This window comes from Ischnura elegans, chromosome 4 (genome assembly GCF_921293095.1).
Source record: "Ischnura elegans chromosome 4, ioIscEleg1.1, whole genome shotgun sequence".
Taxonomy (NCBI): Eukaryota; Metazoa; Arthropoda; class Insecta; order Odonata; family Coenagrionidae; genus Ischnura; species Ischnura elegans.
The window spans coordinates 44,004,726-44,275,468 of record NC_060249.1 but is presented as its reverse complement, the minus strand read 5'-3'; the positions used below and the strand labels follow the sequence as shown (position 1 = coordinate 44,275,468).

The 270,743-nt window shown below is 37.7% G+C and overlaps 6 protein-coding genes across 7 annotated transcripts; 4 read left to right on the top strand and 2 right to left on the bottom strand.

Moving 5' to 3' along the window:
- The first annotated feature begins 39,830 nt into the window (after window positions 1-39,830).
- Window positions 39,831-84,525, top strand: LOC124157384 (tubulin beta chain-like). Its single transcript, XM_046532059.1, has 9 exons — window positions 39,831-40,103; window positions 73,905-74,013; window positions 74,493-74,618; window positions 76,888-77,117; window positions 77,721-77,888; window positions 78,397-78,582; window positions 79,612-79,751; window positions 82,841-83,102; window positions 84,043-84,525. The coding sequence occupies exons 1-9, from the start codon at window positions 40,047-40,049 to the stop codon at window positions 84,115-84,117; spliced, it is 1,353 nt and encodes a 450-aa protein (XP_046388015.1). The 5' UTR covers window positions 39,831-40,046; the 3' UTR covers window positions 84,118-84,525.
- Window positions 84,526-87,738: 3,213 nt separating this feature from the next.
- Window positions 87,739-124,038, top strand: LOC124157383 (chitinase-3-like protein 1). The gene is made up of 8 exons (XM_046532058.1): window positions 87,739-88,071; window positions 88,217-88,386; window positions 93,405-93,706; window positions 100,853-100,977; window positions 101,211-101,438; window positions 104,482-104,697; window positions 108,658-108,865; window positions 121,170-124,038. Exons 1-8 carry the CDS (start codon window positions 88,013-88,015, stop codon window positions 121,419-121,421), a joined length of 1,560 nt encoding a protein of 519 aa, XP_046388014.1. The 5' UTR covers window positions 87,739-88,012; the 3' UTR covers window positions 121,422-124,038.
- A 7,586-nt stretch (window positions 124,039-131,624) lies between these two features.
- Window positions 131,625-143,570, bottom strand: LOC124157380 (ubiquitin carboxyl-terminal hydrolase MINDY-3 homolog). The gene is made up of 10 exons (XM_046532054.1): window positions 143,320-143,570; window positions 143,016-143,149; window positions 142,556-142,869; window positions 142,170-142,284; window positions 141,097-141,250; window positions 139,954-140,091; window positions 138,046-138,205; window positions 135,430-135,589; window positions 134,831-135,055; window positions 131,625-133,537 (listed from the first exon to the last, which is right to left on the bottom strand). The coding sequence occupies exons 1-9, from the start codon at window positions 143,423-143,425 to the stop codon at window positions 134,909-134,911; spliced, it is 1,428 nt and encodes a 475-aa protein (XP_046388010.1). The 5' UTR covers window positions 143,426-143,570; the 3' UTR covers window positions 131,625-133,537; window positions 134,831-134,908.
- A 54-nt stretch (window positions 143,571-143,624) lies between these two features.
- LOC124157382 (snRNA-activating protein complex subunit 1-like) lies at window positions 143,625-160,442 on the top strand. The gene is made up of 9 exons (XM_046532057.1): window positions 143,625-143,657; window positions 143,756-143,925; window positions 144,008-144,154; window positions 146,627-146,780; window positions 149,088-149,292; window positions 153,066-153,176; window positions 154,240-154,420; window positions 158,316-158,486; window positions 159,714-160,442. The coding sequence occupies exons 2-8, from the start codon at window positions 143,783-143,785 to the stop codon at window positions 158,425-158,427; spliced, it is 1,053 nt and encodes a 350-aa protein (XP_046388013.1). The 5' UTR covers window positions 143,625-143,657; window positions 143,756-143,782; the 3' UTR covers window positions 158,428-158,486; window positions 159,714-160,442.
- LOC124157381 lies at window positions 160,250-165,901 on the bottom strand. Of its 2 annotated transcripts, none has more exons than XM_046532056.1 (6): window positions 165,713-165,901; window positions 165,415-165,609; window positions 163,082-163,267; window positions 162,663-162,787; window positions 161,547-161,834; window positions 160,250-160,746 (listed from the first exon to the last, which is right to left on the bottom strand). In XM_046532056.1, the coding sequence occupies exons 1-6, from the start codon at window positions 165,836-165,838 to the stop codon at window positions 160,521-160,523; spliced, it is 1,146 nt and encodes a 381-aa protein (XP_046388012.1). In that variant the 5' UTR covers window positions 165,839-165,901; the 3' UTR covers window positions 160,250-160,520. The 2 variants fall into 2 exon arrangements, with proteins under 2 accessions (XP_046388012.1, XP_046388011.1); XM_046532055.1 differs by having other exon boundaries at window positions 163,082-163,270; window positions 165,713-165,900.
- Window positions 165,902-166,264: 363 nt separating this feature from the next.
- Window positions 166,265-205,647, top strand: LOC124157379 (pre-mRNA-processing factor 40 homolog B). Its single transcript, XM_046532052.1, has 17 exons — window positions 166,265-166,433; window positions 166,765-167,008; window positions 171,972-172,074; window positions 172,915-173,056; window positions 175,236-175,390; window positions 175,600-175,847; window positions 176,152-176,279; window positions 176,505-176,765; window positions 178,383-178,614; window positions 179,941-180,074; window positions 181,099-181,213; window positions 181,323-181,435; window positions 181,520-181,627; window positions 184,401-184,595; window positions 186,750-186,851; window positions 189,567-189,818; window positions 204,839-205,647. The coding sequence occupies exons 2-17, from the start codon at window positions 166,789-166,791 to the stop codon at window positions 205,139-205,141; spliced, it is 2,811 nt and encodes a 936-aa protein (XP_046388008.1). The 5' UTR covers window positions 166,265-166,433; window positions 166,765-166,788; the 3' UTR covers window positions 205,142-205,647.
- The last annotated feature ends 65,096 nt before the right edge of the window (window positions 205,648-270,743 follow it).

The following is a 270,743-nucleotide window of genomic DNA, read 5'->3' as shown; positions in this document are numbered from 1 at the left end:
CTGCTGCAGATAGAACACTTACCTTCTGATCAGACGTTCTAGGATTCAATGCTAGGTGAAGTCTTCGGACTCTTTAAAACTAAGTTGAACTAATAAATCTTTGAAGAGCGAGATGGCCCAGTCATAGGTAGTAACGGTATTAGCCGTGGGAGAAGTTTCGAGTGTTATGCTGGAGGAGAGGGGAGGAATCTCGCCGGGATTAAGGGACTATGGACTACCCCAGAGAAACTGGGGGGAGTCCCCATTTGTTTAAATTTTCCTCAGATAACTGCATTTTTTGTTTTCTTTCTTTTGTTTATTGAATGGACAGGTTTACTATTTTTTCGGACTAATTACCATTTAAGTTGGGGAGGGTAGGCTCCTTCAACCCCCGCCAAAACTCCGCTCATGGTAGTTGTCCACCGACCTTGAATATTTTTAATATAATACCTGGAGCTCAGAGCTGATTGAGTTCTTTTCTGTCAATTTTTTCAGAAAATTTAGGTTGAAGAAATTAGTCAGTTTATTCGATTTGAGGATCTACGGGGTGGAATGTTTGCTCCTCTTTAGGTTTTTACTCGCGTAGTTTTGTCGGTTTTTCTCATTTTTGTTCTCCCTGATGATTATACGGATAACTGTCAGTTTGTGCCTCGGGATTATTCATTCCTAGCAAGTGAAATAAAATCAGTGGGTTAGTCCTCATAGCCGGATCTTCCTATTTTTCTAGAATTCAAATTTTAACTTTGATCTCACCCATTCAAATTATAAACAACAATAGTTAACGCGATGGACATTTCCAATGTAATTCGGTTCAGCTGATGACTCGTCGATTTTCCAAGATGAGAAATATGAGTTGACAAGAAACACAACTGAAGACCCGTTGCCGATGCGAAGACCATAATAAAAATAAGGAAAATTAGCGGAGTATTATATCTATGTCACGATGAGTTAGCAAGTTTGGCCTTGATCATTTTTCTAGGGAAATCATTTGAAATACCGATTAAAAAGATAACGAAAATCATAAAATTTCACAGTCACAAATGCTTTTTAACACACAGAAATTCTCAAAAGCAATATTTGATCTCGTCCATTTCAGAGGAGATCTTTCACCTGTGATGAAGGGCGTCTTTTCTATGAGTCACCACGTAATGCTGCCTCGTCTTACTAACCGAATATTCTAACGTTGCTGATCAGTTGCTAAAAAATTCGGGCGGGTATCTACGTAGTCGGGAGTCTCAAGTGCTTCAAAGTAGAGATGGGTCGAATAGCAGATTTCTCGAATTCGAATATCGAATTCGAATATTAAATCATTGCTCGAATATTCGAATACCTCGAATTTCGAATACCTCGAATACTAAATGATGAATGCTGGAATGTTTGACTCGGTTGCCTATGCAGCAGGCAACACAAGATTTTGGGGAGTAATTTTGATTTCCTTTAAATGATTCGAACAGGAATTTAGCTGATTAATGAATATTTTAATTTTATGGAAACAATTGGGCATATCATTAATTCAACTAACATCGCTTTACCCCCACTTCTGCTGCCAAGTGCTAGCTGACAATCTGAGGCATTTTGCAAAATACAAGCTCTATTCCACCGGATTTTCTTCAATTATTTTCAGTCCATCTTTGGGAGTTCTCACGAGATAAGAAGATGAATTGTAATTGCTTTCAGGGAGAAACAAAATATTCTGAGAAAATATCCCTTTGTCTGGGACTGTAACAATAAAGATTTATAGCACCACTCATTAATTGTAACTTGATATATGCTTTCGGAAAAAAATACCGCATCAACTTCCGAGAAGCTCTGCTGCTCATATCGAGTTTCGCCAGAATGCTAAGTCTCCCTCGTATTTTGACATTTATTTCTTTGCGTAAAATGCTTAAGGGGGTTGACCGCGATTTGAAATTACGTTTTTAACGGTTTTTATAACGCAAGGAGCCACCGCTTGTGTCGCCTCTGTCGAAAGTGGAAGGGGGTTTTGGAGCCGGAGGGGAAGGATGAATTTGGAGGATGGGAGCAGTGAGAAGGCCCTCCCGCCACGAGAAAAAAATATGAGGTAACATGAGAGCAATAGGATTAGATTTCTTTTGGAGCATCAAATTTCCTCCCACCACTCCCCAGTAGAAGACATTCAGTGACTGCTCGCTTCGATGTCCCCCCTTATCAAAAGTCAGGCTGCTAATATGAGTCACCTAGTGGGCATTAGGGCGATAAACAATAACTTCACCGTTTTTATGTTTTATAAACATAAAAACGGTGAATGCTGAACGATAAGCGAATTTGTTCAATTTGCCGCCACCCAAGTTGGCAAATTGAACAAATAACGAACTGCAAAAAGCGTCATTAAATCTAATGTTTTATTCTTGAGAAGAAGAGGATAATGTTAAAAAATATGGCTAATAATACAGTGTTCAGTGACTTAACATTACTAATCATGAACATAGATTACTGATGGCAACTAAATAATCAAAATTTAATGGACTAAAATTATGGATCGCGTGACAATCCCATGTTCGGCACCTTTAGTAAGCACTAGAAAGTTGTTGAAGCAGATACGATGAAGACAGGGTAGTTTAGGTAGACAATTCCACGGGAACTTCTAGCTTTTTTAAAACGTGTGTCATACCCTCAGTTCCACTTTGACTGTGGTGAAGGAAAGTTAAGTTCTCTTGAGTGCGCAGAATTTGCGAAAGTGATTTGAATTTGTTTGTGGAGCGTAGAAATTTCAAACTTCCACTTGCCTGTAAGTACGTTTTTGAATAATCCCCGAACATCTTTTTCAAAATAGTTATTTTAATTTATATTACTAATTGTAGCTGAAAGTTTTCTAAGCATTCCTTTCCTAGCTAAAATAAAGTAAAGTTTAAATTATCAAATGCCAGTTTTTAAATTCCAATCGATACGACATATCCAATATGCATTCAGAAAATCGTATGTGGCAGTGCAGTGTACACAAACCAACAAATATTTATCGATATCAGGTGAACGATATATTACATCTCCTAGGCTATTCATACCCGACGCTATTGCTCCGCAGATTTAGAACCCCATGATTTAGCTGTCCGTCAGTGTGTTGCAAACTAAAAACTATCGTTTTTCTTAATTTCGTAATGATTATACATCCCTGTAGGATAATAAATTATATGGGTTCTTAGATTAAGAAAAAATTAGGAAAATAAGGTAAGCAATATAAGCATTACTTTTCCGTTGATCATTGTCAGGAATAAACAGAACTTGATCGTGTGAATTCCAGAGTTGAAATCATTAAGGCCATCCACCTGGCTTTCGATATAGGTAATGTCTTTCTGATTTTGTAACTTCTTTTACCTCTTTTTTTTCACCTAAAGCGGATGGGATGGCTAAATCGTGTCGACGTCGGCAGTGGATTTTTACGGATAGTGTCATCTAAAATTGTAGAGCCTATATGTGAGAAGTGCCTCCGATACAATTTAAATTCTTTATCAAAGGTTTAGAGATAAATGTAATTAACCAAAATAAAGTGGAACCTCCAGTCGTTACCTGTAGCGCCGTTAATCAAACCAAGAGGTACAAGGGAACTCATGACTAGAAATTTATCTTAAGCATCCACTTGTTGCCACATTTGCTTATATTGAGAGTGGCCCGAACTTCCATCAAAACCGTACTTAGAGATTAATGTGTAGTTCACCACACATTTAAATTCTTGAGAGGTGGAAGTGGTGGCTAGGCAGGCTATTGTTCCCGATTTGGTGTGGTTCAGTGGTGCTTGAAGGTTTACTTCGCACATGGTCTCAGTTATTTTAATTCCTGCGTTATAAGCTGCCTTTTTTTGCTATCGCTATTCTATCATAGCTGGGATACAATTCGTGTCCATTGCTCAGAGCTGTCCTACGAAAAGACCGATATTGACTCTTGGTCAAATCAGAGGCAATCATCAATGACAGTGCCTCTTCCACTGTCATCTCAGGGTGGACCTTTTCACTCGTCCTCCACTTTGAAAGAACTCTCTTAGCCCGAGTAGGGGTCGTAGTTGTTATTTCTGCAATTAGGTGAGCGACTGCAGTGCCTCCCCTCTCTCTCAAACTCACAGATGCCGCGAGAGCAAGCTGAGCAGTAGTAGCAGTATTTTTTAAAGTTTGAATTTTCTTCTGCGTGATCTATCACATGAGGTGCGACATTTTTTGGCCGCCCGGGAATGCCTGGCAAATATAATATGAATTTTGTAACATGAAGCCACAGGGGGAATTTTATTTAATCAATCAATTTGAGAGGAATAGATTTTTACGAAAATACAATGCTCAACCGGCTGTTGTTGAAGTATCGGGAAAGTGATGCATAACAAATTCTGGAAATGTTATAGATTCAGCGAGCCAACTTTTGTATAAAAACAAAAATCGTTCATTATTTCGAGAACTCTCTGCCCATTTCTTAAGGTATGGCCATAGGATACGTTTTGTCAGGAAGTCATTGAGAAATTTCAGAGCATGAGGGTCTTGTCTTAAATTCAGCCTCCGCGATAAATAATGGAGCAAATATTTTTACCGAGTGAATGATTTTTTTTAACAATTCCGATATTATTCTATAGATATCAAGTCGTGTAATAATGTGAGGTGGCATTTTCTATTGAGTGGCGGATGGAGCCTATGTAAAATTTAGAAATAATAAATTTGTCGAACCTATGGTTATCCAATGTCCTAAGGAGTACACGGGGAAGAACGTATGGTAAACGTGTAAATATATGGTAATCTGTAAGTCAAAACAGAACTGAGGGTATGATGAAAATTTTTAAAAAGCTAGAAGTTCCCGTGGAAATACCTCCATTAAGACGGCCAAAGGCTCCGCGCCGCGGTGTCATAAAACGACCGTTTTCGAAGTAGAATCCTGAGGGTCAGGGATCGGTGAGTGAAGAAGGTATAAGGGTCTCAGCTAGTATCTTTGTGGTAGGTCTTTTTGTATGAGTCCCAGGAAAACAACTCACTTTGTCGAGGTTTGAACTCTTTTAATAGAAGTATGGTCTTTGATCGTATCCAAAGAAAACGAAATGAACTTCGATGAAATGTGCAATTACATCGTATGAAAAACCTCCACTGTCTTCACCATAGACCATTTGAGAATCGGTGTCTAAAAGCAAAACATAAAAACGGTGAATGCTGAGCGATAAAACCCATACAGCTTCAATAACCTTACCGCGTCGCGGCTAATCCAACTCCCGACGCGCGGAGGCGAACCCTGCCGCGCGATCGAAAAATCAATGTGATTTCCGGCGACGCAAACTTATTTCAAAGAAAACTGCATGAAGACCTCAAGAAATCTTTAAAAAATGCTCTCATATAAGTTACTCCACGCGACCTTGCCGAAAACCTATTTGAAACTCTACCTAAATGTAAAACTTCGTCGAAAAACAGTATCCGCCATTTTGTTACTGCACGGTAAGAATTTATGGACTGTATTCTTTAAGATTACGGAAAAATAAAGAAAAACACCATGCCAACAGATTATGTGGTTTTTTATTCGGCAAGAATCCACCCTTAACTTCACCATCCACTTACTTTGGAAGATTTTCAGTGAAAATTGAGGACGGGCGTTTTTATGGAAATTTGCTTACGTTTGAGCCTCTGTATCTCAGAAACGGGTAGAATCAATGTCAAATGAAGTACATATCAATAAATTTCAATCATTTTTGAGTATACCTGCGAAGTTTCAAGTTTATAACTCAAAAAAAGCCATTTTGTAATTTTGTCCGGCTTTTTCCGATTTCCGCCCACTGTGGGAGGGCGTGAAATACGTTTTTATTGTTCTCGTAACTCGATATTTTTATCGAAGCAGGGGTCTTCGTAATGCGATCCCTGCGCGAGCTGGGACCTTTTGTTTGATTTCGGAGAAGAGGAAAGCGTCAGAGTGGGTGAGGCGAGTGCTGAATGGAGGGGGATAGCGGATCGTGGGAAATGCCCTAAGGTTGCTATCCCACGGCACTGAGGTTCTCCTAGTGGGGGGAATCGGGGATTTTCGGATTTTTTCACCCGACCATTTTCGGTTCCCCTCGTCGAACTCTTTTCACCGCTAAAATCCACGAATTTGATGTAATTCGTCAACTTGCGTAAAACGGCGCTGCGAGCACTAAATGACTACAGTTCTCTACATTTTTCCGAGTTAACTACCAACGACGTGCGTGCGACAGTGTATGACGCGAAATTCAAAGTATTCGAGGTATTCGAGGCGGTACTTTTCGCATAACTATTCGAAACCTCGAATATCGAATACTTTCTAATATTCGAGGTATTCGAGTATTCGCGGATACTATTCGCACATCTCTACTTCAAAGTATGGAACCAAATCAGATTTACTCTTTATCCCATTCAAAGAGTAAAAACAAGGAGGTAACATTTGACGGCGTACGCGACGGGGGTGGTTCGCTGCCTACCCTTGGTAAAATCTGAATCACACGATCATTTTTTCCGTCCCTAAGAATTATAGCTCCAGCGATAATTTTTCAGGGACCAAACGCGTGATCACTTGACTTATCATTTTCTGAATCACACGGTCATTCCCACTATCCTTTTTTCCATCGCTTATTCCGTCGCATTACGTATTAACAATTGCCATTTAAATAAAAGCTAAACGTGACGTTACAATTTCTGTCAGCGGTCGTGCGCTTTGATTGGCTGAAGGACGGTAGCAGCGATGGGGTCAGCGGCGGAAAAAGGTACGCGCTAATGTGATAATAGAAGGGATGGGATTCCATCCCTGGAGCAATCACGGAAAATGATCCCGTGAAAGGGTCATTTTTTCCGCCGTCATTGGAGCGAGCGCTGGAGCTGTCCTTCGGAAGGGATGGAAAAGTGAACGTGTGATTTCCTCTTTCAATCCTATCCAATGTGTCCAATCCTGTTTCCTTCCCTTGCAAACAGAATATGGAGCAAAATATTTCTTCGTATATTTGAAATAATGATGATATTTTTTATTTTCAAATTGGTAGGTGAGCCATGAAGATTTTTTCGGAAAACCGTTTGTTTCCGAACCTATTGTGTGTTCGTCGTCAAGGCCGTAGTGATCCAGGGGTACTAGAGGTCCAGACCAGTGGCGCAGCGAGGGGGGTAGGCTCCTTATAGTCCGGACCCCCCCGAAATATTTGAACAAAATTACTTTGCTTCATAAAAGAAAACAAAGTATTGAAATATCATGATTAAAAGATTCCTTTGTAAAATGTAGTTTTTTCGATTACGAAAGGTGTTGAAATTAGTTTAAAACCCTCTAAATAGTACCCTGTTTTTTTTTAATTTCCACCCTTGGTTTTAGACCCCCACCCCCCAAGCAAAATTCTAGGCTACGCCAATGGTCCAGACCTCCCCTTAGTGCTTCGAAGAAGGTCGTGAGCATCCCCTCTCCCATTGTATCCTCAACGTACTACCCCCTTCTCTTGTGAACCTCCCCCAAAATATTTTTCTGGCCTCGGAATTGTCTGTCGCAGATTACACGCTGTGGTCAGTGTCGATGATTGATTGTATATATCCCGTTGTTGTGATTACTGATTTATAGGATGTTTGAATTGATTGCATCGAAAATGGCGTGTTTAGGTCGTCCATACATAAAAGAGGAAAGTATAAGGCTACGAGCAATATTTTTAACGACAGTGAAAAATTGAAGGAAAGGGAATTCATTCCAAAGAGGCAAAATACAGAGTTTTTAAGAATACAGCTCCTTTATGTCGTTTTTAAATCAAAACTTAAAGTTCAATCTGGAATATTTTCAATCCATACTGATTAGTTGGTGGCTTCTAGTGGCTTTGGATCATTTCGCTGTTTTTTTTGTTAAAGGAATGGGATTAACTTGACATTTCATGTCAGCGTAAGGATTTTCAATATCCCATTTAACTTTCCTTAAGGGTGTTCTATCCTAATTCAAAAATCCAAATTCAACCGTCGCCGGATTTTAGTTGCGAAGTCGGCCGCAACGGCCAGTGGAATGGGAAACCTCCTTGGGCGGAGGGGAGCACCTAGTCGCTGACCGAAGGAAAAAAAAAGGAAAAGACGAGGGGTCGAGCTTCGCTCCGACCGAAAAAAACACCCGACGCTGTATCAAATTTCACTGCGGAGGTGCGATATTGAGAGTGGTCGGGATTCGGAGGTTGATTTTTGCTCTCTGGTGGCATTAGTCCCATCTCAGCCACTCGGTTGACGTTTCTTGAAAGAATCCAAATACGCTCGCTCTCGACGAGGCTGGTAAGTACGGCCGGCTTCTATGAAGAAAGGCGATTACTTGCATTGTTCTCTCCTTATTCGACTCCCCCTCGAACGGGAGAGCTGGTCAACGTTCTCATCTCAAAATTGTTAAGTGTTCTTCAAAGCATAGTAAAAGTCAATTACGCAAACCGAAATGCGCGTACTTCGTGAAACTTTTTTTTAACGTACTACTTTACATTTGTACGTTATTCCTCAGTATGAATGAAATAGTAATCACCCACGTACAGTTGAAAACGTGTATTCAATACAGTTACTTTCCGAAACATGTTTACTCAGTAATCATAGCGCTACAGGGAGAACACTAATGAGAAATATGACAAATAATGAATGAACGAAAATTGATTTTCAATCATCTTTAATATTTATTGATTTATATGGTAAGAACATCATAAATTGCATATTGCATTAGACATCACATACAGCTTTAATAAAGCCAATAACCCTGAATATATCGCATCGGGTAATATTGACTTTTTCTTGGATGTTTTTTTAACAAAATGATGCCGTTCGAACTAGAGTTTTTCTGGTCTCTAATTTCTTGTAATTCTGACTGAAGTAACGTTTAATATTCAAAGTGTTCCCTAGTTTTGCCGCAACCGACGTTTTGACCCGATGCGACCGAAAGTGCTTCAATTTATTCTCGCTACCGATCCATCGTGGAGGCGATTAAAATTCATTCGCTCGAATTTGGCTTGATGAAATCGCCGATGACTCATCTTCCTGGAATACACCCATGTGCAAAGTGTGTATAATGAATCATCAGCATTTCGCCTCTTTTTGCGCAGAATTATTAGATATAATTGTGAAAATCACAAATCTCTACTTTAATTCTGTTTCTGGAAATTATGCAAGAGATCGTGATACAAGCAGTTCAGTGAAGATGAATAACTGGCTCTTATTAGTCTCCTTTTTCTCTCAGGTGCGTATAAAATTTCCCATGTTGATATTAGGGAGATTTGGAGCAAAGAAGTCTATCAAATTTTTTCCCGTACACTGAACTATCGGATATTTTTCTACGGTGCATTAGTTTTTATGACCTCAGCACTAGACTAGAAAGTAAGAAAAGTGACTAGTAAGCTGCAGTTACTGAGTTCATTAATAAAATATCCAACAAATTTGAATTTGCAAATACACCATCAGAGTGCATCACGATCCTTGAGCAACTTATACCATTTCGAGGCCGATGTCCTTGAACGCATTATCTATCAAAAAGCCAAAGAAATATGTGATTGAAGTCATTGCTGTGGTGGATGCTGGGAAATTTTACCTAAAAATTGAAATTTATATGGGCAGGTAGCCAGATGCCCTTTCAAAGAATCCAATTCACCTCATGAAATTGTCAAACGCTTAGCAGAGCACATTAACTGCAGAGGAAGAAATATTACCAGTGACAGTTGGTGTACCAGCATGCCTTTAACAGTAGAACTTTATCAAAAAAAGATTGAATATGGTAAGGACGATGAGTAAGAACAAAGCAGACGTTCCTCCTGAATCTCCCCCAAGAAAAAATAGAACCTTACATCATAGGCGAGGGGCAGGGGGGGGGGGCAATTGCACCCCCTCCAGAAGCAAAAATCGCAGAAGTCCTTAAGCAAAATCGGTACTGAATTGAATCGAAAGTATTCAACAAATTTCCTTTAAACCCACGAAAAATGATATGCATTAGTAGGTATAAGATATGTACTTAACTAAAATAAAAATATTTTTTCTATGAAATGATATCAGAAACTAATAATGCGCTGTTATAATTTTCTTAAAATATTTTTTTCATTCACCTTTTCCATGCTAAAATGTCACAACTTGGCTTGCGCCCCCTTCTAGACTATGGCTTGCCCCCCCTAGTTATGACCCTGGGTATGCCCTTGTCTTACATCCTTCCCTTTTTGCTTTACTCCCGACATTTCCGCGTTGTAATACCTACGTTTCAATAAAATCCATGTAGTATTTATTTCTGCCATTATCCATGACGCAAGTATTACTGCCTCAAGTGGTAACAAAATGCTTCCTGGCTTTATATCATTCTACAATACTATCAAGGGGGTGTGGATTCAAATGATCAGCTTTGCTTAAATTATCGCTGGACGGCATGAAAATCGGCCCTGATACCATTCCTGCTATTTCGTTTTTAAAATGACCTCCTAAATCCGAATATTAACTCTGTTTTTCTCCATCACCCACCATTTTCGGAAGAGCCTCCAATTTTTACCACTTTTCGGTCATTTGGAGAAATTAAAAGGATTATTTTAGCATTTAAATTTTTTCTAGGGGTTTTGAGGGGTGCAAAATTCTGAAAAAATAATATTAATGGTAAAGATGTAGATTTGAGGGGAATTAGTCTCCGTCAATTGTGTAAAAACGCATTGAAAATGACAAATTTTGCCATTTTTTCGCAAATTTTCACGTATTTAAAAATATTTCCAGCTTCTATTTCACATCATCCTCCCCGAAAGATAATAATACAAAGCAGCAAGAAACAGCAGTATTAATAAAAATAGTTTGCTGTTTAGCATAGCAGCAATAATTAAAATATGTAGCAATAGCTCGGAAGATTCACTTTACTACTCTGGCCCTCGCAGTGCCTCTCCCGCTCAGGCTTGGACGGCAATTTTCTTGATTTCGCAGCTAAAAAAAGAAAAGTAATACTTTCTAGTTCCACGAAGAATGTAAAACTGAGATTTTATAATTTCATTGGATTAAAAAAGTATTCTTTCTCCTTAATCATGGAATTCCGCAAAGTATCAGCCTCTAAAATCAATTATGTGTATTGAAGTTGTCATCATCTTCCCTCGGTATACCTCTAGCGATCGCAGAGTCAACTCTTTCGGTGTTCTGGACAAGGATCCTTTTTTTTCCAAGTAATTTAAATAGTGCAAAACAGTAAAAAATGTTTTACTCCGGCTTTTTCCAGGTGAATGTCAGTATGTGGGCTTGAGTTGTGAATATTACCGTGATTTAATATGTAATTAAATTACACGTGTGTAAAATCATCGTCATCGCTTCTGCTATGTTTGCGGTGAATTGACTAAAACATCGCAACAATAATCTCTATCTTTAATTCTTTAAACTGCTTATAAACTTTTCTCTGGCTGCCAAATTGGCGGTCAGGGCTAGGATTAAGCTCCAAGTGTTTGCTGCACCACTTGTTACAGTAATTTGACCAAATACTTGGAGAAACTAATGTAACATATGGTACGAAGTTGCGCCTATATGGATGCCAATCTCTTACAAAAGGGCATAAAAATCTTTTCCAGTAGGACAAGAGCGCCAACACTGAAATTAATGTCTACGTAAGATGAAGGGTTGGTTTTTTTACTGTAATTAAATGCATTGTTGATAGAAATTATGATGCCATGTGGCCCAGAAAAATGGAGACTGTTTATGGATTCGTCAAAGACAAGCTTTGAAGTGGTCCTGTTGGCCAATGGGAATGAGTTACCTTCTATCCTATCTGCATACTCTGCTGATATGAAGGAGACGTACCGATATATCAGTTGAATCCTTGAGAATACTAATTATCGTGATTATAATTGGTAAGTTTGCGCTAATCTGAAAGTTGTCGCTCTACTCACGGGACTGCAATCAGGCTTCACGAAATACTGCTGCTCCCTTGAATACAACAGCCGCGCCCGAGAAAACATTACATCTTACGGAAATGGCCTCTGCGAGAAAGCTTCACTCATGGTTATGAAAATGTCGCCCATGTTTCCCTGGTTCCGACAGAAAATATTCACTTGCCACCATTGCACATCAAACTAGGACAGATGAAATACTTTGTGAAAGCAATCGACAAGACAGGAGTTGAATTTCAATTTTTAACTAAAATTCCTTGTCTTAGTGAGGCTAAAACCAAGGAAGAAATTCTTTTAGGTTTTTAGAAGACTTATTTTAATTCCCACTTTCTTAGCACTCCTTCATTACTTACTCATTAGATCAATTTTATCTTCATCATTCTTCGGTGGCACCACATATCGAATGCTTCCAATCATTGACTTCTCTGCTGCTATCAACGTCCAAGCCTCACTTCCCTAGAGAATCACACTCCATATGTAGCGTATGATGAATTGCTTCCTTACTTCTATGCTTGTATTCTCATATGTGAGAAGATTCATCTTTTTGTAGTAAGCCCTCTTCGCCAGCGCTATTCTACTGACTATTTCTATCTTGCTTCGTCCATCGTTGGTAATTCGACTTCCCAGGTAAGAAAATCTCTTCTAGCTTTTGATTTCTTACCTTAATGTTTGTCCTAGCCTCCTCTCTTTTACTACATACTAATATCTTAGTCTTCCTTTTGTTGATTTTCAACTGATATCTGGCCATTTTCCTTTCTATATTTGTCAAAGTCTTCTTAAAATTCTTCTCTGTCTCGGCTATGATTGCTATGTCGTCAGCGAATCATAGAATACTATTTTTCTCACTCAATATTGACACCCAAACCCTTCTCCTTCCAATCACCTAAAATTATAAGGTTTTCTTCACGTCTTACCTGTTTGATTACTGCGGTGATATCTTCATAGACGCCCTAAACTTCTTCATCCTAGTAGTCCGTCGTAGGTATGTTAACATGTACCACTACGGTATCTACCGGCTTAGTCTCTAGCTTTACCATAATTATCCTTTTATTTTTGGCAGAACCTTTTTCCCTGAATTTCTATCGTATGCTCCTTATCTTTTACATAATTAACGGAAGGAGGAATATTTCTCGCAATTTTTCAAAGTAAATTAGTAAAGCCATTAGAAATAATTTATCCCCTACGAAATTAAAGCGGGCCAAATATTGGCAAAGTCGAATCCATTAGTTCGGAATCAGACATAACTTAGTCCCAAGAAGATACATTGAGTGAATAACACGCCATTTGTACGTTGAAGATGTTGTTATATCATTGAAATCTAGGTCACAATAACTTTTCTTATAATCGTGGAAAATTGGTAGTGTTTGTTTCAATATGGAAAAATTCCGCTCCATAACGTTTGAATCTTCGGATTTTATTTGTAAGTTGAATTAAGTATATGTTTTTATGTAGAGCGTTTGAAAATCATTAATCATTCTACCAAATAAAGTTGTTAAGCATGGAACGGCAACTAAATATTATCTATCGTACAGTGGTTACAGTTATTTGTGAAAGAGGATACTCCTGCGTCACATGCAAAAGGTTTTGTGCTCTCATTCATACAAAGTACTGCGTCGAAAAAGCAACTTTGTACGCAGTCACGCGCACGAGTGCATAGTTAAATAAGTATGATAATCGACATGAAAAAATCATTTGACTAACCTGGGATTCGAACCCGGATATCCCCGATGGCCGGTCAAATATGCTACCAATTATACCTCGAAGCAACCCTTTTCCTTGAATATGAAATTCTCCTTTAACTTGTGTCTAAGATTCGCCTAGAAAAAAATTACTTGGTAATGTAGCTGACCGGAAATCGGGAGGATCTGGGTTTGAATCGCGGCTAAGCGAAATGTTTATTTCGTGACAAATAACAGTCTTGGTATATATGTATTCTCATTCATGTTAAATAATAGTGGAGTATAAGAACTAAAATTCCCTTCGGAATTAATAAAATGGGAAACATATCAAGTAGAATACCTAACTTCAATGCAGGGTTCCATCCCGGAAGGGTCATACAGTGTACTGAGGGGTAGAGAAAAATTGATCGGGTAATGCTCCTGAGAAATTTTAGTTTCTTCGCAAAGACTACAACCGCGCTGCGGTGATGTTAGTATCATTCTAAACTGAAGAATTTTTAATGAAATTACATTTATTTGTCATAAATTTCTAGACGCATTATTATGCCGAAGAATTTCAACAGTTAAATATAATGAGTCTACCTGATCCTGTGCACTAGTATTTTATATGAAGTCTCGCATATTTATATCGCAATGTGGTAGTTTACTCTGACACGAAATCGTAATTTTAGTTAATAATTCGGTCGATGGATGGGCAAAAAAAACTAACTACCTCGTTCAGTCATTCTCACAAAAATTAGAATTGAAAAATCGCGGAAGTTGCCGCCCACTTCCGAGAAATGTTGCATTCATCATCAGAGTTTCGGTTCATTACGACCTGTAGTGAGAACCATTCATTGAGAGAATCAATCGCTCAGAAGAGTGTAAGCAGCACGTGAAACAGGTTGTTGGTGAGAGATATACCGCGAAGTTAGTTTGCATAACTTCACTCGAGCGAAATAAATACCCCACATTCAAGTTTTATCCGTGTGTATTGTTTGTTTTCTCGTCATTCCTGCTACACAAGTAAAATTCTTGCCTTATACTTGTAAAACTGGTTCGCAGGCAGGATCTCGTGTATCTATTTTTTGCATACAACAAGCATATTTACGTAAATAGGAGATAGTTAACGATTAAATTCGGTTATCTTGACGTCATCGCTGTATCACATCGACCAAACATCAAACCCTGCTTAGTGATACGGTGGTTCAAGTTCAAATTCTTTCTTTTGGGTGACTCACGTAATAATTAATAATAGTAATTTTTATGATAAGAATATTTTTATAAGAAAATAACTTTTCGAAGTTTTCCCCCTCGGTTGCAAGTTATCGAGAAACATATATGTCGGAAATGCAAGACAAATAAACCAGCGTGATACTTTTCATATCGTGTTTTGATGACATAACGGTTACTTTTGAAAATATTTCGACACGAAATGAAGATATACACGTTATATTACCTACTTGGTGAAATATTTATTCTTGATTATCGTCTGCGAGAACTTAAAAGGCAATGGTGTAACCTAGAATCTAATTGATAATGTGCAGTATATTCTCTATATTCATCTTATTTTCAATGCTTGGTTACAAAAAATTAATATATTATAGTCATAGCCAATACATTATCGAGAGGTACTTACTTAAAAGCAGTTTCTCCTTCTGCAGTGTAAATAACATCTATTGTTGCAGGTTTGTAATGACTAAAATGGTTAAAATAATTTGATAGTCTATTTATTAGCTGCATCACGTTATTAGAGATTTTACGTGGATGAAAATACGTGTCTAAAGATATAAAAACTATTATTAATGAAGCACACTTCAAAAGGATTTATATAATCACCATTATTCCTAGTACTTCTTTTCCACCTTCCCACATAAGATATGCTTCCTCTTTGATTTCCTTTCACTTTCCATGCATAAGAACAGAAAACTTGAAAACTCGCGCTAGCCCCGTTTCAAACATGCCGCTCGCAACACAAGAACACAGGGCTTCGGATAATAACGAAAAGAAAACTGTTGGCCTGCTGGGTCAGACGGGCTTCTTAGGTCGAGGAAAGCATAGAGGAAAAAAAAACAGATGCAGGGGACCCAAGAGACGATGGAGGGGAGGTAGTGAGAGAGACTGCTGTGGGGTGAGAAGCTCTTTCACCGAGAGTGGGGGGTCATACAGCAGCGCCATGGAAGAAAAGATCGTAGGCGCTTGACGTTGAGAAAACACGCTCGGGAAATTGGGCTATAGTGTGGTTATTACAAAGATCACATTGATGAAACGTATCTTATTTCCAAGAAGAAGGAAGAATGTTCTCATTTCCCAAAAAAAAAATTCAAATCGCGCTTTCTACGTGGTAGAATTACATCGAGAAAACAGGCGTTTTATTGTGTTTTTCAGCGCCAATAACTAATTAACAAATGCATTTCAAATATTTTTTTTTCGCTTGCCGAGAACAATAATCTTAGCTTAAACCATATCCTAAACAAGTTCTCTCCAGAGTGCATAATAAGCGAGCAAATGGCGAGCAACCTGAAGTCTGCATAGCCGTTTTTCGCGGAGGTATAGAACACCCTTAAGGCCGCTATACACGGTGAATGATCATACAAATCAGGGCCGGCCTTAGGGCGGGGTGACCGCCCCGGGCCCCGCGTTCGTGAAAAAAAATTAAAATATACGATAGTTTTGAAAACGCAATTTCAACTATTACTGTATTGTTAAGTCCGTGCTAAACAAAAAATAATATTATGAAAAAGGAATCATAATGCAGTAATTTTTATTGTGCAATTGCGTTTGTCAGTACAGTACCGTGTCGTGTGAGTGATAACAACGAGTGAGAGAACTTGACATGAGTGAGAGCGGGCGCTTTTGAATTTTATGAATAAATATAATTATAAATTTTATTTGTATTATACTATTTTGAACTCAACTGCGTGATGGTAGCATAACGGCGTAATTACGAAGTCTGAATTTGGGAGGGGAACACATACTTAGCCAGAGAGTGGTAGGGATTCAAAATGCTCGAGTTTGTAGATGGGGTATAGAGTTTAATATTTTAAGTGAAGGGCCTCGCACTGAAGGTTCGCCCCTAGCCCCGCACCTGCTAGGGCCGGCCCTGATACGAATGATCATACTGAATGAATCATTCGCCGTGTTTAACGGAAAAATTCGCGAATGAACCGTCATGCGCATGATCATTCAGTGAAAATTAGAATATGTTCTATTTTGCTCGCATGATCCCGTGAATGATCACGTGATGATTCGGCATGATCATTCACCGTGTATAGCGGCCTATACTTGTATCTCTAATGTTGGATCATGTCACGGCTCGACGATGGTGAGCATCCTGCGACATAATCAAAATAGATCTCCAGCGGCTATTACACCCCTGTCAACGAACGATTTGAAAAAAATTTTTCCCTGCAAGGCAGAAGTCTCAGTCCCTCCAGACCCGAATGAGACATAAGATTAATATCTCGGGTCCAAGAATAAAAAACCTAATACTTCACCCGCTTGTGAATGTCAGTCAATTCTATTGCCCCTCCCACATTCCCGTAAGTTATCTGCCTTCTGATATTGAAGTACTAATATTTTATTTCTAATTTTACCAGACATAGTAGATTAAATACGAAAGCAGAATTGGAAGTCACGGAAAAGTATAAATCCTGTTTTTTTTTGTTTAAGATAAATAATTTGTGTAAGATAAAGATCGCTGGCATAAATTTTTCACCATTGTTCCCATTCGAAAAGGAATAAAAAAGGTCAGTAGCGTATATTTTTTTATCAAATCTGAATTAAAATTTCGGATACAGAATTGTAACCCTATGTATTGTTCTTCATTTTTGGCCTTACTTTTAGGGCAGAAGAATAAAATCCATGTGACGCGCGCATTGCTTGAATCCACTTTACTGCGTTTTTATTGTTATATACTCTGCCGCCTTTGAATGACTGATCACAGTCATAAGCAGTGGCGCGGCGAGGGGTGGTTTGAGGGATAAACCCCTCCCCCCTCAGAGCTCAGAGAAATTTTTAAATTTAATCCATTTTGCATTATTTGATTAATATTTCTTATAGAATAGTGTAAATATTAATAAAATATCCCTGAGAAAGTTATCTTAAAAAGTTTCTGTGGGAGTGCCCACGCACCTTCCGGTTACCCTTAAGGGTATTCCGTATCCTCCAGTATAATAAATTTGAAAAAATAGCATATAACCAATAAATTATTAATGAATTAAAACTTATGAAAAAATGCTATTATCAGGGAATGAGCTCTTTCTCATTTGTTATTGGTTTGAAATTAGTTACACATCTTTATGTGAATTCCGGAATGGTTTGATTTTTCAGCAATGCATTGCATTACAACCAACATGACTTAAACAAGGAATCATTCTTATTCGTATTTCATGCAATATATCAGGAATTTGTTCAAAAAGTAAAACATGGTCATTGTTTGTGAAGATTTTATATTTTTATGCGTAATAAAAACCGTTTACTTGCTATACGCTTAAAAATAGGTATAAATCGCCAACAATCCCACATCCGAGGAGAATATCGGCTCATCATTAAACCGCTAGCTATATTCATATTCATCGGAACAAATGACTTCCATGTATTTTTAATGACTGGAATTCATTAATATACACATTATTGAGACATTGTGAACCGTCCCTAACCATTTCTCTGACTCACATTTTCGGGAAACGCATTGTCAGTAAATTATGCATCATTTTCTTGCGAAGGATCTTGAAGATTTTATTGTAAATCTTTCTGAATGAACTATAGTACTTCCCACGCAAAGTTTCAGTTTAAATAAGACTTCAAAATCGGAGAATGAGTGTAGTACGCTAAGGATTACCATCGGCTTGTTGGAATACCTTTAGGAAGAGTCAGTAATTGCCAGTGATTAAAAGTCAGTTATTTTGCCCTTGAACACCCAAAGATTAATCTTCAAATAATGTAAAAACAGTATTTGTCACCTGATTGGCCTCTTTTAAATCACTTACGTGTAATTTTTGTACCGAAAAGTAGTATTCGATTCTCTTTCTCAAAAAATTCTAGTTCCAAATTTTCAGGTAATAAAATATTGTGAAATATGGTGTGTTGAGTAAATAACGAGTAGGATTTCTCTTGGAGCGGTAAATACCGATGTTTCGACGGCAAACATATCCGTAAATTCAGGATATTTCTGCTCACAAGAAATTTTTAGATAAATAAAGGTAAAAATTATCATACTTCTAAAAATACCTATTTTTATGTAAAATTTGAGTGTAGTCTGAAGGATGGTCATAAGAGAATCGGCGTATAGTCTGAAGGTAACATTCTCGGGGTTCCCACCGGGTGTGATTTTGGATAACTGGTCCCAAGGCTTCGAAGTCTTCAGGGGTGGAATTAAACTTTCGGCCTTCGAAACGTTGAGAACAGTTACCTAAAAGCACACCCGGTGGGAAATCCGAGAATTATTCCTTCGTCTTTTTTTTATCTTCACCACCGACTATCTGCCTGAGATTCTCTTTACAGAATATTCTGTCAGAGCTCTAGCTTATCGATCGATGTTTCTGATGTACTACATACGTACGATATACAATAGGGCGACTTTATGCCTGTGTCTCCTCACACTCCCGTTCGAGATAACACAAATACGCAACAGAGGATGAGGGAGGCGTGTCTTGGGAGTCAGATGTGCAGGGAATGAAGATATACTAAGAAGACGCTATTCAAGGGTTGTCGCCTAGGGACATCAGCGAGAAACGAATTCCCATGTCACCCTCCCTGTCTTCCTTTAACATCCCCGCTATGTCCTCCTAACCCTCCTAACGTTCTCAAGCCAAGAAAAGCGCAGAGATCGTGACTCACTCGTTTTAGCTTCCAGCTGCTCCCAAATGCAAAGACTGTCGTTGACATCGACGGCAGTCAATCTTCGATTTTTTTAAATAGAAAATTTTTCCCTGCGTCAGAGTGAGACTGTAGGATCATTTCGGATGTGGTTTTCAATGTCTTTATGCATGCCTGCCCACATTTATACTTTTTACTGGTCCTCATAAATTATCGCTTACATATCAACGAAATTTCACGACCTTTGCCTTTGGAAAATTATAAATCAATTCCTCTTTTTTCACTTCTCATTGCGCTGGATTTTATTCCAGTTTTTTTTTAATTCCATCCAATTGATAATGTTATGCGCAGTTCATTTCACTTAATGAAAATTTCCTTCGTCAGATCCAGTTTACGTGGTAAGCAAAGGACCCTGCCGCGTACGGCGCCAAGCAAAAGCGGACCCTAAGGGCCCTAAAAATATCACATTCAATATATAAGAGCTAAAACCTTATAAGTTCATGCTGATATATAAGTCTCGACCCTTATTCCGAAAGTATTTGTATTTATTTTAAAACTATACAGAGAGAATCCCTACTACCTCTCAGGTTATTTTTGAGGGAGGGAGGTGGAATGTTGTTCGCTTACATTAGAAAAATGTCTAGCACCGACCCTGTGTCCCAGGGGCGGATCCAGGATTTCTTTGTGGGAGGGGCACAAGCAAGGCCGTAACCAGGATTTTGTTCAGGGGGGGGGGGGGGCACAAGGATACCTTGTTATACAAAACGAACGAAATTAAAATGGGACCGTAATAAAAATCTATCATATTTTTAAGGGTCTGGGGGGCGGGGGGGCACGTGCCCCCGTGCCCCCCCCCCCTGGATCCGCCTATGCTGTGTCCCGTCTGATTTAATGTGGAATGAACCATTGAGAGTGTGCACTTCTGGCAGTTGAACAGGCGCGGGAAAAATTATAGACCTTTGCATTTTATTCATAAAAGCAGTCTCAAATCATTATTATAAGAATTGCTGCTGTAGCTAGGCCTCTCTCTTCTTTGCACGAGAAGGCAAGGACAGTGTGCAGGGAATATTGAGGACTTCCAAAACGTTGGTTTTAATGACCGCTCTCTCTCTCTAGTTGGCGAGGTTTGACACGCGGTTTTTCCGCAGGAAGCGTCGAACTTCCAAAATTTAATCATCTGTGTACACTAATGAGTCGGAAAGGGTCACCTTGAACTATCTGCAGAGGAGGAGATCCGGAAAATAAATACAAACTTGATAAATGTTTGCATTAGATAAGTGAGAACGTCCTGAAGAAAGATATTATCTCCCTCTAAAATTCTTATTATTACTTGCAGGAGCGAGTAAAAATCGTCGAAAATAAGGTGTGTCTGATTGAGACCATCTCCGTGAAACTACCAAAGCGTGTCGGTTGCTGGTGCGTAAACTTCAAGGGGAACTTTAGTGTTAATACTCACGAGTACGTTCCGAACCAGTGATGGATTCATCAACCATGGTCAGACCTCATGATCCACCAGGCAGCCAACATGAACTCTTGTCATGGGCATTTCACACGCAGCGTGGAGGCAAAATCGTATTCGATCAATGAATCTCCGGATGGAGACTATCTTTCGACAAACTATGCCGCAATTTAAGGATATAGCTCCGCGACTGCGCGATCCAAGACATGGTGTAAAATTTGACTTCAACAACAGCATTCGTATGCTCAATACGCAGTCCTGTGATGAGTCTAAGTTTAACGTTTACCATGATTGTAAACATACAACGAAAATTTTTAACTGTATTTTTTTGTAAAAACGACGCATGTTTTTATCCTATCGCGAATCCTGTTTTTTCGCAAAATCGAAATTTTTGCAAATTACACCATGAAAACCTTTCTAAAAATCCTCACTTTTAAATAGAATTTCCAAAAAATATAGCACATAAAGCCTACTTTTTTGAGATAGTCAGGCGATGTGGTATAATTGGAAGGTTATTCTTAGAAATTTTCGGCAAGCTTGGGAGGCTTGGTTGCTTAGTGGGTAGAGCGAATGGCTGTTGATCGAAGGGTCGTGGGCGAAGCCTTTGATCACCCGGAAAGAAAAGGAAACTCGAAATGCGAGGTGACCCAGGGAGAGTAATTGGCCCCCCTATCCTTAATGTACGATGTTCACGCTCCTATAGCTTAGTCTGGGATGACCTCTACCCTCAACTATCCACCCAAACTGCGGCTTGAATCCCTGAGTGAGAGAGCGAACTAATCGTTCCTCTGACCGACCTCATGAAGCAGTATAATGATTGCAGTACCGATGATAAAGATAGGGTTGAGTCCTGCCGAATTTCAAACCGAATTTCCTTCCCTTTCCAGATACCCTCAACCTTCCTCAGTCTATTCTTCGTCCACCATTGAGAGCCGAGGACTACTCTCGTGGTTTTCGAATATCTAATCCAATCTTTCTCCCCTATGCATCATGACTGAAAAAAATCATTCCTTTTGCTTCTTCAAACTGTGTTATCTGTCTTATCGTCCAGGGTGAAGGCATTTACTAACGCATTTCTTTCAGACACTTAGTAAACAATTTACACTGCCTAATCATGTCCTTTTCAATGAGTATTTCATATTGTCTTCACCTTCTTCTAATCATAGTTTAATATTTAGAATTGTATTGTTTTTAATTAAGCAAAAGTGAATATAAATTCTAAAAAAATATATAAGTTAATAAAAATTAGCAGTAGCGAGATATAATGCAATGTAAAACTAAAAAAAGAAGCAAAAAAACTAAATCCAACCGCATTTGTTAAGAAAATATTAAAATTGGAACAAAAATTTCAAAAATGTAATTTCGATGCATTCATCATTGAATCGTCGTTTTGCTTGTAATTTTTGCAAAATGTCTTATTTTTTTAAGTTTCTTATTTCACACAAACACCACACTGCACTGTCAACGATACACAAGCGCCATTTTTTCATATGCTTATTTAAATTGACCGGTTGGGGTGAGTTTTGACTCGCCGGTACAGCCAATGCTTCGCGACTACGGTGCGGCCTCAGTGTGAAATTCTAATACGACGGAACGTGGACGGAACTCTTTAGATTCTTCTATTGTTTTTTTTTTATTTAGAAATAAATGGCAACAACAGTATCGAGCTAGCCTTTTTTCATGTTTCTATGGACTCGAATGCTTTTTTGGGCGGCAACCGATGACAGAGGTCGTAAACGCCATGTGCCGTACGTGGAACAGTAATGACGTAATGATAAGATAAGAAATACAAGGGGTGAGGTACTCAAAGCTAGAACTAATCTAATCACTCTCGAATCCATAAAGAGTGTCCGTGCAACATGTCGCACCACAGTCTCGAAAACTGTGTAGTTGATATAATAGAGGGCTCTAATGAAAGTGTAAAATACTTGGCGAGGTTGAAGGATCTAAGGTTTTCCCGGCGAATAGACTGGAGGAAGAGTTTTCGGGTTTCCAGCCGGGTCCAAGGGTTTTTCTGCACCGACGTTTCGAAGGCTAAGTCTGCCATCGTCATTCACCCTGAAGACGATGGCAGACTTAGGGCCGTATTTTAAGACGTTCCTAGAGGAACGACTCTTCCTGTATGACGCGTTACTAGGGGGAAGTCAACCTCTAAGCGTTTTTGAAACGTACCTCTTCGTTTGTAGGACCAACTCTATCTACAAGCATACCGATTGTCTCCCAATTATTTTGAGCATGGCTCAGACCATGCTACTAAATTGTAGGAACGGTTCCAAGGCCTAATATGGCGGAATGCGTTGATCACCTCCGGATTTTAGCATTTTTTTATAGACACATGTCGCAATATGCGATCAAAATGTAGTTAAAATGTCACTTCTTTAACCTGACGATGTTTATTTATTTCATCATATATGCCTGTTATAAGGAAACGTATAAAAAGAACGAAAAAATGAAGTCCGTAATAACAATGAAGTAAACAACCATTGCAACAACATGGTCGCAGAATTTGCAAGGTACGTGATGGAAGAGCCGTATATTTATGTTGGAAGAATGCACCTAAGGGATAGGCAGAATCCCATTGAGTATTATTCAGAAGCGGAATTCCTCCTGAGGTATCGCTTCTCTAAGAGAACTGTCTCAGACGTTCTATTACCTTATGTGAGGAGTGAGCGTTTAAGCAGCCGTGGTTTGCCGATTCCGGATATTTTGAAGCTGCTAATTGCCTTGAGGTTTTACGAAACGTTGGTGCAGAAAAACCCTTGGACCCGGCTGGAAACCCGAGAAATCTTCCTCCACTTGGCGAGGTTGATCGAGCTTTTAACAGAAATTTTATTTGTTGACGTCGATGCTGTAGACATTGCCTGACAGTTTTTAGGCGATGATGTTATGGCACTGATCTACGCAGCCGTAGATTTTTAAAGATTTATATCGTTTAAAGATCCTGCTAAGTTGGTATCAGTTACAAAAAATGCAAATTGCACGTAATTTGATGGGACCGTAATCACTCGGAAGGGTGAAAATATGATGATTCCACATATATAGTAGTCAAGAGGGAGGGGAAGTTAGGGGAATGGTAGACAGCGTTTCCCCTAACTTCCCCTCCTCCCTCTTGACTACTATATATGTGGAAACATTTCTATCAAAAGTGCCTGATTGTGATACTATGTATTCGAAATTGGTCGCAGTGAACAGATCGTCTTCTCTTCTATTAAAATTGTGGAACCTGCCATTGTCTTTCCTTTTTTGATTCATCGTAAAATACGATTTAGGTGTTGTAACGACGGAAAGCAAAACATTGACAGGCTTGCAATGTTTAAGGAAAATACCAGAAAAATCTTCGGATAAGCACCTGATGAATGCAAAATAGGTAAAATTACATGATGAAAGGAGGTTGAAACAAATTTGGAATGAGTGTGCTTGTAAAAGAAGAGACTACTGTACGCTTAAAAAAAAAAAAGAAAAAGTGATGCTCGAATCATGCAACACGTACAGCAAATATAGGAAGGGCGGAAAAAGTACATATCTATAATAGAAGCGGACGAAGAGGAGGAACTCTGAGAAGATGTAGAGATGATACCATGGGATATTTTAGAAGGAAACATCTGTTTGAAGAGGGAAAAACTCGTATTGGATTTAAGCGACACTGAGGGGAATGGTATGGTTTTTTTTCATCTATTTATGTTTAGCTTATAAGATTTCCAAAAATTATTTTCTCACTTCGTAAAATTAGTTGTCCGTTTCGCCAAAAACTAAATAGACGTGAAACGAGTTTTTCTTTCTAGTTTTTGGCTACGCTTGCGTGTGGTTCACGAGGGAGGATGCGATCGACAGATTTATCCTTGGTCCCGAAAAGGAGAAACGCAAGGAAGTTGGAGAAAACGAAAGCTCGTTCAGGATAGTCCTTGGTGCGGTTACCTCTCGCGTGCCTTCTTCGTGTGCCTGAAGTGGATAGCCATCGCGAGAGTACCAGACGATCAACTCTTAAGCCAGACGCTTCGGTTCACTCACCTCTATTCGCGGTGGTCAGCGGTATATCCTTCGCGGAAAGATTGCGACGAGGAGCGTAGTTATGCAATCCCCCGACCCTCCTTATGTCACGCCAAGGCTACACCGGTGAAGAATATTTCGATCCGGCCGAGTGCCTTACGGGACTTCTTTTTTTTTCTTCTTCTTCTTCCTCGAAACGCCAACTAGACCGCTTGAGCATATACGCAAACATTCGCAGCGTTAGTCGCTCGAAGATTTGTCCTCGAATATATTTTTTTCCTATGGCGATGGGGAATTTTTCTCGTGCAGAGATTGAAGTCACCAATTGCTCAATCGAAGACTCAGGAATGTGCACCTCGAGTACCTGCTGTTCTATCATGGGGAGGAATCACCGATCTTTACCGATCGGGTTTCATCTTTTTTCCTTACGTATTTGCTGTGTAAAACGTACACCACCATCCCTTGCTAACATTTACTTAGGAATGTCAAATATAAAAATTTTACTTGGGAGAAAATAATGAGGTATAATTTTCATATCTAAGATAAAGGAAAATTTGAAAAGGTTTACATACACTGATATTTTCAAGTGAACAGCGCACGTTTCATTAAGTAATACGTCGCGAAAAAAGACCGCTTGAGCTGGAGTAATGCGTACTGTTGAGGATAGAATGAGTCACTCGAGTGTACTTTGAAAGTACGAGCACATCAGTTATATGACGGGAAGAAAGGCTAAAGAACTGAGGCAAACAAATCGCCAGATTTTAGACTGTTGAGATATCGTCAAATAACGTTGTTTTAGAATTTTTATCTCTACGTGGAAGGATTAAATATTTCCTTTCGATTTGATTCCAATCACTGTAATTCGGTGGCGTACCTAAGAATATGCTTTGGGGGGATGAAGGGGCCTGGGGTGGGGACCCCCTCCCCAGTCAACGTGGATTCCGGGGAAATTTTTCAAAAATGGAGTGGAAATACATTTTACGTCATTTTGGCTCTTAAAATTTAACTTTAAGCAGATGAGTCAAAACTAGACACTAGTTTTAAACATTTTTTTTATTTCTTTGAGTCTTTAGGGTGGTATCTATCCCCTCATCCCCCCATAGTCACGCCACTGCTGCAATTAGTCCTTCGCTCCTCCGAAAAACTCTTTCTACTTATAATTTTCTCGAATGTAAAAAGAGGATACTAAAATGGTGCGACTGGGAATTTCATCTTACTTGGACATTAATAAAAGTAATATTTTTCCCTGAAAAATAAATACTTTCCGCCATAAAAGATCACTTTCCTTACGACATTTTGTGCCTCTCAACATTTGAAAAATGCGGAACAAATGGTTTCCTCCTGAACTGCAACCTGACTAAAAGACGACTTTATTTATTTTTATTCGGTCTTTCCTAATTTTCATCTCTCGCCATCCTTTTATTCACATATAGGAAACTCATTGCATCAAACGAGTGACAAGTGTAGTCGGCATTCACCAATTCCAACGGATAAATGATACGAGGAAAATTTACTCCCGGAAATGGTGTGTTGTTCCATTTTTATTTCCCGGTATGACCACTTCAGTCTGATTTCCGAGAAAAGTTTGTTGGTGAGCGTGCTTTGCATGATTTTTTTCCTCAAGGTGTGACTTCATCTGGAAGAAAGTGAAACAAGACGTAGTATGAAATGGTCAGGTAGATTTTTTTTCGTTTTCGTCCTCGTAAAGGAATTTGCTCGGAATGAAACTATTCTGTTTCGCTCTCGGAGATGCAGTTTTATGAAAACTCTTTTGTTCAACGTAATACGTATTGGCATTGATAGTCATTCAAGAAAGCTTTGCGAAATATTCTTAAGTAGTTTCTTCATAGATTGAATATTATTTGACATCTTAGATAGTACAACAGAGTGAAATAGTTTCCCTTAGCATTCTGATGCTCACGAACCGTTCCTTCTACTTTGTTATCGGAGAAACCTCGATGATTGTTGTATTAGCGAAATAGGAAATTAATTTTGGCGATCCATCAATCGCTCATGAAAATTGATCAATTTGCAAATATAATGCATATCTCTATTTCAGTCCAATCACAGTGACGAAGTTAGGGTAATACTGACTCCATATTTTTATTATCATCATCGTTATTATTATTATTATTGAGCGATTCCAATTTCAATATACACCTAGTCTATCTTTGTGGCACAAACGCCTACCCACAACGTTTCATTATTAATTTCAGGAACCAAGTACGGTGATTTTCACGGAAATATGTTTGGGGCATTTTTTGTTTAGTTGGGCGCAAAAGCGTGGATTCGGTTGTCAATTTTAATGTTGTCATATTCCCGTAAAAGGTGTGAATTAGATCCCAGCATCCAAATAGGTAAACGAAGCGCCACTTACAGCTAATGTGTTACGACGTGGGCGATTGTGATGGAAAATGGACATCCTGCATGAAAGAGCCAATGCTGAGATGATTCACGCATCTCCTCGAGATGGCAATCGCCGGCACTCCGATGACTAAGGCGGGGCTTGTTATTGTCTTGTGGAGGGAGCAATCGTGTAATTCGATCATCCTCTGCTAAGAAGTTGATGTTGGATGCGTCATTTAAGAATTTACACTTTCTGAGAGTTTGGCTGTTATATAACACATATATGCAGTGCAGTAGTTTGGCCGGTACGGCGTACCCCCTAAAATCCTAACTCGTTATAAGCGTACCGGTTAAAATACTTTCGCGGCCGGATGTATAAAGGCCGTTTTACACGGTACACGGAATCGCGCAGTCTGACGTACGTGTGGAGGCGCAATCCAAATTGCGTCGTGTAAAGCGGTGAATTGCTAGAACACATGCGAGAATGCGTGGATGCGAGACGGCAAAATAGCCCCTGTTCTAATTTCGTTCATGCATTCGCGCAATTCCACGCCATTTTAGAAATTAATGCAGCTCTAACCTGCGCAATTCCGTGTACCGTGTAAAACAGCCTTAATACATGTTCAGCTGTTGGGATTTTGGATGAGTGCCGCCTACATATTTTTTCCAACTACAGCACTGACCTTATGTCAAATCTAACTTCGTATCAAAAGTGATTTTAAAAAACGGGTCATTATTTCGAGTTTATATAGGTGTATTTCTCGGTAGGGAAAAATTAGACCATGTGTTATGTTTAAATATTTACGAGCCATTAAAATTCACAATAGATCTATGATGCACTTTCCTGCATAATAATTTAAAGTTTAAGCAGTTGAAAGTCTAATGAAAACTATTCCTATTAATCAAAAAAGGAGTCTAAATAATGCGTGACGACCAGAGGGCTGGGGAAGACGTTAATATTATTAACATTGTTAAAGTTCAAGAGATCAACAAGAAATTCCTTCAGAGGATTATCAACGAAAAGAGATCCACAAATGCTTCAATGTTTTTTGCTCGCTTATTCAAATGGTAGTTGGGATGTCCTTGCAGTTCCCAATGACGCATTGCTAGAAATATTTTTACAAAACCCCAGCATCGGCGTCTTATAATATGCCGAATGTCTATTGCATTTAAAGCTAATCAATGTGTTGCTGTGAAGAGCCCAATCACTCGGGATGAATGTTATCTCTGCGTCACTTTACTATAAAAACTGTTTCTCTCTGGTATTGATGATCGATTTACGTCGACGGATATTGCCTGCCTTGCCAACGACTTCGATTACAAGGAAAATTGGATGCAGCTCTAACAATAAATTAACTAACGATAAGTTATTCTGTGGACTCTATTAGTAGGTATGGCCCTCAGCATTTTTTTTGCCGGGCGTACTGATTTATAAATTCCATGGTTGTCTTTTTTATTAGATATCTTTGAAGTGTATCTTCATGCACAAACGTTGAGGATGGCCGCGTGATTATCGATACTATCTTCCTCTTCTATGAAACGGTTTATGCATCGCGAAGAATGATGGATGTAAAGCAAGCGTAGCGTGATTGTGATGATGAGTGCCGATCAAATATTCAAATGAAGAGAATTTCTTACCCAACCTTCCATTGCGCTTCATTCACCATGACGTAAGATGATCTAAGTCGAATAAACATTTTTTTAAATGTAGCTCTCCCTAGAATTTCTAAGTCTTTATCATACTCGACGTTTAGTACATAGAGCCATAGAGCAGGCACCTTTATGCCTAGCATGATAAATTTGCAATGAGGTGTACAGACCAGTCAATCCCGTCACTTGGGTCTGAAAACTTGTCATCTAATAATCATTACTCGCATTTAGATAGCCTAGATACGTTAGTATTCGTTCAGTTGCTACGAAAATTAATTAAATGGTCCACATTTTAGAACGGACAATCACAGGTCCGTGATTCGGTCCTTGTGAAATGGTAGTTTTTTCTCATAATTCAAGTTTACTTGATGCCGATGATGTTTATCATTTGTTTTTTTTTGCTTACTATTTAATGGTTATGTGTCAAATGTAGCTTTGAATCGGGAAATCCTATCGCGACCTACTGGGTCGCTGCAGGAATCGAAAAGACGTCATTTGGACAAAAGGGGTATACCAAAACATCGTGTGTGCAAAAAAAAAGATTCCATGCATTAAATGCCTAGTTATGGATGAATTTCAAAAATAAAATGTGAATTTATTCGATAAGGTGGAAGACGTGACGCCTTCGAAATATGGTGCTGGCGGTGGGTGCTGAAAATAAAATAGACGAGGGTGGGAGAGAAACGTATAGGAGTACCGGAGAATATAAGGAGAGAGGGAACTGTGGAGCACCTGACGCCAGAACCTCGTGAATAGGTCGTAGCATAAGGCACTATAGTTATGTTAGGAATATAATTGAGAAATTAATTGACTGGAAAAGGTACCCGAGTATGACCAAAAGATAAGTAATTTTGACAGCTAAAGGACGCTAGGGAGGAGAACAGGACAAATGAATGAACTAGCCAGGGAAAGGAAGAAATGGAGGTCTGTAGTATCTACGTATATGCTATAAAACCCAATTCCGACCACTGACAACTCATACATATATTTGGGGTGAGCGAGATGAGATATGGCAAAAATTCATGGAATCGACCCCCTCTGAAATCTTCTAAAACCCAAGGAAAAATTGTCGAAACGCCAAATTTTTTTATATGTACAGTGTTGCCAATTGCATCTAGACCTCTATTTTTTCGGGGTATTTGAGGGTAAAAAACGATTTTTTAAGTATGACATTTTTCGAATCTAGATCACATGATACATCGAGAAACCAATTTTCAGACCGATCGGAACACTTATTTTTGGAAAAATCGGGCAATTTCACTATTTCGTTCATTACTATATCTGGTATCTAAACAACGGATATATATATATGGTATCTAAACAACGGATACCATGTTTCGTCTTCGGGTTCATCAGCAAGTTTAAGAATTGGAACCAGAAAAGGCCGCAGGCCTGACGATAATAAGAAATGTATTGAAAACGATTGCGTTAATAAAATTACTTTATTTCGGAAAATTGCGAGTAAGTTTTCGTGTAGAAACCCATATAATCCTTGAACATTTCACGATCGCGTACATATCCCTCGGATACGATTCGGAATCATTATTGACGGACAAAGCCGAGAAGAATTAGTGCGACCTGTATTCCCTTGTTATCTTCACATTCGTCCACCGCAGTATTGAATCTTGAATATGGCGTGCTAAATGTTCAGAATCTTTTGACGCCTCACTGTCAACCCGAGGTACCGCTTTGGCTCTTGGGAACAAAATGAATTCATTCTTCGAGCGTAATGGATGGAGAAAGGAATTACTGGTAGGATGAAGAAATGGTGGGAGTGATTCATTCCATTGGGATTGAAAAATAAAAATGGCACCATTAGCAACGGTTCCCATTTACACCCGAAGAGTATTTTGGACGCATCAAAGCTATGACATCATGATCAACCATGAGGGGCCTTCGACACGCCTAATGGATTAGAATTGCCGTCTTCAAAAGGCGGTTTTGTATACTCTCATATGAGGGGAAAGTCGACGTTAAAGTCGACTTTTGTTCCCGCCTTATGCTTCTGTTTATACGTCTGAAACGTAGAAGTAGTGACAAAGCTCATTTTGTTAATAATTTGACCCAGAGCATGCGATAAAGACGAATTTTCCTTTGTATTTTCTAAATAATTCGATCTTTAGTGCCTGATTGATATAACCATGTGCATGTTATTCTAGACAATATTGATGAGGCAGTAAATTCTTCTCGGGATTTCATCCGGGCAATCTACTTTCTCTCCATCGCTGCCTTATCACCATTTACCACCATTATATCGATAAGGGTTCGGGTTGGTGTGGTGGCTAGTGTGTTGCTGGTGGGTGGCTAGTGCCTCCCACCAAGGGGGGCAGGGTTCAATTCCCGGCGTTGGAGACTGCCCGAACCCTGATTGGCTGCCTTGTGGGGGGAACTTCAAGTACACGGGAAGGACTGCCGGGGAGTATGTAGTGCTCAACACGCTAGAGAAACGCTTGGAGGGCGTGGATTGAGGTTACTTTAGGTGGTTCAAATTAGGACGCAATTAACTTGTTCTATACCTGCTCTAAGGATTGATTTAAATAAAAAAATTATTCCCTTCGACAAGGGTATTTCACGCTCATCCCTAGAATTTCGTCTCACGTTTACGGAGAGTTCAGAAGTCATGAGAACTGGCTTCAGAGAATTCTCTCCATTCTCACGGCGATTTTCCCTCTAGCGCGTTTCACGTCGCATGCCGGCTTGAAATTAGGAGGAAGTCGAAAATGCGAAAGGCCCGACGTGGTCGGTCGGTCATTAAAATGCTCTCTCGGCTGTCGTTGAGCTTGGCGTGATTGATCAATTTGCCCCGATGTTTGTCGGCTCGCCAAGGACCCGATGTCCACAAATGGAAACTCATCAGAAAATTATTAAAAAAAAAAAATAATTTCAGACCCTCTAAGGACGAAGTTTCTCTGACTGAAAGTACTTCCAAGCTCGCTTTCCGGAAATTAGTCAAGCCACCTCGAGGGTGCATTGGTGATTTGGTGGTAATCGCCCGAGAGCAGTTATCTAACGATTTTAAGGTAAAACTTATATTTCATGAGTAATATTCTCAGCAAATTGTTAACGAAAGTTGTTAAATGTAATCGTGAAAGGCAAAAAGCTTAAGTAATATTCGGTGAAAAGTACGCTTGCCACCAGTGGCGTAACTAGGAACATGTTTTGGGGGGGGGATGGAATGGCCTGGGATGGGGAGCCCCCCCACCCAAGCAACGGGGGTCCGGGAAAAAAAAATGACATGCCTGGAAATACAATTTACATAATTGTTGCATTAAAATTTAACTTTAAACAGATGCAATTATTATACGTCAAAACTAGAGAATAGTTATAAATATTTTTTTATTTCTATGAGGCTTTGGGGGGGGGGATCTATCTCCTCATCCCCCCCCATAGTTACGCCACTGCTTGCCACTGTCTACAGAGATTTCGGCACAAGAATCGCTCTTATCAGCAAAGTCGAACTTTTTATGTCGTTAGGACGTAAATAGATGTGTCATAATGTGGTTTTTCGCAGATTTTCAAAATGGCGAGCACAATTCTGTGTCATGGCAACAGGCTTAAATCTCTGCTAAGACTCATCTTTTCTGTTCAACGTACCACAAATCAAATTTTATAATGATCGGTAATATTGTTGCTTTCTAACATTGAAGTCTTTATTTTGATTTTTGTGGTCCGTAAGCAGAGGTATTATTGTTGACATGTTGACAGAAATCATTCCAATGGCGGTTAGTAGCGATTCAACGTGTTAGATGAAAATGAAGGACAATTATTGTAACTACTCCATTTGCTGCATTACTATTTCGTATTTCGTTTCTCACTTAATATGACGCACTATGTTGGGAATCGCTAAAAATTCCCGGCTCTGCAACGAAAATCATCGGCTTCGAAGTAAATCCGTGGGGCGATGAGGTCTACTTTTCTTTGTGTGCAGGGTTCGACGCCGAAGTTTAGTCCGATCCCTAAGCGTTTAAACAGGGGGCGTGCCATTAAACGAGAAGAAATCGCTGTGGCAAGTCTGTCGAGAGGATGCTCAGCGTCAAAAGCTCGACGAAAGCAAGTGGACCGAAAAGAATAAACTAGGACGATCGCTCGAGAAAACGAGCAAAAGTGTAAACAGGTTCTCTTCGGCTTCGATATGCGTTTTGTGCGACGGGATTCGTGGAATTTTTTTCTCTGGTCTACGAGCGGGAAACGTCGATGTTCTTCGCACGCACCGTTGACCAAAAATAAAATCGCGCGTGAAGCATTCGATTGGGCATCCTAAGTGGCATTTGGGAAATGAGAAGAGATGTGTGGTATGGAGGAACGAGGTACCGCACGCGTAGATTCCTTTAGGCTGCCTGAGGGAATGTTCGTGTCTGTCTGGGGGCCCGCGCCCTTACCGAGAGGTTCACCGGGATATATGTTTGGGTCTCTGGCTCTTGTTAGTGGCTACAGAAGCAATGAATAATTTAGGTATTTACTCATCTATAATACCTGAAATTTAATGTCTGAATTACTTTTGAAATCTGCGTTTGCCGGTACACCCTTTCTTTAAAACAACTACTTGCGTGATAATGCCTATATAGTTATCAAATCAACATTTTAAATATAATAGCATGTACTTTTGTGCCATACTGCCTATCATAGGCGGATTTAGGAGTGGGGTGGAGGGCACGTGGGGCACGTACCTCCCCCCCAGCCGCTTAAGAAATAGACAAGATTTTTAATACAGTCCTGTTACCATTACTGTCGTTTTGTGTTGTGTTCCGGAGTAAGGAGATTAAAAATATATTTCGTATGTTGTTCTTAATCCCAAATACTTATGAGAGGACCGTTTGCCTGTCAGGCCCATGCGCCTAGAAAAAATCCTGGATCCGCCCTTGCTGCTTGTTGCACATTGTCAGTATATATCTCTTGGTACTCCAAATGTTTCGTGAATTTTTTGTGAGGAGTGAATTTTTTTAGAGATTTAATGCATTTATAAAGATTTATTGACACAATTAACAAGACATCGTTAGAATAATGGCACAAAATTAGTCTCAATTGGATGGTATTCTTATGTATGCTACGAAATGAATGCTTCTATTGGGTTGACAGTGACCACAACGAAAATGTTGTAAAATTCATGGCATGTATCTTATGAAAAGATAATTTTCTGAAAGAAAAGCAGAAGCTGGTCTGAAGACCATAAATCATAGACTCCCGGGTTCAATACGCGATAATTCAGTAGGCCCTGCCACTGCGTATGCGTTAATTTAATTCACGTAGTCCGGAGTGAGCTCTATTTTCACCTATCAATCAACATTTGTGTTGAAATGCTGATTGCGTCGCTTAGTGAGTAGGTACCCAAAATAACTCGTGAGCATTTTCTTTCGGCGTCTTGGTAAAATTTTCAATCGACTTTTTGTTTTAAAAGACGATAATCGAGTCTTCATTACAAAGAGTCATCCATTGATCCAGTTTGAATGATATAATTTCTGGAAAATACATTTTCGGTTTGTTTCGACTGGAATACATCGAACGAAAATAGACGCAGATCATGTAGTAGGGGTTCGTAGGGACGGTCATCTAGGCTATCTCCCCTTTCCTTTCCAAAAAGACAATGCCGGATGTGTACCCACTGGGCAAGGCAGTCGTATCTGTCTGCGACTAATCTGTCGCGCGTGTTTACAGCGGCTGTTGTAATTTTTCGGGTGCACCCTGCGTACTGATTCGGTATGTTGCTCGACTTAATTGTGCATTAAGGGAGTAATAATACAGAAATTATGGAGTTAGTTAATTTCGTGATCGTTTCCGCTCACTCTTTTAGAAGAAATCTTTCCTCTTTCATAAAAGGTAGGTGTGTATGAGAAAAGTGACCACAGCAACGGTCGCGAAACGTCGGGAATTGCACCAAATTAGTAAGCGGGGTGCACATGAAAAACATTAACTACAGCTACTGGTAGTTACTTACTTCTTTATTGCTTTTTTATAAGTTTATTTTCAGCAAAAAATATCATTTGCATCCAAATTCAAAATTTCCTTAGATTTATCTAATCTTGGATTGATCTTGGCCCTCCCTCCTTCCCAACATATAACCCACTTAAAAATTCTCCTAAGAAAACCGATCATCGCCTGTGAATTTGTTCATGTCTATCATCTACTAGCAAGTTCCTCTGACGCTGATTAAGCGGGTGTTCCCTCATCAGGCTGTCAGAGTACCTATGCCACCTCCACGCCCGTCCTTTCCGTACGACTCGCTGACACCTTGCTGCTGAGGGGATGCGGTGCATTCCGAAGTGCAGGCACGTAGCCAGGGGGAGGCTTAGGGAACTTCAGTCCCCTCCCTCGAATTTTTCCCTTGAGGCGACTACACGCTATGCATATGCAGAGGAGTCCACTAACCCAGGGGCGTCTATCCTCATTCTCAAGCATTCCATTTTTCGCTATAGTTATATTTCATAATATCTGCCAAATAGGGGGCGTCCATGAATTACGTGAGGTGATTTTGGCGATTTTGTACCCCCCCCCCCAAATTCCCTCTTAGTGAGATATCGTGAGATTTGGCTCGACCCCCTCCCTCTTATCTCACGCGATATGTTCAAAATGCGTATTTTCAATGTGTATACGTTAATACATGTTTCATTGCGTTGGATTTATAAAAAAAAAACAATTTGTTTAGTTATTTTTATCCAAGATTAGTTAAGACTAGCATTTAAAATTACTAAGACTGTAGTCTGGAATAACATTTTACACTGTTTCTTGCGGAAAAAAATTCGGTGATACTTGCCAGGACCCTCCTCCATACGAGATTGGGTGAGAATCGGCTTGACCCCCTCTGCCCCCTAAACGCCTCACGTAATTAATGGGTGCCCCCTTACCAACGATAGATTTTACTTTCAGCATTATGCAAACGAAGTATAAAGCCGATTTAATGAATCATACGGTATTTTCAAGAACGCAACCGGCAAACGACCCAAGCTCCCCGCCGTAGAAAATTTGTGACTACGTGCATTCCGAAGTGGGGTGCCAACTTAAGTCGACGTGTCACCGTTCCTTCACGTGGAAACATAGTCGATCCAATATCGGAGAGAGCATCGTGATAATTTCTTGCCGTTAGTGATTATCGCATATAGTAATCATCGGGACCTTTATCTCTCTTACACCAATCAGTTTTACGTTGTATTCTGATCCCTCATCCCATTTGATGTGAAGCTTGAAAGTGAAATTTATCGGCTTGCCACCTTATCGCCACTTTATTGAAGAGGTATGTCGATAAGCAATTGCATACGTGGCCATCTATTACCTGTATACACTTTGTTACTATTGTATTTTATGGATCTCTTATTGTAAGGAATAGAGTTTTCTGGGAACTATGACTAGCCTCCTGGATATTTGTTAAAAAATACATTTTCAATGCGATGGTGGTTGGCGTAACATGGTGAAACTCCTTCATGATGCACAAAGGTTAAGAAAAGACTTCGCTGTTTCACAAAATAAAATATATTTGCGACCGGTTTCGATACAGGTCGCAAATATATTTTATTTTGTGAAACAGCGAAGTCTTTTCTTAACCTTTGTGCATCAAATACATTTTCAGCGGAAAACTAAATCAAGAGGTTCCAGCAAAAAATTAAGTGACGCAAGTCTAACATAATAATTTATACGGATGATAAAGGCCCAGATATTTACACATTACCTCCTCAATGGGTCCTACAAAAATTACCTTTTCAACAGAAAACTAAATCAAGAGGTAAAAAATGAAGTGACACAAGTCTAGATGTTCTCCGTGGCTTTATTCTGATTGCTTTATCTGTGGAGCAATATTTATAGCCTGGAGCTTAAATGTTGGGTTGAGTCTGTTTCTTGCTAATTTCAGGAAATATTGATGAAAGATAAAATTTTAATCCTTTATCATTCCTTGAATTGTAATCCATTTTTCCATATGGAAATCGTCAGCAAGTTTTATGCGATTAATCATCGGGTAAAAAGTTTAACTCGTAACTTCGAAATATGAATGAGAAAATGAATTTTTGGCGTAAGTATTGTCTTTTATACGATTATACGAAGTAATTGCAAAAGTTCGCGCTCACTCGATGAGTTTTTGATGCCATCAGGGGGAGACTAGGGGTGTTGACGTTAGTACGTATGGTGATTATATGTATATAGTAGCAGTAAGAAATGTTGAGCCAACTTTCTATCACTCCTTTTCGTAAAGGCGGTAGGAACTTCGTCTTTCGCCGCCAATCACAATGCGTGAGAATAAGGGCATTTTCACTATGAACTCACCACCAAAATTTTTTATTCAAGAAATTGTGAGAATAATGGGTCGTTGTGAAGATAATTGTTAGTCATCCAGCTTCATTAAGGGATGAACGATGCGGCCGAGGGCAAGAGGTTGGACTGGTCTTGATGTTCACTTGGTAAGTGGTTACCCCTCGGAATCTTCGCTTCTCAAGGGAGGTACTCCCAACTCCCACGTAGACCCCTATGGCACACTTTTCCATGTAGAACCTCCCGGGCGCGACCCTGGAACCACCCGAGGGGAAAAAAATTGCCGTCACGCATTTTTCCAGTTTTTGCTTAAGTCTGAATCACGCGATCACTTTTCCATCCCTTTCGAGGGATATTTCTGCTATAGCTTCAATGATGACCGAAAAATGACCGTTGCACGCGATCATTTTCTGCGATGGCACGAGGAATGTAAATCACATCCCTTTTTCCATCACTTAGAACGTCCCTTTTTCCGTCGCTGGCACCGTCCTTTAGCCAATCATAACGCACGGCCGCTAATAGCAATTGTAATGCTAGACTTGGCTTTTAATTGAATGATAAATGTTAATACGCAAAGTGACGGAATAAGCGATGGAAAAACGGATGGTGGTAAATGACGGATCGATCGATCACTCTTTTGGTCCCTGAAAACTTATCGCTGGAGCTATCATTCTTAGGGGCGGAAAAATTGATCGCGTGATTCAGGCTTTACCAAGGGTAAGCAGCGAACCACCCCCGTCACCTACGCCGTCAAATATTACCTTTTTCCATTGTTTTTACTATTTGAATGGGACAAACATTAAATCTGATTTGAAGCACTTGAGACTTCAGACTACTCTTAAGGCCGTTTTACACGGGGCACGGAATCTGGGCAGGTTAGAGCTGCATTAATTTATAAAGTGGCGCGGAATTGCGCGAATGCATGAACGAAATTAGAACAGGGGCTATTTTGACGTCTCGCATCCACGCATTCTCGCATGTGTTCCAGCAGTTCACCGCTTTACACGACGCAATTTTGATTGCGCCTTCGCGCGTACGTCAGATTGCGCAATTCCGTGTACCGTTTAAAACGGCCTTTATACACCCCTGAATTCTTAAATTCACGAGCGGCAACTGATTGTGAGGCCAAGGGCAACGTTAAGATGAAGCACCATTACGTGACAACTCATAGATAAGACGCCCTCATTGCAGGTGGAAAACCTCCTTCGAAATGGACGAATCAGATATTACTTTTGAGAATTTACCAATGCGAAAAAGCATTTCTGGCTACGAAATTCCTTGATTTTCGTTGTTTTATAATTTGTCGTTTTTTTCCAAATCAATTTCCAATGAAAAAATATCACGACGGAACTTGAAAATTCACCGTGGCAATAGATATATACTACTCCGCGAATTTGGCTCATTATTATTATGGTCGTCACATCGACAACGAGAAGTCAAAGGTCTTCGGTTGTGTTTCTTGTCCACTCATATTACCTCTCTTGGAAGTCGACTAGTCATCAGCTGCACCGAACTACATTGGAAATGCCCATCGCGTTAACTATTATCAGTTGCTTATAATTTGAATGGGTGAGATAAAATATTTCATTAGGGGTTCATTTGTTGAGGTGTTACTCGAGTTTTCAGTTGGAGGAGTACGTGGAATACAGTATATCCCAAGAATTTCATGGGGGGTTCACCCTGTAGACCCACTCATAAATACCACTTCGATATTTCAGTAACTACCGCCTACACTCTAGTTTAAAACGGCAGTTAATTAATTTTCTTTCCTGATTATTGATGCAAGTATACGATGTGCGTACGCTGAGCGCGTTATGCTATGCTTATGATATCTGCCACAATTTGTTGTAGCAAACTTTTCAAGCATTGCTGATGAAAATGATGCATCTATTTCAACATAATGCAGGTTGGCTACTGTGCTGGAACATTTGGATACTCAGCCAATTCCACTGCGCCTTCACAGGCCCATGAGGGCCCCTTCCGAAATCAATGTGACACCCCTAACACCAGTCCTGTTTCACCCTAGATCAACGGCGGATCTAGCATTTTTTCTGAGGGGGGCACAAAGATCTGACAGGCAAATGATCGTGTTGAGCCCCCGCAATAAAACACAAAACGAACGTAATGATAACCGTATTAAAAATCTTGTCTATTTTTGAGTATCTGGGGGGGGGGGGCACGTGCCCCCCCCCAAATCCGCCTACAAATAGGTACTGTATTTACCAATACTTTCGTGGGAGGTTCGACCCTCTAGACCCGCCTATAATTACCTGTAGTCTTGAAGGGTAAGTAATTTAGTGTTTGACGTCAATATCTCAGTAACTACCGACCAGATTAGAAATTAAAACCGCAGTAGAATACTTTTCCTTTCTGTCAATTGATGCAAACATAGGATGCGTCTTCGCTGGCACAAGAGGGTCCTCCTTATACCAGTGACACCATCTACACCAGTCCTGTCTCCCCGGAGATTACACCCCAAGTAAAAAAACCACTATTTTGTCGGACCATGCCGCGATGCCGCTTCGCGCAGTTGACTATTTATTCTCTTCCTCATAGTTCCCCTCTTCCCCCCCCCTCAAATCACGCCCTACTTGTTCCCATCCCCTCCTCGTTACCCTCTTCCACCTTTATCACCCTCTTTTTAACCACTTTCCCTTCTTCCCCACTCCCGTCCTGTCCACTCCATGAACCCCCTTTCCCCAAACGGTCTTGCCCTCCCTTCCCTTTGGCTTCTGATTCTCCACGGTCACAGACAGATAAGGGGGAAAGAGAAAGAGGAGAAGGAGAGTTTTCGTCTACTCTTCCTTCTCCATTCTTTTTTTACACACCCTCCTTCCCTCTCTCCTCACCTCCCTCCCCTTTCCGCACCGCGAGAACCAACGTCGTAGCTGGCAGCAAAGCAGACAGACTCGCACCGCCGCCGAAGTGTTTCTTCTCCGTCGGCCAGTGACTATAGGCTCTTCCCCTCCGTTCCTCGGTTCTCCCTGCGTCATCTCCCGCAAGGATAACGTCCATTGCTAGTTCATCTGGGAGCGGGAAAGCTTTGGAACAACGTGCTCTCATAGGAAAGTCCGAATTTTTTGTCAACGGTGTGTGCCACGAGAGTGATACCTAAACCAAGATGAGGGAAATACTTCACGTGCAAGTTGGGCAGTGCGGAAACCAAATTGGTTCAAAGGTAAGGGAGAGAAATTTATTTTAGCGGTATTTTTGTCTCGTTTGTCCTGCGTCGCGGCAGTACGGGAAACGCCGGTCGCTCGATGTGGGAATCTTTTTTTAATCTCGTGGTGCGGTCCCGTTTTTTGGTGACGGGAAGCGGTAAATTTTGGCGCCAGAGGTGTCTTTTGGCATTTGAGTGCCAGTGTTTTTTTATTTGGCTTTTTGCTAATCAATCGAATACTTTGGGTTCAGGTGAGGGGTGGAGAAGACTACCCCGTTCGCATTCTGGTAGTGGTTAAAAAGATTTTGCGATCCCTTCGTGGAATATTCGAAGGTTAACTTAATGTTTTAACCCAGTTTTCTCGTGGTGCAGTAGTTTTCTTCCCCCTCAAAGTGATTGAATGAATGGTTAATGATCTCTCGGAAAGGTTCTTCGAGATTGAAGGACCTGTAAAAACCCGTAGCATATGCTTACCGATTTTGAGTTGAATACTACAAAATTTAAGCCGTGCTTCGCGTTTTATTATTTTCGGAATGCACTCGCTCAAGACTGTCCACGGTATTGAAATAAAAGACCGTTGTGACTCAACTAATGCGACGTTTCGGATCAGCTTAACCCTTTGACCTTCATCGTAGAGATGTTTTTTGGCGCCAGAAAATTTACTCCAAGGGGTTCGGACAAGTTTTGTCATGCCCACCCTGGTTGAGTCAGAGCCGCTGGTGGTCTACGGTAAAAAAGGGGTTTGGGGGGGGGGGGGGGGGGGGGTAGAGGCACTACGCTGCTACTCCTACGGTTTCAATCTCGGTGCTCATTGTCTAAATAATGGACTTTTTTTCGATGTCATTGGATCTGTATTATTAATAGTGCATTTCTTCAATTCCTTGCTAAAATATACGTATGGGTGATTGCCGTCGATGGGCGGATTTTTGAGGGGGGGGGGGGAAGGGAGAGTCCTCCCCGCAACTTAAACGGTGATTTGTCAATGTAAAGAACGAAATCTGTATATTCTAGTAACAATGAAAACAAATGGTTCAAATAAATTTTAGTCTTGGATAGCACTTAAAATGTTGTTTTCAGGGGCTAATTTAAACAAAATTTTCTGGGGAGGGCCCCGCGGATCTCCCTGTGTCACTGAGGGTTATTCAGGTTCGAGAAATCATAAGTACCGTCAAAACTTTCCATTAATACAGAGCATAAACTCGTGCAAGTTAATGTATCGTGTAAGTAGGCCTTCACGGAGGGCGGTTTGGGTAACCGTTTTCGCCCTGTGTGTCTCCATGGGAGTTCTTAGGCAGTCTTAAGAGATGATTTACTTCCCCTTCTTATCAGAAGGACGCCATGGCGAAAATGGAAAAAAACGAAGCCCGTTCAAAGCTATCCTGCCCCTCCGGTTAAATGATTTACCTATAGCAACTTTGATTCATTATTTTATGTTAAATTGTATTCGCTGTAATGGAATGTAATGGAATTGTATTCGATGTAGGAGCTGAGGTGGGAGTCATTCACGTTTACCCGTGCATTGAATGATAAAATTTATTTTTAATGTTTTGGAAAGTGCGCTGGAAGGGAACCGACCATTTCCCCACTTCATGTTAATTTTTTTTCTTAGCATGTTTTGGATTCCTCTGTGCTCCCACTCCTCCGTGGCGGAACAAGCGGGTCGAGTTTCATGTCAGGTGCAGAACCCCAGAGAGCCTGGCTGAAACGGATATTGAACGTGTTCCTCAGGGTCATTCCTCGTGCTGGGCAGCTGTTGATTTCCCCCAAAATTTTATGTATGCATAAATGCCTGCCTTTCGTGTGCTAGGGGAAAACTTTTTCGCGCCTCTCGCTAAAACCGCGCAAACTTCGCGGATGACGAGAATCCCGGCATGGGTTATGTCGAGCGGTGGGGGGTGCTGTTTCCTCGTTCGGCTTTGGCAACCGTTGTTTTTCCTTTTGATTTTCCACGCGATTCAACACTACTTCTATGTCTCGCTGCCGAACTTATTTAGTAGATTCCGCTCCCAATAAGTATCCAAAGTGGCTACTAATTTTTTATGTACCACAGTGTATGGACGTAGCCAGGACGATATGTTTAAGGGGGGAAGCCCTCCTCTGGGGAACATGTGACCATGTTTATACATGGAAATTACATTTTATGCTATTTCGGCGCTTAAACTTCCTAGTATTGGTGGCGTATATAAAATTTGTTTTATAGGTTAATATTTTTCTGCTAAAATTAACTGGTTTGGGGAGGGGGACGCGCCACCTCCTGGCTACGCCACTCCCTCCTTGTATCCGTTTGTGGTGATTATGGGAGACCTCAGAGGAAGGAATTGATGCACAATAGCCTTTGTAAGTGATTACTCGGGCAGTTGTCCGCTCCCCTCGAGTATGTCGAAATCAAGATGACGTCCTCTTGGCAGTGGCTGTAAGTTTCGTTGGGTGGGTTCCACTTCCCATTCATAATTTCGGTTGCACAATTCGGTAGTAGGATAGTAATCAGAGAGATTGGATTATGAATGTGACAGTCGGCGTCTCATTTTTGTTTAAAAAATGGCAGCATGTAATTTCTCGGTGGCGGCGGGGTAAAGTCCTCGCCTGCCAAACCGTAGGTCGCGGGTTCGAATCCCGCCTGGGTAGGTGATCCCTCTCCAGGGCATGGATGTTTGTGTTGTACTCTGTTAATATCCCTCGTTGTAAAAGGCCGTTATGTGCTGTTTACGGGGGTTGTGATAAATAAATAAATAAATAAATAAAGTGACTTCTTCCTTACTAATACAATAAGACTCAACGTACTGTTCGTTATCGACAAGCGACAGTCGGATATCGAAAGATTAATTTTACGTTGCTCTCCATTCAAATCTCCTAAAAGCTAGCTTTTTTATGCCACTCAATAGCCGTCGTAAGTTTTCATGGAACGTACTGTACGTCAAGTGGACTGTCATTTGGGGTGTCGTGTTAGCCTTTTGGTAAGACATGACTTTTGACGCAAGTCCCGGGATCGATAGGTGAAGTCTTGCAAGAGTGGATTTCACATGCATGTGGGTTAGTTTGGGAGCTTTACCCTTACATATCCTAAAAAGGCTGGGGACTGAAACTCTAAAAGAAAGGCTTCATTTAGAGGTTTGGTTAATAACTTAATTTTCGGCGACAAGTTTTACATTACTTCTTGCTGAAATGCTTGTTTTTTTAAAATTTAATTTCTTTTCAGTTCCTTAACGTGCTCGTAATTCCAGTTTGCGTTACTTAATACATTGAATTAGACTCTGCATTGTTTGAAGGCATTTATTCGCTTAAATAAATGGTTTGAAATCGAGTTGAAATTTTTCTTATTCCAAAGTCCACTACATGTGTAACGTCTTGTTTTGGCCCCGCCCAAATGCATTCGACCGATTCGCTCCAATGTAAGGCATGCATAGCGTACACCTACCGCACGATCATATCTACCGTGCTAGCGCATGCCATATTGCATTATGCTTTTGTTGTCTTATCTCTTTTATGCCGGCTTGTCTGCGAGGGTGAGTGGTTCGCGGAAAGCGTTTGAATGGCGGCCATGTAGTGAATTCATCGGGGCCAATCCAATAAATATCCTCCAGGCTTCCCTCCCCTCTTCAATCCGACGAGGAGTAAATATCGATATACTCAGTCTTTATCATTTCCGCCACCGCCCGTGGCGCGCGACTTCGCAATTTTCAAGTTGGCCGACTCTACCGCCCCCCTTGTCTGCTCCAATAAGGTGCTGACATGGATTTTCGCGGCAGGTACGGTGTTCTCAGATTGCCAGCTGTCACAGAAGACTCTCAAGTGTCCGAAATTCCTGGGGATTCTGACGCTTATCCTTATTTTTAGTGGTAAATAAGGCATCTCGTGCGAAAGTGTTACAAAAGATTGAAAAAAAAGTGTATGGGAGTTCAATCAAACTTTTTTTTCAATGCTACGCCTTATAAGGACACCCTGCGCGAAACGTATGAGGTTGACACTTCTTTATCAAGACACCATTGTGGTGGATACGCGCTCGTCCTTTTTTAGCTACACTAACGTCGTGTTCAGTGCCGGATCCAGGATAGGGACAAGGGGCGGCTAGGTGATAGTCTTTGGGGGTAATCTCCCAGTAGTAGGGGGGGTCTGAACAGAATTACCATTTTATTGGAGTTATAGTCAGGGGCGGAATTATAGGGAATAATAATCCTTATTTAAGTCAAGCGCTACCTGCTAGCAGGGTACTCAGCTACCTGCTAGCAGCCTGCGTCGTATCAGCGCTCAAGCCCCAAGGTCACCTCAACACGCAGACAGCTTGAATCAGAAATACGTCACACGGACTTTTCCCGTCATTCCTACTTAGCCGTCGCGTTTTCGCGCGCTTGAAATTTTTCACTTTTCGTTTAATCGCGAAAAATAGATATTGTCATTCGAAAATCTAAGAGCATGAAATACGTACTCCAGGAGTAATCATCTTTCGATTTAGGCATTAAAAAATAATAGGAAACCACCCTATTATTGTAGAAAATATTCTCTTTATTTTGAAATTTATTAATATTTAATTAAATGATTGAGGCTCCGTAATACACAAAATTAAACTAATGTAATGATAACCGTATTAAAAATCTTGTCTGTTTTTTAAGCGTCTGGGGGATTACATGCCCCCCTACGGTTATAGCCCCTCTCTGGATCCGCCCCTGGTCGTGTTTGGTGGCTATGGAGCGCATTCCATTACAAATCTGCGGCTTTTAGATATTAAAAACCTATCATCTTGTCGTACAGTCTGAAGGTGTATTACTTAAATTAATACCATATGAGGAACGCCGTTTAACCATAGGGGCAATAAATCCAAATATATCGTTGTATTCTCGCGGTTTTCCATTTCTATTATTCAGTTTTCAAACTTTCCTTGTAATTAGTTAATAAATATCTCTTTAATTTCTAGGCTACAATTTTCTAAAATGTATCTTATTTTTATTTATATGTATAATGAAACATAAACGACGATCTGATGACCTCTTTAAGTAATACATTCCGTTTTCTTGGTGCTTTTATCGAGGCTCCATCCGTGACGTTGGTGCCTACGCTGGGCCGTAGTTCGACTCTCGTTCTGGTGGAAAATTTTCTTCTGGAAATTAATGTGAATTTTATTGAGATTTGTCACTGAAGTTCGCTCCGCCAGTTCATTTCGTCGCCACAAACCCTGAGTGACGAGACAACGAACCCTCTGATAACATGCGAATCCAGAATGGCGTTAATTGAATATTCGTCTTGGATGAGAGTTCGATGAACCCCCATTCAAATGCTTCGGCAAACTCCCCGTGGTAAGCCTACGAATACCATAGTAGCGGGACATCTGATTGTGAAAATTGGATTTCCGCTCAGTGTGTGCAGGGAACTCGGACAGTGGGCGGGGTCTGGTGGAAGACTATTCATAGGATATCCGCGGAGCCGGATTCTCCGAAACTATTTTCACGCTATATATTTTTCACTACATCCGGACAGGTGCATAGGTGGGGTAAGCGGACTCGCGTGCCTGCGTTAGAATTCTATTTAATCCATTCTCTTAACTCGTTGATTTCATGTTGTATTGTATCATCCTCGCCATTTGACAATGCAAACAGAGTAAAATATTTCCTTTATTAATTGGGAGGATCTTTATAATCTCTCCCCCTAGTTATTTTACAGGTAAGTAGTATCTGTAATGATTTCCTAATGAAGGCGAAGTATAACGTGCACCTTAATGTGAATTTTCCTCTTCGTGTTGAATGTATCGCTCTCAACTTCATTCGAGTGCAAGGAATAATTCAGTTTTCGTTATTCTCCTGGTGTACTAAAAATCTCACTGCCATAATTGATGGCATCATGAGTTCGAGCAGAACTCTCTTGCTGTATGTAGCTTTGCTCTTTCGCTTAATTAATTTTGGTGTTCTTAGTTGGTTCCAAGGATCTTAATTGATGGAAATAAACTTTTCATTCGAAAGTTTGGTTCCCTCGTAAGAAGCTACCATTGGGGGTCGATAAACTTAATCACGTGTTAAGATCCGAAATAGTTGATTTTAGTAATTTTTTAATTTATGCAGTATGGACAGATTTTTTAAATTTTGGTATTAATTAATTTCTACTTAATTTTTAGACAATTTCTATTCTAAAATGTTTTTCCTCGTCTGTCAAAAATAACTATTATTCCTCTTAAGTGGCATTTCGTGATTAACCTTAGGTGATGCCTACGTAATTTTTCTTTGTAAGTAGTTGCCATCTGACACAATCGTCTTGATCGATAATAATACCTGTAAACTGATTGGGCATATAGAGCGTTTCTTGATTGAAGCTTTCGCGGCTCATGATGATTAAAAATATTTTTAATCATATGGAGCGTGCTTTCTGAACTGTCGATATTTGTGTTGGCTCAGAAAATCTCCCGCATTTATGAATGCAGTTTTAGTCGGAACATATCCTCGTGTTTACTCAATCTTTCGAAGAATGGGTGTGATCGTATGAGTTAGTGCTAGCTGTCGTTAATTTTTTTTCTTTCGCGGTTAGTAGCTTTTATAGCTTTGCGACCATCAAAATTAGATGAGCGTGTCGACCTGTCGAATTTTTTCGTGAAGTCGAAATAAGAGAAATAATTGATCGAACCATTATATATGTTGGTCCTGTTTTCCCGATGGAATTTTGCAGATTATTGATGGCTGTGGAGAACGAGGAATGGATTTACTAAAGCGTATCGACATTGATTCCCCAATTTTAAAAGTACCAATAACGTCAAGGTGAAGAAACAGCCTCATCGATGTGGACCCACCTCTCCAGAATAAATTATGGCGGAGGTGATTTCCTCAACTTTGGTGGCCAATTTACATTCTTGGTTTTGAAGGCGCGTTGATTTCTGCATTCATGTTGTCCGCAAATTCAATATAGCTTGCGGGTTTAATGGCAACAATTTAACTGTTCTAATTCATGCTGTATAAAAAAGTACCTGAGAATAACTTAAATATTATGCATATCTTATTGCAGTGTAAATTAAAATTCCAATTTTTTGAGGCAGGAGACGTGTAAGTTATTCTGCGGTTTGGTAATGACAGTGAAGCTAAATATTGCTACATCGCTTTAGTATTTACTTGTTGAAATTTCATACTTAAAGTCTACATAAATGAATGCGACTGTCACTTTCACTGCAACTGTTTTATTTTTTAACTTATAGGATTATATTACCATGTCATAAGTTTGATCACTTTTTAAGTGTATCAATATATGCATCAAGACTAATCGTGGGCCTCAATTGCAATTTTTGAAAAATGGTTAAAATATTAATGCAATATGTTGTTTGCTATTATTGACAGGAAGGTACTGGCGAAATATAATCCTTGCTATTGCTTTTTTTCGCGTCCGTATAGAGTGAATATCCTTGTTGCATGCTGCATGTCGGTGATTTTTCACCCCCTGCCAAACACCCTAGAGGTGGCTCGCAGGGTATTCTGTAGATGTATACGTCACACCCTGAAATCTCTTTATATCATGAATGCGTTAAATGGAAATGTTTTTCGTTGAATGAAAAGAACGCTGCCGAGAACTTGACGAAAGTCGGAGACAGGATTTCATCGAAGTGGTTCGCGTTTCCCCCTCACCCCCCTTGGTGGGCTTGCTACCGGAAAATTTCATTGGTATTTTGACGGCTGTTTGTCCATTATTCTTAGAATTCTTAAATCTGATAGCGAAGCGCGACGCGGAGGCAACCAATTATTTCGATGGTGTATTATTCTTCAAGAAGTGATATTCCCATGATTGCGTTGGTGAGTTGCTCAAGTCAACTGTGTAAAATTACTGCATTGAAGATTATTATTTTTCGCTCATGTTTTCATATCCAATTTTACAACATTTACATCGTGACTCGAACGGATAATGGGTGCTATAGGAAGGTATTTTTTATTCCTCTATGTAATTGTCTTGGAAATATTGGATAGATTTATTTAATACTATGGTTTTTTATGGACGATGTTCTCTTAATAGCTATCTTGTATTGAAGCTAAATTATGGTTTCATTTAAACATTGAGACCAGTTTAGTTTTATGGAATGCCAAGTCATAGGAAATAGAAGCGTAATTGAAAGTAGCATAAGCGATAATATTTCATCCCCATATTTTGGTTTAGTCTAGCATAAACGATAATATTTCATCCCCATATTTTGGTTTAGTCAGTGGGGGGTAATTAGTGATTCCAGTTCGGCTGACCCCGAACCGACTTCAATTACGATGCATAATTGTCACCGGCAATTATTCTCTGGCCGGTTTATTCGTTGGAAACATACCCATTGGTTTATTACCTGCTACGCAAGCTCTCTATTTGAGATAATAGTGATGATACACCAGGGGCTGTAGTTTTATTATATATTTTCCTCTTGCAAACTTTTAATGGACTCAAATCAAACTTGGCAAATTAGAAAGTTACCTCCTTGTGCTGACTAGATGCACCTATGAGGGAAAATATGAAGAAAGTAGTTCATTATTTCACAGGGCGGAGGTTCAGAGGTTTTGAAGTTATGAATTCATCCTGTAGTATTTTCACTTCGCACCTCCTTTCGGTCTCAAAATAAGACTCATTAGTCTTCATTATTCCATTCAATGTCATCTTCTGTTGATTAGCGGGCGAATAAGACAAATGGACTGTTGTTTTGAATTAGATTTCACTGCAGCCGTTGTAAAATGTTTGTGGTTGATTGGCCGCCAACGTGCATACTTTTAGTGATGTTACATTTCCGGTTAATCTTTGTCGAAAAGTGATGTAAGGTATATCAGGTAGAAATCTGTGATATTCATGATATGATAAAGTTCAGTTCATAAGTCAAGTACGGCCTCGTATTCGTGACGAGTCGACTATCAAGACCCTCACCCCTCCTCCAAAATGCCATTACGCATTGATAACGACGTATGCGGGGAGAGAATACTTGAGATATTTTTGATGTGGTTGAAATGTTTGTCTTTTCCTCGTTTGATCTCTGGTCATTGAGCCTTTTTTATGTGCCAAGTTCCCAAGTATTGTTTTGTTGCTCACTAGATCTTTATTTTAAGGTTTAAAGTACTTTTCCTCGGTGGAATTTGTATTTGTATCCCCTATTAGGTATGAAGGATTTCTTTGTTACCCATCTCGACGAATAGATCCGATATTTCCTCCTGTGTCATAAGCGGGAATCATACTCGTGTCATTTCTATCCTAACGCAATCGTTGAGTATTTAAGTCACTACATTTGGTGTTACCAACTTATATTGATCTATGACGCATCCAGTCGACTGGTCAGATGTCGGTTATTGGACCAATTGAATCCAACCAAGACCTTGATAACTGAAGCCTAGACAAAGAAATTTCGGTTAATTTAGTTGTATGGAATGTCATGACGTGGAATTTAAGTGAATCGTGAACCATCCTTTTTGATTTCTTATGCCGCCCAACGGCACATCTGCTTACAATGGGACTGAATGAAACCTTTCTCATGTTTATGTTTTTAGGGAGAAAATGCTATTTCTAATTTAATTCTTAATTTTGAGTTTGACAGAAATTGCTTTTTATTTCAGCCTATGTTTTATATCGTGATTTTTTGTTATAAAATTTTGTATATATATAAAATGTTTGTTGTTGCCTGTCTCTCGAAAAAAAATATTTTAGGCATTAATTTTCTCAGCACATAATCCGTGCGTAGCTATTCTTTATGCGCACAATCGCCTAATGCGGTTTTCTATTCGCGAAGAATGTTAAGTCCCGCGAGTAAATTTTATTCATTCGAATAACTTCTTGACGTTTCCCCTACGGTTTTTGACGATGGTTTTAAAATTTCAATGCCTTCCCTCGGGTAGTGTGTTTGTGAGATTATCTACGTTCATAAAGCCCGTTATATGGGCCAACCGTTTTCAGCTGGCTCGGGGCTTTTGTACGTAGCTTGTGCGGTTCCAACTTCCCCTCTCATTTCTTCAATCAGGTTGGTGGCGACTTTCGCACGCAGCTGCCCCTCTGTTCCCATGGACGATAATGCCGTCGAAGAGAAGTAGAAAGTGGTATCCCGATGGTGTGGCATTCAAGTAGTGATTGAGTATTAAATTACTGCGTTGAAGATTCTTTTTCGCCCATGTCTTCATATCTATAATTACAAAATTTACATCGTGCATTAAACGGATAATGGGAGCCGATGGAAGGTAGTTTCAAATTACACTAATGGGAAATATTGGATGCATTTGTTTATTATTGTGATTGTTTACTGGGCGATGTTCTTTTAACGGATATCTTGTATTGAACCTATCGTGTACCAACAAGTTGTATCTAACTAAGTGTAGACTCGCTAGCCATGTGCATTTATTTCAATGTATCTTGTCCTGTGTTTCCATTATTCGTGTATTTCACATTTTTTAAACCATTTTAGTAGCACTTCCTAGCCTTCCCACTTTCATTGTTTCCACTCAGTGCTTTTATAGTTTTTTTCGCGGCTAACGAATTTCATGTAATGATTTTCCACTAATTAAACTCTTCAACATCTCGTTCAAAGATGGGTTCCCTGTTATATTCAACCAGCCTCACGCGGTTTCCTACCAGTTTAAGTCCCCAACAGTCTTTTACTTATTCTAAGAGTGTGGCGCAAAACATTCACTCGACTTTTTTATAGTCTTCCCAACCCCTTGACCAATCATGAAAGATCGTCGGGCGTAACTTCTTAAACCAAAAACAGCACTGCGTAAAAGGAAATACGGGTATGACAATGATGCTATCTAATGCGAGTTCCGGCGAAAGCCGAGGCAGGCATTCATTGGGTTGCATCACCCCCGACTCGAGCTCTTCTGGCGTGGCGAAGGAAATCCTTGGGCAGTGTATCTCGGTGGATGATATTTCGGTGACCCGAATCTCTTGCCGCCGGTTTGGGGGTTGCTGTGCACTTCGGAGGGACTGGACTCGTTTCGTGGCGGCGATGCTCGGTGCGGGAGTTGAAATCGAGGCGACCTTGAGGGGGGTGTTTAGGGGGGGCCATTCACCGCTCGGATTGTTCTCCAATCTACAACTCGTGAAGCGGGTAGCCTTGAGCGTAATCCTGGGGCTGTGGGAGCGAAGCCAAGTCCGTGAAGTGATATGATAGTGTCTCGAGGTACTACTCCTCCGCAGCATTGAAGCAAACACATTTTCATTACCGCATTCTGGTAGATCCGGGCTGCCTCGGAATTTCACAGCCCAGAATTCTTATCGTTAGCACCTTCCGCTTCAATTTGTCTGAATAACGTGCTCCCATCCTTTATTTATATTTTCTGTGCATCCTTTTGAATGGAATGGTAGGTAATAAAATGATATTTTGTAGTTCATAATCAACGTAGAGCAGTGACATAAAACTGCGATTATAATTTCTTATTGTTCGCGAACGAATCCTCTTCCCATTAGAACATCGAGAACACAGCTATCGCTACTCATTTAAAATCATTTCAGTCTTTCCAGAGCATCACATTTCATGACATGAGTTCTTTATGTGCAACATTATGGATGTTTTAGAATTGTTAAGCTTTCGAAATATTTATATCGTTCTCCTGAATAGTGCCATCATTATGAAAATGTGTTGACGAGCTACAATCGTAATTGCGCGATTTGGAATCGAAAGTTCATGACGAGCTAGACTAGTCATTTCAGCGTAAGAAGTTAAGGCCTGTTCATGCGTGAACGCGTGAATGCATGCCAAAATGCACCGTGTAACCATCTAACTTATGCGAATGGGTGAACAGAAAGCAGGACATATTCTAATTTGATTCATGCATTTGTACATGTTCCCTTCCGGTCCATCACAATCGTTCATGCAGTCGGAAATTAACTCGTACGTATTAATTCATCGTATAAACAGGTATTTAGGCTGGACTTCAGTTCCGTTAATAGAGAAATACGGTTGCAAAATGCATTAAACCTTAGTGTAAATACATTTTAAAGCGCTCAAGGCGAGTACCATATGAAGAGGACAGCATTGATTCCCCAACTTGCGTATTATTGTGGAAAATGGAAATAGTTAGCAAATGAAATACTTAAAAAGCTATTTTATTAACATTATCATTCTTCTTGAGCATTTATATAATAGAAAAATTTCCGGTCAAAGTAGCATGAAAACAAACTTGATTGTCGTCTTAGTATATCAGACCCATCGTTCCAAGTTGCATTTTGCTTCTATTAATCACGTTCCCATGAGTAGTAGCCGAAAATCGCTCTTCTGGTAGTTTTCTGATGCAGTGGCGTAGCCAGGAATTTCGTTCGGGGGGGGGGGGGGGTCCAAAACTAGGGGGGAGAGTTTTTGAAAACAGGGTACTAAGTAGAGGGTTTTAATTTTCACACTATTCATAATCGCAGAAACTTCATTTGTTCAGAAATATTTGGTAAATTCATGATTTTTCAATATTTTGTTTTCCTTTATGTAGGAAAATAATTTTGTTTTTTTATAGTCCGGGGGGGGGGGGGGGGTCGGGACCCCCCTGGCTACGCCACTGTTCTGAGGTTTTCTGACCCTTTTTAGTAAGGCCTCGAAAATGCCGGGACCCAAAAGTTATCGTTTTGACGTTAAGCCCTTAAAATATCAATGAAGAGGCCATTCGAAAAGCCTAGGTATATTGACCCGAAAAAATTCGCATATGGTAGATATTCTCGACCATTAATGCACAAGTTTTGTGCTTAAAAATTTTGTCGTGCCCTGCGGCCATATTGAGTGATATACCCTATAGTACCTATTTCAAATTAATTTTCTTCTTCATAATTAAATGGTAATTTAATTCGTAGTTTTGTTTCTTTATTGCAAGAGAATAGATCATATCTGTCGATCCTATTTCTTTGAGGTGGTATATAATTTTCATCTTTCGGATTCGAGAGCTTGTGTAACGAATATTTTGAAATCAACACGTTATCGGATCGATTTCCATTATTCGTCTATAAAAGATGTAAGGTAATAAATAAAGTGGAGTAAATAGGTCATTAATTTTGAGAAAACGAAAAAATGACTCGCCGTTTCCCGTCCTGGATTATTTTTTTCTGGCTTGTCGAATTTTTAATCGTCTCTTGAGGTTTTTGAGAACTTAACGTATTATCCACCGCCCAATGATGAAACTTATAATTAAATTGTTCATATGATTATTGACCTATATTATTTATCATTGGCATTTCTTAGGGTAACATTTAAAATATTTTGTTGCTATTGTGTATTTTTTCGCGTGAAGCAGCTACACCAGTCCACATTAAGATAATTCTACATCTTGTAAGTTTGCAATAAAACCTGAATTTGTGAATATAATATTTTTTCAATAATAATGTTTTCATAAATGAGTGGAGTTAATTTTTGTAATAAATGAAGTCTTATTCAAGGCGAAAAAAAACTCCTGAGGAGCTTATGGGAAATAAGATAAGAAGGGTACACGGTATGATTTGTGTTCTTGTGATTGACGTTGATAATTGATACGTCGCATTCTTCGTCAGGTTAAACTTTCGTCACGCCTTCATACCAATTAATTACCCCAACGCGTGTACAGTCGACCTGAGAACCAGCTCCGTCTCTTTAGTTGCGAGAGCGGTCATTAGAACGAACCCGTCTGCCGACGTACGCGTAAGAACATACTTAGCTTACTCAACTAAGCCAGGGGAGACTTCGATGTAAGAGCCTTTAAAAGAGGATAATGGATGCCGAAGTAAGTTTCCTGACGTATACCTAAATTTGCAAGCTGGAAGTCGTCCTCACATGAGGACAATCGGCTCATAACGTGGTTATAAATGTATATATCTCGTTTTTTGCCTGTTTAAGGCCAACCTTCCAATTGCTTCGGGGTAGGTTCTCGGGTGAGGTCTGTAATATCGCTCAGTCTTACGCTAATATTGCTAGTCTTCCCATCTAACCGACATTTTACATTTTCAAAATCTAACCAGTTTGAATTACTAGTGGTGCATACATATTTATCGGCACATACAAAGTTTTAAGCAGGCGATAATCATCGCATTCCACAGTTATCACTACTGTTCCCAAGGTTGAACTGTGATTGACTTTTGAATCAATTTAGGGGAAGAAATGCCGTCAGAGTAAGTCTAACGTTGGACTCCTTAGGTGTCGCTCGGCTCAGTCTTGAATCGGGAAGCGAGTAATGTCCTTGTGGTCTAAATATAGTTAAGAACTCTTTGAAGTTCCGCAACTTGGCATTATTTCTAGGATGCTGAACTAACTTTGTCTGTCTTCGGTTAGGCTGGGAAAAAAACGAAAAATCGATCATTAAAACTGATAGAGAGGAAGATTCGAGAGATATCTTAACCTTATTGGTGGAGATGAATGTTGCAGGTGATCGCTTTGTTATATGACTGACAGATTCCATTGCGCGTCATTAGTTTGCTTTTTTAACTTTTTCCTATTGTTTTACGACACCTACCATCTAGAACCGTGAACCTCAGCGTGATTGCCACGAGGTAAAAGGAATCTGTATAGCGTAGTGTGGTCTGCGCAGTGGCCCGGAAAGCCTACGTTGAATTCCAGTTATTTTTTCATTACAATTAATATTTATTTCACCGTCGTTCACGCGGCAGGGCTGAAAATTACCACTTTTACGATTGCATAACACGGCCCTTTCTTGGTTCGTAGGTCTATATAATTCCATATCTTAATATTCTCTCGACCATTGCAAAATAAATCATTAATTTTATGCTAATAGATACAATATCTCTTAGGTTAAATATTTGATAAGCTAAAATTTGTAAATGTGTGATTATCACTCACTTGTGGCTTAGTCTGAGGGTGAACGATACACACCTATCTTAAGCAACCTTCAGATTGAAAAACTGAGTAATGCATCATAAGGCAAAAATCCGAAGATAGGTTTGACGCAGCCCCCCATTCTGCTCTCCTATCTAGTAGCATTTTCATAGTGACGCATTTTTCCTCTTTTATATCCTTTATTACATGTCCTATGTAATTCCTTCGCGGCCATTCCTTCCCCTTCTTTCCTTCCACCTGTCTTTTAACGATTGTTTTCAGCTGGCCATAATGCCTCATGGCGTGGCCAACTCATTTGCCCCTCCTTTCCTTTAGGCTTTTTGAAGACTTCTCTTTTCGCATACATTTTCATTTTCAAATTTTTATATTCGAGCCATTCTAGGTGATGCCTTACTTAAAACTGTGTAATGCCCAATCAATAGTAATTTTATCTCGTGGGAAAAATCGACCCAAACTTAAAAATATGCGAGGAACATAATTTGAAGATATTAATTTCGGTTTTAATGGTGCTCTATGGCATGATTTATGATAGGTGCGGGGATATCAGAATTTAAAATTTCATGGTTTACATGAGCTACTTCCGGGCAGAAAGGAATGACTTGTGGAACAGTTACGACGAACGGAGCGAGGCCCGTTCAATACGCTTCGTGATTTCAGACTTTATAACAGTGGCTAAATTAATTTTTATTCGATCATCAGTCCATCGGCCTGACTAGATACCCACTAATCTGAAGCTCCTGAAGTGTTAGTTCATCTCCACTACAAGTAAAACATTGCTGCAAATGCTCGGCGTTGCAGAAGATTGTTGCTTTTTAAATGTGGGAATGCCGTTAGTTACCTCATCTACTAATAAGGTTCTGATGATATAACATGTACCAAACTAAAATAATGTGCTCAAAATTGAGAAATTGTGATGATATTAATGCAATCGGGGTAAATCCATAGCTAAAACTTAGTATTTGGCTTTTCTTAAAGCAGATTAGGTATTTACATGAAAAGGTATTTTGTAATATGGAACAGTTTAAGTTAGAGTGGTATTTTTATTTTTTACTTTAAGATTCAAAGCAATATCGCCGGGAAGCACCGAATGAAGTTACTATTTTTCGTAGCGTATAGGATTTAAGTTATTTTCTGTTGGATGCTTCAAGCCATGTAACTTACTGCTATGGTGACATCCTATTATGTTAAGAACGTTTTCGTGAGTGAGATTAAAGTCAAGAAGAAAAGGTCTGTTGTAATCATAGTTATCGAACTAAAAGAATTCTACCAATTGATGATAGATGAATAAAATTTTAAGTGTTTTCATTAAACATAATGTAGTCCGCTTGGTGATAAGAGGTGAAAACCTTGAACGTTGTTATCGGAGTCAGTTAAGCATGTGGTTACGTTATTTTATTTTATTCTGTCATCTGCCGTTTCCACCCAGCTGTTTCACATGAAATTTTCATTTGCGGGGATGGATGGCTGTCGAATTAAATCATGACTGTTGCCGCATTAATTCACGAACATAGTTGTGAATAATATCCTTGTGGGGGGTCCTATGAAGTCGATCGCTCTGTCCTGAATGACATCGATCATATTTTGCCGACCTATTGGATAACGTGACGCAACTGGTTTCCTGTGACTTGGCGAATGCTACTTTCTTCGATCGTCGATCATTTATAAATTGTGCTCGATTTTTATAAACCTATCTAAGGTACAATTTATCATCCCGTGAAACCTGAGTTGTCGTAAAAGATTGTCAGTGGTGTAACTTCAGCTGGCTGCTCGACAGGGCATGGCTCACTTTGAGATGGTAGAAGTACTCGTTTGAGGTAATAGGGAAGTGCACTAATTTTTTTTTATTGCTGAATTTGAAAGTTTAGCCTAAAAAAGAAACATTAGTATAGTCACTTTTATTTTCTGCATCTGGGGTATGCACTTTAAAACGTTTTGAAAGTCGGAAAATTTCATGTTGCGCTGAAACACTGTGCCTCCATCTTGATTGAGATGTGACGTCACAAGGCAGTAGTCACCAGTGGAGTATCGCTGAATTCCGTCGCCTTCTTCAGCGCGGCGAGAGTTTCCGGGAATCGGTGGAGTTTGCTTCCTAAAAATGTCGTCTTGTACCGAAAACATGAATTCAAAATAGAATTATAAATGACTTTTTGTTCCAAATTTCATCTCGACGTCGAAACAAAAGCCTGGAGAAGATATTCATTTCCGTGCCTTAAGCACAAGCTATACGGAATAAATGGTTCAAGGCTGCTCCTGACTTTTACCTATCGATGATATTCTGTTTTGAAGATCATTTGAAGGTATTGTAAGATCAAATTGATATTTATATTATAATAATTTACTTAATGGGTACCTCAGTCACATCAGAAAGTGTGTTGAGTCAAAATATAGCATCTTCCGCGTAGACCTACGTAATTTATAAACTGAAAGTAGTTTGGTTAAAGAATTATGGCGCGACTGTTTTTTTACACGACCGGGAAAAATGCGTACTTTGCCCATGATATGTGCATATATGATAACAAACGATTTTCGTTAAAGTTAATTTTTATTTGTTGAAATTAGTACATTTATAGGTGATACAGATATAAAAGTACACGGCAGGTCGCGCGGCGCGGCGTAATTTGTACTCCACTGGTGACGGGTTCATCTTGCTGATCCAAAAAATTAGCTACAATACCTCGAACTTTGAAAACTCGCAATATAGGCAGTCAAAGTACATTGTAAGAATACACGAGACCATTATAGCCCAGAATGTACGTACAATGTCGAAATCCTTGGTTTTCAAAGATTGACGTATTTTATACGCCAGCGCGCCCGGTCCAGGGTTATCAACTTTTATTTCATCCTATTTGTTAGTTGAAATTATATTTCAGAATGGTTCTTTTAGCACTGCTACTGAGGTAAACTGGTAGGTACTGAGTACAAGGTACTGAGGTATGTACTGAGTAAGTAAACTCCCTTTGGAGTATGTATGATCTTAGATTTTCCCGGCGTATCAGTTGCAGAAAGGTTTCTCGGGTTTTCCACCGGTTGATGTCGTCCATGTCTCCCGACGTTTCGATCTGCGACTTGCTGATCATCCTCAGGGGATCTTCCGAATGCCGTTCTTCAAAAATTTTCAGTGTATATATACTGAAAATTTTTGAAGAACGGCATTCGGAAGATCCCCTGAGGATGATCAGCAAGTCGCAGATCGAAACGTCGGGAGACATGGACGACATCAACCGGTGGAAAACCCGAGAAACCTTCCCTTTGGAGTAATGTGAATTACAAGTGTTCGAGATGTATGGCATTTTATATTCGCTTTGTGTTCTTATTAATTATGCCTGTACGCATATTGTTGCTTGCCGCGAGCCTTTAATGGTATGTGCTCTTGCAAGAGTGGTTTTCATTTTTAATGTGGAAGTTGGTCAGTATAAGCAAAGAAAAAATTAACATTTTTGCGCACACCAACCCTTGTAGTCATCGTATCTCTGCGTTTGTAAAGACACTGCTAAAATACCTAAACGCCATAATGATGATTAAAAAATTGTCTCATGTCAATGATTGCTGCAATTATAATTAATGAAAAACTTGATGCCGTATGATCACAATGAAGACAACAAAAAATAAAGCCATGACGTAGTCTTGAACCACGGTCCTTCGAGTTAGATCTTTACTTTTAATCGTGCACGCTACCACTACCCCAACCGACCCATTAGGATAGTGTGGATATTTTGAATTTATATATATATAACTTGTAAAAAGTAACGCATGAAAATTAATTAATTACAGCCTAACTAACGCCCTTATTGAAAAAGATGCAGCAAGGTACGCGGTCTCCCCTTGTTAGCCTTAACGTCTCGCATTTCTATGGAGCGTTGAACCTGTCCTCCTTATTCAAAAATTCAGTAACCATAAATACATCAAAGTTTGGTATACCAATTATAAATCGTTGGAATTTTCCTTCTCCCAACCAAGATTATCTTTTCTTGAACCCATCCTGGACAGCGAACCATTGCAACAACCAGCCAGCTCGGAAATAAGGCTAACATCCCATGATTCTAGTTGCGAAGGGCGAACGTTCCGGCCGGCGTGAATACATACGCAACGAATAAGTCTTGCAGCAAACGTCTGAAATAGGTTTATTAGTTTGACTCCGTTCTTACAAAAAACGTTTTGGCATGATAAACGGCATTGTGTCAAAATATACCCAGCGAAAAATAAATGCCATCATGCATTTATATAAGATTCAATGTGCTATTCGTACTACTCTTTCCAAACTTGAAGTTGACACGTAAATGAATATTAATATATTACGCAATGATGAAGTCGTTTACTCAAAAGAGAAGCAGCCACATATATATTCTGAAGATATTTTATGACAGCTAAAAACGGATGCCCTCAAATTCTGTAATTTTTCTATGCAATAATAGTGGTAGAACTAAACGGTGTAGAAGCTGCCTTCTGCTACTGCCTTGTGACGTCACGGCCAATATTCAACATGGACACCCGTTTTCGCGGCCTTTGAATTTTTCCATATTTCAGACGGTCATCTCGAATAAAGTATTCACTATTAGGATTTAAACTGTGGTTTTACGACATTATGTTATTCTGAACTCCAATTTAAAGAATGTGTTTGGTGCATTTGAAACACTAGTGCACTTCCCTATTCCTACTGATTCGCGCAACTTATCAATATGATCGATTCGTTGAAATCCCCACGTTTGTAGGCTACACGTGTATACTGAATAAATTGATTTACTTGCAGTGTCTCCACTCAACCCGCGGAATAATGCAACGTAAGAACGTAAACAAAGTAGCGCTTTATGCGACGCAACTTTTGTTTGGAGAGTTAGAAACCTTATTAAAAGAGAAAGAGTAGTTAATGTAGTTTTCGATTTAAATGCATAACCATCACAAGTCAACAATCCTGAGATTAGTTTGACGCAGCTCTCCATTCCACTCGCCTATCCGCTACCCTTTTCATATCGACGTATTTCTTTTATTTCAATGATTATACGCTAAATGCATTAACCGGCGAATTCTTCATCCCGCGTTGCGTTCGATATTTTACATGAATTTTTGTGAAACAGAGGGATCCATGGATCAATTTTGGAGAGGAACATGGGGAGCGTAGGCCAGGCGCAATGAATATTACTGATTCACTAATTATTACTATTAGTAAATGCTGAATGTCTGACCAGATTCTTGTTCCTCCGAGGAAATATTTTGTATTTTTTATATGTATTTGATACTAGTTTCCCAGTTTAGGGTCTCTGTGGTTGAATTCTGCGAGTCACGATCAGATTTCGCAAGGTTTCCTATTGTTAAACTTTTTTCCTAAACAAAAATAAATCTTTCTCCTAATGTGGGGACGTTTCCCCAACCCTCCGCAACCGTCTTCCCGTCGAATTTACCCAAAACATATCATGTGAAGGCAAAAATACTGTATAGTTACCTAGTTTATAGGCCTGGTTACACGATACATTAACACGTACGGGTTAATGTCTAAATGTATGAACGCGTGAATGGACACGAAAATGTACCGTGTAACCAGCCAACTTGTGCGAGTGCATGAACGGAAAATAGAACATGTTCTAATTTGGTTCATGCATTCGTACATGTTCCGTTCCGGTCCACCAAAATCATTCTCGCAAACGTACATTAACTTGTACGTGTTAATGTACCGTGTATCCAGGCCTTATGATACTGATGGAAAAGCGTAATTAGGGTTCACTTTGACTTTTCTCACATGCATGTTCTATTATTTAATACTGAGTATAGTTATGATCCCCATGTTGGAACTTTTCAAGATTCTGCGATTTTTTTCTGTACATAGTTACACGTTTGAGATTGCTTTTCATACCACGACTTTTCGGCTTTTGAATATTTGTTCAGCGTTATTATCGATATTTTTGGTTATTACCTTTAATTAGTATTTAAAAGTCCATCGAGTCTATTTTTTTTAGTATTAAAGTCGCCATCGTATGTGCGATACTCTGTTAGGCCTGAAAAATTCGGGCGGGAGTCAATTGGTGCCGGCTCACCCTGGAAGAGCCGATAATGGTTAATCCTAAAGTTAAATACGACCGCAGTGTAGTGCTGATATCTTCTCTTTTTCTCCATGGGATCGGTTAAATACCGATAAGATAGCCATGTGTGCTCAAGTATTAATGGGACTGATTAAAGCCGGAGGAACTCGGGCTAGCCTCGTGAATGGGAGTGGTGATAATTATCCTTATCCCGAAAGCGCCCTGGTAGCCCAGAATAAGGCTTATTCGTAGTTATCAATCTTTTTTGTTGGAATCGAATTAGTCTTCTCCTCGACTGTTTCTACTTTGGATTCTGATGAAAAGTCTGCTACTTTGCCCATGGATTGTAATGAGAGCTCAGGATTTCATTTGTTTATGAAAACGTACCTATACTTAAACCAGGGTTCCCACTCGACCATGAAAACCTTAAAACCGTGAATAAGCCGTGAATTTCGTCATGTAATCTTAAAAAAATCTCTTAAACTTGATTTTAGAACTGCGATTGAAAGAGCAAAAGAAGAATAGATGCGTCGATCATTATTTCAAGGTTAGTCATTGGCAGACACTGTCCACGCATTTATCTCCACACGTGTATTCGAAGTGCAAATATTGGTCCGTGTGTCATGACGTTAACACAGACCTTAATCCTGTGATTGGAAGACCCGTAGCTAAAGTGTTCATTAATCCTGGCGAAAAATTGACTTCCCTGCCACCCTCCATTTCCCACTCACAACCTTTAGCCGGCTCTAAATTTTGGCAAATATTGGCGACGTCATAAGAGCACTTTCATTGCTGCGTTTACATTCCCGGCGGTTATCGCGTTTGCTAAATTTTTAGTTAGGTTAAAAGTGCGGCCGGTTATTGTTACGTGATCAACATATCTTCCTAAAATGGCTCATCAAAAGACCGTGAATTTTATAATTTAGTTAGCGTGGGAACCCTGTTAAACGGAGTCAAAGGATCAGAAATGTTGAAGATGCACAAAGGTTAAGAAAAAGACTTAGCTGTTTCACAAAATAAAATATATTTGCGACCGGTTTCGATCTGGCCAGATGATGATACGCTGTATCGAAACCGGTCGCAAATATATTTTATTTTGTGAAACAGCGAAGTCTTTTTCTTAACCTTTGTGCATCATGAAGGAGTTTCACCATGTTACGCCAACCACCATGGCATTTATCAGAAATGTTGAAGCCTCAGGTCTGTGACATACTTTTAAAATCCTGAATGAGTAATTTGTGCCAATTGAATCTCCGTTTGTTAAAAGTTGAGTGAGATTTACTCGATGCCCTTTAGAAAAGTTTTGGGCACTTTAACTTTTGGGCACCGAAGGGTATAGGATGGGGAAAAGTTAATAATGAAGTGGAATAATGTACCAGAATTCGTCTTTAAAAAGATAAAAAACACGTAGTATGATTTCGAGTGAGAGGAAAGGCCTAGTACGTCGTCACTTACTACTTTCCTCAATATTTATTTGACTAACTGGCAATAAGCTGTAAGAACATTCGCTGTAAGGAATCATTCTCAGTTTTTCTATACTGAGTCGGTCGAATCATTCTTGGAGTACCAAACGGCAACGGAGTACCGAAGGGCATTGTTTCAGGCAATTTTACCCAACATAATTCGTAAATGATAGTCGGATACACTTAATTGGTGAGGAAACGGAACTGTTTTGTATTTGGGCCACAGAAATTGCTCGTGGGCATGGATTTGGACATCAATAGTCCGCGTAGTGGCTAAAGTGTAGCTTAGACCTCGTGAGATGATTTTAATACTTGGTGATTGTGATAATTTTTTTGCGAATGGAGATCATTAAAAGAGTGAAATGAATGTTGTCGTGAAGAAAGAATTGATCCTGAAGTGAGGATATCTGAACTAAAAAAATGTTCATCGAAATATATGCCTGCCTTAGTAGCACCCTATATAGTCAGCACTAAATATATATCGAGTATACTTGAGTCTAGTGCTAGTCTGAAAACTAAGCTTATCATTTGTTTACAGTATCTATGACTGCGTTCTTAGGGAGATTTGAGATTGGCCTGGCATACCGGCCCTTAATCATTAGAGCGGGAAAACGAATTCTTGTGCCTATTCGTTCGGTAATATACCTCATGTTTTATCGTTTCTGTCGGATCTGTTGATGTAGTGCGGTTAATTTTTTTAAGCGCGGGTAATGGGCTCGGTCTTCTGTCTCTCCCACCCGTTATTGGTGTGAAAGCTGTCATACGTGCTGTGCTCGCCATTATAATTTTTTTGACAAAGTATGCCGCTTAATTTCGTATTTTATTCGGCTTGCAATCTTTCTGCTACAGTGGTGGACATAATATAACTCGGGTGAATGCTCGGGTGTATCGGTGGACCCCCGATGGAAATTGAAGAGAGCCCATAAGGAGTCGTAATCGATTGCAATCACTTCAACTTTAGCACAAATGAATGCTATTGTTTGTTTCGAATCGGCTTAGTACTTAGCGGGGAGGGAATGCTGAAAACAGTGTCAGAAGGTAGAAGGATGGGTAAACGAAGGAGAGGAGCGAAGAGAATAGGATTTTTCAGATAAAATGAAAGGAAGTAGGCCTTATTGTGAATTCATGAGGGAAGTACGTGAACCTTCGTGTTTTTTTCTTATATTCATAGAAAAATTTGTACTAAGTGGTGATTTCACTAACAACGGCGGACGACCTTTATTGAGCTCTGTCGTCGTACTGGCTGAAGGTATTGTAGCGTGCGCCGAATTTTTTACGCGTCCACTTCCTCTTTTAACCAAAAAAATGCCGTGTGCGTGATGCGTCTTCTGTTAGAGCAGGTTTTCCCAACCGCAACCTATCCGAACCCCCTTATCCCTCCACCAGCTGCAACGAAAACCGCAGAGGCATTACAAACGGTCGCAAAACCGCAACAAAAAAGAAACAGTTTGTCGCACCGGTTTAGCTCTCAGAACAGTCCGTAAATTTTAAAAATATGTTTGGACTTGTATGTTGTTGACGAAAATCGGCTTTAGTGCATAATATTTTCCTAAGACTGTTTTGACACATTTCCTTTCGTATTTACCCGAAGAAAAGATGTTCTTGCTACGGTTTTCTGCATGGCATATTCATATTTTCCATTGTTTTAGTTCTTCAAATTTCCCGAAAGTTATCACTCAAGTTTTTGTTTTTATATTTTTATGCTGTGATAGTTTTTTCACTCCTTGCGAATGACGAAATGGGGACTCGGCTGCAAATGACCTTGTTCACGAACCAGGCCAGGATGATCTTATCAAATGCCAACCGGTGAAAATAAATTTTTTCGAAAAATTAATTTTGCAAATGATTTGGGAATTACTGTTGGAAACTTAAATTTGACAATTTTGAATCATTTGTGTAACTGGGTAGCTACGTCTGTTGTGTTTGGGAGCCCTCGGCTGGGGATCATGACGGGGCCCTTCTCACTAGGGGATTTTGGTGTACTCCCCCCGAAAATTTTAGGAACGTGCATGCCTGGAAATGGATTTTGACGCTATTCTGGCTCTTAAAAACTATATCATGATTAATAAAAAATAGCAATTCCGTAAGAAAAAAGTGTGAAAAGTAAGGATTTAACAGCTTATTAAATGTAATAATATATCATGGTTCTTTCATCTATTTAGTGTATTTGTTCCTTGAAACTGCCCTGAAATCTAACAAGAACTCTAAAATAACCTTTTCTAATAACCCTTTCAAAATAGTATCACGTTATCTCTATTCTTCTGGCTGCTTTTGTAATTAATTTTTTTAAATAATACTTTTACCCTGAGCATTTTGTAAGTAAAGAAAGTGACGAAAAGGCGTAATTTTATAATAGCAAAAAAATTTGGTTCTTATAATCTGAGTTCTATATTACACCTTTAATGTATGCTTCACGAGCGTTGTGGTGGCCCCCTCAGCTCTGGGCCCTCGGCGATCGCCAACCAGCCGACCTGGTCAGACAATTGAAATTTTCTGCAAATATTATGGCGGTGTATTAAGAGCCACAAATCTTTCATTTCAAAATTATTTACATACGCATCGACCCCTAGCAGTTACCAGAAAAATCGGAGACGGGGTATTACAAGAAGCAGTGGCGTAGCCAGGAATTTCGTTCGGGGGGGCGTCCAAAACTGGGGGAGAAAATTTTTGAAAAACAGCGTACTAAGTAATGGGTTTTAAACTTATTTTAACACTTTTCATAATCGAATTAATTTTATTTGTGTAAGAAATATTTTGTAAATTCATGATTTTTCAATATTTTGTTCTTATATGAAGAAAAATAATTTTGTTTTTATATTTCGGGGGGGGGGGGGGGGTCCGGACCTCCCCCTTGCTACGCCACTGACAAGAAGAGGTATAATTCAGAAGTTAACGATCCCTGCAAAATGCAGCCAGGATCAAGCGGTATGATTTCAAATTCGTACTGGTTTCGATGCAAATATCAACCATTTAAGAGTACTTCATTTCTAAATTCATCTTGAAATTGTGTTAACATAGAACGTACTAAAAATGTGGAAAATATAACTCGCAAGAATTCTATCATACGAATACTATCCAAAATGATTGTAGAAAACTTCACAAATATCATGTAAAAATATAAGATCATCTTCTCATGAGTTTTAAATAGCAGTAAATTCACTTTTCCTTTTCTGGCCATCGCGGTAATTCATTTTTCTAAATATTAAGACGGTAGTTACGTCAATTCGTGCCTGTTCATAATTGTATCAACAGTGACCATTGAATTATCACCGTTATTAATTTTTGATTGCATTTTATCTCATGTCATTGGAATTACCTTAAAAATATGGTATCCTGAACGGAGTGGTAATTACATCGATCAATGGGTTGCTGACATGTTCAAGTAGAAAGGACAAAACCAATTCGATGTATCTATATATATAAGATGTATAAATGTAAGGTTCGCTAAGAACACGAAAGTCACCACCAAGTAAGTGAATCAGAGCTTAAAATAAATATTGACAGTCGATTTGCGAGAACCTCGTCCAGAAACTCGAGCAATACGCACTTGAAATTCTTAAACCTGGTTTCAGTTATAGAATGTTTTTTTTACTTAAACCCGAATAAGTTTCGCTTCAAGGTACTCTACATGAGTGCAACTGTGTTTGGTGAGGTGTGGTGGAACAGCATGCTGAACAAAATGAAAAACTTATTTTACTGTCCACTGGTTTATTAATAATAACAACGCGTTTCGACGCTTAGCGTCATCATCAAATAGAAATATATAGCGCTTGACATTTTTTTATTGGCTGATGACGACGCCAAGCGTCGAAAAGAGTTATAATTATTAATGAACCAGTGGGCAGTACAATAAGTTTTTCATTTTATTACTCTATTTGAGTCTAGGTTATATTTTCTCCGTTCACAACTGTAGTAATTAATTTATTCTAATGAAATATCTTACCCGAGAGGCTAATGCAGACTAATCCGACATCATAGCAAACTAGGAGCATTGAGGGAACCATATTCCACGATGAAAGACGTGGAAAGGGTGGCCCAGTTTCGTGAGCAAGGGGTGAACGGAAAACCTTTACGAGAAAGCTTTTTTCACCCCTCCTTTGGAGAAGTCCTACTTTTTTCCTTCCCCTTATGCACCTCATTATGAGATTTTGTCTCCCGTCGCCGCGGCCCGAATATGGGGAGAGATTTTCTCTTCGGAAATCTGGTCGTAAAAAAATCTCAAGCAAACCATTTGGCTGGGATCACTCCGAGAAACTTGCTCGCCATCCATTTTTTTCGTCCACCTCCACCGGCAAAATAATAAATTTTCTTTGTCAGTATGCTAAAATTCGTGGATGGCAAAAGGACGACTCAATTCATAAAGAGATTTTCTTAGATGCATCAACACGAATTAGGTTGCGAGCTGCTAGAGACTCGGAGGCTTCGCGCTGGGGTTAGATTGCTTGAGCAATTGAAAATATCTTTAAGAGCGACCTAGAGAACATCATACTAGAAGTAGAAATCAACCAAGAAATCCTACTAGAACTCCACTACATTTCCAGGTCTACCAGGAACGATAAATTATTAAAATAAAATTTAAGAAATAAATTAAAACATTTTGCCGAACGGATAGATAGGGAAATTAGTTTTCCCCCGCACGATAAGACTTAAATAAATGCTACTCGTAATTTCCTTTGATCATTTCCTTTTTGCGTGTAACGGCTGGTGTCAAAACACTTTCCGTCACACGCATATTGAGGCGGCTAGCGGGGTAGTATGTAAATGTAGAAAACTTGCATCAACGTTTAAGATTTTAGGCTAAACTTTGTGGAACCACGACGAAAGGAAACGATATTCACTTTGTATTTATGATCCACACTGAAAATGTATCATTCATTAGAGAATTATTAGGCTAAACTCTCAATTTTATTTTTTGCGAGATTCATTCTTCCCCTGCCTGCTTACGGCTTTCTTCAGATACCTAAATATGAAGAAAGAAATGAATTTCGTGATTAATTTCCTCCTTTTGCGTTTTCGTTTTGAGTTTGAATTTTGAAAGGCATGCCATGAATTGTTAAGTAATAATTGTTAATAATTAACTTGAATGTAATTTCTGTCTATTCGCTCGTGATGTGAGAGAAAAGTAATTAAATTAATCAGGATTAGTTAAATATTTTTATTTTGCCTCTTACTTCAAAATAATATTAGTTAAAGCCAATTGCTATTTCACTGTTTGTTCTAAGTCCACGTGTAGATTATTATTGCTTTATTTAGTTAGTCATTATTGCAAATCGAATGTTTCTGGTCATGAGCAAGTGCTCTTGCTAAGCTCGGAGTGATATTGCCAAAGTAAAAAATATTTGCATTTGGAACCTTTTAGCTCAATGTTCATTACATTTTTTCATACTTTCAATTTTAAAATATCCCATTTTCGTTTAATGAAGTCGAAGTTAGCAGGTCATTCTAATTTCCATAATATTATTTATGTTCAATTTTCGTATTAGCTAATATTATTTTGAAGTATATTTTAGCAATCCTCAATGCCCATGGGGAAGAGGTCTTGACGGAGAATAGGGGGTCGTCGACATGTAGGGGAAACTAGCATATCGTAGTTTTCTGTTGGAGGGGTTAAAAAATAAATCAATTTGATTTTAAAAAATGCAGAAAAAAAGACGAAGAGCAGTTTAAGTTACAAATGGTAGCCTTGAGGAAGATGCATATAAAAGTTTGATGTGGGGTGAATCGCATGTTTCTTACAGGCTTACGCGAAAGGTTCTAGGTCTGGTCCAGGAAGGGGGATGTAGGCACCACTGTAATAAGACCTTCCGTGGATTAATTGGGAAACTTAATCGCGATTTTATATTGTGAGGAAGAGCTTTTCAACCTAATCCTGACCTGCCATAAGTTAGGCAATTTCGTTTCCTAGTATTCGGGGTCTTGGCTCAAAATATCGTTCGTCGGTGGTTCCCAAGAGAGAGCAGACTTAAAAGCTCCTAGTCTGCATAAGAGTTCGTGTTGACAGAGTGTTTAATAAGTCCGACGAGCGTCATTGAGTTTTTTTTTACGAATTATTTTCTCTGTTCTACGGAGATATTTTATGAACCTCGTAGAACAATTTACGAATGGAGGCTTTAAACTGCAACCGCATATGAAGTAACGTAATTCTTTTGTTCAGGAAATAGTATTTTACTCGTGTCGGTGGAATAAATTATATCATGAACTAATTTTTTTTAAGGAAATGTCGTTGGAAGCAAATGGGTAGTTTCCTTCATCAAAGAAAACGAAATGCATTGATTGCGACTCGTTACCCACCATTAGTGTATTGATAATATACAAATTATTTTGTTTTAGAAATCCCAGTTTAGACGAATGGCAATGGTCAATTTTAACCGCAGTTGAAAAAGGCCAGATTGGCGCCCATGCGATGCCACTCCACGTGACGTCAAAGGGACCTAGATTCTATACGAGTAGATAGGAGTTTTACATCGTCTGAGATTACCAATGCGTGCATGAGGCACAGAGCTCAGGGAAACATGTCTTAATAATCACCTATTAAAACTGCCTATGGTCGGAAAGTTTCCTTCGTTTGATAAGGTATTAATAATCCTTATATAAGCCAAGCGCTACCTGCTAGCAACCTGCATCCCAGCGGCGCACATATTCTCGCCCCAAGGTCAACTCACAGGACGGCAGCGGGAACCAGCATTACGTCACATGGACTTTTCCCAGCATTCATACTTAGCCGTCGCGTTTTCGCGCTCTTGAAAATTTTCACTTTTAATTTAATCGCAAAAAATAGATAACGTCATTTTAAAATCTAAAAGCGTGAAATGCGTGCTCTAGGAGTAATAATCTTTCGATTTAGGCAATTAAAAATAATAGGAAACCACCCTATTCTTTGCGTTACTATAATTAATCGTTCGATTTTGGTTTAGAATTGATTCAAAGAGTTGAAAAAACTTCATCTTAATTCAGCGATTTGTCTTCGAATCACTCTTGTAGCATGGTAGATATTAATTGGATGAGTTATGTCGCATAAGTGCGGATTAGTTATTTTTAGATAACACTGGTGAATAATAATTTTACAAATAATCCTGCTTTTATTATTGGTAGTGTATGGATTGTTTCCTCAGATTTTCTCTTTTTCCATTTCAGTTTTTAAATTGTACCTCATGTAAGCCATGAAACACGTAAGATAAATTTGTTTTATCACACACACATCTACACAATGTGCTCAAATGCATGAAATGGATTTGCTTTCACACAATAAATGGTTGTATTCGCTTTCTTTATCTCGCTCAAAAATGTCTGTATTCCGGATTGTGTGGTTCCAATTCCCGAAGGCCCTATGGCCATGATTGTAGTCGGCAGTGATTCGTCCAACGGTGCGTCGCGGCGGTTCATTACGAATAGCGTTTTCTCTCACGGTGTGCCTCGAATTCAACGGAGCGTGGAGAGGGGCCTGTGATGCATAAAATAATAATTTACCAGTGGTGCCAACCGTAGAAAACTAACTGCCATTCTCATAAACTTCCGACCAAACGTGACCGAGAGTTCTGAATTGTCTGAATGGACAGTTCCTCAAAGTTAAGGTCATATTTTGGGTTTTCCGCGAAGATATCGTGCTTATTGTGAGAGCTGGGTTCATCTAGTATAATCGAGTTTCTCGTGTCTTAATTTGTTGCATCAAGATGGAAAAAAATTACAGATATCTGAATGGTATGTACAATAGGCGCTAAAAATGTAATTGTATTTGATAAACAGTTCGAGGATGTATATTTACAAGAAAATTGCCCTGAGTTAAGTATTTTTTTGTGGGTAAAGTCGGCCCAATTTCATACTCCATTTCTGTTGACTAATGTGGACTTCAGCGTGTTAAATTATGTTCCTAACTTAAGCACCTCATAACTCGCCCGTATTTATTATTGTAGTGTCTTACGTTCAACAGGTTGAAGTTTGGTGAGCACCCCAGTGTAACAGAATTGACTTGGGAAACCCTCTTCCAAAGAGAGTTGCCTGCCTCGACGGCCCGTTCATGGAAATGTTTTTGCGGAATTTTTAGACCTTTGACGTTTTTCCCAATATACTCTCCGGACTGGGAAAATGAGAATAATCCTTCCGATTTTGGTAAATAACGTTATAGCTGAAATCAACCCCATTTCCCAGGACGGCTAGGGAATTAATAATTTTATGTATTGTGAACGTCTTGAGATATTTACGCTGTAAATATACCATCGTTCCAGAGTTCGTTATTGTAATTTTCTATCATCGAATAAGACTGCGATTCGAGAGAAACCCCAAGTTACGGAAGCGTAAAATACGCGACTCGCATTTTTTCACGCGTATCCGAATACAGGCAAATTTTAGGGGTTATTGCGGCATAGTGCATTGGTATTCATGAACTTCCGAGAGATGTAAAACTCTTCCATTTCTTAAAATGTTGTCGGAGGGAAGGAGGAGGTTCTTCCATGCATTTGTCGCGTTCTTAGGTGGCCTAGGGTGAACTGTCTGTAAACCGTTCGGGTAGGTGCTCCTGTGCGACGGTAGTGTCCCCATTCTATCTTACACTTCGAATAGTCAGGAATACGAGCTTCCCTCGTTCCTACTTGAAACATCGCCAGCTCAAATCTTGGCTGCCGGAGGGTGGCAAGTCTGCCTCATGCGTGTTGCATCGGAGTGAAGAGTCGATGGCCGAGGTTGTTTTTTACTCCACCGCCGCGGAGAAGTTAGACAATGGCGTCGCTTAGCGCCGGAATTTCATTCATTCGGAAACTTCCGTTGTAGGATAATCTATTCTTTTGTGATAGCTATTGTCGTTTGACCGAGTAAGGATTCTCATTCACATCCTTTACAATAGTGATAAGTTTTTTTTCATTTAATCCGCGTGTTCGACAGTGGCGGATACAGAAAAAACCCAAGGAGTGAGGAGGGGGGTGCAAAAGATAACTTCAGCTACCTTTACTTTTATCGTGATTAAAAAAAAATTAACTCTCATGCATATCTTAAGCAAGATATATTTAAACTGATAATACACGTACATAAGAAAATGCAATCTTATAATATAAAAAAGTTACAACTGTGGTTCTGCAGTGTTCAGCAATGCGAGTGGCTCCACAAGAGGGGGCAGCACACGCCCCCGTATGCATCCACCACTGGCGTTCGAGGAGGTACAAGAGCTTGGCCACTTTAAATGTTAAGCAAAGCCTGAGGCCGTGTAGATCGCCAAGCTAAAGGGGGCGCCTAAGTGCTCAGTCCAATATGTATATATGTAGTTGGTTTTTTAAGCTCTAAAAATGTCGCATTCAAAATATAAGAGCAAGCACATTGTAAGTTCACCATAATATTTAAGTCTCAACCCTTATTCCTCAAGTGTTTGTATTTATTTCAAAATGTATCCACCATCCCTCTAGATTTCAGCTTATTTACAAGGGAGGGGGGCAGTGTTGTTCGCTTACACAAGAAAAATCTCTATAACCGGCCCTGTGTAATAGTTATTAAATCTCCCTTACACAGTTCTTGGAGGACATCTATGGTTGGTCAATTATTGTATTTTGGGATAAGGAAACCGCATCATTAATTTTTGCAGCCTCTCTAAAGGTATTTAAATAAATACCAGTTTGCATTGAAAGTCCATGTTTGCAGTAACTTACTTTTCTATTTTCCCTGGAATGCAAGGGCAGGGGGGGAGAGGGGAATATTATGTATGAGGGTGCCCACCTCTTTTTAAAACTTTCGGTGCTGAAAACCTGGATAATGAGTGCTGGATTTCCAGCATTCTCTTTCATCATCACATTCTTTAGCATTCAGGGAAACATTGAGATGTTCTTTTGCGAGGTTTCAGATGTCTAGCTGTAAAATTTGTGGTTGAATTTCATAGTTTTTTTTTTATACATTTGGTTAATAGAAATAATGAAAGTGGCTCAGAAACCATTGATTGTCTTAAAACATGTAGTTACCCCTTTTTATAATCATTTATAATTCATTGAAACAATACTCTTTCTTTTGGGAATCAAAAAATCTGGCATCAGTAGGTTCCTGACTTCTAATCCCACTGTTGGTGAGATTTGGTGTTTTGATCCACACACCCCTATTACCCTCACCATTATGTTATGTTTGAATGGCCATGGATTATATTCTGGGGAATCAAAAAGGAGTAATACTGTAGAATTTGAAATGATCCTAAAGTGTGCGCTATCCATACTTAACCACAGGCATGGTACATCAGGACACATAAATGGTAGGGTGGTCAGATACTTCCCCTTGGACACCTCATACTTAGCTGATTTCTCTTTGGGGGTGTCCAGTACTTCATCTGGGATTTGGGCATCCGAGCCCTCCGGACCTCCCCCCTTGCTCCTCCACTGTTCCAAGTGAGCCAAGTGCTCTACCTACTTGGGTACCACACCCCCCCTGACTTGTTAGAATAAGGGTTTACTTTTAAAAAAATCTTTGCAGGATGAGTTCAATCCCAGGTCTGTGAGGATAGGTCTGAGAGGCAAAATCCCGTTAAAAAAATTTGAGGCAGTGATTTTTTTGGTGTGGTCATTTTGGTAAGGTTTCATTGTGGAGGTTTAGTATCACATGGGGTTCCATATCAGATGATTCAGGGCCGGCCTTAGGGTGGGGCGACCTATATGTTTATTGGGGCCCCGTGTTCGTGAAAAAAAAATTAAAATACATATACGATAGTTTTGAAAACGCAATTTCAACTATTACTGTATTGTTAAGTCTGTGCTAGACAAAAATTAATATTATGAAAAAGGAATAATAATGTAGTAATTTTTATTGTGCAATGTTTTTATGTGAATGACGGCGTAATTACGAAGTCTGAATTTGGGAGGGGAACACATACTTAGCCAGAGAGTGGTAGGGATTCAAAATGCTCGAGTTTGTAGATGGAGTATAGAGTTTAATATTTTAAGTGAAGGGCCCCGCACTGAAGGTTCGCCCCTAGCCCCGCACCTGCTAGGGCCGGCCCTGAGATGATTCATTTAGGGTTGGTTGTTTTGGAGTCTGAAATCTACCCCTAATTTTGGTAATAAAGGAAATTTGAAACCTGTACTTGCCATAAGTGGTAGTCGTCCATCAAAACTTTAGCCACTAGCGATATCTTACATTCACTATGATGCACTCGTCTGTGTGCTTCAGATATGTTACCTGTGGCAGGTGGCTTAGCCTAACATTCATCTAGGTCATGCCTTTGTCATTATTTAGTCTTAGAATTTTTATGATTTCTCAGTTATGTTGTTATTATGATTGAGTATTGTTATTATTCAGGTAAGATTTATTTTACATAAGCATTATTCACTACCTACTTTCTCTCAAGTTCTTCAATTCTAAAGGAAATTACAAATAATGTTTGTTCTCAATATGTGCTTATATTATTAAATAAAGGATTTATTGGCCTGAAAATTGTCAGTCTTCTTTCCATTTGGTCTTGGTATAGGTTTTAGTAATTCCTATTAATGTAATTAATACAATGTGTTGTGGGCATAATCATGAATTTTGGATCATATATGTAACCATTTTTAAACAAAAATCAATGAGGAAGAACCACTGTCATGCAAAATGGTAGTTGTTGAATCTTAATTATAAGTTGGACAAGAGAAATGCCAATTTTTGAGTTATATTTTTCATATTCCATCTTTGCTTTCATTCACAGTTCTGGGAGATAATATCAGATGAACACGGCATTGATCCCTGTGGCCAATACCATGGAGAAAATGATTTGCAGTTGGAAAGGATAGATGTATACTACAATGAAGCACAAGGTGAGGAACTCCTTTGTTATGTTATATAATATTTTGGTTGATTACAGTTCCCTTGCATAGATACTGGCTCACGACTGTTTGCTTTCATTCCTATTTTAACATTCCTTTTGTCAATGAGGTTCATTCCAATTTGATATTGAAATTCCAAGTGCATTTCTGGAGAATGAATACTAAAGATAGGGTTTCAATAACAAAAAATTGTCCCATGTCCATTCATTTGTGATTAAAATATAACCATGAAAATAGCTGCCTTTTCATATTTGTGATGTTGTTTGATCCCCTTATAGTCTTTTCATTTGCTAGAGAGGGCGGAAGAATTCTGCACTGGGTTGTCAAAAACTAGAAAATTAATTTTTCACTCTTTCTCTTTTGCTAATGTTATAACCTTTTCGAAAATGGCCCTGAAAAAAAAGGCCTTTTATTTGGTTTATAATTGACGATTTTGGTAATTAACTTGAATACTTTGTTTCCATATTTAGGTGGCAAATATGTTCCACGAGCAGTATTAGTAGACTTGGAGCCAGGCACAATGGATGCTGTCAGATCTGGACCATATGGACAGTTATTCCGTCCTGATAACTATGTTTTTGGTCAAAGTGGTGCAGGTAAAGTATATTATTCTTTACCTTTTTACTTCACCATGTAGCATGAAAATCGTAGTTCTTATTATCTAAGTGAGATTGTTGTCAAATGAATTCAAGCAATTATGAATCATTTTTTTGTTGCTTTTAACGTAAATATTTTTCATAATTTTATCTTCCATTGGCTTTTGCGTTTAACCCTGCTAGCACAGATTGATCTTTTATCGATTAATTGATGGCAAAATCATGTCATTCATGAACTAAATATTGATGTGTTTCCGACAAGTTGACATCAAGGTTTGTATAGGTGAGGGTAAAACTCACTACAGACTAAGCCAGAGGCATGTGAATATGAATCACACATTCAGGGCAGGGGATCTCTTCCATTCCCTGGGCCACCTCACAATTAGAGTATTCTTTTTGAGGTATCTGAAGGCTTCACCTGAGATTTGAACGTGGGACTCTTGGGTTAGCAGTCAAGTTCTTTACTCACTGGGCTACCAACCTGTAACACCTAATTTTGAGTGGTTTGTTTTGGTTGTTGGTGTGACGAAATAAAAGCAATAATAAGCAGCAGAGGTGGAGTGAGGTAATTGTTGGGATTGTTGACGGCGCGCGAGAGGAGATGAGAGGAGGACTCGGATTGTGATAGTTATGGCGGACGGGTGTTCCCTCGCTCCCGAGTATGTATTATTTAAAGTGAAATAAAATGTTTGAAAGTAACGTGAAAACGAAGTGAAATTTATTGAAACGTTACAAACCTAACCCACCATAAAAATATTGCTCTGTTATTGCTGCTATATATTTAGGTCAATACCCAGCTAGCACAGATTTTGCCTTATCTCTATATACAAGGATATTATTCATATATGCCGTGACAAAACCTATCTGGATGCAGGGATAAAATATGAAGAATCCACACCGTATTTGGGGATAAATCGGAGATGAATGTCCGCTTAGCTGGAGATACACCTATCCTTACGCCGTAATTGCCGGTTGGTGGCGGCCGTTTCGCGTACAATTGCTGCGCCACCACACGAGATTCATGAGAATTTCGTGAAAAAAATGTAAATACATAAATTGGCTTTCGATGAGGAAAGATTCAATGCGTTATATTTCATCATCGCATTTTATTATATTGCAGTATCCCATATAGCATCAAATATGCCAGAGACATCTGACGAGGCTTATATGACCACTCGGAGAGGTCTCTATGCATATAAGATCATGTCTCATGAGATGCCTCTGAGATATTTGAAGCTTTATGGGATACTGCAATATAATAACATAAATGATGAAATATAATGCAGTGAATCTCCCACCATCGAAAGTAAACACTGCATTAGTCTTCATAATAAGGTTTTTTACACTATGTTACACATTCACACAAGTTTAGGTACATACCAAAAAATCCGATAGAAGAAGGTCGAAAATAAAAAAAATTGCTCTAAAAACGATATATTTAATGAATAATTCATCTTCAAATGATATATATTGCAACAGAACACGAAGCAATCTTCATACCTTCATCGGTAAACCACAAATCTTACTGTTGAAATCCATTCTAATCTTATCACATTATAGCAGAGACTGGTGAAGTACCTTGTGCATGGTTTTTAAAAGCACAAATTCGTAATCCATTACCGTTAGGTACCATAGAAATTGACATTTGCAATCACTAATACCTCTCATTCGTTAACAATCACTGCATTGTCTATGATTCCTTCGTTAACATCCATGACAATCCGGATTGTTTTGCTTTATTCGCCAAAAATCTTAATACACCTGTGCGTACCAGCGTAGCCACATCGAACCTAGGGACACATGAACGATGCTTAGGTCGGATTATCACTTAAACTATTACCACGTAGACGTATTGTTTTTACTCACAAACACCACTATACACAACAACAAATGTAAAAACGTAGCCACTAATGGCGTTAACGGTAATGGAGGACGTCAGCACCACTATGCGGCCAATTTAGGCAATATGGTACTTTGACAACCCCTCCCCAAATGCTTGAAATCGCAGGAAAAAAGAGATAATAAACGTGGAAGATAAGCTTATCCCCACAATATCTGATTTCTCCAAGGATAAGTTCAAATCTGTGCTAGTTAGGCATTGTGACAGTTTATTACACTGTAGTGTGTACTATTTCAAATAAAAACCATTAAATAAATTAAATTTGTGTAATGAAAGAAATGAGTCCATTGCAGAATCTTACTGGTTGCATAGTTGATAATAAAAAATTTAAATTTTGTACTAATTGGAAAAAATTATTTTTTCTCTCAGGAAACAACTGGGCCAAAGGCCACTACACTGAAGGAGCAGAACTTGTCGACAGTGTGTTGGAAGTTGTGAGGAAAGAGGCTGAAGCATGTGGTTGCTTACAAGGTTTTCAACTTACTCACTCCCTTGGAGGTGGGACAGGATCAGGAATGGGCACATTATTAATATCCAAAATAAGAGAGGAATATCCAGACCGAATAATGAACACATTTTCGGTGGTTCCATCCCCTAAGGTATATTCCATGCCTCTAAGTCTAATTTAGGATTATAATTTTTTAGAGATTGGTGAGGCACCAATAATTAGTGAGAATTGTTCAAGTATGTGATTAACTCACAGCAGCTTCAGCATGTTCATCAGATCAATTCATATGATTGAGCCTACAATTGTGATAATGTAATCACAATAGGTACAGGAAATATAATGCTCATAGACATTTAATGGCATAATTAACGTCATAAACCTGTATTTATAGTCTTATGGAATCACCAGTCAAATTGGTGACCCCAGTGACTTATGAGTGGAGTATTTTTTAATTGCTCCATGGAGAAATTCCTCTTAATATGGAGGTAGGAATTGCTTGGCATCACTACATCCATATTTTATCCTACTCCTGTGAGTCTTGATGCCTCTCACTATATGCTTTACATACTGTACTAGTGTTTTATTTTTTGTGTAGAAAACTAAAAAAACTTTGTTATGAATAATGGTGACGTCATTTACTTTAAAATGACTAAATGCATAAACTTTTAAGTTCCAATGCATGTTTAAGTTTTTACTTGTTTTGTTTACAATTTATCATTGCTCTAATTTTTAATATTATCGCATTTCATTGCAGGTGTCTGACACTGTCGTAGAGCCTTACAATGCCACCCTCTCTGTACACCAGCTAGTGGAAAATACAGATGAAACTTTCTGCATTGACAATGAGGCTTTGTACGAGATTTGCTTTAGGACATTAAGGCTAACGTCTCCATCTTATGGTGACCTTAATCACTTAGTTTCAGTGAGTAATTTTAAGTATTTTTATCTCTAATAATAGTTGTTCCATTTCTATAATTATTTGAAACATGACCATGGGAATACTTAGTCCTGCAGTGATTATGGTTAGAATAACCTTGATCACAAGCCTGCAAGTGAGTTCAAGTTTGGGAGGACGGGCCTAATGAGGGTTCTGTTTCCATGAGCTTCAAGCTCTGTTTGAATATTTCGCTCTCTGTCATAATTATTATGTCATAAACATGGAGATTACCAAGTCTGTCCCATTTCATTCATATGGATAATGTGTCTTTACGACCAGTGCAGACTAATCAGCACACAAAGTCTACTTACGTACCAATAAAAATTCTAGAAAAATTTGTTTTAAACCTTCTGTATTGGTGTATATCAATGGATTCTTTTTTTGTGTGCATACTATTTACATGTTATGGAGTCATTCATTCAGTTAAGCCATGGTCAAATTTTTTAGCTTCTTTTTTTCAAATAGTTATGTGCTTTTTTATTTCATTATTTAGATCACAATGTCTGGAGTCACAACTTGTTTAAGATTTCCTGGTCAATTAAATGCTGATTTAAGGAAGCTAGCAGTTAACATGGTGCCATTCCCCCGTCTTCATTTCTTTATGCCTGGTTTTGCACCTTTAACAGCCAGAGGTAGCCAGCAGTACAGAGCCCTCACAGTTCCTGAGTTAACACAGCAAGTAAGTTATGTTATAAAAAATTGGGTGAGAAGTTTATTCATTTTGAAACATGATTACAGCTAACAAATGAAAGTATACTTAAAATTGCTGACCTATGAGGGAGTACTTATTGATGAAGTAATTTTAATTGACAAGCATGTTAGAGAATCCATTTGAAGATAAGGTTAGTAAATTCTCGTTGATTTCCTTGCTATTTGTTGGGCTGGAAAGACCTATTGCATGATGAATAAGGAATTGGATAATGCCTTCTTTTTTGACCATTTTGAATATATATTTAAAACCCCTCTTGCTGTGAGACTTGATCAATTTTAATGACTTAAAAATTTTTATGCCAGTTTTAAATATTTGGTATTTTGACTGGACTTAAGTACGGACGTAAGGACTTTGACTGAGGCCATGAATATATTGTCTATAGCATAGCATTCCCTTGGCTTTCGTGATTATTTGTGAAGTATCTATGGATTTTTCCATTGATGACTGTGTATAGATTCCATATAATTTTACATTTCTATTGTAACACTGATCAATTAGACTTCAATGTGCCCTGGAGCTTTATGGACAAGTAAAGAAAGGCTTGTGATAGTGTGATATTTTTTTAAAATCTAGTGGTGGAAAATGTGTTGTGGGTACCATTAGAGGCTTCTCATTTCTTCATACTTCGTGCATTAATTAATGGCCCAATGCTCTTGTGAATTAGGGAAAATTTGTACCCGTTGCTGTTTGATTTTATTCTCTGATATTTAGCATCCTAAACAGTCAGTGGTATTGGTAGAGGATTCTAAATTGTGTGTGCAAGGCCTAGCTCTCTACCAATTTGCGAGGAGAGTTTGTTCATTCTGCAGCAATGCAACCCACATATCACATCCATTCTCCTAACACCTTTAGCGTGGAAGTCCTAGAACATATCATATCATATCATAGAAGAAGAACATATCCTTTAAATTTCTAAGTCTAATCATTTTTCATGTGTTCGGTTCATCATTAGTTATTAAAATGAGAAATTTAAAACTTCTAAAATACTTGTTTCAGATGTTTGATTCCAAGAATATGATGGCAGCATGTGATCCAAGGCATGGACGTTACCTGACCTGTGCAGCCATATTCCGTGGTATCATGTCAATGAAGGAAGTTGACCAGCAGATGCTGAATGTTCAAAACAAAAGTTCAAGGTTAGTTATCATGCATGCTCAATAATACCAGTCAATTATGTGAAAATTGTGGTTTGTCCCATGTGGTGACTACACCGGATACATCTGCTGAGAAGATTACACGTATCTATCCTCTATCGTTTCATTTTTTGATATTGTTACATTTCATGTCTTCTCCCAAAAAAGCAAATAAATGAATTGAACTTAATCCATTATGCAAGTGAATTTTATGGGTGACTAAATGAAATGCTTTGTTTTTTGATGAGTGGGAATTGACTGCAAATAGCAGTAGAGGCAACCCACATACCTACCTAGAATCCTCTATTTTGCAAATTTCTGCCTGCATACCTGCCTGCCTCTGTTGGGGTAGTTCGTGCTGCTGTGAGACAAAATGTAATTGTGGAAAGTTATTTATGTATATTATGCACCCTAGGTGCCAGTCTATGGATGTACCGTATAAGCGTGTGCAAGAGGCGCACCCCTATTTTGAGTGTCGAAGCTATAAAGAAAAAACATTTTGCGGCATTTTTTTATCCTATCGTGCGGTGTTGCAGACGTTTGCCTGACATTCCGACGTGACGGCGCGATGCTCACTAGAAAAGCAAACAGGAGCATTTTAAAAATACGTCACTAAGGTAGAAACTCCCCTGCCTGCCGCTTGTTTTTGACCCAGGGTTTCAGATGACTCACTCAGGCTGAAAACCAAGGCCACTCAGTTCCCCTTGGACTTGCAACCAGGGGTGGGGGGAAGATAAGAAGTTTGTGTAAGAGGCGCACCCCCATTTCTGGTTGCAATTTCTGAGAAAAAAAAGTGCGCCTCTTACACGCGCTTATACGGTAAAATAGAAAATTGGTATGACTTCTTTCCCCTTGTGGCAATTGCCCACAATACATTTGCTTAGGAGGCCGCTAGCCCTAGGGCACCTCTCCTTTGACACTCCCTTTTTTGATACAGTAGCATATCATAATCTCTGTAACCAAATCATTTCAAAGAAACACCTCTGTAATTCTAGCCCAAAAGCTGAACAATTCTCAATAAATCAGATGGATTTTGGGGACAAAAGTCTTCGGAGACCAAACCGTAACACCTCAAACAATTTTGGTAAAAAAAAACTTATTTTAAACTTCAGGACTCTGCAAACAAAATTTATAGTATGTTTATTGAAATTTATGGTTCCTTGATGCATACCAATAGACAATGAGTAACAGTGTAGGCAAACTTGGATACCACCCAAGCACTGTCTTGGTTTCCCCCAAAGCAAATTTCTGGCTAAGTTTTTGGCAACCACCATGCATCCACTTCACTTATGGATCCAATGACTGAGCAGGACAAATTAGAAATGAAAGGAAATTAAAATTCTAAGTCATTTAATTGACATGTCATCGAACTGAGTGATTATAAAATACGGATGTTCCCACTCAACCATGAAAACCTTAAAACCGTGAATAAGCCGTGAATTTCGTACACCGTGAAAAAACCTGTAAATAGCCGTGAATTTCACCATGAAACCTTAAAAATATTTCAATCTTGGTAATAATACTACAATTGACTGATCAAATTCGATATGTTAATCATGTTTCAAGGTCAGGCACGCGCAGACTGTCTACGCATTTATCTACACACGAATGTCCGAAGTGTAGTAATTGGTCCGTACTCTATGATGATACATTGGCTGATTTTTTTCCATTTGAATGGCGGAAGTCTGAAATTGAAACGCTTAGACAAAATAAGTGATAGCTTGGGATGGACTTGCATTCGAAAAAAGATGAATGAAATAACTTGCATTTCTAATAGACCCAGAATAAACCATTTATGGAAACCATCTGATTTGTAACTCGAAGTTCGGTTCCCACACAAATTGAGGGCACATGCCATATGCTTCGAAATATGAGGTTGCCATTGGAATTTTACTTAAGGAAACATTTCTACGGCAAATAGGCTTTCAATTTATGGCAATAGCTCTCAATAGACTGACCTCACCTGGTTTGAGTTTGTTAATGATAAAGTGAAAGTGAAAATAACGTGTTTAAGCAGGTATTTATTTTGCCTTTATATATTTCAAACCAAGTGCATTATAATTATATGAAAATGATTTTTTGATTTATTAAATTCTATAAACAATTTTAATAAAATATTTTCCTTGATCTCAGAAAGATTGGGTAAGGGAAATTTGGTTACTGTCCGGTAATAACGTGCGCAAAAACAATCACTCGGCGAGGAATTAAAAAAAGGACTTCTGGTATCCAGACGGAAGAAGGTTCTAAGGGCATTCGCATATTAAAGGAGCCCATGGTATTTAGCGTCCGGGCAAGAGCGCGGTTGGGTTGGTCCTTAAGTCAGCCCTGAATTTTGCAAACGATAGGTGACGTCATAACAGATATCACTTGTCATTGCTGCATTTACATTCACGGCGTCTGTCGCATACGTTAATTTTTAGTTAATATACGGCCGGTGATTGTCTTATTGTTGGCCTATGAAGGGACCGTGAATTTGACGACATTGAGACCGTGAAAACCTGAAAAAAACAGTGAATTTCATTATTTAGGTAGAGTGGGAGCCCTGAAATAATTCCAATAAAAAAATTACCGGGTGAAGTGGGTCATTATTTGTTAAACCTGGGGGAGTGATATATTGATAATCCATTGGCCTGTCAATCAAATGACAGATAATCTAGGCTCTATGCTTGTACGTTAAAGTATTTATTGTGGATTATGAATTATTTATTGTACAAAAAATACAGCAAAAAGCCTATTCAACTGGGGAAATTGAATCAGTCAAACTAATTTACTTGCTATGGAAGTTGCTCTCTCAAAAATCCTTCTTCCTGGTGTTTGACGTGGCAAAGAATAAAAGTAAAACCTCACTTCTTTTGGTGCATTGTGGTGTTAAATTTAATGTGTAAACTTGAGAAAAGAGTTGACTCTAAACTCATTAGAACTAAGTTGTTTCGAAGTTTTAGTTTTACTCAAAACTCATCTAAATTATTGATGTTGATTTCATGATTTTATTGTATTGATATTGATGTTCATAATTGTTTTTTATCTGCAAATTTGTTCACATTGTAAAATGATTAGAAAAAAAATTTAAAATCTACCTCTCTTTATTACAGCTATTTTGTGGAATGGATTCCTAATAATGTGAAGGTAGCAGTCTGTGACATTCCTCCCAGAGGTCTTAAAATGTCTGCTACCTTTATTGGTAACACTACTGCAATCCAAGAAATCTTCAAGCGAATATCTGAGCAGTTCACTGCCATGTTCCGACGTAAGGCTTTCCTTCATTGGTACACAGGAGAAGGAATGGATGAGATGGAGTTCACTGAAGCGGAATCAAATATGAATGACCTTGTCTCAGAATACCAGCAGTATCAGGTAAGAAATTGCTAATGAATTCCAGGGCATGAAAAAACATGGACGTACATATTCCACAAAGTAGAGCACTTTTTGTGTGGGCTGTGACATAATGAAAATTACATGGCTGTTTGTTCAGGATGCATTCACACAGGTTGTAAAATATGCCAACAATTTCGCTAGCTGTCCTGCTGGCATCCTCAGGCAAGCGGATCCCTTAACTTATTCACAGGATCATTTCGAGAACTTATTCCTTTAACTACATAACTCCTATCTAAGTTTTGGTCCTAGCACTAGTGAAAAGAATTGTATCCAAGTGTGATGCATATAATGTTGCATTTTTGGGTATCCTAATTGCTCCCTTCCATGTAAATCGTGAAACTTTGTAATAAGCTTTGCCCTGTAGACATTTTGTAGAACCATTAAACACATGGTGAACTATTGAAGGTCCCTGGAAGTATGAGATAGCTATAGATAGGGTTGAAGGGGAAAAATTAAGGTGAGTTTGTCTTTTTTGACTTGCTTAGGGATGAAAGGGTTGAGTGAAGACTAGTAAGAAAACTGAAATTATTTGGTTTATATTCATCCCCATGTCGATCACTTCATCCTTCAATATGACTGCTACAGCTATTTGAAATAATTTGCCTTCATTCCAGAGTATCTCCGATTCAAAGTGTATATTCTGTTTCCATGTAGCACATCTATAAAATCTAGTTCAAGGAAGTTATTCTAATAAGGGAATGGTAAAGAAATTGACATATGTTGTTAGCCTGCTAATGTAGTATGTTCATTAAGGGCTGGTGGCATCGGGTCATTCTACAATAAGATAGTTTCAAGGCTTTGTTACACTGATCTGAAGTAAACTTAGGAGGGCATAAATGTATGTTGCCACTATCCTTTCAATGTAATCCTTTGACTAAAAGAGTATCAAACTAAATCACTGCAATTCTTAATGTTAAAGGAGGCAACTGCAGACGAGGAAGTTGAATTTGAAGAGGAGTACGCAGAGGAGGAGAGGCAAGAGATAGTAGAATGAAGAAGTAACTGGAAGTTCATCCCATGACGTCTGCTTGTCATCAAATACGTAATAGTGATCATTTTTGTGAAATATATTTTTATACTGAAATTTTCAAGTATTACGTGAAATTAAATGGGGAGGAGCTTTGGAACACCATTGACAGAAGCACTAGCTTCAGCATTACTTTTCTTCACTTTGTTCATCACATTTCTTATTGACTTGAAAATGCATTGTTTCATACTGTACTTATTCCAGTTTTGAAATTTTTCTTCTCTTCAGTTGCAATTGAAGGGAAATTGTATTATATATATGCAGTGCTCTTTCCTGCCACTTAAGTGGTTCATCTTCTTCGTGACTTAAAGAAAGTCAAACTGTACTTTTTAGTTTTACAAAAATATTTTTAATTAAAAGTTGTCTCAAAAAATACCTAATTTGTCATTGTCTATTATTTTTATTGTAGACCCTTCTTGCAACATAGTTAACTCCATAAAAACTATTTGGAGGTTTGCATTAATGAACTTATGTTTCTATGAAGAAGCATCATGTTTTTTTTAAATTTTCTTAAGATAATAAGCTTTTTTCCTAGATGTTCAATTTTATGATATTGATTTTTTTTAAATTACAAATATATAATATTTAAAGATTTGTGGATGAGATTGATGATCAAATACATAATGCTCAAGTTAATTTCATGAAATGCTTGCCAATGCATGACAGGAATTAAGTGTGAATCGGCATTTTTTCCAAATGGATTTTAATGGGCAAAAAATGGTTTTATTTAAATTTGTACCACTGCTAAGTTCTGTCAACTTTGACAGGAGGTATTTATGTACATATACATCCTTGAAAATATTCCACTGGCTGAGCATTAGTCCAAACCCCAATGGGTGCTTTCCGTTCATGCGACTCACGCGTCGACTTGTGTCGGCTCGCGGCATTTGTTTATAACTCTCCTATTCCTGTGCGTTACCGTTTGTTGACTTGTGTCACAACAGTCGGCGACACACACCGAATGGAACACGAAAACCGTGACGCAAGTCGACTTGTGTCGACGTGTGTCAATGAATGGAAAGCACCCAATGAAGATGAGTGTACTCCTCAGACAAAGGGCAAAGCAAGCAGGATATGGGTACCTTTCATTCCATGGCTAGATAAATGTAATGGCATTAGGGGGATCATTATTATCTATGGTGCCATGCTGGTATGCAATACCTGGCATCTCAGGTCTGATACATGAGGAATAGTGGCTTTCAGATGCTTATCAGTTGGTTCTAAACATTTTTAAGCTGGTGAAATAAAAACTTTCTTTGGAGAGTCCCCCTCTCGATAACAATCTGAAATACTTTATAAGAAATTATGGGGGAGGGGATGTAGCAGCTACTCCCATAATCCACCACTATTTCATTTAACCATTTTTGCCACTTTATTCAACCTCTTAGCGGACTGTCCTCTTCCTCAAACTGGACAAAAAACATAGGTTCATGGATGTGCCTGAATGAGACTAGACATGGGCATGGAGGAAGAAGACTGATAGCAATCCAAGAGTAGGTAACTATACAAAGGTTCACACTTGCCAGCATAAAGTAAATATACTTTTTTCTGTGTCAATGAAGGAATAATCAGTTCAAGTACCAAGGGCAGATTCATCCAAGGCCGATTCCTATCATTTGGGTCTTCTTTCCTTCAATCATTCTCATACTGCTTGGCACTTAAAATTCCTCCATCCCTGACCCAGAATCAAAAGGACCTGCGTGTATACTCAAAATAAATCCTACGCCTGCCATTCACCCACTAATTAATGCTGACCTTGGCGGCAAATAGGTAATGTCCTCGCTTCAGATGACAGGTTGCAGGTTTTAATCCTCCCTGGGTGAGATTACATCACCCAGAGATACAACTATTTGTCACACTTGCTATGTTTAAAGGCCGTTTTACACGGGACACGAAATTGCGCAGGTTAGAGCTGCATTAATTTCTAAAATGGCGAGGAAATGCGGGAATGCATGAACGAAATTAGAACGGGCTATTTTGCCATCTCCACGTCCCCGCGTGTGTTCCAGCAATTCACCACTTTACACGACACAATTCTGCGCCTTCGAACACACGTCAGATTGTGCAAGTACGTGAAAAGTACAAGAAAATACTGTGAAGTTGTCCAAAACCAGGTGGGGAAATTTTTGAAAAACAGGATACTAAGTAATGGGTTTTCAACTAATTCAAACACTTTTCATAATCGAAAAAACATCAATAGTTCAAAGAAATATTTTTTAATTCATTATTTTTCAATATTTTGTTTTCTTTTATGAAGGAAAATGATTGTTTTTATATTTCGGGGGGCGGAGGATCCGAACCCCCCAGTACCCCACCCCTGGCTAAGCCACTGAATATGTATATTATTGCTTTCCTTAAGGGAACTTTAAAGATTAGTTGTGTAGCCCGTCTATCTTTGCTTTCAAAGACTGCTTACGTTCTTGTACAGAACTCAATACTCTTTAGCAGGTGAAAGTAGCTGAGGAGACACTTTCAGGACATGTTTTCCTCAGTTATAAATGCTAAGTCCCAAGGAAGGGTAGACGAAGGATTTTTCTATCCTTCCCTTACTCTTAATAGTGGGTAGAGGAAGGGTACACGGATGGTAAGGGAAGGAGTTCCAAGGAAGGGTAGACGAAGGATTTTTCTATCCTTCCCTTACTCTTAATGGTGGCTAGAGGAAGGGTACATGAATGGTAAGGGAAGGAGTTCCAAGGAAGGGTAGACGAAGGATTTTTCTATCCTTCCCTTACCCTTAATGGTGGGTAGAGGAAGGGTACACGGATGGTAAGGGAAGGAGTTCCTAGGAAGGGTTGACGAAGGATTTTTCTATCCTTCCCTTACCCTTAATGGTGGGTAGGGCGTGGGTTGTGCAAGGGTAACCCACCATGAAGGCTACTACCCTTCCTTTACCCACCATGGTGGAGTTTATTTTTATCAGGGGCTGTAAGGCGATTAATTGGGAGTCAATCTTGTATATGAGTTGAATTCCTCACCCAGCACACATTGCATTCTACTTCTACATTTTATCCCTGATATAAAATTCATGTATGAATAAGGCGGTGTGGTGCAACTGCGACACTCCCCATTATTTTGCCTTTTACCCCCCAAACGAGTAACGTACGTAGTCTTTGCCTTTCTGACCATGGCCCAAACGTCCTGCTCAGTGTTTCTCTTCAGTTAGCATATTAGCGTCATGTATTGGTGCACAGGGCTAAATACCACAATTACGCATTGTGGTAATACCCAGTACTCTTGGTCACGGACTACACGTTGTGTAAGCTTACATAATCGCGCTTTCTTTCGTACCTGTAATTATGATTTCTCCTAGTTATTCAGCCAACCGAACTATCCTTTTTAACCATGTGGTTGATCTAGTTATTGCAAGGAGAAACTTCACTTTCAACGTCTTCTGTAAGTATTTCTTATTTCCATAGAGTTAATATTATATTTGCTTATCTACACCTTCACCCCTTCACACTTCACCTCTTGATTTCTTGCGCGATTGCGCATAACGTGCGTCACGTCTTTGTTCTAGTCGCGAGGCCAACATCGTGGATTATCACAAATATTTGAATGCGAAAGGGGTTTTTCTTCCAGCATAAGTCCTTCAAGCATGAAATAACTTTTTTAAATTTTAAATGCGGATTTTTTTAGTTCTTAGACACCAGCAATTTTTATATAACTGCTGCAAAGGTATGAGGTAATAATTCGGTAGTTTGGCTCACCTTGAAGGGTACGAACGGTTCAAACTGCGCACAATCCTCTGTGTTCCAATGATTAAAACATGAAAAAAGAGACGAGACTATAGGTATTGAGCAGATTGATACTGCAGAATACACGGCTTCATGAGGTTAAAGTGGATGTTAAAGACTAGGATATAATGACAGGTATACGACCATTGCCTCAAGCGAAGTATCAACTGTTGTTGGAAAGTCAGAAGTGAGTTAGACGAAAAATCATTATAGTTCTTAACTTTTGTTTGATACAAAAATCATCGGGTATCGAAGACAAATGATTTTAATAGTATACTGTGTGCTGTTGAGGACAAGGTTATGTAATCAATGTAACAACGGTTTTCTTGCAGATCTAATTTGCACATAAAGATCGTGGTGGTGACTGCAGTCTTGATATCAGCTGTTATAGGAGTGGCTGTATTAGGCTATTATTTATACAAGGATGAATATTACCAGGTATTAGATCCTTCGGCTATTCCTAACTTTGAAGATTATGACAACATACCTGAAAACCTCACAGGTAAGAAACCTGACAACGAAACCTTGCAGGTGATCGGGAGGTAAGGGTTTTGTGGTGGAAATTAGGCTCTGCGTTTCATGATTCTATTTTTTGAAAGAGAGGCAACCTCTGCACCATTTTCATGCGACATCTGTTCACAATATTTTTAAAATAACACGACTGAGTGGGCGGACTGCCATGGCTAATTTTTGGTGTGTCTTCTGTTATTTATTCATATCGGGCAGAATTTCGGCGTCGAATCAAATATTTATCATTAGCTTTGATTAGCAGTGTAAGTCATATTTGTGAGTACTACTATATATATTGCAGTCATGTCATTTTTATCAATTTTAGGTCCTACAGATAATAGGAATACTGTCAGGGAATGTATAGCATTTCATGACCAGATATTTGGCTTTAACATGGCCAAATTTAACTTTATCACCGAGTATCAGTGTTAAATATTCCTTAAAATTTATTCATGGAAAAGGGTTAGAGATAGTTGTTGTTACTATTATTAATTATTGCCATGAAAAAATTTACTTATATTTGAGTTAACCGAGGACCTTTGGCTTGGATATGCGAAGCAATGAGGGTAGTGTTGTGGACTGCCCTTTGACCTAAGAATCGTAGGATATATGGTTATATTCCTGCCCCCAATTAATACTTAGTGTTTCCAACTTGAATTTCATTGCCTTCGATTTGGCAGATTTTAAATATTTGCAGGTGTATTATTTCAGTACTTAAATGGCCAGAAGTATTGTATCTGAGTTGCATAGCTCTTGTGATATTTAGTTGACAACCTTGGATCACTAAGTAGTCAGTGATTAGGAGTCTGGCAAGTACCATGTAAGGAGGAGACGGGTCCTTATTCCATGATACAACCTTCAAGATCATTACAGTTCATATCTTTAGAATATCAGAGAATAGTTGAGTTAATGATTGATAGGTAGAAATGTAGGTCATGAGTGTAGAAATAGGTCAGAAATGTAGGTGGAAGCATTTGGAAAGTTAATTCCTTTGGTATCGATATACATTTAAGTGTTTCTCATCTGGAGGTGCAGTCCCAGAATGGAAAAAAATTCACTACCTTCATACGTAGAAAGGCATAAAGGTGTACTTCAAAAAGCATGCCTCTGATGAAGTGACTACTCTGTTCCCTCTTCATCTTCCATGCATTCCTCTAGGGTAATAAACGATCCTTCTCAGGATAATGAGTGGCTGAGGATGCACCAGCTTCGAGCAAGACGGCTAAATGATATGATGCGGTATCATCCTTTCGTGTTTAACCCTCCATCGGGCACAGCTCGCTTGAGAGGCCAGCAAAACACTTTTTTGAATGTCACTCCTACCCCTGCCATCTTAGCGGGGCGCCCATAACGATAGTTTCCTCAATCTTGGCGACGGTCAGCACGCCTCAGTTCAGTCGGTCATCAACCTTCACCCGGCTGGCCCAGACCCCTCCTGGCTCGAGAGGCCAAGTGCGCCCGATTGGGTCATAATTTCGAATGTGAGTTTTTCAAAGATAATTTTATTGAAATCATTCAGTTTACTAAGAATAAGTCTTCTTTGTTATAGAAATATGCATTGCCTTAATATACAAGTACTTTTCCGGTCCTGGCCTCTCAGGCCAACTGTGTCCGGTTATGTTATGTTAATAAGTAATTTCCTCTTTCCTGACTTTGATTCCAGATTTGCTGTTGATATGGATAAGGTATTGTTCGATCTCTCCAACCCGAATGATATTTCAGAAATAAGACGCATCCTTCTTTATGATGATGCTAACGAAGATCCGGCTTTGGTTGAGGATTTGGGCGAAGAAAATGATCTTGATTCCCAGGACGAGGTAGAGCAACATGATTATGACTCGGCAAGTGAACAGGAAGAAGGAACAAATGAGGATGAAGAAGAGGAAGAGGACATTCGTACAGGTTATTTTATTGGAAGAGATAAACAGACAAAGTGGACCAGGAAGCCATCTCCGGCTGCTGCTCGTCGGATACAGCATCACAACATTATTACGCCCCTTCCAGGCGTAAGAGGAGAAGCTAAAAATGCAAAAACCATATTGCTATGTTGGGAATGTTTATTTAATACAGAAATGTTGGAATTGATAGTCGAAAACACTAATAAGTACATAGACTCAGTGGAAGCCAAATTTGCCAGAGAAAGGGATGCAAAAGGAACAGACGTCATTGAAATCAAGGCATTCATTGGTTTGCTGTACCTGGCTGGCACTTACAGAGGTAATCGGCAGAGTCTGGAGGAGCTGTGGGGAACAGAAGGAGATGGGGTTGAAAAATTTGGACTGGTAATGAGCATAAAATGGTTCAAGTTCCTCATACGCAGTATCGGTTTTGACGATCGGACGAGCCGAGGACAACGGAAAGTACATGATCGACTTTGCCCAATCCGTGAGTTGTTTGATCGTTTTGTTCATAACTGGAGGTGTGCATTCAGACAATATATACTCTCAAAGCCCTCCAAGTATGATATTTAGTTATTTGCCCTTGTGGATGCTAAAATGATATACACATATAATATTGAAATTTACGCAGGAATGCAGCCAGAAGGGCCATTTTCGGTCTGCAAAAAGCCAAGTGAGGTAGTGAAAGGACTTGCTGAGCCTCTTTTTGAGACAGGGCGTAACATAACCGCTGATAATTGGTTTACGGACATAGATCTTATTAATGATTTGAAGAAAAAGAAATTGTCATACATTGTGACAATTAGGAAAAATAAAAGACAGTTATCAGCCAGTTTCATCAATACCAGAGGAAGGGCTCAGTACAGCAGTTTGTTTGGATTTAACAATAACATCACTTTGGTTTCATATGTACCAAAAAGAGGAAAAAACGTGATTCTCGTGTCTTCACTCTGTGAAACTGATGCCATTGATGAAACTACTGGAGAGCTGCAGAAGCCAGAAGTAATTACCTTTTATAATATGAGTAAAGGTGGAGTTGACACTGCTGATCAAATGTGCTCTACATTCAGTGTGAGCCAAAACATAAGATGCTGGCCAATGGCCATTTTTTTGCCTGTTTCAACATTGCCGGAATAAAGTCCCAAGTAATTTCTATTGCAAATGTCCTTGGAACCACTAAAAAGAAGAATCTTTCTAAAAAAATTTGTCTCATCAACTTGTTATTGGACAACTAGCCAGGCGAAGTCTGAATACAAGTGGGAGGCTGACTCAGCTACAGGGCCGCTTGAAAAGGTTTTTACCCCCAAGTGAACATGAATAGTCTCCTTCCCCACCTGCCAAAAGACACAAGTGTGGGACGTGCATGGCTGAAACAGGATTTAGGAGAATGACAAATTACGAATGTCAACATTGTCATGAGCCAATATGTCTAAGCCACATAAAACTGCTTTGTCATACCTGTTATTCAGTTGCTTTTTGAAAGACTGAGTGCCAGACTGCAACCATGACTACAGTGTAAAGCTTCCACATCCAGATAAGCTGTATGTTACTTTGTTTCAAGTTTTTTCACTTCTTTTATACTTCGTTTGTTCAATTTTCATTTTTCTATTTCAAGTTGTGTCAAATAAGCGATTTTGGATTTTTCAGTTTAACGCGTTGCGTACCGGGGTTGATTCTGGGTGGAGGTGTTCAGATTGGAAATATGTGCCTATTAGGGCGTAATGCCTTTGGTTTAAACATGGTTAAAAAGCAAATGTTTAGAATATAACTTTACCCAATCAAACGTTATGCTGCATCAATTCATTATGAATAACGAACAACAACTGAAAACGTCCTAATGAATATGTATTGTAGGCTTTAAAATTGTTTAGGTTGACGCGCCTAAATGACGAGAATCTTCGTCATTCGTCTGGAACGTTCGGGAAAAAAATGAGAATTCTCGCCATCCGTACGCAACGTGTTAACCTTCATTTTAGTAATTAAACTCGTTCTTTTTTTGTAACCCCCATATGTATCTGCCCCTGAATTCTTGCATCCTCAATCATGAAAACGTCCTCTGTCTCTTCTATCCATACTTTCCTTCTCCTCAGCTCATTAAGTTCTATGGTGTTCTCTGCAATTGCTGTATAAGGCATAAGAGGAACTACATTATTCAAAACATTGTGGTCAGCCATCTTAAAATGAGTGAATCATATGCCCCCTTTAACCTCTCCGCTATTAAATTCATTGTGAATGTTTAAATTTTTTTGCCAGAATGGAGGTGTTTAGCAACTTTCATTTTTCACTTTGTTGAAGTACAAGAATTTTGCATTGCAAATTTGTAAGTCTAGGATATTTAAGAAAGAATTCTCAGCTTTTATATCTTGTTAATTGGCATTTTTGCTAATGTTTACAGTCATTTTTCATGTTTTATTAATATCCAATTTGGAGATGGAGAGCACTTTTACGTCTATCACATACATTTGCTCTTATGAAATGGTGGTTGTGGTTTTTAGTCGTTTCATTTATTTTGAATGGATATTGCACATTTCAAATTTTAATCAGCACCAATCTCCAGCACTTTCGAAGCTACTCCATGATTTACAAAACCCACCTTTATGATGTAACCAAATTTTTACAAACACCCAACCCAAACAACCTCCAACCCATCTCAGCCACCAGGGCCACATCGAAAGCGAAGTTAAGTTGGATAGTGTTTCCATTGTATAGGTTCACACCAGAAGTTAAGTTAGTGAAACTAACATGCTATGTAACAAGATAGTGTTAAGTTTACATTTTTATCAGGTATGAAGAAATTCTGCTTTTAATGCTGATAAGTTCATTTATATTTGGCTGAATGCACTCTGTGGTCAGGACTTGGAAGTTACGGACTGGTTGTTTCTTTTATGAAATGTCTTGCGTTTCTTTAAATGAAATGTCTTGCGTTACATCTAACACCTCTATACTAAGATTTTTTTTGTTAGCCATATAATTTTATGATATTTGTTGAGTTTTTTTAATTTTTTTAAAATGGATTGATGTTTGGAATGGATTGTAGTGATAGCTTAATATTTAATGCCAACAAATGCATTATTTGATTTGCTGGGATAATGAATTTTAATAAACTTTTCAGGAGTATCACATGCAACTCGGCACAGAGCCCTGGCATATGCATTTTCAATCTGGGAGGAAAGCACAGGGTCTGGACTCCTGGTTCCTGATCAAATAGTGGACTGGGCAGAAGTTCAGCCAGCTGTTGTCGTAAAAGATGAGTTGAAACTGGTTTGCTATTACACGGTTCCTAGGAAAACTGATGGAACTCGAGATGGCCTGCAGCCGGAAGACATAGATCCCTTCGTATGCACTCATGTGATTGTTGCATTTGCTCGGATTATCAACGGCAATTTGTCACCTCAAGTTGCGTCTGACACTGATGTAAGTAAATAAAACTACTTCTATGCTCTATTTCCTCTGGTCGTGCCTATATTATGCCTGCCTGCCTGTATTATGCCTCATGCAATGCTTGTATTATGTTAACCCTTTCGCTACTAATGCCGGAAATACATGGCAGTACGTTTCTTGACCAGGGAGATGAATGCCAGAAATATATATCAGAGATTTTCTTACATAATAATAATAATATATGTATTTATTTCACGGGCTCATGCCCTTTTACAAATTACAATAGAAATAAATGAATTGCACAATTATCAGTATAGAAAAAATATACATACAATAAAATTAACATACAAGGAATATTAGACATACCTATAAAGAAATTTGATAGAAATATTAATCATTATTTGTGACAGTGATGGAAAAAATGAATGAGAGTAAAACTAGATAAATACATTTTAAAATTTAAAAAAATAGTTAAAAGTGGACCAACAATAAATTACACCCATGCCTCGTATGGCGCAAGGGATGCGTTCCTTGGGGTCTTTGCGCTATACGAATTTGCATTATACGAGAGCATTTTAACATTGGGAGGATAGGGATGCGTTCCTGGTAGCATAGGTGTTGGGTATCTAATTTCCTCTAAACCATATATATTCCCATAAATAGCCTTAGAATACCTTATTTTTATAAATTTGATAGTTTAAAATATCTTTAAAGATAGTAGGCACGCATTCAAAGACTTTTATTCACGTTAAAAAAAATTTGTACGTGCTTTTGAAATTCCCTCCTGTCGTGCGGGTGGGATAGCATCTGCTATATCAGGGGTTCGTAATGCATTGCCGGCAGTTGACGATTTTTCAAACCAGTCTAAAAACAACTATTGTGTCACCCAGGCCCTTTTGTCGCTCATCCAAATAACAGGCTAGTGCTAATTTGAATACCATTTCATTTCTCGCGAAGTTTGTGAATGATAAATCATAACTGGCTTCAATTTGAAGGCCCCCGAGGTATTAGCAGCTACGTGAAACAGTCTTTAAATGGCTTGAAACCTGACCCAGGTTTTCCTTCCCTGAAAATGAATGAACGAGATTGCATTCTTTTCCAAAACAATATCGTCTCGTTAACGCTATAAACTAGTTGAGGGGGAAAGGAGCCACTTTCAATCACAGCTTGGAGTTCATCAGAAAATGTTGCGGTTGTTGCGCTATCAACACTTGCAGATTCACTTGATATCGCCGCACTGAAAATACGTGCTTGCCGTTTAAAATTCTGGAACCAACCGGAGCTTTCACTAAATGTCTCGGAGCGATTACCACCCTCGTCTTTTTGTACAGACTCACTTTGAACTTTCCTTATGTGTTGACCGCTTGGTTGAAGTTGGTGCGGCTGAGGTAACTGATGTTTCAACTTCGTCTTTATTCAGAATAAGGCATCGTGAGTTTAAACTTCTGTGCAATATCGCTTTGACGCTCTCCATTTTCAAAGCAATTGACCTCTTTCAATTTCTCTTCTTGGTTTATGGTTTTTCTTGATAACTTCTTTATTTTTCTACCTGCATTCCTATTTTTTGCCATTTTCTCTTGGTTTTTACTCTGTATGGCTCTATCAAAATCACCTTCTACTGCTGCACTGTTCCTGAGACGCAGAGGGCCTACGACTGCTGTGAGGGAATGAAGCCATTGTGTTTGAGACTCTATAGCGGACCTTTTTATGTGTTGATGCTATTCATACGCAACTCGGCCACCGCTCCATTTCTCCCCCGTGAATACCGATGACCTTGAAGGCTTTAGCACTGACCCTGTACCTGGAAGTCAATCGCCCGATAACCTATGACGGCAAAAATTACATCTCAAATTGTATTGCTTAAAAAACTCATTTCCACTAGCTCCATGCTTAATTAACCCCTCAAGCGCGGCAGGCATTTAATTAAATCCCATCTCAGCGGCCGGATGAGATTTAAAAATCTTCGCCTTTTTGGTATACTATCATTCAATAATTTATATCTTTCAGAATATACAATCAGTATCGTTGAAAATTTTTGTAAACTTGCGTATTATAATGCGCTACTATATAATAATTTTTCGAGCGATTGGAAAAAATATTTGTTGTTTTATGTATCTCTTTTTATGAACTAATGAATAAATTTTCAATTTTGAAAGATTTTTATTTGGTTTCGAATAAGCTACAAGATCTCTAACATTCCATGCATTTAAAAAATACAATTACATGATGTAATTTAGTTATTTGGGGTTGAAAATTTCATAACAGATTGGATACTTTTGACATGCTAATGTTTCAAACGTCAATATCCAAATATTCAAATGATTTACCTTAGCAAATCTGCTCTGACATGATTTGAAGCAATCCAAACATTATCCCACTGCACATTTTTCACAACAGTACACGCAAACTCTTCATTTCCCATGTTACGCACAAACTGCACACCTCCTTTGAGACTTTGATTTCTTCCCAGCTGCAGGAATTGTCTTTAGGAAATCAATTTTTGTGAGTCTTGGTACTAAATTGTGTAATGAGTGACGGCCAAGTCCAAACAGTTCGTATGACGTTGGATATTTCAAAAATATTATCTCGCCCAATGGCACGCGAAATGATAAGTCAAATTTTTATACGTGTTTTTCCTGTGAACAACATATGAATTTAGGACTGCCTCATTCAATAGTCTCCTAAATAACTTCATACATCACTTGTAATGGCGTTTTCTTTCCATTACGTACAAATGCAATAACAGGTCCTTGAAATTCACCCCACCAATGATTTTACTATAGCCTAACACACAAACAGACTTCCGAGTCTCTTTTTTGCCTTTCAATACTATTCCCATTTCGTAGGATCCCCAATTACACTGCCTGAACGAACACCACACAGCATGAATGACTCTGGTGGACTGGGTGGACTGAAGCTCGTGGTTTAGAAGCTCCCTCAAGAGACGAGAAAATATCTCGAAGGGGCCCTGGTATACGCTGACTGTTTAGATGGAATCTTATCTTCATTGATTACTGTCCAGGAAAAAAAAAATAAATAAATGCAGAGCGAAGCACATGGCCCCTTTGCTTAGGACGCTTAGGACTAACGAGGCGGACCAAACACACTTGGGGCTCGAGGTGAGGACAAACAAGGAGAAGACGGAGAGATGGCATTGAGCTTAGAAGATACCGTATCTCAAGCTAAAGTAGCTGACCCTTCTAGATGTCTCTCAAGCAGAATAGGCGGAAGTTTTCATGATGGAACAGCTGAAAGAAGGCGATGAGTTTTTGGACCGAAGTCGTCAAGGCGCTGGTTTAAAATGGAATTTTATCGAAGCATTTTTAAAAAATCTTGAAGGCATAAAACCGCTATGAATATTTTATTGGAAAGGAAAAACATTTCTTCAAAAGATAGAGTAATTAGTTTTAATTTAACATATACCGTATATCTCCGAATATAGTCCCCCCTTTTTTCCAAAAATGGCCACGGAAAAGTAAGGGGGGGGGACTATAATCGAGTGTAATCCAGTTTAGCATACTAAAGGTGACCATAAAGTAATAAATAACGGCATAATGGCTAATGTTCTCGTAGTCTTTCTATTTGAGTATATTTATGAGGATTATAATCGGAGATATTAGTAAATACTGCCACGTTTTAACGGAAATTAAGACAATTTTTACCACAAATGTTGTACAGATACGATTATTCCGATTCAAATAGCATATCGAATATGCGTTTTCACGGAATCCATCGGGTAGCCTCTAATTTTTCTTGGAAAAGTATTGTTAGAATAATTCAATCGACACTGATCACTTAATGACGCAAAACAGTAAATAATTAAAATGAAAACTAAACACACACTATCATTACATTAATCGAACACTAGAATTGAATCAATAGTACATGCACCCGTCGCTCATTTAATAACTACACGATTTAAATAATTGCGAAAAATAAACAGATAAAGTGAACCTTTCGTGACGATTTAGCATTTCATTGCGTCCGTAGCTACTATACGTCCATGTGCCCGTGCGGTTCGTGTTTACAACCACTGCCTTTACCGCCTTCGCAGGACAAGAATGCGCAATAGGTGATGCATTTGTTTCTGAAAAGGCGCAATAATCGACGACTTTAAACCAGAAGCGCCGGCATTACTGCATTTGATCGAAATACAGCGACTCAGCATCGAAAGTGTAATCAATTTATTGAGGAATATCTTCAATTCGTCAGGGTAAATAGGATCGATAAATTACGTCGCATAACGTTTCGCAATTATTTCCGCGATATTTTCTTTATTAAAAATAATTTTACGTTCAACAGTGAGGTGATAGATCAAGTAGAAAGATGAGGATCAATCCTGCCGCAGATTAGAGGCCTTCAAAGACGGAGTTTCGATGCCAATTTAAAAATAGCCGTTGCAGAATACGCCGTAAATCATAGTATTTACAGCGCTTGCAAAGCGCTAATACATCGCGGAAGTCATTTCGGGGGTCTCGATGCGGCAGATTCAAAGAATTAGAGGAAAATATCGTCGAATTTGTGCGCAAATGCAGAGCAGAAGCTCTTTGTGTAACCTATGCAATGATTCGCGACGAGGCATTGAAAATTGATATAATTTTTTTTCAGTTTTAAAGTTTGTTGGAAAAAGTTTATTTCTTAATTTTATTACTTTGATATTTGTAAGTCCTGTAGTTTAATTGTTTTGCTTAGCAGGCATTTGATAGCAATATTTTTATAATATTTATAATTTATTTAACACAATTTTATTTAGATTTCCTAAATTCTTCAGGTCACTTGGATTTGTGATGACTTGATGGGTGTGTTACACTGGATCTAAGGAAGTTTCAGGGCCAAATGCAATACTGTTTATGGGCTTTAAGTTAAAGCTTATATATTGACATTGTCTGTAGTCATTTGGAAATCAAAAATATTAATAATTTGTGAAGGTTTAAAAAATACAATAGCCTTGGATACTTAAAAAAATTTCTCATTTCTTCATTACATCTGGTTAAGGAACTATAAATTACTGATACATGCAATGGATCACAACATGTTTTAGGTATAGTTATTTTGTTGTGATGGAAAATATGTGAACAGATTTGTTCTTAATCTTCACAGAAAATAATAGTTTTTATCGAATCTAGAATCTTAACTTGCTAACCACAGAAAAATTGCCTTCCTTTACATTTTAAAATTTTTCCCAAAACTGAGGTCTCAAAATTGGGGGGGGGGACTATATTCGGGGGGGGACTATATTCGGAGATATACGGTAATATCTGGCGGAGAAAAAATATTATAAACAGTAGGTCAGGCAGCGTACTGGGTACGCATGATGGCGGCATGCGAAATTTAAAGGGCGCGTACTGGGTACGCATGACGGCGTTGAGGGGTTAATGTTCTAAATTAACTATTGTCATTCTGGTAAGGAGATGAGATAAATTACTTCAGTAGGCCGGCTTTCTGGATCCAATGACGAGTAATACTTTTGGCCATTGCACAGCAATGGATTTCGATTAATATATAAAAAAAAAGGAGATTTGAGGCAAGCAATACAATTAATATGTGTAAAATGGTAGCAATTTTGTGTGTACTTAGCGCAAGTTCACATTTTATCATGAGAGCGTTTAAGTTTTTTTGATTAGGCTACACTGCGTTGCGATGTTTCCCCGAGGAACGAATATGCACTGCATCGAAATTGCGCTGTACGAGGCATGGGTGTATAGGTAATATATATTAAAATTTGTACTAAAGAACAAAATAGACCATAATGAAAGATGATTTGCAATTTGCCACAAAAACAGACTAGTTAAGTAGGCAATAACAAACGGGTCTGTAAGGAATTTTTAAATGAAAATTTTGATCGATGAAAAATATCAACATCAGAGCATATATTATTAAAATCTCTAACTATCTAACTATAAGTGAACAAATGCCTTATATATCTGGCACTATACTCTCCCCCTTCAATGGCAGTCGCAGCAATGCAGTCTTAGTTTTTGGACTCAACGCAGCGTGGATATCTCAAAATCCTGGCATAGGTACCCAGACCCCTCGTCTTATATTACTCCTCTTTGCGATAAGGGACTACGGTCATTCGATTGTATATTCAGGCATTTTGCAAACTAAGTATTTTTTCCTCTCTCAAAAAAATATAAACTAGGAATTGAATTATTCGTCTTTTGAGCTGCATTTAGAATTTTTAAATAAAATTCTAACATAAATATTAAGTGACATATCAATTTCATATAAACATCAGCATTAAACAATCATAAACATCATGCATTAAATCCGTTAATATTGATGATAGAGCTTCGTTTAAAATTTGACAATGCACAGAAAAATACAAGGAATTCAATTCAAAGTCTGCAATTTAAGAGCAAGCGACAATAATCTATACAAACAGATCATTAGTTGACCGCAAACCAATGCTACTGGTAGGGGTTTAACCCTTTAGCTGGCGGAGTGCATGATTTTAGCTACCAGCCTGTACGGGAGAGAACCAAGAAATATTTTTCCCTCTAGCCTGGCCGAGTGTCTCGTAATGAGTTAACCCTTATAAGTAGTGGCAACCCTTTATTTCTTTCATACCAATGGATGTGCCTACATTTAGACACTTTTCATAGGCATATTAACAGTGTGGAGCAGAAGAAAACAATACAAAATGAGCAGTACGATAGGAAATGCCGGGAGGCACCTCCTGTCGTGAGGGATTGCCTGGGAGAGTAAAATGCATTAGTGATCCCTCCAGTGAGGGAAAGTACACTTGGGCTCTCCCCAGGTAGCAATAAAAATTTTGGGATATTACCGTAGGTAATAGAGCAATGGTCAAACATTTAAAAACATTCTTCCTGCAGTCAGCATACAAAACATTAAAAACGTTCCCGTAGTCTCAGGGTTAAACTCGGAAAGGAGGGAGCCCAACTATCCTCAGAGTCAGATTGAGGCACATCATTTCCCTGACGTGTCGTATTATAGCAAGAGCTTTTCGATCCTGCTGTTTAATTACATGAATGACCTAAGTTAAGTTTATGTAATTTTTATATCCACCCTAAATTAACATATCAGCTTTAACAATTATTTCTGCCATCGAAATGTTTAAAACTAATTTCTATATGTCTCAATCATTTCTTTTACTTCTTCAATATATGTACTGCTAAGTATTTCTTTTTTTAAATTTACTATTGGCCATTCTTCTAGATATATACCAGGGTTGTGACCTTGAAGAAGAAGAATCCAGTTCTCAAGGTGATGTTGAGTGTTGGTGGATATGGTAATGCCGATGGATTTCCATATGTTGTCTCATCAGCGGAAAGACGGAAAAGGTTTTAGTAGTTTTTCATTATGATTTTATTTATTTTTATCTAGTATGATATGTGGCATGATTAGATCAAATAATTAATATTAGTTATGTAAGACATTGCAATATTTCCACTGAATTATTTTTCACATGAATTGTTTTGTTGCTACAACAACATATTCAAGTGCATTATAGTGCACTTAGACGATAAATTTTCTTTACTCTTAACAACTGAACCAATAATTTTTGCTTTCTCAGATTTGTGGATCAAGCAGTCAATGTGCTGCAAGAGTTTTCTTTTGATGGTTTGGATCTTGATTGGGAATTTCCTGGTTTTGGTGGTAAAACGGAAGAGAGAAGTAATTTCACATTGCTCTTGAAACATCTACATCCAGTTTTGCAATCACGCAAGATGCAATTAAGTGTTGCTGTTGGAGCTCCCAGAACAATCATTGACTCTGCATATGAAGTCAGGGAAATGGCTAAGTGAGTTTATTATTACATTAGCTTTGATATGTGTAGAATTTGCTTTGGGGCATGTATATGTGAAGGATAAGTTTTTTGGTTTGTGCTGGGTGGGAAATGGCATCTATGTGCCTGGTATTTGAAACTGAGATTTGATGCAGCACTCTCTTAGTGTAAAATCCCTAATTTTGGCTAGTTACATAGATTAGTGTTTGAAAAATTTTCTGAATCACATTTTTTCCTTCCACCATGGATGTATAGTGCAGTAAAACTTCTATATAATGACTTCGACTGGACTGGGAAAATGACGACTTCATTATAATGGGGCTCGGTGTACAGTGGTACTTTGTGGGCTGCCTTGCCTTGAGAAATGAGTTCACATAGATTGACGACACTAGCCAGAGTTCAACTTGCTTCATTGGACTCTTATTGGGAGGCTTTTTAAAGGGAGGAGAAATTCTGACCATGTTGACTAATAAAAGCATGCGCACAACATATAAAATTCCTAGCATCACCTACAGTCACTCACTGATGAAAACAAATTCTAGACTACTTCCAGAAGAATTGGAGGCTTAAAATGTTTTACGGAGGTGAGGGATGCAAGTGATGTGGAGGGAAATTCTAAAATCCCTGGCTTTGTGCACCTTACCCCCCAAAAAAAATTCAAAATGGCATGAATTCTGGTGTTTCTGTGCACAGCTGTGGTCGACGGCCTCTGACACTTAGAATACTCAGGAGATTTTAACCTTTGTTAATTATTTGGATAGATGGAGGATTATTTCTTTGATACGTGTGTTTTGTATACCCATTGATTCCTGGTATCTGGAGAAATGAGTCTTGAAACCTGAATTTCAACAGACAACTCGATATCCTAGGGTTTATGCTACCCGGGTGACAACATTATGGCAAATTTTTGCCTGCACCTCGATTATGTAAATGTGACAGCGACGACGGCGATAGATGACCATCACCTTCTCCTACCACGTTCCGCTCTATCATGCAATTATGTAAGCCACCGTCATCGCGCGTATCATACAGGTACGAGCGCGCGAGGTTGGTATCATTGAAAAATCTGAAGAGCCAATGAAATCCTTTGACACATCTCTGTCCGAGAATGCGTCGTCTGCGGAGTCTTTGAAATAACAATAACAAACAACGAAAACATAAAATGGAGGCAGTTCAAGGCTAAGTACTTCGCTTCGCCAATAGGTAATATTATGATAATGTATTCGTATTATGGTAAAGTTATGGGGAAAGTGTAGTATTACTTTTCGATGTGTGATAACGTACATATTATATTATGCTAATGCTCGCCGGGAGATGTTGCAGTCATTATATTTGTTATATCTTAGAGAATGGTCGAAAAGTCGTGACCTTGGATTGAAACTGATTAATGTTGAAATGACAATGGAAGTGATATCGCGCTAGCGATTTGAATTTAAGTAGTTAATAGTTGATTTATGATGATTAAAATATCGAAAAGGAGTTTAACCATGGTCTTCCATGGTTTAACGATGTTGATATATTGGAGAATGTACTTGGCAAATGTTGATAATTAAACTTTGATAAAAAGTAATTGACGTTTAAATCATGGATGTACTTCAATTAGCAGTACTTTCCAATTTGCTGTGTGAAAATAAAGCTGCTCAATCGAATTCACCACCATGTGCATATAACAATTGAACATTGCGGACCACTAATAATGTCAAGAGAGCACTCTAGTAGAAATAATTAAGAACTTTATTGATTTTTAATCGGTTATAGGGCATTTTTAAATTAAATAAACAATAGTTTTTTGCTAATATATGCATTTAGTGCTCGTTTTTATGCCAGCATGTGCTTGTAACCATCGGTTTCGAACGTGATAGGCCGATGACGCGCGCAGCGTGATAAAGAGTGCGATCACGGTTTCATAATCGCTCCTATCACCTTCCGTCGTGGGAATCGCGTTGCCCCTGGCAACGACATCGCTCTCACCCTTCTCACACTTACTTAATCAGGGTGCTGGTCTTCCAAATACGTCATAGTTAAGGAATCCCACTGAAATATACCCTACCGGATGTGCTTCTGGTATAATTAACAAATACCAGGAATTTCCCCTCCTTCCTCTCGAAAATATTCTAAATATGTACATGCATTTCATTAGTTCTCTGCATACCTCTGGTCAACATCTTCTAATATTGAAAGTACACGTGCAATTAGGCATTGAGCATTCCTTTACATGAGGGTATCTTATGGCAACCATCTCTTTTTTTACTGACCATCAGATGTGTGGAAACAAGACTATCAGTCAGAAGAAAGAGAAAATACTGGGATAATGTGGAATTTTTAAGTGAAATTGCATTTTATCATGTGGTGGAATTTTTCAAAGTGAAAAATTTTGCTTTTCATTTTCCTACTTGGAGCCCACATTTGGAGTTGGTTATAGAGAGGTTTAATGGTTATTGAGGTTTGTTCTGAGAGGTTTTTCTTCATGGGAAGAGCCTGGGACCTGAACCATGGCTTCATTATTGGGAGGTTGTTTTAAAATTTTCCATATGGTAGTTCAATATTCGGAGGTAGTACAGGCATCCCCCGAGTTACGTATGTCTCGACTTACGTAAATCCGTATTTACGTGAGCGATAACCGTATTTCAAATGATTACGTTAATTTTCGAATGCGAGCGCGAAGAAGTAGATATTCGCTCGTACAACCTATGGTAGAAAAAATATCGAATAGTTATAGTTTTTTACTTGCTAAAAATAACAAAGTGACCCATTTTTGTCATTCCTCGAAGGAAATTTCATTAATTTCTGTAGAAAAATCGCTTATAAATTCCAAGTCAGCAATCAACGTGAAAATTTGCAGTTCTAGCAATGGATGTGGTGGCGTATGTGGTTGCGCTCATTCCTGTACGATACAACTTGTTATACAGCAATCTCTGAAGCGCCAACGCAAAGGTTCGACTTACGTAAATTTCGACTTACGCATAGTCTGCCGGAACGCATCTCTTACGTAACTCGGGGGATGCCTGTACTGTATTGAATTCCTTGTATGTTTATTGTTCATACTTTCTTTTTTCAGGGTGGTGGATTTCGTGAGTGTGATGACTTATGACTTTCGTTTTTATGTGTGGTACCTTCCAATGACTGGATCCAATGCACCCCTCTTCCGTCGTTCAGAGGAAGAAGGCATATTCTCTACTCTTAATACTAACTGGTCAATTGCATATTGGCGCCACCTTGGAATGCCAGCATCTAAAATTGTTGTTGGTATACCAACTTATGGGCATTCATTTACGTAAGTTTTGTGTGAATTTTTATATTTCATGCTGTCTTGCAGTTTTCACTGCTGTGATTCATTTTTATCCTAGTTCATGATTTAACAACATTTTTAATATTAGTATTCAGACTAAATGGGTTGGGCTTGGAATTTGAATATTCATCAGCTTCATAATGGACAAGATTGAATTGAATATTTTCCCAGCTTGACTCCAAAAAGTTAATTTGCCAAATATTTAGTCTGACGGTCTGTGTTCTTTTTATCAGGTGATTTTTTAAAGAACTTTTCTTGACAAAAGTTATTTGAACTAATTTGGAACTAGATTTGAACTGTTAAATATAATTTTGCTTGAGCAATGACCAGGGTTGATTGATTTAAATCACTTGATTTTTATTTTAAAAAATCAGGTGATTTTAATCATAATGTGATCTATAGGTTTGATTTTTAAAGAGTCAAGAAAAGGAAGCTGTAAGTGTATAATTTTGATTTTTATTTCTTAATTAATACAATGAATCGACAGTTATCAGCACAATGGTGGCTCTTAAATAGAAATGATACTGTAGGAATGCATGTAACATGAAAATTAAAAAAAATGGCTTTGGTTATAATACTAGTGTATCCGTTGAAAAAAAATTATTTTCTGATTTAACTTCTAAGCGTAGGCACCATACAAAGTTGCAATTACAGAATTTTTCTTAACTTCATATGCTTTAGAACCGCATAATATTGCACATTTGATACTTCCAATGGCAATTTTATATTATGCTGGCGTAATTTTTAATTTGATACCATTGGCATTTCCATAGTTCTCTCCCCTGATTAACTAAATGTTGTATTAAGTTTAGAGTATATCATGCCTCTTATTGTTTCTGCAAACGATCATTCTCCAATATGCTGCCCTAATAGTTAGTTTTGCTAATAACTGAATTTTTGATGAATGGAGAATCATAAAAATCTCATTTAAATCAATAAAATCCGATTTAAATCAATAAAATCCGATTTAAATAAAAAAAATCAACAAAAATGATTTTTTTTTTAAATCATGATTTTTTTCAACCCTGGCAATGACAGCATCTATTAATACAGTGCTGATTGTTTGTCTTCTCCCCATCCAGCCTACCCTATTATTATATCCATTCTCCCCCTTTTGTTTGTGCAATGAAACATGATTAACACAATGGCAGCTGCTGGTGGATTAATTCCTTGCTGGTTTTTTGGCTCACTTCCCGTGCATTTTTAACCTTTTCATGGTCTCATGGCATTTTGCAAGGATTAATGAATTTAGGAATCGTTAGGACCCTACTTTTGCCATCCTAAATTTTTGTGGCTCTCCAATATCTATGAGTCCTTATGTAAAATTTCTGGTTGGATAGGTGATCAAGAGATTGACAGTGTCAATGCTCTGGTGACAAGTTATCAGATTATGTTTTTATCGTATAGTTCTAGTGAAATTTCTTATGGTTTCCAGTAGAGATGTGCGAATAGTATCCGCGAATACTCAAATACCTCGAATACTAGAAAGTATTCGATATTCAAGGACTCGAATAATTATGCTAAAGGTACCGTCTTGAATACTTCGAATAATTTGAATTTCGCGTCGTACACTGTCGCACGCACGTCGTTGGTAGTTGACTCGGAAAAATGTAGAGAACTGTAGTCGTTTAGTGCACGCAGCGCCATTTTAGGCAAGTTGACGAATTACTTCAATTAGACTGGACTTCACTGGATTAGAGCGGTGAAAAGAGTTCGACGTGGGGAGCCGAAAATGATCGGGTGAAAAAATCTGACAATCCCGTTTCCACCCACCAGGAGAACCTCAGTGCCGTGGGATAGTAACTACGAAGCACAATTCCCAAAATCCGCTACCCCCTCCATCCATCAGCCCTCGGCCCCTCCTCCGACGCTTTCCTCCTCTCCGAAATCAAACAAAAGGCCCCAGCTTGCGCAGGGTTCGTATTATGAAGACCATAAATCAAAAGCTTCAAAAGAAAATTTTATGTTACAGGAGAATAATAGAATCATGTTTCACCCTTCCTTCTTTCTCCCCCACTGACCTTTTTCTGCCTACCTGCTTCGAAGTTCCCCATTTCTGGAGGTCAACTGATGCATGAGTCATCTATTAGCTCAAAAGGTGTCTAACAATGACTTTTCTCAATTGATATTACACCTTTCTTGGATTGAAATATTAGTTATGTGCGCGTAATTTCAAAAAGAATAAGACCAAACACGACGTATTTCTGACTTTATTTAAGCATTTTACGCAAGGAAATAATTGTCAAAATATGACGGAGACAAACTGGCTGGAACAATTCTGGTAAAACTCAATATCCTTGCAACGGAGCTTCTCGCAAGTTGATGTGGTATTTTTTTCGAAAACATATATCAAGTTACAATTTATGAGTTATGCTATAAATTTCTATTGTCACAGTCACAGAGGAAGGAATTTTTCTCAAGATATTTGGTTTCTCCCTGCTAGTAATTCGAATTCATCTGCTTATCTCGTGAGAACTTCCAAAGATGGACTGAAAATAATTGAAGAAAATCCGATGGAGAAGCGCTTGTATTTTGAAAAACGCCTCGGATTGTCCGCTAGCACATGACAGTAGGAGTGAGGGTAAAGTGGGCTACCTGTTGAAAATAAGAAGTTGGATGAAGCCAAGTATCAGATCGGCGTGCCGCTGAAATGGCGTTTGGTAGATAAGAATGTATACATCAGACAGAAATCAATCGTAGTATGTAGTGTAAAAGCCGAGATGGCATGCAATCATTTTTTCGCGAGGTGGTGTGTCCCCTTAGGATATTTGAAAGAGATGTTATTTGAATCAACTATAAGCCCAAGTTGTTTCCATAAATTTAAAATATTGCATTAATCAGCTAAGTTCCTGTTTGAATCCTTTAAAGGAAATCTCAATTACTCGCCAAAATCCTGGGTTTCCTGCTGCATAGGCAACCTAGTCAAACATTCCCGTATTCATCGTTTTTTTTCATCCCCCCTGAAAAACGATAGATCACGATAGGTTCCACTGTATACCTTTTTACGTATTTATACATTCATCAAGGGAAATAGAAAAAAAACGTACGTTTAATATGCTTTGCGCAATTCTAGTATTCGAGGTTTTCGAAATTCGAGGTATTCGAATATTCGAGCAATGATTTAATATTCGAGTTTGAGAAATCTGCTATTCGACCCATCTATAGTTTCCAGATTATGTTTTTATTTATGGTATCTTTTCACTCTAGCCACTGAATCATTTATACTAATTGCCAGTGAATACTAACCTAGTTGAGATTTTTCCAGCATTTTGCTAGCATTTATTTTCCATGAAATTTTAGTGTTTAAGCAATGGAAATTTTATTTACATGGAAATTAGAAATCGAAGAGGGTGAACTAAAATAAGAGGAACTTGGGTTTATAAAGGATGTTTTTTATTTATTGTTATCATGATTCAAATGAGACTTGTAAGTTGTTCTCTCTCTGGTTTTAATTGACTTCCACTAAAATTCACGAAGAATGTGCCATAAAAACATTGTCGTAACTGACCATGTTTAACCCACTGAAGGTGAACAAAAGTATGTTGAATGACAACATACTGCAGCAATTGGCCAGCTGTTGGACTTGAAATTGCATAGGAGGTTCCGGAACTAGGTAAAATCCTGGAAGTAGGTCTTGAGAACATTGTTGAGTTGGAGTTGATGTTGGTGTAGAACTGGATATTTCTCATGGCGAGCTATATTTAGCATAAGGGACCAAAAGGTGAAGGGATAAGTAAGAAAAAGTTACTGTCCTATGTTTTAATTTTTGTTTCACTGACCATAAAAGTAACAAGTGCCCATCCCTTAGGAGATTGTGATGAATCACTACTTTCTGGTTCTAATTTTAGACTTTCATCCATACATGTTTTGTATTGTGCTATGACACAAAATTTGCCTTTCATTTTAACAATTATGATAATAGTGAGCTATTTCTGTTCATTATAGACTTCGCAACTTGTACAACAATGGACTTGGAGCTCCTGCTGTTGGTGAAGGTCTGATAGGAGCTGAGGGATTTGTGACTTTTCCTGAAGTGTGTGCTTTCCTAGGAAATGGTGCAACCAGGGTCTTCGATGAGGAAAGCCAGGTGCCGTATGCTTATCTTGGAGACCAGTGGATTTCTTATGATGACCGACAGAGTGTTAGGAGAAAGGTGAGGAGTGAATGGATGGTGACTAATCTGCCGAACTATAAGTTACCTGTCATTGGTATCTATTAGTGATGGGTCGATTCGATTCCTTGATTCTATGCCAAGAATCAGAATCAAAAATGAGCATTTACCAAGGTGAAAAAAAAATTCCAGTAGTACTTCAAACTAGGGATGAGTCGATTCCACTTTTTTTCGATTCCGATTCCAATTCCGATTCCTTCAAATCGATTCCCGATTCTCGATTCCGATTCCATCGATTCTTGTTCCTTCTAACAGGTGGGATTTTGATTTACCTGTAGCATTGCTGTCATTAAAATTTAAGAATTGAATATAATAAAATAGCGAGGAATGGACGGATCCAGGATTTTTGGAGCCTGATTTTACGAATCGGATATTTTCGATTCCAAATGCATTTTCAAATTCCTGCCATTAAACAAAGTCATTATTCAAGTTTATTCTGGGTACATACAATTAATGGAATGCTTTTTAGATTTTCATACACATTTTAATATTTTTATAAATTAAAAATCTTTTTTATAGGCTTTCAAGCTGTTTTTTTAAAACATCTTTACATGCTCAGGACCTAAACTGTTATGCTTGGGTTTAGAAATGAAAATAGGAAAAATCTTAGGATGAACCACTGACCAGTGGCATAGCAAGAGGACCCCCCAAAATATAAAAACACAATTACTTTCCTTCATTAAAGGAAACAAAATATTTAAAAATCATGAATTTACAAAAAATGAAAAATGAAGTTTATTCTATTATGAAGGGTGTTAAAATTAGTTTGAAACCCTCTTCTTTGTACCCTGTTGTTTAAAAACTTTCCCCCCTTGTTTTTGGACCACCCCTTAACAAAATTCCTGGCAGCAATCGACTGAATTCAAATTTTCCTCACGCACGTTTCCCCCTAATTTTATTTTCTCATTGCATACTGACTTGTGTTTTAGCCGAAAATGCTTCAGTATGGTGAGGTGGATTTAGCACATCCTCGCGATAATTTATGCCACAGTGCACACACACGGCATTCATTGGTTCTCCTTATCTCAATGGAAATGTTTATACACAATGAAAGACATTTTTATCGGTGTGTCATTAAATTAAATTGCAACTGCGCAATCAGCAACACAATTAACAGTATTTAAAACGGCATTAACGTCATGTGCGATGAGGTGCTCAACCGCTCAGCATGAGGAAGGGGTGGGCAGCAGAAGCGCGTAAAGGAGAGGTGGAGAGGAAGGAGCAGTGGCGTAGCCAGGAATTTCGTTCGGGAGGGGGGGGGGGGGGGGCAAAAACAGGGGGGAATATTATAGAAAAAAACCGGGCACTAAAAAATAGGTTTTAAAGTAATTTTAAAACTTTTTATAATCGAAAAAAACTTATTTTGTTAAAGAAAAATTTTGCAAATTCCTGATTTTTCAACATTTTGCTTTCTTTTGTGAAGGACAATAATTGTGTTTTTATATTTCGGGGAGGGGGGGGTCCGGACCCTCCCCCTGGATACGCCACTGGGAAGGAGCGCGTAAAGGAGAGGTGGAGATGAATGAGTGCGCTCCCTCCGTATTTCAAACAACGAGGCTACAAATGAGGGAGTCAAGGACGAACAAGTCAGATCTTGCTTCAGTGACGTCGTTGCCTTCAAAGCGAAGTCGGGCGCGATATGTGATGCATGTTGTTGGCGTTTCCAATCCATCTCTAATTGTTTGAGGGGTTAATGCTGCGCTTGTTTCTTTGAAAATTGTGCTGTTTGGACAATTTTGCATATCAGTAAAGTCTAATTGTAGAATTGGAGATAGAAAACTGAGTGGCAATCAATTAGAGCTGAAAAATAAACTGTAATATTGTCAGGAATGCGTCTCGTTTGGTCTAATTCCTTTTTAAATCTCGTGCATTTCATTTAATTGTCGAAGCTATCGAGATATCTTCGGGCCCAGAAATTCTCTCCCCTAGCATTTGTCGTCTAGAAACGGAGAACTGAAGCAGGTAGGCCAATAAAGGTCAGTTGGTGAGACGAGGTAGAGATTAAACACGCTTCAGTTGTTTTCTTGTGATTTGATATTTTCCTTAGAAGACAATGATTTATGGTCCGTGTGATTTCGGAAACGAAAAAAAAAAACAAAAGAGGTACGAGCTAATGGACGGCCTAGGGTGGTTTTCTGAAATCTGTGACGTAGTTACTTTTGACGTGATTATTATCCTACGACGCTGAGATTCCCCCGATGATTGTTCAATCTCTTGGGAAGAGTCACACTATGTGCCAGTCATATTTTGCCTTTTTTATTTTCTGTCTGAAAATCCTGGCCACGGCTGAAATTCTACTCGTAACCTCTGCGAGAGCTTTCAAACAAAACGGTTCATGAGTAGGACAAGAATCGCATGCGACGACGCATTCGAAGAGAGAATCGGAACTCTTTACACCCTGATGGGGCGTTGCATTCACTGAAGCTATTATTTAAAATTTCGGATCCAGATCCGATGTCTTCCGCGACTTTGGATCCGATGTATCCGATGAAGGGCAATATCCGCGGATATTTGGATCCGAGGTATCCGATCCGACCATCCCTAAAAATAACAATAGCCGCGGTGGCTACATTCTCATTTGGCCGCGGTGGCTAAGCAATAATGTAGCGTTCATTGCGTCCATACATAATAGAGCAGCCTGGCCGGTGCGCGGTGGCGGCCGAACGCAACCTGTCGAGTTCGCCCGGAGGCCGCGGCAGCTTATGCCAAGCACGTATCAACTTTCTCAAGGGTTGCATTGATAAAACTGGGCTATACAGTCGCGAATGTGTCTAATTTTTTTATTATTGACGCAGACGCCTGTTAGTCTAAAAAAAGTTACTTATATAAAGAAAACAGCTCTCAGCGCGTATTTATAAGAAACTTTTTTTCACAGGAAAACTCACTCTCTGCACGTTTTTATTTTCACCAGACTTCAAATAACATTCGAAAATAAAAACATATCTATCGATATATTATACTTTAAAATTGGTGGTCCAGATGAATTCTCCGAATGTGATTCATAATCGCAATAATTTGATTTGCCATGACCAGCGGTTAATAAAAGAACGAAAAACGCATGCAATGCTTCCCGATCCCGTGGTTTCCAATTTTTTTTCTCTGAGTGTTGCTCATAAACACGAGGAATTTCAGGGTTCGTCGGTTTGTCGCTCTTGCCGACATTTTCATGTTTCTGAGGCCTCTTAGGCATGTTTGTCGCAGCACCCGCGTGCCAGGCGTATTCTCCGCGCGGGCAAGGCTACACCGCGGCCGCTTAGGTGTGTGGCAGCCTTTATGCCCCAAACTTATAGTCTATGCTCATAACATATACCTTCCTGGAATCGATGGAATCGGAATCGACTTTAGGCGATCGATTCTCGATTCCGATTCCGTGCCCGAGAATCGGTGGAATCGAGAATCGACATTTGGAATCGACTCATCCCTACTTCAAACCACTAATTTATGTAAGACCGTGCTTCTAACAGTCATTTGAATTTTCATGCTATGTGATCATGAAAACAAAATACATTCAAATCTGCATAGTGACCCTCCATGCTGTAGTAGCATAGTTTCCTCCATGCTGTAATCCTGTAGTGACATTAAAGATATGTAAGTATTTTAGGTGAACAGCTTTCTCGTCGACTTCTAGTGAGCGTTGAAAGGTCGATAGTATGGAATCATTTTCATATTGATCCTATAAATGATCAAATTGCCATGCGTATCCACTGCCACACAAGAATTTCCTGTGGTGGAACTTCAAAATCTACCTCAAATTTATTAAAACATTTTGATTAGCAATATAGATCGGTAGATATTTTTCTTGGAGCCTATGGCATCGATAGAATTGATATTGGAAGAATCGGAATGGAAATGTCAGAACTGGAATCAGAATCACTAAAACTTTGGAAGCGGCCCATCAATACAGTGCTGCCGTCAAGAGTTGTCCATTGACAGTGCGAAAGGAAGGGCGGAGAACCCTGTACCAGCACGGTTTGCAGCCAATCGCTGTCCCTCAAATGCATCTCACACCCTCGCCTATTGTATGATGTTGTCATGTGCATATGAAGCACTGAAACAAGCCTGAAGTATCAATATCACCAAAACAAGGGATTATTCCTTTGGGTCCTTTATGCTACTTGTCCCATCCAGCTCTTTTCTTCAAGGAACCCTTATCTTTACATGTGGCTTGGACGTTTCCCTTTCTTACTTGGCAACCTTGCCTCCTACCCCGAACTAGAACCTTCAAACTGTCATTGGACTACTCTCGGCAGTCAGACTGTAGTATGTATGCATTATTTTTTTTTAATCTTGACCCAACAAATTTGAATCCTCACAATGAAAGAAATAGCTTTTGCAGCAAAACTTTTATTTCCTTCACATGCCTGTTTCATCATGCGATGACATGCTCATGTGTCATATTCACTTGGTTATCCTACAAGTGTGGCTCTCTGGGGTTGGAAAGAATGATTCGGTGGAAAATACAGAAGTTTTTTCTTCAATCTTGAATGGCAAATGTTTACATAGAGTAACATCTGAAGTCATGAATCTAATTTTAAATCCCCATGTTAGGTTAGACTGACCGTTTAAATTCAAGGAGATTCAATGGAGGAATGCTTGGTTTCTCCCTTAAAAATATCAAAGCTTATGAAATAAGTGCTCAAATCTGTGATGGATGGAAATATTACTGTTATGAAAATATTGGAATTCAGTAACCAATGTCTTCTCGTAAAATATTTTTAAAAAATTTGAAATTGTGCTATTGCATATTTAACTCACAAATTTAGTCATGAAGTTCCTCCTCCAGTTCTTAAATGAATCACCTTGAGATAGACTGATACCAATAAGTATTGTCTGATATAAATGGCATTTTTGTAACAGTATCATAAAATTTATCTTTTATCAAACCTCGTAACATCACATATTATTCTCCACTGAGTACCGCTAGTTTGTCCAATTCAACTTCATTACACCACCTAGTTTGAATATCTTAGAGAATGCTCATTTGATACCAAAAGGAAGTTCACCTCACTAGAGGTAATTTATTTCTTCATTAATTGATGGTAAATAACATGTTTAATTGCAAGTATTATTTCATCTTGTTGTCTGAAATGTTAGTAGTAGTCAGTACAGTGGAAGCCCCTTATAACGAGTACGGGATATAGCGACAAGCTCGAATTAGCGACAGCTACCCAAGGAACCATTTTAAACCCTATGATTTAAATGTAAAATAAATTCGTATTAGCGATAATGGCTCGATTCCTCTCTTGCTCCATTCGCAATTACGACAGGTTGACTTTTTGACCACGTGCCACATCTCTGGAATTCAATGCTTTTAAAACGGCATTTTTTCCGCCAACGTCGACGTCTACATGTTCCGTATTCTCCTATTCTTCTTTCCTCAATAAATTTCTCGAGTACACATTTCATTGCTCTTTTGTCATCTCCCTCCCGCGCCTCCGCAGTGAGGTTAAAAATTATTCCGCCCGTCTGCTAGCACCATGGCTGGTAAACGCAAGTCCTTGGATTTAAAAACCAAAATGAGAATTATTGCAGATTGTGAAAGTGGAGAGTGTTCAAAGAGTGAAATAGCGAGGCGATTTGGAATTAATACATCGATATTGTTCACTATTTTAAAGAAAAAAGAACAAATTCGTTCGTCAGTGCTTAAAGAAGGCCGTCCAAGCACTCAAAAAACACCTGCGGCCCGGAGAGCATCCGCAGCTAGAAACTGCTCTTTTCTCGTGGTTTTGCCAGCAAAGAGCCGCAGGGATTCCTATCACCGGCCCAATGATGAAGGCTAAAGCTGAGTATTTGTGTGAGAGGCTTGGTGAAGACAATTTTAAGTGCTCGGATGGATGGTTTGCACGATTTAAAAATAGGAAGGGGATATCCCTCGTCAAACTATCCGGTGAATCATCAAGTGTTGACGTTAATGCTGTGGAAGGCTGGGCTCCGGTCCTTAAAGACTATTTCGACAATTACAGCCCCTGCGATATTTACAACGCGGATGAGACGGGCATATATTTTAACCTTCTCCCGGGCAAAACTCTCGCCACTCGAACGGACCCCTGCAAAGGAGGGAAGAAAAGTAAAGACCGCGTAACTGTTCTTTTATGCGCCAATATGGATGGTTCAGATAAGTTAAAACCGTTCATGGTGGGGAAATCCACCCATCCCCGATGTTTTAAGGGAGTTAAAACTCTCCCTTGCACTTACGAAGCAAATAAAAATGCTTGGATGACGGCTGCTATCTTCACGCAGTGGTTACGAGCGTTTGATGCCAGGATTGGTGGAAGGAATAAAAAAGTACTATTATTCATTGATAATTGCCCAGCCCACCCACTAATAGAACTAAGAAACGTTAAAATTGTGTTAATGCCGCCTAACACTACAAGCGTTCTTCACGTTCTTCAGTTCCAGTCAGCATTCCTATCAAAAAGTGTGCGCTACTGCCGCTAGAGGTCTCTACGTCCGCTGATATTGCGTCTGATTGCGTGAATCTCTACGAAACATAAATATTGCTAGACAGACAAAGAGTGGACTTCATTTATCATTTGTCCTTCTATTTATTTGAAACAGTTTTTCACCCTTTCCACCGAAGATAATTGATATGACTAATATGCTTTTAGATGCCGTAATGCTGTTCGGTTTCATGATTCCGATAGCATTTGAGTCGGCTGTTTTGAAACACGATAGTAAACCATTCATACAGGCAGACTTGAAGCATAAGAAGATTACTTCCACCTTCATTTCGCCGTTAACCTGAAAAAGATAGAATTGCAATGCTCATGTGGAACCCTAAAATTTTATCACGCTCCTTTCGTCACCCAATTGCAGCAGCCACCCATCATTTTCATTACTACTCGGAAAGATAGAAGGTATGAAATTTTGAACAGATTCCGAAGTTTTAGCATTTAATAGTCTGATGCATAGCCATAACTGGTAGTTATGACATGTATATTTGGAGCATCCAAGAAATAAGGATAATAACAGCTCATAATGCACAGTTCAGTACGAGTGAGTCTGAAGCTGGGACTTTTAAAATCGACTTCTTAATAATAATAATAATAATAATAATAATAGTTTTATTGGACATTAAACAAATTAGAATTTGCAATAGTCTTCGTCATACACATAGGAAATATCAGTACACAAAATACATATGGCAAAATCAATTGGATTATGCATCAAGAAAAGGACATTACAATTTCACTTTCGAAAAATTCATTAATGGAGTAAAAGGCTTTTTTCAATAGCCAGTCATGAATAACTTTTTTGAACTTTGTCACACTTACAACTTTAGCTTCTGGGGGCAATCTGTTAAAAAAACGAATTTTTAGTACATCAAATGAATTGCTGTTTTTGCTTAACCTACAATAAGGAACGTCTAGGGTGTCGCTATTCCTTGTATAATGATTGTGGAAATTAGACCTTTTTTTCCAAAGAGCCCAGATTATCTTTGACATTGAACAGGGATTTATATATATACAAGCCGTACAGAGTCATAATCCCAAGCTTGGAGAAGACAGGCTTGCAGTGATCCCTTGGTTGAGAAAATGATATTATCCTTACTGCCTTCTTTTGCATTTTAAATAAATTATTGGCGGATGGTGAATGGCCCCAAAGTTCAATACCATAATTAATATGGCAATGAAACAAAGCAAAGTATATATTTGTAAGGTACTCTTTAGGTATCAAGTATACAAGTTTACGTAGCATATAAACTGCCTTGGACAATTTACTAAGAGTGCCTACAGTATGAGGCTCCCAAGTCAGTTTTTGATCAAGTTCGAATCCTAATAACTTAATGGTGGTCTGGGGATTATCAGAAGTGCTCAAAGAGAAGACGAGTGACTGAGTTTTATCATTGTTCAGAACCAGACCGTTCGCAGAAAACCAGTTTGAGGCTTCAGTAAAAAACAAGTTAGTCGTAGTGCTTGTATTAGTCAGGTGATTACACTTGTGAATAAAAGTAGTGTCGTCTGCATAGAGTATGGACTTGCATGAGACGTTACGGGGTAAGTCATTGATTATAATAAGGAATAGAAGAGGCCCAAGGACTGAGCCTTGAGGAACTCCATAATTTAAATTCTGGGGTGAAGAAAGGTTATTATTGATGAGAACACACTGGGATCGATTAGTGAGATAGGATTCGAAGAGTTGTAGTTCAAGATTATTGAAACCATAATAATGAAGTTTTTGAAGAAGAATCGGATGAGAAACGCAGTCAAATGCTTTAGATAGGTCGCAGGCAGTTAGAGAAATGGAGGATTTACTTGAAAAAGCATTTAGAATTTCATCAATGGCGGACTTAACAGCTGAGATGGTGGAAAACCCTTTGCGAAATCCAAATTGCGATGGAGAAAATAAGTTGTTAACTTCAAAGTGTTCGTATACCCGAATCTTAATGGCCTTTTCGAAAATTTTTCCAAAAACTGGTATTATAGAGATTGGCCTATAGTTAGAAGGTAAGGTTTTATCACCTTTTTTTATAAATAGGTATTGTTTTAGAAATTTTCAAAGCATTAGGAAATATGCCTGATTGAAAACATGAGTTCAGGATTAAAGCCAGCGGTTCATCAATAGTATTTGCCAGATGTTTGATTAAATTTACTGATATTCCATAAACATCCGTGCACTTTGAACATTTTAAATTTTTGATGATTTGACGAATCTCATATTCTGTAACCCACTTCCATTTGAAGGGGGATGTGATTGTTTGAGATTTATGGAGAAGAGGCAAGGCCAGGTTAGGAGCCAGATCAAGATTTGACACGAGGTCGGCTATTGAGTTGATGTAATAGTTATTCATATCATCAGATGTAAAAGGTAAGTCAGAGGACCCTCCTGAATGACCAATTTCCTTGTTTATGACCTGCCAGGCAGCCTTATTACAGTTGGAAGCATTACTTATAAGGTCAGAGTTAAAACTACGTTTTGACTGAAGTATTTGGTTATTGTAAAACAATTTATGCTGTCGCCATATAGTTCTATCTTCAACATTGCCTGTACGAATATACTTTTGACGCAGCTGAATTACTTGCGACCTTATTTCTGAGAGCTCAGGAGTAAACCAGTTTAAGGATCGCTTGGAATTATTAGTTTTTTTCACGAGTTTCTTGGGGAAGCACTGTTGGAAAAATAGCAAAAAAGTTTCAAAGAAGCAGGCGAAGTTATCATTACCGTTGGCAAAGGTGAGCAGTGAATGCCAAGAAACATTTGCAAGGAGTGAAATTAATTCACAAATCCCTTCAGGGGTAATTGGACGGCTGAAGGTATGGGTAATTCTACCAGTAGTACTATGTTTGCACTTTTTGATTGAAAATTGAAATTTTAGTGATAGATGATCAGATAAACCAAGGTCAGTTACTAGGACAGAGTACTGATCTGTATTGAGGCCAGTAATGATGTTGTCCAGACAGGAGTTAAGTCTGGTTGGTTCAGTATTTGCACAATGTAAATTAAAAGACCCTATTAAAGAAGTGAACGCAGCAGAAGTACTAGAAGAACGGCGTATGTCCACATTAAAGTCACCACATAAAACAATTTCTAGACCAAGCTTAGAGAGCCAGGTGAGACTCTGCTCCAGTTGATTGCAGAATATATTAAAGTCGCCTGATGGAGATCGGTACACACATAGAACAATTACATTTAACTCTTTTATGGTCACAGCACACATTTCACTATGGATTTCAATGGAGAACTGATTAACATCTAGTTTCTTAAACAGTAAGTTTTTCTTCACATAAATGATAGTCCCACCATTTTTTGCAGCAGATCTAGAATATGACGATGCTATAGTGTAGTTTTCAATGTTGAACAGAGCAATTTCTTCACTACATAACCAATGCTCTGTGAGGCATAATATATCGTAGTTGTTCTCATTAGCAGTTGCTTCCACCATAAAATGTTTGTTCCTAAGACACTGAACGTTTGCACAAAGAAGGGAAGGGGATTTGGCAGTTACTTTGGGAGACAGATCACTGATGTTGTCTCTTAGTCATAGCGAAGGAGTAGCCTTATTTACTGGTGCATGTAAGGTGACCAAGCTGTCTGCATTTACATTACTAACCTGACATGGTTTCAATCCAATACAGTCGACAATTAAAGCGCTCAAATGATTTTTGCCCTTACCATTAAGATGTAGGCCATGTTTAGTGTAGAAAACACGGTCAAAACCATTTACATCTACAACGGTAACATTTTCAAGGCTTTCACTCAATAGTTGTAATTCCAAATTTACCCTCTTGGTCTCTATGTTGACACACGAGTCACTGGGAATATCGTGACGATGGGGGATGTTTACAATTACCACGTTTGTGTTAGACAGTTTTTTCACCAAAGCATTTATTCTATCCATTACTTGTTTACTTTTGTTGAGATAGATATCATTTGTCCCGGCCATGATGATAACATTGTCACTTCTAGTTAAGGATTTTGAGCTCACCTCGCAACATTTTGTCACCTCGTTAATGCCGGCGTTTGGTTTCACAACGCCAACGATTTCGTGCTCGTTACCGGCGACTCTCTCGCTTAATTTCGCCGATAAGCCACGGCCGTGGCTGTCACTGTACAATAAGATTCTTTTCGACTTGCGTTGATGCCATTTGTGATGTTGCGGGATTATCACTGGATTCTCGAGTCTTTGAGTGGCAGGATGGAGAGACAGCGAGTCTTCAGAATAATCACTGAGCAATTCGTATCTGTTTTTCAAGGGCAGTGAGGGCGGCGAGGGGACCTTGTTCCAGGTTCTGCTTCCTCGTATGGTACCTATTTGTGACCACGCGTTGTTAGAGGTTGAAACAGAAACACCAGCCGAACAGGAACGACAAGCGTTGGGTAAATTATTCGTTAACAACTTCTGTGGGCCAGAATTACTGATCACATCACGCAACACATTGGAATCCTTCGTTAACTGTTTAACTGCTTTATCCTTGGACTTTTCCGCTAACTGCAATTGCAGTTCCAGGTTTCTGTTTTTTTCGCGTAACAAACTCAGATCAATCATTAACTGCGAAATTATCTTTTCTTTAGAGGCTAGATCGCGTTGTAGTTCCGAGCTTTTTAGTTGTACGGAGCACACCTTGCACGCCGGGCACAGCCAGGTTTTTACGTCATTTGAGGCCTTTAAAAAATACTTGGCGCAGCTGTTATGAAATAAAATTGAGCAAGCGTGACAACTGATACCTTTCACCACTTTTTTTTACACAGATAGGACACTTTAAACTACTACTTTTGGACTTAATGATGTCGTTTACATTTACTGTCGAACTTTCGGACGCCATGCCTTGGCATATAGCATCCTGCATTATTACATATGATTTGATCATAGATTGCAAGTGAATATGATCATTAGTGAATTAAATGTTCAAAATAATGATTTAAAACGGCTATCATGCTGCAATTTTCGCCTCTCGGCAGAAACAGCCGTGGTGACGCCTGATGAGTGATTTTTTTGTGACGATGTAATTGCATTCGGTAACAACGACAACTCACTATAGCGACAGATTTCTCTGTTCCCAACAGCTGTCGTTATAAGGGGCTTCCACTGTACTTGGTAAGAAGAATAGCATTTGTAAACAAGCTAATCGAGCATTATCTTCTGAGCAATTTATCCTCACTCCTGGGATTGTTACTCTCTCCGATTGAGTATGGGTCTTTGTTGCTTAGCAAAACCCGACCGATATGACTGTTAGAATTGGAAGGGAAAAAAAAATTCATTCTAACCAATGTAGACATATTTCTGATGAGAGTAAGCCAAAATTGATGGGAGCGTTGTTTATTTAGGTAAATATTTAAATTTTGTTCCATGTTGTATGGATGTTTTCCCAGTAGAATTGCAATCACCTTTAGATACTTGATACCATAAATTATTTGAAGTCGGGAGAACTTAGCCCTTTGGAAACAAATGCAATATCATGGGAATAGAAATAATTATCCCCAAGATTGTCATATTCCCCCTTTCCTATTCTCCTCTATTCTCCCTATCCTGCCCACTAAATGATCTTAAGGCCTGGTTACACAATTCATTAACCCGTATGATACGATGTGTGAATGCATGAATAATTTTGATTAATTGTAACGCTTGCAAATACTAGGAATAAGGTTGTATTTTATGCTCATGTATTTGTATGTACATGTTGGGTAGTTAAACAGTACATTTTTGCACTCATTCTCACATTCATGTATTTGCTCATTAACTCGTATATGTTAATGTATTGTGTAACCAGGCCTTTACATTTTCTGAATTATTTTTTTAACTCGTGCAATAAATCACCGTGATTTTTGTATCTGTCAAACTACATAGGCGGAGTTCGTTCAGGAACGAGGATTGTCTGGTGCTATGGTGTTCTCCTTGAATGAAGATGATTTCTGGGAAGGCTGCCAAGGCAACGCTGGTGTTCCTTCCACGGATGAGCCACTTCCCCTCACGTGGGAAGTCCATCATGTCCTATTCCGTGGAGATAGGACGGTCAACGCTAATGGTGAAGATGGTGCTGGCCAAAAGAGCTCACCAAAAGGAGTTGGGGATGCAATGGAAGGAGAAGGCTATTTGTGACAAATGGAAGCATCATTGTCTCATGCTCTCAGTACCATAGACTCAGCTGGAATGGAGCAGTCATCTCCACACTGGGATGATGGTGATAGGTCAAGTAAACAAACCATGTTTTCGTACGATCACTTGACTTCTGAATGAAATATGAGCATTTGATTCCATTGTGATGTGTCTCTGGGGAAAATTCTTGTTGAAATTAGTTTGAAGCAACTGGACAGAATTGAATGGTTAACTATTTTTTGCTAATTTCTACTAGTATTTATCATGCATACCAGAAGAAAGTTTTAGCTCATAGAAAAATTTCATGTCCATTCTGTTTGTTGTGGTTTCCTCCAGCAGGCAGGGTAGGGTTACCTATATTTACCCTTTTTCTGTTGGTTTTAATTCATAAACTGATTATTGTTTTCTTACAGATTATTTTCTTCGAGTGTATTTTAGATATACTATCTAGAGATTTTTTATTTGTATAGTTGCTACCAAGGCATTTAATTATTTTTTTATAATTTACTCAGGAAGAATTTTAAGTCTTCTGTATATTATGTATGACAAATATGTAAATGAGTTGTAGTACTGGAAAACCTTAAGCGATATTAATGATTGCATTGGCATCTAATGTCGACTAGTCTAATTATAGTTACCATTTTGTGAAAATGCTTTAAATGTAAGAATTTTGCCTTGATGATGCAATTGGTTTTAAGAAACCAATTGAGAAACTGGCTAAAGGGCAATTTTTAAAGACGAGTATGGCAGCACTTACCTATCACATGATGTTATTTTCAATATTCAATTTGATGAGGTTAAGTTTTACTTTCAGACAATTATGTTTTAGTTAGTACAATTTGTCCGATTCATATGGTTTATTGAAACAAACCTAAACATGAATTCGTATCTGATAGACTTGTGATGAAAACTGACACAAGTTGCATTAATAGTACATCCCGGTAGATTATATTTTGCGTATAAAATAGTTCAGTGAATCCTGCACCTTTTAATGCTATTTTAATTATTTTTTCTGTATCAAGGGGTAATAGTGCCCTTGATTTTATTACCTTTATACCCATGTACATTATTTATTGCAGTATTATATTTATTAGCCATGGTGTTTTCAACAAACAGGTTTACGGATAGCCATTAATGTAAGTTATGGCGCATCAAGATAACATAAGTCTGTCTATACAGATAATATCTGTCAAAGTATCTACATATTATTTGATAGTGTTCAGAATTTTAAGAAAATTGTAAATTTTCCTTTGGAAAATTTTTAGGTGATATTTAACGTATAGATCTTTATGTTAACCATTTGGAATATAATTCTTGTAGTTCTGAAGGTAAGTTCTTTGTCTTCACTGAGTATATTTTGTGATAATCCTTTCATTGAAATAGATTCTCTTTTTCGTTAGAGAATCATTAACCATAGGTTTAAAATTTTTAATGAATAAACATCAATTGTCTTTATCTTAATTGTTAAAAAATAATTGTTGCTAACTTATGGCACCTGTGTTTGTTAGGAGTATCTTATTTATGGGAAGAAAATGAAGGATCCTTAGTGAAATAATGGAAAGAAGTAGTTAAAATTGAACTTCATGAAAGAATGATAATTAGTTGGATAATTTTAGAATGCTATTTAGGTGCTAAGGTTTCAGAGTGACTCAATTAAAATAGTTTTAGTCATTCCTGTTGAAATATACTTCCAATGAAGCTTCCATTGTATGTTTAACTAGTACATGATGCATTTAACTATTATAGCATTTGCAAAAATTCTTTAAAACTATAGTTCCTATCAAGTTAAATACAAATTGAAATTTTTTGAAGATTGAGATTTCATACTTAAACATTTTTAGAAGATTTTCCATTATTTTTTGGTCTCATTTATTGTTGTAATTCACTGTTCATTAGGTATGTGTAGGTACTATATTCTTGAAGTCTGAGATAGTTGTCTGAATTTTGTCACTGAGAGTGAATCTTTTATGTAGAGCAAGTTTGTTAAATGTATGTATGAGGCTTTGAAATTTTTAAGACTGACTTAAGATTGTGAGTATACTGTACCCTTTATGTATTGACTTTACCCCAAATTTATCAATTTTTTTAAACATTTCTAATCTTTTGAAAATTAATAGTCACTTAATTGTGTCGTACCATGAAATGGTGTCATCAGGTTCATGAAAAATTATGAAATTTCTGGGTTTTGTAGAAAAGTTGAGAGCTGTAGATTATGGGAGGTTGTGTCTCTCTTTCTGCTCATAAAATTAATGTACATAATAAATGTACAGTTAGAGAATTAACTGAAGTATGCTGCCGTATTGAGCATTGTACAGCATTAATATCATTATTCTTTAGGTATACATAATCATAGCATGCTCTTATTTGTTTGCATGCGGCCTCTGATTTGTTGTTAAGCTGTTCACCTACTATTATAAATGAGCATGAGATATTATCTGATGGTTGAGAGTTATATGAAGATGTAATTTTATGTGTCGTGGATATTTTGGGCTAAGTATTCATTGGTGTATAACGTTGTGAGGACTGCAGTGTTCAGTGGTGACTCCAGTGGTGTAGCCAGGAATTTTTTTCGGGGGGTTCATAACTGGAGTGTAAATTTTTTTATTAGCAAAGTACTAAGTAGAGGGTTTTAAACTAATTATAACACTTTTCAATATCAAAAAACTTCATTTGTCAAAGGAATCTTTGATATTTTGTTTTCTTTTATGAAGGAAAGAAATTGTTTTTTTATGTTTTGGTGGGGTCCGGACATCCACCCTCGCTACACGACTGGGTGACAGGGCTGAGTCTCACTGCGAGGAAATCTATTGTTTTGTGTTGCAGGTTAGAGAGGTATTAAGAGTACAATCTCACAAGTATAGATGTATTGAGATTTAAATGGCTCTTTATTGAACCACAGTAGTGTGGGGAACTAATTTACAATGTAGGCCAAAAAGGATCATCATTTATATTATTTGTACACAATAAAGTCTGGATTTCGATGGAATGTATTCTGAAATATTCCAAAATTTTTACAGCTTAACTCAATTACTTTCATAGACAACCTACATTTTCTTCTCAATAACATAATTTCTATAGTCTTAATTGAGTTAATTTATTTCTGTAAAAGGATTCCATTTGCAGTGAAAGTTCTTCGTCTCAAAAGACAGTCCTGAGAGAGCAGCTTTTTGTTGTGAATGCAATCAAAAACTCCGTGAAAATGTTAGTTCGTCAATTCACTCATTAACAATAGAAAGATGAATTTACCCTATGTTGATTAAATGAGTATTGAAAATTACAAGCCAATGATAAGATTTCAATTTTGTTTTGTTGTGAAAATGATGCAATACTTATTTACTACACTAATTTCAAGTTGCTTTTTCACTCATATTATCATCTCTGTACTTTAAATGCATTTAATATGCCCCTTTTTAAAATTCTGTTTCTAATTTTTCAATGAAAATGATGTTCTTCTAATTTTTTTATTGTTATTTGGGGGGCATATTTCAGTAAGTTTCAGAAACTTTGTTGGAAAATCTATGAATCTAATTCATCTTGCTAGTATGTGGCAAGTAATGGAATGAGAATTTATGGTCAGTCAGATGTTGTATGTGTTAACTTTCACAAATCTCAGGGAAGATCAGTGTCGAAATGGTGGATTTTACAGAAATTTGACTTTCATGAAGTGTAGTATTTCAATCCATATGAATGACTTCACCGCCATTTCAGGTGAATTGCCGCTGCAAAAAAATTCTCCTGGACCGGGAATTGAACCACTGACCTTTTGTTCTCTGGGCCACTGAGCAGACTACTACCTTATCCAGTTGCCTGATTTCCTATCCATTTTCTAGTATTGTGAGCCTTGGTTCAATTGCCATGGTAAATCAAAGCCTGGATATCTTAGTGGTCTGCGCAATGGCCCAGGAGCCCAAAGGTCTATGGTTCGATTTTCCAGTCCATGGGAATTTTTTCTTATGGCATTTAATGGAGTGTTGAAGTTTGAATTTAATATCAGTTTCTGATGGCTTTTCATTGAATGAGTAAAGATTATTTTGATGTATATGTATTTAAAATTAAATGTTATGTGTAATTGACCTGATAAATTTATCTTTGCATGGTCCAAAATGGTAAGGAATGCACCGAGCTTCACTTTATATAATATACAATGTATTTTTCATATGTCAAGTACTCTCACTGGTTGGGTGGTTGCATGCCAATGTTTGCCTGTGTGTGCCAGCATTTTTTTATGTAATAGGAATGACTGCTGCATGTTGATGATGCTTATGGAAATTAAGCTTCAGTGGACTAAATTTCACATATCTTTCACATCAGCTTTGTGCGGTGTGAAATAATATATTTTGCATTGCTTCTTATTGTCGGCCATTTGGATGCCCAAACAAGCTCAGGAATCTGTGTATAGTTGCTTTATTGGCATGCTGAGAGTCGGAATATAGACGTATAGTTTGTGTCTTAATCAAGGTTTCTATGATCTAGCAGAATACTTCGTTTTATTTAACCTAAAATATGGGGATTTCTCTTAACATCCCTCCATCTTTCAGGATACCTGGTGACTTAGAAAATTGTACAATACAACATTTAACTGATTTTTGTGGTGATATGATTTGTCACAGTGCATATTTAATGATAGATTACTGTCGAAAAACCTAAGATCCAGCTGTTAAATTTCAAACAAGTATAAGTGCACTAACAATCAAATAAACTGCAGTAGATATAAAATAAGCTGTTCAGTCCATATTTACAGTTTGTTGTTGTTTCAAAGTAGTATGTGATTGCCGTTATTCCTTATTTATGAATTTTTTCCAATGGTTCTAATTATAAAGTAGAGTACACTCCCGATTATCTGGGCTGATGATGGGGAGGGACCGCACAAATAATCGGAAAGCACGGATAATCCAAACTTTTTCTTAAATGTCTTGCAATGTATGTAGTTTACCAAAAAAAACAATATATTATTATGTATGCAGTTATTTTATTATTTTAGAGTGCTTCCGGGACTCAATGAGAGGTTTCTTTGCCTGTTCGAGTTCTTTTATTGGCGATAACATGGATGTACTCGCGTGATCACGGATACAAAAAAGTGCGCGAATGCTTCAAAGTCACTGCTCGACGTCGGAAACTACACTTTCAGGCACCACGCCGCGTAGTCGTGTCTCGCACAAGTTGCCTGGGTTGCAACTGCTGTGGGACGTGTATCTGTGATCATGGAGCACGGTCGCGCACTGCGAAGCTTGGAAAACAGAAACGGCACTCCTGTGAATGCAGGTAGCACGTGATCGCTTCTGTTTTACTAAGGGGATTCTAACGGAAATAATAAGCCCGGTGTATCCTAGCATTAGTGCAGTAATTCCGATGATTTTGTGTCCGATTTTATTTAAAAAAATGAAGATCACGGAAAAAAAATTGAGGGAGAGTGAAAATCATGCACGGATAATCCGCAATCCGGATAAACCACAGCCGGATAATCGGGAGTCTGCTGTACACAGCTATTTTGTTTTTTTAATGCAGGTATTCATTTAATTCAGGAACAGCTTTTGATTCTCACGATTGAGAGATTTTAATGCAAGTAATACCTATTGACAGTGAACTTTAGCTGTGATTTCTTTTTTTTGTTTTATCTGAAAAATGGTGGATTAACCAAATGTCCTTATTTTAGTTATCAATTTTTTTAAATTTCATGTGCAGTAGGTTAGTTGAGTTACCATGTCGCTATAATGAATTCAGTGTTAAACGTGCCCATGGTTTTTATGAAATTCCATTCACTTGTAGATCTGCCTCCAATTTCAGTCGAAGTTCCCTATCCCTTGAAGTCTCTCTGTGGTACTTCTAGTCGTTGCGTCTGAATTACTACTTTGTGCTACTATGTTGTAACAAAGCCTTGCTGAGTGACGAGTCTATTTTAGAATGAGTCATATAATTGGACATGGCTCTGTTTTGATTCAGTCCTACACGGAGGTGATGCTGACTCACACATACATGCCTCTCAGAAGTGCCCCAGAGTGTTCTAATATGAAGGGCCCCTAATTTAAACGAAAGTTTTAATAGCATTTGTGTTGAAATTGATAAAGCTCTTTCTGTTATCGGGAAGTGGCAAAGAAACTGGATATGCCTAGTTCCTATTATGTTAGGTAATAAAAGAATTCTGAGTCATAGCTAATCGAGGACTAGATCCAATGTTAGGCTGCTTGGCTATCAAAGAAAAACTGTCAGTCATCTTTTAAACAGTTTATAGCACCAAGTGGTGGAAAAATATTTTACCAATTATCTTACAAGTTAAGAAATGGTATTGAGTCAACTGATGTACCTAGTGATTAGTGGGTAAGTTCTGTTCAGGGTTTGAGAGAATGAGAATTTCGTGATAAATTATGCTAAGTCTTTCAATATTTTTGTTGTTTATGAATTTATATTTGACAGTATTTCCAATACTTTTTCATTTAAATTAAATTTTTTTACTATAGATTCAAAAACAGCTGAACTCGTTACTGCAGTGTAATTAACTGAAAGTGAAGAAATCCCTAATTAATTTTTCAGGGTCTTCAAAGTAAACAGGAGATAAAGTGTATGCTAAGTGCAGTTCGGGAAAAAATAAGAACCACTTGGGCCCTGACTGAGGGCACCAGTCTCAAAAGCTCTGTCGGTGGACACGATTTTACAATGCTGCACCCCTTACCATGTCTTTGGGGGCCAATTCATTGTGGTCCCTCCCTAAAAAATGTATTTGCAAGGAAAACTTTCTTGCTGAAAGGTCAAAAGATCAACTATTCTGAGGATAAATGCAATTTTCTTAGGGAAGATGACTTGGTTAAGAAGTGTCTGGGTGAACTTTCATAAAAATGAGCAATAAATCATCACCAATGACCTGCTACCGATTTCACATGGCACACGCTTGTTAGTTAGAATCTATGAACTAAGTACCTAACTGTATCAGGTATTTTGGATCGTGAACTATATGAATTGTGTTCAGCATCACTTCATTGAAGTAGGTACTCCAATGAATTTGGATATATGCTAACTAGATGGGAACATCGTAAATGAAAATTATCTTTCTAATGAGACAATCTCTGAATACTATGAGGTTAAGATTTATTGCATTGTGTTGAACGAAAAATTTCATCAGATTGAAATTTGGTCACTGCTTCACAAGATCATTTGAAGGCCTGGTTACACGATACATTAACACGTACGGGTTAATGTCTAAATGTATGAACGCGTGAATGATCACGAAAATGTACCGTGTGACCACCCAACTTTTGCGAATGCATGAACGGAAAATAGAACCTGTTCTAATTTGGTTCATGCATTCGTACATGTTCCGTTCCGGTCCACCAAAGTCATTTGTGCAAACGTACATTAACTTGTACGTGTCAATGTACCGTGTAACCAGGCCTAAAGAGGAAGTTTCCCATCTGTATTGTAATTAGAAATGATCACATATTTTCTGGTAAGAATAATTTCCGCGCATCAATTCCTCCAATTAGTTTTTCTTGCTGGTGATAGTTGCGGGTCAACCTGTGGTCAGCTGGCCACCACCATCCAAACCCTCATATGTAATGCCTTCACACGAAATTGGTCAAAAAACATCCATGATAGTAGGCTCCAAGGCAGGGTTGGGACCTGAGAAATCTGATTGCTTCCACTCTAATTTTTACCTTTTTAGAATACTCAACCTTGCTTCTAATCATGGCTTTAGTCATTACCCTTGTCGAATAATGATTATTCTCGTTTTTTTTATCTACGTTTGATGATTAATTTCAGTGATTTCACTTATTTTTAGAGCCAAACAGAGCCACAGCAACTGAAACACAGAAGTGATACAAAAAGGCATATTATTTTGCACTTGAGCTCAGAGCTGGTTCATTATCAGCCACTCTATGTCCCGAGAAGATTCATTTATTGCCATGGTGAAATGTACTGCGAGTGGGTGCAGAGTTGTCAATTCCTCCAAGGCATGCTTTTTTGAATAAATTCCACCTGTCTCTGCACAGAGGTGGTTCATTTTTTCGTCTGGCACTGTAGAACATTAAGATTTCTTTCAGAATCTTTGGTCAATGGCTGCAAGCTATTACTTATTTCATATATTAGTTGGCCCTTTTTGACAAATTTTTTCATCTCTCATTGTTTATGGGTTTAATTTGTTTGTTCTTGAGGCACTTCCACCATAATCTTGGGAAAGTCAATTTCACATGGATGTGGTGATACTTATGGAAGAGTATTGGAAACAGCTGTGATTTTTTAATGTATGTTGCAATGAAGGGATCCATTGTCATTTGACAGTGCAGTTTATATTGCTTCTTAAATGGATTACATTCTTTAGTAGGCATGTTATCTCTTGTACGATGAGTGAGGTAGATCCAATTGGCAGGTTTTCAATTACAAATATTAGTAAAAAACCTCAGTGTTTCTCATTCTGTATTTGAGAATCGATGGGTGTGAAAAATCTCAGTTCTTGTTCAAGTGAAAGGGTATTTTGATGTCTACAATTTACTTAAAAATAGTAAAGTATTTAGAATCAATATTTAAGTAAATAGAGTCAATAGAAGTAAATATTTTAGAATCACAGTAGAGGAATATAAATTTTTATCCCAATGCATGAGATAAGTATGCGATAAATAGTTCATTGGTTGATTGATGCTTTGAAGAATTGCAGAATTTTATGTTAAGCATAAGCATAAAAAATTTTGTTGCTGCATTCCAGTTTAAAAAAATTAAAATGGCCAACATTTTCATTATTTAAAATATATTTTCAGGAGTAAATTCTATAAGAGCAATAATGATGAAAATGATAATACATTGTGCTAAAATAATTGTCATTGATCTTTAATCAACATATGTACTGTCTATACCCTAATGGCAGTGGCGCAGTGAGGGTGGGGTTATGGGGGATAAACCCCCCCCCCTCTGAGAGCTCAGAGAAATTTTTAAGTTTTATCAATTTAATTGGATTAATATTACTTTTAGAATATTATTAGGATTAATTAAATATCCCTCAAAAAGCTGTAAAACTTGCCATTTTGAACCCCTAGTCTTAAAAGATTTCTGGGGGAGGGCCCCCACATCTCCCGCTTACCCTGGCAGGTATTCTATACCCCTGGACCCTGAAGTATTGGTTGTGCCTAAAACTCCCCCTAGCCTTAATTCTTAGCTGCGCCTCTGCCTTATGGTACTGTCCAAATGCACCCAATTCTCAATTGATGACTGCAATTATAATGGCATTGTGTCAGGTGTTTATGTTTTATCTCATTATTAAAGACATTAGAGATTTAAGTTTTTATTATTTGCTTTTCTTATTATGTGCATGATTCATATTTCATAGCTAATTTTCAGTTTCATTCTTTTGCAAAATTTATTGTTTGTGTCGTTTAAGGCTATTATTATTAGCTATAAGAAATAAAGCAGTTGATGTTATTAATTTAACCAATAGGTGCATTAGACCATATTAATGATTTAAATGCTATCTTAATTAGTGGATCACAATGCTGAAATTTTTAAGATTGTTTTTTACTGTGATAAACTTTAAATCTTGCAAATGAAGGACAAATTGTCATGAGAAAGCCTTAAATCCTGCCATGGAAACTGTTAATGCCTTTGATGTGGATAGTTTGTCTATTGTGTATGTGGTTATTTTCGTAGTACAGAGCCTGCTTCACAGGAGACAGGAGGGTAAAGTTAATTGGAGCTCTAATTGATATATGGCTCTCCTCCGTCCTAAAAAAATCCAAGCAATTTATAAGCACTATGCATGGCTTCAATCCCAATGCATTATCTTGAAAGACTTTTTGATCAAAATTTTAAATTCAGTGAATTTGTAGTGGTAGTAATTTATTTTGAGAATGTAGATACAACTAAATAGGACATTATTTTGTTGTCAAGATGCAACAAAATAAGCTCAAAAAGTGCCATATTAATGTCTAAATTAACTGAACAATTGAATATATAAATCAATGCTGTTCTAGCTGTAATCATAGGAAAATCGAATAAATTTTCTGGAATACTATGTATCAAAATAAATATGTATGGAATGCCAATGTAACAGATGCTGTGGGATTTATAATGTACTGTTATTTAATTATTCTATATACATCGCTTAATTAATTTTATAGTCTGGCCTTTTGTTAGTTCATTTAATTGCTCAATAGAACTAATGGTGAAATTTCCTTTCCATCTAAATTAGCAGTAAATTTTACATCTTAAAGAAGTCATATTTCAAGATATTTTAGACAGCCATGATTATTTATTATTCAAAGTACATCATTTTAAGATCTCATGGTTTAATTTGGTAAGGGGTGAACCAGGAAGGATAAAGTTTGTGTGCGTGTTTATTCAGGGTAAAATTTACTCTGAAATAAGTAGAATGTAAGGTGGGATAGTTTGTTATTTCTCTGAAATGTTATATAAATGTATGTGTAAATTATGTGGTGAGATAGACATATTTGGATGTGCCACGGCAACTTCTGATACTGTAATGAATTGGAGCTATTTATTTTGTTGTCATTTTCCACTTGTTGTGTGGCTAATGTGTGTGTTCTGTATATTTGGCCTCCAGTGGCAGTGAAAGAATAGGTGCAAATCATCTCAGGTGATTTAACAAAATGGGTTTTCTTGTTTTTGCGAAAGATTTGTGACTCCATTGTCATTTCACAATTTTTCTTGGTGTATTCTTGTTGTAATCAAGGCTAACATCACACTATGTTTTTTGTGTCTAGTTGATATTTTCTGTTCAAATAAATTGTGATCTTGCTTGAAAAATATTTAAAAAATTGATCGACATTTCCTTCAATTAATTGGTAGAATAGAAACAACATTTTAAATCGTCAACATCATGGTTAATCTAATGTGTAAGTATGTATGTGACATGCAAGAAAGGGTTCAGATTTTGATAAATACTGTTATTATTATGCTTATTCTGTCATGTCTAACAATTTTCATGTATTTTTTCTGAATTGGAATCACATTGGAACGACAACAAGCACTTTTTGTCCAGATATATCTTCTAGACAGTAGGTACGTATTTCATATTGTATGATTACTATTTCATCAGTAAGTCCGACTGATTGAATGTCAATAAAAATATTCAAAATCAATATCTCCAAATGTAGGTGAGTGGTGTGTGCAGGATTGGCACTGAAATTTTATCAATAGTATTCATTAATTATTTAAATCAAATGACTGTTTTGGCATTTATATAAGGTTTACAATCAATATTTAACCCTGGCAAAGAACTGTTATCACATTGGAATTTGTCTCAGTTTACATTATTATCAGGGCTATGAATTTCAAAAATTATTTTTATCTTTGTATTATACCTAGGCATTCAAGGCAGTACACAGTATTAGAAGAAATAATGTTTCCTTTTGTTGGCACTCACTAACATGGAAATTGATGCCATGAAAGACAATTAGATGGGTTACCCTAAAAGCATAAATTATTTTCATATTACACTAATACTTGAAATTAAAGCAAAATACATTCATGGAAATAAAGCACATAAAGGTTTCAAAGCTATACTCAAACAATGTGACAGGAATACAGATGACCAGTAATTTTCTTGATAACACTCTTTCCACTAAGATATGGAACTGATTTTGTACAAGAAATTAACTTATTTTGTAGTTTAAATTATTCATACAAAGGCCGGCTAATCTTTGCGTTGGAATATTTTTGTATTATCAACTTCTATTAATGGCTGTACAGAGAAAATTTCAAAATACTTAGAGGGGAAATAAAGCTTCCAAATACGTACTTCTGTCAGTCTATTAGACTGTTTCCAAACAAACTTATCATCATCCCACAACTGTAACACATTTGCACAAGTGACTAACAAAGACATAAGTTCTTTCCTGAACATATATACATAGATAAAAATTGCTTTGTATGGCCCCCTCAAGTCAGAAAAATTACCACTGTTTTACAATAGTTTATGTACAATTGAGGGATATATGTGGCCTTTAGGCTATAGCTGATATAGCAGAAGACTGAAATTAAGATTGTGGTATCCATGTGGCTGGAGAAATTGTTTCTAAATGAGAAACAACCCCTAACACATATTCTTCCCAGGTTTCCACAGCCCTATCTTTGCTCCAAATACAGCCACCGAGATCCAAATAGGATTACTTGTCAGGCCCCTGGAATGTTATCGAGAGAGAATGAATATAATAATTTCCATTAAAGGGAATATATAATTTCCATTAAGACAACATTTACTTCAGCAACAATTTTTTTAACTAGAGACATTGGAACCAAGTTCTGTTTATGGATATGTTGGTAATAGCCTCTTATGCTTAACTATGCACTCATATTTGTACATTTATTTCTTGAAAACTGAGTGTTTAACACAGAGGTCCAAATTCCCTTCTCCAGCTTATAAAAAACACATTGACAACAAAGAAATTCCTACGGCTGACAAAAGAAGAAATGTAAGATTTTCAAGTAAGAAATGACATTGTATACTAAATATATTCTATTTATACGGTAAAAAAACAATTTAATCTTCATCTTTCACTTAAACGCTAATGCCCAAGAATGATTTGTAAATACAGATGAGGACCTCAAATCGGGAAAGCTTGGGACCAAAAAGGATTTCTGGTCTTCGTGGTATATTTTATTTATTAGTTCATTTATAAATGCGTTCAGGCTCTTGTGCTCAATATTTAAGATCCCTACGTGTCCCTGCCTAGGTTTTTAGCGAATGTTCATAGCGTGTGCTAACTTCCTACTCATCCCAGAACAAGGCTCGGAGAGAGGTGCCACGAGGTGGCTAGTCGAAACACTAAGCAGAGGAATTTTCAAATGTTCCTGATTTCTGGATTCCAGTTTTTTGATCCTCAGCTATATTTGTAAATTCAAAAAGTAGAATCTAAAATGCAGAGGCTCTACTCTGCAAGACAATTTTTTATTTGAGCACTTATAACCTTAATTTCATAATTACTTGATTAAAAACACAATAGGAGAGGGTACAAATTTGTGGTGGCCACCAAAAGGAGGCCAGACTGCGCATCCTCTTCAATAAAGATTAGATTTCACAAGAAATGACATTATATATTTAGATAATTCTATATTGTAGGATATTTGCAGATGTTGAAATCAGTTTTAAAAAATTTATGAGGCAGAACAGATTTTCAAAGATAGTTTTATCCATCAATAGCTTTAACACTGGTACCTGAAGCTCAAGTTTGATCCACAGGAAACATAAGGTTAACATCATTGAAATGATTCATATGCATCAGTTAAAAGAGCCATCCACAAGAAGTATCTAACATGTAAGAAGATGAAATATTTAAAGAACATTCCAACAGAGAAGTTAGCCAAAGAAAAATTCATATAGGACTATAATCTTGGGGCTACGAGTTAAGGGAAGAAATAACCTGAACCGAAGAAAACACATGGTTGAGCTAAGACGAAAAAAAAAATTAACTTACCAGGCTGAAGTGAAAGGAGCTTGGTGGAAGATGAGAGCAGGAATTGATATATGAGGTATAGCCCTACGAAAATTAGTGCTAATTAAGTGAAGGTGTTAGACCTCCCTTCCATTGCACTTCTATACTAGGCCACTTTGTCTGCAAACAGGTTAACATGGAATTACTCTCCAAAATACAACTAACATCACATTCCAAGAGCACAGCATTTCCCTCCCAGTATTCAACCTGAAACAAAGCAAGTGATTATGTATGTGGAGGTATAGTTAATAAGATAAAATAATAATTGGGTTGCAAGTTCATATCATAGGTGACTTCTTTGGGAAAATGAATTCAAATTGGACATTATTTTGTTGAAATAACCCATATTATATATGTATGTTTTAAAACACTGAGTTCCATCACTTTGTACAAGCTCAAAAAAAAGAGAGTAACTTAACAGTAAATACTCAATACATAGTTAATATACTATAAATTAAGTATAAATATTATTTTTTGTCACATGATTGAATAAAGCCTAATAGAACAACTTGTGATTATGAAAGGGGCCTTCATTAAAAAAAATAAATACTAATAACAAATTTAATTAGCTTTAAGAGTACCTTGCCACTGGGAGAAGATCGAGCCAAGCCATTATAATGATAAAGTGTAAAGACATCAGGCATTGATCTCTTTTCTTCCGGGAAAAACTCTTCCATAAAAGAGGTTAAGAGAATTATTCCAAGGTTTTCAGAATCAAGCTTCTTTCTCATAATATCCACACTGAAAAAAAAAATTTCTCTAAATTACCAATATTTTTAATACAGATTATTATTATACTTCCATGCACCTCCACATCTGTATACATAATTTTAAATTATGCAAGCAAAAAATAAAATATGTAATCAAAATCAAGCAACTAGGCTAAATTATGCCACATTTGAAGAAACATAGGTATACCAAAGAAAATTGTAATGTTTACCAAACTTTGGGTAAAAATAAGCATGGAATATGCATTCAAAACAATAACAGCCTATCACACCTACGATTTCTCTTTAGCTGAAATTAATTCACAAAGTATAATTAAACATGCATAATACAATAACCTGGCTTGTTTTCTGTTGTGTGCATTTAGTCAGAATATAACGTAATGTATTGAGTTTTCGGCATATTATTGAACTAGGTACTATGCTATTGTATTAAATATAGTAAATTAATCCAATGAATTCAGTAAAAATTAATTTAGGAAAATATCTACTATTCTATGAAAATTCTTTATAATTTGAAATAAATTTGGAAAAAAATTACTAATATTGTATTTGCCTCATGGTTCATAAGCAAGAGGCAAAGAGTAAAATGTGGAATATATCTGCAACTTTTAATTTTATTGGAAGCTGGCAGAAGTTTTAGCCGTAGATAATCAATGTAATTGTCATCATGATCAGCCATCAATTATAAGATTGTTTGATGCAGCTCTCCACTCAGTTCTCCTATGGGCCAATCATTTAACACCTACATACAGCAGACTACCGATTATCTGGCAGCGGCATATCCGTGGATGATTTTCACTATCGTTCAACGTTTTCCACGATCTTTATAAAAAATAAATAAAATTGGACACAAAATCACCAGAATTCCTGCATATTAATGCTAGGATACACTGGGCTTATTATTTCCATTAGAATCCCCTTCATAAAACGGAAGCGACCGCATGCTAGCTGCATTCACTGGAGCTCAGTGTTCCTGTTTTCCAAGCCTCGCAGTATGCGACCACGCTCTGTGATCACGGATACACGTCCTGCAGCGTTGCAACCCGGGCAACTTGTGCGAGACAAGACTGCATGGCGTGGTGCCCGACAGTGTAGTTTCTGACGTCGGGCAGTGGTTTTGAAGCATTCATGCAAACTAATTTTCTGTATCCATTATCACGCAGCCACGGATGCATGTTTTTCGAAACCAGGTTTTATATGAAGCAGTAGGAATAAGAGTACATAAAATCATTTTATCGTCGCGACAAAGATCGCGGTCTGGCAAAGAAAGCTCAACGAGTCCAAGAAGCACTTTCAAATAACAGAATAAGTGCATTAATAAAAGGTAATCTCCGGTGTACATAAATTATGAACATAACAAGACAGTTTTGGTTAGGTATCCGTGTTTTCCAATTGTTCGTGCCGTCTCTACCCATCATTAGCCCATATAATCGGGAGTGCTGTAATTCTTCTGCTCCACATCCCTTATCACCTGCTCCATGCGTCTCATCAATGGCCTCCCTCTGCCACTCTTCCCTTCCACCTGTCTTTCGACGATAATTTTCATCAGACCTTCGTGTCTCAAGATATGGCTGATTAAACTTACCTGTCTTCTACCCAAGGTTTCCAAAAGACTTCTCTTCTTAGAACTTCTGCATTACTCACATGATCTAGCCATTTTATGTACATCACTCTTCTGTAGCACCGTGTTTCCAGTTTTCAATCAGTATTTCTACGGTGCTGTCATTGTCCATGCCTCACTGCCATGAAGAAGCATGCCCTTGTTACTATCTTCGACTTCAACACTTATATTTTCAGCAGCAAGACAACTCTTTCTGAGGAATACCCTTTTGGCTTGGACTATTCTACTGACTACTTCCTTCTTGCTTCATCCAGTATAAGTTACTCAGCTACTCAAGTTGCAGAACTCATTCACCTCCTCAAGCTTATGGTTTCCAAGTTACAGGTTAGTCTTCACCTCTTCCCTCCCACTGCAGACCAATACTTTTGTTTTCTTTGCACTGATTTTCAGCTTATATCTGTACTTATAATGTACTCTCTTAATCAGCCTGCGACGCTTGGACGATGACACTTGCAGAGAAGTGAAGAGTGGAAGCATTCAAAATGTGGTGCAACCAAAATATGAAGTTATAATGGATTGGCCAAGTCAGTTACAAGTAGTGCTGAGAAGAGTGGGGGTAAAAAAAAGTCTTCTAAAAACCTTAAGGAGAAGACAGGATTATGAGGCATAAAGGCCTTAAGAAAACAATCGTAAAAGGATAGTTGGAAGGGAAGAAGGGCAAGGGACAGCCATTTTGAATTACATAGGACAGGTAATAAATGATGTAAAAGATAAGAAATACATATGTAATCATGAAAAGGCTAGCAGATAGGAGAGTGGAATGGAGAGCTGTATCAAACCAACCTTAGGACTGTGGACTTATAATGATGATGAATTAATAAATGAGAGTACTGTGAATGATTACTTACTACTCAGGATCAGACACCAAATCAAGGGCAGTGAGAACATCTTGCAGCAGTACAGAAGAAATAAAATTGTTTCCTTCAGGGTCAAAACTTTTGAAAACACGCCTAGCTGTTTCACTGGGTGTCTCAGGACTAACAAGCTTCCTTTCTTGAGAAAATAACACTGAAAATTGCATAAGAAATTTATATTCATAAATTGTAAATATGTGCAAGAACACTATTACTTGACTTAAATAACTATCTATTTCAGTTATCTATACAAATATTTCAGACAGTGATTGAAGTTTCATTGGTTCATGTATGAATATGACCTGTCAAGGCAATTTAATTACAATATGATGAAAATACTGTTTCATAACAACAACAAGCTACTTACATTATAGGATACAGAATTATGTGGCAACATAGAACCCATAATCAACTACATTTTTGGTTGGGTTATGATGATGCAGTTCAAGACAAAATATAATTCCAAATTTCAATAATATCGTTTAAAAAATACTGCATTCATAGAATAAATTGTTAGATGAGCAAGAAATTAAAACTAAGCTAAATACATATATGCTGACGAATAACTTATTTGAATTGAAATTTTTTTTAGCAGCTAGAGTCAAACACGAACAGGGCCAGATTTACCCCTAAGTTACGCTATAGACACCTCTCCATTGAGCGCCCCTCCTCACTTGAGCCCCCTCCCCGATTTTAATGACAAGGCATAGCCACTTGTATGAGGTAAGGTTCAGAAAAAAGGAATAAACAGATATATGGCTGACAGCATAAGTTTATGCTTTAAATTTTATGCAGGGAAAACATACACAATTCAATTTAAAAAAACAGCTTGGAGTAAAACGACATGAAACAGTTTAACTTTTATGCAACTAAAACACTTTATGAATGTCCTCTCCAAAAATAACGTCTAGCCTTAATTCATACAACAAAAAAGAGGAGTAACTTTAAAAATAAAAACATTACGCACTGCTGTAACTAAATGAACTGCGTTAGCAGACATTTTAAATTGAACAAAGCCTCTAAAAAACAAATACGGCCAACTGCATATCTTCCTGCAATATCTTTTAGAGAAATTAAAGTGCAGTTTAAAAACTTGAATGAAGACAATGGGGCCTGCCTCAAGCATGACGAGAACTACTTCAAAAGTTTCCTTCTTGTCTTCTTTTCGGCAAATTCATTAATCATGGCATCGCAGTTCAAGTTCTGCTATACATAATCGTAACTTAGCACATTTAAAGCCCTAGCCAAGAGGCCAACTGCAGGCAGAAGAAACCCACATAATAAGCCTGCTGATGGCGGTGCCCTTTGAGGCGCCTCCAGTACAGGTCATTGCCGATTGCCTAACAGAAGGCGCTCCTTGGACTGCGACGCCCCTAGGCACGTGCCTATTTTGCCTTACGGTAAATCTGGCCCTGAACATGAGGGCGATCTCATGGGGAGGAATAGAATCCTAAGACGTGAAGTTATTCTCCAAGTTGAGTAGTCCGAACTATGAAAACAAAAGTCTCCCATGGTTCATCATCAAAGTTAGTAATTCTTTGCCTCTAACATTCCCACCATCATTGTCATAGCACCACGTTTCACTGTTATAAATAAGTTTCCCAAAGTGCCTTCTCTTTCATATTGTGCCCCCTGTCTCTTGTATATTACCAGTCAATTTTGAAATGAAAAACAATTCCCACACGCATTACTGTGGTGGCATTGCATTTTACAGCATTCGCTGATTTTCTGATGACCAGAATCAACTTAGATGATAGGTTAAAATAATCAAAAATTTATATATCCCACCATTGGCTGCCAACTCTTCTCACGACAATCGTTGGGCAAAATGGGATAGAACAAAGATATTTCATAATTTGACAAAAAGTACATGAAAGCAAAATGAAATTATGATCAACAAACCTGTTAAATGAGTATCACTGCCCATAACCCATACAGGATTCTTAGGGTTCTTGAAGAAAGAGCCTACTTCACAATATCGGAGATGCTCGAGCAGTGCAAGAAAACCTATTTCACTTTGGCTGTCAATGCCCCTAAGTTCTGCAAGATAGGGAAAAAAGTAATATGTAAATCCATGCATCATATCATTTTCTAAATTAAATAAAAAATCCATCACCATAGCACTAAAACTTTGATCCTAAAGCAAGTAAGCCATGAGCTGAAATATTGAAAGCAGAAAGACTTAATTTATTGATATCTCTTAGAAAATTCAGCTGAGTAAACTAATTTTTAGCTTATTTCCCCTAAATAAAAAAGTAAGAAGACCATCTATAGTATTTAATAAATCATTTAACTAGTTGATGATAATAATTATTAAGTTCAAACATTAACCAATAAAATTTCTATTCTTCATTCCCATACTGAATTAATGAAACACTGCCAGCTCAGAATCAATTATGAACTCAAGAAAAGGGAATATTTTTCATCCACAACGCATAACTTACTAACATATATTAGCTATTACATAAAATATTACTATTATAACATAAAACTATTACATATAACAAACATATCTACAATAATATGAAAATGAAAAATCACAACTTGTGTTACTTCTGAAGCAACTATGGCTGAGGATACAAAGCTCCTTCTATACAAAAAGATTATCAGTCATAAATCTTTTTCTTAACCTGGAAAAAATATATGCTCTATCCAAAAAACTTAATCCCTATGTATTTAAAGGAATCAAGTGATATTTTGTGGAATGGGATGAATTATAAGCTTGGTTAAAAACACAGCTAAGTATCATTGAATTAATGAAGTGAGTATTGTCGATAATATAGTCGAATTAATGATGAAGTGTACTTACAACCAAGATAAACAGCTTTTACTCCTTACTTCCTCGTGAGAGTAATACATATACTAACGTGTAATGATAGTTCATACGCCTTATAAATTAGTAGTAATTCCTATTTCCCTATGGAATACGACTTACAGCAACAATGACTGTCATTAGTAAGAAAACAGCAACTCATAGCATACCACATAATTCGTGTTAATAGTGTGTTAGGACTAAATTAGGTAGATCTTTAGAAATACACTTACTTAAGCCACCGGCATCTTGGTCATGGTCCCAAACATGCCCAACAGCTCGTCCAGTTAGCATTAAGTTTATTAAACTCTGACTTCCATAGCCATATGTTCCGTCAATCAATGCTTCACTACCATCAGACATTTCTACCTTGACCAAATCACAACCCTAAAAAAATTAAGAACACATCATTAAGCAAAAATATAATTTTTATATTTCCTAAGTCTTCTTTATGCCAAGTATCATATTCAACAGAAATGTAAAAAGGATTTCTTTGCAGTTCAACGAAATAGAAAAGATAAAAGACCAGTAGCAAATATATGGAGCATTTGAGGACTAGGACTCCCTCCCCATAAAGGAAGGCCACATAGCGGGGTGCTTGGTCAATACAAGGGCAAGCAAAGATAACTTCACATTAGTCAAGACCACCCAGATTGCCTCCCCTCCCCCCCCCAAAAAAAATTATAATCCAAATTGTCAAGGCCGCAGTCATTGTATAAATATGAACAAAATTAACTGAAAAGTAACAATATTTACTAAAGTGAATATTGGAAAATTAAGCAATTGGATGCAAGACACTCATGTCATAATAATGTCATTTTCTCTCCCACACACTCCCAAGTCAAAAAATATTGTACGCCAGTGGTTTAGAGGTCAACAATGTATCTACATTCACAATCTCAAGATGGATATTCAAGACTGAAATAATATTACAACAATAAAGTGTTATCACACAAAACATACGTTATATATACAGTCCAGATAGACGAAATATTTCATTATACCCATGAGAAAATCTAAACATCATAATTCAGGTGCATATGAAAAGAGATGGTGATAAATCCTGAATAGTACTGATATTGCACAGGAATTAGGTTTGAATATAACTATAAAGACATACTTACGGCAAAATATGAAAACTGAATTGACAGGTTATTGGGGATACTCAAGACAGTAATCATTACACCAATTCATACATTTCAAAAGGTACAGTTCCTTTATTTAATAATGAGATAAGAGGAATTGCTAAAAATAACAGAATAAAGAAATTGTTACTGATAATAAGAATTCATGCAGGATTAAATACCTTAGTCATCAGCACTGAATACAAGAGGAGGAGAACACCAAAAGTTTCCTGTAACATATCTATCCTTTCTTGAAAAAAATCTTCCACTTCCTCTATCGTGTTCACAGTTGTCACCCTGCAATGAAACCATACGTGACCTCAGAAAATCTTAGAGGAGATGCAATTAAACCAGATTCAAGTTCCTTTCTTTGGGAACCCTCAAGTCTAGGATCTGAATACATAATCTGAATAACCTTGTCACTTTCATCGTGAAAATAGAGATTTAAAAAACGAAATTACGAGCATGGAATGTTAACAAAACAATAAATGTTTAATGATTCCCAAATAATACCATAATAATATTGACACCAAATAGAAAATTATTCTCAAAATCGTATCAATATTACCTGAGCAGCGAATGGAAATGCTGGTGCTCTAACTTCTGCCTCTTAGCTCCCGATTCATCGATCAATTTGTTAATTATTTCAGATGTCGATGTTTCTGAAGGCTTTGAGGAACTTCCCTCACCTCCTTCCATGTCTACGTTTTTTTCTGCATCGTCCCCACCATTAAGGCGAGGAACATCGGACAACTCCGTAACTTGATGATCTGAAGGAACATGGACTAAGGAAAATCCTCTTGAAGGGGGCCGAGACTGTGCTTGACTAAGAATTTCACATAATGCCTTGATTAATAGTCTAAGACTATCTTCAGTGCTCACCTGAAAATCGAGATGTTAATGTAAACCACACAAAATGTAACAATAAGATCTACCAACTTACAGATAAATCGAGACGTAATAAACAAAGAGAAAAACTCGTACGCGCTCCGATTAATTAATTACCCACGACCCCTCACCCGACTTACCTGTCTCCATTTATTTCCTATGTTCCCCGATAAAAGAATTTTAAGAATGAATGCTTGAACAGGTGCAATGACAGCACATGGCCCTCCTTCCCATTGCACCAGAGCAGTTGGTTCATCTTCACTGAATTGGAAACCTTGACAATGAAAGAGGAAATGTGACGATAAACACCACTAAGGAGCACTTGATTTACATTAAAACACTCCCATGTCGAAGTCACATAAAAGCAGCTGTTAAATGCATCAAAATGCGCACTTTGGATAATAATTACGACGACAGTACACAAGAAATTGGACAGCTAAGTACCTTGGGCCCATCTTTTAAAAACTTCGTCTTTCACGTATGGTCCCCATAACAACCTTCTTATTTCATTCAACTCATTCTCACAGGGTGAACTAGAACTTTCAGTCATTATTTACGTATTTTATCAACACTAATTTCACAGTACTAACACGAAAACATTCAATTCTAAGTAACCTAAGCCATATATTGTGTCACTTGCTTTGTCAGTTACAGACGCCTATTGCTGATGGTGACCTCTAAAGGCGCTAACAAGTACTGTTCTTTCATCAGTTGACAACGGGAATGCGGTTTTTGCGCAATTCGCGCAATTACAAGTTGTAAGCCGCCAATCTTTAATTTCAGTAAATTAGAAAGTTTGAAGGTTACATGATTGTGAGATATACAGAATCTTAGTTGTAGGATAGTAATTTTTACTCCATCTCTTTCATCACCCTCTCAGTACCAGTGCACAATACTCCGATCAGGGATGAGCGGAGGCAGCTCGTATATTGCTGCCGGTGTAAGGACCGACTGCGAAAATCTGATGACTGCGTTCATGACGAAAAATAGTTTACGTTTCGATGATTTCTGCGCAGTATGGCAGGATATGCGTTTTCCCTCAATTTACTGGTAATTTATGATGCTTTTACTTTTTCTTGTGTTTGCATGTGCCTACAATATTCATATTAACACATAATTCCCATTATTCTAGTGGAAGAAAAACGTTCTCTGAACTAGTGGAATTCACAGAAGAAGTTCTTCAGATTGCAAAAACATTCATGCTTCCTCCGCATCCATTTCAAGTGAGAGCAGGTGGAATTTATTTAACTGCTGGACTGTACTACAAGCAACCCACCAGGTGATAACATACATTACTTCTTATTCTATTATTGCCTTCCTTGTGGTGTATATTATTCACTTTAAGCTCATACCCACCTTTAAAGTTCCTGCAAAGTTATGACCCATGCCTAACACATGATTAATCAAACCTTAACGAAAACTGGTTTTTAAGCGGAGTATTTATAAATGGTAAACAACCCGTAAGCATAATTACTGGTGAGATGCATCCATATCCTGTCACTTTCAGTTTTAATCAGTAGCATTCGTTAAATGCGTTAAATGTTTCAGGTGGTCATCTATTGTTGAATTAACAATTCCACGGTCATGGTATTTAAGATCTAGGTATTCCAAAGGTTTCACCCGAGATGATGTATTTATACTACCAAATCCCAGCAAAGTTTATGTAATATGATTAGGATGATGAATAAAAAGCTTAAACGGACAATCCTAAGAGACAGTCCATTCACAATCACTTGTTTTGCTTTATTCTTGTGTAATACTTTCTCTGCACTTGTTGCACATTCCATCTACAAACTTGTTATTTTGAATTGGCGAAGGGTAGAAATTGAAGAATTACATGAGGGTAGCGCAACACTCAGCTGCACCCGGAAGCCATTAGCAACGATGCCCCTCGCTGCGAAAACCTACGTTCAAAGCTACATGAGGGTAGGAAAGGCAGAATGGGGTATGTTTAAAGGGACTGGTCAAGATAGTGATTGATGTGTTATCCAACAAATGGTCATTCAAGCTTACATGGATAATCAAGCCTCTGCTGTAGAGAGAAGAGGAGCTCCTCCTGTAAGGGATAGATTAGGAATGCAAAACACAAAATGCTCATGGATAACGTGACGTGGAAGATGGTAGAAGTTGAAAATCAGTAGGTATGAATAAAATTGATAGTTTGAGGCGCGATTTGGTGTAATTGCTTCATGTTAAATAAAAAAAAACGTAGTACATTTCACATATGATTTTAGTAACTACCAGTTTCGTCGCTGTGTGACATTGCCAGGTGCAAATACAGGATGCATGGAGAGCATGACCTTATATTCATAGAGGTATAAATAAGGTCTAACTGCAACACAGTATGCATGTTCAGGGGGTGTGGTGGCCTAGTGGTTAGAGCTCTAAGCTTCCTATTGAAGGATTACAGGGGAAGCTTTTGTACCCCTTGAGTAAATACTGTTTAAATCCTAGGTGAAGTCAGGGTGACAAGGGCCTTTTGCTCTGAGTGTGTGAAATTCATTCCCCTCAGCTAAGTATGGGGTGAACTCAAAATTTAGGGGCTCACTTGGAGGGTTACTCTTAACAATGTATGTCCAAAACATTTTGATGGGGATCTAAATACTGAATCCGCATTCACTAAAGCCTTGGGTGATCTTTACCCTCACCCATCCAAACCACTTTCTGCTTGAAATACTGAGTGGGTGAAAGAATGAATGTAAGCATTAATCACCTATTGTATTCCACATGGATTGCAACTTATGAAAGAATCATCATGCTCTCCTGAGATAGAAATACAGTAAATTCTGGTTAATTGGTACTCATGTGGATCAATGCACTTTGGCTCAATAAAGAATCTGTCCCAAGAAGCATTCCATAAGTATGCATGGGAATTTAAATGCAACAAAGAGAATAAAAATGCTTACTTGATGTATAAGTTAGACTATAGTTCGGAAAACTGTGAAACTCTTCTGTATGGTAAGCTTCTGTTTTTCTTTAGGGAGGAATAATCCAATTGAAATATTTGTCATTAGGTAATGGCTGTTAGATGTTGAAATTTTTATTAGATGTATGCTAGAGAGTTTTAAAGAAACCAGATATGAGCATAGAAAAGTTTTATACAGTTGAGGACCTCAAATCCAGAAACCTGGAAAACCATAAATCCGGAACGTTTGAAAATTCCTCTGCATAGTGTTTTGATTTGCCACCTCGTGGCACCACTCTCCGAGCCTTGTTCTGGGATGAGTTGGAAGTTAACACAAGCAATGAGCATGTGCTAACAACCTAGGCAGGGATATGCAGGGATCACAAACATCAAGCACAAGAGCCTGAATGTATTTATAAATTAATTAACTAACAAAATATAGAAGCATTTGAATAGAAGACCAGAAATCCAGAAAAACCAGAAATCCAGAAACCCTTTGGTCCCAAGCTTTCCGGATTTGAGGTCCTCAACTGTATACTATACGTGTACTCGTTGTGATGTACTGTAATTCTTTACCCTTCTGCTCATTATCGAGGATGGATTTTTGAACATCTCTTGTCCCATGAAAACTATGCCATTATGCCTTTCTTGTAGGACCACCTGTAAATGAGACCCTATACTTTTGTTCGCCTTGGTATTGTAGCATTCATAGGATGGAAGTAGTCTAGGAATCTTAATCTCACCCATTTATTATCCTGAACTGTTTATGTAATATCTTCTTACATAAAATTGTCTCTGTTTTTTATAATGCATGTTTCCCTTATTGATAACTTTTTTTCTTTACAGTGGCCTAGTAAAGATTCGCCTTACCTGTGAGGACTTGGAAAATTTGAATCCATTCCTGAAACAGTTAAGAGGTGAAAGTCACTGGGATGTCTTATTTATGTTCAGCAAAATGCTTGCAGAAAATGCTTTTGTTTTCACACTCTCTCCAAGAACGGTTGGTATTCAGTGGCAGTTTATCTTAACCCTCAATCCTGTATGCAATCCATCGTTATAGGTCTGACATGATGGAATTCATTTACATATATGTATACATTTCATCAGTGACGTATGAAGTGGGAGGCAATTACAATTCTTAACAATAATTATTTGTAAGGGTGGTGGTTCAAGTTTGCGTACTTACATCTCACTTTTATATTTTCACATGGTGTTCAAAATGTTTAGCTACAAAGATGAATTTAACAGAATAAACTACTCTTACATGTACTGTAACTCTTAGCATTGTTCTTTGGAAGGATAAAAAATCTCTCAATACCACGCCTATTAATGTGTGGAGGGATTTCCAATTTTTGCAACTTTTACTGTTAAAAATAATATGAATTAAAGGAAATCTTCTCAATCTAGCTTTATCATGGAGTATCCTGCCTTAGCTCAAAAGTTTTAGTTTACTCAAAAAATTTCTTCATTATTATCAATTCATTTTAATAGACTAAAAATCATGGTATAGGCTGTACCTCTAGGAATTCTTTTCATTTTTTGAATATAAGCACTCGGTCTTCAGTAGCAGTGAGTGAAATTTAATAATTTTTTTCCCTCTCTTATACCTACTGTAAACTCTTGATTATCCAGATTTCAGTTACCTATCTGGTTTGTGGATTCTTCCTAATATTATCTTTTCCTTTAACAGTATTTTCACACTGAGTTTTGAAGTCATCTTGATACAGTTACTTCATGAAAAATATTTTTCATCTGAGTATGATGATGATCAAAGTGTGATGATGATGATATTTTGATATCTTAATGGCATTGTTTTTCTTTTTTTAATTATTCATGTCCCATTTGGATACTCAGTGAAATTCATATACACACTTTATCAAGAGTTTGGTGTGTGTAGAATTCATAACATTAATATTAACTGAAATTTACATTATTTCTGCTAATAAAGTCACACCCGTCCTCTATGCTGATGGCACCAACTGTATTCTTTCTTCTTCCAAACTCCAATCCTTGTTGATTAATTGTCAGGAAGTCTTTGACCATTTTTTGAATGATGTCTGAACAATGGTATAGTAGGTGATTAATCACAAGTGTTACACCTTGCTCATTCAAAAATTTCTGACAAATCTCTTTCTATTAATATCTAAGGGACTTGTAATCCCTTGGTTGATTGCCTTAAGTTCATTGATGTACATATTTACTGTATTGTTTCTTTATGTACTTGTACTAGCATTCTAGCATATAAACTTTCTTCTGTTTGCTTACCTATTCATGCTAACCATCCTAGTGTTACCTCTGATATCCTTCTTACTCAAGACAAGAGCCTTTTCAGGGTTCCCACTCAACCGTGTAAACCTTAAAGCCGTGAATTTCGTCCACCATGAAAAAACCAGGAAAAAGCTGTGAATTTCGTCATCAAACCTTAAAAATCTCTCAAACTCGATTGTAGAACTTCAATTAACAGATGAAAATAAAAATCGATATGTCGATCATGTTTCAAGGTCAGTCACGCACAGACACTGTCCACGCATTTATCTCCACACGTATATTCGAAGCGCAATTATTGGTCCGTGTACCATGGAGATCACACATTAATCTTGAGCCTGTGATTGGAAGACGGGTAAACTAAGTGCTCATTTACTCTGGCGAAAAATCAGACACTTCTTCTCTTCCCAACCACCCTGCTCCCTCCATTTTCCCACTCACAACCTCTAGCCGGCCCTGAAATTTGATATCAATAGGTGACGTCATGAGAGAGACTACTTTCATTGCTGCATTCACGACGTCTGTCACGTTTGATGAATTTCTAGTTAACGCGAGGCCGGTGATTGTTGAGTCTTCAATATTTCTACCTAAAATGGCTTATCAACAGACCGTGAATTTGACGACATTTAGACCGTGAAAACCTGGAAAAAACCGTCAATTTTATAATTTAGTTTGAGTGGGGACCCTGCTTTTTTCCCATGTTTTTAACAGTATACTTCTCTTGGGATCTCATCCTTTTGCTCTAAATGTATTTAGAATTCAAAAAAGAATTAACAGACTCATTGCCCAAGTTGACTGTACTAAGCCAGTTAGCCTGTTCTAAAAATTGATTAGTTGATAATCAGTTATCGCCTTAACATTCATGGGGTCCCCCAAGATTCTAAGGAAGCCATCTGTGGCCACGTCTTATTTGTTTTTTGTTTTGTTTGTACCATGTGCATAAATGATTAAAGGTCTTATCAACATGTTTTAATTCTTATTTACTTGGTCCTCTGACATCCCCATGCTATAAGGTATTGATATTGATTTTAATTCTTTTCAGTACGGAATAGAGTATAATATCAGAAAATATTTGCTTCATAAGCCTGGTGATGATAACATTAGTTCTATGAAAGATGAAGAGTCTTCGGATGAGGAAGAGTTTTGTCCGCAGACATTTGCAAGTGACTTTTTGAAGAAGACAAAAATGATTGATCGCATGCAGGACATTGAGCAAAAATACCAAACTATGAAAACTCTTCTGTATGGTAAGCTTCTGTTTTTTTGCCAGGTAGGAATTATCCAATTGTCATGATGCATTGGTTGTTAGATGTGGAAGATTTTAATTAGATGTATGCTAGAGAGATTTAAAGAAACCGGAGATGAGCATGGAAAAGTTGTAACAGCTTTCTCTGTGCCAGCCCTGGTTTGCAGGAATAATTTTACATACCTACTCTAAAATTTCATACTGGGCAAATCCTTTGCTGGGTATGGCCTTTAGAAGCTTTTTAGTTTAGCGTCTTCTTGTAAATAATGTTGACGTGGGTATGAAGGGAATTTATATTTTGGGTTATTACACTATGTTTATGAGAGATAAATATGTTTGTAATTTTTTTTACTAAGTATTATAGAATTTTAGAAAGATCGTGTAAAATGGGTACATTTTCCACTGAATTATTCATATAATAAATGAAACAAAAAAATATTCAGGTAAGCATTGTGAAGAGCTTATTATATATATAGTAGCGATTATGTTATGGAAGCCAGATGTGGATCATTACACATCCCTGTATTGTAAAAAGTGATATATTTGTTGTTTATTTATGACCTTAGGTGAGTCTCGTAATTGATTTGAGCCTATCCTCTTGTTAGAAATATCTATTAATTTTCAGAATCTAAAATTTTCAGGTTTTAAGGGGGAACAATGGATTGGAATCCTATATGTAGTTTGCTTGTAAAGTCTCCATTGGGGGTTGAGTGAAAATCCATCATACTATAGAATTTAAACTTGTTATTATTAATGGTGTATGCATTGAGATCCTCAAAATGATTCCTTTAGTCATTTGCCTGGAAATAAATTGCCATGAATCATCCTCTACCAGGATAGCCATTGCAAGTGAACCCAGGCTTTGACTGTATTGAAATTGACTGTAGCATTAAGTAACAGTTCAGTGCGCTTCAAAGGGATGCATGCCAATATTTAGTGTGTCATTTTTCTCGTTAACATACCTCTATGGAAGAGGAAGTGTAACTCTTTCTCTATTTTCCTACTTAGTATCTGAAAATGTGTCTGTTTTCATAATTTTAACATAAGTCTCATAATTTCTCCCCTAATTGTATACTTTTCTCCAAGTATAAGTGAAATATAAGCTCCCAATATAAGTGAAAATAATAAGCAACTCTCAAAAGCAATTTTACATGTGGAATTTCAAACCCCTACGCCTGATTTAATGACTTCGGACCACAATAAATATTATTTACTTTCAAAAATATGGTTTTAATTTTATCATCAATTTCGGTAATAAATTAACAACTGTGCGATTGACTTAGTACCTTTATTGGTTAATTTGGACAACTAAATTCTTCTAACGTATTCTAAGTAAAAATCTGACTACATTTCATTTTGCATTTGAAAAAGTCAGCCTTTCTTACTGAGAACTAAGGTATTATGTATATCAGAAATTTTAAGAAAACAAAAAAATTCTTCACTTTATAAAAACAATTTCACTGCGACTGATTACTTGTTAATCATTCTGCTTTGTCATATATATTATTTCTCAATGAAATCTTCATCCTTCCTTTCTGTAGCCACACTCAAGTATGTACCCCACCTCCTCTACATGTGTATCTTTTTTCTGGAAACTAACCCTTCCCTATACCACCCTCATAAATCGTAAAAGGAAACAGCACACTCTCCCACCATTTGTATTTCCCATTTAGTTTTTCACTCCTCTCCCTTCTGCTCTCTATTGAGCCCCAACTACCGTGTAGTTTCCCCTTTGTAACTTCCCAACCCTTCCTTTACCACCTGAAGCCCGACACTCGCTAATCTCTTGGTGGGACACCGTAACTATCTAAGCTATTCATGCTCTCTCACCCATTTTTTCTTTTCCAAACTCGTTAGATATATGCCAACTCTTTCTTAACCTCGCCATTGTCTTTGAAATCTCCACCATCCCCTTTACTCTTCACCTTTTATTCTAAGTAAACGCCCTATGATGCAGGTTTTTGAAATGGAAACTGCAATCAAAATTTGCATCATAAGTATCATGAAGATTTGTAATCGGTCGGTCAAAATACGCCATCACGTAAGTATTTTGAGTCATCCATTCATTAATGGCTACAAAATATTTGTTGTTATGTATCTAAGATACTTATTGCTTTTCAAAAAGAATGCAACAGGCTAAAACAATTTTTTGTCTTTGACAACAATTTATTCATTACAATATGGATTTCCAATGTTTATACAGGATATGTTTCAAGTGTCGCAAAGTTCAAATAAAGTTCAAACTTGTAATTGCAAACAACCTGTTGACGAGCCTTTCCAGAGATACTTCCTCTAAGTTGCTAAAAAATGTCATCTATCAATAATTTTCCTGAGGTAAAGCCCTCATTTTCCCCCATTGTTAGGGACTTATTTCCCTATATGTATTTGAAAATTAGTGAAATGTTTTCAGAAGTTAAAGGAACTTCCATCAAAGAAAAAACATTTTGTAGGAGTGTCTACAGGGTTGTTTACTTTAGAATTTGCCCGAAAATACCCTATTTTCGGCGTATATCAAAAACACCTGTTCACAGGAGAATGTTTGATTAAATGGATTGAGATGGTGAACTATTTTGTGTTATTCTTTTTGCATGTTGTTGTGCGCAAACATTTACATTTTACATACTCTTCATTCCTGAAAAAAGAAACTCCGAACAAAAGATTCCTACTGTCATAAATTAGTCTCCACTTTTCGTACTTACTTCTCTTATCAACTTATCAGCGTGGAAATATTCACTGATAATATTTCATTGTCTCAGTCTTTCAAAATTTCATCAAAATCCGTGGAGGTCAAGTGGATATTTCCCAGACGTTGTCTCATTGATAGCCTATTCGTTTAGTTCATGAATAAAGAGCAAAATTCCATAAAGGAATATGACCCGGAATGGTGAAGCATTCAGAATTTAAGAATCTGTTCTTTCGGACTGATGGATTCTTTTTTTGCCAAAGCGATGATTAATTTAAGGTTAGATTACATAATTTTGAGTTTTCAATTAAGAAGGATGCTTTATTTTGCACTTAAATCATCAATTTGGGGGTCCCGGACCCCCCTGAAAATTATATCTCTCTTCTGCCTTGCTTTCAGACCATATTACGTATTTGAAGTGTATGAGACTGTTTCAACACTCATTCCCAGCTGCATGTTGTAAAATTGTTTTCAGTAGTAATGGGAAAAGCCAAGCAATGGGGAGAGGGAAGGATTCGTGGAAGATGCAGCTTGCCAGGCGAGAAAGAAATCCCTCCTATAGTACCCTGCCCCCTTTTGTCCCAACTCTTCTCTCTCTCGCACACAGTCTGAGTAGATTTTTGTCTTCCCTTGGACCGTGGGGACGATTGTCTTCCCTCTCCCCCATCAAACAGTTTTTGGAGGGGTAAGAGGGGAGGGTGCCCGTGCCCAAGGTCGGCATACCCATGTGAATGTCACTGCCCTCTCTCGACAGCAATTCACAACAACACATGTACATATTTCTTTTTTCCCATAAGGGCTGGCCCTCTCTACGTCTCTCTGGTAGTGCTCAGATTTTTTATCCTAATTGCAAACATTTCAACTTTTCAGAATCTTTTTTATATTTTTTTTTACATTGTATGCGGAATTAATACAAATATTTTCCAAAAGGAAAAACTGGAATATGTTCCGAAATATGTAGTATTTGATTTTTTTGGTGTTTCAGTGAAGAAAATCATCTAAATATGAACAAATCACCGAATCCCGATTCAAAATTTTTTGTTTAACCATAATACGGCCATTTATGGGAATGTCGTTGATTCTCTTTGTAGGTGATCAAAAGGGTGAATTACCCAAGTCCTTGAGCTATGCTGCTCCCAGTTTGCTTGAAGCCATGAATGCTGCCATAGGAAGTAAAAGCAATCCCTACAGTGCTCCTCAAGGTATAGTGTGCTTTTTTTTTTACTTCAGTAGCATTAATTAATGCCATGAATGATTAACCATTTAGTATTTGCTTCCAGAATTCCCCGTCATTGTGGTGGGTGGTTATCTGTGGGAATGAGTCGTTGCTAGGTTGGTACGATTCACCCCTACATGTTTATGATTTTAAATGTGGGTCACTGTTACTAGTCGATTTTTTATAAATCTCTTCTCAAAATCCTACTGAGGTTGCGAAGAGAATAGTTGAAGTAATTTTTCACTTCCTGTGATACTATCCATTAGTGGAAATTGTACACCAATTTTTTATTGCTTTGAAATATGAATATACTAGTATATTTTCCATTTTTCAGTATTTTGCATTCTTCCGAGCTATTTTCTTGAGAGGGTGCTGGACAGTAAACATTTTTGTAATGCGTTTAGAACCTAACATAGAATTTTATTGCTATGTATCTTGGTACAAACATAGTTTATGCATTGTTTATGTTATTTTCATTTTTATTTTTGATATTGTTTGTAATTTGTATTTTCTTATAATATTTTTACAAAATAAAAAAAAAACAAGAAATATAATTACCAGGAGAATTTTTATAAACTTTTATTTTGAGTGTATTTACTGCATCCCTTTTGTGTAACAGTACTTATACATCTGATGAATAGTTAATTCTTTTATGCAGTCAGTGATTTATGTTCAATAAAGTTTCATGTATTCACTGAACTTTTGGTTAATTGGTTTCATAACAAGGTAAAGAATAAGTGATTGAGAAGGGATAGGAATAGGCATAATTAAAGGAAATATCTCACTGAAAATCTAAAGAATAGATTTATAGCAGTAATTATACTCTACTTGTTCCCTTCAAATGACATGTCTGGCTATGTTTCTCATGCCTAGATTTTCATTTCAATGATTTGGCCCTGGTATTTTTTATTTCATCTAAAAACTAATTAAGGCTAATCAAACCAGTTACCCTTTTTTTCAAACGTTTTTGCTATTAACATTGGTTGTGAATTATGTAAAGTCTAAATTGATGTCTCTATATTTTTTATTACATGATTTCTTTTATGCAGATGCTAAGCCTGGACGATTTAAAAAAGCGAAAGTGCAGGAAAGAGCTTCATCCCATCAAGAAACTGAGGCTGACTCTGAGGAAGATTCACCTCAAGCTTCGAGTAAACCACCAAAGAAAAGTAAAATTGGACTCCCTCCTGGAGAATGGTCTGCCACTGCACATCCCAAGAATAGAGGAACGTATGTTACATACAGAAATTTTAAGCGTTGTTTCGTTATCAATGCGTTTACAAATTATCTGATATTCTACTACCAGTAGGGTGTCCCTTATTTGAGTAAATAACGTCTTTTGCACAAATCTTATGCCTTATCTACTCTTACCAGAATTTTTCCTTATTCATGTGAAGTCAAAATGTGAAATTTTGCCCCACTGTAATTTCAGTAATCCATGCTAAATGGAGTGCCAAATTTGAATGGAAATCACAATGTATATTTGGGAGTGAAAGGTTATTAGAAACTCCATAATTAGGGACATGCAAAAGTTGCAAATGCGATAACGTGAATTTTAATGCAAATTCCGTGGTTTTCCTGCGAATATGCAAATTTTGTTTTAATCGCGATTTTCTCCAGTTCATGAGTGATTTTCATCAACTGGGACACAATTTTCATAATTTTTTCTTCTGCTCATGCTTCTCCCTCGAAATTGTTTTTTGAGGCATATATTTAAGCTGTAATTTTTTCAAAGCACTGCTTTCCGACGCGACGAATTTCTGCGGGTCGCCATTCACGCCACAGTGCGGTTATTATTTCCCATTTATCAATGCTTAAACATCTAGAATGAGACGCTTTCTCACCTGGAGACTTAGATGTTAGATTTGGCCAATGTTGAAATGATTTTTTTTGCATTGAAGCTCAGTGGAGAGCCGAATATCCAACGATCCATCTGCTAATAAGGAGAATCCCCTCTCCTATCTTTTCTGTTCCTTCTTTCCCTTCCCCCAACTGCTAGTGCTTCATGCTTTCAAATAACCATAGGTATCTATGGATGTCTTTAAATGAATTGAATCGTGCAGTTGACGGCACGGTGCCGTTCACGGATGCCATTGTGACCACGGCGGCTGCCATAGTAGACAAAACAAAACGAATGTAATGATAATCATATTAAAAATCTTATTTTTAAGCATCTGGGGGCATGGCCCCCCTAAATCTGTCTGTAATTGTACCTGATAATCATCAAGTTATACCAACAGCCCTACTATCAAATGCTGAAGTTGTAATATTGTTATTTACATAGAACAAGTAAGACAGTATCAGCACCCATATCTAAAATTTATTGATTCTCATACCCTATGGAGGAATTAATTTTTTCCGTGCCTTCAGAGTGCAATCAGTGTTTTCTGATCTTTGCCGAGGGGTAAAAATTTGACCTGCACGTTGTCCAAAATGGGAAATTAGTATATAGAATTAATGAAATACCCAATTATCAAATGATTTATTTTTTATCCAAGCTCTCAAATCTTGTCTAATTCATCATTCAGGTATGTTGACTCCCTGTGTATATATACATAATAATATTTGCTAAATTTGCTGTTTTCCAACAATATTTTGTGTAGTAAAGAAGGTTTGAAGTGATTCTGAAAGTTATATTTCCTCCATAATGCATGCTGAAAATGTGTTGCTTGGTAGGTATGTAATCATTTCAGAAAGAAATGGGATATTGGCCTAAATCCAGTCTACTTTTCAACTATGACTGTGGAACAGTTAAAAACCCATTTCAGGGAGTCAATGGCTTCAATCATCCCACCTGAAAGCACCATTGTCAGTACTCATTCCATTTTCCTACATACCGTATAAGTGCGTGTAAGAGGCGCACCTTTCTTCCCAGAAATTGCAGTCGAAAATGAGGGTGCGCCTCTTACACAAACTTCTTATCTTCCCCCCTCCCCTTCACCGGTCGGGAAGTCTAAGGGGAACTGAGTGTCCTTGGTTTTCAGTGTGAGTCAGTCATCTGTAATCCTAGGTAAAAAGCAAGCGATAGGCACGGGAGTTTCTCCCTTAGTGACGTATTTTTAAAATGCTCCTGTTTGCTTTTCTTGTAAGCATCCCGCCGTCACGTCGGTACCCCAGAGGTGAACATGGAAAAGATCGCGCGGGGGTTTTTCGCTCCAGAGGGCACGCTAAATTTACTGCCACGAGTGGGCATCCCGCGGCATTTATACTGCATATAGTAATCGGTTATCAAACGTAGAGAAACGCGTATTTTTGGATGACATACCTGGTCAATAGTCGATATCTGTCTTTCCGAGTGATTTCCATTACGCTGAGGACCTGATTTTCCAAAAATCATCTTCAGACGCTAATATGAGGATTATTGCAACTGAAAATATATTGGTGTCAAAACCTGCGCTTTAAAAAATTCGAACGAGTGTGTTCATTGTTGGACTAAATTGTGGATGGAAGAAATCAGAAATGCTTATAAGTGAAGAGCGCGGAAGGAGAGGTCCAGGGGAAGGAGCGAAGCAAGCAACGAAATACGGAGGGGAAGGAGCGCGCTCCCTCCCCTCCATATTTCAAGCTACGAGGCTATGAGCGAAGGAGCACGGGAAGAACACGTCCGATCTTGCATGTGACGTCGTTGCCTTCAAAGCGAAGGGGCGAAGGTGCAGCAATGTGATATACGCAGTTTGCGTTGCTTAAAGTTTCCAGTCCGTCTCGTCTTGTTTGAATGCACTTATGCTACGCTTGCTTCTTCCGAAATTGTCCTGTTTGGACTATTTTGAATATTAGTAGCCTTGTTGTTACTATAAATCTTTGTGTCAAACAATTAGAGCTTAAAAAACTCAAATTCTGTCAGATATGCGTCGCGTTAGATCTCTTCCTTTTTTTTGAACCTCGTGCGTGTCATACAATTATTGAAAGCTATCGAGATATCTTCGGGCTCAGTAGATGACTCACCTAGCATTTGGCCTCCATAAAATGGGAGATCGATCAAGGTCAGTTGGTGAGACGGGATAGGGATGAAACACGTTTCCATTGTTCCCCTTCAACTTGATGTTTTCCTATTTTCCTGTGGGGTCTCGGAAAGGAAAAAAAACGGCAGAGGCATTGGCTGATGGAGGGCCGAGTGTGGTTCCGTTAAATCTACGACGTGGTTATTATCCCACGGCGCTGAGATTGCCCCGGTGCTGAGATTGTTGTCCAAGCTCTTGGGAAGGTTCATGCAATGTGCCTGTCGTATTTTGCCTTAAAATTTTCCACGGCTGCAATTCTATTGCAATACTCCTGCGAGAGCATTTAAACAAAATTCTTCGTGAATAGGACAAGCATCGTAGAGCAACGGCGTATGCGAAGAGAGGATCGGAACTCTTTCTACTCCCTCTTATGCCGCTATTACCGCCACAGTTATCAAAATTTCCTCTCTTAATTAGCATTGAAAGAGGAAAGTCCGATAACTGTCGAAATTCCAGGCGTACGTCTGCAACACCGCGCGATAGTATTAAAAAAAATGCCGCAAAATTTTTTTCTTCATAGCTCCGATGCTCAAAATAGGGGTGCGCCTCTTACACACGCTTATACGGTAATCTTCTTATTCAGTAAAACCTCTGTTATACGACCCTCAGTTATACGATGACCTCACTTATGCACAGATTTTTTTTGGTCCTGTGAATAACCCCATATGAATCCATATATTTCCAACCTCAATTATGAAACTTTTCACTTGTGCAACGACCTCTGTTTCCAAACGTATTTTTCCAGTCCAATGAGATAAAATACCTCACTTATACGACTTGTCAGAGAACTGCTGTACGAGTAGATTGCGGTACGTGCGCCGATTTTACCAGAATGGTACCTTATTCTCTATTGGAATGAATGCAAACTCCCTTCTGAGCAAATTCACTCTAGACTTATTCTTAAAAAATACTGCTGTTTTAAGAATTTAAATTTAGATTGACATTGGTTCTATGACTTCTGTAGAGTAGATGTAAGTTTTTTCTCTTGATTTTTAAGGTTACTCTGAATGGCTTTAGTGTTGCTGTGAATGTGTGAGAGCTGTGAATTGAAGTAGGAAATGCTGTTTGAAATCGTATGTATTTTGTGCCTAAAATATATAGTGCAAGTGGCATTTATCTTTCAGGACCTCAAATAGCTCTAACCAAAATATTGGATCAACTTCAGAGGAGAATGTGGATAACCCTGGGTCTTCATCTGTCACTTACATTAAACCTCTCAGCTTTAGTGAGCTATGATGTTAAAGAAAGAATGATTGTGATATTACCTCATTTTTTTCCTCCATGACAGGCAATAGGTAAGAGCCAATTACTTTATAAATAGTTGCTTTCATTGAAACTAAATTGTTTCATTTCTTCTTTGAGTATGGATATTTATAATAATTTTGTGGAAATTCATCTTGTTTCACTGATGTTATTCTTGCATATTGTCCTTAGGACTTACATGTGTATTGATTGAATAATTGATGTAAGTTTTATTGACTAAATATTGATTAAGTACCGTATATGTCCTATATATATAGGCCCCCTTTTTTTTCCAAAAATGTCTGCGATAAAAGTTAAGGGGGGACTATATTCAATCCCATTTAAAAAAATTTTTCCCAAAACTCAAGGCTCAAAATTAGGGGGGGCGGGGGGGACTATATTCAGAGGAATACGGTATATGAATTATTAGTGAAATTTTAATCTAATTTATGATATTGATCAAATTTTTATTTAACGTCTTTATCGAAAAAACTTTGTTATTTGAAATGGTTTAGGGTTGAATTCTTTAACAATGCCAGTGACAGTATCATTAAAACAAACAGATATACATACTATGAATTTGTCATCATAAAAAAGCAAAATTATAAATTATAACCTACAAAAGGCTTTAAAATGTACATATGTTACATACGATGCATTAACAATGGTTTTCTTACGGGCATCCAAAATGGCACCCTTATTACAAATTGCAAGGCTTTGCCATAATCATAATCATCCAATTCTCCAAGCTTCGGAAAAGAGCGTTTATGCTCCAGCTACTGCCAGCTGAGCAGATTCGTATTGTTGGGCTCCTGGATGAGCGGATTTGATTTGGTGGGTTGTTGTTGAGCGTTTGTGCTGTGGAGGTATCGATTACGCTATTCTGTGTTTTCATGGTAACTGCAAAGTGCATCCTACAAAATGTTTGCATTGTCAAAGATCAGTAACTAAGGAGCTGTGATCCCATGTTTACTGGACAAATAATGCTTAAAATTGTCTCCCCTACCACCTCCTTAAGTACCGTATTTCTCTGAATATAGTCCCCCCCTTTACTTTTACCACAGGCATTTTTGGAAAAAAAGGGGACTATATTCAGACATATACGGTATGTATTGCAAATTCCTGAAACCCCCTGTATAGTAAGCAAAAATTGTAATTATAACCACTGGCATATTTTATGAAAATAATGATTAAACGATAATGTTTTCGATGATAGGATTACCTATTTAAATATTTGAAAAATTGTGTCAGATTTTTTTATGGAGCTGCTTTATTTTCAGGGCTGACTGTGACCTGGAGAGAAAAAATTCCACAAAAAAGTTTTTTTTAAATCCATTATATTATTGTTAATTAAAATAATTTATTTTTCTTTGTGAGTACAAAGTACATGTTGCATTTTTAAATGCTATTTTAATAAAAGTATTTGACTATTTACTTGTTTTATTAGCTCTGAAGTACCTGCTGAACATAGTATATACAAGAGCTTGTATAAAATTAGTGCGACTGAAATACCTAATGCTGAACAAAAATACTTGATATCATGGTAAATTGGTTGTTCACAAGGGTAAATAATCTTTTGATTGGCTTTTTTTGCCAAATTAAAAGTAGAAAATGATAAACATAGCACTTCGTTTCATGGAGTAACTTTTTCAATCCAGCACTTTTTTGGATTATTCTGCAATTATAGATAATACTGGCTCTGACTGGCTCATATAGGCCAATTTACATTACATTGTTAATGAAAAAGAATAAACAATGCTTTATTGCTAATACTTACACTAGAAATACTATTTGTGCAGAGTTTTTGTGATAAGTGTCTTTCTTGCATGGACATATCTGATTCATGCTGGAGTTAAATGCTCTGATATCATAGAACAGCCTCCCATCTCATTTACAAGCTAAAATAGGTTGTGGATCTCTCTCCATTGATTAATGTATGGGTGATATTTAAGTCTTAGTTTTCTATAATAACATCTCTAATGCATTTACTATGAAATTATTGCTTTAAATCCTTTCAAAAAATATATCACTGCCATGTACATCATTCAGGCATTTATATGCCATGGGCATTGTAATAATTCATCTAATTAGTATACTTTTAACTGGTTTTTATCATCAAACCCTGCAGAGTGACCTGCATTCCTCACGATGAAAGTGGCTCCGTCATAGTGCATTCTTCTCTCTCCTCGTCTCACAAATAAATGTGATGTCTTCCCCAGTGAAGCAGTACAATGAAGATATGGTGTGGTAAGTGAAGCTGTTCCACTTGTTTCTGAAACCTTTAGCTGGTATTTATTGCTGTTTCGGGCCACCCTGGTTTAAAAATTAAACAATCGTGTATTAGCCATGAAGACGAATAAAATTTGGCTATCATATGTTTTCGAGATTCACTTAATGGAGCATTTGGTGTGTTAGAAATGCTTTTTCTAATTTTGATCATTGGTTGGTCACAGATGTTATCAAGGTCTGATCAAGGATTTTTTTTTGGGGGGGTACAAGAGTCAAGAATTAATGCAGCACATTATTGTAAGATCCTGAAAAACCTGTGGAGAGCAATTAAAAAAAATCAAGAGGGGGAGTGTGTTTTTTGCACGACAATGCTGTCCACACACATCCAACTCCTCCAAGGTGCTTTTGAATCCATTTGAGTGGGACATTTTTTATCTCCCTGCGTACTCCCAGACTTGGTGCCTTCAGATTTTCATATTTTCACCTTCCTGAAGACTCATATGGGTGGATAAAAATTTTCCACCGATGGTGAGGTGAAAAAAGAAGTCTGTAAGTGGGCGAAGGAGATGACGGGGGAGTTCTATATGGAGGGAATCATCAAACTAATGCCATGACTTAAAACCTGCATAGAATGGGGAGGTGACTACATGAGAAAATAGGTAACATATATGCCTTCAATATAATGTATTTTTAATGAATAGTTTTTTTTTATAATAAAGAAAAATTTAGTACTCTTAATTTATGGACATCCCTCGTAGTCAGATGAGAAATCAGCATCTTATAAAATTCTGAGTGTACTGAACCTATTGTTAAGTGAGATTATCATAAAGTATAAGTCTGCTGTGCTAAGATTTTGGTGTTCTTAAATTTTCATTTTAAATTACCTTACTAATCCATCTGGAGTGAGGGAGATGCGAACATTGCAGGCAACCCAGTTTTGAATTCCATCTTCTGATATCCAATAGTGAGAATCTTGAAGTGCTGCCATTGCAGCCTGGCGAGAATGAGATCCTCTCTCAGTAGCATCATAGAAAACTGGCAAGGAGAAGTCTACACAGCTCAGGTTTGAAAATGTATCAGTTGTGGTGCGTGTTCCAGCTGAATCAACTAGATAAACCAGAGCACATCTTTCACAAGTGAAGCTCACTCCTTTGTACCACATCTTGGCATACCTATGTTAAGAAATGGACATGAAATAGATTATTCTCCCTGCATCTGTTTTATCAATTTTTTTCCTGATGAATTGATTTATTTTACCTAATATTCTAAGGGATTGTACCACCATTAATACTCTTTGACTGGCATTTAGGCTATTATATAGAAAGTAGACTCATTGATGCATTATTTCCATTCAATTATATTTCTTTGTACGTACTTGTTGGTTGCACACACTTTGATATAACATTTTAAGGCCCACCCAAAAAATGTGAAACCAGATAGAAAGCATAAACATATATGTGACATGAGTTATTCAGTAAAATATGCCTAATCATAAGGTTGCTCTCAAGGTATAGAGAAAGCTTTCTGAGGATCCGTGGAGAATAATTGGTTGAATAGTTTTTTTATTTGTACATTTATGGTTTCCATGAAAAAGGAAACGGCAGGTTATTTTGGCCAATTGAATTGATTTATTTAAATACTACCTAATACAGTTCAGGACCTCAAATCCGGAAAGCTTGGGACCAAAGAGTTTCTGGTTTTTCTGGTCTTCATGGTATATTTTGTTAATTAATTAATTTATAAATGCGTTCAGGCTCTTGTGGTCGATATTTGAGATCCCTATGTTACCCTGCTTAGGTTGTTAGCATATGTTCATAGTGTGTGCTAACTTCCTACTCATCCCAGAACAAGGCTAGGAGAGTGGTATCACAAGGTGACAAGTCGAAACACTATGCGAAGGAATTTTCAAATGTTCCAGATTTCTGGTTTTCCAGGTTACTGGATTCCAGATTTGAGGTCCTTAACCGTAAGTTATTTAATTCGAAAAGAAATAGCTGTACTTGTGATTTCCTTGTGGATCATGGGCTAGTATTTCAGCACGGCTTCCATATTGGTACATACATCCCTTCGGATGCCTGAGAGCTGAAGCTGATCCAGACCCGCTAATTGCCAAAACTATGTTGTTCTGAAAAAATAATTCATGGAACCATAACTATTATAATGTTTTTTACTTGACAACTATGTGGGTCCATGCACAATAGTATCAAAGGTTGCAAAAAAAGATCACCAGTTGATGAGATGATTGATTATATAAATAACTTTGTTGTTGGGGAAAAATATGGCTGGCAGTTCAGACATTTTGTGATGTCTAAAATTGTCAATACTTAACATTAGTAATAAGTCTCTGAAAAGTAAAAGACTACATCTAAAATTTTTATATATCTATAGCATTTGGGGTAAAAGATTTTGTAATGATTACCTGATAATTAACTATTCTTATGGAGCGTTCAATGGTCATATCCAAGCGCATGGTTTCACTCAGGGCCAAAGATAACATTCCTCCAGAAGCACATAGTACTCCAACTGGTAAACCTACATTGCTAGCTGGCAAAGCACTAGGCAGTGATGCTCCGTTCCATCCTTGCTCGTCATGCTCTGACCAATTCTCCTTGAGAAAATATTGCGAATTTATTACACAAGGAACATATAAGGATACCCTGTCAAAATCATGCATATTTCATTTTGGGGTGATGCCATGCCATTGATTTTGGATTGGCAAAGAAAGAAAGCATTATGTGTATTTCTTCAACTTGAACATTAATTCTTTTCAATTTGCTAATGTCATCCTGCCAGTGTATTAAAGTTTTATTTTTCCTGGTGTGGGAGAGGATTAAGTGGGATAAGTGTTATCGAGTTTGGGAGACTTGAGCCCCCATGCAAATTTTTTTTCCTTGTGGCAAAAAGGTAGTTTCCTTCATCAAAGAAAATGAAAGAAACTGATTTCTAATTTCCATTTAATGCTTATAAACTAAAGTTTCATGAAAAATAAATGCTGGAAAAATTATCAGCTATACTAGATTAGATTGGACTGGAAATTGATATACCTAAATGGTTCAGTGGCTAGAGTGCAAAGATACCATAAATAAAAACAATCTGGAAACCATTAAAAATTTCACTAAAATTATAAAAACACGATAAAAAATGATAATTCACGATAAAAACATTATCTGATACCTTGTCATCAGTGCATTGACACTGTCAATCTCTTGATGACCAATAGGGTAGTTTCCTTCATCAAAGAAAACGAAAGGCATTGATTGCGATTCGTTACCCACCATTAGTGTATTCATAATATACAAATTATTTGGTTTTAGAAATCCCAGTTTAGACGAATGTTAATGGTCAATTTTAACCTCATTTGAAAAAGGCCAGATAGGTGACCATGCGATGCCACTCCACGTGACGTCAAAAGGGACTAGATGCTATACGAGTAGTCAGGAGTTTTACATGGTCTGAGATTAGCAATGCATGCATGAGGCACAGAGCTCAGGGAAACATCTCTTAAAAATCACCAATTAAAATTGCCAATAGTCGGAGCTGTTGCCTGGAGCAGGATTAATTTACAACTTTACTAGTGATAAGGGATAGGAATGGGCACTGTAAAATTAAATACCAAATTCTGAAATTTTAGTGAAGAGTTTTATATATTTCTTCATGGATTTAACTCCTCTCACATCATAATTCCTTGCCACATACCCATCCCATGTAGGAGTGCCACTTTTGCCAACAAGCGTCTGTAACTCCTAAGAGATTTTCTAGTAAATCTGTTGCTTGTGCTCCTTGCATTTTTGAAAGCTAATGGTACTTCATGAAATTCTCTCATAGGAAAACAATGTATTCTTTGAACAATTCCACATTTCCTCTGCTCTTTCTTCTGAACACTTAACCAATCCTTCCCCTCTTCTTGCCCCTCCCTAAGGGAAGTGAGGGGTCCACTTTTCAATATACCTAAACAATTGTGTAATCAAATAACTATGAAAAGGAGATCCTTGAGCTGTATGATGAGAATAAAAGTTATGCAACCTTTTTGGAAAAATGAAATGGAAAGAAGCTACAGGAACAGCCTGACTAGACAGAAAAATGGTAAATATGTATTTGGTGTGTTATTGTGATGATGATGTCCCTCTGAAAGATAGCTGTTATCAAACAATCTAAACCTAACATGTAGCATGAATAGTTTGAGGCATTACTTTGTGAAATTGCTTCATGTTGAATCAAAAAACCTTTTTCACATGAACATGTAAAATTACATAATAATGTAAAAATATCATGTAAATAATTTTAAATCTCACCAGTATTGTTGCTGGGTGACATCTGCTTTTTAATTTCAACGAACCATGCAGATTTTTTTATATTTTGATTAATTAGTGATGATGACTACAGGAATTTACCATAAGAATTTACTGATGTGATAAAATGTATCGTCAAAAACTCAAAATCGATGTCATTATGCATGACTAATACTAAAAAATCAATATCTTGGGATCAAAGTTTGTTATAACAGAGGGAGTTCATGCTGTAGTAATGTTGGTGCCTGAAAATCTAAACTGGTGGAAACACCATGGTGAACTTCTTAAAGTCTGTCTCTATTACTAGTTCCTACTCTATTCCAAACTGTATGTAATAGAAAAAATATTAGCTTTAAGAGCACACAAAATGTGATACATTTCACCATAAGAGTACATAACAGCTCTTAACTTTTCAATCTCATTCATAGGAGCAATAAGAGGAAAATTTAGGGCAAATTCTTACCGGAAAGCCTAATGTCTCTTCTGAAGAAAAGTATGGTATCTGCTGCAATTTATGAGAGCTTTGACTCTTTGGTTTTCTCCAAAGTGGAATGCTTGCTGTAAGAACAGAGGCTGAGGATGCACTTGGATGGGGTAATATTCCATTCCACTGCTCAAGTGGTGGACTATCAAAATATTTCGGAAAATCTCCACGTCTCTAAAATATGAAAATTGATTTATTTCTATTGATGTATCTCAATTTTACTTTTGTGATACTTGTTAATTCATTGATGAGCGATATTCAGAGGATGTGCACATACCTTGAAATTCTTCTCAGGAATAGGTAGCGCATGAAATGAGCTCGTTGAGAATGCAGTTCTTGGGCGCAAAGGCATACTGAACTGCACTTTATTTTTCTTCTTATTTGCCACAGTTTGATCAATCATATCATGCGCTCCTTATTTTCTTTATAAATAAATGAAGCCTACAATGTACACAGTGACATAAAGCCCATAGATACGATTGTTTCAGTATTCAGTGAAAATATCGATTATTAATAATGGAAACAAAATGAATGGAAATAATGTATTAGGTTGAATTTAATTTTAACCGCTCGTTTAAATCTTGAATAAGACCGCCAAATTACTTCCAATCGGTCTTGAGCTCAGTAGCTGATGATCGAAGTGGATATATAAGGAAAATGAAGTACATACTATGATAATAAATTTCAATTATTTAAAAAAGTGATAATTATGATACATTATAAATCAAATACGTTACCTTTAACAAAATAGCTTTTAAAAAGTTAAACATGCGAAATATACCAATCGATAGAAATCGATATAGTATATCGATAGTGCAGACAATTCGATATTTTCGATAGAAATGGAGTCTTGCGGCTTTTTCCAAATGTTGTGTTGTTTATGGCGGCAGTCAAGGTGGTGAAAATTTTGGGCAATTTTTCCCAGTGACTTCCTCGGATCAACGCTAATATTCGTTTTTGTATTTGACCATTAACTTTAATTCAACTTATTGACTCTGGTAAGTGAATAAATGCATTTCCTAATTTTCACTACTAGTATATCAATATCGCTTTAGCTGTTTCATAGATTTAAATCGGCGAAAGAGCTCATAAGGTTTTATGCGTTAAAATACAAGTGTATGTACTTTCGTGACTGTAATAGGAGATGGATTAATATGTCATTGCATGCTAGGTTCTCGATTGTCACTGTGTTATATTTTTGTAATTGAAGCCTTCTTACGTATCATGGGAAGTGTTATACATTGTGGAGATGTAAAAAAAGTTTTCCTTTGAGATGTTTCTTTACCAATGTGATTTATGTATCCATATTATTCTTCTGTTTTTTTTTAGGTTGATACTTAACCTCGAAGTGTAATGCCGCCACCAGTTCATCCTCCTGGAGGACCTCCACAACCTGGAGGTCCTCCAGTACCGTTCGGTTTGCCTCCTCCACATGTTCCACCCCACGGCGCACCCCATGGAATGGGTGGTTATGGAATGCCTCCCGCTCCTCCCGGTGATATTAGGCTTCCTCCTCCAATGGTTGCTCCGTTCAATATTCCTCCACCAACTTACGGCTATGGATCACACCCTGGTAGGGAATTGTATTTTTGATCCTACTTATAAGTTTCCCTTTTCTTCATAGTTTATGATATAACGATTTTGTACGGATTTTGTTCAAACTTACTAGCGTCCTGTAGAATTTTCATTTAGCAAAAGCAAAATATTCTGGAAACATTCATGTGCATATGTTTTGGCACAATAAAGTGCAGCCCTCATTATACCAATTCTTTTTAGTACCATTAAAGGTAGCATTCCTTTCTAGTACAGTGGTACTAATTTGAAATATTCCTTGGAACTATCAGCTTTAGCACTAACAGCCTTTGGTATAAAGTGCAAGACCGCACTTTGAGACTTATAGTGAAAATGTGCTCTTTTTCCAAATTACATGCATAAAAAATTGTTAAAGCATTGTTATCACTCACCAGTGGTCGATCTGTAGGGGGCTATATCCCCCCTACTACCCATTGGGTCGAAAACTACACCAGGTAAAATCAAAATTTTTGGAGGTTGCCACTTCGTACCAAAGTATTTTGTTATATTTTGACATATTTACCCACAAAAACAAATTGAAATACAAATTAGCTCTATACTTAGGACCTGTTTTACACGCTTTTGGTATGTTACAATCCAGTAATAGTTACAGAGAGGGGATAGAGGGCCAATATGATTTACACTAGATAGATTGGTAATTTTGTTTAGACCCCCAGTACTGCTGGGAGGTTACTCCTCACTTAGCCCTATCCTGGCCCTTGTCGATATCCTGGATAAAGTATTTTTTGATGTGTTACTATGAACAATGGGGAACTGGCATGGATCGTCATTTTCTATTAAAACTATGTAATATGAACAGGTATAATGGATATATTAGCTCGCAAAAATATCTAAAAAATTTTCCATTCATCATCAATAGAAATAAAAAATTGACTTTAAAAATCAAGTAAAATTTCTTTGAGCCGACCACTGTGCGAAGACACCCGAGGTCAGGCGTGATGTTATATGTGCCAATACTGCTGTCGGGAGTCAGGAAATACACTGAGTGCATGCTGTAAACATTGTTTAGAGGGAGTATTTAGCCGCTTAATGTCACTTGTGTATGTGCTGATATTCTTGGGTAAGTTTTCCTATCGCTAATGTTCCACAATTATTACCTGGGATATTAATAATGCATCATTGGGATGATGGAATACAAGCTTTTTTACCTCGTATATTTCAGCTATCAGAAAAATGGATAATAACGATGCCTCTCGTTTGTATAGTATACCTGATATTGATGCCATGGTCCTCATGGAATTTGTTATGGCAAAATGTTTCTATATGTCTGCGAAAAAACTTGTAATATTGTAGGATAATGATTGGTTTTAGTTTACATGAATGCCTCAAATTTCCCAGTTCATGTATTAGGATGTTCCATGCTTTGGTGCATTTTCTAACCATGTACCACTCCATTTATTCGATTTTCATCTAGTTTTACGTTTAGGTAAAAACACATTACTTGACACCCTTGTTAATAAATTAAAGGGTTCTTCGGAAAGTACTTACAGTAAAGATTTACTTGAGGAAATAGCTGATGTTGGCCTCAATAATTATACAGACTGTCCCAATGGTCATGTGTCATTTTTGACACCTAATTTCAGTCACTTCCCCTCAAGCAAAATTCATTAAAATTGACATACGTATTGGAGTAGGTTGTATGTTTTGTTGGGCGTAAGCAAAATTTTACATTTTGACCTCACAATGTGGGTCCAAACCAAAATCTAATATTTGTCCTAGATGGGGTTTCAATGTTAAAAAATTCGAAATACAAGAACGTCTGAATTTCATTGATAAAGATGTCAATTCGTTTGTTTTTGGACACGAGAAAAACGAAAAAAGAGTTTTTTATGAAAGTCAAAGGCGTAGCAAAAAGAATAGCATGGCGACAAAGGTGTCAATCCATAGGATTTACAGGGTGCCACGGTCAATGGCGTGGTCCAAAAACCCATCTTATCTACTAATTGACCTTCAAGGTTAATACTGAGGTCAAAGGTGGTTGAGGTATACACTGGGCTACCTTGACATCCAACGTGTCGAACCGTAGGTTTTACAGGGTGCCCAAGTCAGTTTTTCAGTTCACAGACCCATATTGTTAATTTTTTGACCTCTGAAGGTCATTGGGGATCAAAGGTCATAGAGGTATATTTTGAAGTATCAGGGAGACTAATGTATGCAGCCAAAAGTTTTAAAGGGTAATCAAGTGAGTGGCATCGTCTGCATATCCGTGATGTTAAATTGTTGACCTCCTGAGGTCATAAGGTGGTCAAAGGTTACAGAGGTGTGTGCAGAAATGTTAGGGCAATCTACTTGCCTACTGAAAGGTTTTAACGGTCACCCAAAACAGTGGTGCAATTCATATATCCACCTTGTCAATTTTTGACAACCAATACCAAATAGTCTTTAGATGCATCGACTATAATTCAGTAGACTCTCGTTATTACGAAGTTCACAGGACCGACAACTGGAGGATTGTAATAACAAAGTTCATATGATCGTTTCTTTTAGGGATCTATGGATCATAAAGCTATGCAAGGCATCGAGAAGTGTGGTTATCCTTCAGAATGCAACACTGCATTACATTGTGTGTGAACTCACTATTATGACAAAATGATTTAGCATGGGCGTGCGATGCAGCCGGAGCCGAAAAAAATCGCTGTCCTCATGATGATGATATCCCAATGATTCCTCAGGAATGAAGCTTATCATATGATGTTGCGTGCATACTTAAGTATCTCCTACTGAAGAAAGAACCATGATTGACACTCTTGTGCATAGTGCACGAGAAGAACTTATTGGCAGCATAATGTTTATAATGTAGCGTAGTGTATATCCACCTAAATGCCGTTGCATATTCGTTGAATTTGGTAATAAAGCTTTTTTTTGTAGCCGGCGGGACCGGGACAGAGGGTTGTAATTATGTATTAATGAAAATTTCGTAATAACGTTTCTTTTAGCATAGATTGGATAGGCCGTGTCGTCGGGACCAACAATTTGCCTCGTAATAAGTTCGTTTGTAATAACGAGAGTCTACTGTATGTTTCAGTTTCAACAGGGTCATTAGCCCCTGCCTGAGGAACAAGGGAGTTCAACAATAGTGAAGGCATAAATGCCTCTTTTTTTATTGAGCTACCTCACTGCTCAGAGCACACTTCAGTGACCGCTTGCACAGTGCGACTATATAAGCAAAGTGTTTGTGGGTTGTGGGGTAAAAAGGGGAGTGGAAGAAATGGAGGTAAAAGTGGCGAGGGGGGAATATACAGGTGATGATGTGATCCCTTTGACCCACCAAATGTGCGATGAGCCTCACACTTCAACACGCACAATGTATGCGGTAGTCATGCGTACATGGAGTCCGACTCCCCCCTCTCATGATTCCAACAAGTACAGTGTGTGTGGAGAGAGTCGTGTGCGGAGGGAGGTGCAACTCACCAAATAAGACTCGCTCGCCTCACAGCTCAATCAGCCAAATCAACTGACTCACTCACATAGTGCCAACCACTACAACACAGTCCTAAACAGTTTCAAGTCTTTTTTATGCGTTACATTACAGCTTCAATAGATTTTCAAGAAACTTACAACACAAATCCCCTTACTTGGAAACAGTCACAATAGCAAATTTACTTAGCCTATTTAGGCTATTACAATTCAGAAATGTGCATTACTCAGAAATGGAGATGAGTGCCTTGTTAATAATCTTTCCAAAATAATAAATTCATTTGCAAACAAATATCATGCAAGCAAATTTTTATTTCTTTCCCTCAAGACTGAACTTTACGGCTCGGAGAAAAATTCACCAATTTGGGTCCAAATTTGCACATTAAAAAGTCAGTTTAACAATATCAAGTTAATCCGTAGTATTTTCAACAACATATTCCTAGTCGGATGGCTTTTCACATAATTTGTGTGCATTTCAATACATGCGTTTACATGATCTTCACTGATAAATCGCAGTTTTCTTTGAAAAATATCCCGTATTTCTGCGAATGGCTCGGAGCCACAGGCTTCTCCTTCTTGAGTTTTTAGGCAAACTAATAAGTAGTTAATCAGGCACCTTGGTTGAGGTATTTCTACAGCCAGGTGTTAAATGATACCCATTCCTCGAACTCATCTCACTGGTTAATTACCAAGGTAGGGAGTTGTGTGGATGTATAGAGAGGGCATTGCAAAAGCAAGATGAAATTTCGGGATTTAAACAATCTTCCCTGCCTATTTCTCATTCTTGAAGTGAAATATCAACTGTATACCATTAAATGATCACCTACTCAATTAAAAATCATCTGTGAACTCACTCTTGGGTTGAGTAGGCATGCTTGAATCATCCATATTCGTGCGCTGTTAGCCTAGTGGTGGAGTGCTTCGGGCAACGTTTCGGCACAGATGACGTCATCAGGGCTTCTTCAACAGTGGCTTGGCAGGGAGGGAGTTTTTGGCCCGCTTTAAAATTTGTTGTATTTATCACTGAATATCTTGCAAAGGTAAACTCAGATTTACGTGCGGTTTTCGTAGTTGAATTCAGAAAACAATTTTCTGTCTGCCTGTGAAATAATAAAACTTCATGTAAGTTCCCCATTTTTAAACCTTTCCAAAAATTTCCCCTTAATATGTAACATGTTTACAATATTTTGTAATAAGCTGATATGATTTCTCTATGTTGTGGGGCATTTTTTAAATTTGAATCATTTCATAGCACATTCGAAGCTTGTATTTATAGTGTGGTGTACATAATTAAAAAATATTCGTATATGTGGTGTGTAATTTATTAAATTCAACTTGAGGCGACTATCTTATATTAGCTCAACCAAATGTTGGAACTCTGTGAAATACTGACATGAAAATATCTTTTCTGAGAGAATCTGTCTCATGCCATTCTTGGTGTCTCAACAGTTACATTTGTAAATTATTCTCTATTTATTTTTATTCTTACTACTACATTCCTTGTTAAAATTTCAATTTTCTTACAGGTGATGGTAAAAATTCAGCTGTTATATCAGCTGGCCCTCAGCTAACTGCTGTACCTTCGGCTGCTATTGGTGATGCCGCAATAGGAACTTTACCTCCAGCCAAGTAAGATCTTCTATGGACGGTTATTAGTAAATGAGAACAATGCTGTGTGTTTCATGGTATTTTATCAATTGTTATTAAAATTAGTATTTTTTTGGAAATTTAGTCTGCATATGAATGAACCGATGAGTACGTTTTATACCGTTGGTATGTCAGGGGTTCTTTCTTAGGGAATTCTCAGGGATTCTAGGTTCTATGAATTTTAGCATTTGGTCTAAGTCAGATCGGAAGAACAGTGTCCTCTCTTTACATTGAGTATGTTCAATGAGTATGTACATGGAGATTGTGCTAACTAAAGCGGGTATTTTCAAATTTCTTTTAATTCCAAAAATCTATTCCATTGTTGTACATATTATCATTTCTCCCTTTTTGAGTTAATTGCTGGATCATATGTGATACAATTGATTCATTTTAAAGATATAAGAGCCATGTAATTTGATTAATGCCTGTGAATTACTCTTTCAAATGGTTCAAAAAGAATCAAATGAGCACAATGGACATGGCAAACCATGAATACTAGATGAACCAAGTTAACAAGTGAACCAAGACACTAGAAACGAACATTATGAATGTAATAAACTGCGCAAGTAAATATGAACTATTAATGAACTTAAGGAAATACCAAATAATTTCAAAGATTTTAAATTACTTTACTAGCAACAAAGGGTCTAGCAAAAATTCTTTAGAGTGAATAAACTGAGGATTGACATTTTTACTTATAGTGAGGATTCTGAGTGAGAATTATAATATCTGATGTGAAGGTTTATTTGTATTGCTTGAAGTTAGTGTGTGTTTGTTAATGTGGGTCTTCACCCCGTTGTTGATCATAATTTTATTTTTTAGTGGCCAAGATCCATCAAAAGCTGGTGTGAAGAAATCTGACTGGTCTGAGCACAAAGCACCTGATGGTAGGACCTATTTTTATAATTCTGTGACTAAACAGAGCTCCTGGGAGAAGCCAGATGATTTGAAATCACCTGCAGAGGTAATTATTTTACATATTTTCCCTTCGTCTTTTTATCATCAATTGTTGATCATATACTTTTAACATACTTTTACTGGTATGGAGTAGAGAAATCTCATGTATTTCCCTTGTTTACTGTGGGAAGTAATCCTCAGGGCTGGCATACAATAAGATGTAAGCCATAAGAAATATGGTAAATGTTTATCCTTTTGTCTTGTGGCTTATGCCTGACCAAATGAGTGTCTTGACCACAACTGCAGTGTCTTGCAAAACTGGAAGCATATGTTAGGTAATTCAGTTGACCCTTGCCTTATGCTCAAAAAATGAAAAGTATGAGAAAGGTATGGTAAAATTAAGTGAAATAAACAAAAATCAGGGTGAATATTATGTTTACCCCTTACCAAGTGAAATATTGCATTTATATTTATGAATTTATTAATTTGATCGTAACTAACAGCTATGTATAAAGAAAATAATATCAACATTCTTAGTAGGTAACACCGACAATGCAGGGGAGATTGACTTTTGTGGATTATCTGTCCGTAGTTCACACTCCTTTGATCTTTTCCACGATCTGCACAAAAAAATAAAATCGGACTCAAAAGCACCAGGATATTAGCATTTTGATATTAGGCTGCACCGGGCTTATTTTTTCCATTAGAATTCCTATTAGAAATGGAATTATTTAATTTGCAGGCATAGAATGTTTCAAGTTTACTTGAACATCTCCTCCAGCATTGTGCATGACGATCAGCATTTTGATTAATTTTAGAAGATTCTTCAATGGTTAACCAATCAGTAACTTAGAGAAATGCTATCTACGATTTTTAATAGTATATTTCATGTCACAAATGTGCAATCATTGCCATGGCCTCAGATGAATAAGCCCAAGGGAGCTGGAGATTTCATCGCCCTCAGGCATGTTTATACCGTGACTAGTCAAGGTCAAACTGAAGAAGAAAGGAATAGAAGAAGTTAAGGCAGCTAGGGAAGTGGAAGTATAGTTAGAATGTGTCATAGCCTGGCACTCGCATGTGTAAACAATTTGCCATAAGTCCTGGTTTCTATAACTGCTGCTTTGTGAAGGCGTTATCACACATCCGTTCACACATGCCTTCACTGGTGTTCCGTGTTCCTGTTTTCCAAGCATTATGATGCACGATCACACTCGGTGATTACGGATCTGTGTCCCGCAGCAGTAGCATCCCAGGCAACTTGTGTGAGACTCAACTACGTGGCATGATGTCTGACAGTGTAGTTTCTAATGTCGCGCAGTGGTTTTGAAGTAATGGTGCAAACCAGTTTTCTGGCTCCGTGATCTCACAGCCACGGGTGTGTGGTTTTCGTTAAACCAGGTATCACATGGGGCAGTAGGAATATGAGTACCATCACATTATTACCCCAAAGAAGATTGTGTCCGGGAAAAGAAAGCTCTTATTGATTCGGGAAAGCATTCATAAATAACAGACAATGCACGTAAATGACAATAGATTGTTTGATTTATGTATATTATGAAAATTACACAAAATTAATGTAAAATTTTGGATTGCCCATGTTTTCCCATTATTTGTCCCACCTAACCCCGTCATTAGCCCGGATTATCGGGAGTTTGCTGTACTTGTATCAAGTTGCTGAATGTAATTAATGACATTGAAAAGTTAGGTATGTGGTTGTATAGAGTATTTGATAAGTGCATTGAGAGTTTGGAGGAATGAATTATGCAAAAAGTAGCTTGGCAAACTTCAGTATCATCCAAAAAAATCTAGTGAAAACCCAAGTATTGAGTGCCAGGCATGATATTGGAATTCAATCATTTATATTTGCACCTTGATTTTGAATTTTTTCTTATGGGTTTCGTCTCCCATTGGGGACAACCAATTCTTACAGCTTACATCTTACAGTATTCATCTAATGGCTCGGCTATCAGCCCAAACTCTGCTGTATCAAAAATTTACTTTGACGTGTAAAGAATGTATATTTAGTTTCATTGACAAGCCTATGCAGAGGATACCTATTGATAAATATGCATTGAGGGACTTTTTCAATGAATTCTCAGTTTATTCACTTTATTTTAAGCCCTCTCCAAGCCAGCAGCAATAATAACTATAATTTAAAAACAACATGATGCCTTTTGATGTGTTAAATATATGGACTTATTAAATTGTAACCAGCTAAAACCAGATCCTTTGTCTCCATTTAGCTTCTGCTATCGCAGTGTCCATGGAAAGAGCATCGCTCAGAGAGTGGTAAAACATATTATCACAATGTAAATACTAAAGAATCAAGATGGGTAATTCCTCCAGAGCTAGAAGAACTCAAAGCAAGGATTGCTGCCGAGGAAGCTGCCGCTCCAGCGTAAGTCACTTATTTAGGAGAATTTATGAAATTTGCCAAGGCGCCAATTGAGATAATGTACTCAAATCAAAGTGTAGCAAATTTGGGTTCCTAGTAACCTTAAATATTGAGGATCATATTCTGTAAAGGAGTCATCATTGTCAGTTTTCCTCTGTTGGTGTCTTTATCAGTTTTACAGTCAGAGTAAAATATGCTAATTTTAAACTCAGGGTCCCCAGTACTCTGGTGACACCACCAGCTGTTCTTCCTGCTGTGCCGGGTGTGCCAACTCCTCCTGTTGTGGTCCCGGGCATTCCTTCACCCGCTCCTGCCGCTCTGGCTGTTGTACCTGCAGTTGCTCCAGCCCCTGCTGTGGGAACCACGCAACCACCCACAGCAGGATCATCTGCCATGGACCAAGCAATGGCTGCTACTTTGGCGGCAATCAGTATTCCAACACCTCCTCCTACTAAACCAGGTTTGTATGAATGAGAAGTTTGAGTGGTTGTGGAGGCCAGGGAAGTAGCTTCTTGCTCAAAGTGTTTAGGATTAGTCCCAAAATTTGTAGTTTTGTATTGTTTTGCTAGAGGTTACAGTTTTCAAGGCGTAGAAAACTTTAAAAAGTCATAGACTATCTCCAAAATATTTCAATCATTACATGAATGCTGTGGAAATATATGCTCATGTAATTTTTTCCACTTCGCATTATATTATAGTTATTTCCATTGTTAAAATTTTCCCCATGTTGTTGAAATTCATTATTTTGTTTTTAATTTTTTTAGTTGATGAAGATAGTAACTCTAACAAGGGATCTGCTCCTGGAAGTAGAAATAGCACGCCTGAACCTAAGCTGGTGTTCAAGGACAAAAAAGAAGCAATTGAGGCTTTTAAGGAAATGCTGCGGGAAAGGGTAAGTTGAGATGGTTAATGATCAATTTTTATGGTTTATCCATACCTGTTGATGGAAGTCTGTACTTTTTGAAGTATAGCCATGCCTAAAAGACCTGTTGAATGATGGAAACTATGATAGGAGTCTGGTGTTCATGATGGTATCCTGTTGTGTAATTTTCAAAATCTATTACCCGAAAACCTCATTTTATGTTCTTTTTACTGCTATATTTTATCTTTTATGCAGGAAGTTCCCAGTGGTGCATCTTGGGATCAAGCCCTCAAACTGATTCAGGGTGATCCTCGGTTTGCTACCCTTGGCAGATTGAATGAGAGGAAGCAAGCCTTCAATGCATACAAGACCCAAAGACTGAAGGAAGAGAAAGAGGAACAGAGGCAAAGGGCGAAGAAGGCAAGGGAAGATCTTGAAGAATTTTTAATGCATAATGACCGGATGACATCTTCAACCAAGTATTTCCGGTGTGAAGAAATGTTTGGTCAATTGGATGTAAGTATGCATCAGTAGAAAAATTATCAATTTTAGTAAGTAATCAAACCTCTAAGTAACAAACTTCTTGGGGACAGCAAATTTTTGTTGCTTAGAAGTATTTGTGGTTGAGATTAGTTAGCAAGCCTCAGCAAGAGCTATGTTGCAAGAAATATTATTGGAAAAATGAATGATAAATGTTTAGGAATTCACTCATTAACAGGGACATGAACAGTTTGCTATTGAAATACAGTAGACTCTCGTTCTTACAAACAACGTTATTATGAAGCAAATCGTTGGTCCCGACCAGCCGATATTGTTTCTTAGTGCTGCTGTTGGGTATACCAGATGGTTGACTCTTTCTTAACATGGGCTCGTGTGTAAACTATGAAATCATCGGTGATATCCTTATTACCACTCCCCACCTCTTGTTTGTCGTTGACAACCGCAATACTAACCCTGACCTTTCCCCCCCTCTGAAATGTAACGTTGTCTCTAAAGGCCGCTTTACGTGGTGAATGATCGTACGAAAGATCTTTCGTAGGTAATGGGGAAGTAGCAAGCAATGAGATAATACAGAGCCAACTTCATGGTCCCTTCCTTTTTTCTCTTCCCTTTACCTTTCTTCTCTCGCACAGGAATGACCTTTGTTCGACTGCATTGTGAAGGCTGTGCACCCGAAGGGACCCCAAGCATAAAAACTCCTTGTCGACCAGCGTTCACCCTTGTGGAGCTTTTGCTTTAAGCTTAGTGTGTTTTTTTTATTGGAGCTGGGTGCTGCGGCGTCAATATGGGACTCGTCTCCGTAAGGTAGGATTTTTCTGAGCGAGAAACAACGTTCAGTTTTGCCCCCAATTATTTTTTCACGTACTTTATAATGTACTGAATCGGAAGGGAAAAGACCTCGGGTAGCCATTTGAAGAGTAAGTTTCCTTATGATCATGTTCTAGAGCGCACTATCTTGAAGCATAATTATCGTTGCTCTGCAGCGAAAACAAATTATGTACTTCGTTACGGGATCACAAAATGCACGATTTACCATATATGTCTGAATATAGTCCCCCCTTTTTTCCAAAAATGCCTGTGGTAAAAGAAAAGGGGGGGGACTATATTCAAATGCATTTTTTTAACTTTTCCCGAAACCAAAGCCTCAAAAGTGGGGGGGGGACTATATTCAGAGGGGGACTATATTAGGAGAAATACGGTATTAAAGTGGTTTTCCACTATCAATTCGTACCATTATAATTCCTCTCAATACTTAGTTCGTCGTACCCTACCAAAAGTAAAAGCAATATAAAAGTATATTGAAGCGCACATATAAACAAAGCATTCCGTTGTCTGCGACTCCCAAAACAAATCATGTGGTCAGAAACGGTCGGAAATATCATTAGAATCGAAATACATTATCGATATTCGCACCAGTGCGTATCATTTCTGCGCAGAATATTCGCCGAAATCATTCACTATTTATAGCGGTACCAGCAAATGAATTTCATTCAGATGATCATTCGAAAAATCTTTTGAATGATCATTCACCGTGTGAAGCAGTCTTGAAATGAAAATTTTGAAAAATGAGAAATGTGAAGCTGTTTAACTTATTATTTTCTAAAATGTGGTGACAATGTTTTGAATTTCAAGGTTTGGAGAAATGTTCTTGAGGAAAGTGATCGTAGAGACATTTATGAGGATGTGGTGTTTAATCTCGCTAAGCGGGAAAAGGAGGAAGCCAAAGCCACTAAGCGAAGGAACACAAAGCGACTGGCAGAAATTTTGGACTCAATGGCCAATGTTTGTCATCGGACCACTTGGCAAGAAGCTCAGCAGATGTTGCTTGACAATCCAACATTTGCTGAGGATACTAGTCTTTTAGGTGAGTGTCATTAGCATGTTACCAAAAAGTATAATTATGATATTTGATTGTCATTTTTTGTGTATTGTAAGAAATTCTTATGATTGTGAGTACTATGCAAAAACCTTGGAAAACCAGATATTTTTGTGTGTTGTAAAAATAATTCTTAGAGCAGGAGCAAAATTCTGTACATGGCGTCCAACGTTAGTGGCTTGCACCACAAAAAAAGGTTCACAGGCCAGTCTAAAATCAATTCTTGTGTCACCCAGGCCCTTTAGTTACTTATCCAAATGACAGGCAAATGCTGCTTTGAATTACCTTTCTTTGCTCTTGGAGTTTGTGAATGATAAATCATAACTTTCTGTAATTTGAAGTCCCCCAATGCATTCTCACCAAGAAGCTATATGAAACAGTCTTTAAATGCCTTGAAATCTGATGCACCTCTTTCTTCCCTGATAATAATAGTTTTTTTTAGGTAAATTATGAGCATTGCAAGACATTTAAGTGAAAGTTTGGGTTATCGGTGTTTTCCAATTATTCATGCCGTCTCTCCCCATCATTAGCCCGGATAATCAGGAGTGTACTGTACATAGAAAAATGGCTTCGTCGGTTGTGCATTGGCATAATGATTGAAAAAGCAATGCTTCGCATGATTTTTATTCAGTACGGTGCTTATAAGTTGTTTGAATAGTTGTTATTGAGGTAAGGAAATTTAATGATGCAAAAAACATCCCCTTTAGTCTGGATTTATGCTTACGTTTATTGGAGAAATTTCTCTGTAGCTGCATCAATCCTGTCCCTTTTTTAAGTGTACACAAAAGGTATATTGGCTATTATTTGCTCTACCTCGGGTAAAGCGACAATTCGCTATAGCGATTGTTTATTTTGAGCACCGTGGGGTCTCGTTTTATTCAGTTTGCACTGTAAAGTCTTTTATTCCCCTTGCATTGCTCTGTCAGTAAAAATGATGTCAACAGTTGATAATTAACCGATTTTTAGAGCTCAAAAACATTACATCATATTTTCAGATTTATCACAGAATTAGGTTGGGTGTCATTTTGAAAATTTTCTGGGTGATTTGGCGTGGAATGACCCATTACAGATTTTTTAGAACAAATCTCCTGAATCGCTCACACCGACTTACTACCGACACCGACAATGGTTGATAAACATGGTTAGAATTTTCCTCAAGAGATCTTAGAGGTCATACTCACTCTGACATGTTCATTCTCTATGCAATGATTTGTTAAAGTAAATGTATATTGTTATTTTGGTTGAGATTTTGTTCCCTGCATCTTGTATCAAAGTATGAATTTCCTTCCAACCTAACGACGTCTTTCTTTTTAGCTATGGACAAGGAAGATGCCCTTGTGGTTTTTGAAGATCATATCCGGGAGCTGGAGAAGGAAGAAGAAGAGTTGAAAGAGAGGGAGAAAAGAAGAGTGAAAAGACAGCAGAGGAAAAATCGGGATAGCTTTGTGGTAATTATTTTATAATTGAACCATTTATGTTGTGCCATTAATGTGATATCTTTTTTTCATCTGTGAGATTTTATCGCAAATGATATCAAGGTCGTAGGCATTTTAAGTGGGAAAGGCCTATTTTGGAAACCTATTGTGAAACATGGGAACAGAGTAATATTTTATGTCTGGTTATCTTTTAAATACAATTTTACAAATTAATTTTTGAAGTAATTTGTTTAAATTATTTTTTATGATTGTTTTTTTACTTCATTGATGGCTTTGGTAAAATATTAAAAATCGTGTACTCTGCATCTTATATCATGACTAAGTTTGTGTCTGCAAATATTCTCTTGGAACATGCTGATATTAGAAAAATGCACCGTCACAACACCAGTATATTGCCTTCATGGGTTGTGGCCAATTCCTTAAAGTGTGCATTTATTTGATAAAAACTTTCTAAAGTTATTTCTTGAGAAATTTTTGATATGATGCTTGTCATTGGCTCTTGGATAATGAAAATCAGCTGATATAAATTCTACTCTGTAACAGTGGAGTTGGGCAGCAAGTCATAGTGATTTCCTTGAAGCCATTTTCGAAGTTTTGGATTGAATGTGCAATGCGTAGTAAATCATGCCCCGCAACTCAAGTATACCATATCTCTAATTTTCATTGAAGATATAATTTGATAGTATGCAATAGTAAGCATACTAAGTGGAACCAGATTTTTTTAAATGTCTAAGTTTAATTCAGGTTTTTACTAACATGTAAATGTCAGTGTTCTTTTTTTCCATATTAATCAAAGCCTAATGAAGTTTAATAACAATTTTTAAAATAGGTAATTGTACATATGTCATAAAAATGCGCGGATAATCTCTCTCCTGTTAGATTTTTTGTATAAACTTATTAAAATATTTGGATTATTGCTCTTGTGTGTGAGTTTGTTGAGGCTCTATTCTTTCAATTTATGGGAATTATTTGAAACGTATTACTAGGGGGGTTGTTACCAGAAAGTACTACAAGTGCTGCATATCTTCTTCTTTAGATTCTTCTTGATGAGCTGCATGAGCAAGGCAAGTTGACGTCAATGTCCTTATGGGTTGAGTTGTATCCAATTATCAGTGCAGATTTGAGGTTCTCCGCTATGCTTGGTCAGCCAGGTAATTATTTCTGAGAATATTATGGATAATTTCTGTGCCATTTATAAAATTACAAAGGCTTGAAAAATATTAAACCAACTAATTGAAATTGCTTTAATTTTCTACTTAGGTTCAACTCCATTAGATTTGTTCAAGTTCTATGTGGAAGATCTTAAGTCCCGTTTCCATGATGAGAAAAAGATAATTAAGGAGATTTTGAAGGAAAAAGGCTTTGATGTTCAGGTACTCATAGATTTTACTTTAGTTCTGTATTAACTTGATGACGTGTTTGGTTCAAATTTAAACGTTTTCTGATGGTTTTTTTAGGTCAATACCACGTTTGAAGAATTTGCAACTGTTGTTTGTGAAGACAGACGTTCTGCCACCTTAGATGCTGGCAATGTGAAATTAACGTATAATGCTCTCTTGGAAAAGGTTAGTAATTTTTCTCTTTGCTGACTCACTGTATTCATTGCCTGCCATTGACAAATGAAAAATACCATGAGAAGTAGTCTCTCAGACTTTAAAATCAGAGAAAATTTTTAGGTGTTTTCCCACATTTTCTCCATTTTTACACATGGGTCATTGTATGCCGACTCAGATGGAAATTGAATTGCTGTATTTAATATCATCATAAGCAAAATATTTCCAATGAAACATTGTTCATGAAGGAATCATGTTAACAGATGTCTGAGGCATTGGCACTAACAATTTTTCACATTCACCCTAGTTCTGTTGAAGATAAAAGCTTGTCAGTTTTCAGAGTTAAACTTATAGTACCGTATAAGCGTGTGTAAGAGGCGCACACGTGTAAGAGGCGCACTCCTGTTTTGAGCATCAGAGCTATGAAGAAAAAAATTTGCGGCATTTTTTTAATACTATCGCGCGGTGTTGCAGACGTACGCCTGGAATTTCGACAGTTATCGAACTTTCCTCTTTCAATATTAATTGAAAGAGGAAATTTTGATAATAGCGGCATAAGAGGGAGTAGAAAGAGTTCCGATCCTCTCTTCGCATAGCCGTTGCTCTACGATGCTTGTCCTATTCACGAAGAATTTTGTTTAAATGCTCTCGCAGGAGTATTGCAATAGAATTGCAGCCGTGGAAAATTTTAAGGCAAAACACGACAGGCACATAGCATGAACCTTCCCAAGAGCTTGGACAACAATCGGGGCAATCTCAGCACCGTAGGATAATAACCACGTCGTAGATTTAACGGAACCACACTCGGCCCTCCATCAGCCAATGCCTCTGCCATTTTTTTCCTTTCCGAGACCCCACAGGAAAATAGGAAAACATCAAGTTACAGGGGAACAATCGAAACGTGTTTCATCCCAACCCTGTCTCACTAACTGACCTTGATCGATCCCCCAGTTTATGGAGGCCAAATGCTAGGTGAGTCATCTACTGAGCCCGAAGATATCTCGATAGCTTTCAATAATTGTATGACACGCACGAGGTTCAAAAAAAGAAAGAGATCTAATAACGCGACGCATATCTGACAGAATTTAAGTTTTTTAAGCTCTAATTTGTTTGACACAAAGATTTTTAGTTACAATAAGGCTACTAATATTCAAAATAGTCGAAACAGGACAATTTCGGAAGAAACAAGTGTAGCATAAGCGCATTCAAACAAGACAAGACGGACTGGAAACTTTAGCCAACGCAAACTGCGTATATCACATTGCTTCGCCTTCGCCCCTTCGCTTTGAAGGCAACGACATCACATGCAAGTTCAGACGTGTTCTTCCCGTGCTCCTTCGCTCATAGCCTCGTAACTTGAAATACGGAAGGGAGGGAGCGCGCTCCTTACCCTCCGTATTTTGTTGCTTGCTTCGAAGACGGAGGGATCGCGCTTCTTCCCCTGGACCTCTCCTTCCACGCTCTTCACTTGTAAGCGTTTCTGATTTCTTCCATCCACAATTTAGTCCAACAATGAATAAACTCGTTCGAATTTTTTAAAGTGCAGGTTTTGGCACCAATATAATTTTCAGTTGCAATAATCCTCATATTAGCGTCTGAAGATGATTTTTGGAAAATCAGGTCCTCAGCGTAATGGAAATTACTCGGCAAGACAGATATTGACTATTGACCAGGTATGTCATTCAAAAATACGCGTTTCTCTACGTTTGATAACCGATTACTATATGCAGTATAAATGCCGCGGGATGCCCACTCATGGCAGTAAATTAAGCGCGCCCTCCGGAGCGAAAAACCCCCGCGCGATCTTTTCCATGTTCACCTCTGGGGTACCGACGTGACGGCGCGATACTTACAAGAAAAGCGAACAGTAGCATTTTAAAAATTTAAAAATACGTCACTAAGGGAGAAACTCCCCTGCCTGCCGCTTGTTTTTGACCTAGGATTACAGATGACTGACTCACACTGAAAACCAAGGCCACTCAATTCGCCTTAGACTTGCGACCGGTCAAGGGGAGGGGGGAAGATAAGAAGTTTGTGTAAGAGGCGCACCCTCATTTTCGGCTGCAATTTCTGGGAAAAAAGGTGCGCCTCTTACACGCGCTTATACGGTAATTTAAATTCTATCATGTTTGGAAACCACCGTGAAACAAGTTTTTGATCCATCTGCCGTTTAAGCAACTTCCCTCCAGTTCTATTAGTCTTGCAGACGTGGGTTAACCTGTGTAATAAGGGAATGCATAGTGCTGTTTCCATTGTGTTGAATCACCATTGACATGTTGTGTTCTAGAAGTTATAACCCCTTTTTTTTTGATGAACTTGGAAGCCAAAATTTGCTTTCAGGAGGTTTTTTAACGTCCCATTTTGCTGTCATTTTGCCAGGTCTCATTTTGCCCTACAGGGAACATCTTGGCAAAATTCTAAAAATACCTCTGTTAGATATTCTAGTTGAGAATTCTGGATTAATTATCTTCTCCTATATCTTTATCTGACTCGTCGTTAATGATGAAATGATGATTTTTTTAGTACATTGCCTCCTACACCTCACTTTCAAAGAATAATATTAAGTAAGCTTTGAGAAATGAGTAAAATTGGAATTTATCATTTTGATAACCATCCAAAATAACATTCCAAGTGTAATTAAAAAAATTTAATTGATATTATAATTCTCTTAAAATATCATCCACATATTGATTATCATAGTTAATTTTATCTCCCAGGTTTTTTGCTGTTTTCTGATCTTCTATAGGAATAACACATTGGCTAACTGTTTTAACTGTTCTTTCAGGCTGAGGCTCGAGAGAAGGAGAGGTTGAAAGAAGAGGCAAGAAGACAAAGAAAGATGGAATCTGGGTTCAAGTCATTGCTCAAAAATCATGATGTTGACTATCAAACTCCATGGGAATTGGTGAGGATGAAACTGGAAAATGAGCCGGCATTTGAATGTATTACTTTGGAATCAGAGCGTGTACGCTTGTTCAAGGTGAGGAATGTTAAAGCCCTCAAGGTGATGCTGTGGGTTTCTTGCTTGATGCCCCCCATTATTCCAAATCAACGTTTAGACAGAAATAAGTACAAAAATTCAGAAGTTGACATATTTCAGAACTAAATAATTTCTTAAGTCTTCTGAAAGCATTTTTTTCACAAATGTTGTCTTTCATATTCTATGCTATCATTGCTGTGAGAGCCCAATAAAGTGACTCATTCATTGGTCATTATGCCCGAAGCTGCATGAAGATGAAGTATGCATTTCGTTTATCATGATCAAAGTGGCTCTGTAACCATTTTTTTCACTTTTCCCATGTCTTTATTGGATGTTGATGTGCTGGATTGGATGTGGAGGTGCATTCGTCATCTTCAACATCTTCACAGCCATCTTGGAAACGCAAATACCTTTTATAAATTCTCATTTTATTCATAGCAGATTCACCATAGGCCTTTGTTAACATTTCACACACTTATGTTACACCTTATTTGCCGATAATTCTTTGCTGTCATTCTTTGATCCATTTCTTTTAACAAGCGCAAATCACTGGGCTGATAAAACAATGCCTTACCTTAGAGGCTACCATAGACGAAGTAAACAATGAATACTGCTGAAAATTTTATCACACTTCAGGGGCATGTGTACCAACATGTACATTATTTGACAATCAGACTCTCCAAACCTGTGAAATTGAAAAATTCCCATTAATTTCTTGGCAGTACTTATATGTTTTATGGACTATCACTTAGTCGAATATTTTATTTCTTACATGGAAAGTTTCTATTCAGTAGTGCCTTAAATTATCACTAAATGTTTTCATAAGTAAAATGTCATAGTTGGGTTTATTATTCACAGGAGTAGATTTACATGATAAACACAATTATACTTGTTAATAAGAATCAAAGTTAGCCTTAAATGTAATTATGTATTCAGTTCCATGTTCAGCCAGTGTTTGTTATAAATAAGAATTGAAATACATTTTATAATATTTACCTTCGTAGGTATCAGAATAATGCTAGAAAGCATAATTTTTCAAATTCCAAAGTAGCTTGCACTCAATAGGAGCCATTTATCTAATTTGTACTCAGCAACAAAACTTTGAAATGAAAAAGTAACTATTTCACCCCTTTATTTATGGCTCTATATTAACAATTTAAGTCTTCATTTGTGTTGCTTTCTCCATTTTTTTATTTGATTACAGGAAAATGATGTATTTACAAAAGAATATACATCTTGTATGTAAATATTTTTGGTACTTCCCAAAAAGCAATTTCTTTCAAAATGTGCCACATCCCTTAGGCACCTAAAGTTTTGAAATTTTGGTATTTTTGCATGTTTTTCAGGCATAACTGAAGATGATGTCACTCTCGAATTATTCTATCACTTTTTTGTCTACTACAACAACTCATTAGACATTTGCAGAGTATCACCTCAAATTTCTTTCATTTCTGCCCATTGGTTCCCGAGATATCGCACCGAGAGTGCAGTGAGACCGTGCCACCCTAGTCTGACAATTTGGGTGGCACGCAGATTGCATACTCTGAATATTTGTTGATCATTCTCACTCACCGTAAAAGCTTAAAATTCTTTAGATAAACTTGAAACATTGTCAATATAACCTTGAATTCTACATTTATCTCTTTTAATTGCCAAAATGGGCATAGTAGCAGTGGTAAGAGACGCACCCCCATTTTCGGCTGCAATTTCTGGGAAAAAAGGTGCGCCTCTTACATGCGTATATACACTAGTTAGGTTGAACTTCATTATTGTTTGATTACAGCATCCCTAGCATCAATATTAACCTTAAGCTTGAAGTATGTTATGGGAATTTGTAATTAAATGGCCCAAGTATTTAAACAAATGCTTCTTCAATTTAATTTTTTTGGTGGAAGGAAGACATGCAAGTTCTCTTTAATCCATTATGCTTTAATTCATGTTCAAAATCCTTGCTTTTGCGTGGGCAAAATCTTTTTCTTTCTTTTTATTGAACCTCTTGTTTCTCTTTCAGTTTTAATAAATTAAGATGGATCATTTAGACTGCCAATTGATTGATCGGTTCGTCGAATTGATTGATCTCCTGTTTTTTCTGATAAAATTTTGTTTGAAGGACGGTAAGATTGATTTTATTCTACCTTTTAATGTTTTATGCAGGAATATCAACACGATTTGGAAGAAGCTTGCAGTCATCACCATTCCCGATCTAAGAAGTCAAAAAAGAATAAGAAGCAAAAGAAGCGATCGAAATCTCGTTCGGTAGGTGCATTTTATGTGTTTGTAATAGTCTCTACTCCCTTAATATTTGTTTAAATAGGAACTGATATTTTAGCCTTAAAAATGTTTTTGAATGGGCTCTGTGGATACTCTAGTTTTGAAATTCAGAAAGTGGATGATTATGTTTAATGTATCCCTTGTGATAAAAAAATACAGTTGAAGCCTGGTTTTATGAGTGCTCATAATTCCTCAGGAATCGCTCGTAAAAACGAGCACTTGTTGCATCCGAAGGTGTTGAATTAGCCCACCGAAGTTCGTCGTATCCCAAATCGTTCGTATTAACAGTGTTTATTTTGTTTTCTGTGGTATTTAATGAAGTTAAACAGGTAAAGAGTAGTTATCAGGCACATTCTGGTTGAGTATCAACATATACAAAGGAAGAAATGGGGGATTTCCAATCATATATAATATTAATATATACCTCCAGTTTCGGAGATTTTATTCCCGTTCTTATATTTTTTGATCGCCGAATAAATCTGTTAAAACAGCACAATTAGTCGGAATCAATATATTTGGTATGTGGTGGAAGGTTTAGGGTAATTTTGGGATTATGTTAAGACGATAATATCTGTTTTGTCCAGTTTTCGAATGTTAACCAGTAAATCCGTCACTTGGGAAAATTGGCTGAAACGTTCACTGAAATACGGCATGATGGGGTGGTCGAAGATACTTCCAGCAAAGGCACCTATTCCTAGCAGTTTCTGTTTCTCAAATTCAATAACCTCCCTCCCGTAGAGTATTTATTTACACTTGTAAATACCTCAGTCGATTGGGGGTACACTCACAGCTCTGCGTTGCGTTGACGCCACGACTCATGAGAGCTCCTGCCCCGCCAACAAATTTTGCCCCTTCACAGCTCAACAAATGAAAGGTGAAAAGTGTCGGCTCCTAAAAATTAGCCCAGGAGCATATCATCTTATAATTTCGACCCAAACGCACAATACATATTTTTTTTGGCATTTTCATGGAATTTTATTTCTTAAAATATTCTTCTCAACTATTAATAGCTTTGGAAGTTAATATGGCAACTATAAAGTCGCTAATCATGTATGTAGTGATGGCCAGTGCCTATGCATCATTATAGACCTTTAAGTTTTATTTCCTATCTTGAAGTATATGAAAAATGTCAAATGAAATCAATGAACATGAGTTATGTGAAAAGTTATCAGGAACATTTATGTATGATAACTGTTGTTCAAACAAATTGTCCCTGGTATGTTATCTAAGTAGCTTCAGCTGAGCACAGGTGGGAAAAATTGTAAAATATGAATTGGAATTTAAATGACTGTAGTAACCAGCAAGGAGCTCTCACGTTGTATTTAGCTTGTGATACCATTGACAGGTATGTGTTATGCTAATCTCTGCACCTCAGTGATTGTAACCTAATCTAGGGTTAACATTTGTCTTATGTTTCGAAAAGATACAAAATATCTATGCTTAAAACTTCAAAATAATAGTGAATTATTGAAATCAATAGCATTCCTCACTCCCGTTAGAGCCAATTCAGCATATTTGCACACCTAAGTTTCCCCTAAAAAAATACCAGTTCGAAACCACTGGCGTACTGCCCCCTTCACGCAGACACATGGCCAGATTTTTCTGCGACGAAGCAGCGAGCCGGCGACATGACAATATCAATTGTCCAAGGCAGGCTATGATTGGCTAGCTAGCCGTGGCATCAACGCAGTGCGGAACTGTGTAGGCACCCTGGGCACCATGACATTTTTTGTGCTATGCTAAAGTTCTGCCATCTCCAGGACCTGTGTGATGTGAATTACGATCATTACCTGGGAAAGTAAGAATCACCAAAGAAAACAAAAACATGGTGAAAGGGGTGAATTTTAATTATTAGAGCAGCATAAGGCTTTGTTTCATTTTATAAAATGACAAATATATTCAAACATTAACACATCTCCCTCTCCCACTGTCATCTTCCTCCCATTCCCCTCCCACTGATAACGGCGCCTATCAAAAGAAGAACGTAAAATGGGAGCACATGGAGCTTACTCAAGGCCGTAAATCACATGAATGCTAGGACGTAACTGGCTTTAGATGCTTTAGATCTGACTCACATCTTCTATTTTTAGTTTAATAAACAGATAATACAAAGCATAATAGTTAATGCTTGCTCAGCATTGCATCGCCCTCAAGAAATATCTGTTGTAAAACTGAGCGTACTATGTGGAAGGAACTTTATGACCTCGTTAAATCCAATTTATTTTACATGTAAAACATAGGCCATTTGGCAGTACAAAGACTATCACTCGCAGAAATGTGATTCTCGTAAAATGCCATACTCGTCAAACCCTGCTTCCAGTGTACATAGCTATATGGATTCAGAATTTGGGTCTTTGATTTGTAAGGTCCCATCAAAGCTCTCGGGGAATGTATTTGGGGTGGGTGCTCATATCTCCGTATCTCTCCAAAATTTTGTAGAGTTTGAACTGAACCCCTTGATCCTTCCTCCTCATTGTCAATGGTGTTGTACACCTAATGGATTCTTACTTTGATCATATTCACAGTCGAGAAAAAGTAAAAGATAAAATCATATTTATTAATCTTTACCTATTATTAATAGTTTTTTCAATTTTATGCCGCAGGAAAGTAAAAAAAAAAACATCTTTTGAATTACTCATTTTATTTGTAGATTGCTTGAAATATTGGCTGGCATAATCATGCCCCTCCATTTCATTACAGCCTTCCCTTTCGGATGACGATCGGAGAGGTCACAGTAGCAGTATGACTGGGAAGCACAGAAGGCCAGGTGGCAGGGGACACTCGCCAAAGTCTAGAAGTCCTAGCAATAACAACTCAGTTGGTGGAAGTTCAGACAGTGAAGGTGGTGGTGGTTCCCAGCATGGGTCACGCAAGGGTAGCTCCTCCATGGGCATGTCCTCGTCAAGACGGCGGAAGGGCAAGAAGAAGAAGGCCTCTCGTAGCAGCCGATCAGTAAGTGTGGGCTGAGGGGTGTGAGAATGAGTTAGTGGGCCATGTTTCTTCCCTTAATGTTTATACTATCTTGAGAAGAAATGCACAGGAGTGATTGCCTGTTCATTTTGTTGCATTCCCTGCACAATTAGGCTTACCATATACCCTATTGCCTTGGAATACGTAGGTAATCAATAGGTGTGTGTTAGCCCATTGCAAGTAGGGTGGTCATGTTGCTGTTTGAGTAAGTTGATAAGACTTCATATTTAAAAAAAAGAGGCTGTTCTTGTGGCACAGCATTTAAATTGTGTACAAGTAGGATTATCAGTATTAAATATATAAAGTTATTGCCTCATAAATTCATTGTTCATGAGCAGTGTTTCATGTAGGTGATAATTTGTATTCCTATTTCCTGAAAAAAAAATTGATTAAATAGGTATTTAGGCAAGAGATTTTAATATATTTTACTGACTACTGGACCAGCTATCTCAAGCCATTTCTTACTAATTGTCCTAATTTCAATTTTGATATCCTTTGGCTCACTGATCAATGAAGTGGGTGATGTATAATTAACACTATTTAGGTCCATTTAACTGTATCAATCATATTGACCATCTGAAGAATTCTTCATTGCTTGATAAATATCCCTATCTGAATATTTTTGAAACTCAGTGGTTGTCAATCATAGAATTAGGTTTTGAAACTCCCCTTATTATTTCTTTATGATTATTGAATAAAAAGATATCTTAGTGAAACTGCTGGGTAAGAAAAATTTAGTGCACTTTATTTCCTTAGTTATACCATCAATTGAAGTTTTTTTTGTTTCTATTAATTTTCTTAAATGTTAGTAAGAAATGACTGTGAAGAGATTAATTATAAACCTTCTTTTCTAATAGCATGGATTATAATACTCTCTTCAAATCAGACTTGAAACCAACTACTTAATTTATGGTCAGCTATGTCAGTTTTTTTTGCCTGCTAAGAGGAAAAGACTGCTATGTTATGTGATCTCTTGAATGGCCTAAATTATTTAAGTTTTTGTAGTTCTTCCATTATCAGCAATTCATTTTACCCATTTAAATTATTTATTAGCATCATATTTCTTAGAGAGCATTCTGAAATTGGAATTATTTTTTACATACTGAAACTATGTCAATTTACCTGGATTTTGCCAGAATCAATTGTCACTAAATGAAATTTTATTATTTGAATAAGTTTCCTCTTTTTAAAAGATACTTTTTTACTCAAATTGTTTAAGCTAGTTAATGTTATTTTTTTGTCATTAAATTTAAAGAATATGAAAGTATTGATTCTGTGTATAATGCCAAAATTACTTCAGTTATTTGCTTGAGAGATGTTTCCTACTAGTTTTTGTAACAAAATGTAACATAACTGTACAAATTATTTGTTAATATTTAACAAACTATTAACCCTCAATTGATTAAATTTGAGAGGAGAAAGTGTGATTATTTTGAGTGGTTCAGTGAACATTTTAATTCCGTTTGACGCAAAAACCTCCTTATTTAAGTGATATCTCATTAATGTGAAATCTCAGTATCTTTGTTTTCAAAAGAACAATATTTTTTGGAATTGAAACATTCGTCTGTCATTGATTTATAGAGATGATGAGAAAGCAATCAATGAGTTGATGATGTATGGCACTCATTATGAGTCATAATTAATATAATATGTCAAAACAATGGGTGTTTTTATTGCTATTAAAGTCTGAATGAAAACAGTGTTTTCAGCAAATTCCTTTTATTTAGTATTTGAAATTACTCATTTTACCCTTACGTAGATCACACTTTCATTTACTGTCTAATTGGTTTCCGTGGCTTAATTGGTGTTACATCACAGTTGTGATGCTTTTCTGGGTGGATTGAAATATTACTTTTTTTGGAAGAAGATAAACTTAGGCAAATGGGCATGACTGTATATTTAATGTCTTATTTATAATAATTCATTGGGAAATCTGAAAAAAGCGACAGAATAATTTGCAGTTTGAGCAACATGCTCATATTCTGCATTGAAGTAAAATAGATTTTTGAATGTACTCTACAATGCTGCTATTGACACACTCACTAAGTGGATGACCCTACCAACTAATTTATGGTAGGGTTGTTAAGTGTTTCTGATTGAACTGCTACTGCATAATAATTCTCTTTGCTTAGATTTCCCTTTGCAATTGTTACTGTATGCTCCTTTAATTATGGTGTGCATGGGAAAATAAGTGCGTATTTTATAAAATTTATAGCCGATTAAATCTTAATCTATGCTTTGTTCTGTTATTTTTACAGAACATAATGCATATAATTGAGAGTATACATTTCACAGCTATGGCTCTGTATTTACGACAGTTGAATAATTAAATTTGAAGGTATTACTTAGCAACCTGCGGGCATTATAATACCCTTCTGTTTTGTTGTGTTCAGTTCAATTGTCTGGAATTTTTAATTTTTTGAGCGGCCTTTGATATACTGTAGACTCTCGTTAATACGAACAACGTTATTACGAAGTTCTCGTTATTACTAAGCAATTCGTTGGTCCCGATGAAAAGGCCTATCCAATCTTTAGTAAGAGAAATGTTATAACGATATTTTCGTTATTATGGAATTACGAACTTCAGTCCCGGTCCCGGCGATTACATAATGAACGTTATTACTAAGTTCCGCAAAAAAGCAATGGCATTTAGGTGGATATACACTATGCTACCTCATCATCATTGATCTATGTTTAAGTTCTCTTCTTGTACTGTGCCCAAGAGCGTCAATTTTGGTTCTTTCTTCAGTAGGAGATACTTCAATATGCACGCAACATCTTATAATAAGCGTCATTCATATGGAATTATGGTGACCCACTTATTAACACTCTTAAATTGGATATACAGTTAGTCTTCTAGCTAAATCAGTTGGTCACAATCGTGAGTTAATGCACGATTGTGATGCAGGGTTGCATTCTGCAGGCTAACAACTCTCCTTGATGCCTTGTATAGGGTTATCGATTTACGAGCAAGGTCTCGGAACGCATCTTCCGTCTATATCAAGGACTTGTGCATAATTTAATCGCATATATTATACACTTGACTCTGAAGATTATAAGTGCGGAAGATTGTAAAGATAAGAAATTTTGACAAAGTATGTTTTTTTTCTTTTGATGATTCCTAAAAGAAAAGTTCACACAAACTTCGTAAATACAACCTCCGGTTTCTCGGTCCCGTTAACTTCGTAATAATGAGTCTACTGTATCATCTGATTCGCTAAATAAATGGTGGTCATTTACTAATTCTCAGTTATTTCTTTGTGGCCAAAACCCTCATTTTCATTTAAAATCTTGAAGTAGCATATAAAATTTAAAAAAAAATTAGAACACTTGGGAAAACTGCTTGAAGTAAATAAAGCTCTTCAATACTTTGCTCAAAAGACATGACCAGGATACCAAGTTATCTTAACTTTCTTTATCAGCCAGAGATAAGAACTTGTGAAGGAAAATATTTGATTACTTTACACATCTATGTGATTTACGTGAGAGAGTGTTAATTCCAGTCCAAGACTTTCGCATTCTTCAGTACTTTTGTTATTGCAATCCATCGGTAATAAGCTTCTAGAGATGCTAAGTTAGGAAATGATTTACTTTTGGACATCCAAGAGGGGATCCTGATGATCCACATTCATTCACTAGACTTGAGGGTTTTCCTAAGTTCTATTTCCTTTGGAAAAGTATTTAAGAGAAAAAGTATTTATTTCAAATTTATATTCATTAGTACATCTTGACTTTACTTGATCTGTGTCTAAGAATATGTATACATTTTTAAAATTCTGTCTACAATGACTTACTTTTGCAGTGAACTGATATTTTTTCTCAAGTTGATTCACTCATTCATTATTTTAATATTTACCACAAATTAGCTTAATGGCTCGTGAGCATTTACAAAAGGTTGACTGGTACTATAATCCATCTGTCACTCTTCTAACGACTAACAGCAGGGTTCCCACTCAACTGTGAAAACCTTAAAACCGTGAATAAGCCGTGAATTTCGTCTACCATGAAAAAACCAGGAAATAGCCGTGAATTTCATCATAAAACCTTAAAAATCTCTCAAACTTATAGAAAATGAACTACAATTAACAGATCAAAAGAAAAAAAAGATATTTCAATCATGTTTCAAGGCCGAGCCACGTACAGACACTGTCCGCACATTTATCTCCGCACGTATATTCTAAGTGCAATTATTGGTGGGTTTGCTATGACGACACATTGATCTGAGCCTGTGATTGGAAGACTGCCAAACAAAGCGTTCATTAACGCTGGCGAAAAATCAGACACTTCTTCTTCACTTCTCTACCTCACTGCTCCATTCATTTTGCCACTCACAACCTTAACCCATTTATGCCTAGTGTTCCATTTTTGGAACACCTGCTGTGACTTTCTAATTTTATAACTACGACTCATTATATACAAATATGCCACGGTTTTTCTTTCTCTACCTCTTTATAAAGATATATTGCATTATTGGGCGGAAAGATTTAGTCAGTTTTGCCAACCCATCGCAGCCAGTGTGTTGAGAAATATCGGTCTTTTTTTTCAAGGCAGTTTTTCTGTGACCATCTCTAATGTTATATTAATAACTATTTGCCATTACGTGCAAATGTTGTAAATTTTTCCCTGCATGTTCAGTAATAGTTAACCTACAGTGCTTATTGAAGACATTTTTGAATCAGCGTATTTTGATTTAGTTATAAGCTTTTATTTAACGGTGTTCCATTTTTGGAACACTAGGCAAATCCACTACTATTATGCGTGCATACATGCGCACTGAAAAATTCACTTTAATTTTAAATCAAGTAAGTAATTAGGCGTGTAACAATTAATTATCTTCCCGGTTCATTGCTGCGCGCTTCTGATCATCACATTCATGGTTCTTCTGACGAGAAGTTTTACCTTTTTCTGATACCGGATGGTGATACTATTCAAAATGGCGGTGCATCGGCTTCTGCTTCGCCTCAACTTCTTATTACTCAAAGAAAAAACGTAAACAAAGTTGTGCGCAAATGAAAGAAAGCCTATCTGACTGCCCAGCCAGTAGAAGGTAGAGTTTCAGAAGAACAAATCACGAAAATAAAAACCCCTACAGAATATTTAGAACTCTTTCTGGGCATTGAAGTGAACTGGCTGTCGGTGTTTTTTGGGAATAATTTTCCTGAGTGGTTACGTCTCTGTTCCGAGAAGAAGTATGCTTTGGGAGCAAAGACCAGATTCGCGTAATTCTCTAGTTAGTGGTGCAATGAGACGTGACCGATTTGAAACAATATTTTCAAATTTGCATTTTGCTGACAACTCTAACGTGAACCACACGGACAAGTTTTCCAAGTTGCGGCCTCTAACTGAGCGTCTGAATGACAGATGTATGAAATTTGTGCCAAATGAAATATACTTCATCAGCTTTGATGAAGCTATGATTCCGTATTTCGGTCGTGATGGGTGCAAACAGCTCATTCGGGGTAAGCCTATTCGGTTTGGGTATAAATTCTGGTGCGACTAGGCTACATTTGCTGGTTTCAGCCTTATCAAGGAAAAAACCGAACACTCAATACTAATAATATGGTGTAAGTGCTTCCATTGTTTTGCAATTCACTGAGGTACTCACAACGCAGCATCCCGGTAAATACCATTTTGTGTTCGACAACTTGTTTACAAACATTTCACTCCTTGATAAACTTCATTCAATGGTCCACCAAGCAACTGGCATAGCGAGAAAAGATCGCGTAGACAAACCTCCTTTGCTATCTGATGTTACTCTAAATAAAAAATATTGGGGCACATTGGATTACCGAATTGATGGGAAAGACAATATTGTTTGTAGATGAAATGATAAAAGTGTTGAAACTGTTGCATCTTCTGGTGCCGGTGTCAATCCTTTGTAACGGTCAGTCGTTATTCTCAAAAGCAGAGAGAAGAAAAAAGATACAAGTTACTCAGCCAAATTCGATCAAGGTCTATAATCAGTATATGGGAGGAGTGGACCGAGCTGATGAAAATATTGACAAGTTTCAAGCATCAAACCGTGGAAAGAAATGGTATTCGAGCCCTCCGGTTATTCTGCTTTGAGCTGGCTTTACAAAATGCTTGGTAATTGCATAAAGACGATAAGAAGCCATTGGATCTTCTTGAGTTTCGTCGCCGTTTGACCTGTCAATATATAGAGACATACAGTAATTCTATTGAGCCTGGTGGGAAAGAGAGACCGTGAAATCATGAAATCTATGAATTGTAAACTTGACTCACGTCATGACCTCATGAATCATCGGAATGTAACGCAGGGAAAGCAAACTCGCTGTATCCAAAGCAACAAAAATACCACTTTTCAATGTAAAAACTGCAATGTTTCCTTCCATGTTAAGTGTTAACCTGGATATCATTCTTAATAGTGAGTTAATAAAAGTCTGAATCAAATTTTTTACATGCTATCAATGAGTACGTCATAGTAGTGGATTTGCCTAGTGTTCCATTTTTGGAACACCTCGTAATTAATAATTGGCAAGACATACATTATTTTTTCTTTCGAATATTGTTTTCATACGTATTTTTATCGACAAAATATAAAAATCAGGGTAAAATTCGCATTTTTCAAACCTTCGGCATAAATGGGTTAAGCTTCATCTAAATTTTGATATCGATAGGTGACGTCATGAGAAATGGCACTTTCATTGCTACGTTTGAGTTCACGGCGCCTGTCGCGGTTGATAAATGTTTAGTTAACGTGCAGGTGGTGATTGGTACATCATCAATATTTCTGCCTAAAATGGCTTGTCAATAGACCGTGAATTTGACGATATTTAGACCGTGAAAACCTGGAAAAAACTGTGAATTTTATAATTTAGTTAGAGTGGGAACCCTGTAACAGCAAATTGCCTCACAGACTATATTAAAATGAATTCAGTTGCTCCTTAGCTATGAATTCTGCCAGTGATCTAACTTTCAGAAGTTTCATGCTAAGTAATGGTTAATTTATCACAAAACGGCATTTATCTGGTATAATGATAAGTCCCAGCCACCAGCAATAGAATTTTTTAAGGTTTTGTTTACCTGTTGACATCATTAGAAAGCAACATTGGTGGATTTTAGCAGCTTTCTGAAGTTCAGATGCAAAATAAAAGGCTCTGGGTCCCAGAAACTGATGAAATGTTTCAATTTTTACCATAATCAAGGTATCCCAAGTTTTCACTTTCCTCTGAAAGAAGTGCTTGAAGTAATTTCATGGCTTGTTTTTGTTATTTAATTTTACTCTGTTAGAAATTTGACTTTGGTTCATTGGATGATGTATGTACATAAGGTTTTCATTTACAGTAAGTCCTCTACCGATGAAATTTTAATTTACGAACATTCACGGGCATTCAAAATATTCAAGTTACCCGAAATTTCAAATTTGGCTCCTATTAGGTTGAGGGAAGCAATGTGGTGTAGTGGAACTTGCACTATGGGCACTCTCTAAACAAAGTATCAATTGAACCGCAGTGAAGTCAGGAACTGTTCAGCGTTTCGCCCATCCTTCCATACCCCTGGCAGCAAAATTTTTTTGCATCCAGCTACGTGGCATGCACAGCTGTATCAGTTCATCACCATTGTGACTTAAATCAACATTGTAATGCAGTGTTGCAGTCTGGAGAATAACTACACTTTATTATGCCCTGATTTGGTTTTTCAACTTACGAACAATGTCTCAGAGGTAGGGATGGTTGGATCGCATACTGCGGATCTAAATATCCGTGGATATTGCCCTTCACCGGATACTTTGGATCCGAATTTGCTGAAGACATCGGATCTGGATCAAAAATTTCAAATTAATGCTTCAGCAAATGCAGTGTCCCAATAGAGTGGAAAGAGTTCCTATCCTCTCTTCGCATGCACCGTTACACTATAATGCTTGTCCTACTCATGAACCATTTTGTTTAAAAGCTCTCGAACGGGTTAAGTAATGCAATGGCAGCCTTGGAAAATTTTAAGGCAAAATATGACAGGCACATAGTGACTCCTCCAAGACATTGAATAACCATCGGGGGGATCTCAGTGCCATAGGATAATAACCAAGTCAAAAGTAGCTACATTGCAGATATAAAAAAAACCACCGTGGCCCTCCATCAGCCGGTGCCTCCGATGTTTTTTTCCTTTCTGAGATTACACAGATCATAAATCGTTATGTTCGAAAAAAAAAATACATATAAGTTACGTAAGAACAATGGAAACGTGTTTCATCCCTACCCCAGCTCACCCTGACCTTTTTCGTCCTTCTTGCTTCAATTCTCCTTTTCTCGAGGACAAATGCTAGTCGAGTGACTTACTTGGCCCAAAATGTATCGATAGGTTTTGGAAGTTGTATACCTTGCACAAGATTCAAAAAAGAATGAGACCAAATGGGGTGCTTTTCTGAGAGTATTAACGTTTTTTAATCTATAATTGATTGACACAAAGTTTTTTTAGTTACAACGAGGCTATCCCAATGTTCAGCATTGTCCATGCAACACAATTTTCAGAGAAGAGCGTAGCATTAGCACCCACAAACAAGAATTGACAGACTGGAAACGCCAATTGCATATATCACATAGCTCCCCTGGCTTCGCTTTGAAGGCAACAACATCACAAACTAGCAAAATCTGACATGTTCGTCCTTGACTTTCTCATTCGTAGCTTCGTAGCTTGAAAGACTGAGGGAGCAAGCTCCTTCCTCTCCACCTCTCCTTTATGCACTTATGTTGCTCACCCCTTCCTCCTGCTTAGTAGTCGTTTCTTCGTTTCTTGTCGTAATAGTTTGGATCCTGAGAGTCTAAAGTTCGTTTGAAAAAAATAACTTGAAAGCTCATGAAAATGATTTTTAATCATTAAAAATGTTAAAATGTGTATGACAATCTTAATAGCATTCCTTTGATTGTATGTACTTTGAATAATTACTTCCTTTTATGGCAGGCAATCAAAAATTCATTTGGATCCAAAAATATCCGATGGTCCAACACCCGAAATAAAGATTCCGATCTGGATCTGGATCCGAAAAAAAAATTCTGGATCCATCCATCCCTACTTGGAACGCATCGTGCTCATATGTTGAGGACCTACTGTATTTCTTACCTCAAGTCAAAGCTTCTCTAACAAAGATTCCAATTATCGAGTCAAAGGCATACCAATTATTGTTATTATTTTGCTCTTGGTCTTGTCTAAGTGGCAGTGATCTGGTATGGTAATGCATGTACAAACCTCTGTTGGTTCCCTGGTTTTCTAAGTCTGTTTTTTGTCCTGTGGATGGATAGAGCCAACTGCCTTAAGTGGCACAGTGGCATCTACCATAGTTTTATTTTTAATCCTTTTTTAAGAATTCTGTTCTGAACACTTTTAAATTAGGTCTGTCAGAAAGAATCAGTACCTGCTATGTTGTGCCAGATGCGAAAGATTCATTGGAATTAGGCTTCAAAGCCAAACACATGGTTATCATGCAAGGGCTTTACTTTACAGCCAGATGTGATACACATAGAAACATATTTCTCAGAAAGCATTGATCAATGAGATAATTCATTGGAATCAGTGGTGCTAAACTATGCATTTGTAAGTAATTCTTCAATGCTTCCTCTTCGGGAAACGTGTGTATATAGCATACATGGAACTGCAGGAAAAATGTACTTGTATGTTAGATCATCCATTTGCACCCGTTACCTTCTACCCTTCTTGTTAATGTTAATGGCCAAAGTCTTTCCTTTTTGGAAGGACACCTGGAACTACCCAAAGTCCCTTGCTCTTGGGGCAACTTACTCTTGGGTCAAACTTGCTCTACAGGCTGCATTTCATTGCCGTTAGCCTTTCTACTTATTATGTAATTATTGTGTATGCACTCTCATAGTCTCACCACTAACATAACTCACTACCGACTCATGTCTTGCGTCACACGACACCCCACTTTTAAATCCAGAGGCTTTAAAAAATTAATTTTGGAGTGGGCTATCGGTAGATATGATGAAAAAAACAGAGTGCAAAGGGTTATACACCAGAAAACAATTTTAAACATTCCACTTTTACATTGCACTTATCTTGAGTGAGTGTCATCTTTCATCATCTCTTTTAACACTACATAAACTATACTATGCACTATACTGAACGTGGAGAATTAAAAAAATAAGCTGAGTCTTTGAACCACATTTAGAATTTCAGAAATTTGGAAGTTTTCACAATAATTTCACTTATACGTAACATAACTATATGCATTTTAATTCTAAACTAGTCTTCTTTGTTTCAATATCCACGTATGCACATGTATGGAATACTTTTGATAAATGTGGCCTGAACTGGTCCTGATTTATCCCAATTAACAGGAATAGTATTTAGTATTTTCTAAGGAATATTTATTTATAGACACAGTGTGAACTGTTACCAGTGTATATTAACCAATGTCTAAAATAATCCTTCAATAGTTATTTAAATTATTCTCACGTATTCAGTGCCCTGGATGTTGGTGAAGTCAATGAAAGAGATATAAGCATAACTTTTTATAGCTTATCAATGAAGAAGAAAAGTGGGATACCCAGAATCCACTTCATCGGAGGTTTTTAATCAATTAATTTAATTTTGCAATTCTTGCTGTGTCAAGCTCTTTTTATGCACACGAGACATATGCTGTTCTCCAAGGAAACATTTTGAATATTACTGGCTGCCCTATTGATTGGAATTCTCGCCCTCACTTCTCAGATACTATCTATTATTTTTATTCCAAATAAATTCTTTGAGGAAAAGAAAAACAAATACATATTCATTGTGGGTAGGTACAAATATATCTTTTAAGTTTTGAACAAGGAAAAAAAAAATAATCTTAAAAAAAGTAATAATGGAAAGGAATGGGTCTTCTTTCTCCTAAGCTAACCTCTCTTTTGTGTTGTTAAGCGGGTATTTACCTTTCATGGGTCTTGGAATTTGGAGCTTGTAAAGGTGGTGATTCTTATGTATGCTTTGATGCTGATGTTTTGCTTAGCAATCATTGCTCGTAAAATGTCTGTTTCCTTGGTGCTTATGTATATGTTTTACAATTGGAATGCTTGTATTTGTCTCTACAAACTGCACATTTCAAGGATAGTGAGTTATTATATCTTCAGTACTACACAGCAGTTTTTTTCTGAGGTACCTCCTAATATACTTGAAATAAGGAATTTACTTGTTGCTTATTTTTTTCAACTGATTTGTGTTCACCTGAGAATTTCTGGAAGAAAGTGCACAAGTAACTTATCTTTTAAGAAGTTCTGTCTCTTAAGGATGGTCATAGTATTGCTGACGATTATGTGAGAAGCTTTTCTGTGTTGGGTGTTTTTGACATTGGTAGATAATTTCCTGGGTCGTGACTGTTCTGTTTTAAATATCAATACCATCTTTGGTATTTTGTAAACCTTGGGTACCTTCCCTTAAGATAATGACATACTGTTTGTGATCTCAAAAAATTGTGCTATTTGTGATGCTAACTTTTCAAAGATTTACATGGGTTTTCCTTTTGGACCAGGAGATTACTTGAAACCAATTTTCATTGCGTACTTATTCTATCATGTTCAATAATGATAATTATTTCACGGGGTCCTCAATGAATTAATGCCTACATCTTGTGTAGTTTTATCTGTTGTATATACAGTTTCAAAATGATAGTTTGTGAGCTTTGTCTATAATTGTGGGGTCTAATTTTCTCTCTGTATTGAATCAAGAATCTGTTGTTGATGATTATAACTGAAGCTCTCTCTCAAATCAAGTGGTTTAATTCAAGTTCAAAATTCACTATATATATTCTTTAAGTTCTGCAAAAAGCTCTCATTGATTTCTTAGTTTTGGAATGCTACTTATTTTTTGATGTAAGTTCCTTTTTTTTAGTTAGCATCTTTAAATGAAATTCACAAAGAAATTGTACTGTCCCCTCTATTATGAGTATGAGGAATTACTAATTCTCCAAAAGGAATCGAGGTTCCATATATGTTCATTAATCTTAAATGATCTTGATTTTGAGATTACCCCTGGTCTTAGAATTCCATCAAGGAAATGAAAACATTCATTTTTATGCTGTGAAAGCATAAAAATGAATTAAAAAAAATGAATGAATCTGCTCAAAGGATTTAAAATTTCAGTTGTATTGAATCTTCATAGTTAAGATGAAGAATTATGTCCATGGGAATGGCTCATGAAGTATAATTTGTAGTCTCCCATTCACTGCCCGCCATTGTATTGTTTTAGCTCCATTCACTGCCTGAAATTCCCAGTACTGTTAGTCATGATACATATAAATTTTTCGTAAGATTTAAACAAACTTCTTTCTGCGTGCTGTTTGCTTGGTGAATTAAAGTAGAATTTTTGGTAGTGCATAGTATTTATCGATAAATGGTAGGTGATCCCTAACATTTCTGAAAAGGAATCATGTTATCTTCTGTATTTTCTTGTAATCTCTCTCTAATCCAGATTTTATGGTGATGCTATTGACTTAACAAAAATTATTAGCATATATTTGGAAATCAAAGAATGTCCGTAGTGTTTGCATGGCATTTGCTAATAATCCAGTCCTGTTGTTGGCATTATTAATCACCCTTAGTTGATCAGGATGAACATGTTTATTGCCAAACTTTGATGGAGAATGAATGAAATTTAAAGACAAATGGAAGAATGTTGGGGGAAAATTGTTGGTATATAAATTTATCTTCTATATTCAATTGTGAGTTGAGCTGGTATGGCGTAATAATTTATAGCTATGGATTGGTGATGTTTTTTTCCTCTCTAATTACTCAACTCATTCACTCGTTCAGACTTATTCATTCATAATAACATGTGATTGGTTAATGCCTTTTATCTTCTGTTTTGTTTAGCTATGACTTGCTCCTTGATTTTTCTTGAAGTTCTTGTTGATGGAATAATAATATTTTTATGAAGAAGGGGAAAGGCTATTTTCAAGATTATTTTTGTTTACCTCGTTGGCCAAACTGATGGTATGAATATCTAACATCGTCATTGAACCTCCTCATATTTTGTGATAGATTTTTAGGCTGAAATACTCATATAGCTACACATTGATTTCAAGCATGGACCTCCAAGAAAGAAAAGTTAGTGACTTTATTGTTGTAAATCTTTTAGGCAAAAAAATTACCCATATTTAATTTTTTGATATATTTTTTGATGTTCCTAATAGTAATAAAAATTACATTTGGAAAAAATAGATAGTAAAATATATTTTGACGCGGTTGATGGCCATAAAGTTACTTTTGCAGAAAAATAATCAGTTTGTGATACTAGTGTTGGGTTTTGTTTTATTTCCCATTGAAAAGGGGCAATTGCAGTAATTGTTGTTGAATGACATTTCCCCTTTTGTTTAGTTTTAGGATAATCACCTTCCCCTTAAGTTTTAGGATATTAATCTGTTCTGGAAGACTGATAGAAAAGCAAATTCCGTCATACGTTGAATCGGCATTACTTTTGGATGAGGAATCTGTTTAAAGAATATCAGTCTATGCAAATTTTGCTATGTTAAAAATAAATGTGTTTCGGATTCAAATTAGGCATAGAATGAAGTAGTTGACTTCATATTGCACGATTGGAAATAAAATTGGTGAAATTTCAAAAAGCGTGCAAAATATCAGGTCAGATCATTCGCTGTATCCATTGAAAAGTGGGCGTGAACTGTGTATTCAAATTAGGAAAACTGGTTGGGTTGTAGGGAGTTAAATTGCATTGGATTACATGATGTTAAGAAATGTTCCACATGTTGAGAACTCATGTTGGTAGGCAAGCAAAGAGATTATATTGATAGTTAAATTTGTGAATCTTTTTGTTGTATTTTTTCCAATTGTTTCCTTAAAAATGGAATGATATTATTAATGATATTTTTCTTCAGGTTCAGTCGTGGAATATTGTTCCTATCAGGTGCATGTGGGGTACCAGTGGAAAATAATTTATAGAAATAGCTACTCTCAGCTTTGGCCATGCCATTTTGAACCTCATTACACATCTTAATCCACAATTAAAAACTCGACCTGATCTGGACTCGAAGTCAACTTCAATTCCTCTTTTAAATTAAGGTTTTTGACCCTCTGTGTTGATGCATTAAAAAATATAGCTAAGTTTTTCTACTACTACCTTTCCGTGTACTTACATACGATAATCAAGAAACCTTTCGTTGTATATTTTCTATGATTGCTCTTACTTTCTCTGGAAACTAAGAACTTAATTTGTAGTGATTGTAAGTTGACCCATTTTAAGGGAATGATACATTTGTATCATTTGAATAATTCCTTTAAGTATTTCAATTTGAAGCAACGAGAGGTGTTTCATTGATTCTTAGGGAGACTTGTTTTCTCATCATTTTGTTTTATTTTGAAGTTCAGTTTCAGCTACACTATTTAATAAGCTGGTTACGCTTGCAGAATTTATTTTATTGAAATTTGTAGTGAAGAAAAGAATTCATAAGTTTATATTTACTGTGTAAATTGAAAAAAATAAAATGCATAATTTTACTCTTCATTTTGTGGCAGTCCTTTCTGATTTAAATCTGGTGTAGATCCAATGAAGATGGAGATAATATTTTTATTGTCTTTGTGAAGACTTCCATGGCATGGTAAAGTTGAAGATTCATATCTCTCATGTTTTCCAGTCTTCAGGTCCATGCATTTGGGATGATAGTTCCACTGGCTTTTCGGCTTCTTCTGGTTCATTGAATTGACCATTTAGATATGAAACTTGAGAAGATGACTCTATCGTCAATGGAATTGTCATCCCAGAAGCAGACATGCATGGAAGATAATCTGGGATGTACGAATCTTAATTGAAAAAGTACAAATACACTATATCCGTGATTTTTGCGGAGTATCTTAATGGATCTCTGGATAAAAACTTGAACATGTCACCATCTGACATCCTTTTACATGCTGCCACCTGACTTTTTGTACTAATCAGATTAGTCAAAAGGTTTTCTAGCGTTGACTACTGCAAATGAAATTAGATTTAGTGGCACTTTCGTCTCGTCAAGTTTCCATGTTGGCCTTTTCATTTCACAGCCATCACCGTTGCTTCACTCGGACGAGGATGAACTTTCCCATCATGGGCAAAGGAAGGGATCAGACAGGAATATTCGCTCAGTGCCAATGGGACGAGGGCCCCGCTCCCCACCTTCCCCTTCCTCTCCCCCCAGCTTGCCTCCTCCTCCACCACCCCCACCCAAGTTCAAGTCTCCTATGTCTCCCCCACACATGAGCCAAATGCAGCAACCTCAGCCCTCGAGCGAAGAGGGCGAACTTAGCGAGGACGAGTTGGAAAAGAGGAGGATGCTACTCCTGCAGCAGTTGGAAGAAGAAAACTGACCCTGTTCTAAGTGAGGTGTTGGTTTCCACAGTGTTCACTCTGCAGCATTAACTCAGGAGAATTTTTTTGAAGCATCTTTTCTGAAGTTCAAGGAGCTACTTCAGGGATTGGTTTGCTGGTGTGTGATAATGTAAATGATTGGAACTTCTTGCATAAAAAATGCTGGTCGTGTCCAACCAGCATATTCCGGTGTTTTTAAATTATGGTGAAGAATAACTTTTTTTACACCAGCTGCTTTTGAGCCGTGGTGTTTTTGGATTTTGTTGGTTGTTCACGGAACATTTTTTGTGTTCTCAGCTTGAAGCTGTTGTCGTATCTAAATCAAATGTGAATCAAACCTACCAGTAAATGGTTGTTTCCAATAATGAAATGTCAGAATTGTATTTTGTATGATTTTAATTGTATATCTATTATTCCAAAGTAGTATTCTATAATTCATAACTGTTAATTGACTTTGTTTATACTCTGTATCTTGAGAAATAGATATGCATTTTTATCATGAAAACATGTTCATTTTTTTTGTCAGATCTTGATGGTTTCTGTTACTTTTTAGAATTTTTAGTCTCTACTCAATATCGCCTTTTGAAAAAGAAAACTATGCTTGTTCCATTAATGTGGTGAAGTAAATTTGGATGCAATATCTGCTTCAATATTTGAATTCACTGAAACTGAGGGGATATTATTTTTTTTAAATATCCAATTCTTGCTGAAGTTACTTTGGCCTAATTTCACATATGTTAATTTTTTATTTTAATACAATATTCTTTTTTGGTACCTGAAACTTTTGATGAACTGGACCCAAAACTTAAAAAAAAAATCAAATATTATCGAACATAGACTCGGAAAATCCTCTAATAAATGTGTTTGAATTGTCCATCCTTCCCTAGCACATATTCCTGCATAAAAACGTCTTAAAAATGGTCAGTGAAGAAAATGCAGTTTGACTTATATATATTATTATCAGAGCTAAATATAATAGCTGAAAATTCCTTGAGGTAAAAGAAACCCCTGAATCAAAACAAACGTGACAGTTTGCCTGTCAAGTAAAGCTTTTAGCTTTATGCTACCCAAAGTGTAGGGAGTTGGCTCCTGATTTAGGGAATCTTTGAAATCGGTTCAATGTACCATTCAATTTTTGCCATCCATCTTGACACATGAGAAAATTAAAGTATTGGGCTTAAATTTTAATCACGATTAAACATTATTAGTGATAGTAACTCGTTCATCAAGAAAAGTATTTTTGGCATGCAAAATTGTCACATGAATGATATTTAAAATAAATATTTTTTAGTTTAATCCTTTTCTTAACTCTTTCATTTTTTTAAACAAAGACATGCTATGGAGGTGTCCCTTACATATATATAGGTATGTGGAAGCAAAATGCTTTTCAAAACAATCATAACTTAACCTGCCAAAGTTTTTCTTATTATTTATTTTGCAGAATACTACTGTTGTTGTATATTTGTTGCTAGGTGTAATAGAATTGCCATTTTACCTTTATTGGATAAATAGGTTCTTGAATCCAATGGGAAGTATAAGGAATTTGAAAAAGGAGCAAATATCTACAATGAAATGTGCTGTTTACCTGTGCAAGAACGTCATTTGGACTGCAAGTAATTACTTAAAAGAGACATTTGTAAGTACAATCTCATGTAAGTGGTAATGTGAAAGAATAGTGATCAAGCCTGTGTATTGCAGTCATGTTTCTTTCCCAAAGTATGAAAAATAAATATAAATTTCCATAATTGCCATCGTTACGAGTTGATATTGTTGAGGCCCTTCGCTGCAGCTTATGCCTTTGACTATGAACCGCTGTGCCACCGGAAAGATGGAAAATTTTCCTCTCGGCTGTACCTGGGAGATAACTCCAGTTCACAGTCATTTCTTTCTAATGGAAAAGAAGCGCATGAGGTAGGTATCCTTATTCCTTATGTAAGAACAAGAGAAATGATAAGGTATGGTTAATTTTTCAAAGCATGCAAAAGACCTGCATAATTTAGTCATTTTTTGAAACTATTCCATTCATGCAAAGCATCTACTAGTGCTCTCTAAAGCTAAAGGCAAAAGGTATGGTACCAAGCTATTCATTCATCCACTCATTCCTGAAACTTCTACCATTGGAAGTTTTCGGAAACAATAAAACCTACCATCAAATTTTATGAAGGCAGTTGTTACTTTTTTATGAAGGGGTTATTACTTGCAAGACCTTAAATTTAAATAAAATCCTGTGGAAAATCTGATATCACCTTGCATTGAGTTTATTCAGGCTACAGCTACATCAAAATTGTTTTTACATATTTGTTTCTCAAGTGTTTTATTGAAAGGATGAACTATTGGTAATGGACTAACAATACAGCGAATAGAGAATTGGGAGAGAAATCCAATCCTAGGGCACCTAGATATGATATACTGCCACTATAGATGATTTATGATATACTGCCACAATTAAGGAACAATGTTTATTAAAGGTATGTATCATACGAATGAAGGAAGTTTTACATAGAGCACTGTACAAATCACCTTGTCCTGTCCCCCATCCCTGATATAATTTCTCCCTTCAATTAACAGCAAGGCCTAATACATTTTGTGCTATTTTTGAATCCTTTTCTCCACCTTCATTGCCAGCCTAACATTCTTTCTTACCTTTAACAAAGAATCAAGTATCATTTCCTCGCTTGGTTGTTGTCCAGACGTTCATAGAGTGTTGACTCAGGGAAAAATTTATTTTGAGTAAGTATACATGATCGTGAAAGTAAACTACTACAGCACGAGGAATGGTGCATGGGGCAGTGGTGGATACATATGGGGGTGCAAGGGGCACGTGCCCCGCCTTGCGGGGCTGCACGTATGGCCAAACATTGCATATCTGCAATTGTAACTTTTTCTATCATAAGATGGCATTGTCTTGCATATGTGTATAATCACTCAGAGCAAAACTATCTTAAAAATTTCATGTGACATGATTATTTTTATTACGATAAAAGTAAAGGTAACTCAAGATATCTTTTGTGCTGCCCCCGCAAAGATAAGTTTTTTCTGCATCCGCTACTGTGATTGGGTGCTGGTTTTAGTATCTGCTGTAGAGTTAAAAGGGCAGAGTTTTGGATTCTGTTAATGCCAGCCAGCATTAATATTCATTGAGTTATGGCTGAGGTAGTTGTATGTCCATTTGGGCACATTTTAAATGGTTTGATAACATTAAAATAAAATCTATTTTAAAAATTATTACCTCTTCGGTATTTATAAATTTTTCTTAAATGCTTATGCCTTGTTATCTAATTGGTAGTGTTTTTCTTTTTGAAAATTTTTTGTTGATTTTAATCAGGAGCTCTATAAATAATGAGGCCCTGGGTTAGCAAAGCCAATGTGCTACAACTTACGCCATGGCATCTTGCTCTGTTGTCTTTGCTCACCCTGTAAGTATTCAATGTGCTGGTTGTGAAATCTGGAATGATGGCATTATGAGTAGTTTTTCTAAAGCAGTAAGTCTATATTTATTTAGAGTAATAGCTTCAGCAAGTAACATGTATTCAAGGGTGAAATCTTAAGCATACATTTTAATGATAGCCTTAACTCTTATTATCATATGATGCATCCCATTTGAGTCATGCATTTCATTCATGCTCTTGCTGTGTGTGGCATCAATGTGCTAACTTATGTACCAAAAATAACTATGCTGGAGATAGCAATTTCAGTTGCTTGTTTTCTCTGTATCTTAGGCTGATTTATGAGTTTTCATCAATATATTTAATGGTCTTTGCACCAAAGCCACTTCTGTTGTCTTACTGGATGTCTAAAGAAATACTCTTTGCCATGGAAATATATGGCCAGATTGTTAATTTATAATGATTATACTTGTTGGATTACTGCTGTGTTTGGATAAGAAGACTGACTCACTCAAGATATCACTCAAGGTAATTGATACCTTTCAAGTATTTAAAATCCATTGAAGACCTGCTGGTATATCATCTGAATCATTTTGTTTGAGAGGTATTTATGAGTTACCCAATGAAAATATATTTTGGCATATGAATCAAAATTATGAAGTTAAATGTGACTCTCCCCTTAATTCATAGGTATATTGGTAATGCGAGATTTCCTTGATTTTTGGGTACAATGCCATCATAAGCAAGACTTAAAAATGTACATTTTCCTAATAACTCATTTGAATTCCAAAATCAGGTGGAGGTATGGAAGCCTTTAGTTTTGTTTCAGGAAAACTTGGTAAAGAGAATTATACTAATGGAGAAATGCTATGTTGTTTTTTTCATGTCTCTTCTGCTTGGTGGGAAAAATTCTGGAGTCGTAGCAAAAATGATTGAAGTGACACCATGGAAGAAGCAGGTGAGTTTCTACGTAGGCAAATTCCTATTTTAGAATGTATATTATTATCAAAATTGTAATGATTACTGCAAATTAACTGAATCACACAGATTAAATAATGTATCCGAGTTATACGAGTCATAGGTATATATTTCTATTATGTATGAAGTAAAGAGTTGTTTTTATGGAACTCATTATATTCGGTCATGATTAGTTTGGTTGCAAGGCTAATTATTGCTCTATCCAAGGGCAAGGACACAGCCCTGTTGGGAGAGGGAGTAAACGAGTTCAAGCCCCACCTAAAATTTTTGGTGGGGTACAGGTCCGAGTGAGCCCTCTCCAAATGATCCCTCCCCCATTTGTGTACCCAGCAGGGGGCAGGAGGGGGCAGCTGCCCCCCTAGAAGCTAAAGTAAATTTACTTCGAAACAAAATTTTTGAAAAAAATTTCTTTAAATCCCAGTGATGTTGGTTTAAAAAATGTAATCAAAATTAAATATTTTTCCGAGAAAATAATTTAAAAAACTGATAAAGCACCGTTATTTTTTTCTTGAAATTTTGGTTTCATAACCTTTTCTTTATTACAACTTGAACTACCACGGCTTGCCCCCCTCTAGTTTTGATCCTGGGTACGCCCTTACCCTCCCCCATAATAAACTCCTTGCCACTGCCTTGTCTCAGGGATATAAGTTTCTGTGAATTCATTTTGTCTGCAATGTATGTATTTGAGCCATCTAGAATCCATGTTTGATTTAATTTTTGTTTTATTTTAATTCCCTCATGTAGCCTCCCCAAATGTCTGCCTAAAATTGTATTGCAAGTACTATTGGAGAATATGATGGTTGAGGGTAGAGAAGAAGAGAAAATGGACTCATGTTACTTCAACAGTAAAGGTAAGCACATAGACTATTAGACTGTGGATTAAATAATAACTATTTTGTGTGTAGTAACAGTATGTAAGGTATTGCTTTGAATTTTTTAGGAACTTATTGGTTTGCTTCTGGCAAAAATTGGTTGGTAGGTAGGTACTAAAGGTGGTGTTGGTTACATTATCCTCCATGTCAAGAAGAATGTTAGATTATGAAAAATACAGGTTGTTATAGAATAAATCTGGTTGACAGTATGATGCTACGTGACTAAATGTGTAAGGAGAATGTTTGGTTAGCTTGAAGGACGCACCAGAACTCTTGGTATCAAAAAATGATGATGTTTTTAACCCGGGAGAGAGCGAGCGGCAAAATTTTACATTAGAAGGCGTGCGGGGTTGTCATCGACACCCCAAAGAAAATATTTTATTTCTCTTTCCATGGAATAATATAGCTGTGCTGTTCTTTTTTAAATAGGTCCACCGAATTAAATTGACACCAATTATTATTCCTTTTAAATAAAGAAGAACCATGGGGTGATATACCCCGTACACTCTTTCCCAGGTTAAGCATGATGTCGGTCAATCTCATGAACAAGTTGAGGAGTACCAGGGAAGTCCTGACATGCTAGATGTGAGCTGGTGAAGTCATCAACTTACCTGCAAAAGAGCTAAGGCCATCAATTTTTCACCGCTAATAGTTAGAGATATAGACAACAGATGCAAAATGAAAAAATATGATTCTGTTTATGTACTTTCATAGGCAGATTTTGGAGGGGGCATGCCCCCCCCACTAAGACGCTTAAAAAATAGTAAAGATTTTTATTACGCCCCGTTATCATTACTTTTGTTTTGTTTTGTGTTATGTAGTAAGGAGATAGAGTGTATTTCGTACAGTAATTGTTGTATGTTGTTCTTAATCCCAAATATGAGAAGACCGTTTGCCTTTCAGACCCATGTGCTGCTCCCCCCCAGAAAAAATCCAGGATCCGCCCTTGTGTACTCTATCTCAATCAATGATAAAAGAATATTGGTGAATGAGTCCATTGACTGGAAAAGCTTGAAATCTCTTGGAATTTCCAAATTTCCAGCGTCTATGGTTGGTATGGTATTTGGTGGAGGCGACCGACAGCTGAGGTCATTTGCGCCATGAGGGAAGGGTGTGGAAGGAAGGGTGGAGAGAAACCCGGCGTCGGCCTGCTCTTAACGAAAGGCGCCAAGGGGACCACGGCTTAACGTCCCATCCGACGGACGTAGTGTTGCGCTTGAAATGTCCTCCACACAACACTCAAGCAGGGATTGGGCAGTCTCTGAAAAATTTCTTCCTCTGCCGGGATTTGAGCCCGCCTGGTGGGAAGCCAATACTTGCCACCACACCAACCCGATCCCCTCCAGCTTCTAGACACCCTGAGTGTGAGAGGGGAGGATGAAGGGAAAGGAATATTAGGGGAATCTGAGGATAGAGGAGTTGGGCAGATAGTGTGGAGATCTACTGAGGACTGATGAATGGATAATTCAATTGTCAGTTAAATACTAGTTCTTCACTTTAATTTAGGGATCGGGTTGGTGAGGTGACTTGAGTATTGGATTCTGCCTTGTGGGTCAGGGTTGCAAATCACGTTGGTGGTGGAGGTTTTTCATTGACTGCCCAATCTCTTCACGAGTGCTTTTTAGAGGGAAGCCCTGATTTCCCTTTTTAGAGTGCTTTTTTTTAGTATGTTAGGAAAATAACGTTGTTATCAGTAACTATTGTTAGTTTCTTAACCCGTCAACGCCCACGGGTGCTGTATGGCACCCAGTGCAGTGCCGAGCCAGTACTCCTGAAATGCATTTAATATGTGAATTTTAGCATACATTTCAGTGCACATACTTAGTAGAAGGTTTCCTCTATTATTCAGTCTGTTTGGATTGTGTTCATTGTGTTGAGCTCATATGTGTCATATTTTATAAAAGTGAAATATGTGTGAATTTAAAAAAAACTTTGGGCGCTTACAGGCTAATGTGAACTTATATTCCCGCTGGAAGACACTGGTTATGGTGTAAATGAATAATCAGACTTAAACTCAGATCGATTGACACTTTATTTTAAAGAACATCATATAAGAGGGTATTGTTGCTAAGGGTACATAAATACATATGTTTGGTCACCAACCAGCGAGAGAAAAATATCAGCGATTAAGAAGTAAACATAGAATACATCTGAGAATTACAAATAACACATTTCAAGTACACCTCTCCATCCATCAAATGAGAATTTTTTCCTCGGTGATTCAATCTGAAAGTTAGTTTGGAAAGGTGAATGTAGAGCTCACCCTGACTAAGCCAGAGGTGTGTGAATTTCTCACTTTCAGGGTAGGTGGGCCAGTTCATTTTCCTGGGCCATCTTGAACAACAAGGCACAACAAGGCAAGGCAAGGAATTTTTGCATTCAGGGTTGAATCTCTTGCCGACCAAGTGAGGCCTTCTAATTTGTAATGCATACCTATTTTCCTATTCTCATATGCTGGACCCATTTTGGATGGAATGTTAAGCCACAATCAGTTTGTTATTGACGCGATAGTCTTAGCTAAAATCTGTTACCCAAGTATCTGAAAGATAAAAACTGTTAGTTTAGGGCTTTGATCCTTGATGTTTCATTCATATTATAAGAGTATGGTAAACTTTTGTGATGAGCAGGCTATTGCTGTTAGGGTCTTCTATTCTCTCTTCCATGCATCGTTCTAAAATAAATGTCAACTGTTTTTTACCATTCCACTAAAACCCATTTTAACAACATAGGTTTCAGTATCGTAAAGAGGTCTAAAACAGCTTTAAATCGATGTATTTTCTCATTCAGGGTTGACTCTCTTGCCGACCAAGTGAGGCCTTCTAATTTGATATAAATTCCTGTTTTCCTATTCTCATATGCTTATTTGTGTGGGAAATAGTTAAATTCATTCAGTATGTTTTATCTAATCAAAAATCATTCACTGTTAATTGAATTGATTTCTAGGTCCGCGTCATGAGGCGTTTTAAATGGTTTATTTGTTCCATTCGGTTCTAAGGAAATACACAGTGAACAGAACCTTTTTTTCAGGCTCATTATACGTTTGCGCCTTATTTATTGGAGTTAAATATTTTCAGTCTCCCTCTAATGATGTATAAATAAACTGCCTATATGCTGGAGCACTTCCACATGCTACGGCGGCGAATAATACGACCGAAAAACGTCTCGGATGTATATTACCGCCAGCGCAGTTCACAGGCGATGTTGATGCTGTCCACCCCCAAAAGTGGATGTTGTCGATCCTTTTGAACTCTAATCTGCCAGTAAAGGCAGAGCACAGGACATTATCGTACGTAGGTGTGTGTGATATATATCCTAGTTTTTCCCGTGCACGGTAGAAAATGTTTTCTACGTGGAGCGAAACTTTCGTCTGTTGAAGAATAGCGCGCCCGCTCGGACGCCGATGGTTTTACACAAATCCGACAGGTGTCGACAGTGGAGATAAAAGCGGGAGTTGAAGTGCATTTTTTTGCCGGCACGCATGCACATAATCTGTTCTCTATCTCAGGGTTGACATGCATGATTTTTGTTGATTTTTATCTTTAAATTAGATTTTTTGATTTTGACGTATTTCAGCCATACTGCAAATTATCGCAGAATTTAATTATTTCTTACCTTTTATATAATAACGGCAAAAAATGTTTACATAATGTTTTATTTCCTGGTAAACCAACTGATTTAGCTGTAGGAATTGTCGTTTTATATAAGGGAAAAATAAAATTAATGAAAATAGGCTGGCTAACGGAGAGTTCCCTATTTCCCTCGTTCTCACCGATTTAGAAGAAATTTCTCTACTAGGATTTAAATGTTTCGTATTCTCTTCACGTTGGACTCTTGCAAATATATTTACGTAGAAAGTTATCAATGTGATTCAAATCACGTGATTTTTATTAAAAGAAGGCGGTTGATTTAAATCGTCAAACCAGACTGATTGAAATCAATCGATCCTACCTTATCATATATCCAATAATATGAAGTCCTAAAATTTAATTATTTTTATCGGAAATAATGGTGATCACTGGAATGACAATAGGTCTGACCTCTTTGATTCAGCACAAAAATGGGAAATTGAAAAAAAAAATCCGCTGGGCGAAAAATCGAATCCGGCGAAGTTGGGCGAAAAATCGGTGTCGGTTTTTCCTTGGTATATGTTTCTTTGTGTTCTAGGAGAAGATTATGTGTTTAGAATGTAGCCAACGTCATTTGTACGATTGATGATAAGGAGGCAGGAGTGAAGAGAACAGGGATGAATCTATGGTTTTCATATGGGTGGGTGTTATATGGATATGACGACTGGATCTGCCTCTAGTCGGCATTAACCTGGACCACTGGGCATAGAACACTGAACCTAGGTCACGTCACACCAAATAAGGTAATTTTTATAAAATCCACATAAAAAACAAAACTGCGTTCAGGGTTTAAGTGGTAAGTTAATGGCAAAACGTAATCAAGTGCGTTTCTTATCTTAATCCTGTTTTTTTTTGTTTCGTAATTGAATCTTTTTATAGTAATTTTCTTTCGTGTACGATTTCATTCTACGTTGTGCCGATTGGTTAAATTCCATGGAATCCCAATCCTATGACAACCTGTTCCCTCTTTTTTTCTTAATGCCCTCACCTATTTGGGCCGTTAAAAATTATCTCCCGAAGCCAGAGGATGGCGTGAAGGAATGTTTAGATTCCGGATTGATAACGGATAAAATCACAAAAAAATGTTACTGCCACTTTCATCAACTTTTCTTACGTCACACAGCCTACTTATACGAGAGTGTTTTTATCATATTACTTTCGGGACAATCTCACATTTTCTGAACACTCATCCAGGTCATATTGTAACCGGACATTACATCGAGTCTTACAACGTTTATTCTTGTTTTGTCAGAACTGGAGGATTTTTAAGTTGCATAACCGCGTTGATCGCAACCTCAGTAGGCTTACCTAATAATGAAGATCTAATAGATTGTACTCATTGATTGTTGTCGAAATGAACTCATCATTGTACAGCTATTTTGATTGATTTAGCATTACTTTTAATTTTTATGAATGACTTATTTAGCGATTATAACTCGTTGTTATCGAGTTTATCTAACTAATGAAAGCAGTATTTCGAAGCGCAGGTTCCTCCTTAATAATATTTTTTAATTTTTTTGAGGTTTGATGTTTTGGTCCAGCAAGTGCTCGTACTTGCAGCAAGTTTTGACTTTCAGAGAGGTGGTAGCTAATACGCTTCAGTGGACAGGAATTTCTTAAGGTTTCCCGAAAATATTGTGCACAACTAAGCTTTACACCGAATGAACAAAACGCTTTTTGATCATTTAAATTAAAACTTTATTTGCATGTGTGGACCAGTGGAATTATCATGTTAATGAATTATCACGAAATCTCTCGATGGCGGTTTATTTGTCTGCGAGCACTGTTCATCTGTGTCACACCAAGGGGAAGACTGGCAATGAGCTGTAACTACTTGCAGAAGACGTTGGGCCTACCACTCAAATTTCTGGCTATGCTATATACTTACCTGTTTATTTTTGGGTGGATCGGGCAAGTGCATATTTGGGTATATTGGTACCATCCAATTTTGAAATTTTACCGTTTTGTATCATTGCCAAGTTTGCCTTTTATAAGAAGGAGCGAAAAAAACATTACTTTTTTGTCATGCCCACATGATTTTTTTCAGCGAGTTATCGACCTTTATCCCTATCATCAACATGCTCATGTCTTTTCGATACCTAAGTGTTGTTACGCAGTTGTTGAGTTAGCATAGTATCCCTATGTGGATAGTCCAACCTCAGGCTTCCCTCTGGCTTAAATTAGTTCTTCCTGAGGTTTCACGCTTATGATAAAATTCATCGAACATTTGCAAGTATGTATGAAAGGGTGAGAAGCCGAGGGGTATTTTTTTCAACAGAGTTTGGTAAAGTTGATTGTCAGAAGAAATACACAAAAACTTGGTTGCCATGGGATACGAGTGAGTCTCTGTTATGTGCTAACATCAAGTTGAAAATCAAATGCACTACTAAATATCTAATTGATCTGGTTTGTTTTCTATGTCTAATTTCTGTACCTAAAACAGCGTAGAAAAAATGAATCTCTCGTACTCCATGGATTCTCACTCTATCATATGTTTTTGCTGTTTTTTCACTTAAATGGCGCTCCATAGCTGTCAAAATACTTTTAAAATCGTGATATTAATCGATGTTTTTTAAAAGTAATTTTATTAGTAATTAATTACGCTTATATGTATCGTAAAAAATAAATAATCCTTAATAATAATTAATATTGTAAAAAATTAATTTTCCTCGTTAAGAAATATACCAATAAAATCAAATTGTAAGAGGGAATGATTTTAAAATGATAAATTATAAAAATGGAATTATAAAAAAATTCATCCTTTCAAATAAAGGTAGGTTCATTCTTACAAACGTCTATAATATTTTCTTAGTATTAATATATAGTTTTCTTAACACCTAGAATAGTTCATGGAATATTTTTGTCCCATTACCAATTGTCCCATCCGTGATTTGAAGTATATACACAGCGAAGTCCCACGGTTCGAGAGAGGAAGAAATGGGCTCGTATGCCCATCGTATTTTATTGTCAATTGTGATTGAGCCTGAAAAATAGAGACGCATATTTTTCTGTTATTGCCTGCTTCTCGACCAAAATCTATTTGCGGCTGAAAATTTACGGCCCTTACCCTTTCGCTAATAAGTTGATTACGTCAAGGAACTCATGCCGAGCGCTTCTCCTCGGCATTCTGCATGGGCCGCGTGTGGTTTACTCTCTCATGACCGATTCCTCCCCTCAATGAAAGGTTCTCCTTGAACGAGTAAATGAACCAGGGCTCTTAATGACGTCACCAACTCGGGATATACGAAAGCAGGTCACTTATCGCACATCCTCTCCACAGCCCATCAGTGCAAATCAGCCAGTCATTGCGGCGACGTGAGATACCAGTTACGAGCCTCGTAGTTTCCGCTCTTCATAACTGTTGCGAGAACGGGATTAGTTGTGGACGCGTTCTTAAGTCCGGAGGGGCATGGTTTTTGCCCGGGTGTTCCAATAGGTCGAGGTCGTGTGTCTGACTGCTATCCGTTCTTAGTTTCCTGCGCCACATTCGACATTCGTAAATGATGGGCGGAGGAGAAAATTGGGTTCTCGGTCACTGCGTTTATTCCGGGCCAGACTCGTATTTACGCAAAGTTAAGTTCAAAAGTCCATCTTTCGTCTAAGAATCGTAGAAGATCTATCGATAGATTTCATTCTGCTGCCCTTAGCAACTTATCTTGCGTGTTCTATATATCAGTATTATGAAATGGGATGAAAATAATTCAAATTGAAAGTGAATATAATTTAGACTTTATTGAATACAGTCTGCAACTTTAATTTATTTTTCGAAGTAGAACTCATTAAACATCGTGAAAATCCGTGATTAAATATATCAAAATGACATGTCGCAGAGTTCATTCGCTTCATTTAATCCATATTATTGTAAGTAATTATCATTGATTATTGTTAGCCTCCCCTTCGATAAAATTTAGGTCTAAAACATGTATGTATGTTATGCTAACTTTCGAGGGGGTACTGTGTGAATTCAAGTATTTTTCAGTTTTTCCAGTCCCCTAAACAGTTCATTGTATTCTAAGAAAGATTTTGCTATCAGACGAGTGGCATTTTTATTTTATATTCTTTATGGTATCGATTTACTCTTTGTTCTTATGAAAGGCATACAATATCTGTTGAATCATTCATAAAAAAGTATTTCTAATAAGACGAAGGGAAAAAATATCTTACATTGATTTCATCATTTTCCATTTTATAACTACCTATTTCACTGAAATAAATGAATATAGCAGTTGTTGACGTGTTATATCTCGTGTAATATCTCGTGTTGACGAGAATTCAACACCAGAATTTTTTTTTGCGAACGAATCAAAGATTTTACAGTTGAGAAAGCAACGCCTAGAAAGGGGTTTCGTCTGTGCATATTAGATGACATTTAATCGGTACTTACATCGACGCTGGTGGGCTGCAGGGAGAAGTAATAATTATAATTGACGCTCGCGCGCAAACCATCGATGAGTAAGGAGCTTTCTCCGACCACGATACGAAGGTAGACAACAGTGTTTAAATGCATCATTAGACACTTTGCATCGTCGCTGATGCATTCAGTTCTTTCTTGCCCAAGAACGTTATTCCCATCTCTCAAAAAAAAAACGCAAAATTGCGTATGCTGGATGTAATTTTTATAGGGCGATACCTTTTACTTTTTGGTATTTCTGACCTGAGATTCACACAACGCTGCAAAAATGACAAGAATGTACGAAATCGTGTACTTTATATACATTACTAATTTACATTATTTCGCAAATACTTGTCTCTAACTTAGTTCCGCACGATATTTTCACCAGGATTGATTCAGGCAAAAATGAGAATTACCTGCATGGGGTCTTGGAGAAGATATACCCTCATTGGTAACCAATGCGATGAAAATATATTTAGATTAGGTAATAGTTAATTTAAGGGCAATTCAAGAAATGTAGATTTTTGCCTTAAGTACAAACATTTCCTTAATTTGTGCGCTTTCCGTAGAGTATGAGCGTCGGTCGTAATGTGATAATCTTTATGAATTAGAAAAAATTGAAATTAAAGGTAAGTATTTGTATTTTTCCAAATCCTTTAATGCGTGCAAGGCAGTGCCAGCGGTCCTGTGCCAGATGATGGCTCTGTGAGCTGAAACGCGTGGTACGCATTTAATAATTGTGGAAATGTTCAACTATCTTTCATTTCAATATGTCGAAATTCCTTTCTATCACGCCTGAATGAGTTGAACGTTTTTGGGAAAAAAGTTTGAGAGTATTCTGCTTGTGTTCTCCATTATAAATTGGCATTTTATCTACTTTTAAAGAGTAAAGTGATTATTTATGGGTTGTGCGAAAATTCTACAGAGAAAAAATCATTCACGTTGATTGAGTCCGGGACCGGGATCTCTGTAGCATTTTCGCACAATTTGTGCATTGCGGGTGATTCCGTAAAGTTTTCACCGTGGTTAGTCCGGGCACACTTCAATTGGATATCTCGATTTCACCAAGGCTTGATTCCTTAGAATGGAAGGTCTTTTCCATGGAAATTTTATTTTAGTTAAGAGTAGATTCATGCAATTAATGCTTATTGTGGGAAAGCGCGGTCTTTGCGTTTCTTTTGTTGCCGTTCGGTTCGTTGTCTCGTCGTGGATATCCGAGACGCCAAGAAAGTTCGTTTCTGAGCGCGGGGTAAACGGATTCCCTTACTGGATAATGGAGTGCTAAAAGCCGGAAAATAATTGGAAGCCATTTTTTTTAATTGCCGTGCGAAAAATAAAATTCATCCTGAAGGAAGAATGTAGATGCGGAGCTTTGAGCATCCGAATTTATGCGTAGCCTACTGTGACCGGTTGGCTATTTACGATCTACAGGGAGTCTAAATACTTTAATCGAGGGGTAGAAACGTTAGTTACATTGATATTTTTTCCGCACGATCACGATGTGTGCATTTTCATGCTATAATGCCTGTCAATATTCAATTAATAGTGAATGTACTAACATGAGTATTATTACATTCGAATACATTCAAAAGATGAATAAATTAAACCTACCATGAAGAATGTCCTTTGATTAGGTTTGAAAATGGATAATTTTTTCGCGCACTTTATTTCATAAGTAAGCCTATCTCACAATAAAAATTGTGGGGGGAATATGAATTTCTAATTCTAAGTTTTGGTGTAGATGTTGATAATTATTGCTATAGTGTGCTTAATTTACAAGCCCTCTCATGATTGTCATAATCTGAAATATTGAATTTAATTCAAAAAGTTGTAAAAAATATTACAGAACTCAAGGGAGTGGAAGAATGCGGTTTTTTACGCAATTATTCTAAAAAGACGAGTGTATTGTTTTTTATAATACTATGATGATAATCGATGCCTTATTGTCGAAGACTATTATGATTTTTGAATGACTAACATGATCACCGAAAGGGAAAGCTAAGAGGGGTAACATATCGTGAACAAATGATAAACTATGATTAAAACCGCGGGGAGCCTTTGAAAGAGATAGGACGGCTCCCACGCAATAAACCGCCTCGAATAGGATGCACCGACTTGCTTCGGTCGGCTTCGGCAGCGGTTGTAGTTTAAGTGCCGCTGACTCTCATAATCGCCGCCTTAATCATCCCGATTTCCTATCTTTCACTCTCTCGCCCCGGCGAAACGATTTCCCACGTTCAAAAAACGCATGCGGAAGCTCTCCCCAGCCTTTGCTCACTCTTTCCCGCTCTTTCTCCTCTCCCGCCATTTCGTCGCGCCCGTGGGGCCGCTGCGGATCTTGTTCGTCTGTTATTCTTGCGGCTGGGGTGGTTTGACGGGTTGGGCCGGCCCCGCGGGCGGGGGTGGATTGAAAAATCTCGTTTGACCTTATCAACTATGCGCCAAGGGGTTGTCGATCCATCTTCGATTCTTGTATCGCGGTCGTGCCTCGCCTCCGACTCCCTTAGGGCCCCGCATTGTCTCGAGAGAGTGGTCGTGACGCCTCCGTACGAATCATTTATTCATTGCTTCTCGAAAAAGAGTTAACGTTAAAAAAACTCAAGGTGGACCACCGAAAATGCGATAAACGATGCTGTTGGATGAAATGCTTGTTACCACGTAAAATGAGCATTCTTACGGGTCGTCTTATTTTAAATCCAGTTATTTAGTCAGAAAATCATAATTTGACGATGGAATAATGATGACGTTACATGATCTATGATGGATGAAAGTGCTGCAGTGGCGTGACTAGTAAAATACTTTGGGGGGAGGAAAGGGGTGGCGAACCCCCAGGCAACCAGGAAAATATTTGAAAAATAACATTCCTGGAAATACATTTTACGTCATTTTGGAACTTAAAATTTGGGTCTTACTCGTGATTCCGCGGAAAATTTTCACAACTGAGAAAATGTAGACAATAGTTTTAAATATTTTTTTTATTCCTCTCAGGCGTCAGGGGGGAGGCTTTCATGTATTCCCTCATCCCCCCATAGTTACGTCTATGGTAAAGCTCACACCGATGTAAACCATAGGCGTGTTGACTTAATGCACATACTCAGTTTATGGGGGTTAATCCTTTCTCAGGACCACTTATTGAAGCGAGCATTGCGTTTGGGTGTGTCCGAAGATCTCACCTAGATTTTCACCTGGCATCCTTTAACAAGGAGCCTAGGCCAGGGGTCCCACCCTCCCCCGTGATCCAGGAAGTGATATGAGAAAGTGAAGTTCCGGTGTAGGGACTGAGTAACCTACCACTTGTGTTGCGATGGAGGTTTCTTAAATTGTAGGAAGTACCACGGGGTCTATCTTAAAATTGTTTTCTGAATGGATATGAGGAGGGAGAGGAAATGTCATTTTCATTTCATCTAATTCTAGTCTCGTGGGTTTATGTTCTGGTGGTGGAGAATCGTCTGGTGGCGGACGGATTTACGATGGAATTAAAGATGCGACTGAATTAGAGGATTCTTGGGAAAGGAGGCATTATTCAAATTACATACCGATATTACTAGTATATTTATTAAGTAAGATCTTCAGTCAATTACAACGAGGAGTTTTAAGGTTTGGTATTTGAAACACACGAAGGAAGGAGTAAGACTCGTTAAAAATTATTCCAATTCGAGAAGAGTTTGAACTCGATCTTCACAATTTCTGAAATAACTCATGGTGCGTGGCCTGCTTCCACTTGTGTAGTACTTAAAGTTGATTATGGTCGTGCTTCATTTCTGGTAATTAAGTCACCTCAACTATTCATATTTATTATAGTTTGTGGAAGGGTTCATTGGTTGCGTTTTAATGGCATTTATGATCGATTTTTATGAAATTGATTTGTCCTATTTATTCGTCAGTCATGATATCTTGAGAAAGAGACCGATGGTGGTAGCAGAAATAGAATTTTTGAATTCAAGCAAATTACCTTCATTACGCCGACTATTCTTTGACTGACGATTGAATTCATAGATTTATGGGACTGCGATAAGAATTTGGTGCCCATTGATTCCTCCCCCACTTTTTCGTGTCGTAATGAAACTATTGACCTCCTTCTCAGTTGTTAGGCGTAATCCGTGGTCATTTCCACCGTAGCGTACTGGAACCTTCATAAAAATTAATGCTCATGATTGACGGATGCTGTCTGTATTTTCTGCTTGCCGTCTCGTTCAGGGCTCTGCACCTTACCTCTGAGGCTGTAATCTCACGGTTGACGGAATTTTGTCGTTTAACGTGAGCGTAATGAACCTCCAAAATCATGGAATGATATGATCTAATAGGAAAAAGGCGGACATAAAGTTTTCCTGGGTCTTGAAAATTTTCCGTTTCCCTCGTGTTTAAGGCTTTTATACACCTCTTGAATTCGATATTAGAATCTCTTCGTTTGTAACAAGATAGAAATCCCCTTTGAGTATTTCATTAGGCTTGGTTGGGGAGAGGATGGAGACAAGTTAAAATTTTATTGGGAGGAATTTCTTTATGATGTTAGTCCATTAAGCGATAGATAATAAGATTTTTCTATTGGTAATTTTCATTACTCACGGCAATGATTGCCTATCCAAAATTGAACTCTTATTTTCGTTGTAATTTTTTCTATTTAGAAAATAGAAATAATAGAAATGTTTTTACTATTTTGAATTATTACCTACCAGATTAGTTTACTGATTGTGAGTGAACCAACGAAATGATGTAAGTTGTGAATTATATTATTCGAGAACCTACGGTAATCCTCCGGGGGTACGAAGTTGGTAAAATGTAATTGCAATTCCAGAAAACAATACTTAAACTCCCATTTGGGTTGTTCCGCGTTTTGTGTAATTGCAATGCTATATTTTCTTCTGTTCACGTTAGAAAAATTTAACGAGGTTAGCCCCGAAACACTTTCTTTCGTAAACAATATATCTGGGGATTTTTTTTCATTTTCCAAGGTAAACAAGTCTTCATTTTTATGAGGAATTTCCTATGGTTTTGTGTTGAAAACTTCGTGCAGAGTCATCAATAAAGGCAGGGTCGATGTCCCTAAAACAACCCTGAAGACGATTCCTGATTTCGCTGTCGAAATTCTGGGACTCCTTAGGGGAAAACCCGAAAAAATTACATCATCACGCAGATAAAATAAAGAAGGGGAGAGAGAAGCGAAGAGAGGCGGGGAAAACCATAAAAATGGAATTTTTTCCACTTAGCTTCACTCTGTGCCCATCCCACCATAGCCCGCGGCGGTGTTTTATAAGGCTCAGCATATTCGATTTTCAGATCGAATGTGTCAACAACTGACAGATTTTTATTCTGTCATAAATTGTCTGTTAATATCGAGGGGGAATAGACAGTGAAACTTGTATGACGGGGCTTGCATTAATCATGAAAACGGGTTAAATATAGGTTATTTATATTATGTTTGACAATGTCAGGCGTCTCAGCCGCGAACATCGATATTCAATGGATAAAGTAACTTGTAGTATAATCTTGGCAGAAGTTTCAGCATTTATTCCTCATCATCATCACGAGTCAATAGCCCAAAGATTGGTCTGGCGTAGTTTTCCGTTCTAATATCCTATTAACAAACCTTTTTTTATTTAAGTATTTCATTAAATTCCACTGACCGAAAATGTTTGACTGAAATCCATGTAATTTTTTTGGAATTATTGCCCATTAATTAATTGATGAATAGCAGGAAAATTAAATGTCGAAAGTCTTGTTGAGCGTGAGTAGCTTTGCAAAATTTGAGGTTTGAGCTTCAGAATTGTATCTCAATTGCAATCTCAAAAGTTTCTGAATTGGCTTTTTATGCAAATATTTGATTGATAGTTCCTCTAAAAAATGAACTACCGGTATTAATCATGTAGCTCGAAATTCTTAAATTTGAGGTAAAGTTACTACGCATGATTAATAATAGGTGGAAAGTCAAGGATAGTTGGTAGGATGTGGATTTTTAAAATTTATGATATAAGGATATTATTTTGTACATTTGCTGGTTAATACTTTTTAAAGATGTTGTTGAGTAATGTTGACATTGATATTGACTGCTGTGGGAATGAAATTATAATTTTTATTTTATGTGTTTTTATCATTAATGTATGTTCAATATCTCTTATCTCATGATATATAACTCATATCTCAAGGGAGAGGGTTGGTAAAGAAAACAAGGGTTGATGGTTACAGGATACAGGGCCAACGATATGTCGCTTTCCTGGCGTCTGGGAAAGGTGCCATTAGGAATAAACGGGGGATCACGCTTTTTTGTATTTAAAAGTATTATTATTGCTGATTATTAAATGTGATAATTGTTCTCAAAATAACGGGCCATAATACTTGCTCTAACAGTTCCCTCTTTAAGTAATGGACGTAAACGTAATGCGTACCAATGTCCAGTGATTTCAATGATAATCAGGCCCGTGCTGGACCCCTTCTTAGGGCGGTAGACGGCCATGGCCAGAGGGCGCCACCACTATGCAGGGGAGGACTACCGGGATGCCTGGGGGTGTGGAATTCGATAAATGCATTTGAAATATTAATCCTTACCCTCTTGAGATTGAATTAAATCTTACCAGATTGAATTACATTATTTTCAGTTTTTATTTTCTTTACTCAAGATGGTGTTATTATGCTGTTAAATGAGACATCATTGAAATCAAGGTAACTGATCAATGCTGGTATTCTGACTGAGTGTAAATTTTTTTAGTTTCGGAATAGGAGGGTGCCAAAGATTTCCAGGCTGGAGGGCACACCGGGATACGTTCCGGTGTCCCAGCGGCCCACTACGGGCTCGATGATAATGAATGAATAATCAGGAATGTCCGCGAGATTGTTTTTATTAATACTCCAGTTTGAATGCAGTGGACATTGCGAAGTATTTATTCATTCTTTGGTATTTCCACGATATTTCGCCGGACTTCGTTGAATCTATCCGTGATTCATCATCGTAAACGCTAGTCAACAATCGTAATATTGGTTTGACGCAGCTCTCCTTTCAGTTCTAAAATTGTCTTTTTTTCTGTTGCGTGTTTCTTCTCTTTCACATTCTCCTTCATTGCCTCTTCCGAATACTTTCCAGGCATCACTTTCCCGTTCTTGCCATTCAGTCATCTCTCGATAACTGTCTTCATCAGGCAACCATCTTCAAGATATTGTCCCTTTAATTGTTTCGTCTTCTAATCATTAGTTATTATAAGGCATAACTTCTTTTCCATTCGAGTTATGACTTCCTCACTGCTCTCGCGGTAATTTTAATTTTTCTTCTGTAGCACCGCATTTGCAATGACTCTGCTGCTATCATCGTCCATGCCTCATTTCCATAGGGGAACATGCTACTGCTGCATGTTTCCCTATGAAAATTCTAATTAAGTATTTCCTTACCTCTATGCTTAAATTTCATGCTGTAAGTAGCTCCTTATTCGGAATGCCCCCTTCGCCTGGGCTATTCTTGTGGTGATTTCTTTCTTGCTTCTTCCATCGATGGTTATACGTCTTCCCAGAAAACAGAACGCATTTATAGTTCATCATATTCGTCCTTGCTTAAATTTTGAATAAATTATACCCTTAATGATAAAGTAGTATTACTATCCATTTATTCTTAGTTATTTGGGACCCATTTGGCGTTGACTTCGAAATGAAACGCTTGTTTGGTGAAATCCGGCTGTCGTAGGGTATTCATTAATTTTTTATCGGGAAAGAATTACCGAGCATGACTTTCATTGTACTCCTTTAGGCTGGCGGGATAATTTTTTAAAGAGCACGACTGATGTGTCTTATGAATCGTGGCTGGGGTTCCACCACCGAACTTTCCCCTGAAAAAAAAAAGATCAGGTGCGCACGACCTATAAAATGAAGGAAGGAAAGCAATTATCGTCGGCCCAAGGGAAACAGGGGGCATAGATTCGGTGATGATGTTTCAGCTTTGAGAGCACCCATAAAACTTCTACCTGAAAGGGAGAAAAGTGTTCTCAGAAACTTAAGGACGAAAGTAACGACATGTAAATGAGCTGGTCTGGAGATTTTCAGCTCGGAGAAAACTTAAACTCCCGAAGGAAATGCATTAGTCCATCAAATTTTCTGTGCATCCTGTACATATTATCCGAGATCGTATAAGCAGTAAAATTATATATGCGATGATGGCAATGATGTAAAATAACAGAGAGTAAATGCAAAGTTCTAGTCCTAAAATTACGATTTTTTTATTACTGAGCTGAAAATTAAGCATTTAGATATTACGATCCAATATTTCTAATTTTTTTGGCTGCACCATCTTTTTATTTAAACGAAACTAGGATATAATAATTTTTTCATTAAAATTTTTATTCCTTCTTCAATGTCAACGGGTTAATGGAAATCGAAATTATTTTTTTTTCCTTGTCCATGAATAATACTAACTGTCTCACTTGTGGACTCTGTTTGAGTTGGAAGTTGAAGTATCGGCGTAGGTAAACAAATGGAGTTATGGTTCTTGATTTTTCGTTATCTCGCTTGCGGAAGATTTCTTTGACATTGGACTGTGCTATGGAAAAAATTCCCAATGAAAAGAAGAAAGTAAGGGGTTCGAAGTCCGTGCCCATTCCTTTTCTTTCACTCAGATCTCCAATAGGGAACGGAGATCGGGGAAAGCCATTTGAAATGTCTGTAAGCCGTATTTGCATCACGACGTCCCAATTTTCCTCCGATCCTGCCGGACGGAGGTATCGTGTTCCGTATCCTGATACGCATAAGACTGAGAGGTGGAGAGGAATCGTTTCTCAGCCTGAAAAACTTCGCCTAACAGTTTCACACGCCGTTTTCTCAGCCGTAAGCACTCCCTGCTTCTTTCCCGTCCGGGGGCAAGACCTTTCTCCCTGCATGCAGTGCCGTCTTCCTCATTCCTCCACCTCATACTTTTTTTTTTAGACGCTGATAACATAGCACATGGCCACGCCCGTCTTCGAGGGGTTCATTTTAGAAGGGCTCACACCAAGGGTGGCATTATTAATTGGTGCCTCCACTTTGTGTTTCTTGCTTTCAAAGCGAAATTCGGGAAGTTCATTTATCGAGAGAGGAGGCTTTTGGGAGAGTAATTTTCAGACATTTATCGATACTATCTCGATAAGAAATGTATTAGAAAATTTCCTTGAATGAACGGAGCGTATGATATGCCGACTACGCGCTGATTTTTTTCAAACTCAGTCTTACTATTGATGCAAGCGTGTTTTATTTAATGTTCTAAAAATCCTACCCTCATGGAACGCTAAGCAACACTCTCCGCATTTAATTGATGTGAGGACTCTTGTGACACATTTGGAAACAGTTCCACGGCCATTATTTACCCATGAACATTGATTAACTAATTTCATAGAAGAAAAAAGGAGAGTGGGAGAAAGAAATGTATAAGGGGGTCTAGTAGTAAGCATAAGACTGTTAAGAATGTCATTCTCGTTGTGAAGTTAAGCAGCGGGAAGCAATAGTTATGAAATGTAAGGGATTGCAAAGTAGGAATGCATGATTCTTACTATATTTAGCTCACGTCCATCCTTCGTTTGTTTCAATGATGTTCAATTCCTCTATAATCTTGCATGAAAAATGCCATATCCATACCTAATGGTTTAAACTTACAATTAGAATTACTGTTTTTGGTATGAAATTGTATTCACATATGCTGATGTGAATATGGTCGTATTATAAGTTTGAACTCAAAAGTAATCCAAGAGCTATATTAAAGATATGCTTATTAGCGATATTAGCGTACAAAAGTAGGTGCGATTTAAGGCTTGCATATCCACGGCGAGAAAAACGCGTAAGGAGGTATACCCATATGTTGCGCCGCTTGACTTCAGCTATTGTTTTTGTAGGGGAACACTCACCCTACTCCGCTATGCTGTGTTACCATTGGCTGGCGTGCTATATGTACAGCAGATGAAGGCAAAGCGTGAGGGGTGCATTACGAGAAGCCAGCCATTAAAGTTGACAGTCAACAAGCCCGCAAGCGACGCAAAAACGTAAACAAATTCTAATGATTCCATTTACGAGCATACCTCCTGACATAACATACGACACTAATTGCGACTAGGAAAATGACGTTTTTTTTAGAGCTCAACTAACGTCACAGAAGCAAATATCTGCGAGATTTGAGCCTTCTATCTCCACGGCGAGAATAGCTTATAAGAAGGTATCCCTGTAAGTTGCCCAACTTTACTTGAGCTGTGGCTGTCGGCGGGCCACTACTCACCCTCCTACCCAATGCTCTGTTTGCCATTGGCTGGCGTGATGCTCAGCGAAGTAAGCTCAGAAGAGGGATAAGCGGAGTGGGTGCATTGCGACAAACTAGCCATTGAGGGTAGGGACGATAAGCCGGCCGTTCAATGGGCAGTCAACAGCCACGAAAGCTGTAGAAGGCGAGAAAAAACGTAAACAAATTCTAATGATTCCATTTACGAGCATACCTCCTGACATAACATACGACACTAATTGCCGACTTCAAAAATTCCCTTTTCTTAGAGCTCAACTGACGCCCCAGAGGCAAAAATCTGCGAGATTTGAGGCTTGTATCTCCACGGCGAGAATAACGCGTTAGGAGGTATCCCTGTAAGTTGTCCAACTTGACTTGAGCTGTTTCTGTTGGAGGACGACTACTCACCCTCCTTCCTAATACTCTGTTTGCCATTAGCCAGCGTGGCTAAGCGGAGGGGCTGCGTTACGACAAGCCAGCCGTTGATGGGAGAGACGATAAGCCAATGTTCCATGGACAGTCAACAGCCGCGAAAGCCGCAGAAGGCGAGGCAAAAACGTAAACAAATTCTAATCATACCATTGATGAGATAACTCATAGCATAACACACGACAATAATAGCTGGCTTCGAAAATGCCATTTATAGAAAACATATGACCTCCCTGGGACAAAAATATGTGATTTTGAGGCTAATTTCTCCGCGGCGAGAGTAAAATACAAGAAGTTACAGTTCAGAGAACCTCTATTGCTTCGAAAGAAGGCCTCTCCTCGTACTTAGGGAGACCCAAAGTCAGGCAGGAGCAAGACGAGACGACAAAACCGCATCGGCTGCCAGATGAAAATGTTCATATGGTGATTTTTAAAGGCTCCCACCGTGGTTTTCGAGATAAATCTGATCCCCTAGTCGTCCACCAATGAGAAATGTGTTGGTTAGATAAATTCGCAATTAGATAACAGCTACTGGTCACCATCAGTATCTGGTTTGCAATTTGCAAATCCAAAAAAAAGCTTCCAACATATCAGCAAAAACAAAAAAAGTGGCGTTTTCATAATAAGTATGCATAAAAAAGAAATAGATTTATGTTTTTCAGTCAAAATTCTTATTTATTCCTATTCTAAACATAAAATTTGGTATCAGAGATAAAAATTAACCTAATTTTCGTAATTTTAAAATCAAACCAAATATGATATCATGGTTGGCATAAATTTTCTCTTGCAAGCAGCCGCAAAAGTATTTTGGCACGTCGAATCTTTACGCTTTTCTCTCGAACCCATGTCGTGAGGAAAGCCATTACGCTTCTTTTATGAATCCTCAATAGTTTCAGAAAATGACTTCGCCATTTGAATCTCTTTTCTCTAATTTGAAAAATTCCTTTGATAGAAGACGGAATGTATTTGAATGCCATTATGTTACTTATCCAAAAATACCCTGTGTATCCGATTAGATACTGCACCGCTGTATGCAGTTTCACTTTAAATAATTTAGGAATAAAAAATGGATAACACATTTTTAATATTTTATTATATTTGCCGAAACAATGAATGTCTTCCGTACTTAATGCTACATATCTTTCCCGGATGAATTATTATATCCAATTATCAACAACTCGTATTATACGTAATTAATTATCAGAACCTACCTTAGGTTCCCTCTTTTGGAAAATAAATCTATTACTTTAGATAGCCATAGCTTTCTGTAACCCAAAACAACCCCTCATTATAATCAAATAAAGCATTGCTGTGTAATTTTTGATTTGCAATTAGCTAGAGATTATAAATTTGAGGAAATATAACTGAAAAATAAAATCAAATTTTCACATTTGTGAATTTTTCCAAATTTTCATTCAGGAACATGTTTTCTGAATTATTATCGTTATTATACTCAAGAATGTTTAATGCCTGATACTTTTACTCCACAATAACTTATGAAGTAATGCTGATTTTTATCTATTTGTTTTTCTGATCTATCTAGTTATCTTAAATAATAGTGAAATAACCTTAAAAAAGCGTTTGTAATAATTTTTACATCTACTTAACGGAATGTGTTGGCATTTAAGTAATATGTCCACGTGACGAAAGGACTGAAGAAGAGTACAAAAATTATTCGTGTTTGTAACGGGTTTAAAGCGTTACTTTCCAAGACACAAATACTATATATTTCTGATTAGCTGCTGAACTCCTGTATGCATTTTGATTGCTGATAATTTTGGAATCATAATTTACGGAAAATTGAAAACATATTCACTTCTTTTCCAAATATATTCTAAACAAAATTCACTTTCACTCAGCGTAAAAAGTGAAGAAGACAAGGAGTATGATTTTGAGATTACTTGAATTTTTTAACGATATCTCTAATAAAATCTGTGAACGAATGGATTCTCATGTTTAAAGTACAGCCCCTGAAAATGTATTTTTTTACCGCACACGACCACGCATAGGTGAGCTCCGTCTTCATATTTATGCCTTAAATACAAGCATGGCAATAGACTGAAGAAATATTTGGTGCTTTCCCGGCGAATGGATTGCGAGAAGAGTTCTCGGCATCACCACCGGATCTTGAACCCTTCACTCTGTAAAAATACTATTATGAAAAGATGATTGAAACAGAATTCTGTGTTTCCTATTGTTCTCCCAAGAGTATTAATCAGTTGCACCAAGTAACGCCGAAATCAGCTGATTTGAAATAGGTTTTTAGAGTATATTAGGAAAGAAATCGCAAAATTGAACCTAAAAATAAGAAAGAAACGAAGAAAATGGTCCAGTTATGCAATAAAGGGTGCATTTTCAAAGGCATTAAAGTTAGATTTGGGTAAATACCATAAGAGGCCCGAACATCAGGCTCCCATGATATCACTTTTAACTAAATAATATGTGTAATATCCCACGGAAGACGGGACTCCTCTCACTCTTCCTCCGATGTCTACATGCAATGTTACAGGTACCGTTCATGATAGTTCAACGGTTGCTCGAGCTTTATTGAAGAAATAATTTTCTGATGAAGGACAACGGTTTCCACTGCAAATCATTCACATTAGCAAGGTTTTCCCTTGTGATAGGCATTAAAAAGATATGATATTTAAGAAAATATGCATTAAAATGTTATATCAATTATTTATTATCTTCTAGTCAATATACATTAAAAATTTTCAACTACACTCAAAACAGTAATCTTTCCCGTGTCAGAATTCAACTTGCCCGGGGTCATATCTCATTTACCAATAATACATCACCCTAGCTAACTGCATCCGACTTTTATTTCGCTCTTAAAAAGTCTGAATGCCACAAGGAAAGCAGAAATAAAGTGCTAGTGTGAGTGCCTGGGGCAAGTTCACGTTTTTGCACGAAGTATCGTCATTGGATATTAATTTATAGTCTACATTGTTTTGGCATCATAAAAATTCCATTCGCAGGCGTTGATTCATGAAAAGTGTAATATAAATTAAGCGTCCTAAAGAAACTACCTAATGTCTTGATGGATTTTTAGTGTTTTAAAAATTCAAATCCGTTGGTGAAAATTATTTCTCGTAAAAAGATCACTTTAAGCTTAGTTCCGGAATTATTTGTAATTCTCAGCCTATGGGCTTCTGAGGTCAAGATTGTGCGAATGAAATCCTAAGGACATTCGGAGGGCAGCGTCTATTTTCTCCAATGATGAACGCGCAATCAAAAATTTCCGAGTTGGGTTATGTAATATCCAATTCATTCATTTCCTGGCAATCAATTACAAAATGCTGGACGAGATGGAAAGCTAAGTTTCATTGGGGAAACAGAAGCTATAATTCATAATTTGTATTCAGGGTCCAATCTTACTGAATAGACTTGTTATTTTTTTTTTAAATCAAGGACAAAGAGCAGTGCCCAAGATTATTTCCCTGGGGGTGTTATTCACCGACCGACATGAATTTCGCCGGGTAGATGCTAGAAAAATTATCGCTGGTGAAATAGCGCATTTCCAGCATGTGGGATAGTGGCTTCACTGTAAGATTTACAATAACACGGATATCTTAAAGTAGAATGCATTGATATAATTATCTTCAACCTACTGTCTTAAGGATATCATTTACTTTGAATAATATGCGATTTAATGATATACTCTTAATTTTTCAGAATACTTAATATTACCAAAGGGCATATCTTAAAATTTCCGAGATTATCGCTTTAGTAACATTAATTATAAATCAATGTTTCTACTGGGGTATAGTAATAAGCCTAGTTTTTGTGTCAAATTTCTAAAAAGTGTTTCCACTGAACAATTAAAATCATCTACAAAATTTTCTCAGAAGTCTGGAGCAACTCACAAGGCTGAACAATGAACCACTATTACTGCATCTACGTAGCAAGCAGCTAGAATAATTATAAGAATATAGGAATGGATGAATGTAAAATCATTTTCAAGAAAAATAACCTCCTGAATACTCACCAGAACCAGTGGAGCAACCGAAATAATTATTGACATTTACGGAAAGAAAAAGGACTCCAATTCATGTCACTCCAAGTGATTGCACAAGGGCTTCATCACCGCTTAAGATCGGTTCGTTTGGACGGCATCTGCCATCAAAACGACCCAACTCTAGGTTGAATCTTTCGTAAAAGGAGCGAATTGACGCGTCCTGTATATGCCTGCGGGGAGAAAAATAGAAAGGCTAAGAGATGAATAGCGTGTTGCGAATCGACGAAAGAGTGGATACCTGCCTACTATGGACTCGGAATGATAGCCTCAAGGTGTCTCATCCCAGATTACGAAACACCACTTAACGCCCTGGCGATATACAAACACGTCGCAACATCACTCGTTCACATTTCACACTCGGGCAGGAGAAGTCCAGTGAGTCTCTATGAAACGCATGAACTTGGAACGGGACGGGAGGGGAGATGCTCCCGGAGCATCCTTTCGGGCTTCTTTGGAGGTGAACGAAAGCAGGGATCGTTTGCGCCACATTTGGCTAGTAACGGGAGAGAGGTTGGTATTGGTTTATTCCCGTGAAAAAAATGCCAAAATTTTTAACCATAACTATGGGATATAGGTTATCCGATATTAAAACATTATTGTTCAGCATATTCAATAAACAGTAAAGGAGGCAATTTTTGATTCGTTTTTAAATAAATAATTTAACTTCATTACAAAATGGCCAAACTTTACGATGCATGAATGCATTAATGATGCACGAATTCACTAATTTTGAAGAGAAGTTAACGGAAACTTAAAAAATAAGTTAATATATCATTGATAAAACGTATGAGGACCGCTAGCCTATAAAGAAATTAGTTAGGATGTAATATGTTCGCCAGAATAGAAAAGGAGCGTTAAAAAATGATATCATAACGTGGAGTGCCAATAATATAATAATCAAAAATCATCGAACACATTTTTTTATGACGAACAAAAAATTTAATGGATTCCTTTAACCCTTTCCAACCCAGAGCTTCTTCTGGGAGAAATTAAATTTCAAGACTTCTCATTTTAAAAATGTGAAAATTATGTAAAAAATCATAATTGTTGTGGCACATACATGTTTCGCAATTAAGCTTTATAGCACAAAAGAACACGTAATTATCTTTCCTGAACAGAGCTAAAATTGTGTACTTTTTTAATGTCACTTAGAAGCAACATTGGGTTATAATGGGTTAAAAGCACATTTCGTGTTCGTACATTTTATCTTTAATCTCACGATCTTCTGTTTCTCGTTCTCACGAACCTCTCCCACGGTTAGTTATTTAGATGGCATAATTGAATATTTCACGTTTCTAACTAGTTTACAAAAATCATGAATTCCTCCTCCTGATTTATGAATCAAACTGCAGTTTCGGGTCAAAATGAATGCCTCAAATTTTAAACTTCGAATTTCATCGTGGCAAATCAATACTTCATTTACAAATATCCTCGGAATTCAACACTAGCATGCAAAGTGCAACGGACTCCCGATTAAATAAATGTACCACTAAGATTCTAGAGAATGTACCGTGGGTAACGCTATAATTACGTCCATCGACGAAATATTGACAAGTTCGGCGGTTATGGCAAAAAAATCCATCCAATTCTCTGGTATACTCTTCGATTTAAACTGCTCCTTTATGATAAACAGCCACTGCAACGGTTGCAGTGCAACCTAGTCTACTATGTGATTCTGCTTTCCTGTAATGATAAAGATAATTGAGAGCACAAACCAAACAAGGCCAGATTTGAAATATACATTTGAATACTCTCTTGTAATGTATCTTTAACTTTTCCACTCAAAATCTATCCCTCTACCATTCAATCGTTGGCATTGAGTTCATAGATGAACGCCATTCATGGGTTTTACTAATTATGAAGACAAATAAAGTTTACACAGGAAATCATCTTTAGCCAAGCATATATAATGGCTATGAAAATATTGGTATGGTATTTGGAGGAGGCGACCGACAGCTTAGGTCATTTGCGCCATGAGGGAAGGGTAGATAAGAAAGGGTGGAGAGAAACCCGGCGTCGGCATTAGCCTGCTCCTAACGAAAGGCGCCAAGGGGACCACGGCTTTACGTCCCATCGGACGGACGGAGTGTTGCGCTTTAAATGTCCTCCACACAACATTCAAGCAGGGATCCGGCAGTATCTGAAAATTTTCTGCCACCGCCGGTATTTGAACCCGAGCCCATGGGGTGGGAAGCCATCACTCTAGCCACCACACCAACCTGATGATCCCCTATGAAATATTATGGCTAAGTTAAAAATAAATATGATTCACATATTGTCAATGTAAATGGAAATTCAGCTGAAATTGAACTGTGGCTAATAAATAATAAGTCGACGCGATTAAAAGATACATATTTTATGAATTGCTTCGGATTAAAAATAAATCAATCACTCAAATACTGAGAAATGATAGCAAAATAAATCACATTTGACATTCAGGACTAAACATCAATCGAAATACCACGTAAAATATCACAGCCAAGAGATTAGTGCGGTGAAAGAGCTATTCATATTTCAATAAGGAATAGAGAGGACATTATACACTGAGACATATACAATCAATCCGTAGTAAAGATAAACATTTACAGAGCCAAGCAGAGTAAGGTAGGCGTGGTCGACTGTTTGGGTAGAGCGCTCGGCTGCTACAGAAGGGCCTTTGGACCCTCCCAGCAAAACATCCTCTCGAGGCGAGGCGTTCCAAGGAAAGAGTTGGCCCCCTGCCTAGAAGCGTGAAATGCGCACGCCTGTGGCTTATATAGGGGTTAACTCTCCTCCATCCAAATCGACTTGTTGAAGCACTTAATTGACGTACAAAGAAATTAATGAAATAAAAATATTTTTCATCGTTTGGCAAATAAACACATTTTAAGAATAAGAACTAGGAACAGAATGATTTGTACGACAAAGTTAACCTGGCTTAGATCCCGAGAAGAATTCATCAATAGTATTCACTAGGAGAAATTGAAATCGTTTGCCTTTTAAGAAGTTCCTCTCATCGCAAAATGAGATCGTTGTTCATCCATGAGCAAAGTAATTCACCACGGCACGATAGAATGAATACAATTCATTTAACCGCCCAACAGAATAGTTACTTCATGCAAGACACGCTACGGAAAATAGTGGAAAGGGTAAGCATATACCAGAAGTCATTATTTCTTAAAGACACGGGTGCCTTCAGGCGGTAACATTCCACAATTCAGCTCTTTGTCCGACGGAAAACATAACCATTACGCATGTCCTATCTGGTTTTCACGTGTCATCCCATTAAGGTTTGATGTTCCACTTAGGTGTTCCGCAATATCCGAACCATGGCCCAAGGGATGAGGAGTTCCTGTACACTGAAGACAAATCATCTGGTAAGATAATCGCGCTAAGTTGATGCGTGCCCCATCAATTTCGGAAACTTCTAGATTACTTCATTTAGAAGCAACTTAAAGACCTGGTACTTTTGAATTTTCACAGCACAATTTTTGCTTCCAGTTTTCGATTTTTTTAAATTTAAGTATAAGGCCAAGAGAAGTTGGTCAAGTTAATTAACGATAATGTGCTATTCAAGAGTCAATCTGAGAATTAAGTGAAACAGTAACTGGGGAACTCTTGGAACATGCTTAATTACAATCAGCCTTTCTGCCAAGTATTTACTGACATGCATCATTCATCTTACAAAGGATTGATCCACTCAATTGGGCTGAAGCTTGCCTTTACAAATGTATATAAAAACGGTTTCCAATTAATGTCGTAGCTGAAGGAAAGCTTGCAGCTTTATCAAATGTCACCCTTCAGACACTCTCTATTCAATATATCGTGCACACCAATCCTCATCCGCTGGAAAAACATCGCAAAGAAAGGGAGCTGCAAATTTTAAAGACAGTTCATCAAGAATACAACAGCAAATTTCCATGATTAAAGATAATACCTATTTTCGATATCACGGGAGCCTTTGTATTCAATTTAATATTCCTGCTACTATGCGACTAAAATTTACCATGCGTGTTTCCATCGTAGGGATCAGTAGAATAGCGCATCCATAATATATATTTTCACTCACTATGGATTCACATGCTCGTAGGAGGAAATAAAATAAGATGGGCACGAACAGTAAAAAAGGGGCTATATCCCTTTGATTACGATGGCAACTTAATGACCATTATTATCAAGGTTGATTAATTAAAATTAAGATGTTGCTAGGTTTAAATTCAATTCTAAATATAAAGATTTGGTGATATAGTTCTCTTTGATTTCATTACACTAAATACCATCAATTATTTCTTTTAATATTTCGACAAATCACAATGCTAATCAATCCTTGTACTTCTTAATGATGTGTCTTGTTCACAAATGATTGATTGATTATTTGATTGATTCTTTCATTACCTCAAAACATTTGTATAAAAGCAATTGCATTTGATGATCTGAGGTTTATTGTAGCCTGAGAAAATAAATATCGCTGCTAACTCCTAACTCTCTTAAGACACAGTTATATCGGCTCCTTATTTGATCTAGATCTGAACTGCCTTTTAACCAATTACTGGATGACTGCAATATCATAAATTCATAAGGATAAGTAAATTACAGTAAATATTAAAATGGACCCCATTGAAACACGGAATTTCCCGCGGAAGCCGCGACAAATCGCTCGCGGATGGATGGAGTTCCTTGGGCCTGTGCCATCTCCAATTGAAAAGCGCGGCTCATGAATATGAAGAGCCGCCATTACCACTCGCCGCGGTTGCCCCCATGGTAAAAGCGTAAATAATGGAGCGAAAGTCAGGGAGTGGGGGGAGGAGTTCCCGCAATATCTACTCGCCCCATGAGAAAACTTGACTTTACATAATTGATACATTTGCACGACCCGCTTCCAACCGTTCCACTTTGCCTCCTCGCCGACTTTTTTTTCTTAAAACCCTCCGCCATTTCCAAGAAGCGGAGGACTTCCGCTCTTTGTCAAGGCCTCGCTAACCCTTTGCATAATAGCGAGTCGCTCTCCGGATTTCGCATCACTGCTGAATGCCTCTCCCGACTTCCCACGTGATGATCCGCGAATCCTTTCCACGGAGGACTGGTAACGAAATTAATGTCTTCCCCGGAAAATAAGGTGACTGCGAGGAACGAATGCTTGTTTAAACTAAGAGAAAAATGTGTTATGCCGCAGTATTGATCTAGAACTGAAGATGAGACTGGTTTAGATCATTACTTCGGAGTATTGACGTTTCAGACGATTACAATTTCTCTTTTTGTAGTTTGTTGTGATTGGCGCTAGAACATATGAATGGTTTAGTGTATGTTCTCAGGAAGTTGAATTAGCACGAGCCCTATTTCCCTTTAGTGCCGAGTTTGAGGAAAAAAGACACTCATTACGAGCATTTTTCAATAAATAAAAATTTAAATGCAAATAGAAATACATTATCTGGCATCGGTAAAGATTCGACATTTATCATTGCGTGAAAACAGCCTACATACCTGTGGTATATTTCTAACACATGATAAATGTTTTTTTTTTCACTTCAAAAATAATTCCTCGGGATTTGTCGGAAAAACTCCAAAGGTTCCTTCATACAATCAGGGACATGATTCCATATAGCATAACTAAATGGATTGTCGTTTTGGATTTTAATGGATTTTAATTTCTTATGAAAGATAGACAACTCTTTAAACAAAACATAAATAAATATGTTCAAAGTTTAGAGGTATGTCAAAATCTTTTGAATATTCCATTCTGTTCTTAAATACATGTTTATATATACATATTTCTTAAAATTATATTGTATTGTATAAAAAAATACCAATTGTTCCTTCTTTATGTATAAATATCGTCTTATTCTCTGTATTTTATATTGTTTCACAATTTTTCTAACATAGCCCTGAAGATGATTTAAGAAAATAAATCGAAACGTTGGCTGCTAACTTTTGTATAAATGACCTATACTCCAGGAAATACCATATTATACAACTCTTTGTGATTACTTTTCTAGTGTTAAGGATTTTCTCCGTTAGTTCCCTTGCATGTTGTGCGTGGCGCGTGAAGATAGACGAATGCGAACGTGGACCTTGGGAAGAGCAGAGAACGGTGGAATTAATAATTATTTCGTTCTTAGATTTGACTGCGGAATGGATGAGCTAGGTAGGTGGAGTTGAAAAGGAGGTTATGGGAAGAGCAGGGGAGGCGAAAGCACTCGCAAACATTATTTAGATGAGAAGAGAAACTGGACGTGGTACATTTTAGGATGGGAGAGAATTTTAAGCAAAGTGGTCCGCGTAGCAGTGGAGACAGAAATGAGTGAATGAAAAAGGGTATTCGAGTAATTGTAGGAGGTTAAAGGAAAACCAAGGAAAGGCTTGCAACGGGACATGCTGGGGACAGCTTCGGCGATTTGTACCAATCAATTGGCTGAATATTCATGTATTAAGATGATCTTCACCTCAGTATTTCTTGTTATAATATTCTGGCTTATAGTGAAAAATTTCAGTCTTCTAAACAATTAAACTTTGGAGATAGAATGTGTTGGTTCATAACCCTAAGACAGCAGTGTGTCACAGACAGCAGTGTTACAAATGGGAAGGAAATTCACCAAAGAGAGACGTAGTTTCATTATAATTTCTAAGAAAAATGCTTCCAGAAAATACATGGCGTGAATATTCATAGACATATAACAGACTATGAAACGAATAAATTTTGGTATATGTGTACATTCTCAATGATATTTTAAATCGTATGGAAATTAAAATTGGTCCAGTAAAATTAATTATGTTGCAGAATACGAATATCAAAGAAAAATATTGACATTTAGAAACAAACATGTTGAAGACTTTCATTAAAAGTATCTTGAATTTTCTTTTCCATTGTAAAATAACCATAGAAAGGGAAAGTAAAGGCTATGAAACAATAAATTGTTGGTGTGAGATTTCTCATTAGTTGGTCTCATCAAGTGGTCGCCAGGGAACCCCGTTAATGCGGTGAGGATTCCCACAACCGCCAGACCTTCCTCATGCTTCACTTCTTAAGTCAACTTCATGTTTATGAAATTAAAAGCGTGATGTAGGGTGGAGATAATTTTGTAGAAATTGATTCCCATGAAAATGGAAATTTTCTAGCAGGAATTTTAGGCGCGACAGTTTAATTGATGAAGAATTTCACTAAGTTTTATCTTCACTTCTTTATTGCCGTGCTGGGAGCTAGGCAGAGCTATAAACCAGTGAGTTAAGTATTCAAAGTACTTATTGACCCTCCATTTTGATGTTGGCTACCATGTTGTTTTAATGATAATTTTTCAAACATTTTTGCAGAGAGTGAAAGCTTTTAGAGTTCAAAGCTTTTAGAGCAATAGATACTTAAAATGATGTCACTCTGATGAAAGCGCTAACTTTCTATCACAGAGGAGCTCATAAATGACATTCATTACTAGCATGCAAATAAATAATCTTTCTAATAAATTCATCCAATAGTTGTTAACATGAAAATTAAAACTTTGATGCAATAATCTCAAAATTCGCATCGGAATGAACTCAGGTATAAATGAAGTAATTAATCCTCGAATAAAAATAGACCTGAATTAATAATTAAAATAACGTGAACATTGGTAAATTAATGCGGTTTCGAAAATAGCTGATGTCTATTATTACGAAAAATAAATGATGGATTCGGTGACACCTCGAACTTATGGAGTTGAGCGAGTCATTTGAGGAGAGCTACACAAAAGCCTAATGTGGGGCTTTATCATCTATTCAAGGTAAATAATCATCGAACACCCCACAAACAAATTGAACCACCGTTTTGAATAAATTTTACGCAATTTTGGACTTCATTGGCGAGTCCCACTATCTTCCGATAATCTGAACTCGCGGTCTCAAACTGCTTTCCTGGGATTACCATGTTAGCCAAATTAGCATGTGAAAATCTTTATGCACGACCTTCGGTCAGAGATTTATGGGCCCAGCATTCACGAGGTAAACCATTCTTCTTAACCCCAAGCTTTATGACATGACATAATTGAAATATTATACGCCAGAAAGAGAAAGCAATAGTTTTTTGAGTATCGCTAGTGATCTCCACGTACTTTTCCGTTAATAAAAATACGACGGAAATTTTAAGCTTTCCGAAATTGCATAATTAACCTGACTATAAGGGGTAAGGTTTACAAAATAAAATTCGACATATTATACGCCAGAAAGAGACAGTAATCATATTTTTATCGACCTTTTGGTGCTTTTCACGTATATCTTCTTTTTAATGTAAGTAGATACGAGTTTTTATTAAAACTTACTTCTAAATCACAATTTAAAAATATTGAATCGTATTTCAAAATCGCATAATCAACGTGACTAAAAGCGGCAATGTATACCTAAGCTTGAAGTTTTTACAATTGTATAATTTATCGGTGGTAAAGTTTCTTCGCAAGTACAAAATACTGCTCTAGTTCTCATGATGGCCTTTTCCATCCCCTGATTGTGGCCTAAAAACAATGACCTATAAAAATCGGTCCAATCGGTCCGGAGTACCTTCGAACGGTTAATAATCACCACTTTAAATCACAATCAGACGCGGAGAGCTAGGCGTGTCAGCGACGGAGTCAATTTTTATCCGAACGGTTCCGATACCCCATAAACACCACGTAACAGACATGTCTCCCCAAAATCGTTGGAAGCGAAGTAGCGGGAGTAATTTTAGGGAGCCCGGGCTCACAAAATCACCGACACTCATAGAGGGTATAGGACGGGCAATTTATGGTGAAATCGATAAATTTTGGAGGAAAATCGAAAAGGGAGGGAGTCGATTCGAGAAGGAGATAAATCTCCTTCCGATTTCCACGAGCAGCAGCTTCGACGTGAACGTGCTTTTCCGATCGAGCTAAGATGGCGGCGAATAATATTGGGCCGAAGGAGGGAAAGATAATATGGGCCGGAGGCGATAAAGATCGAAACCCAAAACCTCGAGCTCTCGGAACTTAATGCAGCATTCAGTAAACTAAGTGCTCTTATTAATTCATCGCTTTCACCCAGATACTCTCCCCAAAAACTGGTCTTCCACGGTCACGGCATTTCTTAGCCTCCTTTTTTTTCAATTCACGTAATGGCTCTCAACCTCTCAACCTACGTGTTCCCTCGGATTTTTCTCTAGTTATACGAGGATCGAAGTAACAAATCATCTCTACTCCCGCCTCCGGAAACCTGAGGGATACCCGAAGGACACTTGCTCAGTTTCCTCCACCTACTAAGGCCGTTTCTCGATTTTATTTCGCCAATTGCTTTCACTTTTCGCGAAGAGGACCCCTGTCACTATCTTCTCCCAGCAATCCACAACACCGTAATCACCGCTATCATCATCAAACCGAGCCGCCCTCCCTGCGGCTGAGACGTAAGACTTTCTCTCAATCCTTTTACTATTTGTCTACGGACATCCCTTGCCCACGCAAGGGTAATCGAATTCTCATTCGACTAGTGTGTCTTCGTTTCTCTCTCGGATCGAATTAAGACTAATAGATTGCGGAAGCCGAGATGGGAGAGGGATGACCCGGAAGATCTCAATCAAACTTATTGGAAAAAATCAAATGCTTGAACTCGTTGCAGCATCGGGAAAGAAATCAAAATTATTATCGTAGGATCTATCCACCGAATATATCCGCTATCAGAATAAGTATATTAGCACCTAGGTTTTTTTATGCTTAACTGCAAGAGAAATTGTGTCAAAAATTTTAACGGAACAATTCTTCGCATGGCTCGAATTAAAAAAAATATTGAAAACTACTGTCGAGTGGTCAATTAGGTGAAAATTAATGGGAGGTTGAGATGGGATGAGTTATTGAGTTAGTTAATGTTTTCATGAGAATGAAATGACACCAAGCTCCCACTTAGCCTTGACATACTCATCCTAATCTAGATTAAATCAGATTAACATAAACTCTACCTGCAGACTGATTGGAGTAGAGTTAACGGGCATAAAGAGATGTTACATCATGGTTTCTAACTTCGACAATTGTTAATATTGAACACAGTCATGGACTCTGTTTTACAGCCAATATCCACTGTAATTTCAGGACGATGAGAACCCAAGACTTAAGAATTGAATAAGTAAAGAAAGAGAAGGATAAACCTATACCAACTACCTCTATTAACCTCTATAATATACATCATAAGGTTATATTTTCTGAAATAATCAAGGCTTAAGAAGTCCTTGCCTAGTGAAATATTACCTAATCAACTCTTACTAAATGTGATATTCACAGATCCTATCACCAGTTGAAAACTTTTCATTTCCTGGTACATTTTGTCTGAAATGAGTATTCCTCAGAGAGGTACATGGAAAATCTAATGGTTTCATTCGTTCTGACCAATTGCACGATCAAATTCTTCGTAGAACTTGATCCATCTGGATATAGCAGAGCCATTCCGAACGGCAGCATCGTTCGGGTTCATTGGCCTAATATGGTTTCGAAAGGCTATTGGCTCCATCCACAGTCTGCAAAAGGATCGTAACCATCCCACGACGCGATCAATTTTACATTGCGATGCAATATGGTCCATTATCATCGACACCTCTCTTCCTCCCACAGTCAGTCATAAATAGACTCCGCAGAAAGCTCCCTTATGTTCTCCCTCGTGGGTGAAGCACGAGACAATCTTCTGTCCGTTATGATAGGGCAATCATATCCTCGGTAAGGATCTAACACGCCATGAGCAACATTTCTCGAATGCTACTGGCCAGAAGAGTTACTATCGTTAATGAACCCAAGTGATTTTCATTACTACAAAATGGAAAATCGTAACAATAAACCAAAGGATTTTATGACCTGCATAGTTAATTTTGAAATGCGTACCTACTTTTGACACTTTCTATTTTATTTACGGGCGCATATATTTACTTGAATACAGGTCCCATATTGAAATGCGTACCTACGTCTGACACCTATTTTATTTACGGGCGCATATATTTACTTGAATACAGGTCCCATATGTTTATTTACAATAACTAAAAGAAGTTGAAGTAGTGTTGAGGCGCAATTTAGAGGACTCTGCTGAATGCAGCAGATTTTTATTGCATTTCAAATGATGCACGGTGGGATGATTTTTATGACGAGCCCTTCTCACTCGGAGCATGAATTACTTGCTACATACACATAGGTTCTGAAAATGGTAATTAATTAGCTTCAGTTAAGTTATTTGAAAATGGACAGATTTTGTAGATAAAGCTGAGTTTTCTACGCTGTAAATGACAGCTACGATAATCGATGACGATAAATTTGTCTTACTTGAAAATAGATCGAAAATATGGATGCATTAAATGACATAAAATAAATTTTGACCGGGAAAAATATATGTTGTTATAAATGCCTTTTAATTTACGAGCTGTCTTTCAGGAATTAAGTTGTAATAGCTCAATGCTGAACGTATTGTTAGGCCAGGCTGGTTCGGTAGGAAATGAATCTGTCGTGAAAAAGAAATTTATGCATAAAATGGTTTTCATATACTTGCAAAGAATGGGAAATTTGATAATGAAAAAATCAGCCACCTGCAATTTAATTTGAGTCCAATACTCCATACCATTCAACTATTCAGCATGTTTGTCATGTATGCTCATATTTTATTAATTTAGAAGGTTAAAACAATGATAAATGATTTGAAACTTGTAAATTGTCCTTCTTCCGTGATTTTTTGGGTCCACGATTAAATGATTTCACATTTTTTTCCACAGAAAATATCTAAAAGGAATAGTCACTGTTTCTACACACATCTGTCGTATCCATCTCACACGAAATACACGAATCTCTTCGAATCTCAACGAAAGGATCATTTTTGTAGCATAATTCAGCGAATGAACTGCCGAGTCTCAGTCAACCAAGCGCTATCTCATTCGATGGAGCTCTTAGGCTCGATCTCATTTGTATTAACCATGTCACTGCCCTCTGAACAGTGCCTTTGGGTCTTCATTGATGCGTGAGAGGACGAAATTCTATGGCAAGGAAATCGGGTCACTCTGAGGATGGCCAACAAAAACCAGTCCCATCACTTCATACTCATCCAATCTGTCCCTCTCATCTCAAGAGGCAACAGCTTCTCCCCATCGCATTATACCAAATCAAAATAATCTTCGCCTCCGCCACCGGGAGCATCTTTAAGCCTTCCGAACGCGTCTATTATCTCCGTTATGATGCGATTCCTTGAAAACATTCTCTACGACAGCGACACGCCAAGAACTTCATTAATGAGGAGACAAAAAGGCATCTCATGTTCAATGCAAAATAACCATTTCCAATTCCTCTTACAAGTTTTTCCGAAATTATGGACCGTCTGTGAAATATTTTTTTCATATATGAAATCAGAAACTGAGATTTCATAAGGATTAATGAGTATAACGAGATTTATTCCCCCGAATGAAACTGAAAGGAACTATGTCAATGACTTAAAAAGCCGATCTATTCGAGATATTCATTGAATCAGATGACTTCTATTAATGAATACAAAATTATTTTTATGCGCTGTCTTTTTTAAAAATAGAACTTGAAATGAATAAGTAATATGGATAATATTGAGAAAATGAAACCCAGGGCAGACATGAATTTCATCATTTTAAGTAATGGAGTTCAGGACGAATAGGTGGCGTGCACACGATTTATCATTTGAGTAACTAGTCAAATACATGTAACAAAAGGTATAGTGGAAAATATCGTGCATTAGTTAGTGATAGCAGTGAAGTCATATATGTGGAGGCCTTATAAGTGCTTAGCTAAATTATATTAATCAAATCACATTCAAATTATAGTGTACTTTCATTAATTTAGCCATCACCGGGCAAGAGGTAGAATTAATTTAAAAAAGCCGAAACAGGTAGTGTAGTCACAGTGGACTTTAATGAGTGTAATATCAATGGAACTTACATGGAATATTTCAATAAATCCCCACGCCTTTATCTTTTATAGAAAACGTATAATCGCTAATCAGCCGAAGATAAGAAAGCATTCATGATGAAAAGACAGCTATTGTACTCAAAGAAGTACGTACCTCGGCCACAGTACACGGAGCAAGGCACTCAATGGATAAGAAGCATCGACCATCGGAAAAGTAGAACAAAAAGCCTCGTAGCTTTCGAAACCTGGTGTTGGAGGAGGATGCAGAAGATCAAATTGACGGATAAATAAGATATGAAGAATGTTGTCGAAGAGTTGAGGGAACACAATTGAGAAAAGAACCATGAATTGGTAATACACCGAAGCACAATGGGTAAGTGATGAATATAATTGAAGGAAAATTGGAGGAAAAATCCCTGGTAGAAGGCCCAGGGACATGGCAATAATAAAGAAGAAAGTACATAAGAAGAGATACGATGTAGTTAGCCAACTAACTCTAGATGTGGGAGAAAGGGCTGCAGTTATACAATCTCAGTATTGAACGACCAGCGAATGAAAGTTAACATGATTTTCAATCAGCTAAAGTGGTTAAAATTAGGTAAGCATAATTTAATAAAGTAACTAGGGTAAGGCCAAGCATACATAGATTACGATATAAATGAATAGTTTCCAATTAGGACAGGGGCGGATCCAAGGTTTTTTTATCGGGGAGTGGCGGGGGGATACAAGGACCTGACAGACAAACGATCTTTTCATACTTGAGATTAAAAACAAGAGGCAACAATTACTGTGCGAAATATTCTCTTCATTTCAATATGAAAGTTTTAAATATGAAATTAAATACCTGAGACTCCGTAATGCACAAAACAAAACGAACGTAATTATAACCATATAAAAATTTTGTGAATTTTTTTAACATCTGGGGGGCACGTGCCCCCGTGCGTCTCCCTAAATCCTCCCATGAATCAGAGGAATTAGTCTCAGAGGCAAGCGAAATATCTTGTGATCCGCAAAAACTAATTGGACCTTACACGAAAAACCTCGGATCATAATGGCCGGGATATTTTGTCGGTGAGAAAACTACCAAACAAAAGGTCGGGGTGATCTATCATTTCCTCTGGGAAACTAGCTCAGGACGCAGACGACGTCTCCTCCCGTGGGGATGATGATGTGAGAGAAAGAAAGCGGAGAATTATGAGGATGATTTTGGACAGGGACGGAATGCGTAGAGGGCCTGTTGGTTAGGAGGGAGGGAAAGTTGGAAAATGAATACTGGGGCGGGGGGGGGGGCAAGCGGGTTCAAAGCGCACCCCAATTCTCGCCGCGAGAGACGACAGGCGATCCAAGCTCACGACGACGGACTGTGCGGCTCCGTGATCCTGTGCCCGACCACCCGACTACGGTCACTTTCTCCCGCCATTCATTACAATCAGATCAACCTCCGAAATGAGCCGAGGACCTCGGCGACCGAGAACTTTCCAAGCGGCAATTAAATACATTTACAAGTGGGCATCACTCCCGCAGGGCCAGTTTTTTTCGTGTCTCATTAGTAACTTATGCTATCATCACATCATCACTGGTCAAAAATCCTAACCTTGGTTTGACGCAGCTCTCCACTCATTTCACGTAACCAGGGGCGCAGCTAGGAATTAAGGCGGGGAGTGGCCGAGGTGCAACTAATACCGGTGTGTGTGGGGGTATGGAATACCCACCAGGATATGCGGTAGGTGCGAGATTAATAATCGCAGAATTTTAAGATAAATGGTTCAAAATGGTGAGTTTTACGGATTTCTGAGGAATATTTTGATAATACTTACACTATTATATTAATAACATCAATCGAATTAAATAAAATGGATTAAACTTAAAAATTTCTCTGAGCTCTGATGGGTTTTATCCCCACCCCACCCTCGCTGCGCCACTGCACCTAACAGCTAATCTTTCAACGCCTACATATTTCTTCTCTTTCACATTTTTCTTTACCTGATCCATAAACATATTTTGTTCGGGGTCTTTCTTTTCCTTTCTTGCCATCCACTTGTCCCTCGACGATTGTCTTCATCAGGCCATCATGTCTCAAGACGTGGCCTATAACGTTGTTCCGTCTTCTAATTAAGATTTTTATGAGGCTTCTTTTCTCTCCTATTCTTCATCAGCTTGAAATTTCAGGTTATATAGAGTAGAAACATAACATTTAGTACCACGAGCCTCGGTAACATTGCCACGGTAATTATAGAACCATGATAGCGTAGTGGTCTGCGTCGCAAGTCTGCGTGGCCCGGAGAGGCGAAGGTCCATGGTTCTGGTCCTGGAGCCCTATCCACTCAGACAATAGTTCGTGGTTGATTCTCGGAAAGACTTCATAATTTCGGAATGTGCTATTCACTAAGGTCTATCCGAACTTTCCATCACGGAAACTCGTGCGGGAGTGGCCGATATGACTCGGGGTGCCTCGGAAAATTACTCCCCGTTTCTCGGAATCGGAAAGTTATGTGCCAGCTGGTAAGTTATGGAATATTTTTGACGCGAAAGTGGTACTGCAGAAGCTGGTAAGAAGTAGCAAGTAATTTCAATACTGGCATGGTATGTGTCCTAAAATTTAAGGGGAATGGATGATTATGTGCGGAGTTAGGAATCATATAAAGTTACAGGCGATCCCACTTGAAAGCGTTAATGCCTAAATTGGTATTATAGATTATTTTCAAAAATGCAGTGCATTTAGCATAGTGGATAGCATAAAAGCTCTTCCGAGAGACGGAAACCCAAAGTTCGATTCCGAAATCTCGGAAACGAGGAGACGTAGTTACTGGATAGGCTCCTGGTCCAGGGTAATTTTTTCTCATGGAAATTCATGTGAAAAAGTGCAATTAATTATTACCCCAGACTTTTGTTGATTAATTGAAACACTAATTCCACTTGTGTCTATTTTCGTAGATGACAGTATCGCCGGCATTTCAGCTGGAGTGTTCAGGTCGACTGTACCGCGTGACTGAACTTCATCGACCTAAAGAAGCCAGGTGCAATCCCGGCGAAACTCTCATCTACGAAGATGGACACCCGCATTGCAATTCCCATAAAATCTCTCCGCTGAATCTTCACCACACTCCGAAACCCTACACTAGGCTTACGTTACTTCTACTTCCTGCTTAGTAAAACCAAATTTATAAATGAACAGTTGGGCAAATTCTTCTCGGTCTAACACTGGGCCAATGTCTCCATGTAACTGTCAATTTGTCCCTTATTAGGTACGTTCTAACCTAAGCCCTGACGATGATGGAAAGGTTGGACAGCAGTTAAAATTCCAATGTTGCGGGGTCCGGGATTTTTTTTTCTTGCGTGCGCCGCGGCGGCGTCTACGCGTCTCTACGGCGCTAATTGTTACACTACAACTAAGGAGGATATCGTATTCAATATTTATCTGAATCAACAATTTGAAGATTTTACCGCCGAATTTTCCCAACTGTGAGATGTTTGCATGCATGAAAATGCTGACCAGGGTTTACCGTTTATACCCTGAAAGTTTCCATGCGTCAGTATGATTTTTAAACGAGAGATGCGTGATGGAAAAGGAGAAAATACCACCGATTGCGCCGGAGTAATATGCTGGTTTAATCACTCCTCTCGAAAACTTCAACGCCTCCTTTTATTGAAGTTTCCGTTAATTTCCAAGGTGAAACCTGGGAATCATTTGGGAGCTAGGAAAATGGTTCGAAATTTACCTGAAAAAAGGAAAAGTTTTGTAAGCTTAAGAAAAAAAGGAATCGGAAGCGAAATAAGATATGCGAGATTTGTGATTCATGCATGCGAGATTTGTGATTCATCAGAACCTAACGATTGACTTCATGAAGGTTTTTTTAGCTGATGATCGTTAACTAATAGGGATTTAAACGCTTTAAAATCATACTCTTAGCTTTGCGAAATGGGTAACGACTGAATACTTTGCACACCACTGAACACAATGAAATTATACTTTCCACAATGCATACTTTTTGGCACCCTAATTATAATTGCCCATCTATGCATTCTTAAAAATTTGAATGCTGCCGCAGAAAATATCTCAGTAAACCTATTCATTCAAATCGAAATCATTATAGGCAAATCGAGATTACCTCGTATTAAATCACTTTGTTTCATGTTTTTACAATTCCAATGTACCACATTAAAAAATAATTTTATTGCAAAATTTCATGGAAGAAGTGAATATTTACTCGGGAAAACAAAAACAATGGAATTTAAAATCCGTAGTCGAATGGCATAGACAACGGACGCTCCTAGCTCGCAGAAGGGGACTCGCAGAGGACAGAATATTCGGCTTCGTGATCCTTCGCTTGGCCAGCTTAACTACGGTCACTTTCACCAGCCATTCATTACAACCAAATCAGCCTCAAAATAGTTAGAGGAGGAAAACCCTCGCGTATGAGAACCTTCCATGCGGCAATTAAGAAAAGAATTAATTTTCCTTTGTGCTCTTCGCATGAAATTTCCCGCGCCGATTTTTATCGGTGTTTTTTGGTAATTTTGACCCATCACGTCCTCCACCAACCAGGTTGGTTTTTCTTCACGGTGTTTAAATACGTTCAAGATAGATAAAATTGACGAAAATGAAGAAATTCCTTTTCGCTTTCTATTCTACATTCCAATTAACGTTTATTTGCAACTCAGAGAAATAAAAGATTCAAACGCATCCAGCATTCGAAAATTCGCCGGGATATTGTTTCGCTGTGGAAGGAAGAGCTTAGGCTGGTGGCCTATTGTATTATTCCCAATCAGACTCCCTTGAGTTCCTATTTATAAAAATCTTATCCTCGGGACCTCTCTGACCAATGAGTGAAAAATAAAAAATAATCACAGCTCAGTTGGCACAATGAAATCGATTTGCGAGAAATTTCTATCTGGTTTAGGCCTTTATTATAATATATTGACAATGACATCTCACTAGCTAATCGCTTGAATTAAGATCAAGGTGAGGTTTCTCAACAAATATTTACAGCTATTCCGGTTATGTTACTCTGATTTGTTGTTATCTAGAAAACCATCATTTTAATTTCTCAATATCTAAAGCATGCCAACTGAGTCTAGTTTAATTTTTGCGGACGAGGTTTTACTCTAGTACTTCCGACCTCAAAGTTAGGATAGGTAAGTGGGATTTTTGGCTTCGTCTCATAATACCAAGATTTAAAAAAAATAGCTTTCAGGGACTGAGAAGACTGCTAATTGGCTAATTCTGCCGATAGCATTGTTTGGATGAAATAGGATAGTTTATTTTATTCAGAGCGACAGTTAAATTACAATTGAATTTGGGGTTCAGGAGGAAGAAGAGCCGACAGGCTTTCAATGGAATACACAATAAAGGCTGGGAATGTTAAAGGCTTTCATTTAGTAACTTTTAGCATCATTGTGGAGCCACGGTGAGTGGCCTAAACTTTAGGTAAGCTCTCTGTCCATAATTTATCTGAGTTTTTAACATCTAAAGAAGTTTTCCACGAAGAAAAGAAGTTTCAAATTCACCATCCTATCCTTATTGCTAGGGCTCATTGAATATCGCGATCTCATTATTTTTAAGTTTTCAAATGCGATGGTAAGGTCCAAAAACTATCAAAATTTGAGGAAAAAATGCTAATCAATTAATGCTGACTAGGTTTTACTTAATATTAGAGGTAATTATACTACGAATACTAAAAATCATGAAATAAACGCGAAAAATATGAAGCCAGAAGAATTTTCAAACGCATCAATCGAGGAGCGCTAATTATTGCTTGTCTGGATATACCCTACCTCTTTCAATACCATTTCGAGTACTCACCCTTCCCTGGATATTTCAATGCCCATCAGATCATTCAAGAGGCAGCTTCGAAAAGCCATCTTCTGAATCCCTTTTTTTTCTATCCTTTTTATAGTTTTCTTATAGTTTATATTTATTAAAGCTGCAGTAGATTATATGTTGTCTTTTCAATGTAAAGGCCATTTTGGCTGTTTTTTTAAGCGATTCAATAAAAAAATAAAAAATAGCAGACAGGCACCTGGAACATAAATTTAGAAACGATTACGCATGTGGGAAAGGCGTGCAATATTCGGATGCCCAAGTGAGATTTGGGAGGTGAAAGGTATGTGCGGAGCGTAGGCGTTCGAGGAAACGGTATTCAACATTTCTCCTCCCTTGCAAAACAACCAAAGTTTTTTTGAAAAGGGGGAGGAAGGTCGATGGGTATTTTTCTGCCGGGGCAAACGGGTAGGAAGTGCCTATGTGTAGCGAGCGTCTGTCTTTCACTGCACCAACCACGACCTCCTCACCGACCCTTTTCCTTTCTGCATTCAATTTTTCCTGCCTTTTTATTTGCAGCCAATCGAATATGATGAGAAATAAGTCGAGAGCGGTGATCTCTGACGCGTCTGGTGAAAGGCCCGAAGATCCCGCGTGCAGCGTGGAGATGATGATGACCCTATTTAATGTTTCCATTTCGCTCTCGACGTGATGAGGCTCGGGCGAGGGAGAAAGAAAGGCCGTGAACTCCACGCGGATGTTTTTCAAAAATTCTAACCTTATCATGAGATGATTATCTGTCTAAAAATTCTTTCCTTTCAATGAATTCGGCGAAGAGTTATGTTTCGACTCAGGTGGAATTATTTATTTTCGCGAAATATATTTTTCACTCGTGAGAATTCATTTTTCATTGGTGAAATATATTTTCACGAGTGAAAAATATATTCCATCAATATTCTCCACCGAACTCATAATTAATTACTGAAGGCAACAAAAATAGAACATGTCATGTTCATTTTTTCCTGAAAATCAATGGCAATTGAAGATTTCTGGTCACTAGGTAAGGTCCTCAATATCTCCTTCCGACGTTTCGATGAGCCACGCGCCCATCGTCCTCAGCATTTAAGGAATCCAACTGGATCCCTAGGAGTTCCTGAATCTCTGAGGACAATGGGCGAGTTGCACCTCGACATGTCGGAAGAAGATTTGGAGGACCTTACCCGGTGTGGGACCCGAATATCTGCACTGCCAAGAACAGAATTCGTTTACGGCTAAACAGATATATAAAACAACGTAAAAATATGCAATATTTTTAATTTCCACGTGGTGGACGGTTTCTATTTAAATAATGATCAAATAGACACCACCCTTAAATATGCTACCCTCCTACTCCTCAAAGGCGGATTCAAACATACTTTTGGGGGAAGGAGTACTTCCGATTCCTCAACACAGTGGCGTCACTAGGAATGTGCTTTGGGGGGGATGAGGGGGCTTTCGGGGATCAGGGGGCTTCGAAGGGGGGGGGGTGAGGGGGGTTAGCGGGGGCTACCTCCCCCAGGAAACGGGAAGTTTAGGAAAAATTTTGAAAAATAGGATGCCTGGATATGCATTTTACATCATTTTGACACTTAAAATACAACGTTAAGCAGGAGCAGTCATTTTATATCAAATCCAGACAAGATTTTAAAATATTTTTTGTTTACTCTGAGGCTTTGGGGGATACATACCCTTATCCCCCCCCATAGTTACGCCACTGCCTCAACATGTAGATACTCTCGGAAAAGGTAGACCATGATTTAAAGTGTAATACCTGTACTTCACTCCCGTGCCACTGCATTAATCAAATGATTTTCGTGCATTTTGCCATAAAATTGTGCTTTTATAGATGGAAACCACTGATGCTAAAATAGAAGTAAGGGGACTATGAAAATGGTCAATATAATGCATCTTCTCTTTAAATTAATGCTTTTTAGGCTAAAATAATAGCTCTATTTTCATGTAAATAATGTGATAATTTCATCAATAAAACAAAAGTAAATTGAAGTGAGACATATGATGATTGAGTTTGTCTCCTAGTCATCAAGTAATATAAGTTCTTACAAGTAACGTCTAAGAATCGAACTTATGCACAAGAATGAATTCAACGAAACGCAAGACATACTACCAGGAACTTATTTCCAGAAAAAAATTGACCTCAATGCTAAGTATTCGACCCTTACAATAAGAAATATTCAATTACTTAATTTATTACATCAATATTGTTTTTTTTTCAATTATGATGACCAAGAATTAAATATCTTAGCAGATAAATGCTTCGAATAGGCTAGTGACTTACTTAAGCGTGAACTGGGATCACGGACCTCAACGTCGGTTTGTACGCAGAAAATAAATCACAAAGAGGTTGAATTTCTTGAAGATGTTACCGTGGACCAAAGTCAATAGGGCTTTTTTGCCTCGCGCTTTTAAGTGGAAAATAGGTTAAAAAATGTTCTAGACGATACCGTCCGTTGATGGACAGCTAATTTATTGGCATAATGCACTCTAACAATCGAAAGTAGGTGAGAGGCTCGGCCATGCATCTCAACACGTCTTCTCTGGTCACTACGAGCCTCCCTCCTGTTTCATAGTGACTCTTGCCGATGGTTATGAAATAGCACGGTAAATAAACAGACTGTCCGCTGAACTGGGTCGACCTTCGCGCTCGAAGCTCATAACTCGTGAAATGGGCTTTCACTGTCGATATCCTATTACCATGAGGAGAACCTCTCAATTCCACTGGGACGCCGAACATCTGTGGCCTGAAAGCATGCTTTGCGGCCCCAAGATGATTTCTATTAGCTTTGCCCAAAGCGTAGGCCATCAATTAAAGGGGGAAAGCAAATGGTTTGCTTTGCTGTATGATCACTTTATGTTAGAATTAGAAAACCTAATAATATAATGAATGCGGTAAGAAATAAATTTATCAATAGCTAACAATTAAAGTCATAGTTTTTAGTTTTAGAACAAATATAAGTGGATATGTCTCTTAAAAATTAATTGAGGAATATCTTCTATTCTCCATGGAACAATTATGACTAAAATGGACTGAAACTACTAGGTTGATGGATTGCAACTGCTATTATTTACCTAGGACATCAATTAAAAGGAAAAAGTAAATGGTTTGCTTTGCTTTACGAGCACCATAAGTAAATATTATAAAAACCAATATTTAATGGATGCGGTTAGAAATATAATTCTCAATATCTATAAATTAAGTCATAGTATTAATTTTTAGAGCAGGTATAAGCGAAGTAAATCTCTTTAGAATTAACTGAGGAAGATTTTATATACATCATGAATCAATCATGGCATAAATGAAACTGCTATTATTTATCTAGATTAGGCATTTCAAAAATGTAGAAAGCGAAAATGAAGGGTTTATGATATGATAACAGTAGTAGTCCTTACTTGGCTAGGGGTCCGGTGGTTGTCTTGGAAGTTGGAAATATATGAGCCCTGAAGAATGAAAGTAATTATGAGGTGAAAAATAAGTAGATAATGTTAAAATAATGTTTCAATAAGTTCAGATTTTTTGGTGAATCGAATGAAAAAAGGGTACTCTAACATATTTACGATATAAGAGAGCCTCAAACAAAAAATGTGTATTTTCTATTTAACCAGTTGTTATGCATTGACTGGAAACAAAAAAAGCATAATTTTTGCCTCCGGTGACTTAAATTGTAGCACCTATTCATTTTTTTTAGGGATAAAAAACTTTCCTTTCTACTCTATACAAAAATCCTCTCCACTCGTCCTCTCTTTTTCCACTGTATGACAGTGTATGTACCTTCGCATGCGTGGTTAATAGGATTGAGAACCGAAAAAGATTATTCAGGATATAAGTAGAATAATTCAGGATGATAACTATTTTCTTAAAAAGGAGAAAATTACTCTTCAGATGCATATAATTCAGTAAAATTAATGACTATTGTTTTGCAGGCGTAACTCAATAAAAAAATCTGTAACACAATGTTTTGGACAGAATAGCGTCAGTGTTGAAAGAAAAATTAAAATTACGACATACAGGTAGATTATACATTATATAAAAATGATAGATTATGTCATTGCCGATCTTTTCAAATAGGCCGTCAGAAGGTAGAGTCAGTCAATACTTCATCTGGGGCAAGAACAACCCCGTGAGACCAAACTTTCGTTGTTGTGGCATTCCTAATACTTGAAGCGAATATTTCATCCAAAAATCAAGTTTATATTTGCTGAGTCACGTCGTGCTAGGGGGAATACATGCGTGGGGTAACTCATCAACAGTTTTTCTGCGAAGATAATGCGTTCTCTGCGTTAATAGAAAGGCTTCCAAGAAAAATTAATGGAATCCCACCAAAGGAATCACACTCTTGAATTTATTTTTAAAAAAACCTCGGGGCAAGCAACAACATCGCACCCATGTTCGTCTTTTCCACTGTTCGGGTGAGTTTTCACCTCTCCCATTTATGCTGTCCATTTCAACCGGGAGGAGCTCTGGGAAACAACTTATTATCTTAGCCGCTTTTATATCTGGTTTTAGCCCAGAGGGTGCGTGGTAGAAGACGTGGGCGAGGCCGTTGCTTCGTTTGCCAGGCGTTTCTTACTCAACTTTGCCGACACTCAGTCTCTTATCTTGAATGAACGAAGTCAATAGTCATTAGAGATGGCAATTATCGTAAAAAAAATTAATTTCACTAATTCTTTCCCAATATTTATTACCTTATAATGATGAGCATTCACACCTACTGAAGATTAGTTTACGTATTAGACGTGTCTATGCTTCAAAGGAACGTTATCGTTACTATTTATTCGATAATGGTCTTCATTTCCAAAGGCCTGTTTACACGGTAAATTAGCCCGGAAAAGTAATTGTCTAAATATATGAACGCGATAATGAACGCCAAAATATACCATGTAGCCACCGAACTAGCGAGAATGCATGAACAGAAAAAAAGAGCCCGCTCTAATTTGATTCATGCATTTGTAGATATTTCGTTTCGGTCCACAAAAATCGTTCATGCTATCAGACATTAATTCTCACCTGTTAATTTATAGTGTAAGTAGGCCTTAAGGGGGGTTAGTATATTTCAAAGGTAATCCGAATGCACAACCAGATGTTTTATTTATTGGGCAAAAAGAACCATTCACAACGGTCCACGAGAGAGGTTTTATAATTAATGACGCATATGTGGCAAGTCAAATGTAACTGTACCACGAAACTTGCGGTATCAGCTGTACGATGTATATGACTATTACAAAAAATCGTGTATTTTAACTTTACTTTATTAGAATGGGATGGTATTTGTTCGGCAGTGAAAGAAAAAATGTATCAGTTCAACTTCATGTAGGTGTGATTCTGTAGTCTTGATCTTCGGGCGAGAAAAAGTTTTCAGTAAAATTCCGCTTGCCCATCAATGCGTACCCCCATACACTACGTTTTTACACAAATAGAACGGAGAGCTCCATTCTCAACAAAATATTTTTGAAGTTGACAAAATAGCAAACTTTTCAATAAACTCTCGCATTTTTATCCGAAAAAGGTACAGAATTCCAATTTTCTCTACGCTTACGAGTTACTTAAATCAACGATAGAGTTATTTTAAGCACCTTAAGCTCATCGGTTCAATATCTAAAAGACCCTTCCATAACTTCCCTTACTAATGTTACTAATCATAAGGACCACTAAGTAAAGGGCCAAAGATGCGTTATCTTTAAGGAATGCATCCTCCACTGAGGAGGTTGACCTAGTCCGGGCCAACAGGCGTGTATTTCCTTGAGCGATTTTTTTCTCCTCCTTTGACCTATTCAAACTTTCGTGAGGTCAAGTCGAGGGCAACACCCACCAGGAAATCTCATTGAAGTCGTTGTGAGCCAAACTTAATCATCAAGTGTCAACGGGGAATTGAGGGGTAGGCAACGCATTCTCTTTCGTTGTTAAATTTCTTATGATATCCTGCAATATTACTGACTAACATTTTTAGCTACACGGAAAATGATCGGTATTTTCACACTACCAATTTTATGCCCCTGAAATATCCGTTTTACACGTGACACGAAGTCCAACTACTTAAAACCCCCATGTTTCTCTCTACTGGCGTGCCATCATTTATATAATTACAGTAAGGGCTATTTTTCACTTTGGGTTAATGCATTTGCGCATGCGTGTTACAATTTTTGGTTTTAAATAGGTACATGCATTTTGAAATGCATGTACCTATTTAAATTTAAAATGCATCAAATAGTGGAATCGCGAGCCTCAGGTAAAACGGAATTAATTCATAGTTATCGACTTTACTTCATTCTAGAATATTTGCAGCTCAAGAGCGCATATAAAGAAATATGAAAAAAACATGAAATTTATCCCAAACACCGCTCAAACTCACTAATTTACAGTTGGTAAAAAAAAGCTTCATCAAATGCTTACACAAATAAATGGATGTAAATGTGAATGAAACAGAGTTTAATTCAAATTATGACGTTACTATAATGAAGATCGCATTATCCGTGCCACAACATATCGCATGGAAATAGATATGCAAATTAATAACATGAAGATCCAAGCGAGGTATCCTTTCCCAAAATAAAAAGAAATTCATAAGTTTTCCTCTGGGTAAAGGGCATAGTTCAGGTCTAGACCAGCGAAAGAGATGTGATATGCTAATGCTAGTCCAAAAAGGAACGATTAATATCCATTCCAAAACAGGTTTACGAAGAAGGTAGCACATGGAGATATTTCACCTGTCCCACGGGTAGCACGTATCTGGACCACGTATTCAGAAGGACGAGTCAACTTTCAAAGTGGCGCTATGACTTTCGAATAATTATCGAGGGATGCAGTAAAACCTTAGGCTACATAAGGACTCATCGGCCAATGGAATCAAGCCAACACATCAACGTATCTCATCTGAAGTTCGTCGGTCAGGGAATTCAACATTCTCCAGCATCACCATTGCGCAGAAAATTTAATACCGCTGATATATGATATAGCCTGATGTATAATACCTCACTACTAACATAGAACTATGATATTTTAAGGTCTCGGTATTTATAAACACAAGGATTATGCCTTTCCAGATAGCACGAATGCATAAGATGGCCAAAAATGTATGCATAAAAATTTAAAGTTTGACTCCATATTTTATCACTTCATTTGCAAGTAGGAAATTTTGTATTAAAATTAGTAAAATTATGAGCCGGCAATTCATTGGACTAACTTTCATTATTCAAATATGTTTTCAGGATCCGTAACGAGAACTTTGAAGAAAAAATCAATAAATTAATCAGACATGGCTCCGAATTTAAGGTAACAAGTCACAACATTGAACAACAACATCAGAACCATATCCACACTTCCACTATCCTCCATTTGCCATGCAATTCTACTGCAACAAAATCAAATGTAAAACCAACTTTTATCCGACGAAACAAACCTTGATGATTGGCTTACTCATACAATTTAAGGCAGTGAAAATAATAGCGTAAGAGAGAGATTGCAACGGTCACATATTAAACAGATATTAATATAAACGATTGCTGATTGAAGCTTTTAACAAATTCTTAGCTCGTACCGTCTTATGAATTCAACATAAAGAACAATATTTTGGTGCAACTACTGCACATCGTAAACTATTTGAAATATTAAGTACCATATAGTATAGTAGTACATTATTATTATTAAGGAGCATAGTGCAGTGAAACCTCTCTTTAGCGCAATCTATCGGACTCATCATTTTTTTCCGTTTAAGACAGAATGCCGCTTAACTCTAGGCATGACAATGGGGTAGTTTCCTTCATCAAAGAAAACGAAAGGCATTGGTTACGGTTCGTTATCCACCATTAGTGTATTCATAATATACAAATTATTTGGTTTTAGAAATCCCAGTTTAGACGAATGTTATTGGTCAATTTTAACCTCATTTGAAAAAAGGCCAGACTGGCGCCCATGCGATGTCACTCCACCTGACGTCACTGGGGCCTAGTTGCTATACGAGTCGTCAGGAGTTTTACATCGTCCGAGATTACCAATGCATGATTGAGCACAGAGTTCAGAGAAACATCTTTAATAATCACCTTTTAAAATTGCCTTTGGTCGGAAAGTTTCCTTCGTTTGATAGGGTATTAATAATCCTTATTTAAGCCAATCGCTACCTGATATATTGACTACCTGTTAGCATGCTACTGCTACTTGCTAGCAGCCTGCGTCGTAGCGGCGCTCATGGCCTCGCATCAAGGTGGCCTCACACAGCGGCAGCCGGAACCAGAATGACGTCACATGGACTTTTCCCAGAATTCATACTTAGCCGTCGCGTTTTCGCGCGCTTGAAAGTTTTCACTTTTCATTGAATCGCGAAAGTAGATATCGTCATTTAAAAATCTAAAAGTGTGAAATGCGTACTCCAGGAGTTCTTTCTTCTCTTTCTTCATCTTTCGATTTAGGCAGCTAAAAAAATAGGAAACCACCCTATTCAAAAAAGACCGTGAAAGTCATATCACGTCCATTACGTGCGTCGCCTAAAGGGTTGGTTTTACTCAAATTCTACGCGTAGACGAAATTATGATGAAACAAAACATGAATAGCATCGCATTTTGGTTAAACTTTTGAACGAACGACACCTTCAGCTGGTTCCGTTTTAAAGATTCTTTTCTGGGGAGGCTCATTTTAAGATTTTATTTCCTTTAAGGTAAAAACTGCCATTGGAATTGTTATTTGAAATTCCGCTTAAACAAGATACACGTTCCCGGGAATCGAATCCTTTTTCCGCGTTTGACAGTTTCCGTTTAAGTGACGGCATCAATACAAGTAAAATCCTATTGCGACCGCCAGGACCAACAATATTTTTCCGGATAAGACAGGTTTCCGCTTGACTCAGGTTCGGCTAAAGACAGGTTTCACTGTACTATTACTTTTTAATTGTACTTAATTCCATTTTCATAAACTGAACTGGAATTAATATACTATCACACGGTGTAAAATACAATTAATTTTACAGGAGATGTATAAAAATTGGGAGTAAGATAGGAAGAAGAAACGACACGAAAGAAAATTCCATGGATCTACTCCACTTGAGGACGTTTCTGAGCCTACATTTAGTCTGAGTTTCTCTCCTGAAGGAAGACAAGATGGTGAAAACAACGCCAAGAAATATTAAAAATCTAAAGAGCAATATACACTCGCTGAAGAGGGATAGGCATAAGCAAATGAAAATACATGTATTCCATCATTATAATATTAATAAAATTCTACAAATAAGGAGATGTGAAATAAGTAAAATTCATAAAAGATGACTTCTTCCTTACTGTGGAGTGTTAGTGCTCCTCTGTGTTTTATTGCTCAAGAATCCATGTTGAAGATTTTTACTGCCGAATCTGGGATAGCAGATCGAAGGCCGCACGGTGTCCCTTTCGTTTTTACTAATTCGAAAGTATGGGATGCAGGTTATACTCGGTGAACGCGAATGACTTAAAAGACAACCACAAGTTATACAGGATAGAAAAAGGTCTTATGAGTACCATTATGACATCATTTCTAAGAAATAAAGCAATGATGGTGAGCCTTAAAATCGCATCCATATTCATTAAAATAAATCAATAACTACGGAATTTCACTTTTTTATTTACCTTCGGTAATTCATTTTCAAAATGTGCTTTTAAGTCATTGATCAGACGTTCTATCTGGTAGGAATATGGAAAACAGTTGTAAGTAATAAGTACGTAAAAAAGGTTCAGAAAAAACTGAAGATGAAACCGCTGAATTACGCCACAACTAGGGAGAGAGCACGTCATCAAAAAAAAGATTACAGCAAGATACGGCAGGATATTTCTGCATTGGGTATTGGAGATCTCCAGAGAACCTTCTAATTTTCGCTCACGTTTCTGTATTACGTCGCGGAAGCAATGATTACAGTACAAAATTCGCTCAAACCAGCCGATCGGCGCTTGATTCCGAAGAAAAATCTCTTACATGAATGGGTGGTACACTTCCAAAGACCATATCGGTACGTGACCTCATCATGCACCCTATCGTGGCCAACGCGGAAAGGATAAGGAGAAAATTTTTAAGCTTTCCGCTGTCGGCACTACTGCTTAAGGAAATGGGGCCGTTACAACTTGAGAAATAATTACATTGCCTTCGAGGGCTGTGATTTTATGACCATATCTTCGGGTCCACTTTCTCTCCGCAATATCGCTCGGAGAAAGATGTGCACTTAAAAGAAACAGATCTTTACCGATGGAACTTTGATGCAGCGAGACTAATTTCAAGCTACATAAAGAAGGAAGGTGAAAGACGTGACTTTTACGAGGCATTGCATCGAAGCTTTCGCATCATAAGTACACATTGAGAACATAAGTGCGTCCAATCAATGGATACTTACAGTATGAAGGATCGATACTCGATGATCTGATATCAGCCGAAAAATACATATCTCCAAGGAACTCAAATATGTTTCAAAAGGGCTATTGACTCAAGTCAATGAATTCCATCAAAGGCTAGCAAGGGCAATTCTGAGTTTCATGTGTTTCATTTCGTTGAAGCTAAGTTGAATCTAAGAAGAGGATATAATTTGAAAACAATAGGAATAGCTTCGTTTTTCCACATATATTTAAAATAAATGTTTTCTTCATAAAGATACAGTTATTGCGGCTAGAAAAATGCAATTCGGAGCAAGATAAAAATATTAAAAACCCCATTAAAATGGTCTGACTTTGGATATGCTCTACCTCAATGACCAGTGTCTGAACGTGCCCCGTGTGTAAACATGTCCCGGCCTCCACTGTGAAAATTCCAAGTCGATATTAATCCTACCTTAAACTGCAGGTAGAATATTTTAATATTTACCACTTATCAGTATAGCAAACCGGATTCAACAGCTTATTAACATTGTCAAGGGGGCGAAACAAATTTTAGATACTGTCAGCTCTAAATACTAATACTTATGACTGCATTTCACATAATATATGCCTAACTCAATGTTATTCTAGCAATAAAACCGGTATGAGTTACCACTAAGCGATGTGGAAGATAAAAAGTTTATTAACATTCTCTATGGTGGGCAAGGAGAGGAATATAAGGTACGGAGGAGACGGAGTTCGGGCGGTTTGATTTCGATGGAGTAACAAGCGGGAAGGGGATGCTAAAAACTGTTGTAAAGGAGAATATAATAGGCATGCAGGGAAGGGGGAGGTAGAGACCTGTAGTTACAGATAAAATGAAAGGGAATAGTACGTATTGTGGATTAAAGAAGGAAGTACAAATTGGGTGTGGGGACAGTCATGGTGATTCGACATATTCTCAATGGATACTTAGCCGTCACAATCTGTATAATATACAACCCACTTCCGACCGCTGACTGACTGATTCATATAAATATTTGGGGTGAACGAGACGAGAAACAACTAAAATTAAAAGAATCAACCAACTCTAAAGTCGTCTGAAACCCAAGGAAATATTGTCGAAACACAAAATTTTCTTTCCATTAAAGAGCTGCCGCCTGCCTCTATGCTTTTTATTTTTGGGGGTAAAAAAATCGATGGTGATGAGGAATTTAGGCATCGCAAAGAATCTTAGTAATGACACCAACGTCATCATGACAGCCATTAGTGCACAACTTGTTACAGCCAGAAAGCCTGCATGCCAAGAACTGTATGGTATTCCAAGGGTTCAATTTAAGTTATTTAGGTACCACAAAAAAAAGAGATCCGTCAGGAACAAATGGGAGACAAAAATTATAAGAACTGGCAGAGTGACCAGAAAATGAGACAGGCGAAAGCGATTACCTTTAATAATTGTTTGAGTGAAATAGGTAATACGTGGGGAAATCGTACACTCGAGTGGTAGAGTTGCGCCCGGGTTACGGAGACTTACGCTAGGATGGATTCAGTTAATTAGGAGTGGGAATGTGGGAAGGGTCAAGGACGGTTTTGGGAACTTTGCCCCTTGGACGGTTTGTTTGAGGGTGATGCGGTGTTATCTCAAAGAGAAGTCAGCATTAAATTATTTTTGGAGTGAAAAGATTCAGAAAAAAACGCATTCAAAAAGATTTCGAAGTGGTCAATAATGGGGTCAACTTTGGTCAACAACAAATATTCTATACATATATGTATATACTAGCTGACCTGGCGAACGTCGCACCGCCTAATTATCAATGAACAGTTAAGTTACACTGTTTATAAATCAAGATAGACTTTACCGATGGCAACCGTCTTTACCGAGTTTTAAGAAAAAAATTCAATGAAACTACAAAAATAAGCATTTTAATGGCTTATTATAGATATATTTTCTTTATTCAAACTACATAGGGTAGACCGGGTCACGCATATGCGATCTATTTCAATGAATTTTCTAATTTTTATTTCTCAACTTAGGAAATTGTAAACATCGTGGTTTTATAAATAAAGCAGTTAATAAAGTCAGAATTTTATGCATTCAGTTGTTGGCTTATTTGCGTTTTTAACAGTGACAAAATGTTTTTGGGTCCAAGTCTTGCCCCGTTCCAGGGGCAAATTTACGCAACGCTAGCCCGATGCTTGACTGACGCTCAATATCTCGAGAAAATAGCCCCTAGAAGCAGCATTAATTAGTGGCGCGCTAAATATAACTCAGTTCGGAAAAGTACACTGCGTAAACCTGCCCCTATGCACGATGCGTAAACGTGACCCGGTCAACCCTACACATTCGGCTTTATTCACTCGAGTCAAGTTCACTCTGATATGTTATTCTTCTGATAAAATTACACTGTTCATTGATAATTAGGCGGTGTGACGTTCGCCGGGTCAGCTAGTATAGATATATTCATAAAAAAGTATTTCTGTTTGTCTGTCCTCAATACATTTCCATGCGGCTGCACGGATTGCCACGAAAGTTAGTACTTAGGGTCACTTATGCTCCCAAATTCCGTAGTGCAGCTTCTGGTGGTGTCCGATGCGTCCTTTGCGTCGTTTTCTCATTAGCGTTTTTTACGTCACGTCATACTTCTTGGGTTTGACATCCTGCCGGGTAGGCGCACCTCTTTACACGCTTAAAGGACAAACATAACTCTAAGGGTTTTACACTTTACTATTAATATTCACGGTACTAAGTACAAACCTTTTTTCTGGAGCATTCATTCATGTGACGTACAATCGGACACACGTAACGATCAGTTGTGGAGCCAGGTATAAGCTGACACCGCACGCTTCAAGTTCCCAGTTTTCCACTTCTCCAGGTACCAACCATACCGAACAACGCCGGGTGGCCAGCAATTTTCTGATATTTTTTGTTACTAATGAACCATGAGGCACCGAGGATTCCTCTTACAAGTTATGGATGGTGTTTTTGACTTCGTGAACGCGAAGGCGGAGGCGCTGTTTGTGAGGTCGGAGCGCGGTGTGACCCACGTGGGCTCTTGGCGGTGGTGGGAAGGGGAGGAAAGAAGCGCGTGTCCTCGGCCTTCATCCACAAACTGGTTCCTTCCTCACTCAACAACTGACCGACATATTTTCACTTTCTGTCGTGGCGACCCCTCACAGAGCCGGGAAGAAGCATCGCCGCGACCCACAGTAATTTCTCCGTTCACGGCGGTTGGGTGAGACAGAATAACCCACACTGCGGGAAGCACCGAATCGGACTCCGGATGTTTCCCACAAGCCTTCCCTACGAAGGAGATAGTTTAACATATCCAGTTTCAACTCACTAGTCAATGTAAGTGGATTCAAAAAAGACGACCAGACCCAGGTCTATCGCAAAACATTGATGAAAAATATTGGTCCCAGCTTCGAAAAATTTTACTAAAGAAAATTGAGATAAATTTTATTTAAGTGTAGGTATGGCTTGTAAACGCTTTGTGGAAGGAATGGTATAAGACTCTTTATCATACATTTACAATCCTTGTTTAAAAAAACAGGCCAAGAAATATCACGGTTACCCGCAAGTAGCATTATGGCAATCACAGGCAATTGTACTTCTCCATTGTGACATTGTATGCCAGGACATTTCCTGTCTTTTTACTTTAAGGAGTACCTTTCAAACTCTACTACGTGTTGTTTCTTTATGAAAAATTATATAAGGACATCAGGTACGGATACGGTGAATGCTAATAATGTAAGGTCTCCGGAAAGAAAAATAATTAGTGCAGTGACCAAACGAGGCACCTTTGAAATTCTAATCACCGTGACAACTAAATACGCTTTATCAAAATATGAAAAAATTGTGGAACCCCTTTACAACAAAAGAAAACTTTATATGCGTCTATTTTGGCTTCATAAATGCCAGTTTTTCATGCATTGCACATAAATTAAGAGATTTGATGCAGTAAATTAAACCAAACTCATTTTAAATCTCTTAAAGTTTGTTCATATTTTCTTTGGCGAGTTAGAAGATCATTAAGATTTTTTATTGTCAAAATAGCATCCCTTAAAGGACTTTTCAACTACTTTTCCTAATTTAAATCGGCAAAAATGATAATTTTATCAAATTTGTTATACACCAAAAACCCAATGAAAAATTAAAAAAAATATTCAAGGGACTCCATATTAACCACCGTTTCCGAATGTATTCAAATAGTGTGAAATGAAAATTGGAAAACTATCTTACACGTTTAAATGAATTTGGTGAACGTCATATTACACTATTAGTATATTATTGCGGAGGAATAAAAGCTCTAAGAGTATTTAAAGAGGTTAGCTAAGATGCAATAGGAAATATTTTTTGCAACTGTTTTTTTTACAAATTTCAATCGATTCAAATAAATTAATAGCGATTGGGCCATTGCGGTGGCAATGCATCAATAATTAGCTACATTTTATGTAGTGATTAAACCAAAACAGTTCCCATTTGGTCGCTATCTTCTTTTAAATAGAATTAGCCAGGTGAGCCATTGTAAATGGAAATTTTGAGATTTATAATGATTGAATCGCTGTAGTTGGAATGGATTTAGTTGCATTGCACGCTGAGTCGAATTTACCTTCGGAGAAAATTGCTTAGAAACGGCAAAAATATATTCAACGGCAATAAAGTAAAAAGCGTGACCTATAGACGGTTGACGCTCCATTAGGTATGTTCACATCAATTAGCCACTTGCCGAGGAAATAGAAAATACCGGTAATACTAGAACCACAAGCTATGAGTATAACAACTTACCGCCTCCTACATTCCATACTACGACCGCGTGACCATTTCTTCTTCTGGATGGTACATCCTCCGTACATGGCGCTCCCTCTTCATGATTTACGTCTTTCCAGTATGAGTGTAGTAAAAGGCGTCCTTTGAAAATCTTATTATTTACGGCAAAAAGACTCCGAAGAAGGATTTTTAGTATTCTATGCTTTGACTTATTCCTGTGAGCGAAAAAGTTGAGCAAAATACTTATGAGATTCATTGGCGTTTGGTATAGGTCTTCGCCAGCTCGAACTTCTTCTGGAGCAAAAATAAGTCATTATTTCTCTGAACTTTAAACAGAATTAATAAAAACAGAATATTTTTTTATCCGTTGAAGATGGATTATTTCCGGGTGCTAAGGAGGATTAAACATAACAAAGGTGTACAGGGAATCGCCGACATTGATTGAGAACCTGACCCACTAAAACACAAAAAAAATCATTACAGAGAGATCGCGGGAGCGTAGCATCCTTAATCATTTACAAAGCCGCTCTACCAGGTGGAAGACCTTACAAATAGAAAAAATAGGCGTACATTAACAGTTGCGTATCTCTGGTTATCTCGAGTGAACGCAAAACTCACATTCACTTCAATAAAGACCATCAAGAAAGCTCACCAATTGTAGAGGTTAGGGAGAATGAGAAACGACATCTTTTCCTCGCAGAGTTGCAGACAATATTTGCAAGGTATAATCCTAAAATGAAAAAGTATTCATAGGTATCTCGTTTATTCGAATGAATCCAGAAATAATAGATTATAAGGTAATAAGAAAAAATAAGCTACGATCCACGTCATTGAGTTCCTTAAATCACATATTGGTTGCCATGAAAAGGATAATACAACGCAATAGAAAATAAATGCAGCGGTTTTTGAAAATAACATTACAACTATCGTCACATATTTCAGTCCGAAGAACGCATAAAATTTGTCATTCCATAACATTTTCTTGGTTATGGATAAAAAAAATAATCTAGCAGAAATCTTCAATGAATTATAAAGGCAGAATGGTAGAAACATAGGATTGGATGAAAACATTTTCGGTCATGTGGTAAATACTGAGTAATTCCCTCAAGTATCGAAATAATGAAATCTTACTAATGATGGTGTTGAAGATGGCTGTGGATATTTGACTCCATGTCATAGATATTCCTCGTGAATTATGACGGCAGTACGGATGTCTATCAATTCAAGGTTCCTGTGAAACTATTATCGGACACTGAGGCAACACTCAGTTTTCACCTCTATTCTAAAGCAACGAGGGAATGAAACAGTGATTCGAAATCGACCACCATTGTGACACGGTGAATTTCAAGCGCGGATCACCCCGTGAAGCACGAGCTCATACGAGGCGTCACTGATCGGTAATCAGGACCCAAAGCAAGGGGGTTGGAGAACACGATGAATGGGTTGTAACATTCCAGGGACGTTAAGGACAAGAGAATGGGCTGGACAGAAGAGGGCTTGGTTCACGGAGGATGGGATGAACTTACCTCAGGACGCCTGAGGGCTGCGACGATGGGGTCAAGAGGAGAAGGGAACACTTGGAGATAAGGTGAAGCACTGCATTATGGGAAGGAGAGAGTGAGAGGGACTCTTTATTGGTTGCTTATTTGGGGATTCGAGCCGCAGGGGATGTGATTAGTGCCATTAAGACAGATGAAGTGCTCAATAGAAATGCGAAGATTTGTGTGAAAATTCGCACGTCTTTTATTTTGTGATATAGCAGGATCAAAGAGGAATAAATAGCAATTAACTCACTAGCTTCATTGAATTTTTAAATACTCGTTTATAAGCAAAAAAACACTTCTTTTAAGCAAGATAGAGTTTTCAACGCATGATTATAATTTTCTCCTAGATAATTCAACGAAACTTCGCGGTTTAAGTACCAAAAAAACATGTTTTAATATCCTTCTGGCTTCAAACACTGTCCAAATGGTTTGTAAAATCTTGTTTAAAAGAAGACAATATAAAATTTATTCTTTCGTGATTTCCACCCATCAGAAAATAATTATAAACTTTTCTGAAATACTAAGTTAAATATTTAATCCAACTATTGCTACAATATAAATTAACAACATTAAAATTTTATTCTTTTTTATTTGTATGAATGGAAATAAGGAAAATATACCTTTAGCCCAGGTTGCAGCACAAAAGATCTAATAATGACACACATTTATTTCGCTAATGTCCATAGGAGTCACTATAAAATTTTCGTTTCATTATTTTATTTTTATAATTTATATTACTTGTTCTTTAATAACTCACTCACTCAGTGATTCAACCGGAAGGTTGGTTTGATGAATGTAGAGCTCACCTCGGACTAGGCCACAGGCGTGTGAACTTCACACATTCAGGATATAGGGGTCCAGTTCCTTTCCCTGGACCACGTCGTACTGAGAGAATTTTAATTTGGGGTTCCCGAAGACTTCACCCGGTATTTGAACCCGGAATACCTCGATCAGCAGCCAAGTGCTCCACCAAACTGGGCTACCCTATCTAATAACAGGTATTAAAATATGGGAGTAATCGTTTGCTTGCCTTAGAAATACGGAAGCTATTTGATTTGAATGCCTCGTTAAGTCCAAGAAGTCTTGAGGTGAAGGGTCTTGCCTCTCGTTGGAAGAGGAAAGAAAAGGTGATGTGATGATGAACGCATAGGAGGGTCAAGCGGGCACGTATAGCTCACGGAGGCCTTAAAATATGAGGAATGAAAGTTTGCCTCGGGGCACACTTTCGTCGTGAATTTTATTTATTCCGTAAAAGTAGGCGAGGAGGCGGAGGGGGGGAGATGGAAGAAGGGGATGGAAAACAAGTAAGTCTCCTGTCCGTCCACGCCGATGGATTAAAAGAAGAGTTGGGGGAGGTGGGGAGAGAGAGAGAGAGCAATAACATTTCTGGAATGAGGAGGGGGATGGGACAAGGGTGTTGGGATTGAGAATGTTTCTCGGTTTCTCTTGCTGGAGGAAGATGCACTTTCAGGAGAAGAAAAGCTCACGTCGAGGATAGCGAGAACAGCGTGGTGTACTTGGAAGCTGAGGGAGTAAAATCCCGTTCACAAAAGTGGCATTATTTTAAAAATAACAAGTATTATATGTAGTGCTATCAACGGGGATCAGGTTGGTGTGGTGGCTAGACTGTTGGCTTCCCACCCGGCGGGCTCGGTTCAAATCCCGGCGGCGGCAGAGAATCTTCAGAGACTACCCGATCCCTGCTTGAGTGTTGTAAGGAGGACATTTCAAGCGCAACAATCCGTCCGTCGGATGGGACGTTAAGCCGTAGTCCCCTTGGCGCCTTTCGTTAAGAGCAGGATAATGCCGACGCCGGGTTTCTCTCCACCCTTCCTTCCATACCCTTCTCTCATGGCCCAAATGACCTCAGCTATCGGTCGCTTCCTCCAACTGCCATACCATACCAATCTCTGTACTCACTAGGTCGACCAAATGCATGCATTTTTTCTTTCTTTTTCCCTTTTCTGGTTTGGGTTTTTTGGTCCTTATTTTCCTTTTCGGCATTAACTAGTTATATTCAACTGCATAGGTACTTGGTAATTTGTATCTTTTGCATGGTTATAGTGGTTTTACAATTAGATGGAACAATGCATGATCGTTAAGGGCTCACACCACATGCTGGCATGTGTTATGGCCTATTTTTTGCGACGACTTCGGAGACATAGCGTATTGCATGCTGAATAGGATATAGCATATACTCACCCCCTGCCAAACACCATTTAGGTGGCTCGCAGAGTATTATTTAGATGCAGGATGAAAATAGCAAACACTAAATATTCATTCAGAAAATTTCAAACGGTCCATTCAGCAATTAATTCAATTGGTCTTCAAAATAAATTACAGTGCATAATATAGCCCCAACCATTTCAGCCGCAAAAAGTATGAAAGTTTGTTCAAATTCTAGAATTACTGATTAGAAAT

Coding starts and splice junctions, on each gene's coding strand:
- LOC124157383 (XM_046532058.1), top strand. CDS start 88,013: ATGACAGGTATACGACCATTGCCTCAAGCGAAGTATCAACTGTTGTTG. Junction 88,072..88,216: donor CTGTTGTTGGAAAGTCAGAA/GTGAGTTAGACG, acceptor GTTTTCTTGCAG/ATCTAATTTGCACATAAAGA. Junction 101,439..104,481: donor GAAGTCAGGGAAATGGCTAA/GTGAGTTTATTA, acceptor TTCTTTTTTCAG/GGTGGTGGATTTCGTGAGTG.
- LOC124157381 (XM_046532055.1), bottom strand. CDS start 165,838: ATGATTGATCAAACTGTGGCAAATAAGAAGAAAAATAAAGTGCAGTTC. Junction 161,835..162,662: donor GATCCACAAGGAAATCACAA/GTACAGCTATTT, acceptor TTCTTAACATAG/GTATGCCAAGATGTGGTACA. Junction 160,747..161,546: donor ACTCCAGATGGATTAGTAAG/GTAATTTAAAAT, acceptor TTTTTAAACCAG/GGTGGCCCGAAACAGCAATA.
- LOC124157380 (XM_046532054.1), bottom strand. CDS start 143,425: ATGACTGAAAGTTCTAGTTCACCCTGTGAGAATGAGTTGAATGAAATA. Junction 142,870..143,015: donor TAGGAAATAAATGGAGACAG/GTAAGTCGGGTG, acceptor CTCGATTTTCAG/GTGAGCACTGAAGATAGTCT. Junction 141,251..142,169: donor ATTCAGTGCTGATGACTAAG/GTATTTAATCCT, acceptor TAATTTTTTTAG/GGTTGTGATTTGGTCAAGGT.
- LOC124157382 (XM_046532057.1), top strand. CDS start 143,783: ATGAGCGGAGGCAGCTCGTATATTGCTGCCGGTGTAAGGACCGACTGC. Junction 146,781..149,087: donor TCACACTCTCTCCAAGAACG/GTTGGTATTCAG, acceptor AATTCTTTTCAG/TACGGAATAGAGTATAATAT. Junction 149,293..153,065: donor TATGAAAACTCTTCTGTATG/GTAAGCTTCTGT, acceptor TTCTCTTTGTAG/GTGATCAAAAGGGTGAATTA.
- LOC124157379 (XM_046532052.1), top strand. CDS start 166,789: ATGCCGCCACCAGTTCATCCTCCTGGAGGACCTCCACAACCTGGAGGT. Junction 181,214..181,322: donor CGCTATGCTTGGTCAGCCAG/GTAATTATTTCT, acceptor TTTTCTACTTAG/GTTCAACTCCATTAGATTTG. Junction 189,819..204,838: donor CCTCTCGTAGCAGCCGATCA/GTAAGTGTGGGC, acceptor TTCATTTCACAG/CCATCACCGTTGCTTCACTC.
- LOC124157384 (XM_046532059.1), top strand. CDS start 40,047: ATGAGGGAAATACTTCACGTGCAAGTTGGGCAGTGCGGAAACCAAATT. Junction 77,889..78,396: donor ACCTTAATCACTTAGTTTCA/GTGAGTAATTTT, acceptor TTCATTATTTAG/ATCACAATGTCTGGAGTCAC. Junction 79,752..82,840: donor GTTCAAAACAAAAGTTCAAG/GTTAGTTATCAT, acceptor TCTTTATTACAG/CTATTTTGTGGAATGGATTC.